At 38.0% G+C, this 282,935-nt stretch overlaps 8 protein-coding genes, 2 long non-coding RNA genes and 1 other non-coding gene across 14 annotated transcripts; 7 read left to right on the top strand and 4 right to left on the bottom strand.

Annotated features, from left to right (window-relative positions):
* The first annotated feature begins 92,659 nt into the window (after positions 1 to 92,659).
* On the top strand, positions 92,660 to 198,072 carry doc2b (double C2-like domains, beta). Of its 2 annotated transcripts, XM_056247297.1 has the most exons (10): positions 92,660 to 93,098; positions 133,645 to 133,724; positions 148,218 to 148,241; positions 163,281 to 163,355; positions 165,592 to 165,701; positions 186,894 to 187,020; positions 191,840 to 191,997; positions 195,641 to 195,722; positions 195,802 to 195,898; positions 197,923 to 198,072. In XM_056247297.1, exons 1-10 carry the CDS (start codon positions 92,774 to 92,776, stop codon positions 198,057 to 198,059), a joined length of 1,215 nt encoding a protein of 404 aa, XP_056103272.1. In that variant the 5' UTR covers positions 92,660 to 92,773; the 3' UTR covers positions 198,060 to 198,072. The 2 variants fall into 2 exon arrangements, with proteins under 2 accessions (XP_056103272.1, XP_056103273.1); XM_056247298.1 differs by lacking the exon at positions 148,218 to 148,241 and having other exon boundaries at positions 92,661 to 93,098.
* A 2,766-nt stretch (positions 198,073 to 200,838) lies between these two features.
* On the bottom strand, positions 200,839 to 206,700 carry si:ch211-209a2.2 (L-asparaginase). The gene is made up of 7 exons (XM_056247300.1): positions 206,654 to 206,700; positions 206,113 to 206,208; positions 204,658 to 204,821; positions 202,583 to 202,666; positions 202,330 to 202,429; positions 202,180 to 202,242; positions 200,839 to 201,054 (listed from the first exon to the last, which is right to left on the bottom strand). Exons 2-7 carry the CDS (start codon positions 206,203 to 206,205, stop codon positions 200,947 to 200,949), a joined length of 612 nt encoding a protein of 203 aa, XP_056103275.1. The 5' UTR covers positions 206,206 to 206,208; positions 206,654 to 206,700; the 3' UTR covers positions 200,839 to 200,946.
* An 853-nt stretch (positions 206,701 to 207,553) lies between these two features.
* Positions 207,554 to 212,669, top strand: LOC130082453 (uncharacterized). Of its 2 annotated transcripts, XR_008806775.1 has the most exons (8): positions 207,554 to 207,613; positions 208,097 to 208,155; positions 208,389 to 208,426; positions 208,609 to 208,692; positions 209,309 to 209,373; positions 211,988 to 212,060; positions 212,294 to 212,335; positions 212,572 to 212,669. It is a non-coding gene; the product is annotated as an uncharacterized LOC130082453 (long non-coding RNA). The 2 variants fall into 2 exon arrangements; XR_008806774.1 differs by having other exon boundaries at positions 212,294 to 212,669.
* Positions 209,097 to 209,230, top strand: LOC130082556 (small nucleolar RNA SNORA18). Its single transcript, XR_008806785.1, has one exon. It is a non-coding gene; the product is annotated as a small nucleolar RNA SNORA18 (small nucleolar RNA).
* A 2,528-nt stretch (positions 212,670 to 215,197) lies between the features above and the next one.
* On the top strand, positions 215,198 to 234,875 carry castor2 (cytosolic arginine sensor for mTORC1 subunit 2). The gene is made up of 10 exons (XM_056247299.1): positions 215,198 to 215,378; positions 215,468 to 215,608; positions 224,067 to 224,137; positions 225,779 to 225,972; positions 229,351 to 229,483; positions 231,204 to 231,327; positions 231,688 to 231,798; positions 233,049 to 233,131; positions 234,260 to 234,354; positions 234,449 to 234,875. Exons 2-10 carry the CDS (start codon positions 215,496 to 215,498, stop codon positions 234,512 to 234,514), a joined length of 990 nt encoding a protein of 329 aa, XP_056103274.1. The 5' UTR covers positions 215,198 to 215,378; positions 215,468 to 215,495; the 3' UTR covers positions 234,515 to 234,875.
* On the bottom strand, positions 234,772 to 235,416 carry LOC130082454 (uncharacterized). Its single transcript, XR_008806776.1, has 2 exons — positions 234,836 to 235,416; positions 234,772 to 234,801 (listed from the first exon to the last, which is right to left on the bottom strand). It is a non-coding gene; the product is annotated as an uncharacterized LOC130082454 (long non-coding RNA).
* Positions 235,417 to 237,549: 2,133 nt separating this feature from the next.
* rcc1l (RCC1 like) lies at positions 237,550 to 247,807 on the bottom strand. The gene is made up of 12 exons (XM_056247294.1): positions 247,598 to 247,807; positions 246,917 to 247,213; positions 245,269 to 245,398; positions 244,728 to 244,856; positions 243,218 to 243,284; positions 242,760 to 242,811; positions 241,581 to 241,665; positions 241,201 to 241,382; positions 240,955 to 241,042; positions 238,742 to 238,915; positions 238,412 to 238,497; positions 237,550 to 238,088 (listed from the first exon to the last, which is right to left on the bottom strand). Exons 2-12 carry the CDS (start codon positions 247,199 to 247,201, stop codon positions 238,011 to 238,013), a joined length of 1,356 nt encoding a protein of 451 aa, XP_056103269.1. The 5' UTR covers positions 247,202 to 247,213; positions 247,598 to 247,807; the 3' UTR covers positions 237,550 to 238,010.
* A 1,494-nt stretch (positions 247,808 to 249,301) lies between these two features.
* ncf1 (neutrophil cytosolic factor 1) lies at positions 249,302 to 255,025 on the bottom strand. 2 transcript variants are annotated; one of them, XM_056247296.1, is made up of 11 exons: positions 254,915 to 255,025; positions 254,678 to 254,758; positions 254,106 to 254,181; positions 252,901 to 253,066; positions 251,820 to 251,881; positions 251,601 to 251,723; positions 250,974 to 251,081; positions 250,750 to 250,867; positions 250,513 to 250,626; positions 250,242 to 250,408; positions 249,302 to 249,471 (listed from the first exon to the last, which is right to left on the bottom strand). In XM_056247296.1, the coding sequence occupies exons 1-11, from the start codon at positions 254,984 to 254,986 to the stop codon at positions 249,326 to 249,328; spliced, it is 1,233 nt and encodes a 410-aa protein (XP_056103271.1). In that variant the 5' UTR covers positions 254,987 to 255,025; the 3' UTR covers positions 249,302 to 249,325. The 2 variants fall into 2 exon arrangements, with proteins under 2 accessions (XP_056103271.1, XP_056103270.1); XM_056247295.1 differs by having other exon boundaries at positions 251,601 to 251,750.
* An 8,388-nt stretch (positions 255,026 to 263,413) lies between these two features.
* Positions 263,414 to 265,277, top strand: polr2j (RNA polymerase II subunit J). The gene is made up of 4 exons (XM_056247285.1): positions 263,414 to 263,555; positions 264,129 to 264,218; positions 264,306 to 264,480; positions 265,158 to 265,277. The coding sequence occupies exons 1-4, from the start codon at positions 263,503 to 263,505 to the stop codon at positions 265,191 to 265,193; spliced, it is 354 nt and encodes a 117-aa protein (XP_056103260.1). The 5' UTR covers positions 263,414 to 263,502; the 3' UTR covers positions 265,194 to 265,277.
* A 668-nt stretch (positions 265,278 to 265,945) lies between these two features.
* On the top strand, positions 265,946 to 268,963 carry alkbh4 (alkB homolog 4, lysine demthylase). Its single transcript, XM_056247286.1, has 3 exons — positions 265,946 to 266,139; positions 267,200 to 267,394; positions 268,350 to 268,963. Exons 1-3 carry the CDS (start codon positions 266,011 to 266,013, stop codon positions 268,866 to 268,868), a joined length of 843 nt encoding a protein of 280 aa, XP_056103261.1. The 5' UTR covers positions 265,946 to 266,010; the 3' UTR covers positions 268,869 to 268,963.
* Positions 268,964 to 269,781: 818 nt separating this feature from the next.
* Positions 269,782 to 282,289, top strand: lrwd1 (leucine-rich repeats and WD repeat domain containing 1). Its single transcript, XM_056247301.1, has 16 exons — positions 269,782 to 269,892; positions 270,498 to 270,579; positions 271,468 to 271,702; positions 271,824 to 271,943; positions 272,284 to 272,430; positions 272,558 to 272,650; positions 274,517 to 274,999; positions 275,990 to 276,113; positions 276,214 to 276,320; positions 277,287 to 277,494; positions 278,994 to 279,066; positions 279,190 to 279,330; positions 279,439 to 279,542; positions 280,286 to 280,444; positions 280,633 to 280,742; positions 282,038 to 282,289. Exons 2-16 carry the CDS (start codon positions 270,500 to 270,502, stop codon positions 282,185 to 282,187), a joined length of 2,334 nt encoding a protein of 777 aa, XP_056103276.1. The 5' UTR covers positions 269,782 to 269,892; positions 270,498 to 270,499; the 3' UTR covers positions 282,188 to 282,289.
* The last annotated feature ends 646 nt before the right edge of the window (positions 282,290 to 282,935 follow it).

Below are 282,935 nucleotides of genomic sequence, written 5' to 3' on the forward strand. Positions count from 1 at the left end.
AGGGTAGGCAATTTCGGAGAGGCTAGCAATAGCAAGCTAGTTTTGAAAGCATTAGATCCCACCCTTCCTTCGGAGCGATAATTTATACATGGCGTGTAGGCAGCATAAGCTCATTGTTTTGGTTCAGGTGGAACTGTAAAAGGCGGCTGCTGTTTGTTTGCTTCGCTCGGTGTCTGTCTAACTCTGCATAGCCTCATGGAACGCGCTGATGATGTGTGATGTCTGCGCGGAGGTATGGAAATACATATGTTGACAGGCGGGTAGGACATCCAATTATTGCATTTGGACTGAATGGAATGATTGGAAGAACAATGTTTGGTCCTTAAACTTCCACAGAATGTATATGTCATTTAAAAATAAATATTTAAACCACTTCTATTATTGATTGCTATCAAGATGTGAAAAGCGTTTCAACCAGTATAACAAAAAGTGTTTATAAAAAAAATTGCCCACCCAACCTTAAATGCTCTCAGTAATAATTGAGAATTTTTTTGGCAGAAATATGTCTCTGATTAAATTAAGTTATATTGTTGAATAGTGCATTTAAAAAATATATATTGTTCCCGTAACTTTAATGTTAGTTCACTACTTTTGGTAACAGTAACTAGAGGTGCGCAACATGTTTTGTACTACCTGTGTATCAGTTATCTGTGGATATTAAGAGTTTTTTTTTTTAATTCATTGTTAATGGCCGATATTGGATGTTTTATTGCGCATCCACATTTTCCCTGTTTTTTAGAGTACCTTTTCCATCATGAAATGCTCACTTAGAGTTAATATTTAAAAACAATAATAATTTAATAACCTTGTTAAATGTAAGCTTTAGCAAATCTCAGTGAATATGCATTTTTTTGCTACAATAGAAGTTTGCCGTATTTTAAATTTATCTAGATAAAATATTTTAGGATTTAATATCAGTTATCAGCTTAACAGTATCAGCCAAAACTTTTTAGTTTAATTTTGACATTCCTTTTTTCCCCTTTGCAATACTTATTTTAACCTGTATTTTAATTCACAATATCCCAATCCTCTTCACATTTTATTGTTTTTTAGTATACAACATTGCTTTGACGTAGGGGATAAAACAGATATGTTGGGCACCCAGTTAAGGATAAGTCTGCGATTTGTTCTCTAGCGGCTGTCCTCCTCTTCTCTCACGTGATAACGAATTCCATCAAAGCTCTACAAAGGGATTGTCCACGAAGCTTCTTCATACCACTGCCAAACACCTCCCTCTCCAGCCTTGTCTGTGCTAGTCACTAACTAGGTCATCCACTTGTAGGGCTTCTCAGTGCGCCATCAGCATGGCTGAGATTCGGCCTTTGGCCATGCTGATATTTAGACCAACAACACAGACTGTGAGGTATTGCTTTTATATAAATGTGCAATAATCAAGAGGTTCATTTTGAATAACTTATGTTTAAGACAAAAATTGGCCAGTTATCTTGTATGTTTCTTCTCCGGCAATGAAAATGGTTCTAAAAGAAGTTCAGAGAATGTGAGCTGGAACTAACTCTTGTGTAATGTTTTCTCTTCACTATTTCTGATACCAACACAAGGTCTGAGGTGATCTTGGCAAATTTTGGCATGTGATTTTAAAGGCAGTGTTTGTTTGTTTTTTACCGTTTTTTTTGTCTTCTGCATTTTAAATCATCATTGATGTGACGTTGGATCAGGTAGTGATGTTTTCATCCAGTATAGTGCTAGTCTAACATCAGCTATGCTATTCCTTGAAACATCAGTAGTGGGTGTTCATCTACATGGTGAAAAAAAAACACTAGGATGTCGCATGACTTCCTTGATGCTGATAGAGCAGCAGCCTTTCAATCAGTGACAAAAGCCTTTCAAATATTTGTTTGCAACAAATTAGGTTTCTTGACTTATGGAGATCATGACTGAGGATTGTTTGAGATGAAGAAACTGATTGCCTTGCAATCAAACTCCCATTCATCCATCCTTACTTTGAGCGTGTTAACAAATTGAACTTATATTTATGAATCATCGTGCAAAATTTGTTAAAAAAAATGCAAAAGTTTTTGAACATACATTTTTTACAAATGCAAATAGCTCCGAATATTTGTGCATTAAATTACAGATAAAAAATGTGTGTATTTGTAATGTTTTGTGATTTTCAAGATGCAATACATTTTTTTTAAGTATAATATGAAGTATATATATAATATAATAAGATGTCATACAGTATAATATAACGTAATAAATATGTCTGCAAACAGCTCACCATGTGTTTGTGCCTTAAATTATATATAAGTTTATTTGCAATGTATTGTGGTCTTACAAGATTAATTAAAATTAATTTATTAAAAAGTATAATGAATATTATGATATAATAATTTATAAAATGGATAGTTCCAGTCCTTGATGCTGATTGGTCAATAGTCGTGTTTTATTTACGATGAAGCATGGCTGTGACTTCTTTGCTGAACAGATCTGTGTATCACTTTAGTTTAAAAAAGAGAAAAGGTAAATAAACCCCCTGACAACCTCTTATTAATATTCATGAGCCATGCTAATATGGTTTATAATTGTTCTTACCCTACCCATCACCCCATCCTCCCTCCCACTCTGAAACAGACTTGTTTTGCATTTTTCAAAACTATGATATGAACTGACCTATGCTGAAATGAGGGTCTTCATGACACTTTAAGCAAGATGAATGATTCTCCTGCAAAACCAGGCGTTTCAAAAAGACTGCCCCCTGTGCGAGACTCATCCGCATGATTCATGCATTAAAAATTGGATCAATTAAATAATTCCCTCCTTTCAAAGCCATGACAGGCTCGCACTGCCACGCTGCCTCATCAGGACCCCGCTAACAATCCCGCTACAACGCCCACAATCCATTCAGAGTACAAGAACACAACAGGGAGATAACTAGACATGCCGCTAATATAACCGTAAAGTATCTGATCAGTGGGAAACTACTGTCATTCTGTTAAGGGAGAAAGTGAAAAGGGGAAGTTTCATAATTAATGACTCTAGTCTCTTGTGATTAGCCGCAGACGGGCTGTGCATGCGGGATGAGGAGGATCCGGTGTTGTCTTCAGCCTCAGCGGGAGAGAGGAAGAGTAGCTCTAACCTGCTATAAGCAACAGGCTGAATCTAAACGCTCATTAAATCCGGCTGAGCTCTGGCAGAGTTGTCACCTGAAATACCTTCAGATACGCCCTGTCAGACACTGTTTTACATTAATGGCAGGCCTCTGGGGTGCATTAGCACGTCTACTGTAATGCAATTAAAATATTTGCTTTAAATTAGTTTGTACCGTACATTTAACAAATCCGTTAACATGCTTTCTGACTTTAAAGTGGTAATTCTTTTTATCCATCCATACCTAAAGTCCACTTCTAATGTTGATATTTTTATGCCAAATGTTATCCAAGTTGTCATATTTTGTTTTCCTTTTAATGACCGTTTTCCACCATCTCTCTGGCCCTTAGAATTGAACAGTGTGTTTGTGCTGTTGTTCCTTCATCCATGAGATGAGCATCTATCACTGCACTCCGGCTCTCACACTGCAGGTTTTCTGTTGTGCCCAGTATACAGTAGTTTTAAACTGCATCATACTTCAATAACAGAGAAAGCATTACATTTGTGATGGATTCATAAAACAATCCATGCTAAAATCATCATCATCATCATTCTTCTTCTCCTTCTCCTACTTCTCCTCCCCCTGTTCATTCTTCTTTCTCCTCTTCTCCTTCCTCTTCCTCTTCTTCTCCTTCTCTTCCTTCTTATCATCTTTCTTCTTTTTCATCTTCTCTTTCTCCTTCCTCCTCCTCCTTATTCTCCTCCTTTTCATTGTTTCTTTCTCTTCTTTTTCGCCGTCTTATTATTATTCTCCTACTACTGCTTTTCCTTCTTTTTCTCCTCCTCCACCTTCTCCTCTTAATTCTCCTTCTCTTCTCTTTCTCATTCTTCTTTTCCCTCTTCTTATTCTTCTCCTCTTCATTCTTCTTTCTCCCCCTCCTCTCTTCTCCTCCACCTCATTCTTATTCTCCTTTTCTTCATTCTTCTTTACCTTCTCCTTTTTCTCCTCTTCTCCTTCATTCTCCTCCTCCTCTTCTTCTACTACTTCTTCTTCTCCTCTTCCTCCTCATCTTCTTCATTCTTCTACTTCATAATCATCGTCTTCTCATTCCCCTCTTCCTTCTCCTTTTTTCTCCTCTTTATTCTCCTATTTTTTTCTCCTTATCCCTTCCTCCTCATCCTCTTCACTTTCTTTTTTAGAGCATCCTATAACAACCTTACATTGAAAAGGGATCAAATGGAGGTCTCAGGATCAGAACATCACAAAGACAAGGAATTGGGCTCCTATGATTCGGGCTAACTAGCAGCTATTAAAACATCCAAACAATAAACCTGAACAGACAATCTATCAATTCTGTCAATTAAACTTCTCTGACCAGCTTCGCAGGTGTTCATACTTGTTCTGTTATTGCATCATATAAAAGGTGCAGCTGGTGGAGCTTTTGTTAAAAGCATTTTTATTCTTTTAACCAACCAGGTAGCTGGTAACACATCCATCTACAATTAATAGCACCCAGAGCACTAATTAATCATTACGAGAGAGACTGTCGGGTGCCGTTCAGGAACTCTGACTTATTTTGATTGCATCTTATTTCTGGATTTCTATAGCTATAAATAAAGGCAGTTGCAAGGTCAGTGTGGAGTGCATATCTTCGTCATTTCATCTTTTATGAGAGACCAGGTTCATCTGCAAATATTTCATCAACATGGAGCAGGAGTATCATCTTATGTTCAGTAGGTCTTATTTAAAATCTCATACATTTATTTGCAAGGCCTATAAATATTAAATCACTTAGATTTGCATGACATTTATTGCATAAGCTGTGAATCAAAAAGTTACGTTTTCTCTGAAAAGACATCAGCAGTGGGGAATGTATTGATGTATAGATGTATCCATTTGCGGTGAGGGTCTCTCCTGGGATTTGAATGCTTGCGCTTTACATTGCTCATAGACCTAACACTTTGTCAAGAGAGGTTATTGTCCGCAACTATTTTTTTGCCTATGATGCACTGGTACCCAATCGGATGCACCTCTTCTTATAATATGTGTAACGCTCAGGGATTTCGTTCAAGGACAGGTGGGTCGTTCTTTATTTTGATTAAATTAAATTTGTATTCGAGATAATCCTCACCTGAAGTTTACATGCACAGATTTTAAGAGATTTGAATTCAATTCAGTCGAGCTGCCACGTTAGTGGTAAGCTGTGTCATGAAAAGGGTGAAGTTAAATCCTTTGGTATACTCAATTGATATTAATTTTTAATACAAATACGAATATACACTACTGTTCAAAACTTTTTTCTTATGCTCACCAAGGCTGCATTTATTTGATTAGAGTACAGTAAAAAAACAGTATTATTATGAAATCTTGCAATTTAAAATAACTGTTTTCTATTTTAATATATTTCAAAATGTAATTTATTCCTGTGATGCAAAGCTGAATTTTCATAAGCCATTACTCTAATCTTCAGTGTCACATGATCCTTCAGAAATCATTCTAAAATGCTGATTTGCTGCTCAAGAAATATTTCTTATTATTCCAAACTTAATGTTTGAAAATGGCTGTGCTGCTTAATACTGAAGTTTGTGGAATATTTGAATGTAGTGAATATCTGAATGCATTAAAGCAATCGTTTCTTGTAGCAATAGTATGTTCTGCATTTGGAGGTAAAGTTTACTATCAGTATTAGTTAAGCCAAGTGACATTTTACCCTGAAAGCATCTGGCACGCTTTACCCACAGTTGCTATTTTGAGGAGAAATGCTTTATTTAATTGTGTGGATTCAGTTAAATTGGGTCGCTTTTTGACAAAAGTTCAAATACTCGTTTCTCTGAAAAACAATGCTACAGCTTATTCTACAGTCATTCTACTTTGAAATGTGCAGTCCGTGTCAGATTTTTAGTTTTGTTCTGTTTGATCCTGCCCACTTCCAACTTACCCAATAGTTTTTTTTGACACACCGGGTAGCCAGTTTGTGGAAAACACAGCAATGGAAGCCAGAAAACTGGGTCAGAGATCGCATATTCTACCCGACCTAAAAAGCATCAGCAATAAAAACATTCAACTTATACTGTAAGGCTCGTCACTTCAACTTGTTGCTTTCCATTGTCAGTTGTGCGTGAGTGTCGAGTCTGAGGAGGAGGGGGTGGGCAAAAACTCTCCATTCTTTTGAATTTGGACTGCAGTACCCAGTTCAACCACTAGCTGTCAATATTACATGGTGCACAGTTACGTTTACCATCATACATTACCATCACAGTAAGATGTTTTGGAGTGCTCTTGGTAGTCCTGTCAGAAAGTGACTAAAGATAACTGAAGATGATCTCCGTACGTAATTTGCCATCTTTGCCTTTCTGACATACACCAAGTTTACACCAAGTGCAAATAGCCGTCTTGTTGGCAGAGGCTATTTACACTAACTCGTCCCACCATTGTCTGATGGGCCAGACAAAATCACAAAAGAAAATCCGCTGATAACAGGATCAGTTGCGTGGAGAGTAAGGCGTTAGCTTTTGACATGACCGATCCAACTTCGAATCCGCCATTTTCTGAATTAATTTTTCTTTCTTTTCCCATCGCATATCAGCTTGGAGAGGCATTTATTTTAAATAAAAATTAAGAAAATATTTGAAAAGAGGTATTTAATAGTTAGAATTAGGGCTGGGCACGTTAACGCGTTATCGCTGATGGTACTCTGATGGTAACTTGTTTTAACAAGCTAGATAAAAGGTAATGCCTGGCAGTGGCAAATAGCTTTGGTTTAATATTTGATTTGATTACATTAATGTTTAAGTTGAGATTTACAAGAAATATTTTATTGCTACTGTGTAAAGGGAATACTGCTGGTAAAAAGCACATTAGGCTATTTGTTTAAAGTTTTTTGCAAACCACATGTTATTGCACTTTTGTGTATATAGCAGTACATTTAAATCAAAAGTGCGCAATACACTACTTTAGAATTCATTATTCAATTTTGCAAAATGCGATCAATCGCAAGAAACTCATGTGATTAATCGCAAGAAACTCATGTGATTAATCGCAATTAAAAAATGTAATCGTTGCCCAGCACTAGTTAGAATAAAGTGTTTTAGCTTCATCAATTTCAAGCAGCATCAATTTATGATTTTAATCAATATAATCATATACACTGGATTTGTTATTATTGGATACCATTTTATAATATACTACAATACAATGAGGTGCAAATAATATATCTGCCATAATCTGTGACTATTTGCACTAAGTATAAATAGCATCTATCACTATTTAAAAAAAATTCCTAGAGTATTTACGCTCAGGCCCTGTTATAAAAAAAAGCGCTTTGGTCACTAAATAAAGGTGTAAACGGGGGCTAAAATGTTTTGAGCTTATCCACTTTCGACCACTTCCAGAGGTAGTCGAAAATGGATTCAACCGGATTCCTTTCATATTGTAAACACTCATGTGGTCGAATGTGTTCCAACAGCCACAAAAAAACGTCTTCTCTCCGCCTACTGACCTAATGTGTCAAGCCAGACGGGATTTAAACCGTCAGCTGGAGACCCAAGTTTGGGTTGAAAATGAAAAACGTATCAAGCACAATGTTCTCTAAGCATTTCTGATATCTTAGCATGGTGACAGAGCAGAAACGAAAGCTGTCGGTTTTTTGTCGTCTCCGGTCATGTTCATATGTAAATTGCGCGAGCTTATTTTGTCCATTAGAACGAAAGATCTGAAAAAAGTCCATACATTTACCCGCCCATAGACCCTCTCCTCGAAGAAATCAGGACAGAAGTGGTCAAAGGGGATATACATTTTATTCAGCTCGTTAACCTAATCAGTGGTTGATTTTCATAATCAATGTAAGATTGATTCATTGACCATGTTTAAGTGCACATTGTTGTACAATAAAGGTCCCTTTTTTCGTCAAATCTTCATTCCAGTTAGAGGTCCACTTGCTTCATAGAGTGCACAGCTATTTGAATATTCCTGTATACATGGTAATCATATTTTGCATAAATAAGTCATGCACTTTCTATTCCCAGTTGTCTGTCTATTATGACTCCTCTGACTATTATGTCCTCAACAGCAGCAGACAAGAGGCTGAAGGATGAATTGGAAAATGTAGGCCAGGAGCCATTTTAACTGTGACAGTGTTGCCGTGGTTTCGGCCGTCTGTATATTGATTTATGTTAGTTTCTTTTAAGGGTTGTAAATAATTTCCTTTCCTCCTCGCTCCAAAAAAATGTGTTTTAGGTTCAAGAGGTTTTAGGCTTATACACAGATAAAATAAATGTTACAGCGGATTTATAAAGCAAGGCAATTACTTATTCAAATTATGACCAAATTTGAAGTACAGGCCCTTCTCAAAAAATTAGTGATAAAGGTAATTATTTTCCATAATGTAATGATAAAAATTTAACTTTCATATATTTTAGATTCATTGCACACCAACTGAAATATTTCAGGTCTTTTATTGTTTTAATACTGATGATTTTGGCATACAGCTCATGAAAACCCAAAATTCCTGTCTCAAAAAATTAGCATATCATGAAAAGGGTCTCTAAACAAGCTATTAACCTAATCATCTGAATCAACTAATTAACTCTAAACACCTGCAAAAGATTCCTGAGGCTTTTAAAAACTCCCAGCCTGTTTCATTACTCAAAACCGCAATCATGGGTAAGACTGCCGACCTGACTGCTGTCCAGAAGGCCATCATTGACACCCTCAAGCAAGAGGGTAAGACAGGAAGAAATTTCTGAACAAATAGGCTGTTCCCAGAGTGCTGTATCAAGGCACCTCAGTGGGAAGTCTGTGGGAAGGAAAAAGTGTGGCAAAAAACGCTGCACAACGAGAAGAGGTGACCGGACCCTGAGGAAGATTGTGGAGAAGGACCGATTCCAGACCTTGGGGGACCTGCGGAAGCAGTGGACTGAGTCTGGAGTAGAAACATCCAGAGCCACCGTGCACAGGCGTGTGCAGGAAATGGGCTACAGGTGCCGCATTCCCCAGGTCAAGCCACTTTTGAACCAGAAACAGCGGCAGAAGCGCCTGACCTGAGCTACAGAGAAGCAGCACTGGACTGTTGCTCAGTTTTGCATGTCATTCGGAAATCAAGGTGCCAGATTCTGGAGGAAGACTGGGGAGAAGGAAATGCCAAAATGCCTGAAGTCCAGTGTCAAGTACCCACAGTCAGTGATGGTCTGGGCTGCCATGTCAGCTGCTGGTGTTGGTCCACTGTGTTTTATCAAGGGCAGGGTCAATGCAGCTAGCTATCAGGAGATTTTGGAGCACTTCATGCTTCCATCTGCTGAAAAGCTTTATGGAGATGAAGATTTCATTTTTCAGCACGACCTGGCACCTGCTCACAGTGCCAAAACCACTGGTAAATGGTTTACTGACCATGGTATTACTGTGCTCAATTGGCCTGCCAACTCTCCTGACCTGAACCCCATAGAGAATCTGTGGGATATTGTGAAGAGAAAGTTGAGAGACGCAAGACCCAACACTCTGGATGAACTTAAGGCCGCTATCGAAGCATCCTGGGCCTCCATAACACCTCAGCAGTGCCACAGGCTGATTGCCTCCATGCCACGCCGCATTGAAGCAGTCATTTCTGCAAAAGGATTCCCGACCAAGTATTGAGTGCATAACTGAACATAATTATTTGAAGGTTGACTTTTTTTTTGTATTAAAAACACTTCTTTTATTGGTCGGATGAAATATGCTAATTTTTTGAGACAGGAATTTTGGGTTTTCATGAGCTGTATGCCAAAATCATCAGTATTAAAACAATAAAAGACCTGAAATATTTCAGTTGGTGTGCAATGAATCTAAAATATATGAAAGTTTAATTTTTATCATTACATAATGGAAAATAATGAACTTTATCACAATATGCTCATTTTTTGAGAAGGACCTTTATATACTGTACACTACCACTCAATAATTTGGGGTTGGTAAGAATTTTTTTAATATTTTTATTTTTATTTTTACGGATTTTATGCTCACCAAGGTTGCATTTGTTTAATCAAATGTACAGTGAAAAACAGTGATATTATTTGATTATTGTGAAATATTACAGTTCAAAATAACTTTTTTCCATATGAACATATTTAAAAATGTAATTTATTTTTTCAGCATCATTACTCCAGTCTTCAGTTTTACATGATCCTTCAGAAATCATTCTAATATGCTTATTTGCTGCACAATAAATATTTCTTCTTATTATTAATGTTGAAAACACTTGTGCTGCTTAATTTTTAATGTTTTTTGTGGAAACCCTGATGCATTTTCTTCATCAAAGTGGTTCTTTGATTATTAGAAAGTTCAAAAGAACTGCATTTATTTGAATTATTTTGTAACATAAATGTGTTCACTGTTACTGTTGATCATTTTAATGCATCCTTGCTGAATAAAAGTGATTTAATCCCAAAACATTTTTGAAACGGTAGTGTAAAGTAGTCATTCATTCACACATTATTTCAGTCAATCTCTAATTTTTTCATACTTGCGTCATTAAGTCACCAGAAAATCATTCAGCACACTGGTGCATTAGCATAAAAATGCAAATGCAATGAGTGTCTGCTTGTATAAATCCTAATTTATTACCTTTGAGGTAGAATCCGGAAATGTGAAATGGTCTTCCTAAGAAAAAGGATTATTCAGCCAGCTATCTGTGCATCATATCTGTAGTACCTCTCAGATTCACATACAGTATATGCTACTGAATAAACAGTGAAGTTGATGTTGTTCTTGTCCTTGTTTTCATGGCTTTAATAGCTTTAGATGTGTTTTACAGCAGGAGTGGATAAATGCTCACTATGACGGATGGTTGCTGTTGTCAGTAGCTGGGGATATTGACATCTTGAGGAAATCTGTCGTCCTGGACAGTGGATGACTGATGAACGCTCCCAGTACTCCTTTCATCAGTACAGCTGTCAACACAAAAGAGATTTAGGATTGCATGTGTACGTGCATGTGAGTGTGTGTGTGCGTGTTGTGTTTTCACCTTGTGAGGGTTCTCTAATAACAGAGAGTGTTTGTTTAACCTCTCACCGTCCCTTCTCAAGGTTGTTGCTCTCTGAGGAAAGAAATTAACATCATTGAAAAAACAGCATGTCATATTTGTAGGACAAGAATAAAACGTCTGTTACCGTCTCTGAAAACAAACACAAGTAGTGCAGTCCATCACTTAAACAGGCATGTGACTGACAAGTGACATTAATGTTCCATTCAGGGCAAAAAATCTTTGACGGTGATTTCTTAATTTTTATCAGGAAATCTTATGCATCCACGAAGAGAGAAATATATAAAAAAAACTCATGTACACTTTATGTACACTTACAAAAACGTATGGATTTGCATGCGTTTACTTCAAATTTCTTTAGAGAGAAGTATTATTTTTCTTATTTTTACCCAAATAGGGTGTTGTGAGTATTAGTGTAATGTTGCTTTCATTCATACTTCTAGCCGGAAGTCGCCCTCGTGCAGAAAGTCCAAAAGTGAGACTCATAGAAGTCATAAAACTTGTGAGCCTGACGATTGTGACAATATATGGTTTATCTGTGTTCTTCTAGACATCTCAGGTATTTTCATAAGAATAAAGTATTTTTGTTATGCAGCGCTAATCAACATGCCCATAATCAAGATGCCCTTGTCACTGTATAAAATAATATTTCTCCCTCGCCACGTCAGATCACAAAAGCAAGTTATTTAAAACACTCAACTCTGACGTTATGAAGTGAGTTTGGCGCGTGTTGCTTTTGATTCAAACTCACAGCGCTTGCAGAGATGGATCGATCTGTCCTGATCACGGTTCTGCACTCGCTGTGCACATATTTATTTAATTGAAACTTTCTGATTTAGGTTTAATTTTGGTAAATCATGCACCCCTTGATTAACTTCACACACAAAAAAAGCACACAAACACTCGCTTTACACAAACAAGCGACTCTGTCTTACACACATGCAAACCTGTATCGCACTCATGCTACTTTGGTAAATGTATTCATCGCACAAACGGATTTCTTCCTAGCACATGCAACACATATGTAGCACTGTACAGCACTGCATATGTACCACTCAGACATTTTCTCATCAAACATTAAAGGAATAGGACACAGAAAATAAAAAATTCTCATCATTTTCTCACCCCCATGTTATTCCGATCCCGTTTTATTTTCTTCTGTGAAACACAAAATGAGACATTAGACAAAATGGCAAATGAACCTTGTTTTCTTAGTGCTGTCAATTGTTTAAAAGTGAACTTAAAGTCCCCCTGTGGTGAAAATCAAGTTTTTAATGTTGTTTATATGGTCTATATGGTGATTTTTAATGTGCTTTAAGACAATGTGCAAATTCATAAGTCAACACCATTGCTGAGTTTATTTTGTCCTAATCTGCAGTGAACCAAAGACCGTCTCAAAAACACGGTTTGAAATCGCTGGTGTTTCTGACGTCACAAACTACTTTGTTACCAATCATGTCAAAGTGTAATCGTCAACGAGTGGATCTCTGAGCTGGTGTGAGTGAGTGGAGGCGTGGCTAATATGCATATTCATAGAACCGTATATACTAAATGAGGCAAGGGTGTAGAGTTATATTTAAGCAATTTTAAGGCGTTTTTGTTTTTCAAGGAAAAATTTGTCATTTTGGTGATAAATATGTTATAAGGGATAAAATTATTGACTACAGGGGGACTTTAAAATAATCTTCACATAATCCCTTTATATTAAATGTCACGTTCCCTTCAATATATCAAGACTACATTTTTTTCTATTAGCCCAGTCAGACCAGACCGGTTCAGATTTTTACTTGCCATGTCAAAGTGCACAAACAATTATTGTTTATGACGTTTTTTGACGCATGTAACCTTGTAAACAGTGCTTTAAGATTTTTAGGTATGTCTTACAGGTAGGATATATACAGAAAATTAATAAAGTTATCAAAGGCTTCACTGCATAAATTATAAATTAAATATAGATTAATTTGTGTTAAAGCTACACAAGTTATTTAGACGAGAGCAGTGAGTGATTCTCTTTTTTCAATTCACATTGAAGACAAACCATGTGCAAATGTTCACATTTTCTTTTGTTTTTTGATTATGCTTTGTTAGAAAGATTTTTTATAATATATGGGTATAATGTATATAGGGATCAGGGATGTCATAGGCAAGCCATGTAATGCTACAACTTACATTTGGCAATGGTGTTCTTGTCATCTTTTCTCTTGACAAAATCAAAGTAATGTCAATTTTCCAGCCACTGAATGCAAGCTTTTCTATATTCCAAGCTGGCTTGCTGCAATGGTGACGTCGTGAGGATTACGATTGGATTTCAAAAAGTAAAAAAAAATTGTAACAAGCTATTTTATGGATGGTAACCGTAATATTATTACTGAAATATTATTATTAATATAGTTACACTAGTTACACTACTAGTTACTGCAAAAAATAATATTACTTTATAAGGAATTGCTGATTGGCTTCATCACTGTCTCATCTCCACCAATAAGATGGTTGTGTGGTGGGCGTTCTGGCGCGGTATGGCTGCCGTCGCATCATCTAGGACAAGGTGGATGCTGCACATTGGTGGTGGTTGAGGAGATTCTCCCCCTTCCATGTAAAGCGCTTTGAGCACCCAGAAAAGTGCTATATAAATGTAATAAATTATTCATTATTACTGCCCATCACTGAGAGAGAGAGAGCAGGTATTAGAAATGGAAAGAGGGGAACTGGGTCTGGAAATGAAATTTGAGTTTGGACTTGAACTGGTCATCTGAACTGGTCATGTTGGATTGTTGCCCTTACGGCTGTGGCTCAGATTGCACCTGATTTCTACTGTCAGCGGTTAAACTGACATTTTCAGTTAAAATTCACCCTGTCTAACAACCCCCCCCCCCAAAACAAACTCCCCTATAGAATATTTCATTTAGAAAGAACCGACCCAAATGACCCAATGTGATTTGATGAGTCATCCATCCTTTATTTTAGATTGACTGCAATCATTTGGATGTCTGGCATTTCTCTGGTATCTCTTGTGTCTTGAATCGTGCCTGACCTCAAGCAAAGAGCTCATTATGTGCGAACAGTGATAATATCGCCCCATTTTTTGTAATGTTTCAAGTGTGATTTTTCTGACCACGTTTGATATGACTCTGTGATTTATTGGGGTCTAGTTGCTTGGAGACCTGTAATGGAGGCTTCCCTCAGGTCCTGTCTGTGATTAACTGCATTTAATGAATGGGACATTATGACACAAACAGCAGAATTAATCTCATTTGGTTCTGGACGTGTTCAGCCACGCCAGAGACATCAATCAGATTTCCAGTCGCTTGTGACCCACAGAGACAGAACAGATCTTTGATTTGACCAGTGGGTTTGGATCCGAACAAAAGCTTTTATCACTGTGCTGTGCTAGCTGTCATTTATAATGACATGTGTCTGAATTAAAGCAATATTGTGGGTTCAATTCAAACTCACTCTTAGGCCGCGTGTCCAACAAAGCATTTTTTTCCTGAGGCTAGGGTATTTTTTCAAATAATTTTTTTTTTATAGGGGAGGTGTGTTTTTTTTAAATGACAGCCGCTGAGAATCTATTTAACGGCGAGTACTCAGATTTTTTTTCGGTCGCAGAGAGTCGAAGAAAGGCTGAGAGAGAGAGAGAGAGAGAGAGAGAGAGAGAGAGAGAGAGAGAGAGAGAGAGAGAGAGAGAGAGAGAGAGAGAGAGAGAGAGTCGAAGAATGTTCAACTGTGTAAAACTCAACGCTCATTGCTGTCACTTTTTTACTCAGCCATCCAATCACAGTAGAGGAGGGGCGGGACAAATACCACACTGACCAATCACCACATCTGCTTGTACAATGGCAACAGACAAAAACAAAAAACACAACAACGGAAGCAAATCATATAAAACAAGAGCCAGAGCAAATACTTTACATTGTATCAACATTTTTATATTCAGAAACAAACTGTCTGCGAAATCAGATTTTAGTAACAACCGAAAGCGTCATAGCAACCAGAGCCTTTCAACTGAAAAAAAAAACCCCTGCTGCGCTCTCAATCGCCTGTAGAAAGGCACTTTCAGAAGTGCGCTGCCGTTTTCAATTGACTAAAAATGCTTTGGTGGACACACAGCCTTAGAAGGAAAGGCTCTATGTTGAACCTTAAAGGGTTCTGGCTGGCGCTTTATAAATAGAACAATCCAAGCTTCTATACCTCTATAAACCACACAGAGTCATATCAAACATTGTCAGAAAAATCACTTAAACTAAAAACTAAAACATTACAAATAATCAAACACATAATGCAGCCTTTTCTTGAGGTAAGGCACGATTCAAGACACAAGAGGACATCGAGAAATACCAGACATTTAAATGAGTAGTCAATATAGAAATAAATGATGGATGACTCCCTTTTTGATTTCAAGAGTACTGTAGAGGTATTATTTTTGTTTTGGAGACCATGCATTTCATCACTTAGATCATTTGGGTCAGTTAAGGAAATTTTCTATAGGGGAGATTTTTTGGGGTTGTTTGTTAGACAGGGTGAATTGTAACAATGTCAGTTTAACCTGTGACTATAGAAATCCCATCATGAGACATTTTCTGTATTTAGTTTCAATTAATTTAGTTTTAAGGTTAAGTTTAAATTTTTATTAAATGTTATGAATTAAAGAGCTTATAAACATACTTCTATCACTTGAATTTTTTTTTTAAATAACCCATTAAACGTAAAAGTATTATGCATTCATGTGCATGTGAAAATGTAGCATGTGCCAACCATCTTCCAAATTTGTAACGGCAGTCGTGAATAAATGTATTGTCAAACAAAAGAGAAGCTGCGCCAAAATAAAAGTACCGTAGTTTAATTAAGTCAGCCATGAATATTAGTATTGTAATTATTATATGAATGTTGCTGTTGTTGTTGTTGTTTTTATTTTTAATATGATTATTTATTAAATAATACTATATTAAATGTATTAAATAATAAAAATTAACTGCAGTTTACATGTAATTAGCCCAAAAACCATATTCCTGAAATTGAATAAATTTCCCTGTACTACAATTACCATATTGTTGAGCAAATGTTATACTACGGGGCAGTTGTCAATCAATCAGTCAATCTGATTGATTGACAAACGTGTGCAAATTGCCATTACAAATTTGGAAGATGGTTGGCACATGCTACATTTTCACATGCACATGATTGCGTAATACTTTCATGTTTAATGGCTTATTAAAAAAAAATCGAGTGATAAAGTATGTTTACAAGAAAATAATTGCACACCTTAGAACATTCATCAACCAATCAGATTCAAGCATTCAACTGCCCCGTAATATAAAATTTGCCAAACAATATGGTAATTGTAGTATGGTAATTGACGAACGTTCTAAGGTGTGCACTTATTTTCAGGAAACGCACGGCTAAAGTAGTTTGCATTAGTAGTTTGATATGCATAACTGCAATCATTTGGCAAGGTGATATGGAACTGTAATTTTAAAAGTCCTTACTACAACAGCAAAATAACCTACACCCATAACGACACTGACCAAGCAAATCAATATAGTAAACAATAGGTTAAAAATGACATTATTTTTTGCCCCAAAATTTTGTTTTATGTATGGAAAGCACATACTCTCTTTCCGCTTTTTTTCTCACTTAAACGCACGGACACACACTCGCACAGAAATGTGTCGTCAGCGCTGCTCTGACGATTTTATCAGTAAAATAGTTTAACAACTTAAAAGCTACATGAATTTCTCACTAGCAAGGTAGATAAACGTACAGTTTCGCTATTAGTAGAGACGCTGCTGCCGAACGCTTTTGAGAGACGCACAGACTGAGGTAATTTGCATACGCTTAATCTCTGTGTGGTAACTAGGGGTGTGCAAAAAAATCGATTCACATTTGAATCGCGATTCAATCTTTACCGATTCAGAATCGATTCATAGAATTCCCCCAAAAAAACTTTTACCGGTGGTCCGGTAGTGTTTCGAGGCTGCGAGGGCCGGTCTGATAAATAGTTATACATTGCAAGTTCTTGCCGCCCGCTGGTCAAACTGCAGCCTCTCTGCTCAACCCGTAAATAAATGCATCGATCCGCAGATCTTATGTTTGAGTTTTGTAGATCTTTTGCCAAGCGTGTCAGAGGTTACGGGTTCTAAACCGCACTCGTATAGTGTTTTCTCTCTCTCATCAAAACCGAATATGTTCATCACGTTTGTGTGCATTTTATTTTGTGATTTTACCGGAGTCTCCACAACGGCGATAGATTGAAGCGCGCGTCCTAGTGAAGACTGCGCGAGCCACAGAGAACACTGTATCCATGACACTGATAGCAGCGGACACGAGCGCGCAGCTTGATTTCAAAAACAACAGATCTCTTATTTAATAGCGAACTAAATGAATGCTCTGCTAGTTAACTGGAGATACCCGCAAATTACGCCTATGAACGACTTCACTGGATCTAAACAAATCAATCTAAACCATAGATGTTACCAGTAGCGGTGGCTTTTTTAAATCTATTTAAAATAATTTCGCAAGGGTTCTATGACATTAGTATATATTTTTAGGAAGTTCAATGTGCCCAGTCGAGTTCACATTTCAACAGTCAACCTGGTAGCTGAAGTAGTCCTTAAACCACATTTAGCATAATTGTTTGTTTGATCTGACTACAGCACTTTAAAGCTAAATGTAAAAGCTTCTATTTAAGTTTTATTTTAAACTTGAATTAAATGTAAGCTGGCCAAAGCTTGGCACTTTGCACTTTTTAGTTGCAGAAGTTTTTATTTTTGTATGAAGTCATATAAAGTAATATCAAACTACATTTAATTTGTTGTGTTTTTTTTCTTTTAACCCTCTGGGCTTCTTCGTGAATGGGTTACACTTAGCTTCCTCCCGGTCAAAAACGGACGAAGCCTTAAAATGTAACTTTACTTTTTCCCAGGATAACCAATCAAATATTGTTTTGTTCTATAATATTTTCTGATTATTATTTAGAATTTTTAGAATTTTTCATGATACTTTGCATTAATTATATAATTTTTATGAGCTATTTTTTCCATTGGAATTAATATATATATATATATATATATATATACACTGTAAAAAAAAATTTCGTAAAATAACGGTAAAAAGTCTGGCAGCAAAGTTGCCAACCACTTACCGTCAAATTACAGTAAAAAAACTTAAATTATTTTAAAGAAAAATTTTGTTTTTTGAAAACGGATATTTACCGTAAATATTTTCTGTATTTTTACAGTCAAACTGCTGTAGAAAAAAAAAAATCTCATAAAAAAAAATGTCTGTTGAATGTTACACGAATGTATAAATCTGTATAAAAACTTACAAATATTGCAGAAATACCTTAAAATTACATAATTAAAACAAAGACTTCTGTTTTAATACAGAATTATTTGGTATATTTTTAGGATAATCCAATCCATCTACAAGAACTCCTTGTCAAAGTAAAGACTTTTCTATGTAAAACACACAGAAAATGTTGTATAATTACCTTCAGATACCCTAATTTAAAGCCTAATACCAGTATATTGATCGATTTAAACTTTTATTTTATGTCATTATTCAATCTATTTACAGTAAATTCCTGTTAAATATTGGTTTTATCCTGTACAAAAAAACAAGATCTTGTGATATTAAGTTTCAGAAACATATTTTTAACAGTTATTGCTTTATTAAAACATTATTTGACAGTAATTACAGACACATCTCCAATAAATTTACAAGCTTTTACCATTAATGTATGCAGGTTTACTTTATATAAACATTATTTGACAGTAATAACAAGCAACTCTCCAATATTTCTACATGTTTACCATTTAAATAAGGGGGTTTACTTTATATAAACATTATTTGACAATAATTACAGGCAACTCTCCAATATTTCTACATATTTGTACCTTTAATGTATGGGGCTTTACCTTCTATATACTTTTAACATCAATGTATGAGGTATACTTTATATAAACATTGCTTTATACTAGTGCTGGGCAAGTTAACGCGTTATTATCGCGTTAACGCATTTATTAATTAATGCCGACAATTTTTTTATCGCGCGTTAACGCAGTTTTTTTTATTATTATTATTTTGAAAGTCCGTTGCTCACTGGCTCTGAATACACATAGGCCTACAGTCAAACCATGATCACAGGAGGGGTGGGATGTTGGTCAGCCAGCAAATAACCCACCCAAACAAGCAGTGGAGAGGCTTTGGCAGGTTCTCTCAGGTGAACAGAAAGGGAGACAGCGCCCCGCGAGTGAATGACAGGCGCTCTATGGATAGTAACCATGCAACGGCTTCTGTGCGCTACGCAGCTGTAGTCTTTTTAACTTAAATTAAAATTATACATAACTTTACCTGATAGGCCTGCGTTTAGTTTAGCGGGGATGCTCTGCCATGTGAATTCCCTCCTGTTGATGTCCTGATAACTATTTAGATTCTGGAAACTCACAAACAGCGAGCCAAGGATCAGTCTCTCTTCCAATGATTTGTGCTGCGCGTCGTGTACAAAAAGTTAGACAATTCAACTTCGGCAACGCGCGGGCGCGTGCGTGAGGCAAGCATGACCCCAACAGTTTCACAGGAACGCACCCGCTTGTCGCTGCACCTGTGCTCGACCACTTCACCTCACTCTAGGCTGATTTATACTTCTGCGTCGGACTTAAGCCGGAGCCTCTACGCTATAGACTACGCGTTGGTTTTCATTTATAAATCTGCGTCGTTGACGCGCAATTACACATGCAGAGGGCGAGTGTGAAACCCGGGGAGCGGTTCTAGCAATCACAGCGCTTGCAGTACGCGTAGAATTGACGTTACATTTTTGGAGAGATGCACGTCAGGGTACGCGCGCTACACAGCTACGGCGTGAGTTCGATGCAGAAGTATAAATTGGGCTTTACCTCTGTTTAATGTAATCTTACGTGGGAAACCATGGCATGCCATGACCAAACCTAAGCTGCTATCAGAGAAGTAACGTTGGTCGACTTATATCTGTAGTAGTGATCATGACCCTTTGACTACATAGACTGTTTCTGCTGCTCCCTGATTCAAGATACCTGTTCAAAAAAAAGAAAAAAAAAGAAAAGAAAACTGGACTCTTTTTAACAAGCTAGATAAAAGGTAATGCCCTGGCAGTGGCAAATAGCTTTGTTTAAATATTTGATTTGATTACGTTAATGTTTAAGTTGAGATTTACAAGAAATATTTTATTGATACTGTGTAAAGGGAATACTGCTGGTATAAAAGCACCTTATTTGTTTAAAGTTTTTGCAAACCACATGTTATTGCACTTTTGTAGCAGTACATTTAAATCAAAAGTGCGCAATACACTACTTTAGAATTCATTATTCAATATTGCGCGTAACAATGCGATTAATCGCGATTAATCGCAAGAAATCATGCGATTAATCGCGATTAAATTTTTTAATCGTTGCCCAGCACTACTTTATACTAATTAAAATCAACTTTCCAATATATCAACATGACATTTACTCAATGTATGGGTTAACTTTATATACACATTAATAGACAGTAATTACAAGCATTTCTCCAATATATGTAAAAATACACATGTTTATTTTATGTAAACAATAGTTGATAGCAATTACAAGCAACTGTCCAATATATGTACATACTTTTTCCATTACGGCATGGGGTTTACTTTAAAATGCACATAGGCTAAAATGCACATAAAATACGGTCAAGTCCTTCAGTCAAAAAGTTCTTTGTTCTTAGTTCAGAAGCTAAGTTCTTTCCAGTAACAAACAAAGTTAATATATAATCAGTATTAATATACAGATGTGAATGTGCATGCTAAAAAAGTTCATTTGGCAGATTGATATTCACCCACGTCCTTTCAAAATTCCAACGATGGCATTGATCCTCTGTAGTGGCTCTCACCAGGCATTGTCCTGAAAAATAGATAAGATGTATCATGCTTGTAAAAATCGCCAGAGCAGAGCCATTAGGTTGCCCCTTAACAATAATTGCAGTTTGGAGCTTGAATGAAAATTGAACTGTATGCGTTGCGTCGTTCGTCTGTTATAGGACAACTTAGTTTGAATAAACGAGCAGACACTGATTAGCTACTTGCTCTACGTTTATTTAAAATTAACAGCAAGACGACTAGAAGTGAATGTGCTTTCCATTAAATGAATCACACACAGTAAACAAATCCTTAAGAAAAAAAAAAACTTTGTGTGATTTATTTAAAACAAAACACATTCATTGCACAGTAAACAAACCCTTAAAGGAGAACTCCGGCGCAAAATGAACCTTTGGTCTAATAACACATTGGTACCTAGTCAACCGTTCTCTGAGATTTGTTTTCATGATAATCGATGTAAAGAGTTTTATCTGTAAAAACTGTTTAGCGTATAACGCTAGTAATGGGGGCATTTAATAAGTGAAAAGAAATCGCTAGTTAATACCACTAACAAGGCTCAAAATAGCCCCACACGAACACAGTAACATAATGAGGGTCCCTACATGCAAAACGAAGCATTGAGAACTTTGTAAGTGTACAGACCATTTAATAAGAAGATAAAGATAAAGACAGTCAATTTCGAGTATACAGACAGGAGCCATCTTTGGAAAACAGTCTCGACTAGTCAAACCACCAACGCCATTCATACAGTTCAGAAGTTCACTGAACTTCATACAGTTCAGCTCACTTAGCACGTCGTTCGTGGTTTGACTAGTCGAGACTGTTTTCCAAAGATGGCTCCTGTCTGTATACTCGAAATTGACTGTCTTTATCTTTATCTTCTTATTAAATGGTCTGTACACTTACAAAGTTCTCAATGCTTCGTTTTGCATGTAGGGACCCTCATTATGTTACTGTGTTAGTGTGGGGCTATTTTGAGCCTTGTTAGTGGTATTAACTAGCGATTTCTTTTTACTTATTAAATGCCTCCATTACTAGCGTTATACGCTAAACAGTTTTTAGAGATAAAACTCTTTACATTCGATTATCATGAAAACAAATCTCAGAGAACGGTTGACTAGGTACCAATGTTTTATTAGACCAAAGGTTCATTTTGCGCCGGAGTTCTCCTTTAACAAAAAAAAACTTTGCAATGAAGTCGTTCATCCTCGGATGTGGCGCCGTGCGCACTGTTACAAAAAACCCTGTGCACACAGCCAAGCGAAATGGGGTCTTGCGCACCCAACAGTGGTGGACGAAGTACACATACCATGTACTTGAGTAAAAGTAAAGATACTCAAGGTAAAATATTACTCAAGTAAAAGTAGAAGTGCTGCCTTTAAACATTCACTTGAGTAAAAGTACAAAAGTATTTGCCTTCAAATGTACTTAAGTATCCAAGTACTTTGATTTTTTTTTTTATGGCTATAATGTCCTATTATAATTTGTCACAAGACTCTTGCTTAACTCAGTCTAAGTGAAGACTAATGTCAGTCTTGGCACACCAATCTATTAATGAAATGACATGAATTAGTATGATATATATATATATATATATATATATATATATATATATATATATATATATACTGTATGTATGTATATATATTTGAATTGAATTAATTTTTTGTGTGTTTAATTTTGGAGGGAAGGGGACTGTTCCCATAAGGTATAAAACATTTACAGTATTTACTGTATATATTTTTCTCCAGCGCCTATGGTCATAATTATTAACATCTTAATGTTAAGATACATTCACATAAACCTGCACAACGCCATTAAATATATATATATATATATATATATATATATATATATATATATATATATATATATATACATACACACATACACACACACACACACACAGACACACACACACACACAGACACATACACACACACACACATATATTCACACACACACACACGCACGCACGCACGCACGCACGCACGCACGCACGCACGCACGCACACACACACACACACACACACACACACACACACACACACACACACACACATACATAGGCTATATATAGCCTATATATATATTCTATATATATATGTTATGGGAGCAGCCAATTCCCTCCAAAATTAAACACAAAAACGTATTAATGCAGTGTTTCTGCTAGGCTACTCCCCAGAAAAAAAAGCTATTATATGCAAGTCATTTTAGTGGCAACGTAAGCAGTACATTATGCGTCAATACTTACCGATAATTGCTGCAATAATAGCTGCTACTCTCTGTCCCGCTTAAAATCATTGTCAACGCGATTTGTTTGGAACTATTGAGAGCCACACGAGTAACGTGACCGCGCGTCGGCGAGATCACTGTCACAACCATCTATGTTCGCAACTCTCATATTTAACGGCTCTGGGGTGCGTTTCCCGAAAGCATCGTTATCCAACTATGATCGCAATTTCCATTGAACTCTATTGTTAACGACGGAACTTGCAACCATAGTTGGCTTTGGGAAACGCACCCCTGGTTCGCGCTTAGTAGATTCCGCCAAGGCAACTTCAAAACAAAGCGCGCGCGCGCTGTACTGTGATTCATTGGTGGCTCGTTTGACCAGTTACGTTTTTATCCACTCATAAATAAAAAGGAACGACTGATTTTGAAAATGTAGTGGAGTAAAAAGTAAGATATTTGACTTTGAAATGTAGTGGAGTTAAAGTAAAAGTCTCCCAAAATTTAAATACTTGAGTAAAGTACAGATACGCAAAAAAGCTACTTAAGTACAGTAACGAATTACATTTACTTCGTTACTGTCCACCACTGGCACCCAACGCGTCATTTTTGCAAGGTGCGCGCGGACCATAGACAGTAAAAGAAACGGACGCGTCGAGTATAAACAAGGCTTTACTCCGTGTCAGCGCGCGCTCTGATCGGTAAAGGTGCACAGACCTCTCCCGAATCATCTCCAGCACTCAGCCTCCGAAGCACCACCAACTCTCCACCTCTGTTTCCCTCGTAAGCTGATAATAGTATTTAAACATTCTCTATGATAAAAAATGTTTGAATAACGGTTTTGGCGGTTATAGAGTTCTAATGACGGTGTTCAACTATAACCGTCGGTCTCACGGTTATATAATAACCTTCACACCCCTATTGTTACGTGTTTGCAAGAGGCAACAGTAACTTGTAAGATGTAACGTTAAGTTAACAGCTAACGTTATTAAATTAATGTTAGTCAACCAAAGGTATTTAACGTTAATGTTATGATGGCTGATGCATGTTTCACATTCAGGGCTAACGTTAATAACGGTTTAACTTTATTAGGACCAGCATAATGTTACATTTGCTAAAGCTAGACAGACTTTTATAAGGTTAATACATAATTGTAATAAACGGCGAGTTTTAACGTTAGCCCTGCTGACTCGACAATGTTAACTTGCATATTAAAATTGTAAAATGTATAAAAGCTGCCGCACTTAACAAGCACATTTGACATTGTGAGGAAACATTATATATATATATATATACACTCACCGGCCACTTTATTAGGTACACCTGTCCAACTGCTCGTTAACACTTAATTTCTAAGCAGCCAATCACATGGCGGCAACTCAGTGCATTTAGGCATGTAGACATGGTCAAGACAATCTCCTGCAGTTCAAACCGAGCATCAGTATGGGGAAGAAAGTTGATTTGAGTGACTTTGAACGTGGCATGATTGTTGGTGCCAGAAGGGCTGGTCTGAGTATTTCAGAAACTGCTAATCTACTGGGATTTTCACGCACAACCATCTCTAGGGTTTACAGAGAATGGTCCGAAAAAGAAAAAACATCCAGTGAGCGGCAGTTCTGTGGGCGGAAATGCCTTGTTGATGCCAGAGGTCAGAGGAGAATGGCCAGACTGGTTCGAGCTGATAGAAGGGCAACAGTGACTGAAATAACCACTCGTTACAACCGAGGTATGCAGCAAAGCATTTGTGAAGCCACAACACGCACAACCTTGAGGCGGATGGGCTACAACAGCAGAAGACTCCACCGGATACCACTCATCTCCACTACAAATAGGAAAAAGAGGCTACAATTTGCAAGAGCTCACCAAAATTGAACAGTTGAAGACTGGAAAAATGTTGCCTGGTCTGATGAGTCTCGATTTCTGTTGAGACATTCAGATGTTAGAGTCAGAATTTGGCGTAAACAGAATGAGAACATGGAACCATCATGCCTTGTTACCACTGTGCAGGCTGGTGGTGGTGGTGTAATGGTGTGGGGGATGTTTTCCTGGCACACTTTAGGCCCCTTAGTGCCAATTGGGCATCGTTTAAATGCCACGGCCTACCTGAGGATTGTTTCTGACCATGTCCATCCCTTTATGGCCACCATGTACCCATCCTCTGATGGCTACTTCCACCATGTCACAAAGCTCTAATCATTTCAAATTGGTTTCTTGAACATGACAATGAGTTCACTGTACTAAAATGGCCTCCACAGTCACCAGATCTCAACCCAATAGAGCATCTTTGGGATGTGGTGGAACGGGAGATTCGCATCATGGATGTGCAGCCGACAAATCTGCGGCAACTGTGTGATGCCATCATGTCAATATGGACCAAACTCCCTGAGGAATGCTTCCAGCACCTTGTTGAATCTATGTCACGAAGAATTGAGGCAGTTCTGAAGGCAAAAGGGGGTCCAACCCGTTACTAGCATGGGGTACCTAATAAAGTGGCCGGTGAGTGTGTATATATATATATATATATATATATATATATATATATATATATATATATATATATATATATTATGTATATGAAATTTATTTCATTTGTAAAAATGTTATCTTTGAGTAATGTCATCTTTGAGACTGTTAGTTGTTACATGATTAAAAATGTAAACATACACATAAAGCATGGCAAATCCCGTCAGAAATGTGTATCATAGAAAGGGAAGCACACACACAAAAAATGCCAGTTGGTACACCAAAATCAAATAACCCTAACCCCATCAAATAATTGTACCTGCATCTGAGGGTCTTTCCCTTAATGTTTCCAGTGATTAAAGAAAGGACTGATGAAGGTGACACGAATCTCCCCTTTCAGTGCGCCACTTCAGCAGAAGAAAGACAAAAGGACAGAAAGTTACTCAGACTTTCCATCAGTAACAGTATGAAAATCACACTTAATACTATCCCAGTGTAGGTTTTCGAACAGTACGTAAAATTGACTTACTGTAACGTTAGTTGGTGAATGGGTCTTTCTGTTGGGTGTTCTCCCCCGATAAACATCTTATTCCAATGCTTGATCTAAAAAATAAAGTAAACAAATATCTTTTCAATATGTTATCAGTGTTTGAAGAGGTTATGTAAACATACTTCTAACGAATAAATGACGGTTTTATCACTTTACTCATTCCCACGCTTTTTTACCTCTCATGTTAATGTTGTGGCAAAAATTCATCTCAAACAAACATCACTGCGTAAGAGACACTCAGAGTCAAATTATATAAAATAGAAGTATTTATTCTTGCAAGAATAGGAGCAGTCTAATACACAGTTGTTACCCTGTGCAGAAGAGTGACACACCCCCAGACAGACTGAACTAGCTTTTATCTTAGTTTCAAGGCCTTCTTCCCCCCAGAGCCTTCCTCCCAGTAGTTTTCCATAGACGTCACTAGTTGGCCCACTAAGCTCCCCTGCACCAAATGGCCTTCTGACATCTAGGTCAGAGGTTCTGTTCGTCTGTTCTCTGGAGTGTCTCCCTCTTCTGCCTCCCCAGGTACATAAACAGAATCCTCTCTCACTACAAGTGAGAGACACACATGTGACATTCTTTGAATCATCTATATTTTACTAAAGATCAATGAATATCATTAAAATTGCCACCACAACTCCTCACTTTTTATCATTCTGATTACCCATAATCACAATAATAAACAATAAAACAAATTTTAAGTCATATCATCACACTTATACTCTTCATCTCTGATTTTTGCATAAATGATCACTCTCCTTGAACCTGTGAAGAAAAGTTTAGAATGAAGAAGCATAAGGCTGTTTTTGTGGGGGAAAGGCCCCGTAATATTTTAGCAAGCAAGTAAACATGTTTACGGTGCCGGGCTAAGCGAGAAATCACTGTTCCTGCGCTCCTGTAAACAGACCCTCAGTCACACCAGTAAGGAAAAAGGTAGTTATAACATAGTAAGGAAACAAACAGATAAAAGTATAATAAAAATCACTCAGTTTCAAACCCTATCTTTGTACGCCATCTCATAACACGGATGACTGCTGCTTTTAACCCTCTTTAAATCTTTTGCCCTTAATCTTTCTCAGAAAATAAACAAATAGAAGAAAAACAAATTTAACACATATCTCACTGTAGCTCCCGCTACCTGTATCGTCACATAATTTTGTTCATCCTTGGGATAGACTGTCATTTTCACCAATTGAACAGACAGCATGTTTCACCTGTCACTGTAATCATATTCCCCCATGAATAACAAAATTATTAGAATAACAATCCTAACTCCTATCATTAAGCCTTTTCCATTAATCTACGCCCATCTCCATATTTCACCTCGGTTTTCCTAACCATATTTTGTTCACTTCTAATTCAATTTAGTAAGCTCTATTTAATGCCATATTTAACAAAATCTAACCAGAGAAGTCTTATAATTTTATCCATTCTTCTAACCAATGCAGTTGTTCAATATTAACTCTAATATTTCCATTACGGACACAATCAATATATTTTCTACATTTACAATCAAATCAATACCTAGTTTGATTCAATCAAACAAAATCATCACAAAACCAGATTCTTCTGTTAAACTTAAACCATCAGTTGTGTTGATCATCTCGTTCGCCCCACGGACGTTCCGTGTTCTTTTACCTTTAACTTTTAATTCAAACATGCTGTGGTTCTACTTAATAAGCTTCAACAGTTATCCCTATAATTTACATTAATTAATAGATCTTCTCTTCCCAAAAACATTTTCCTTAAATATTTCCTAATGAATAAGTAATCACTCAAATCTTTTGATCTACTGTATATCAATACTAAGCCCTATTTTGATTTAATCAAATAAAATCCTCAAAATAATCACAAAACCACATTCTTAAACCATTAGTTGGTTCACATCCTCCTCCAGGCGTGTTGATCATCTCGTTCGCCCCATGGACTATGGGATGGTTGTGGCCTGTTGGTGTAGGTGAGAGGCTTGGACCCAGGTGTCACACTCTCCAACCATTTTCTGATCCTTATAAGGTTTTCCCTTATATCACGACCGCACCCCCACTGGAGTGAACTGTCACCTGTGAATGAAGACCTTAAGTATTTTGTTAGTGACCGCTTGACAGCCGCTCGTCCCCTTTGGTGTGACCTGTGGAATCAACAACCTGAAACATTATCTCCGGATAATTTCTTGCTCACTTAATAGCACTCGGGGTCCTTTTACCCTGAAAAACACTCAACCCACTTTGCTCATGTCCACACAATATTTATACATTTGGAACAGAATTAGTTCTCTTTGATCCAATCCATCCTGACATTCTGTAAAAGGAAAATTTTAAGTTGTGCGCTGCGCAGGTGTAGCACCTTTCTGCCACACAAATAACCCAGGCCAGGACAGTTAGCCAAATTCATCCATAACCATTATTTTATTGGGCACATTTTGCCCTGTCTCCCAATCCTGCATGCTCTCTGTAAAGAGAAACAAATTTCGAGGTTATTGTCAGATAGTAAAGTACGTAGTTTCTTTTGTCTACTGTTCTCCCGTGTCCTTCGATGCCCTGGCGTTTCCTGTTGAAACTATCTTTGTTATTGGTGTGTGCACACTCACAGACATCAATTTTGTTAGGCAGAAAAAATGGCTTCTTTCAGGGCTTTTATCAAATTACCCCTAGTGTTCTCCCAACATTTATTCAGCAAATGTGAACCCCTTAATAAACCATATTTGGCAATTGTTATACCATCTCCCTCTTGATGCACGACACACCTCGAGCATCAATTTAACATAACATTTAACATAGTGTTTTTATAAAGTTTGCCATCAACACTAACCCAAACGTTGTCCTTCAGACAAATTTCTCTGCCTCTGAAACAAAAATATTACATTCTTCACTTAAAGCCACAATCTCATCTTCTTCCCGAAGTATTTGAAAGGCAACGGCCCTCAGTCTCACAGCGAATCTTGCTTTTCAGGCCTGTTGTTTGGTCTCTCAAGTCAGTCATCTACAAACATTTCCAAAGTCATCAATTGTTTCTATCAGGTCAGGTCGTGCTGTGCAGACTTGGTCAATGTCAGTCAATCATTTCTCCCCCTTTGTTCACAATAATCATAAATGTGAGGGGCTCTCTTGATAATTTCATGTTGACTTAGCCAATATGTCACTTTGTTGTTTCCCTCAAATCTACAACATTTTCATTTATCTTAGCCCATGCCAGATGGTGATCTACAACTACACAATTCCAATTTACTTAAACATTATGTATGACAAAAGTATTACTTAAAGCTTGTCCCATGTTCTGTATTGTCTTTTCATCAGAATTATCAGTTTCTTTAAAATTTGTCATTTGCCTTAACCCATCTGTAATGATAACCTCATTCCAGAGGTTAATGACGCAATATACACACCATTCAGGCGGAATATTAGTGCCCCAAACTAATACATACAAGACATAAAATGCTGTCACCATCACACGCACTCATTCTAGACACACATATGTTAACTGCTCATTCTCAATGTTCACTTTTCTTTATATTATTGCTAAAAGATTTAAATTTTAAATAAGATTTTAACCTTTCCATTTTCCTGTAGATTCTATCTAATTTTACATGGTCTCTTAACCACTTTCAAAGCATGTCTTGTTCATTATTCATTTGATTTTTAGACAAGTCAGCTGGGTTGTTTTGGTTCCCTATCATTATTTTTCTTCAGCTTGCTCAGGCAGGCCGATAACAGAAAGACAGACACAATTACCATCCCTTCCTCCAACTCAGGCAGTCTCTCTCACTATAAACAAATAATTTTCCACCAGCCTCCTAAGGCTGTAACTTAGACAAAATTTGTATTCATTACAATAACCTTTGACCATTCACCTTTGTTATCCAGGCTTTTCTTAAATCAAAAGCTGTCTTCATCTTTAGCCACCACCATGTCTAACGACCTTCAAGAGTTAAAACTATGTTATAACATATTAGTTCAAAATCAACACTATGATTTTCCTTGCCCATAAGGCAAACCAGTACATAAAAAGTTTTGCTACTGTCTCCACAACAACTAATGGGAATCACTTCATGGCCTCAGCTGGCTCTTGAAAGCCCACTCCTGTTAGCCCTTTATCTATAATCTCCATCAGGGTGTTTTCCCCTGGCATATTTGCAGACGCTTGTCACAATAAAAAAAACAAGCCATACAATGAATGCGGTTTCTGGTGATTGGTATAGAGGAACACTCACGTTTCTGGGTCAGACTGCCTGTAACTCCTCACAGCTCATCCGCCCTAACGATAAAGGATGCTGCTGGCCTCACAGTCATCCGCTCCACTCTCATACCTTTCTCACATAAACACCTCCATCTTGAGATGCCCAGTGACTTTACGTGATCCACTCTGGCTTGGGTTGCCCCCTGTCTGGCCAAAGAAGGTCTTACCCGTCATCGAGATGGTCACTTGTGCCCACTGGTGACCGCTCTTTCCAATCACACAATCAGTTCTCTTCAACAGAACTCAGCTGTTTTCTGGAGCTTAGGAAAGGCACGTTCAAGAGTCACCAGGGCCATTCCGATTGCCTAATAGTGTTCACACAGGGAGACAGGTCAATAACAACAGTATTTAATCACTTAAATCCATTAACTATCTTAAAAGCAGCAACCTAGCTACTTGGATTATACTCAGTGAATTTAGATCACAACCGTACATTCAGTGTACTTCATCTGTAGCCGGAGCCATCGGTCCTGAATGGTGGAGACTAAATGAGACAAAGAAGTTACTGGTCCTAAAATAATCTAATCAAAATGTCATCTCTATCTGTATTATTATTTTAAATACTTCTTTAAAGTCATTCAGTTTTATTTTTAAAACATCTCTGTGTCTATGATCTTCAACTGAAACACTGTGCTTTACTTATTATCACAGATACCAGCTTTTAGCGGACTCATTGAATGAGAGAGACTCTATTGGATGGTACACTGCTCTCTCATATACTTCTAACATCAAACTTTTATCTCCCATCTTTTAACTATCCCAGCTTAAGGCATCTTTGCCAGAAATTACATACGGTTTCAAATAAACATATTATTTATATTTGTCTTTTGCCCACCTCAGGGAATTTAGACATTACAAATTTCCACTCAGATTGAGTCTCTGTCGCACTGGCAGTTTCAGGCACAGCACACATCAGATTTTAGATAAGCGAACTGTTTCATTACAGCCCATAACAAACTTATCTTTTGAAAGCAAAACATCAGCTTCTAGTTCTTTCATGGTCAACTTTTCAAGCTGTTTGTTTAATCAGATGCCTTTCAACACATTTTACATTTAGCAACTGTTAATTCAGTAGCCTACTGCTTCTGCTTATTTGTTCTTACATAATGGTAATTATTCTAGTTCTCAATAACGTTTCACATTTCTCAATCTCAATTACCATAGCTTAATCTCTGACTTCAAAGTTTTCTCTTCTAGGAGTTTATCAGTCTCCAATCAGGATTCACACTAACTTTGACAAGGCTACTCTGCATCTTTTGCAGCTATTATAAATCATCTTTGAGATCTGTCTCTCTATATTACCTTTACATATTTTGCAACTCACATTTGTTGGAGTCACAAAAGGATTCACTTTAAGACTTCAATCTTTTGACCTTGTTTTTTATCTCTTATTTCTCAGACCAAAAATTGTCACTGTCGTCATTTAAACACTGATCTATTTTCAAACCCACATTATTATCAGAAATGTGTCACATGTTAAATGGTCCTGCTGACCACAATCAAGACACTCTCTGTCATCTGGTTGGTTCGTGTGTCAGCCTCAACTACAGCATCAGACACCTTGCAGTTTGATCACTGTGAGCTTCCAAAGGGCTTCAACTTAACTGCACACCCTTGAAGCAGTGTGTGTCCCATTCAGGAATTTAAACAGACCCACTGATAAGCAGTTCTCTGTATTCCTTTGACCATCCACCAATGGCGGATTCAATCACAATAGCCAAATCATACCCTTCATCATTATTATTGGCAGAACATAATTTCATGAGCAGCACAGAAAATGCTCAAAATATTCGAATTTGTTTTCTGTCTTTACCTTACTAATTTGGTATTATCATCAACAACACTAATTACAAGTACATGTCTAACATCTGGAACCCGGGCGAATAAGCAAGCACTGTTGCTGTTATCCCAGCTTATCTTTTACAAAACATCATCTGCAAATCTCTTCAAAGTGAGATCTTCAGAGCAGAGCTGTTTACAGCATTTGCTCTCTTCTGTCTCACTATTTATTTATTTATTTATTTATTTTCCCGGACTGTTCCGTTACTCTGTTCCACTGATTCTCGCACACTCTTAGTCTATTTGTGCTCAGTGTTTCCCTCCCTGGGGAAATCATGGTATTTTCTCAGTTTTTTTTCAATATCTAAAACATACATTTCCCCCCATACTTTCCTAGTTCTACAGAAAACCGGTGTATCAAATTTGGCATTGCTTACTCTGAGATTTTCCCATACTGGCTGTTTTCTGTTCCCTGTGGATTTCTCTTCAACGCGCGTTTTCTTTAATCTGTTAGGCGTCCCTAACAAATCCGACTCTTTTCTTTTAACCCAAATCGGTCGGGTTGCACTATTAGTGCCCTCCTAATTATGGTTTACCAAAAAATTCTGGTTCCCCCTAATTAGCCTCAGTACCTAAAAACAATTTGCTCCGTCGTGGAACAACTAATTTTCAGGGTACCTACCTGTTTGAAATCTCTTGATCTGTTACAGTTCTCACTTAATCCCAGATTATTTATCTGCTTGAAATTTCTTGTTCTGTTACAGACCTCAATTAATCTCAGATTTTTCCCTCGTATCTGTTTGAAATTTCTTGATCTATATAGATCTCAATTAATCTCAGATTACGTACCACAGAAACAGCCTTCAGCCAATATGGTTCAATTTCACTCTTCTCCCAATTAAACCGAATTTAAATGACCCTTACCAGAGACGTTGTTTCATGCCACTTGCGGGTTCTTTAGATTCCAGTGGTCGATTCTCCCGGCCCTGATATCGGTCGGCCCCTCTCTCTCAAGTTTACGAGGTAGAGCTGGAACTTACTTAGTCCAGGTGGCCAAACACCGTCCGATCTCAGGTCCAGGAGGCACGTCCAAGGAATATCACTTCTGACACCAAAACTGTTGTGGCAAAAATTCATCTCAAACAAACATCACTGCGTAAGAGACACTCAGTCAAATTATATAAAATAGAAGTATTTATTCTTGCAAGAATAGGAGCAGTCTAATACACAGTTGTTACCCTGTGCAGAAGAGTGACACACCCCCAGACAGACTGAACTAGCTTTTATCTTAGTTTCAAGGCCTTCTTCCCCCCAGAGCCTTCCTCCCAGTAGTTTTCCATAGACGTCACTAGTTGGCCCACTAAGCTCCCCTGCACCAAATGGCCTTCTGACATCTAGGTCAGAGGTTCTGTTCGTCTGTTCTCTGGAGTGTCTCCCTCTTCTGCCTCCCCAGGTACATAAACAGAATCCTCTCTCACTACAAGTGAGAGACACACATGTGACATTCTTTGAATCATCTATATTTTACTAAAGATCAATGAAAATCATTAAAATTGCCACCACATTAACTTACCAACAACAAAACACAGCAATGTTAGATGGTACTAACACATTGAAATACGTGCTAATATCGCTACGTAAATAGTGAAGCAGTACAAAAACACACACAGAGATAACTTATTCATCTTATGAGGTTGCAATAAGCCTATGACAGTTAAATTACCCGTGTCCCTAAACGTTAGACTGTTAAGGACTGAAAAATGTTTTCTTACCTGATATTGCCAACAGACCACGTACGACCCCTTCCTCTGTTCATATTCCAGCTTTTGTTCTTCATTGACATAGCAACTAAAATTCGCTCAGAATTTAAGAATTCACCAGGCAGATATAAAATAATCCAGGTCTGACCGAGTAATCAACAACGCAAACAGCAGCTGCTCACACCAACCGAGAGTAACGGACGTATTTTCAAAATTAAAATAGGCGCGCAGAGCCGCGCACATTCTCATTGGACAGTTTCCTGGAAGACAGACAGATTAACCAATCATGCTCAAAGTAAAACGGAGAAACAACCAATAACAATAGCAATAGTTTGCGCGAGTTGCCGTCTGTATTATTATTTAATTAATTGGTCAAATGACATGACAGTGTATGAATATGTAATAATGCAATGTAAACTGTTAGGCAAGCAGACAAAATTGGCAAGCATACAAAATTGTAAATTCACACAAAATCACATAAAGCAAAATGTTTCTGCTGCACTGCTCTGTTGAGGGTGAGACTATTATTGTTAATGATAATACTTATATTTTAACATACATTGAAGAACTGTTATGAAAATCAGAAAAATCATTAAATGCTAATTAATTATCATAATAATGTTAAAAGGCAGATATTTATGTATGTTGTTGAAAACATTACATTGTTTCAACGTACAGATCTTGTAAAAAATTAAACGTTGATTTAGAAAGTGTTTTTGTTAACCTTTTTCAACCATTTAGCATTAAACGTTGTTTCAACGACTGGCATTATTTCAATCATATTTCAACGTTGAAGGTCGGTCATGTGCCGGCTGGGTATATTAATCTACCTTTAGTGAAAGCTGAATGCCGATATCGTGGAAATATTCCATACTTTATCCAGGCTCTCTACTGCTTCGCGCGAAGTTATGACGTATCCCCCTCCCAAAGTCAAACAATATCATTGGTCGAGATTGCCTCTGGCGTATGATTCGTCCAATGATTGTACAACATTCAATTATTTGAATCTGCGCGCACTTTCTTGATATCTAAACCACAGAGACTAGAAAAACAATTAGGATGTTTGTTTACACGTTGTGTAATGTTTCAACCATTTTAATGTCTTCAATTCCTTTACCCCCAGTTTACCAAAGCTCAAGTTTATGCTACAAGAGCCTTGGTTGAACTCGAGCCCCAGAATAAATTCCTTGTCTTTCACACATTGCTCACCTATTGTAAATTAAAAATATATAGCACCCCATTGTAAAGCTTTATTCATAGTGTGGCGGTTTGTTCCCATCAACCGAGAAAATTGTGGAGTGGCCTAATGATTTCACTGCAGTGAGGGCCTTGAATTTTGTTGAATATAGATTGACTTTGTGTCTTAATGCTTCAACGTTTTTAAAGTGGATTTACAGCCTTTACTTTTAAATTGAATCACATATTTTCTTCTCAAATAAGCATATGAGATACGTGTCAATATAGTATATGGTCAGAAAATCACTGTCAGGGCAGCATTTCAAACAGACAAAAAGGACAATGTCACCCTTAAAAGCCAAGCCAAAAGAGGACATATCAGCACACAAGATTCAAGAGTCCTTTCACACCAACAGGCAGACAGGCGGTTAGTGTCCAGCATTTTTGAGCCTGGTTGTCTTGCGGAAAAACTGTCCCAAAGCATGATGATCCGAGACTTGAGGCTGCAGCACCAGACAGCAGCAGCTAGTGCACGGGGTGGGGTCTGAAAATGTTGCCACTCAATGGGGGGGGGGGGGTCTTATTTGCACTCTTGATGTTTTAGAGTGTCACCCCTTCATTGCTGTACACTTTTTTTCTGCACAGTGGCTGATCTGTAGCTTGTACCACCAAAAGTTTCTCTGAGTTTTCCTATTTTTTCATATTTCCCATTCATTTCCTATGTCGCCCGTTTTTGACCGGGAGGAAGCTAAGTGTGACTATTTTTTTTACGACCCTTTAACATATCAGAATCATCTCCTTGATTTTTTTGTGTGTTCATATAGGTAATACAACAAAAGTCACCAAGTTTCACCCCCATCCGATGAAGCAAAAAAAAATCAAACAATTCAAAATGTAAACGTTTTTGGTCATTTTCGGACAAAGAAGCTCAGAGGGTTAAATTGTGTCTACTGCAATCAATCACAGGAAAAAGTAAACTACATTTATAAACTGCGAATCGTTTTTTGAATCGAGAATCGTTTTTGAATCGAAAATCGATTTTGAATCGAATCTTGAGACAAAAAATCGGTATCGAATCGTGACATTTTCTGAATCGTGCACCCCTAGTGGTAACCGTAGTTTAAGTGGAATAATTGGCTGTTGAATTATTGCAAAATAAAACACACCTCTAAGTAGGGTTGGGTACCGAAACTCGGTGCCAATAGGGAACCGGTTCCGACGTAAACGGTAGTAACCAGACCGAATAAGAACGAAAATTTCGGTGCCTGATTTCGGTGCCTAACTTCATTAGGCACACACGCGCACACACACACACACAAGGTCTCTCGCTCGCTCTCTCTCCGCCGTGCGTGTGCTACACAGTTTGGAGCACAGTTTCTTCTGTCTCGCATGCGCGCTCTTTCTCACAAGGTTTGGCTGCATTTCACGTGTAAAATTACGTGTCAGAACGCCCTCTGGGTGTGCCGATAGTCTGAATTCCATATAGAATCAAGCCAATTCATTGGCTGATGGCACGGGCGCCGCCTCGACGCACTTACGTCGTCATATTATTTTGGCGCGCGGCCCGCCATCTGCTCCTCAGATTTCTCTGCCGAAAAAGGAAGCTGGTCGGCGTCCCGTTCCCAATTGAGAGATGTTACACCAGTAACCAGAGATGTTCTCTTTCATAGGTTCACTCAACGCTGCGTAGCTAAGAAGCAGTGGATTTGTAGGCTGCTGTATCACGTGCCGTTTGAACTGACGCGCTACAGCGATCTGTCACATTTCAAAGAGCCAAAACGTTATTTATTGTGTGAATCTCGTAAAAATATTGACAGAATCTGACAGCTGTGGATTTGTTCCATATCAAAAGTAACCTTCTCTGTCTTGTCTGTCAGTGTCCTCTTTGTCCGCGATTTTTCTGTGTGAAAAGGGTCATTTGCGTGAGTCTCACGGTCAATGCGTGAGAGTTGGCAGCTCTGCCTGCTAGTAATCTCTATTAATCTCCAGTATTATTACATTGTTTGATACAATATTGTTTCATTTGATATTATGTAAATATGAATTTTTATTTTAAATTGGTTTTATTATTACCATATGTTACTTGTATTTATATTGTTTAAAGATTTAAGTTAATATTGTGTCCAGTTTGGCCCTGTAAATGAAAGGGTATTATTTTTTGATAAAGTGTGTGCGGTTTCATTTTCTTAAGTACCGATTTAAGAACCGTTTAAGCACCGGAACCGTTTAAAAAATACCGAGTAGGTACTGGAATCGGATAAAACCCAAACGATACCCAACCCTACCTATAAGGCACATCCGCTTAGCTTCATGGCCATATTACCATCTCAGGTGTGCATTATTTTTTCTAATAATTCAACGACCTGTCGTCAATTATTCCTTACTTGAACAAGGGTCACATGGCTGAGATTCAAATGAAGTCCTTTTACCGTAGATTCGATCATTGAAACTTTATCTCTGCTGTGTTTGTAAAACAGGCTGTTTTTCTCACCCAGTATGATGAGTCATTTGTTAATGGCATAGCGGTGGGGGCAGCAGCAGGACCGAAGCCGTGAGAGGATCTCGCAGCAGTGCTTGTGGCCCATGTGCAGGCGTGTACTAGAGGACCTGTGCCTCACTGATGAAAAGTGATAACTGGCGGCAGGCCTCCAGGACAGACGGGACCCTACTGTGACCCGCAGAGTCACCACAGATGAGTCATAGTGACCTGTGACCACTGCAGGAGGTGTTGTGAGCAAAGTTCAGCTGCTGCTGCAAGCCACAGGCCTTGGTTTTAGGAGGCGGAGTGGAGTCAGCGCTCACAAAACAAGTGTGGCGTGGACATGTGTTTGTGTTAGCTGTATGTGAAAGGAAGTGGAGTTTATGAATGTCCATGATTTGATCTTGTTTTGGGTCACTATTGGAAGTAGAAAGAAGACAGGAAAGTATTGGTGAAAGGGATCAAAAGTAGTGGTCGACCAGTATTGACTTTTCAGTTGCTGATACTGATACCAGTATCTAAAGGTGTGGGTGACAAATTGCTAATATAATGTAAATATAAACACAGAAAACAGCACACGAGTTCCAGTCTCCTTGCGCTTAATTTTTATACTGACAGGACTTAAAAACACATGCAAATGATAAACTTTCACTCTATTGGTTAAACTTAGCAATTAAGCCGCAAATCAATCACATGCTTTCTAAAATGGGGAGCAGCTGTTTATTGCTTTTATTGCTTTTATTGATTGATTGATTGATTGATTGATTGATTGATTGATTGATTGATTGATTGATTGATTGATTGATTGATTGATTGATTGATTGATTGATTGAAATGTCGTGTCTGTGTTGTTACAATCAGTCTTTCATGGTAAATGTCTTCCTGTTGTTTAATATCGTATTACATTGCCCATGAAGAGCCTCAGATCTTCCTCAGATGCCCAGGAATGTTTGCAGTGTGTCCCCGAGTGGGTCCGGCTTAAGTGTTCTTGCCCGGGTTGTTGAACCCAGGAATCAAACAACATCACAGGGCCAGGTGGGGTGCTTCCAGGAGCCAGTAAATCCTGCCTGAGACCTTGTTGTGGAGATTAAAGCTTTCCAAACTTCTGAGCTTTAGGAAACAATCAGATTAGCTGTTTGATGAACACTTCTGCCAGTTCTTTCTCCATGACAAGGAATTAGGGAATAGTCAGTGGAAAAGAAGCCTTAGTGTTCGAAAAGATGCCTCTGATGTGAGATTGTTGTTTTGAGCTGTGATTTGATTCTCTACTTTGTAACATGAATATGATATCGTAGGTATGTGGAATTAGATGTATAAAAAAATGCCTAATACTTCTTCCCTGAGTGTTCCTGTCCTTAGACCCACGGAACTGCCTTTGAAATTGCATTACTCAACGTCATCCCATTTTTTAAAAAGCCAATAATGTTTTGTTTGTCAAAGCAGCGCCGCATTTGACAGCTTGTGTCAGTGCTGTTTATAAAGATGGGGCTGTGTAACCATTTGCTCTGTTTGATTTCGTCCATAGCACTTTAAAATGCATTTTGTGGAGAATTTAATGGATCGGATATGTTTTGTGGTTTGTGCTGACTTGCGCATAAAATCTGCTCTATGCTGTCGTGTCTGTAGACCAGCGGTTCACGTGACACACTGACACAAAGTCTGACTTTATTCCTCCCATTTGAAAGCACATTAACACTGTCTGAATCGTTCACTATCCTCTACACTCTCAAAAATAAAGGTTCCAAAAGGAAATGTTTTTTTTTTGCAACAATGCCATAAAAAAACATTTTTTGGTCCTCCAAAGAACCTTTCAGTGAACGTGAATTTTCACTCACAACAGACTGAGCCATCTAACCAATCAGAGGAGAGTAGCCTCTCAGAAAGGAGGGTTTAAGAGAGAACAAATCCATTATCGAACAGTTTCAGACAGAAAGGTTTTTTTTTTTAGGTTTTTTTTAACCCTGGATGAATGTAATTCCATTGTAGGAGACCTTCAAAACAGAATTTGGTCCCTTTAAAGGGACACTATGCAGCTTTTTTAGCTTAACTGAACAGCTTCAGAGTTATTGAAATGGTTATATAACTTCTTTCGGGTTGAATGGTGGGCGTCTCGACCCCCCCTGGTGCCTGTGAGCGCAAAAATCTCACTTGCAACTTCGGTGCGGCGGGCCGCGTCAGGAAGTATCGCGTGATACCAGCTCTCGCGATGTAACATATTCCTTTACGGCAACTGCACACATACACACAGGAACAAGGTATAGATGGATGGAGTTTGTCACACTATCGTCATGGCTGAGCCGGCATATAAGATGCAGAAAGCTAGGAAAGCATTGTCGGAGGAACAGAGAAAGAGGAAACGGCAGACTGACCGAGCGAGGAGTCGGACACGAGCATAGGCATAATTTGCTCGCTGGTGTGTTATGTCCCCATTGAAACTTCTCGCGGCACGGATGTAACGTTACCATTACAAACAAATAAAACATCTCCAGGTAACTCTAGTAGAGCATTCATTTTGTTCGTTTGTTAAATAAGAGGCGATCTGAAATGTGTTATTTTTGAAATCAAGTGACCAAAGTGCTCGTTGCCTCTGCGATCAGTGGTGCAGATAAGTTACAGTGTTCTGTTGTGACGCGCGCCTGAATCCGTTGCGGGGACTGAGAGACTCTATATTTTGTTATGGTGAAATCACAAAATCTAATGCACAAAAAACATGTCCCTGCTTGAAATACAACCACTAATAAACAATCGGTTTTGATGAGGAAAATAAACTTTACTACTAGTACCGATTAACCCAGAACCTCTGACACACTTGGCAAAAGTTCTGCCTCTGGACCATTAAAATTGTCGGATCTATGTATTTAATCACGTGAAAATTCTCACCACTAACAACATATATTATATCTCATTAAGCGACAAATTAAACACAATGTACTATTGTATACTATGTAACAGGCCATGTCACGCTCTGAGTGAGTGGTATTTACGACAGTAACGTTAAATTCAAGTACTCCACAGTAACTCTAGGGGTCGCTGTTTGACAAAAACGGGATTTCTGCATAATGCCCCTTTAATATAGCATAATGGGGACACTTTAACAATTCATCAGTGCACATTATTCCAAAGACAAACAAAATTGATCAAAATGAAGTTCTGCGGTAAGAGTGTAAAATGTAGTTTGTTTTTGAAAGAGTTGTTTGTTTGTCTGAATTCATGATGTTGGTCTCCATCATGAAATCGGTCTGTCGAATCTTGTTCCTGCCGACTGTGCTGACCTTTAGTCAATAGCTGTTCTGAATTCCTCTCACCTGGTCTTTAACTTTTGATAATGCTCCCCAGGAGTTATTGACTTATTGGGGGGTGTGGTGTATGTAGCTCCCCATGACAGATTCTGAACTTTAAAATCCAGCGTTGCAAAAATAGCCCAGATATATTTTTTTAAACCCATCTTCAATAAACGTAACAATTGGCTGACCCAATTGTTAGAGTAATTAGTTTGAGTAATTATTTTCCTCCTTGCAGGTAAAAGGAAACGATATCTCATTGCAGGGGGATGGAGGGTCACAGATGGTCCTCAAAGTAGCCACTAGCTGATAAAGTAAATAACACGGATGTTTAATTTAATTAAAAGACAAAGGCCGCCTGTAATCACCTCTCCACTTTCTCTCCCTTCTGTTTCTACACACTTTGCTTGCTGTGATGTACTCAAAGGAACAATTCATATGAGAAAGCCACTCCAGATCGGGCCCATTGCTACGGTTACCGGCCACTCCTGCTGTCCCCCCTCAGCCCTGCCAACAGCGCTCAGATCAGAATTAACCGAGGTGTTCAGGCCATCAGGTTTTTGGATGGAGAGCTCAGTCACACTGATTTGCCTGTGATGGAGGGTTGTGAAACAGAGCGCTCGGGCTAATCAGTTCACCCGATCTCTCTCATCAGGCCGCCCCACTTCAGACTCTCCTCTCACTTTGACCCCGAAATGCGACTGAAATGAAAACATTGGCTCGCTGTGATAGATTACCGTGTTTACACGGTCCTCTGGAGCTTTTTGCTTTTTTGTCACAATAGATACTGCTGTGATTTTTGTGATCTTTTACCTTTATCATGTATTGTGTATTATATTTAGACGTTTTTTCATTCCATTGTGACACTTTTCCATTGTTTTCTATGTAAATGTGCTAGACTGACATGTTGCAGTCTTTTGCCATGTCTCGTCTCGTGTATAACAGTGTTCTAGAAACTTTTAAAACTTCTAACAACTTTTAAAAAACACATCACGTTATTCAAAGCAAACGTGTTTTTGCCATCGTGTGAATTGCAGTGTTGGTAGGGTTGCCATTTTCAGCACAGTGTTAGTATTACCGTACTATAATAGTTATCAGGTAATCTTTAAATTACTGGATAAAAGGAACTGGATGAATCTTTTGAATGATACCAATCCACAATCTGACTATCTGATGCAGCCTGGAATTAAAGGCCGTTTGGCCAGAGAAGAAATGTAGCTTTCATAAACATGCCTTAGAAAAAACACATTACTGGTGTGCATCTTGAGACAAAACAATGGCACTGACATGTTTTAAGAGATGTCAGTGCAAGTTGCTTTCAGTTAAGACCGCTCAAACATGCATTTTAGTCTGGGGATTTAGACCTTGTCTGTGAAACCGGGGTTAATATTCACCAATATTATTAATTTGACCGTACTGACAGTATTGGATGAGAACTGACCTGGGCTGGACGATAACATCACTGTTTTCTCCAGAGCTGCTTCATAGTTCAATTGAAATTGTTTCATAATTGATGATATTTACACAATTATTGAACGGACTTGAATCAACACTGAACTGACCTCAGCTGAACAATGACACTATTTCCGTTACTCTATTTATATTACGTTAAATAAATTAAAGGTGACTTGACTAGTATTTTTAGTTAGCTTTTATTATTAATTTTTTAAAGTTTTTAAGTTAAACGGTTTCATCTAACATTTACATTTTGTTTTATTTCAACTTTATTTGAATTACCAAAAACGATTTTTAATAGTTTTACTGTACATTTAGTTAACAATAACAATAACAATAACAACACTGCTTCAGCTGAGAATAAATCAGTTTTGGATCTCTAATAAATGACTTCATTGTGTCGGTTTAAAAATAAAAACATTTGAATGTGTCACACTGTAAGTGTCACACACCATTACACACACATCACTGTCTAGCGTAGCATCTGTGCAACGTAGCAACAGCAATGACTCATAAAACTTATATCCACATCCATCTTTCTATTTTTTTTCTAACCTGTAATTTTTGACACGTGTATGTGAAACTGATTCACATGCTGTAACGTTTTCATTTGTTTGGATTTTTTAATGAATCTTAATTAGGAGAACAAAATGAACCTACAGTGACTATTGCTGAAGTGAAGTGGGGGTGTCCAGCTACACAAAAGTATTGACCCTTTCCACATTTCCGCGTTTCTCAGAAGTCGTCATAGTTGGGCAAACTTCTATAGCGGTGAAAGAGAGACTACATTAAATATATATTTTGTGTTCCCATTTGCACAAAAAAAACAGAAAAAGAAAAACTCAACAGTGTTTTCACAACTTTTTAAAAAGGAAAAATATGGAGAGAGTATTAAATTAGGCTTAAAATGTAACTTAATATTAGGCTTTTTTTTTTAATGTCACATCCATAGACTCAAGGCCAATTTTACCAGAAACCTGTTGCTTAGAAGGCTGTTTTTCACTCATACAATCCCCAAGGTTGTCGGTGCGGTACTGAGAAATAATGAAGAGATGTTGTCCATTGTGGCAGGTGAATGGTTTTTCAATCAAGCGTAGAAAAACAGCCCCCACACAGAAAGCCAATCATGTAATGAATCTATGAAATCAGCATCTTTTGAAAAGAGACAGCAATTCTTTTCAGCACTCATTCAGTCTGAAGCGGAGATTGTTTAGAGACGGCGCGACTCTGCGTGGGTTGGCTGGCTTTATTTGTTCTGATGCAGTGAGAGGCGTCCAAAGACAAAGGTCTGTGACGGTTTCATTGCCCGGCCTTGTCCTTTGACTCCCAGACGCTGAGGTATGTGCTGTCTTGTTACTGTGTAGAAATTCACCTCGGTCACTTTATACCAGTGACATTACAGTCTTCACATTTTAAGAGCTCTAGGAACATCAAGGGTGATATGAACTTCATGTGAAATCAAAGAGCAGCAGTTTCAATCACATCAGCTCCAGGAGCTTATAAAGCTGGAAATGCTGCCATGAACTTTGCTCTTTGCATTTCAGAGGAAAGTTGTACAACTTGTAAATCTAGTACAGAATCCAGTAATAAGCTAGTTTTCAGCACAAGTTAATGAATTCTACACTTACATCGTTTTGTAGATTGTTTTGCTTTCCAAGTCTTTGTGTAAAGTCCCTCACATTCTGGGAATGTTCTGATCATATGAACTAGGTGCTTAAGTCATTGGTGCATTCGTTACACACTATATATATTTATTTTTTCTTCTGTTGGCCCTTATTTCAAGAGTTCTGCAGTGCTTAACCAAAGTTCTGCTTATCTAACCTGACTCCGTTGCGTCTTCCCATTAAAAATTATTCTTAACCCTCTATGGTATGCATTGTTCTAACATGAGATATTTTTTCAAATAAGTTTTTGTTACATGAAATGGCTTCAATCATAAAAATCAAAAAAGATTTTTGGGGAGGTAATTAGGGAAACTTTGCTATATGGCAACACTGTACCTCAATGGAAAATGGTCAATAAAGTAGTTTTTCTATAAAATTATGATTTTATTTTCCATTTAAATGCACATTTCTTTTAGAAATTGATAGTTTTATATACTTGGAACTCATGCAAACCTAAAATAAGTACCTCTATCATTTAATCCCTATCATTCCCAATCATTTGGCTAACTCATGCTCACTCTCATCACATAAGAGCTAAAGAGGAAAGAGAGTTCAAATGCCAATTTGTCTTAAAAACAGCACATAATTGGCTACCTTAAGGCCTGCCCTTTTCATTTTCATAGTGCAATATATTGTATTTCTTTTGTGAAAAACAAGTAAATAAGTAGAAATTAATTGTTGCCATATGGCAACTCTGTACCATAAAGGGTTAAATCAAGTAAACGGTGCTGAAATATTAACCAACAATTTACTTATTGTTTCCTTTCAGGGACACAAGCAAGCATCTTAGAGTAGCTTTTCCTTTTTTTTTCAGTAGGTGAGTTTGATTTAATGTATTAATATTTCAAATAGACCTACAGCAATAAATACAGAGTCTCGGTATGAATCAAGATAAGAAAGATGAAATGCCATGGTTGCTTCAGCAAACGCATTTTTATCTCTCATTGCTTCTGTTAACCCTACCGGTTGTTTTTTTTGGATGTGGTACTTGATTTTCAAACACAATAGAGCAGGGGTGTCCAACCCTGCTCCTGGAGGGCCATTGTCCTGCAGAGTTTGGCTCCAAGCCTAAAACAGTCCTGAGACCAGCTAATCAATTCTTCACTCTCACTAGAAACTTCCAGGCATGTGTGTTGGAGCTAAATTCTGCAGGAGGTTGGCCCTCCAGGAGCAGGATTGGACACCCCTGCAATAGAGCGTTAATAATAGCGCCCGTCACTGGACATTTCATTTCTGAACTGCCGTGATACGTACAAAAACCAACGTAATAAAAATGTATCTCTTTTTTAAATCATGTTTTTAGGGCCACTAACTGGACATTTCACATTGAAAGTGCCATGAAACGAGCAATAAGGTAATATTTAGCAGAAATGTCGCCACAGGCACTTTTTTTTTTTCTTGAGACTGGGCTGAAGATGGGAATGTTTCTGATATAAAAACCTTGATTTAAAATTATAAGTGGACCTCAGGGAGAAAAACTTAACTGATAAATTATAACGTGAGCCCTTTAAAAAGAACATCAGCTGACTACATTTCAAGTACTGTGAAAATCCTCAAGCCCTCTGGGTGTTTTTTAATAGCAAAGCCATTTCGGATTTCCTTAGTAGGTGGCAATGCTACTGTAGCACAGTAGGATTATAAACGGTATTTTTTTTTTTCAGAAATGCCTTGGGCCTGTAGTAGTCCATAAACTAAATGGGTGAGAGCACTAAGCGAATATAATATTTTTATATTTAATTTTTTTGTGAGATGACACTTGGTTAACAGTTAGCTGAAGAGCCCATGACACACTCCCTTTAGGAAAAGCATCTAGCCATCGTCTTTGAATGCATCTGTCAGGATCCTACAGCCAGGAAATACATTCCTATAGATGATGACTCACACACTTAATCTGCACTCGTCCAACTTCCTCTCAGATGTTACGATTTCATGGCTACACATTTAGTGGAAGGTACCAAGCAGAGAAAATGTATCTTAATGATAGGAACATTTAGCAGCAAGATTAATGTATGTATGAGTCATCACGTAAAGCGTAAACGAAGCTAAACATGCTCTGCCAAATTTGGTGAAAAGGAGGTTTTACATATGGAAACCGCTTTATATAAACCTTTGGTGAAATTAGCATACTAATCATTTTTAAGGGCTGTTTGTTGTGGCTCATCATACATGATGTGTACAATTCATCATGAAAAGGTTTGCTATACTAAAAATACATTTGATTTTGTTCTGTTCTGGTTTGCATTGTCGTATTTCAGCAAAGCTAATGGGATTGTGTCGAATCCGACACCTACAATGTCCTCAAACATCTAATGACTAGGCCTCTCATTAATGGTGCACTTCTTTTCTACTTCTACACAGAATATAATAAATAGTACAAATGACAAAAATAATAAAAGTTTTTCCCCCCTTAAGGACTAATTGTGTCCCACAGACCGCCCACAGTCCGTTCTCTGACTGCCTGAGGGATATTGTATACAAAATGGAACTAGCTTAGAATCAGCAATTCCAATTAAACTGTCTGGCTTTACATAACATCTGAGGGAAAAGTTTTTCAGGTTAGTCGCATCAAATCTTTAAAGGGGTCATATAATGCCATTTTTGTACAAGCTAATATGATTCTTTAGGGTCTAAATTAAAAGTTTGTAATATACTTTAATTAAAAATTCTCATTAGTATTGCAAGAAAACACTTATTTTACCTGGTCAAAAACAGCTCTGTTTTCAGCACGCTGTTTCAGTGTATATGACTTTAAATGATCATGAGCTTTGCTGACTCCGCCTCTCTGTTCTATGCGTCACCAGAGCCGGCTCTGGCGTACACCGTTTGTAACACAATAACACAATAACCATAACGCGTTGTTCAGTATAAACGTGGGATTATGCATTATATTGAGAACGTCATACATAGAAAACATGCCGTAATGTACCCTGAGTGTAAACCTTAGACGCATTCATTGTGAAGCATGCAGCTAGCGATTTACAAGGATTAATATAAATAGTAATATAAAGTTTAATAAAACGTTACACTCACTTCAGTTCTTTTGGAGGTTCAGCAGGAACACGAATATCTGCTACCGATCCTTTCTTCAGGAGCTGCTTCTTAGCAAAACCAGCTTTATACTGATCCTCGTTTATAAAGCAGTCTGGTGTGTGAAATGATTCGCGCAAACATGAGAGCATTGACGTTGCTCGTGGGGAATATTCCCTTCGAAAACAAACTCAGCCACTGCGTCTTCAGCGGTTCGGATTTAGGAACATTAAAATGACTGCTGTGTTCGTTATTACACCCAAGAACAGAACACCACAATCGCTTAGACGCCATTCTGCTCATAGACAGCTCCAGCATATCAACAATGACCGCGCCGGTCCGCGCTGACTATGATTGACAGCTAGCGAGGGCGGGCCTGTGTTGAAACGCGGCTGTCGCGGCTGTCAATCAACAATCGTGGGAGGGGCGTCCGTTTTATTTACGTCACAAAAACGAACGGCTCAATTTAAGACAGGGGAAAACATATAAGGAGATTAAAACAAAACCACTGGATGGATTTTTATCATTAAATGATGGTTGTGTACAGACACTGCCAACACACATTTCAGTACAATCAACTTGTAAAAGTGCATGTACCATTATATGACCCCTTTAAACGGTTGTGTGAGGCACTTCCACTTTGTTTTATGAATTTAAGGACAATAACTATAATGATACAGTAAGTGTAATTGTAAAGTTTTAATAATTGTTCTAATTGTATAGGGTAGTTCAATCCACAGCTACAGTATAATCATAACACTACAGGGGAACAATATTGTTGGAATCACTTTCAGAATATTTGTTTTCCAGCTGATAAACAATAAAAGCCTTGACAGTCAATCAGAATCCAGTCAATCAGGGTAACTCAACCCCTGGTCAGAGCCTGACTCCACCCACTGGCAAAATTGAAAAAATGCTGGAAAAGTGGGCGGAGCCCAGCGGAGGGAGGGGGAGGGGCGTGCACCTGAGACCCGCGTCTCTCTGTAGGCAAGGGCGTGGTGCGCAAGGGGGTAATCCTGCAGCCGGAAACTGAAGCCTCCCTGGGGGGAGCTTCTAATTGACTTCAATTTTCTCCGTTGAAGTCTATGGGGTCACTGTGTCCATTTCTTTTACTGTCTATGGTGGTGAGCTGGTACCTGCTTACGTCACGCAGTACCACAACATCCAATAGGAAAATTAAACCGCAGTAGCCACCGTTCAACCTGAAGAGGGCAGCACTCAGACGTTTTTACACCATATATTGTAGAATTAAAACACTTTATACCCAAATGTCATAACATTTTAATCAATGAACAACATTAATAAAGCCCCAGTCTTACAGATCATTAACTAAAAAAAGTTGTTTTTTAGGGTTTAGTTAACCTTTAAAAAAAAAAGCTTGATCATTTAAGCGACAGACAACAGAACTGTAGTGTGCACTTATAATAAACAACTTTTCATTGTAAAAAAAAAACATTCTTAAAAGGATAACCACCAACTTACCTTAAATCCCCAAAGGTGAAATGTTTAATGGGTGCTTTTTAATGCATTCCTTTTCCTTTAGTGTGTAATGTATCTGTTAGTGCATGTATAAGATCTGCAAAGTTACAAAGCTCATAGTCTCCAACAAAAATATTTATTTTATCTAACATAGTTAGATACACTGTTCCAGACATGCCTAAAACGCCTCGATCGAAGGCCAGATATTACCCAAAGGCACACGCAAAGAAGGCAGGCAACATCTTAACAGCAAAAGGGTGTTCTACTAAGTACTTAAGATGCTTGCCATGAACGGGTTTAATAATTTCGAGACTGCAGAAGTCATTAAAGGGGTCATCGGATGCAAAATTCACTTTTATATGCATATAAATGTGTCTTTGCAGTGTGTGGACACAACCACCATACAATGAACAAAATCCATTCACTCCTTTTTTTTTTTTATCTTCAAAAAGCCTAAACACACCCAATAATCAATCAAGCCATTTGGATTTTCTGAACAATATAATGTCATATTGCTCATGCCCCACCCACGACCACTGACGGACTGTCCCGTATTAGCATATTTCCGCCCTCAGCCATTTGTATCATAGACAGTAAAAGAAATGGACACAGCGACCCCATAGACTTCAACGGAGAAAAGTGAAGTCAATTAGAAGCACTCACTTCCTGATGGCTGAGCGACTGCGCAGGCTCAAACTGAGCTTGACGACGTAGATGTGACGTGAGCAACCGTTCTGACAGTTGTAAGTCTTCTAGTAGCTGTGCCAAGAGGAATCTGAATCATTCCCTTCCGTAGCTTGCAGAGACGGAGAGCGTGAGTAGGAGCTGTCCATGAGCGACCAGCAGGAGCAACTTTATGACTCTCTATGGGCTTCTCCCTTGACTTTATGCCTCCACGTCCCCCCGATTGCCCGCGAGCTTCTCCTCCTGTCTATACGGTAATTTCTCTACTGTGCGACAGAGAGTCGCGTGTTATGACGCAACCGTTAGCCTATTTTTACAAAAACTGCTTCTACGGGGCCATAACGTAAGATCAAAGGTAATGGGGCCTTTTATACATTGTCATGTTTCTTTAGAAATAAACAAATGGAATCTTTAAACGCCTCAGATGTAAAGTTATTCGCTGTCAAAGTGACGCCAAAATGAATGGGAGTCAATGGAATGCTAACAGCAGGTGAAGGCTTGCTAGCCAATGTTTGCTAGCCCCCGGGGAGACTTCAGTTTCCGTCTGGTGGATTACCCCCTTGATTTGTATACTTTCTGCCGATCAGGTTGCCATGGCAGCACTTTACGTGTCTTGTGTCGTCATGCCCCACAGAAGAGAGGGGTGGGGTGAGCAGTTCCTCATTATCAATTAAAGAGACATGCACCAAAACGGGTCGCTGTGAACAGAGGTAAAAGTTGTTATTTTACACAACCATTGAGGAATTTTAACCAAAGTATATCACAAACTTTACACGAAGACCCTAAAGAATCATACCAACTTGTGGAAAATGGGCATCTGATGACTCCTTTAAAAGTTGTATTTTCAGTTGAATTTGGGGAAACCACCTTTTCAATTACTATTTAAAAAAATCAATTTCAATGACTTTTGTTTGATTTGTTCATTGCGAACAGCTGAAATTCTGTACATTTTGCCAATAAGCTTAATTTGCAATGGGGGTTGAATAATTTTAATTACAACAGTAAACTCGGAATTGCGAGAGAAAAAGTCAGAATTGACCCTTCGCATGGAGCTTGATTGACAGGTGATCTGACCAATCATACTTCGCCATCCGCCATTTTGTCCGACAAAGCAGTCAGGAGAGTTAGTAGATTAACATGGGGGGATTTGCAGTTGAAAAATTGAATATACTGACACCTTTCCGCGGTTAAAACAATATTCCTTCTTATTCATTCATGTTTATTTGATGCTATAAATGAACTAGAAGGAAGAGATGATCGGATCACGAAAAGCTTTAAAGGAGCTGTATGTAAGAAATTTATTTCAATTAATCATAAAATGGCCCTGATATGTCACTAGACATTAAGAAATCATGTACATTTCAAATACATATATTACTGACAACAGTAGTCCGGCCAGGATATTGTCATTTAAAAAGTGCAGTTGCAGCCCTCAACTGATGTTGATGTTGTCATGTTGTGTTTTGGTCTGATGCTCCACCCTCCACCTATCTACCAATCACGAAGTCAGTAGTGTTGCGGCATCCGGGTTGCCAGCTCTGCTCTAGTTACCACAGCTGCAGCTCGTCACGTTCCTGCTGGATCCTGCAGCCGATCTGGCAACCTCGAGTCAGGGGGGAGGGGGAGGGGATACACCACTCTACAGTAATTTGAAAGTGATTGCAGTACTAGTTTTGGCCACAATCTTACATACAGCTCCTTTAACTGAGGTTCTACAGTGATCTGTCACGACACATTAAAGAGCCACAAAACAGGATTTATTGTTTAAATTTATTTAAACAAAAGTAACCGAAAAGTAACCTGGTCTGTCCTGTCTGTCAGCGTGTTGTCGTAGTCTCCTCTCTGCTCCGCGATTTATTTTTCACTGCGTGAGAACATGGTGACGCCGTGAGAGCGGCGTAGCTTGTCGGACATAGCGACAGTAACTAAGGGGGTCGGGTCTTTGCGAACGGTTATGTGGTAATTATTATCAAATTAAAAACTGAGGTGTAAACTCGCAATTTTTTTTTTTTTTTTTTTTTTTTTTTTATCTGTGTTGAAAACAAGCTTCCATAGATAACATCAAAGTGTGCAATTTTCTAATTAAGAAAAAATCAGATTTTTAAACATACAGTATATTAGAGATTCAAGAATTGCCCCTAAAAATGTTCTTACGAACTTCTTACAGTTTATCTTAAGAAGCATTTCAAATTTTCACAATTTTTGTGAGTCCGGCCACATAACGTTATTGTCAATTGTTGTAGATGCTAATATACAGTAGTTATTATCATTATAATTATCTTTAGGGTTAGCGTTCTTGGTTCTGAATGGATGCTTTTCAATGGAGCAAAACATAAAATCTACACACATTTCTGATCATTTCATCAGTGTTATCTATATAGCCGATTTAAACTGATGCTGTTGTGCAATTATATGATTTTCTATCATTGTGGAATCATCAACTATTTAAACCCCTGAACCGGATGTCAAACTGATCTGTTACTTCACATGTCAGCTTCTCCCTGTCTCAGTGGATGCTTATTGGCCAGAAGCAGCTGCAAACTTGGCCAGACTATAGCCTAGTCTTGACAAATAAGATTGCATTGTGTCCGCCATGATTTCATAAGAAACGTATCTGAGAAGTACGAAGACTTTCACACTAAATTCAGTAAATTCACTGTTGGCTGAAAGTTTGGCAAGCACTTTACGCTGTAGTGTTCCTCTCAGTAATGCTATCCCACACTTCATTTCAGCTCATAAAGAGGTATATTTACACTGTAGTCAGCTTTTACTTAAGTCTAGTGAGTAAAATGACATTCATGCCTTTTAAAACTCTAAAAACGGGACACACAAATATAATCCAATGCCCCAAAACTGGCTGTCTGCCAAGTCACTGAAGCCGTGTCTGTCTGTTTGTAGCGTGCCCTTTGCGCAGCTCATCAGTTTGTAATACAGACTCAAAGGCTACATCAACTCTTTCTGAGAACATTTTGCCCTTTCACTTTTGAAAGAGTGTTTTAATCATAAAAACATTCAATTACAAAGGTAACTTCATTTTATTGAAGTATGTCCATTGCAGCGGCTGTAGAGTCACGGTGGAATTTTAGCTGGCGGCCATTTTGTGAGTTGGCTTTATTTGCCCGTGTTCGTACCTTTGTTGTGCGGCAGTGGTATCGAGAGATTAGATAAAGCTCATTTTATGGATGCTCTGATAAAGCTAATCCCTTCGATGGCTGCATATCTCTCCCAGAGAGAGGAGAATGATGCACGCTGACTGAGGGACCAGCGTTTCGTGTGTCACTATGGTAACAGCAGGACAGCCACACAGATGTGTGCCTCAGGAATCTGCCCTGGATAAAGCCACATTCACTCTTCACCTCCAAAGCAGAACAATAATTCACACGTTCCCCTCACACATCAGCCATCATTACGCACCATGTGCAGGCCATGCCAGCTTACTGCAAAACATACAGATAGGAATGCCATATACTCTGCTAAGTACTGAGCAATGCTGATTGATTTTAAATGTTATGCACTGGAAAATATGTACATACCAAGTTTAATCTTTAAAGGGTTAGTTCATTAAAAAAATGTAAATTCAGAAGCTTAAATGTGCTTGCTTGATGCATGAGAACCTCGTTTCACGTTTCAATGAGTTTCACGTGTCAAGCAAGTACAGTTGAGCTTCTGTTTACCCGTTTTTTTTATGTGCTCTACATATGTGCGCTGATCAATGTTTGTATGTGAAGAAAAGCCTAAATTAAATCTATTCATCATATAACGCAATCACATCTGTTCAGAAGATTTGGATTAAATTGATCAATTCATATGGATTAGTTTTACTATCTCTTTATGAACTTTTTGAAGCTTGAAAGTTTCTTTCAATGGAGGGACAAAAATGATGAGAGAATTTAAAAATGATCTAAATTTCTGTTCCGAAGATGAACAAAAGTCTTATGTGTTTGAGAACAACATGATTGGTGAGTAAATAATAGACAAAAAAAAAATTGGTGAACTATCCCTTTAACAAAATGAGAAATATCAAATTGAAACGGTTCTTTAAAAGGGCTCATTTAGATTTGTTCACTTCTTGTTTCAGTGACTCTTTCTGTATGTTACATGATTACAATATCGGTGCGTCCGAAATCGCATATTGTCTGAGTATTTGAATTTGAACTTAGTTTGCGGCCATTAAAAAAATGTATGTTTTATATAGTATGAATATGGGTAGTATAAGAGTGTGTTCACACTTGGCATGTTTGGTTTGTTTAAAACGAACCCTGGAGTGATTGCTCTGTTAGTGCTGATCATTTGAATAAGGTCGCTGAAAAGATGGGTCTCGGGACGGTCCACTTCCCAACAAACTCTGGTGCGGTTCGAATGAAATATGAACGCAACACAGACCAAAGACATGCAAACGAACCAAAAACAGGAAGAAGCGACCCGAAAAAGGACAGAATGCTCTGTCTTTTTTAGGAATGTGAACGCTAAGCAGACTAGGTAATTTTTAGGGCTGGGTAAAAAATATCGATTTCTCGATATTAATCGATTCTCATTTTTACGAACTGATATCAATTCTTAAATCTCAAGAATCGATTAGTCATCCTGTTTTCATTTGATGAATGAATGGAACATTGTAGCGCGCATCCCATCCAATAAATCGCAATAATCTTTGTGCTTTGTAACTATTGATACTAAATAAAGTCTCAAATTTCAAATTACGTACATTTTCTTACGAAATTCAAAAACATAAATACCGTTTTGGCGCTGTGGCGTGATATCGCTCTGGCTCAGCTCAGTTTAAGAGAAGCAGCAGCGCGGAGCGCACATGATCTCCTCTTCTGCCTTAATAATACCAGTTACAGCGCGAAATAAGCAGCAGCCATATCACCCTGTAGCCCAAGACTGGTTGCCCACTGAAGCTAAGCAGGGCTGAGCCTGGTTAGTACCTGGATGGGAGACCTTCTGAGAAAACCAGGTTGCTGCTGGAAGAGGTGTTAGTGAGGCCAGCAGGGGGCGCTCAGCCTGTGGTCTGTGTGGGTCCTAACGCCCCAGTATAGTGACGGGGACTCTATACTGTCAAAAGAGCACCGTCCTTCGGATGAGACGTTAAACTGAGGTCCTGACTCTCTGTGGTCATTAAAAATCCCAGGATGTCTTTCGAAAGAGTAGGGGTGTAACCCCGGCATCCTGGCCAAATTTGCCCAGTGGCCTCTGTCCATTATGGCCTCCTAATCATCCCCATTTATATATATACACTGATTGGCTTCATCAGTAAGCTGGTGTGTGGTGAGCGTTCTGGCGCACTATGGCTGCCGTCGCATCATCCAGGTGGATGCTGCACACTGGTGGTGGTTGAGGAGATTCCCCCTTCCATGTGAAGTGCTTTGAGTGCATAGAAAAGCGCTATATAAATGTAATGAACGTCTGAAAGTGTGTTAAAAGATAGAGTACAACTTATCGAAATCCGTATCATATCACATGGAATCGCTCAATCAGTGTTTCAACCGTGGAAAGCCGTAAGCAGGGCCGGAGTGGGACTAATTTTCAGCCCTGGAGTTTCATACCTTAGACCGGCCCACTTTAGTTCTCGACCGACTATATTAAAATAATGTAATTAAACCCTCAGTATATAAGTCTGCAATAGTGCACTGTTCAGTACAGCCTTGTAATTCATTGTATTTTTCAAAAAATATAATTTTCTATTCAGTGCAATAGCCGTACACAGGGTTTTATAAATACAAAGGTCCCAAAAGTGATCTGGGTTCGGGGGCATATTATTTTTCCACTGTCATTGGCAAAGAATATGTATATCTGTGTTAAATAGGAATCCATTGTAATAAAGTTATTCTCCTTCTGGGCACAGTATGCAATAGGCGATTGCTCTTCTTGCTCTCCTCTCTCATCTCCATCTCCTTCTCTCATTCTTCTTCTCTCAGTGTCTTTATCTTTAGGTTACCTGTAAATCTCCCCTTCCCGAAGCTGAGCTTTGATTGACACAGTCTTTGCAAACTGATTATTTATTTCGGTCGTTTAAAACTTCTATCGTAAAACAGCTGTTTAGTTTAGTTCCACTTGCTAATCTCTTGAAGCGTCGCATTGGGATTCGCGCGCGGCCGCGGCTCGCGCTTCTGTTAACATAAATCCCGCTTGCTTTGATCGGTCATCTCAAACATTTTGCCATTGCCGACGAGCGGTGTTGAGTAGCTACTGAAGCAGCTCAGATTATGAGATCGGTTATCGTCGCGATATGCGAATCATTGCAGCACCAAATTAGAGTATTAGGCAATTATTTCACAAAGTTCATTGAAAAATGACCAAGGTCCGGACCTCGGAGACCACAATGTTGGGTACGGCCCTGAGGCTATTTGGCCGCTTGAGTTTAGAGATTTTTTATTATTCTGGCCTTTTCAGCGCCACCTTTGCGCCTATTATCCATGTTTTGTATCTCTTATTCCTTGTTCGCACATCTCTAACAACTGACTTTTTTTTTGTGGGGCTGCGAGAAAATTATAATAAAAAAATAGTGGTGCTGCGCTGAGACTGGAGCATTCAACCCAGTGCGACAACACCGGCCCTCCTGGCCAATAAAACAGACCGGCCCACCGGGAATTCTCCCGGTGCTCCCGATTAGCCAATCCGGGCCTGGCCGTCAGTAAAACAACTTGTAAACAATGTCATGTAACGTCACATTTACCTCAGAAAAAACATGTGACCATAAACTCGTTAGTCAGCTACAAAAATTAACTCTAAAGAGGAGCATTTTGCTAAATATATGCACCAAGCACCATATTACATATTCATTATAATTTTTACTGTTCTTCGATATTTAATGCATGTTTGAATAAATCTGGCAAGTTTTTATGACAGCCACCATTTAAATGTTTATATTTCATATAACTTTATTATTATAAAAATAAATAAAAGTGTAATTTAAGTGTTTGTATAGCTACAAATCAGTTAATTTTTACCTTCAATATTATAGTAGGCTAATGAAGCCTAGTACAACTGACTCCCATAGTTTACAGCATTAGTTAAGAGATTTGTTTTCCTTGAGAAAATTTGCCATGTATTGTACCTGATATCCAAAACAATCAATATTGAATCGAATCGGAATCGAATCGAATTGCAAGCTTGTGAATCGAAATCGAATCGAATTGTTAAATTTGTGTCAATACCCAGCCCTAGTAATTTTATTTGAATTTTTTTGGGTCTGGACCTAACGAACCAAGCGAACCGAACAACAAGTGTGAACACACCTTGAATAGAATTCGGACATACATCCATAAGTTGTTACTGTCACATTACCTACCAGCGTCAGTTGCATGGCTTCTCTGCCATTCCTAAATTCTCTCCCGTGGCCTCATGGGATAGTAGGTGTCCATCGAAATGCGCACTTCAGAATCTCAGTGGAAGTACTGTAGTAGGTCATTCGGGTACATTTCGCCTACTGTTTTTGAAATACTATGTATTTCAGACATAACTCTTTCAGCGTACTGTTTTTTGCATATAATATATAACAGGGAAGTGTTCTCATTTCGGAAGCAGCAACTATCTTTTTCCTTCATCTTGTAGATTGAGATTGGTGAACTGGTGCGTCTCGTGTGCGTCTCCATCAGATCCCTTGTTCAGTAGTCACGGCACTGATCCTCGAGTCGCCCATTTTTGAGACGGGCTGTCTCAATCACAAAATCATACCAGTGCACTGAAATGTTCACTCCCTAAAAAGTCCCATAATGCACTGTGAAAACCAGAGAGCATCGATGCGCATTATGTTCCCGTAACAGAAGTTCTGAAGCTTGAAACACAAATCATGTGAGCCAACTCACTATACATAATGACACGCTAGGGGTAATGAACATAATCTATAGCTAACATTTCTCGTTTATTTGCGGCTGAAATGTTGCACGTATATTTTACAAGCAAAGTATTTATCATTATGTAATTTAAATCAAATTAAAAAATAATGTCAGAAAGATATCAATTCTGCTGTTGTTCATAAATACCAGTAGTGATGTTCTACAATGAGGACGTTGTCGTTAGTGTCCCAATATGTAGTGAGGCAGGCTCCTAACTGTCCTTACAAGTGCCCGAATTCGAGTACACGATATACTGGTTCACGACCACAGAAGCTAAGAAGCTTATTGAGATGCACACATGTCCCCTTTCATTCAGTCTGGTTGGTCAGCAGATTTGTTCATGAATGGCATGTCCCATTAAGATTCAAAACGCTGACTCATTCAGGCAAGAAAGTCAAGAAAAACCAACTAATACAGTCACATGCGTCACGAGGCTTCACAGGACTGCATTTGAATAGAAAATATGAAAAAGGCTCTCTGCATGAAAATGAAAGTGAATGAAAATTATTTATTCACTTTAAAGATTAATCCAAAAACACTGCTTCATTCATGATTCGGTCCTGGTATTGGTGTTTCCTGCAGTATGAGCTGTCCTCTGAACTGTGTCTCTATGAACCTTAAACTGCTGCGAGGAGAGCAGGAAATAAATGGTGAATTCATCACAGTGACACCACATGCCTAATTGCTTGTATTTTATGGAATTAGGCTAACTGGGTTTTTTGGCAAGTGATTAATCCTTCAAGGCCTGGAGCGAGAGAGACACACAGATAGAGATAGAGGAGGAGCAGGTGTAAGAGAATCGTCTGCATGTATTGATGGATCAGGCTGAGTCTTCTGCTGGAGCGGTGAACAGTCCTCATCTAACCTCCTCCCTCCCTTCTAGCCTCGGCCTGGAACAAACAAACGTGTCCGTCATACTTATCCAGCTTCAAGCAAATCAAAATTAATGTTGTCACCTTTACATTTTACAGATTAGACTTTGAAGGTGGCATTATCTAAAAGTGAGAGAAGTCAATGGTTAGTTGGAATATGACAGTGGTTCTTGATTTTTAGTCACATCCTCTTTTGGAGCAAGTTTTGTTTTGGGTTTAGTTTTTTTCTTTTTTTTTTTTCTTTTTTTCTTTTGACGACCTATTATGGCCCTTTTTGAAGCTAGTTATTTTAGCTAAGTTTTAAATATGGATATGATTCTTACAAAGACCCATCACTTCGCTTCAGAAGCCCTTTATTAACCCCCTGGAGCCGTATGGATTATTTTTTATAATGGATGGATGCATTTTTTTGGCCTTCAAAATCTTGCCCCCCATTCACTACCATTATAAAGCTTAGAAGAGCCAGGATATTTTTCAATATAACTCAGATTGTGTTAGTCTGAAAGAAGATAGTCATATACAACTTGGATGGCTTGAGGGTGAGTAAATCATGGTATAATTTTTTTTTTTTTTTTTTTTTTTTTTTTTTTACTATAGAATAAAAGTAACTTTTTTTAGGTTTGGCACCCTTTGTTGAATAACAAAAGCAGCTTTTTTGGACAAAAACAATGTTTGCGTATGTTCTTTCTGTTTTAATTTTTCTGTTGAGTCATACTCTTCAGTGAAAACTTCAGTTGCTGTAAATTCTGTTCCTTTTGACTGATTTTTCTTTACAAAATAAATATGATCACGTGTATATATGTTCAAAAAATCCCAAAACATAAATTAATAATTTAAAAAAAAGTTATTCAAGGCACTCTAAAAAATGCTGGGTTGTTTTAACACAACTTTGGGTCAAATATGGACAAACCCAGCCATTGGGTTAAATTTTTTAATTACATTTTTAACCCAACGTTTGGGTTTGTCCATATTTGACCCAAAATTGGGTTAAAACAACCCAGCATTTTTTAGAGTCCATTCAAATTGATTATTCATGCACATTGATTATTCATGCAAAAACAGGGAACTTAACGGCATATAAGAACAAGAAACTTACACTTCTCACGTAAACTCACAGACTTTGAAATCCACTGGTATAAGGCCTCTCTGATCATTCTTGCTCTCTGATGCGGTGTTGGGCATTGAACTCTTTCACCAGACCCCTTCAGACTACACGTACATAAAGAGGATTATCTCACCCTCACGCCCGTGCTTTCCTCCAGGTCGATATGGAGACGTATTAAGTGAGTAGAGCATCTGCAAGCCTGTGATTAGGGGTTTCATAACGATCGGCTGGGAAAGGAAGAGGTTTTTGTATCCTTTGGCATGCAAATGATCCTCATAGTGAGAAATTGATAGAGAGCGAGAGATTGTGCCGGAATGAGGATGGGGATCCGAACGATCAGCGTGACCTTTTCACAGTACCACCACTATAATGGGCTGCACAGCCAGCAACATGTGAGTGTGGATGCTTCTCTGCTGCTTTCTCTTTCTCTCTACCTCGCCATCAGCCGACTGACCTCAGGCTTCTACAGACTGTCAGTTACAGACTGGGACTGATTCACTTTATTGGCACCATGTTTGGCATGCTTCGCACTTTCATATAGGAAGGGATTAAGGCGCTTCATCTATCCAAATAAAAGGATATAATAACTTGTATTAGAGATGCACCGATATGAAAATATTGGCCGATAACCGATAATTCTTTATATTTGAAAGCCAATAACCGATATATTGGTCGATAAATCTTAATCCATGTACCAAGCACACAATTATAATGTTCTCATTATAATTTAATGTTGTGTATATGACAGAGTTGTGCTGTGCATGTTGCACTTAACTGTATTTTCCTTTTTTTGAAGTAATTCCAATCATATTTCAAGCAATTCAAAAACCATCATGGCGAACAGTGCACATCTGAAGTGTCTCAGCTGAAGGAGATAATCCATTATTAATCGACTTTAATATATCTGCCAAATTGTTTTATTGGCCGATAACATTAAAAATGAAAATATATCGGCCGATTCCGATATGGTGGCCGATGTATCGTGCATCCCTAACTTGTATATATACGCTTAGACAAAACACGTATGTCTGAAATTCTTAGAAATTCGCTGGTCAGAAACCTTGTAACTTCTTTGAAATGGATGTTGGTAAAATGTTAATAATATAATGACACATGCAAGTGTCTGTCCATATATAAATTCACAATATCAACATTGACAATGCTGTGTTTAAGTATTTTTTTTATTCAATATACACTCACCGGCCACTTTATTAGGTACACCTGTCCAACTGCTCGTTAACACTTAATTTCTAAGCAGCCAATCACATGGCGGCAACTCAGTGCATTTAGGCATGTAGACATGGTCAAGACAATCTCCTGCAGTTCAAACCGAGCATCAGTATGGGGAAGAAAGTTGATTTGAGTGACTTTGAACGTGGCATGATTGTTGGTGCCAGAAGGGCTGGTCTGAGTATTTCAGAAACTGCTAATCTACTGGGATTTTCACGCACAACCATCTCTAGGGTTTACAGAGAATGGTCCGAAAAAGAAAAAACATCCAGTGAGCGGCAGTTCTGTGGGCGGAAATGCCTTGTTGATGCCAGAGGTCAGAGGAGAATGGCCAGACTGGTTCGAGCTGATAGAAGGGCAACAGTGACTGAAATAACCACTCGTTACAACCGAGGTATGCAGCAAAGCATTTGTGAAGCCACAACACGCACAACCTTGAGGCGGATGGGCTACAACAGCAGAAGACTCCACCGGGTACCACTCATCTCCACTACAAATAGGAAAAAGAGGCTACAATTTGCAAGAGCTCACCAAAATTGAACAGTTGAAGACTGGAAAAATGTTGCCTGGTCTGATGAGTCTCGATTTCTGTTGAGACATTCAGATGTTAGAGTCAGAATTTGGCGTAAACAGAATGAGAACATGGAACCATCATGCCTTGTTACCACTGTGCAGGCTGGTGGTGGTGGTGTAATGGTGTGGGGGATGTTTTCCTGGCACACTTTAGGCCCCTTAGTGCCAATTAGGCATCGTTTAAATGCCACGGCCTACCTGAGCATTGTTTCTGACCATGTCCATCCCTTTATGGCCACCATGTACCCATCCTCTGATGGCTACTTCCACCATGTCACAAAGCTCTAATCATTTCAAATTGGTTTCTTGAACATGACAATGAGTTCACTGTACTAAAATGGCCTCCACAGTCACCAGATCTCAACCCAATAGAGCATATTTGGGATGTGGTGGAACGGGAGATTCGCATCATGGATGTGCAGCCGACAAATCTGCGGCAACTGTGTGATGCCATCATGTCAATATGGACCAAACTCCCTGAGGAATGCTTCCAGCACCTTGTTGAATCTATGCCACGAAGAATTGAGGCAGTTCTGAAGGCAAAAGGGGGTCCAACCCGTTACTAGCATGGGGTACCTAATAAAGTGGCCGGTGAGTGTATATATACACACACACAGGTGAAACTCGAAAAATTAGAATATGGTGCAAAAGTTTATTTATTTCAGTAATTCAACTTAAAAGGTGAAACTAATATATTATATAGACTCATTACATGCAAAGTGAGATATTTCAAGTCTTTATTTCTTATAATTTTGATGATTATGGCTAAACCTTTTCACAATATTCTAATTTTGACTTTGGGGTTTTCATAAGCTGTAAGCCATAATCATTAAAATTATAAGAAATAAAGACTTGAAATATCCCACTTTGCATGTAATGAGTCTATATAATATATTAGTTTCACCTTTTGATTTTCACCTGTATATTTGATTGACATGCTTTGAAAATGTCAAGATGTTCCATTTGCTTTGAAGCAGACTGTGAAATTAGGCCTTGCATTGAACAGTTTGTAGTGATACCATCAGCAGCAAACCAAACAGAGCGTACTCTCGTTACGTCTCATTAGTCGCCTCAGTAGAAAATAATCCCAGCGTCTCAAAAACTCTGCAGGAATCCGGCTTCAGGTGACTGTTCAGAGGCATTGGCCTGTCAGTGCACACCTTCCATTCCCGCTGCGTGAGAAGCCACTCTTCTGATCGGAGACAAGTGTCCATGGTTCAACACTTCCCTTAGCTCCCCTCACTGTCAGCTCCACAGACAGGCTGTGTGTGAACGTCAGGATGTTGTCCTGCTGTTATGTCTGTGTCCGTACCCTGAGGTCCCCCAGGCTCATCCATCATTGAGAGAGACACTTCAGAGGTCTTGTTTGTGTGGTGCGTCAGTCTTATAGAGCAGGAGTACACAGGGCGGCATCACGGAAGATCCCATTGATCAACACTCAGAGTTCTGCACAAGGCTATTGTTAACGGAAACTACGAAGATGAAAACGATGCATTTGTAGTGAAATCATAATATTGTACAACTTGGATCTAAAACATAATTAGTTAATGCATTGGCTATCATGAAATAACTAACGATACCTTTTTACAGTTTTTATTCATCTACGTGTTGTATAAAATAGCATGAATGTATAGTGCCGTTCAAAGTTTTGGGGGTTTTTCTTCAAGAAATGTATACTTTGTTATTAGCATGGATCCATTAAATTGGCCAAATGAGACAAAAAAGATATTTACTGTATAATGTTACAAAATAGTTCTATTGTAAATAAATGGTATTCTTTTGAACTTTCTATTCATCAAATAATCCTGAAAAAATTGTATCATGATTTCCACAAAAATATAAAGCCGTTTTTCAAAATTGATAGTAATAATAAATGTTTCTTGAGCACCAAATCAGCATTTTATTATTATTATTGAAGAATATTGTAACACTGAATACTGGTGTAATGATGCTTAAATTCAGCTTTACATGTACAGGGAGAAAAAAAAACATTTTAAAATATATTTAAAAAGAAAGCAGTCATTTTAAATTGTAATACTTTTCACAGTAAATTGTAATAATATTTCACAGTATTACTGTTTTTACTGTATTTTTGAGCACATACCTAATTGCAGCCTTTGTGAGCATAAGAGACCTTTCAAAAACCTCACAATAGTATATTTATAAATTAATAAATATGAATTAAAAATTAACCTAATTTGTTAGAAATGTTATTTTCATTAATAAAACATTTAGGCAATTGACAATTTCAACAACAAAAAAAACTATAACAGAGCTGACAGGCTCTATTCATGACAACAAATTTTGTAGCTTCAGGTGGATTTGGCGATGATGGAAAAAGGGTTCTCATAATTCATGAGCTGATTCATTGATCTATTAACACGTTCATTGAATTTACTTTGTGGAGTGGCACATTGACCGTGCGCTCTTTTCATGTCAAAATGACACATGACAGTGTGAAACTAAGTGTGGATGACTGTTGTACTGAAACCAGCTCTGAACAGTGAGTCCAGGTCTATTTTACAGATGTCAGACCTTTCATTTTAACATAGATGGCTATATATAAATCTTGCACGTCTTTGCTTTTGTATCAGAGCTAGTGGAGGATCAGTGAGTCACTCTCTTTGAAAGTTCACTGCCATCGATTGGGCTGCAGTATGAGCTCAGTTCTCCACGCAGCATCGAATCTTTCTGCCGATACACCAACATAGATACATATTCACTCTCCTGTGAGATCTGACAGCATACGTCCAAGCATTTGGTGAATAAGAGGTCCTGGGCAGGATGTATTGATTGCATGTTGTGTAAGGAAGGAAGATGTTCGTATTTCAACTGGGACAGCTGTTGCCCCGCGTGCAGTGTGTTTTCCTTACATCACAGCCTTTTTTTGTTCAGATGCAGCTAAAGCTCTCCCCAACATCTCCGTGAGCGTATGTGCTTCCAGTGCTGTATTTCGATCAAGCGAAGTCAGATGAAATAAAGGAGACACAGTCCATTGCTCAGCTGAATCTCTAGCATTGTATCTGGAGGGTGAAGCAACACTAATCATATTTCTCTCCTAACCTGGAGCAGTAAACTGTTTTAAACAGAAATGTGCCTGTAAATGCTCAGAATGGATCAATTATGGCTAGAGGAGTAAAACACACTGTTATTCTTGATAAAAGTTCACATTAAGCATTGATGCGTTGTTGTTTTTTTCCATTGTGTGATTCACAAACCACATTCACACTTAAATAATATTAATATTCACAACAATAAATAAACAATAACAAAATTATTATTTAAATTGTATGTATTTTTTTACTTAAAGGTGCTAAATGTCACTTTTCTTCTAAAATAAATCCTTTTTTTATTGCCTGTGTGTGAAGGGGTTGTAATCTCACATTACAATGATCCACTTGTCGGGTTCTGCTATTACCTCTGAAGGCCAGTATTCCTATTTCTATGTGAAGTCTCCGGGTCGGATTTTCTGCGAAATCCATCGGATGTGACGTGCACGCGTGCTCCCGAGCCTCTCTCCTTTTTATATACAGTCTATCTATGCGACGGCACTGCAGCTAACAACATGGAGTCTGATAACAACAAAAAAAATGACCTGCCTCCAGCACAACACACACTCTAACACAAACTCCACATAAATATAAAAAACAAAACAAAACAAAAATGTATCTGCTGAAGCTCGTCAGGCCAAACGTGAATCTGATCGACTTAGGACGAAAACACGGATCAACATCGGCAGAGCATTTGAATTATGGAGAGACCTCCGCTATTTTTATTGTGATAAATTACAAGTTTTCAGATATGCTGAAATAAATAATGGTAAACTGTAATGAAATAGCAAGGTAAACTACAACATACATGAGACATGAAATGAATACAAAAGACTGTTCCAGGATAACAAAAAGTAGGTGCTTTAGGATGTAACTTTTATTTTATGTACTACGTCACTCATCCCACTACTATCATATTGTTTATAATTTTCAGACATGTTCAGTACAGTAATGTTACTTCCTACGATCTTACTGTTACACTGAAATTGTTCAGTCTAGTTCACTAACCGTTTTCGTTATCATATTATACATTCACCTATGTTGACATTGCTGATTGTAAAAGATACACGAATAGTTAGTGAAATGCCTTATTATGCTAACACCACATGTCGGCTAAAAGCAGTCAATGTAACATTGTCATGGTACGAGCATGGAGCATTAGTTCAACGTATAGACTCAACGTCAAGCTGATAAAAGTAGTCTATTATAACGTTGCAGTGGGAGTTTACATGAGTTTCCAGCATGTTGTGTGATGCTTTCTCCGGTGTGTTGAAAGTCTCAGTGTGGCCGGCCGGTACCATGAGTGGTCGCTCTTGTGTTCGGGCACGCGCAAGAGCACGAGCGCTCTTGAAAAAATTGGTTGCAATCTGAAACATCACCGATAGAGGCCGCTAAAAAATACATATAGCACCTTTAAAAAAGGTTGCACTCAGGGCCCAACTCTAAGGATTGGTTAGAATTTTTTACTTGCCCTGCCACAATTTTTGATAAAATAGGCCTGATTGTTTCTGACCCATAACCTTAATAAATAAGGTTGTGACACCAAAAACTGAGTGGCTCTAAAAGCTTGTTTCGTTTTTTTCTGGAACAGATGAACATGAATATGGAAACGTTTTATTACGTCAGAGTTTGTACATATCACTGCAGTTCTGAATTGAGTGGTGCTAAAAGATTAATGTTCCATCATGTTTTAAAGGAGTCATAATGTGCAATTTTCACTTTTCCATGAGAATCAATGTATGTTATGATTGACTAACGATTATACATTGGCCGGGATGCCGATATTCAAAAGTGAAGCGTTTGTTTACCCCAGGGTTCTTAAACTAGCCAACGTGGACGCGCACTCAAATACGAGATTTCAATTTCTCCCCCGACTTGACGTCAAGACGGGGCCAGATATACCATATATGGACACCGCAGAGGAGGCCCGCCCTGCCCCTCTCCCCATCATATTCAGTCAAGAAAGATGCAGAAACGTAGTGCACACGTGAGTTGCTCTGTGGTTGACTGTCATAATCCACATTCTAATGTTTTTTCTTTACCCAAAACTGACCAAACTACAAGGGACGAGTGGATGAAATTTATTTTTAATGACGCTGTTCCAACAACCATCTAAACTTGCTCAACGTTAGGTGTCTGCGCTAAACATTTCACAAAAGAATCTTTTACAAATTTGGGGCAATATCAGGCGAAGTTGGCATCGAAGCTACGTTTGGAAAAAGGTGCCATTCCAACAATCAGGGCTTGCCTGAATTTGAAACGGTAAGACTGTGTTTTTATTACTATATTTTGTGTAACAAACAGCAGCTAACTACTAATGCCGTTAATGTATGTGATAAGGATAGATAAATTTAAAAAACAGTCAAGAATGAATAAACATAAAGAAAAACATAACGTTACATGTCTGCAGATGAAAATTATTAAATATCTAAAAAACCACAACGTCAAAAAAGGCAAAAACAACACATTATAGCAAACGTTAATCTCTATAACCACTGTAAGCTGAAAATAAAGTAGACTACATCTCCGTCAATGTAATCTACATTAAATTAAAGCTAAACTTATGTGGGAGAAAATAGCAAAAAAAACGTTTTAGCTCGTTACTGATGTTAATGTATGTCTCAGTCAAAAAAATTGTCTTTACCATTCAGAGACATGTTGATGTAGACGTCCTTCAATTGACTGTTGTTCCTCTTCCGTTTCCAGCTCTGGTTCAGAGTCTGGCTCAAATATATACGGTTGAATCCCGTAGGTCGCGGCCAGGTCGGGTTGCGCCATGATCTCTTTTTGGAATGATATGCTGAAGTTACCTGCGGTGTCAAGCCCCCTCCTTCCTGCCACCAATCAACGCGCCCCTCATTTGCATTATTAAAATGACCGTCCACGACAGCCAAAACCTCGCATCAGATCTTGCGAGACAATAATGCATTCAGAAATAAGGGTCAAACGAGCTCTGTGTTTATTTTTTTCCAATTTTTCTTTTTTAGAAGGGCATGAAATGACTATAATAGAGCGTGGGTATCAAAGTTAATACTACATTATGACTCCTTTAAAATAACGTACACCTACACTGTGCCCTAAACCTACCCGATAGTGTTAACAAAAGCAAATGCGACATAAAAACGTAATCGTAACCATGGCATTTAATTTAGATAGTTGAACTCTTATATCATGACTCGTCTTTCACGGGATTCATACTCAAGCTTTCTGCATCACAAGTACAATTCTGTACCAGCTGAGCTACTGAGCAAGCTTAATACAGCCGTAAAACTGAACATATGGACCTGGTTAGGTCATGCAAACTCCAAAATATATTCGTTTACAAATCATGCACTACATGGTAAAAAGTGTTTTGAGGTCATAACATAATTGTGCAAGGAGCCGCGTGAAAAACAAGTCTTTATTAATCCATAATCTGCCCTTGTAATCCTAATTGTGTGTGAAAACGATTAAAAGTGCTTGCTGTTTTACTGCCTCTAGTGTTCATTTCTTTTCGAAACTGCAGTACGTATTTTGCGTTTTGCAAAAATGTTGCCACAGAAACGTTTTTCTAATGAGCCTGTGTTGGTTTTATTTCTCAACTGTTTATGTTCACTTAAGATATAACAGACTATGTTTACTAAGATACTTGCAGAGACTGGTGTTTTTTGATGTAATTTTGTGTGAATATGTCCATTCAAGAGAACTCAATTCAGCATTCGCACGCTGTCTGAGAAGCGGCATTCTGGGCGTGCGCTTCAGATGTGTGCTCACACAAAACTTCTCACACTATTGAACTGAGTGTTCTTTTGCGCCTTCTTGCGCTTGAATATTTAAATTGGCAAGGCTTAAAAATACGTGCAAATGATCAACTTTCGTGATGTAGCACTGGCCCGATCAGGCAAGTAACAGTGGCTCCAACTGTCTCGAGCGACATTTTCACTGGCCCTATAGGCCATCGGGCAGTCCTTATTGTTGAGCCCTGACACTTTATTTTGATAGTCTACATTCTTCTAACTATAAGTAACCGCCACTACAGGTAAACTAACTCTCATTAGAGTATTAGTAGACTGTTAGGTTAGGGTTAGTGGAATAAGGGGTTAGAATAAGTTGACATGTATAGCAATAGTCAGTAGAATGTCTGTTGGTGAAGCATCAAAATAAAGTGTTAGCAGATATTAAGCATACAGTCTACTAATACTCCAATGACTGCTAGTTGACATGAAGTTGCAAAGTTACGTAGTAGAATGTCTAAAGTGGACTATCAAAAAAAATGTTTTAAAAGGCAACCTTCTACTGCCATTAATACACACTGATACATGCTTCATTAATGCACTAGACCATTGTGTCTTCGCTCTCACGCTGATCTCTCATTATATGATGTTTATTGAAAATTACACATAATGACAGCTATTCTGAAAGGTAAAAATCTATTCATGTATAATTGGCTTTTACTAGGTAGATGCTATGGTAAAAGTTAGGGTCACTGAATCACCCAATATTCGACATGCAGCTGAAGAATAAATTGCCATGTGTCATATGATGTAATAAAAATATTATAGAAATAAGAAAACGAATAAGTAGTCCGAAACTGACACCTTATTAGCACATCTTCTGAGCTATAGCTTAAGAATAACCTGTCTTTTATACTTTTTGTTTTTATTAGATGACGCAACAGCTACCTGTCTCTCAGAGAGATGGATGTCAGTCATTGTCATCCACAGACACTCGTATTTAAACAGTGATGGTAAAAAGTAATTTCCCCCGAGTCCTCTTGTTTATGAGCTGGCAGAGGTGAGATGCAGAAGTGACCATGCGATGCGTTAGTCGCAGCACAAAGATGTTGAGATTGGTTGATGAACTATCAGTGTCTTCAGTGACAGCAGTCAGTGATAACGTCTGTAAAATCACAAAAGGCCTCCAATTAACTGCACCCCAGAAAACCTAGATTACTTGAAATGTAAGGTTAATAAAATGTGGGATTTTAACACAGGTCTCAAAAATTGTTAATTCAATGAAGAAATCTCCGTTTCCATCCAGCAAGTGAACAAAATCATCACTTCTAAGACAAATGTAAGTTGCTGCAGTAGAAGCCACTGTGGGACTTTTTTCATATATAATAATTTACTTGTACCTCAGAGAGAGCAGATGAAACCCAATAAACGCGGCCATGTTCTCTTGTGTTCGGAGGCGGATGCCTGCTGTTTGTAAGACGGTTCTGGGAGGTAATTATACCAAACCACTTTGACGACAGACTTTGCTCAGGCATTTCAGAAAGACCAAAACAACATTTCAGATGCTGGGCAACGAGATCGTTCTGCTGGTTAGTTCAGTTATGCCGTCCCATCATGCAAAGTCAGGAATTTATTTGGTAAATGTGTGGTGAACATCATGGTTTATGGGCATGTTTTCTCATCGGATAAAAAAAAAATATATTGATGGAAATATAGCTGGTGATTGCTTTGCATTACATTAGTTTTGACCACCCAAACATTAAATTAGCTTTTCAAGTTACTTAAAGGCCTGCCGACGTTCAACGCCTCGTGACTAAACAATGGGCGCCAATGTGAGTGTGCACACCGACGCGAAAAACGCCACGCGTAAAAGCGTCATTTTTTTTAAAAACGCCTCGGGTTCGTTTTTTTTGGTTTGACGCGCCGCGTCAAAAACTATCCGACCAATGAGATTGGCGCTTTTGCTCACGTGTCTGGAGCTTCTGAAGTTACAGTAAAGCACAACTTGGGGGCGCTCAAACACAAAACGGTCTTGCTGAGCACACATACGTAACGGCGAAGAAGATGCGCCAATAGCGTCTACACCATAGATATCCATAATAAAGGCTAGATGTCTCGTCCGCGCTGCTGGCCAAATATGGGCTTTATTATGGATATCTATTTACATTTACATTTACATTTAGTCATTTAGCAGACGCTTTTATCCAAAGCGACTTACAACTGAGGACTAAACCAAGCGAGTCATCGTGAAGAGGCAAAAGCAACGCAAGAAGTGCTCAAAATACAAAGTTCAGACATAGCTCGGAGTAGCATAAGCCAGGCAAGCGAGGATTTAGAGGAAAGGAAATTTTTTTGGGTTTTTTGGGGTTTTTTTTATGTTAAGTGGTCTACACTGCCGGGAAGAAATAAGACGAGGAAGATGCGAGGCAAGATGAATGTAGAGCTTCAGGTCTCGTTGGTGTCGGAACATAAAGAACTGTATGACAAACGCGACAGCGACTACAAATTAGGACTATTTCTGTTTTACATTAAGCGCCATCTAATGTCAGGGAATGAATTTGCATGTTCACTCGGCTCATCGTCAGCGAAAATCGCTTGGGTGTGAACACAAAAAACGTGTTGAAAAACGCTGGCGAATAACGCGCGCCAAAATTCGTCCCAGTGTGTACAGGGCTTTACTGTACACATGACAGTAAAGACATTTCAAATGAATCTGGCTATTTTTGCTTTCCTATACATAAAAGAATCCTGAAAACAATGATCACAGTTTCCACAGAAATATTAACTGTTTGACAATATTGAAAATAATAAGAAATGTCTCTTGAGCAAATCCGCATATTTGAATTAGGAAGACTGATAACGGAGTAATGCAATTACAATTACCAATCGGTAAATTACATTTTAAAAATATATTGAAAAAGAAAACAGTTGTTTTATATTGTAATTTTTCACTTTCACTCAGTTTTACTACCGTTACGTGTGTGTGTGTATATTTACACTGTGTTAAAAGTTCCCCTTAATTCAAGTTCAGCTGCTCCCTTAAATTAAGTGCAATCAAATGAACTGTTAAAGTCATTTCAACTCAAGTCATTTGAATCTTGTATAAAACTGGTCATGACTTATTGATTATAGTACCATTACATATAAATGGATTAGATATAGCATGCTGTTGTTTATTCCCAGTATATTCCGATCCCCAATTTTGTGATTTCTCCTCCTTTTTCTTCTCTTCTTTTCATTTATTTTATTAATTGCTTTGCAGATGTTTAAGGCGAGATGTTACAGTAAGATCAATCTTTGGGTTGCTGTATGTTCACAGCCCCTCAATAAACCTTAATGGAACAAGACTTTAGTCAATACAGGCTCCTGACATAAACACCTTATATCTACGTCAGAGACTTGAACAAAAAAACTAAAAAACTGTACAAAGATCACAGCTCAGCATTTTAGTTGCACTTGCTTAGTCCAGCATTAATATTGTGTTTTTACTTTTCTAATCAATTCAAGACCTACAGTACAATATTTGAGAAAGCTCGCAGGAAGGATCCGAGCCAGAGGGAGCAGAATATCATAAAAGCATGTTTTCACCCTAGTTTAATCTCGTTTGACTTGATTTCATCATATGCAATAAAACTTTTTACATTCTCACCGTCTTATCAACAGTGTAATAGTGTCTCAGATTATCTTGTGTATGAACTAAAAAAAAAAAAAAGAGAGAAAATAATGTGGAGTACGTAATGAATTCAACAGACAGCAGGATGATGCTTTCCTGTCAGGCTGCTGTGGATAAACATCCATCACGTCGTTCAGGCCTGTGAACAAAATGAATAATTCAGTTCTGCACTTATTCCCATTTTAAAATGTTCCGTAAACTTTGCTACCTTTCCATATATTCAGAGTTGCACCTCTCTCCAAATTTCTGTTGTTATCTGAGAAGTGTTGTTCTGGAGGAGGGGCGTTTCTCGAAAACAAATGTTGCTTTCTTTTGACAGTCTGCCACGCACCGCGTGCACATTTGCATAAACTGTTGCTCTTGATGAGACAATCCTGAACCTGCAAAGGGGAATCATCTTCTGGTTCACTAACATCATACAATCCTTGACTCGGTTTACTCTGATTCAACGCTGTGAAATTACATTGACTTTGTAATTCCCCTCCAGTGTGACATCTGTGGGCTGAACCATGATCTGCCTGTTTCCCAGACTGCACTGCTGGTTTTCTTGATAATCAGTCAATCCTCACTCCATTCTTATAGATTTTTAAAATAAATGAATAAAACAAAACAACTCTAATTCATCAGCAGGAAGCAAAAAGCTTTTTGACAACTCGTAGAAATCATATCATCCTCATCAACGCCTGTCAGATATGCAGCACTCTTCTGAGTCATTATTGGCTTTTTAGACATTCGCATCAGAAATGTTCCACCAAAGAAACTCTGACTTGACACACACTCCATTTATGGTATTGAAGGTTTCAGCCGTGCAATAAGGTAATTTTTTATTATTATTCTATATCAACCCCGAAATCTAAAGCCTTGATCAATATCATTAATCTTTCAGCTGGGTTCTGCAAAATCTTTGATCTTGTAGTTTTTTTGTTCCTTTATGATTTAGCTCTGAAGCGCAGTACAAAGTGATCAGTGAATGGGGAGAAGAGACCAATGAAAATGATTTTGCTGAATGTTTCTAAACTCTCCTCAGAGGTGTTAGTTATGATAAGACCGACTTACCGAACATCACTGAGTTTGTGCGATGATTTGTGACTGAAATCATTGTGTTCCTGTAAAGGGAGACTCAGTCTTCACCCAATCCTGCAGGCTCCAGCGGAAAACTAAAGCTAAACTGATGCAGAAATATTTCCCTGCATAATGTATCAACTCATGTTAATTAACGTTTCCAATCCCTCGGCATTTCCTTGCTGATTGCAAATTTGCACAAAAAATTATCTTCTCATGTCTAACTTTAGAGCATTAATGGGAACGCAACATATAATATAAATTAATGTCATAGAGTGTGTACAGTATTTTTTTATATTTTTAAGAAGTCTCTTGTGTACAGTAAAAACAGTAACATTATGAATGTCTTTACTGTTGTTTTTAATCAATTCAAAATAAAAATCTTACTGACGCCACACTTTTCAATAGTAGTAGCTTATAGTTTCAGTGTATTCAATATTAAAGGGCACCTATATGCCCCTTCTCACAAGATGTAAAATAAGTCTCTGATGTCCCCAGAAAAACGCACCGTTTTAGTGTGTATCCCTTTAAATGCAAATGAGCTGCTGCTGCCGGCCCAGAGGGCGGAGCCTCACGAGCTCGCGCTCTGTGGACAATCTCATCTCACGGAATGATAATATCAAAACAGAAACTCTCAGTATTGGTGTTCATTTCGAGTCGGACAATAACGCCTACAGAGTCAGAGAATATATTTTGTATGGAAATAGAACAGGTATAGTTTAGTTTAATTACGGTTATAACTTATTTGTCATCTGCTTTTATCCACTATTAATACCAGCCTGCTGTAGCGGACCCTGTCCGAATGATGGACAAAAATATACTGATGAGTTTAATGAAGTTTTTTTTTGTACATCACACAAAAGATGAAGCGTCAGTTTTACTCCAGAAAATTACTGTAAGAGCTGAATGAACACAGTATAAGAAGTGCGCATTAAAGTCTTATCCATAAACTCTCTCTCTCCCTTTCATTATCATCAACATACACAGCGAATTACACAAAACACTTGTTAAAACTAACAGTAAACAAATATACACACCTTTTCAGGGGGTGCTTAATAAACTGGTTAACTTTATATCCGTAAAACTACTCGATGAACTGTAATGAAGTGCGCGCTGTCACTTTAATTTCTGCCGTGATCAGTAACGTTAGGTCTGTCGCTCCGGAGACTGTATGGATCATGAACAGTTGGTACAGATCCATCCTTGAGTAACAACGAAAGTAAATGAAGACTGCTATGTTCATTCTGACATCCAACAACACAACACCTCAATCGCTTAGGAGACATTCTTGTCTACAGCTGCTCCGGCGTCGAAACAATGGCGGACTGTGTACAGCTCACTCAGGGCGGGTCTACGCTAAAACTCAACAGTCGTGGGAGGGGCTTGTGCAAAAGGACGTCACACTGCCCCGAATCTGAGAACGGCTTGTTCTGAGACCGTGCTTATGATTTATGGGGATTTTTAAAAAAGCACTGGGTGGATTTTTATCATTATAGGGTGTGTACACACACTGCCAACACACATGGGGCCCTATTTTAACGATCTGAAACGCAAGTGTCAAAGCGCAAGTAACTTTGTGCGCGGATCCCGGCGCTGTTGCTATTTTCCCGGCGGGATAAATGCCTCTTGCGCCTGGCGCAAATCTAAAAGGGGTTGGTCTGAAGTAGCTTCATTATTCATAGGTGTGGTTTGGGCGTAACGTGAAATAAACCAATCAGAGCGTCATCTCACATTCCCTTTAAGAGCAGGCGCGCTTGTTCTAAAGCGGATTCCTATTATAACGGCGGATTTGCCAGGCGCGCGCCAGGAGCGGTCATAGCCGAGGAGAGCAACGTTCTCATCAGGGCCGTAAAACACAGAGAAGTGACATTGGGGATGGAGAAACCCACCCAAATTAACTTCTGTTAAACAGTTAAACATGATAATTTGGGTAAATGTGTAAGCTACATGTATGCTTTTATAATAAATTGTCTATCTATCTATCTATCTATCTATCTATCTATCTATCTATCTATCTATCTATCTAAAATGAAAACTGCTGCTTAGATGAGAGAATCAAAGTGTATGCGCGTTGTGCACACGCTACATTGATTATGGCCAAGCATGCGCCCTTAAAATAGCATAATGAACAACGCGCAACGCGCCACTGACTTTAGACTAGTTTTTTCCTGGTCAGTGGCGCATTTGTTTAGAACAGCAAAATAGCATGAGGGAAATTTTGCGCCGGAACACGCCTCCTCTTTGCGCTGAACCGCCCCGGGGAGCGCAAGTGTATTTCTTAGTTAACCGACATGTGTCTGTGGAGGGAAAAGCCCGCTTTGCGCGGGTGCAAAATAGAAATGATACATGCGTCAGTGTACAAAGTCATTTGCGCCGAGTGCAAGATAGGGCCCATGGTGTTTATGTTCAAACACCATGTAGTGAATTTTACATATTAGGTGCCCTTTAAGACCTTAATTTAACAGTTTTGGAGCAGTCTGGTCTCCAATGTGCAAGTTTTAACTTCCCACAATGACAATAAATATATATACTTATACTTAGAATTTTTTTTATTAATTTTTATTTTATTAAAAATAAAAATTAAATTAAACTCATTTTCGTAGTTTTGGAGCAGTCAGGTCTGCAATGATGGGAAAGAATGTTTGTAAACATTTAAAAAATAAAATTAATTTAATGAAGACTCCCAGAGTGACACTAACTGCCTTTGAATGGCTCCTACCTACTTTTCTAGGTAGGCCTACTATTGATTGTAATGTAGAAAGCTTACTTAAGGACTTTTTTAGTGAAATTTTACCAGAAAAGATTTTAGAATTGTTGTCACATATTAATGTAAACCATTTTGTATAATATTTCCTGCTGTTTTGTTTTTCCTTTTATTTAGTTTTTATTTTTATTGTATTTATCTATTTTTGTAACTCTGTTTTTGCCATGAAAATAACCTCAGATGCTGACGGCATTCAAAAGCTACTGTATGTTGCTTCTACTATTACTATTGATTGTAAGATTGTTTCTCCAGAACTTTCAGTGCATTTTAAGGAAGTATTGGGTTTCCAGATGAGAGCTTTGAAGTACATCAAAATGACAGAGTGCCACTATTATCTGATTGTATTTTAGATATGTGAGGTTCAATTTTTCATTTTCTGACATTTATAATACACAGACTGAGAAATCATATAACAAACACCTTCAAAAATACAACAGAAAAGCTATACAGAATGTTTTTGGGTTTTTTGCCTTTAGAAAACTCCGGCCCAGTAGATCTTATTTAAACATTTAATATCATTTGAAAGCAATGCTTTAAAACAGTGAAATGCTTTGAAAACAGATTTTATTTCTATTAGTTTAGACGTAAAGGGGAAAGTAATCATAGGCCATTTTTTTTATGATTGCACTAAAGTTCCAGCACGCTGCTGTGGAAGATAACAGTACATTGGAAGACATCATGACACATTTTCTTTTATTCTGTCCTTACATGAGTGTGACTCCCAGCCTTAATTCCTGAAGAGAATTAGTCTCAAACACTTGTAGCATGTGAAGCAAGAACAGTGAAGCACTGTGGGTCAGACATCCCTTAGGTCTGTCAAATAACACATTTTCTTCTTTTTTTTTGGAGTCCGCTCTGAATCCAGTGGTATAGTTGTCATGGTCCAGTTGATTGTTGTTGAACCTGTGGGGAATTAAACTGAATACTGATAAGAGAATCAAGTATTACTGTGATATTTAAATTATTAGACTTGCAGTAGTAGAAATGCAGTGCATTTGTACATATGCATAGTTTTCACATGGCATCACACCCTTATAGGAATGCCCACCTGGAGGGCAAAACAGTGCTTTCCTCCATTGCCCGCTAGACATTTTTACCATGTTTGTACTGCAAAGTACTAATGTAGTAATAAAAAAGAAAGAAAAAAAGACAGTGATATTAAAAGACTAAATTCCGTATATGCCTTATTGGTGATGTAGCAAATTAGATCAAAAGGGAAATATGTATAATTCATTTTAACAAATTATAATTAACTCTAAATATTTAGATTACTTTTAGAATTGACTGTTGCAGAATTAATATTGCAATTATTTAATCAGTTCATCCACCGAACAGACAGCATAATCAGTTATCAAATCTAGGTAACAAATTATCTTCCTGGCCGAGAAAGAATCACTTTTTTCCTTTTATTTACAGTTCTACCAGGTAATAGCTTTTGAAATAAAATGTAAACGTTTAAGGGACTTGATTTGTGAGCGGCATAAAATGGAGTCAGTCCCTTTGTCCCAATGTCCTTTTTACTGTGTATTGAAAGTTTGTCTCTAGTCTCTGGCCAAATGACCTGTGCAGTCTGGTCTCCTGCGGTCTTTGAAGCTTGAGGAGGGTTCCAGACACTATCTCTGCTGAGGTCGTTCAGGAGAGCCGAGGTGATAACGGTCTTTGAAAAAAAGTTGTTTTGCGACTATTTGGGCCGTTTGAACAGGGAAAGGGGGAAGGCTTTTATGATGCCTAGAGCATTTTGATCACGTCCATTTGTTACACACTTTGTACAGGCAAGCAGATGAACCCAGAATATAAACGCAATATATATATATATAAATATAAATAAAAAATATAAATGTTTATAAAAACATTTGTTTTGTTAAGCATTTTTCCATAGAAAATCATTATAAAGCACGGTTTATTGTTAAACATTTTTACATAGAAACATAGCAAATCTGTAAGAAAACGCTTGCATGTTGCATTCATATTCTTCATATTGTTCATTTTTCATATTTTGAGATGGGAGAATTAACAGGCCTGTAATGCAGATCTATAGATATTTTCCTGCCAGGTCTCAATGCCAGTCACATGAATGGACATTATGAATTGTGAGTATAGATGTAGTCAATACTTTTATCCCTTTAAACTGACCTTTGATCACCAAAATGACATAGTATTTAAACGTTTTTTTCCGTGAAAAATCATGCCTTAAAAACGTCATGCCTTAAAATAGCTTTAATGTAACTCTACACCCTTGCCTCCTTTAGTATACGTGGTTCTACGAATATGCAAACTAGCCCCGCCTCCACTCACTCACACCAGCTCAGAGATCCACTTGTTGACCTGATTGGTCACAAAAAATATAAATGTTTATAAAAAAAAAAAATGTAAGCATTTTTCCATAGAAAATCATTATAAAGCACGGTTTATTGTTAAACATTTTTACATAGAAACAGAAAATCTGAAAGAAAACGTTTGCATGTTGCATTCATATATTCTTCATATTGTTCATTGTTCATATTTTGAGATAGAGAATTAACAGGCCTGTAATGCAGATCTATAGATATTTTTCCTGCCAGGTCTCAATGCCAGTCACATGACTGGACATTATGAATAGTGAGTATAGATGCATATAGATGTAGTCAATAATTTTATCCCTTTAAACTGACCTTTGATCACCAAAATGACATAGTATTTAAACGTTTTTTCCGTGAAAAATCATGCCTTAAAAACGTCATGCCTTAAAATAGCTTTAATGTAACTCTACACCCTTGCCTCCTTTAGTATACGTGGTTCTACGAATATGCAAACTAGCCCCGCCTCCACTCACTCACACCAGCTCAGAGATCCACTTGTTGACCTGATTGGTCACAAGGTAGTTTGTGATGTCAGAAACACCAGCGATTTCAAACCGTGTTTTTGAGACTGTCTTTGGTTCACTACAGTTTTAAAGAGATACTTTGATACTCAGCAATGGTGTTGACTTAGGAATGACTTATGAAAAACTTGATTTTCACCACAGGGGGACTTTAAGTGAAAGTCCGTGTTTGTCATACTTTTCTTTATCTAGTATTTTTCTATCCTAAAAGAAGCTAGACTGTTGTAAATGTTAGTGTGATATAATTTTTAAATTTATCACCAAAACATCAAGATCCACCTCAGGATCCATTCTTTCAAATTTTGTCATTTTGGTCATTATCTCCACACATGTGCTTGGACTCCAATGCTCGTGGCGTTATTTCATTATTGTTTTGTCTTTTCTTCCTCACTTCTTATAGAGGGTTTTGTATCATGGAGTTTTAAGAATAGTTGAAGTCATTGGCTATTTCAAAACCATAATGATTCTGATGTCTGCACTAGAGAGACAGATTGTATGTAATATACTATGAGTATTGTTCATATAAACGTGCCATAATAGTTCAAATAATAGTCACATATAGGAAAAAATTGTTAATTAAAAGAATAGCTCACCCAAAAATATGTTGGCCCAGATGTGCCTGGTCCCCATCCAACCTTAATGGTGTGGAAAAAGGACATTCGGACAAGTATTTAATCAAGTATTTATTTAATTCAGGTGAATTACGTTGAATTGATAGTGATTTTCCTACATGGAGCCTGTTTCCTATCTCTCTCAACTGACCAGAAATACAGTACTTGGTTAAAGGAAGCATTATCATCCCTGCAGGCTTCCCCTCAGAGAGCCATTTAAATCTGCAACATTGTTCCATACATTTGCTTTAAAGAAGAGACCCGAGACATATTTCAAGTCTAGAATACCAGTGACTTTGGGTTGAGATTGTTTGACTTGAATCAGTAAGCAGAACACCAGCAACACACCTGAAACCACCCATATCACTATAGCATTGCTACTCTGAGGTTTACACAGGGAAGCACCACTCACATTTACTGCAGAATTAATTTTTTTTCTTTGCTTGTTTGTTGTTTTTGCTGTTATTGCACTGAAGACATGCTGATTTACACCCAGAGCTCTATAGACATTCCCAGGCTCTGTCAATACATTGACTCCAGGCGCCACAGGTGTAAGTGTCTTGATCAGCTACACATCTACAGGCTTTAGAAACACTGGATTTTCATGCATAATGAACAGAAAGTTTCAGTTAACATATAATAAATTGCTTTACCATAGGCTCCCTTTTCAATCCTACATATTTCACATAATCATTCACAGTTATTTAACCTTTTCTTTCCAGTTCATTCTACATAATGTAAATAGAGATTAGATATCTTACAGACATGGCATTTAAAATCTAAGATTCGTTTATTTTATACACAATTTTTAATGCTCATTCAAAAAGCCTCTCTCATGGAATAAGACGACTAGAATAAAGCAATCAAAAAGCAATAAGCAATGCATTCAACTAAAATCAGTGATAATGTCAGTGATGTATGAGGCTCCACAAAACACAGGCCTTATGGGGACTGAGGTTGTCTGCTTTATTGATTGCTTGTAATAAATGCATCTTAGGGGGTTGTAGCTTAGGTGGACTCGAAAAGTGACCCGTTAACATCTGGTCATTGGATTGTTGGTCAGTTCCTGTAACCCCCTTATTTACATTTTGTACAGGATCCTGGTCACAAAATTCTGAACAAAAAATGACAGGACTGCTAATAGAAACTGCTTAAGACTGCTTATCCAGCAGTATTTTATTTCTTTAAAATCTTAGTTAAGATACAATGGTCTCACTTTTTTTTAAATCTACATGAAACCTGCATGACGTACGTTCTTCGGATGAACTCAGTGAAGATAATTTGAAGAATGTTGGTAACCAAACAGCTTTGGTGAACACTGACTTCATTTGTATGGCCAACACACACACACACACACACACACACACACAATAGAGATACATTTTTAAAAATATCTACTTTTATGTTCCACAGAAAAAAGAATTTCACGCAGGTTTGGAACAACTTGAGGTTGAGTAAATGATGACAGAATTCATTTTTAGTGTATAAGTATATCATTAATATACACTCACCTAAAGGATTATTAGGAGCACTAATACCAGCCCGTTCTCATCCTTTGGCGTCATACATGTGACGCTTTGGACATTTCGTTGAAATCTTACGCACATGGCATCCTTTAGCATCAATATGAGACGCAGAACCCAAGGCGTCATACAGGTGACGCTCGTCTAAATCCAACGCACATGGCATCGTTTAGCGTGAATATGAGACGCAGATCCCAAGGCGTCATAACCGTACCCTACCCCAGACCTAAACCTACCCATAACAGTGCGTGTTATATTGACGCTAAAGGATGCCATGTGCGTAAGATTTCGACGAAATGTCATATGGCGTCACCTATATGACCCCAAAGGATGAGAATGCGCTGCTAATACTGTGTTTGACTCGCTTTCGCCTTCAGAACTGCCTTAATTCTACGTGGCATTGATTCAACAGGGTGCTGAAAGCATTCTTTAGAAATGTTGGCCCATATTGATAGGATAGCATCTTGCAGTTGATGGAGATTTTTGGGATGGACATCCAGGGCACGAAGCTCCCGTTCCACCACATCCCAAAGATGCTCTATTGGTTTGAGATCTGGTGACTGTTGGGGCCATTTTAGTACAGTGAACTCATTGTCATGTTCAAGAAACCAATTTGAAATGATTCGAGCTTTGTGACATGGTGCATTATCCTGCTGGAAGTAGCCATCAGAGGATGGGTACATGGTGGCCATAAAGGGATGGACATGGTCAGAAACAATGCTCGGGTAGGCCGTAGCATTTAAACGATGCCCAATTGGCACTAAGGGGCATAAAGTGTGCCAAGAAAACATCCCCCACACCATTACACCACCACCACTAGCCTACACAGTGGTAACAAGACATGATGGATCCATGTTCTCATTCTGTTTACGCCAAATTCTGACTCTACCATCTGAATGTCTCAACAGAAATCGAGACTCATCAGACCAGGCAACATTTTTCCAGTCTTAAACTGTCCAATTTTGGTGAGCTCTTGCAAATTGTAGCCTCTTTTTCCTATTTGTAGGGATCTCCTATTTGAGTGGTACCCGGTGGGGTCTTCTGCTGTTGTAGCCCATCCGCCTCAAGGTTGTGCGTGTTGTGGCTTCACAAATGCTTTGCTGCATACCTCGGTTGTAACGAGTGGTTATTTCAGTCAAAGTTGCTCTTCTATCAGCTTGAATCAGTCGGCCCATTCTCCTCTGACCTCTAGCATCAACAAGGCATTTTCGCCCACAGGACTGCCGCATACTGGATGCTTTTCCCTTTTCACACCATTCTTTGTAAACCCTAGAAATGGTTGTGCGTGAAAATCCCAGTAACTGAGCAGATTGTGAAATACGCAGACCGGCCCGTCTGGCACCAACAACCATGCCACGCTCAAAATTGCTTAAATCACCTTTCTTTCCCATTCTGACATTCAGTTTGGAGTTCAGGAGATTGTCTTGACCAGGACCACACCCCTAAATGCATTGAAGCAACTGCCATGTGATTGGTTGATTAGATAATTGCATTAATGAGAAATTGAACAGGTGTTCCTAATAATCCTTTACAGTATTAAAGATTTTAGATAAACGACTCTTGAATTTCAATTAAGTAAATTCAACATCCCATGAATAAAACATAAAGAGATATATTAGTTATTAGTTCCAGATTTTTTTTGTCCATGTTGTGGAAGCCAAAGGTAACCAAAACTGTTTTGCTGCCACCATTTTTAAAAACATCTTCTTTTGTGTTTCGCAGAAGAAAAAGTCAGTAACACTTTACATAAAGCCTTTATTCATAATGCATTATCAAGGTATTCATAATGTACTTTATGATGCATTATATCTTTTAAAAAAAATAAATGTTACCAAAGATAATATGTATTATAATATTTGCAGATTCCTTATTACATATGAAATTGGTTGTTTGTCATGTTTCAATGCATTATACTATCTAAAGGTGTGTTCAATGGTATTAAAGTATAATAATGTATTATAACTGTGGTTATAATTAATCATGAGATCATACAATGCATTACAAGGCACAATTAATGCATTAAAATACTGCATTGTACATAAAGGCTTTAAGTAAAGTGTTACCAGAAAGCCATGCATGAACAACATGAGGGGGAATAAAATCTCATTTTGGGTGAACTATGCCTTTACATTTCGAGCTTTGCCCAACCGTGGTGGGTATGTGTCCGTTGCCTGTGTGGAGCAGCTGTGTTGTTGATATTCTGGGCTTGGTCTTAATGTAGAACCTCTTAGTGAGGTTGGCCACTTCCTCTCCGTGCGCCATTTCATCACTGCTTATCAGCCAAATTACTGTGCTTCCATCAGTCAGTTTGGTATGTGTTGCTGAACAGTTTAGGTTAAGTAACTGCGGTCGAGAGCAGAAGCCCTCAAGAGCACCAGTGTTAATAGTCCACTTAGAGCAGGTTGTATTACCCGCTTGGATCACTTGTCACGTAACGGTTAGGAATTCAAGGAACCAATTGCAGGCAGTGCCCATTAGGGGGAACAATTCATTTGGAAGTGAAGCCCTCATCAGTAAGTCCTGACTAACCGTGTGTGTGTGAGCATCCTAAATAAACAGCCATCACCACTTATGCACCTGTTTATGCATGTGTGTCTGGGGAGTCCGAGATAACTCGGCTAATGTGAGTTTTTCTAAGCACTGCTCAACCACAGTAGAGATTATAATGCGAATATCTCTCTTCCTTTGTTCTACTGAGTCTTGTTTGGGATCATTGCGTGTCTCGTAGGATCTGCATTCATTTATCAAGCTCCATTTGACATCTGTTCTCCTCCCTGCATCCAGCGCTTCAGGCTATTTCAGTGTAAAACCCTTATGTGCCACATGCTGCAGTCATAAATATCTATTCACAGATATGGAGCCTGTTGCGTTCTCGTGTGCACAGAAGAAAGTTGTTTGCCAGTGAGAGTGGAAGAATATGGAATAATGGTTCATATAGGTGCATTGTTTTGCATATATTATTCTAATTCCAGTTGTGAACTGACTACAGTGTAACAAAAGAGAACTGATACAATGCTGATATTTTTATTAGTTTGTTTTGGTCAGGCAACATGCGAATGTTCTTCCTGTTGGAACATTAAAATGAACTAATATTTAATGTCGCATAACCTAAGATAAGTTGCACCAGCAAACATAATTTTTAAGGGTCAGGTTAAACGCTAGTCTTTTACCATGGCAAGTTTAATTTTAGCTTGTGCGGTTAAATTGGTTGCTCCCCTGAAGATTGTAGTACGAGTGTAATTTATCCTCTCAGCAGGCAAGGACTATTCAAAAGATGATGTTTTCCCATTAACTGCTCCTTTAAAGGGCATCTCCTAAACAAGTCCCTGTTGGCTGGTTCATTAATTAACAGCATATTTATGAATATATTTCAGATTCACAGCATGGTAGAGACCATTACTAATTTCTTGAATGCACCTTAAATTATAGAAGAAGAATATTTATTAATATTACTATAGATGCATTCTTTTTAGATTTGAATCAATTCATGTTGGTTTAAAACTGTATTTTGTCCTTTGCAAATGTTACTTGATTTTGATAAGATTAGACAGGCAGACAGACAGATAGATGATAGAGTTCAGAGCGAGTCCAAGAGCTCTTCTGTGAGCAGCACAACCTCATATTATATGGCATATTTCTGCCCTCTATGAATATGTATCTGAGTGCTCCATCACCAATGATAGCTGGTCTGCGTTTTTTAGTTCTAATTTCAACAGAAGTTGAAATGACGGCATCATTGCTGAGCCGTTCCCTTAATAATTTACAGAAACTATAGGGACTGAATGTCAAAGGTTTGGCATCCACTCATGAATTTATAAATAAAATATCTCACCACCACTATGAGCTGCCAGGAATCGGAAGATTAATAACAATAAAAGCTGTAGACATTTTAGTTGCATCAGTCTATTATGATTGTTTGAGAAACAGTCAGAACAAAAGTGGCTTTTATAGAAATGTCACTACCCATGAACTCTGTCTTGAATGGCCTTCTTATTCATATTTGGTCTGTAGCTGTCTCCAAAGGTTCCCTAAGCGCACTGGAGCCTCAACATTATTTTAAGGTAAAAAATCTTACTTAGTGTTGCTTTAAAAGGTTCTTATTTTGGTTTTGGAGGTCTCCTACAATAGGGTTTACATGCATCCAAGGTAAAAAATAAATAAATAAAACATTTAATTTTCTCATAATATACATTGCAGCATCACTTTTTTCTCATAGTATCTGAAACGGTTCTATCAATGATCCAGTCTTTCCTAACCCTTCCTTTCTGAGAACCTACTCAGGCCCAGTCTGTTGTGATTGGTCTACTGCTTACAGCGTGTGTCGGAAACTAAACGCTATTACTATATCTGAATTTCAGCTCCGGAAGCTTCCTCAGCACTTGTATAGACAGTAATACGAACAGTAACGATGGCGGCGAATTTACTATATCAATTCGATCCTGAGACCTCATTAGGGGTGCAACGATATTCAAACCAAAGCGGAAAACGGCGATACACCACCTACCGTACGTATCGCGATTAGAGCCCGACCGATATGGATTTTTGGGGGCCGATACCGATATTAGGGAGTAAAAAAAGCCAGATACCGATATATCGGCCGATATTATTTATGTGTATATTATAATACAGTAGCAATATTATTTATGTGTATTATAGTACAGTATACCAGTCAAAAGTTTGGACACTTTCCTATTGGTGTGTACAAACTTTTGATGGGTACTTTACACAGTAGCTATAAACAGAATAAATATATTTTATAAACACGTTTTGCAATGATCACTCAAATGTGGTAATCAAACACTTGTGTGACACAGATATGTAATGGAGACAGGGGGAATGATAGAATGAGAATTATACAGCTGAGCTGTAACCAAACTAGTTTGCATTGCATGTTATATTATATTATATTATAAATACTGTTGCATAATCTTCACTAACGACGACTTTGTCTTTTAATTTAGTCATAACTTGTATCAATAAATATATAAAAAGTGTCACTGACAAAACCTTATTGTCTTCTATTTTTACTCTTAATTCCTCTAATCTCTACCAGTGGAGGAATAACTCAGATCTTTTTACTAAAGTAAAATGAATAATATCATAATGAAAACATTTTTAATTACATATGTACAGTACTTTTATACTATTTTAAATAATTAGTAAGCAAAATGTACTAAACGTGAAACTAGGCTACTCTTAATGCAAAATGGCCCTATATAAAGTGTTATAATTATATACATTTTTGGAATATTGCTTGATGTTGAAACGTAGCGTTATCAGGCAGAATGAGCTTTAACACGGTGTCTACACCGGACGCGGCCGTTATTGCTCGCGTCGCAACAGCTGTTTACCCGAGACAATCAGTTTACTGTCGGAGATCGCTCGCGCCACGCATTTTAATCAATGTTTCATCAACCAATTGCCTTAATAAATAAGAAGTAGGCCTAAATATAGCAGACAATATAATCTGGACTTCTCAGCTGCGCGCTTGCAATAGTCACAAGCTCACACAATACGTGACAGAGGCTTGTAGCAGAGAAATCAATTCTCTGAATTACACTGCGCAAATCACAAGTAGGCTACCCACCGGATGAAGAAGGGTTGGCTCTCAGTCTCCACAGGCTACATAAAATATTAATTTTATTTTATTTTATTTTTCGTGTTCGCATTTATGAGGAAAAAACCATGTTACAGACGCGACAGTTCAGCACTACGGACGTGAGCGCTCTGAAAGCGGCACTAAAATATGCTTTGAAACTTTCACATAGACATCAAACAGAAAGCACAAAACCTTTCGTTTCAAAGTGAATTTCGTTTTGTATTAATTGTATCTTAATTTTAATCAATGTTTCATCAGCCATTTGCCTGGATTTAATTTATAAGAAGTAAATATAGCAGACGATAGATAATCTCGACACGGAGGCGCCTGCGGGTGAACTGGAGCTCGTCTCATGAACCGAAACTCAGCGTATAGACCTGAGAATTGAAATATATCTATATTGAAATGTCTACTTTTAACCCTCTGGGGTCCAAGGTGTTTTTGGGGTCCTTGAGATGTTTTGACATACTCTGACATTTGTGCTTTTTTCAGTTGCTTATAAACATATTACTGGCAAAGGTGTAATTACACTCTATTTAGCACACACAGGGCTACCATAATATGTTATCAACATGTATGTACATTTTTGTATTTTTGAGAGAATATTGTTTATGCGTGGTTATTGAAAAAACTAAAACTTAAAGTTTCTGAAATAAGGCCACAAAACACATACTAAATATCTGTCCACAAGACTTTTGACTAATGGATGTTGTCGCCTAGAGTTTTTTCTTCAAAATGATCTGAAAATCATCCTGCCTTATCATTCACATAAAACAATAGATTGGTTTAAATTTAAAAATGACACTTTTTGTTTGGAAAGGCAATATGCGCAGGGGTGTGACCTGCTGTGATTCACACCTGAGAAGACAATGGGCCCGCATAATGAGCGCATAATGGGGCTGCATACTAATGACCCTTTCATTCAGGTGTGTCACTGAGCCACAAGAATGCAATGACAATATATATATATATATATATATATATATATATATATATATATATATATATATATGCCTATATAATACAAAATTGGTTCACAGTTCCAATTATTTATTTATTTTTCAAATTGTGCTTGCAAATTGTATAATATCAAATGTAAAAATTTCTAGTAATTTTGCAGTTAATTATCATACTGTTTTTACAGAAAGTTTGGGAATGTATCCCAAATGTGTCACTAATAAAACACAATACAAATAATTTAAAGAGGAGGCTTATATTGAGCTTTTAAGATTTACCTAAGATTTATTTATATGTAGCCTACATATATTTTTGCTATTTTAATAAAAAGGTTACAATTACAACAACAATTAAAATTTTAACTATATTTCAAATGTAATCTTTCTTTGTATTATATACTAAAGTATACATTTTATCATACATATTTCACAGTTGCGGATTAATTAGTTTGAATATAGCTTACAATCGAACAAACACTATAATAACATCTTAGCAAACAAGCTTATTTGATGTGGCAGTATTTTACAGTAAAAACGACATCTTGTCTTTCATATGTAACATATCGTTTTTATGATTAGGACATATAAATGTTAATTTGCAGTTTAATACGTTGCTTATACAAAAATATTTTATTTCAACATATTTCAGTCGATTTTTACTCATCTCAGTATTGGAATATAGTTAGGTAAAAGCTGTTCATTCATTCACACACAAAAACGCGATTCAAACAGTCTTTTTGTTTACAGACACTATTCCATATCGCGATTAGCACAAAGCACTTGAAAATAAAGAATGTACCTATTCCTCGGCTGGATCCGTTGCTCCTCCAAATGAAACTATCTGTAGCCTACTTCTGAGGTAATTTTTTCCAGGATTATTATTAAGATAGTACTATTATTCCTCACAGCGTCGTAAATCTGAGTCTCTTTCGGTGGGTTATCCAGCTGATGTGGGCGTGGATCGCCTCAGAGCATTTGTGTTTGAATAGAGCGCGCGCTCCGTGGGCGTGGTCAAATTAACTTTAATGAGCTGAGACGAGAACGACTATCATCTCTCTCTTTTCGTACAGATTACATAAAATGAGAAAAAAGTGTTTTTATATAAATTACTTCATTTAAAAGAAGATAATTCAGGCTTCATGCCTGTGTGCCTGTATACCTGTTTGACTGAGTATTTGCAGAGTTACAGATGATTTTTCGGACGCGTTTCAGAATGGACTTAACTGACAGAGAGAACGCAGAACGCGCATCATGTTTATTTTTCTTTATTAGGCGAAAAGCACAACACTTTGTTTTATTATATGAGGTTCCACAAAAAAAATACAAACTTAACAGGATCGAATGATGTACAACACTTATATGTAAGATCAAAATCAACAGAGTAATTTGAGTCTCTTTTGCACTGATAAGGAAAAAAGTGAGCTGGTATCGCCGGCGAGACCGCCGACCCCAGAGAGTTAAACAGAACAATTCAAAACGAAAGACAGACAGATTCATGCAATCGTATGAAATGTGTATTTCTCTCTGGCGCGCACTCACTGAAGATCGCGAGTCAGCATCGTCAACTTCATCTTTGGCTGACACTGACTGAAAACACTTGTTTATTAATAAACAATTAAAATGTCTCCTTGCTATATTTGTTGTATTCATAATCATTACTTTTGCCAGTTCTTGTGACAGCTTTTAGGTGCTTTATTGGCAGCGCCACCCTATGAATCACCGCACCCGCATTTTTTTAAATATTAATTTATCGGCCATTATAAATGCCGATACCGATAGTTAGGAAAATGCCTAAAATCGGCCGATAATATCGGCCCGCCGATATATCGGTCGGGCTCTAATCGCGATATTTTCATGGCGTACCGAACACGCCCCGCCCCCTGCTGCCCCGTTCAGCCCTTGCCCATTGTTGAGGTTCACCTCACTTTACCTTATGTCACAAAACTAATTTTTCTTCCTTGACAATTGATTAGATTAAATAGTATTTAGCGGTGTTAGGGGAATAACGATACATTTATTCTTCCCGCGAATTTTCATGTGTCTTATGTGTACAAGACGAATACAGTGTTGTAGCATAACCAACATTAACCACCAATAATCGCAATAAGCTCCGCGGTTTGTTACTTTCGATAAGAAACAAAGTGTATTTTTTCACATTTTGTCCATTTTATCACGAAATTCAAACAAAAAATGCTGTTTTGATGCTCTTTAATGTGGCGTGACATCACTATATAGGCGGTGCAAGTGAACGCGATCATCTCTTCCTTATAAACATGAATGAACTTCTGAAGGTATGTTGAAAGATACAGTACAACTTACTGAAACAACTTACTGTATTATATCTCATGTAATCGCTCAATTAGTGTCCAGTGTCCACACATGTTAGTTCACTATATATATATATATATATATATATATATATATATATATATATATATATCTAGGCTTATATAGTGGCTTATATAGTAGATATATATATATAATATATATATATATATATATATATATATATATATATATATATATATATATGCACTATATAAGCCTATATATTCATTATATTATACTTAACCTGTTAGTGATATCTTGATTTATTTAATGTATGTTTAAAATATCTGTCATGAAAATGACAGACACTGTATAAATTATTATATTTTAACAACGAATTGGAGTAAAAACATATAATTAGATTTAGAAGTTAATGCAAAAACTGCTTTATGTGCAGTCTACATGTTTGCATACAAATTATTATTTGAGTGTTGATTATTATATCTTATAGCTAATAATTTGGGCTCTGTTGTTAAACTTTAATATTATAGTAATGTGCAAGTAAGGGCTCCCTATATATTTTACAGCATTAGTAGAGATTAAAAAAAATAATGGGGGGTTGACGGACTTGTGACTTGAGCGCGGCGACTTCTCCAAGGGGGGGGTGGGGGGTCGACGGACTTTTGACTTGAGCGTGGCGACTTCTAAGGCCCCCCCCCCCATGCCTCGGGGCCTGGGTACTCAGTACCCCTTTTCCCCCCGCTACCACGCCCCTGACCGTCACACCCCTAATCCGTATCCTTTAGAAGTGCATGCAAAGTGGATTTGCTTTCACAGTGTAGAAAACGGCATATTCTTGACATGTTGACAGCATAAACCAGACCAAACAAACATAAACCTCTTCTTGGCCTCACCTACAATTACAGCCTTTCTGGGTCAAAGTAGACATTGTTTGCATGCAGCCAATGAAGACCATAGGCTCTCACATTATGCAAATGTGTTGCAAACCTACTTGAGTTGGTGCAGGAAGTAAGACTTACTGTTGACTCGTCTCAGGCAGTTTAGAATCAGTTCTTTTTTGGGGGGGGAGACCATAACAATAAACAATAGAGTATGCAAAGAAACTTTGCATACTTTCACATCTACAAACAGCTATATTACACACCACATGAAAGGTAATATCCGAAAAAACATAATAGCGACACTTTATGCTGTGTCTCTCCTGTACAGTCTGTGTTTGAATTATATTTTCTGGAAAGTGCAAAATAAATTTCAGTTGCAGCAGAGAATTCTGTCAGCACGAATGAGATTTTTACTGTAATATATGACCATGGAAACAAATCACATTTTACTTCATTAAAATAATTTAAACACAATTTACTGGCTGACTTTATATCAGCAAATGTACATCCTAAAATGCTTGTTCAATAGCACCCCATTTGGGTACATTGTTCCACAGGAAAATAACTAGGATTACAGAAGCCTTGGCTCCTTGCCTACATTTAGTGTGTACTATTTTTCTAGCCTTGACTTGGTTCACGGCTACATTTCTGTGCCAGACATTAGAATCAATAAATGAATAACCTGCACATTATCAGCATGACAAATGGCTGCTGCTGTGCTACTTTTCTTGTGAAGCACTCTTTGGAGGTAATCAAACTTTTTTTCTGCCTTTTTCTTCTTCATTTTTTTTTCGTTTTTTAACCATGACTCTTCCGGAAGCACAAAAGAAAGGATCTCCAGAAGGAATTACGGAAATAGACAGAAAATAATGAGCTTCGCTCTCACTAAGTGTTTCCCGCTGAAGATTTACACTGAGCATGGGGGCGACTCCTTAATTACAAGAGTAAATTAATTGCCAGGTTTTGTCTCCTAATGATACCATGTGGGAAATAGCAAACATTTGAATCTAAATTTTCAACAACCATTTAAAATCATGATTGAATAACATCATACTATACCCTACGTATATCCCTCGCCATCATTCATTAATTTCTTCATTCCTGTTCCCTTGTTAAAAGCGACACCATCAGTTGAGATCGCCGCATTGTCATCTTGTCGGGGTCCTTTAAGAGAGTACATCAAGATTACTCACTGTTTTTGCTATAAATCTTTGCTATTGTAAAAAGCGAGAATGGCTTTTGCCTGTAATTTATCAGAGCTGTAAAGCGGGGGACAGGTTGAATAGCCTCCTGCTAGTTTTCATAAAGCAACAGAGCGCTGATGCAATTTTCCCAGTAAATGTCTCTACCATCGTTATTTGTCATGACACAGAAATCAGTTTAAGAGAAGTTCATGTAGATAAGCGCCATGAAAACAGTGACCCCAAAGACACTCAAGCCACTCTTAAAAATGCCTGAGAGCCATTGTTTTAGATAACAAGATTCAAGCCAGTTAGCAACATGATGCAAATTATGCATGGAAAATGAAAATTCTGTCATCATTCACCAGGGTTATTATAAACTGAAATAAAAAATCAAATAAATGTTAGCTGAAATAAAATATAAAAGTTATTTTATTTCAGCTACTTGCCAAAGATTGGATTTTTAACTTAAATTAGTTTACTAAAATTAACTTGATTACAAAAAAAATGCTAAAGTAACTAACACTGAAATAAAAATGTATACAAAAAAATAAATGGACATAATTAATAAAAACAACAACAAAAAAAATTACTTTAAATTGAACTAAAATGGAAAATATATCAATAAAAACTGATCCAAAATATGAATCAAAACTAATAGTTTCTCAATGATACTAAAATAACACTGTCATTTTCTCACCCTAATGTCATTCTAAACCTGTGTCTGACTTTCTTCAGTGGAACACAAACATAATTTGAAAATGATGATAATAGTATTTGTTTTGTCCATTCATTGAAAATTAGTGGTGTCCAGTGTAGTTTAGGATCCATTGACAGTCATTGTACTGTATGTATAAAAACTGTTCTTCCTTTAAAAAAAAAAAAAATTTACATGAGGGAGAGTAAATGAAGACAATTTTCATTTTGGGTATTTTTCATTCAACTGTTCCTTTAAAATTCATGCATACATGCATTACACACATTACAAATACTGGATCATAATGCATTATAAATATTGCATTTCTTCTTATCTACCTTTTTCTTTCACCCCATTGTATTCTTTGAATAGCCTGACTGATGTATAACCTGGCACGTCTGACTTTAGGCATTTAGCACCTGTTGCTGGTAATTGTGCTGGAGTTCAACACATGCGTTGGCAGTTCAGTCAGATGCTAGACTGAAGGGAGATGAGGAAGTGAGAGGAGAGAGATAACCCAGCCTCTCTCTCTTTCTCTCTCTAACAGATGGACTAATAGCATAATTAAGTAGCCGTGCGCCCGGTTCCTGTTTACCGTCATGTTGCTTAGCAATGACATCAGCCAATCCCTCCATCCCTCTGTATAATCCTGCCCCCTCCTCTCTCTCTCTCTCTCTCTCTCTCTCTCTCTCTCTCTCTCTCTCTCTCTCTCTCTCTCTCTCTCTCTCTCTCTCTCTCTCTCTCTCTCTCTCCCACATGCATTCATCCCGGTAACAGTCTTAGCGTGCTGTAGTGGTCTGAGCGCAGCTCACAGGCAGACGGCATGACCACAGTGTGCTGGAACCTCGCATGTAGCCCACCGCTGCCATCGCAAACTCACACACATACACTTACACACAAAGACACGCAACAAGTCACGCTTCAGGGACACTAACAGATTACCAGAGAAAAGAAGATTCTACTTTTGAAGGTTTTTTTTTTTTTTTTTTTCATTTCATTTTCTTTATTTCTTTTTCTTTCTTTTTTTTTACCGCTACCACCCGCCACCCCTTAGCCGGGTTCAGGGGTGGTGGCACATCCTCAAAAGGGCTGCATGAATGACACAACGCAAAGGCGAGAAGACGACCATCAGCATCCAGGAGCACATGGCCATTGATGTATGTCCAGGTCCCATTCAGCCCATCAAGCAGATATCTGACTATTTCCCCCGTTACCCACGGGGTCTCCCCCCCACAGCTCCTCCGGCCCTCAGCCGCGCCGGCTCCCTGCGGAGCAGCTCCACCAGCCAGAAGACAGAGGGCCCGGCCCCTGACCCCAACAGGGATGAAGAAGACCTGGACCAAGCCTTCGGCGCCACCGCACTCGTGGCCAGCAAGAAGGAGGAAGAGCCCGACGTGGAAGGCTACGATTCGGACGACTCCAGTGAGTAGACGTTTCTTACTCCTTTTCTTTGTGCCACTCTAGAATGACAACTGTTGCCTCAGATTCCTCTGTCTGTCTGTTTGTTGTCGTCCACTCGGATGAATGGAGCTCCACTTTGGCGGCTCTGATTGAATGCTGGGAAATGGCAGGGGTTTATTTAGCACTTGTGATTCTTTAGGTTCAAACAGACAATGTTGAGAAGGTGAATGTGTGTTACATCGAGCCTCTTTGTGATCCGCACACTATGCCGTCTGGTTTTTGTGTTCGTTCCTTAGACCGACACATCTTTAAAGCGATTCTTGTGGGCATCAGGTGCGAGTCATCAGTTCCTGTTGTATATCTATATCCGTAGAGCTCTTGCCTGTCCCAGATGTAAATCCTATTATGGACCTCTGCCTGCCTCTCCGTTTGCTGTCTGGTTTTCAATCATGGCAGCCTGTAGACTAGATTAGATAGAGCCCTGTGGTCTCATGTGGTCATTTTATCATTATTATGCTCTGTCTTAGATGGGGTTAATCCATACAGTGTCGAGCTTAACGTGTGCGGCCGAGCATGTGTGCTGATGGAAACAATTTATAGCTGCAATGATGGGGTATGGATCTAATCCTGAATGGCTCTGGCATAGCATGCACTGCTCTGTTGCTGACAGATGTTAACCTTTGACCTGCATGCAAGACCAAGAGTGAGCTGCACAGGGAAAATCATTTCCTAAATCAGTATTTTGTACAGGAAAACAATATCCTTAAAACAGAATCAAATATGTTGAGAAGTAAAACCAGTCATTTCAGTTCTGATGCACCCTATTTAGGGAGCTCACTAGGTTTTGTAACAGAGCTATATTCAAGTCTTAAAATAATAGATTTCCCCAAAATAAAAATACAACCACGTGTCATTACAAACTGTATGACTTTCTTTTTACGTGGAACACAAAAGAAGATATTTTAAATTGAAAGTCAATGGGGTCCAAAACAACATTGGTTCCAATTGATGTTCACTGTATGGCAAAAACAAAAAAACACTGAGACATGTTTCCAAATATATTCTTTTGTGTTCCACAGATAAATAAATGTATACAGGTTGGAAACAACATGAGGGTGAGTCCATAATTTTTTGGCTGAACTATGCCTTTAAACGAGACACATTAGGACATCAAAAAGCAGATTAATGTGTAATAGTGAGCAATCTGTAGAACGTTAACCGTCCAAAGATGATCTGAAGTGCATCTCTGTCTTAGTATAATTGCATGCTTTTCTGTTGACCACAGTAATCAATATCAATCACTCATATGCAACAATCTGTCACAGGTTGATGAAATGTACCGGCCGATAAAAACCAGTCATTCACCTTTCATGAGGAATGTAATGCATGTAGATGCTGTTTCTGCGGGTGTGACCGTTAAAGCAGAGGATCGCGGTCTGATGCGCCCGTGTTTTATGATGATAGATTAGCACAGAGCTATTGTGCTGTGATTCATCAGTGTGCCTCAATAAATCATAACCCTCTTCCTGTTCTCTCATTCTCGTCTGTTGTCTGAATCACAATGCACATATTAGCTGCACAACAGAGACAAATTAAATCCTAACCTGACATGTTTGTTATGTGACTCATGAAATACAAATAAGCCAATTACACTAATTTGCCAGAGCATTTAATGGTTCGAATGTCTCACTGGGATTTTAGCAGAGTAACTTAGAGGAAGAAAATTATCTCAGAGGGATCGAATTTGAGGCTTTGCTAATGCAACAGATGGATTACAAGGAACTTCCACAAACATTTGGCCATGGCGTCTCTTCAGCTCTGCCGACAAACCGAGTTGAGGACTACAGGACAGATTGCAAACGGAGCAGTCTTCTGTTTTGAAGCTTAATTAAGAGCTGGATCCACACAAAATTGGACTTGAATTTTAGCTGAGCACTTTTTCAGTTGCAAACATGCAACCGGTTGCTTCATTAGTAAATAGTGTCTAAGCTAGGGAGAATTAAAAATAAAATGATGAATTCCCGGTAGGCTTCAAAGCCCTTAACGAAATACCACCTGTTTGTTACTCGTGCTGAAAGCCTTGCTGACCTGTTGACTTGAATTAACTAAACACTTATGCTTTGGGGAAAACAAGACACTTTGACTGATGCAATCCTCATTTTACCCATGATTACCTGTTCGCCCTGTACCAGGGAAGCAGGTCCTTTGGGTTATGTACCTCTGGGGGTTTCTGTACACTGCTGCTTGACACATTCCTGACGGTGTACTACAAGAATAATCTTCAGTCTAATAATAGGGTGTTCACATTGACAGCCTTTTGAAGTGACTAGGAGTCTTTTGTTTTTTAATAAGAATTGGTGGACAAACAGATAGTCCCGCCTTCGAACTTACACCATTGGTTGAGCCCTGTTAGGTTGCTCAAACAAACTTTTGTCATCAATTACTCACCTCATATAGTTCCAAACCCATAAGACTTCCATTAATCTTTAAAACACAAATGAAGAAATACGTATTTAATGAAACCTGAGAGATTTCTGTCCCTCCTTTTGGAGAGAAAAAAAACAAAAACAGTGCATCCAAAATCGCTTACTGTCTGAGAAGGTACCACTCACTTCGCAAAGTACGTTCTATATATATATAGTATGAATATGGATAGTATGAATTAAATGTTATTGTCACATGACCAACCAGCATCAGTTGGTCGTTTCAATGCCATTCACAAACCTACTGTTTTTCAAATAGTCGAGCGGTTTAATGTAAGTCTTCTGAGACACAGTCGCTTAATGTGATGTGCAGATTTATTTAAGACTTAAATAGTGATCAACATAGAGCACATCAGTGGCGGAGCCAGGATTTTTTCATAGGGGTGGCCAGGCAGGGGCCAGCAAACAGTCTGGGGTGGCACATAAATCTTAATTATTTAAATAATGTATTGGACTGTTCCTACACAACTGAATACAGTTCATTTGTATTCAATTGTAATTGAGAGAGTAGTGAATTAGGAATCATGGAATACTGAGTGAATTTGATATTTCTTTATTATTATTAGCTACTCACCACCTCCAGGCATATTAATAAAGGGGACACACACTACAGCTAAAGTTCTTTAGTCATATAGTAAACTTGCTCAGTTAGCATGGTGTTCTCAAAACCCCCAACATTGTTGCACCTTCATGGATGAGACATGCACATAACTACTGTAGTTCAAAGATTATTTAACCCTCATTGAATTTTATATAATCAATTAACTCTTCTACTTTCTATATTAGTTGACAAAATAAAGAATCTAAACCGTTCTATCATACCTAATTAAAAAGGGGGGAAACATCTCTTTTGAATCGCTATGTGCGAGAATGTGAACAAGGCGGAAGTCAACATGCACATAAATGGCAGAATGTAAAATTTTATGGATTTAAAAATTATGCATTTTATTTTTGTCCTTTACAAATTAACGCAAAATTAACGCCTATCTTCTAGTACAAATGCACAGTGCTCACATTTATTTGTACATTAAAAAAACACATAGCCTATCAGTTTGTGCCTTAAACATGGCAGAATATTTTAGTCTAGACATATGTGACGCATATATAACAAATACATACATGTATGCCGTTTTGACACAGATTTGATCGCCTTTTTGATTATTTCAGTCAATTGACGACAGAACTACGGCTACACCACGCCACATTTGCGCGTGATGTGCAAGTACAGTACAACGTCTGACAGGACAGTAAAAAGTTAATTTTACTGACATTTGTTGACCTTGCAACATCTCATCTTACAGCAGATAGCCAACTGATTCAGGACAACGCGCTTTTCTCCGCATCTGACAGAAGTGTCACAAGCTTTCACACAGATCTTTCAAAATAAAAGTAGAATCAGAAAAAAAGAGAATTACGTTGTTGTTTCTTTGACTGGACATATGCGACTCACTCAAAACGATCTTGCAACCCACCAGTTGAGGAACATCGAATCTATATTTACTATGCTCCGGTCACTGCTGAAGCTTATTCGGCACCTGTACATTTCCGCACTCGTTTGACTTGCGCCTGGCGCTGAGGTGAAGTTGGAGTGCGCGTCTGAAAAGTCTCACGTTTTTTGTGGTCGTAAGATACGGTTCTGTGTTTTAAAAACGCAATTCTTGTAAAAAAAAAAAAAGAGAGAGAGAGAGACTGAAACGGCAGTTGTGAGACGGGTGGCCAAAGGGGTGGCCAAGCTTAAGCCAAGGGTGGCCATGGCCACCCCTGGCCACCCCCTGGCTCCGCCACTGGAGCACATCATTTATGGCAAACTGGAAGCTAACCGTACTTGCTTGATCTGTGAGAACCAATGAGTTTTGTTCTTGCATGTTACGCCAGAGTTTCTGCAAGAACGAATGAGAACGTGTCAAACAAATACAATTGAGCTTCTGTCGACCACATTTGATGTGCTCATCTCTCAGGTTTCATAAAAAAATATCTTTTGTGTTTTGAGGATGAACGAAAGTTATATGTGGAGCCACATGAGGGTAAGTAAATGATGATAGTATTTTCATTCATGCATAACCCTACTGTAATACTCTATTTGAATCTGAAACCGAGATCGTTTGAGATGCACAGAAAGATTATAGAGCGCCTGTTTGTTTGTCAAACAACTGTCTTACAGTTACATAAGCGATTATGTTTCAGTCCGGAATGTCACATGCAACCGCATATTTTTGTTCCGGAGGATTAGTGGTTTAAGCATCATTAAATATACCTGGTTGAGTCATGACATATTATCCCTGCAATTAAGACAAGCCATTACTGGGAAGCTGCACTTAAGGTTAATTGTTTTCTAGGCTTTGGTCAATCGGACTGAAAGTGATCTGAAAGAGTTTTGTTCACCAGATACTTGTTGAATTACATAACAGAACTGGGGGTGGGGGGGTTTCTTCTTTTGGTTTATCCCTGGTGGATGAGCTTTTTTAAAGGATTAGTTGACAAGACACAAAATTAACTTGCAGAAAAATCTCCTTGCCATCCACTAGACTCTAGAAAGCCTGGCTTTAGTTGGACAGAAAGCATTGGAATATTCCCAAGGTTTAGATTTGTTTGTGAAGACTCAATTCTGTGCTGATAGATTTGATTTCCAAATCAGTTTGATGACTTGATGGGAGGTCCACTCCCAGAGTACTAGTGGCCAGGAGGGCCCACAGTTGTTGCTATGTGCTCTCCTCGGTTGAAATCTCCCCGAGAATCGTCACCACCGTTCTCCCCTCTAGCGACGGCCCTGCTAGTCCCTAATAGTATATTAATAGCCATAACTCCTGAGATATCACTTTCCCACATGAACAAGGTATCCGTAAGGATCAGGGAGGACACCCTCAAGCTCAATGGGGACACTGGAACATCATGTCTTTTTTTGTTTTCACGCTTCTCCTAGTACATGACAAAGAAAGAAACATCATCTTTGCATTTTGTGTCATCATTTCAGATAAAATCCTCTGTGGCACTGCTTCTCAACTTCTTTCAGGAACTCAAGTTGGTATCTAATACGGTCTAAAATGAAAAACCTGTACAGATTAGGAAGTAAGAGGAAATAAGCAACACTTAGCAACGCCTTAACAACCACTCAAAGCTTCCTAGCATCCATCTAGCAGTAGAAATCAGTGTATATACACTACTGTTCAAAAAGTTGGGGTCCGTAATCATTTTAAATGTTTTTGAAAGAAGTTTCTTATGCCCACCAAGGAATTGTAAAATATAAGAAATTGTAAAATATAATTACAATTTAATGAAGCGGTTTTCTATTGTTATATATTTTTAAATGTAATTTATTCCTGTGATGGCAAAGCTGAATTACTCCACTCTTCAGTGTCACATGATCCTTCAGTAATAATTCTATGTGTTAATTTGGTGCTCAATAAACATTTCTTATTATCAATGTTGAAAACCGTTGGATTTTTCTGGAAACAGTGACACATTTTTGCTTTTAGTCAAAAGTCAAAAGCATTTATTTGAAGTAATACTTTATTTTATTTTTACATTATAAATTCTTTGTCACTTTTGATCAATTTAATCTGTCCCTGCGGAATAGAAGTATTAATTTCTTTCAAATTGAAAAATTTAATTGAAAATATCTTTCATTCATTGACTCCACTAACACACGCATTGCCATATTGGTAAATTTCCATGATGAAGACCAGACACCAAGTGTAGCATTATCTGATCTGTTTTTTGTCGACTTGGATGTTAATTGATACAGAAAAGTGCAACACCAACTGAGCAGCCCCCACCGACTTAGTCCAATCAAATCGCATCTGATCACAAGTTCATTAATGACTTCCCATTGTGCATCAGAGACATGGAAAAGTTTATGGTTTATTAATTTTTTTTCTCAGAATATTATTCTTGTCATGGAGCAATCCTAATTTTATAAATACATTATAAAGATTGATGCTTTTCTCTAATTGGGAGAACCTTTTTAAAATATCCTACTTACCAGTAGAAACAAAGTACAGTACTTAGAGCAGGATTAAAATAGAAACTGTATTAGATAAAGTTGAATCTTGTTCTTTAATCATGCCACTATGATCATATATGATCAGGTACCTGTTATTGTAGCATGGATTGTACAGTCAGCCCCTCTGACACATAAAGCGAAGGCACGCTCAGGTATAAGCAGGGGGAGGATTTCCTGAAAGCAGGCTACAACCTTCTGTCGAATCCTATTAAAGAGCCTATCTGCAAGCTGTCGTGAGATAACAGATAACGAGAGGAATGGACTGTATTTTTTTCTGTGTTTTTGCCCTTGGGGTTTTCTAGATGAGGCTTGGCTATTAAAAAAACATGCCATGTTTATATCAACTCTGGAGATATATATTATACACTAAAAACTACTGGCTGTATTTTGCTTTCTTTTCTCTTTTGTTCTTACTTTTCTTTCTCCTATCCTCTTACTTTCCTTTCCACTTTCCTTTCCTTTGCCTGTTCCTTTCATTTCCTTAAGTGTTTCTTTTCTTTTCTTTGCTCTTCTTTTCCTTTCCACTTTCCATTCCTTATTTCCTTTCCTTTCCTCGTATGTTTCTTTTCTTTGCTGTTTATTTCCTTTACACTTTCCTTTTCTTTGCATGTTCCTTTCTTTTCCTTTCCTTTCCTTAAATGTTTCTTTTCTTTGCTGTTCATTTCCTTTCCATTTCCCTTTTCTTTTCCTTTCCTTTCCTTTTTTGTACAGTTCTCTTCTTTCATTTTCTGTTCCTTTGTTTCCTTTCTGTTTCCTTTACTTTCTATGTACATTTCTTGTTTATTTTCTCTTTCGTTAATAGTTTTCTTTACATTCCTCCTTTTCCCTTCCCTTTCCTTTTCCCTTCCCTTCCCTTCCTTCCTTCCCTTCTTTTCCCTTTTCCCTTTCCTTTTCCCTTCCCTTTTCCCTTCCCTTCTCTTCCCTTTTTCCTTCCCTTCTCTTCCCTTTTTCCTTCCCTCCCTTCCCTTCCCTTTTCCCTTCCCTTCCCTTTTCCCTTCCCTTCCCATCCCTTCCTTCCCTCTTTGTGGATAGAGTGAATAGACCAGAGTGAAGTCCTTTCTGCCATCTGTGGCTAGCATTGATGGAGTTGTGTCTTGTTTTTCTGTTTGAGTGTTGTTTATGTCACATCTCTGTGTACTCAGAGCTCGCTGACAGATTGACAGATGCAGTTGTTGACAGACAAGAGTGAAGAATGGAAACATGCCATATGGGTTTCAGCATTTTTTTAACAATAGAGGGGAAACACAAAGTAGAAATATAGCTGTATTATAGCTTTTACCTAGAAGTGTTCAGCCTTTGTTTGTTGATGTCAATCAATGTTAATCAATGAGAATGCTGCTTTAAAACGTTTTTGGGGTTTTTCCAGTCTTGTACCACAAGTCAAGTTTAGCATGTATAAAATTCTCTCTTTTTTCTTTTAGCACATTGGGTGACAACATTATTTTTTAAGGTTTTGCTTTAATGCCGGGATCTCCACCAGATCTGTTAATTTTTCTCTATTCACACGTTAAGACAGGATTAACTTATATCTGCCCAGACGGCTGTGTGATATCCATCCCCCACAAACCCCTGACCCACACACCTACACACTGCAAGAACTAACACTCACGTCACGGAATAAAACACAGTGGTGGCAAATATATAGGACAATGTAAAGAGTTTGTCTAGATTAGATATACCGATTTACAATGTGCCTTCAAATTGTTGTACAGATTAGTAAAATTAGTTGGCAGTGTAAAATTTATGTGTTATTCCCCCCACATTATTTGGGAAATGGTCAATATCTATGCCTTGCCCCTTGTCCAAACGAGGCGCAGTGTTCTGCCCTTACTGAAATCAAAAGTGTGGTGTGACATAACACAATCACAGCAAGAGCATCACATCACTGTTCAAGATCTAGGGTAATATTTATGCTGTTGTTTTTTCATGTCCCTTATGCGGACCATGGCTGAATTTATTTGATAAAGTAATATTGTGAATTAATATTACAATTTAATATAACTGTTTTCTATTTGAATATATTTCAAAATGTAATTTATTCCTGTGATGCAAAGCTGAATTTTACTCCAGTCTTCAGTGTCACATGATCCTTCAGAAATCATTCTATGCTGATTTGCTGCTCAAGAAACATTTATTATTATTATCAGTGTTGAAAACAGTGCTATTTAATATTTCTGTGGAAACCGTGATCAAGTTTATTCAGGACTCTTTGATGAATAGAAAGTTAGAAAGAACGGTCTTTTTTTTGTCACCTATAGGAAGAAGAGAATGCATACATTTCACAAACTGCTTGGATATATAGTCAGTCAAGACATAAAGTTAAGCGAGACCCCTATATGTACAGTCTGGTTCAGTGTAGGCTAAACCAGGCTTTGTGCCAGTGGCTATATCTGTGAAATGTTCACACTCTTTACATAAACTAAAACAGGAATTCCTGAAGCCAGACTGAGGTTTTCGCCTTTGTTTCTATGGCAGCAGATAATTTGTAGTGCGCCACAAGGGCATGAGGTGAGTCCTCGAAATCATTCAAGAAAGCTGGGAAGGGAGAATAAAAAAAAAATGTTGTGGGCAGGTGTTGTAATTTTTTGCTACTAAAACAAATTTACTAAAACCGTGTCACATTACTGAAAATAAGCATCAACAGAGTTTTTTTTTTTATGTGACTCATAATTGTAGGTGGTAAAGAAAAAGAACATGATACTCTATTCATCTTCATTACAGAAAAGACATTTTCATGAGGAATCTCCAATGGAAGATGAATAATTCTTATTCCACATGCAAATCGCCCCAGTTTCAGATCTCATGCTGATTTAGCCTTTTGTAATCAACTAAAATTTCAGCTATTTGCCAATGCATGTTCCCTTTTAGTTAGTGATTTCACTTCGTTAAGTGGTGAGCTCGACTTTTCTGTGGCATCTTCAAAACCTAATTAAGCACTAACTACTCAACATTACCTATAATAAACTGTTAGTAAACACAGTAATTCAAGTGCATGAAAAATCAAAAATAAAAGTAACTAAGTATTTGTAACTTATCATTAGTCCTATTCTGTAAGCTATTCATATCATTTGCAGAATGTGTGAGTTATTCCATCATTTTTCGAATTCAATAAAACAGAACGGGACCTAAGTTTAACATTTTTGTTCTTTTGGGGTGTTTAATAACTTAATATGAATACCGGTGAGTGTGGTTTAAACTTTATATTATTTTCATTTTTATATTGTGGCTTATATCATGTTTCTATAACAGCATTGGGGCGTTTCACTATACTTACCGTTCAAAAGTTTGGGGTCACTAACAGTTTTATTTTAGTTTATTGAAAGAAATTATCTTTTTATTCAGCAAGGATGCATTAAATTGATCAAAAGTGACAGTAGGAAATGCTGTTCTTTCTGTTAATTTTTTATTCATCAAAGGATCCTAAAAAATAATCTTATCAAGTTTCCACAAAAATAATAACCAGCACAACTTTTTTCAACATTGATGATAATCAAAAATGTTTCTTTTCCATCAAATCAGCATATTAGAATGATTTCTGAAGGATCATGTGACACTGAAGACTGGAGTCAGCTTTGCATCACAGGAATAAATTACATTTTAAAATAAAAAAAAATAAAAAATGTAGTAATATTTCACAATATTGCTGTATTTTTGTTTAAATAAATGTAGCTTTGGTGAGCAGAAGAGACTTCTTTAAAACATAAAAAAATCTTAACGATCCCAAACTTTTGAACGGTAGTGAAACTTTTGTGTGCTGGGCGACACAAAGCTTAATGCTTTCGATTATTTTGGAACTGTTTTCATTGACAGAGAAATGTAAAAACTAACTGGTCAAATTTCATCTGACTGCTTTGTTGATAGGTCTGTTGTTTTAAAGACATATCCCACTCATCTTGCTGTTCTGCCATTCAGCTGAATGTAATCTAGCTTTTAGTAAATTGTTTAAATCGTATTCAGTATGAAGTCTAACAATCCCCAGCAGGGCTATTACAGCTTCACGATCTACTGGAGCTTCCCATACTAATCCTCTCAGCTTCAGCCAAACCACTGAAGCTTTAGCCGGACACTAATGGTGTACGGTGAACTCTTACAGTCCCAACAGCACATGGACACTCCACTCCCAGTCCCTCAAATCCGCTCTCTTCGGTTTGTGATCCAGTGATTAAGAGTCTGACTGGCTGAATGTCATTCACGAGGATGAGATGTAGGATGAACATGAGGGTCCTTTATCGAGTCCTACCCCAGATCACTGTTATCAGGGGAGAATGTTTTATTTGGTGAAATCCTCATACGCCCCCCTTTGAGGAAGTGCTAGGAACCGGCTCTTGTGCCTTAGGTATTGAGTTGACTTGAGCTTTTCTTTCAAGTAATGTTTTTAGCTAATCCGTACTTAAGGTGGATGGATTTATTTTCAAATCTTTACCTCAGATCTTCTAAATCTTGATGCTACTTGAAATGTTTATAATTTAATAAAATCATACCTGCAAACCTTCCGCCTATTGACAATCTGAGGTGTTTTTATTTGGGCGACCAATCATATTTAATATGAATAATCATTTATCAGACTCAAATGTGAGGTTTCCTCATTTTATAAAACTTTTTTGTCAAAACTTGTATATTTTAACTCTTTCCTCGCCAGCGCCAGCTTTTTTGATCATTTTCACAAATTTTCATGGCCCCCGGAATATTTTCTTGTAGGAATATCTGAACATGCAATGTATCAAAAGAAAGAACAGAGTCTCTGCTTTTAAACAAAATAAAAATATATTTTATTCTAGCTTAATGCATTCTTTTTTTATCAACACTTGAATGTGGGTAAGTTTCATAATTTTTTTTTTTAAATCGCATTTTATCAAAGACTACGTCTGGATCAGATTCACAACAATGATCAAAACATAGATGGACTAGATAGAGTCCAACAACCCCAAAGCTTGCACACTCCTATAACAGTCAACATTCGACATTTCATTCGGTAACGTTAGGCGGTTTTGATTTATAGGCTGTTTCGTTTTGATGATCGCGTTATTTGACATATGCATCCGCTTGCATATGATATTGCTTGTTTCTGCTGCTTCTTCACTTGTTTTGATCAGGAGATCCAGTACTCTTTCAGAAGATGCGTAATAGCGCCCCCTATCGTATAACAGTGAAAATTCCGTCAATGTCAGGGAAAGAGTTAACTGTAAAGTTCTTATGGTCATTTTACAGTTCAGGATGTTACCATAGACACTGGTGTTGTCTCAAAGGAACATGGGTCACACTTTAGTTTAGGGTCTAATTCTCACTATTACTAACTATTAACTATGACTTTTGCCTCAATAAACTCCTAATTACTGCTTATGAATAGTTAGTAATGTAGTTGTTAAGTTTAGGAATTGGGTAGGATGTAGAATATGGTCATGCAGAATAAGGCATTAATATGTGCTTTATAGGTAATAAACAGCCAATATCTTAGTAATAAGCATGCTAATAAGCAACTAGTTTAATAGTGAGAATTGGACCCTAAACTAAAATGTTACCAAACATTGCTACCTAAAGAACATAGTTCTATTCTAATATCAGAATTTTTAAATCTGAAATAATCTGAATAAAAACTGAAATCATATTTCTTTTTTATTTTCCCTCAAAATGTTAAGAACCGCCTGTATAAACCATTCATTAGAGTCTTTAATTCAGTGATACTATTAACAAGTGCCAGCCTTGGGCAAACCCTGCTGTTATTCCACACTTTTAATTCACACTATATGCCAATAATTACATTTTCCTTTCTGGATTGGTTCATTTCCACATTCGGATGTTCTCTTATGGTGTTTCATAGACCTGTGAGTTTATAAATCAGGCCAGATGAGGATACACAGGATTTATTCTTGAGGTTATGGCCATTGCACTTGGTTCAAAACAGAGTCAAAGATTCAAAATGAAAAGACAGAGTGAGAGACCTCTGCTCTGCTCTCGTCATCCTCTCTGCAACATTCAGAAAGCCTCTCTAATGGCAATACACACCCTTTTATATAATACCCTCCGTGCCTGTGGCTCTGTGGGATTAGAGCATTGTGTAATGTGTCATATGTTAGTCTTCAACCAGCGCTTCTCTCGACAGGCTGGGCTGTTTTGAATGTTTTTTTCTTTTCTTTTAACCTCCCATAATGTAAGACTCTTTAAATGTTATACGCTTCAAGTGTAGCATTCTGTATGTCACTTCTGTCATGCCTAAAATGTGTGATGAAAGAAGCTTCCGGCTGTAAGAAATGAAAAGGCACAAAATCTCTCTTCTGAAATCATTTGAACTATGCTTGACCACATTTTAGGGATTTGTAGATGGTAAATCTGAGTGTTTGTATTCTAATAAACCTGTTTAATCAAATCATTGCTGTCGGGCAGAAACCTTATATCTCCATAAATGCCACTTTTCAGGAAATGTAAAAAAAAAAAAAAAAAATTTTTTTTAAATAAACATTGTGCTGTCAAAGTTAATATTGTGGCTTTATATATTTGTCAGACATACACATTAAATGCATCCCATTATGTTTTCATCAACTTACAGGTTATAGTGTTGTCAAAAACATCGATATTTCGATAAATATCGATACTGAAATATCTGAACGGTAGCCTACCAATACTAATTTCCCGAAGTATCGATACTAGCCGAGCAGTAACTTTCACTTCTCTCAAAAGGCGCGTTGACAAACACCTTACGTGACGCACTCGTCTCATTCGCTCTGGTTAAATAGCAAAAGTGAAGTGAATGGAAAGATGGCGAGGGCGGCGCCCCCGCGACCGGCTTTGGTTGATTCCGCGAGCGGGCATGTCGGAGAATAGCGCGGACACGCGTAAAAAACACACCGCGAGCGGGCATGTCGGAGTCGGAGAATAGCGTGGACACGCACTACACACCGCGAGCGGGCATGTCGGAGAATAGCGCGGACACGAGCTACACACACCGCGAGCGGGCATGTCGGAGAATAGCGCGGACACGAGTTACACACCGCGAGCGTGCATGTCGGAGAATAGCGCGGACACGAGTTACACACACCGCGAGCGGGCATGTCGGAGAATAGCGCGGACACGAGCTAGCCTACAAACACCGCGAGCTGGCATGTCGGAGAATAGCGCGGACACGAGCTACACACCGCGAGCGGGCATGTCGGAGAATAGCCCGGACACGAGCTACACACCGCGAGCGGGCATGTCGGAGAATAGCCCGGACACGAGCTACACACCGCGAGCGGGCATGTCGGAGAATAGCGCGTAGGCCTACACGCGAGCGGGCTGCGGGCACCCAACAGATTGTTTGACTATCAATAATCCCTCACATCACTCATTTTTTAAATTATTGTATATGTGAAAACAGACTTAAGGAACAGGCTCCAGGGGTAGGCTACTATTTAGCAGCAAATGCTCAGCATCAGGGGTGTTTGTTGTTTGGACAGACCTGCCCCCACTGCTAAAAAAAAAAAACACTGTAACTCTTCTCATTTGAACCTTTCTGAAACATTAACCAAGATGGCCTAGTATTGTTGTTGATAAGAGTCTCTGTTGTCTCGTTTTAATTCTTAAAGTTAACATAATCTGACTGAGGAATCTTAGACAAGTAAATATTGTAACTGTGGTCAAATGTAAATTAACTGGTGCCTATTTAACTTTATTCAAAAATTATTATTTAATTCTGCAATTTTCCTTCATTAGCGATTATCATCAATTTGATTACACAGATATTAATTAAACTAAACAGCTAGACAATGGCATCTCTGAATTCAATAATGACATGCCTTTAACTGAAAATTGAATGTTTAATCTTATTATTATACATTACTGACTCTCTATCCTCCAATTTGATACTGTTAAGTGCTTTTTTGTTACAGTATATTTTAATCTTTGATAACAGTAGGTAATAAAAGTACATCATGTTAGCTCTGGTCCAATTAAAAAATATAAACAAATAGAACTCAGGACATTTTTGTTCATGTAAAATATACCTCATTGTCATGTTCTAGACTTGTTATATTTAGCTTTAAATAAAAAAAAATACCCCCTTAATATTGTGGCAGTTTTTTCTCCGTGGTATCGAAAATGGTATCGAATATCGATATTTTTCAAGGTATCATATCGAAGTTAGAAATTCTAGTATCGTGACAACACTAACAGGTTATAAGTTTATTGTAGCTATATTTAGCTAAAAATCGTATGTAATAAAAAACGAAGTGCAGTGCACAGGCTATTTAAGACAGTATTGGCCCTTTGACAAAACGCTAAACTAAGACGCTCTTCTCCACTCCTCAAATACATACAATATTTGCCTTTATATATATATATATAGTATGTTTTTAGTTAAGAAAAGGCTGTAATTATTCAAACAACCTGATTTTTTTTATCTACCCTTGCATTGCAAACAAGCAAAGATGTTCCAATCTGCATTCAAGATAGAGGCAAGGACAGAGTTACGAAGTTTGACTGACAGTTTGAGGATCCAATGGAGTTACGAGGTTTAGTCACAACCTCTTTTTAATCATTTTCATTGGCTAAATATTTGCAAAACCCACAGACTGATGATGGGTGACCAATAGTGATGATTTATGAGAAAGAAATAAAAATGACGAAATGTGGAGATGCAAGGTTTCCACCCGAGAGCGTCAATACCCTTGTTTTTCTCGTAATGCGTGACTGAAGCTGTAAAATCTCTGAGCCAGATCTCCGGAGTCTCTTATCAATGAGGTAACACAGTCATGAGCCAAATAGTCCTGCCAGGTGTTTGTTGATACCACATATTGGATAACAATCTGATGCTTGATTTTATCCATATGTACTGTAGCCTCTCCATTGAGCGATACATTTCAGCTTGGCAAATCACAACAAAAAACTGTTAAAGATAGACAGTAGTTTATTTACTGCAGGCATCTCTATTTTTGCCTCTATTATCATATTTAAGGAGATGAGTGGATCTCTTTTTTTGTGTAGATGGGCAGAGGAAGCCAATAACCAGAGTAACGGGCAGGATTCTTATATGGACATAATTTGAAACTCGATAAAGATTCATTTAAAGTGTTTAATCTGAGCCTGTGGTCTGTTCTGATGAGACACATGGCCACCTGTGGGCTTTTTTATTAGAAAATCAAGAAGTCTGCATGCATACCATGCTGTAACATGACATCGTTCTACGGTGAGACGTGACAAGCCTGTGAATATTCGTTTGATAGCAAAAAATGGTCATACATTATTCATATACCTTGTTGATTCCGCCTGGATTTTGTGCTACGTTTTTTGTAGTGACTAACTCATTGTAAGTGAAAACTCATTTGTCTTGTTTTAGAAGTGTAATGTGATCCTTTGGTACTACTCGTGAGATTTGATTTTATATAAGGTGTATAAGTAGAAGCAGGTTTTGAATAAGGTGAGTGTCATCGTGCACCGGAGCATTTTGACCCTCCACTTATCCTCGTTTCTGTTGCTTCAAGTGGAAAAAGCACAATCCAACCTGAAAAGAGAAACTCGAAATGTTAGAAGTGAATCTGTCACTACTGTGTGTGGTGTTAATGCTGAAAAGGGTCTCTTTTGCCCTGGCCTAAATGTGCTCAGATACACTATGCCACTTGAAAATAAAGCGTTACAGTTTTAACAACAAAAATATCTAGCAGCAAGATGCAGTGCAAGTGCATTTTTCAAATGTTTATTTTGTATTTATGGTTTGATAAATATATTTTAAAAAATGATCTTATATAATCTATTTATTTTTTAAGTTAAGATTTAAAATTATTGGATTGCATTTTGAAGTAATGCAATTAGTTATTTTTGGGGGGGAGTGATGAAATATTGTAATTGTATAGAAATATTGTATGGTATATGATATTGTCCCCCTCTCTTTTTTTTTTTTTGACAATGTCAAAAATACATCATAAAAATTAGACAATGATTTTTTACAAAATGTTTAAAAATGGATATTTGAAGTTTTTTGAAAACTTAAATCTGGTCAAATTAAGCTTGTTTTGATACCATGCTGTGTTTTAGAAAAACACCCAATAATCCACAGTGTTGCAAAGAAATGAATCAGAAAAGTCGCTACAAATTGGGAGGAACAAAAAAATGTGATCCAAAGAAAACATGAAAATTGAATGAATAGAAATTGCATGTTTTTTTTTGTTGGTATAGTGTCTTTAGAAACCTCACTATATTGAGGCTCATTTGCTCTCGGGTTCATTAATGTGCTTCTGATTAACTGCTTTAGCCAATGAACGGAAATAATCACGTATTTACCAAAAGAACCTCCTTATAATCACTTCTGAACTCTAATTAGCCCTAATTATAAGTGTGCGTGCGTGTGCGTGTGTGTGTGTGTGCGTGCGTGTGTGTGCGCGCTCCTCTATTGATTGTTTTGCTGAAGAGCTGTCAGTGTGAAGGCTGTGTGTGACAGCATGTGCCGCTGCTCTCCCTCAGAGGAGTGATACAGATCTACAGATCAGCCTTTGTGACTGCCCTCTGTCAGCTTTTCAGATTCTCAGCATAAACGTTTCTTTCTCATGCTAATCAAGAAGCAGGTCCTCTTTACCACATCCTCAATTTACTACAGTATAAACCAAAATGAAAAATAGGCATGAATCAATATGAAATTCTGGGCTGATAACGTTAGGTCGTTTAAAACGTTTCAGCCGGCGGGATAGCGAATTTACAAATTACAGATATTTATAAAATATGATCATAACAATTACCGTTCAAAAGTTTGGGGTCGGTAAGGCTTTTTAATGTTTTTAAATAAAGTCTCTTCTGCTCATCAAGTCTGCATTTATATGATCAAAAATACAGTAAAAACAGTAATATTGTGAAAATATTATTACAACTCACATTAACCATTATCTATATTAATATATTGTAAATTGTAATTTCTTCCTGTGATGACAAAGCTGAATTTTCAGCATCATTACTCTAGTCTTTAGTGTCACATGATCCTTCATACTGTAAATGATTCTAATATGATGATTTGGTGCTTATTATTATCAATGTTGAAAAAGGTTTTTGCTGCTTAATATTTTTGTGGAAACCATGATACTTTTTTTCAGTATTCTTTGATGATTAGAAAGGACACACTCACACAGAAGCATTTTTGTTCATTAAAACAGATAAACTGAAAGTAATGGAATGAAATTGAAAAACTTGCCTCAGAGTCAGACCCTAATTTCTAATGTTACAATGTTATGAATGTTACAGTGAGACACGGCATGATAGTCAAAGACATTTGTTTGTTGCATAGTACGTACATATACCAACAATTAAAAGTATAGTGTAAACGCATCCTGTATGAACAACCCCTAAATCATATAGCTTCCTTTGTAAATACACATTACAAAAATATAAATCAAATGTTCTCTAAATGAAAAGCTGAAATTAGTGGATTTAATTCAACCATCAGTATACACAGATCAGGCATTACATTGACCACCTTCCTAATATTGTGTTGGTCCCCCTTTTGCTGCCAAAACAGCCCTGACCCGTCGAGGCATGGACTCCACTAGACCCCTGAAGGTGTGCTATGGTATCTGACACAAGATGTTAGCAGCAGATCCTTTAAGTTCTGTAAGTTTGAGGTGAAGGCTCCATGGATCGGACTTGTTTGTTCAGCACATCCCACAGATGCTGGATTGGATTGAGATCTGGGGAATTTGGAGGCCAAGTCAGCACCTCAAACGCGTTGTGGCAGGGCGCATTATCCTGCTGAAAGAAGCCACCAGGGAATACCGTTTCCATGAAAGGGTGTACATGGTCTGCAAGTATGCTTAGGTAGGTGGTACGTGTCAAAGTAACATCCACATGGATGGCAGGACCCAGGGTTGCCCAGCAAAACATTTCCCAAAGCATCACACTACCTCCTGGTGCCATGTGTTCTCCAGGCAAGCAACGAACACGCACCCGGCAATCCACGTGCTGTAAAAGAAAACGTGATTCAACAGACCAGGGCCCTCATTTATAACCGTTGTGGCCCTGAAATAGGCGTACACCACTTCCGACGCATAAGTTGAGATTTATAAAAACAAACATGACGGGAAAATTTGCGCACCTGCACGCAAACTCTGACCCATGTGTACGAACATTTTGGAGACGGTGCAGTTTGGCGACACCGATGGTGAGCTGGAGTTAAATGTCTTTTTGGTCACTTTTAGACAGAAAATTTAAAGGTGCAAAACACAGGTTTCTGAGTTTTTGCAGAACTACGCCCCCTCTGGCGACAAGCGAAACTGCAACCAGAGTTGTGCACGCTCATAGACCACACGCACACGCACGCATGCACGAGCTGTTCATAACTAAAGGAGCATCTGCTGTACAGATCTTTGGTGTACAGTACAGCCAAAATGTCTTCAGAGGTAATAAAGTTATAAATCTGCAAGTCATTTCAAATATGGAAGGAAAGACATTTGAGTAAATTACTCTTATATGTGAGGGGAAAACGGGGGTAGTAGAAAACTTTGTTTATGTGTTTACTGTATCCACCTATGATTGTATTGTTATGAAAACACGTTCATGAACAATATAATTGATTACTTCGCAATAGTTCAAAATAATAATCATACCGTACACGGTTGGTCAACAACGTTCACTCAAATGTCTCAAGGTAATAAACAATCAAATGTCACCATGACGTTTTCATAAAAGCCAAAACAGGCTAAGCTGCCGAAGACTTGCGGGGTTCAGCCTGTTGTATTGATCTGAGAATATTCCAATAACAATACATCCTTTTTCTGTTAGAATTTACTCAAAATTTGTGTCTAATTATCGGTCATATTTTTCAGCATGTTATCACACTCAAGAATCTTGAACTGTTTTGCTATTCACTAAACTACATGTAGCGCTGATTTATTTAGTAGATATTTTGACAGGGACAATACACACTGACAAACATTAATGTGAAATGTATCAATACTTGTATTGACACATTAACATGTATGTTATCACAATACCAAAATATTTTACGTTTTCCTCGTTTTGATAGAATACGAGCTCTGACCAATTTGATGTTACTGTGGAGAGAAGCACTGAGGATAGCAGTGACAGCAGTGAAAGGATTTACAATTTACTATTTTTACCGAAAAAGACAATATAGCCAATGCAACGGCATTCTTCCTTGTTGGTCCGAACACAATTCCTAGTTTATGAAACTGTTCACTGACAATGGTATAAAATCAATTCTGATTGTATATGTATCTAGCTTACGCTAAAGCATTACACATTTTACGCATCGTCATTTGTTGTCATACATAGATTGGCCGTATCAAACATTAGAGACTGGGCTATATCTTACCGTTTTATCAAGAAAAAAGCCAACTGAGGATCCCGTTTGAGACCAAGAGCAGACCGGAGATCTCTCCATTTCCCGAGGTTGACTCTCGTCTTACTCCGACGCCTGTCTGACTCCAATTTGGCCCTTTTGGTGGCACTAGACAAAATTTTTCTTTTTTTTACTTTACGTGGAGTTTGCGTTGGGGTTTGGAATGGACTACAAGCCGGTCTCTTTGAATCCATCTTCTACTTTTGATGCACGAGTTGTCTTCGCTGATGCGGAGAATGGCGGCGCCGGCGAATACACAAACCTGCGAGACATAGCCTGGTGAGCGTGAACACGCATGACGTCACGCCCAGTCTCAAATTCCAGCCCGAATCCCTCTTATATATTTTACTGTACAGGATTATAGAGGCAATCTCAGTAAGCAGAGAAGGGCTCATTCAGCCCATCAGGCAGTTCTTTAAGCATGTATAGGAAGAAAAACAGGTATTTTTAAGATGAAAAGTTGCGCAATGCACCTTTAACATATACAGAAAAATAATACAAATATAATTTCACTTACCAAGCCTATCACTTGAAGCAAATATCCATCCCTTCTTAAGTGTCTTCGCCAACGAGCGTGTTGGGCCGTTTAGTGAAACTGACGCAAAACCGTAAATCTTCATTATGAGTCCTAATCATAAATACAGTGCATGTTCACAATAACAGTTTAAATAAATAAAAGAATGATTTTAACTATGTAGCCTATTACTTCTGATATAAACATTTAGATTAAATATGCCATTCTCATTAATGGAGAAGTTACAACATTTTTTCTATTTAATAAATATAAATATTTGTAGTGGATGTGATGCTTTTGAACACTTTTCCTGTGGGATGCTGTGTTTTGCCATTTTTGGCTTTCGGATGCACGTACACTTTTAGTAAGGATCCTACGCAAAGTTTTATAAATGAGACCTCAGGCCACCTTCATCCATTGCTCCGTGGTCCAGTTCTGATGCTCACGTGCGCTTTCAGCGGTGGACGGGTCAGCATGGGCACCCTGACTGGTTCTGCGGCTGTGCAGCCCTATATGCAACAAACTGCGATGCACTGTGTATTCTGACACCTTTCTATCAGAACCAGCATTAACTTCTTGAGCAATCTGAGCTACACTAGCTCGTCTGTTGGATCGGGCCACCCTTCGCTCCCCACGTGCATCAATGAGCCTTGACCCTGTCGCCGGTTCACCACTGTTTCTTCCTCGGAGCACTTTTGATAGATACTGACCACTGCAGACCGGGAACACCCTACAAGAGCTGCAGTTTTGGAGATGCTCTGACCCAGTCGTCTAGCCATAACAATTTGGCCCTTGTCAAACTCGCTCAAATCCTTACGCTTGCCCGGTTTTCCTGCTTCACATCAACTTTTTTTTTTTTTGGTGATCAACTTTTTATTGTCTTTAGAAATAACAAAATAACTAACACATCAACTTTTTGGACAAAATGTTCACTTGCTGCCTAATATATCCTAACAGGTGCCGTGTTGAAGAGATAATCTGTGTTATTCACTTCACCTGTCATAATGTTATGCCTGATCGGTGTATATCATAATTTAATTTTCCCAGTTAGTGGCAAATAGTATATCGGACACATTTCTGCAAAAAAAAAAAGAAAAAAGAATGAAAACAGGTCTATATATACAGCTAATCTGTATCGAACGCTGTGGCTGGGCTGAGTGATAAAAGATTCTGGTGCTAATTGTCTTTTTCCAGAAATGTTTACTAAAGGAGGGTGGAAGAGTCATCTGGTTCCCTCCTCTTTAATCATCTCACACACACACTCACACACTCAAACTTTCTGTTTTCCTGACAGAGACACACAAACACTCTTGGTCTGAAACCACAGAGCCATATCTCTGGAAATGGCCTCTTTATTTTCTGCTGTAATTTGACAGATTGGCAGCCTTTTATGATTCAAGGTTATTTTGACAAGCACTCTACAGATGCACTTTCCACAGATAGATAGATAGATGTTTGCTGAGGAAGTGGAGGGGCTGCTGTTATTTCACACACACTTTTAAACACAATAAAATGTTACTTGCTATTTCTGACAAATCTTGATTTCTGTGTGTTTTTATTTTGCTGGGAGTCTTTAAAATGGTTTGGTTTGTTTTGATGAATCTTGTAATATATATTTGGGGATTATGAAACGGACACAGCTTATTTGATAAGGTGTTGCTAAGCTACATTTCTGGAGTGCTATAGAAGAGATTGATAGCAAGACAAATGTCATGGTTGATAATGGAGACTTATCTAAATTGCCAGGCTTAGTGAAGAGAAAATGCACAGATGCTGTTATAGTGTACACAGCATCTATTCAACTCCTTCCACAGCCATAATATCTCATAGTATGTCTTGACTTGTCCACTTCACAGCTTAGTCTGATCAAGAAATGCCGCTTGGACAGAAAGAGACTGAAGTGAACAACCCAGGCTCATTAAAAAAAAAAAAAAGGGGGACATTTCTGAAAAATGGTATTGCATGTTGTTCTTGCACAATTCAAAACACTTTCAAAGTGAAATGTTCAGTGAGTGCGGCTAAAAGGTTTAAAAGGCTTTATCGCGTTTGAAAATAACGTGCCTCCTACCCTTAACCCAACCAATTGTGTTAACAAAAGCAAACGTGAGATGATAACACATTTGTTGAAGCATCCATGCCATTTTGCCATTAAGTCTTTGATTTCTTTATCGGTTGTCGTGACCCGTGTTTCACAGAACTCCTACCTAAACGCTCTGCATTGCAAGTGCAATGCTGCATAAGATGAGCTACCAACTGCTTATGTGATGCAAACAAACATTCAAATGTTTTCGTTTACAAATAATGGTGAATCGTTGGAGCCAATAGCCAACACTTCGACATGTAGCAGGCGACTCAAGTTCGAGTCCCAGCTCGTCATCCTTTCCCAATCCCATTTGATAGTGTTGATAAGTGTTTAAATAGTTTACAAAGGCTTTATATTAGTACCATCACAAAAGCAAATCCAGATTAGCTGCATAGCCCAGATCATTTGGTCATGGAAAAGGTTGACGAGAAATGTTCTTATTGAAATGCAGATGTTATGTTTGCCAATCTGAGTGCTGTTTATGACTTTGAGAGTTCTTCTAAAACTCTGGAAGACATACTTTGGCTTAAGCAAAATGTCTCGTTTGCTCTTTTGTCTCATTTCTGCTTCGGAACAACAATTGAAATAGTCATTTTTCTTTTGTATGGGATCCCACTCTCTCTTTATTCTTGGCAGACCCGGTCTTGTGTCATTCTTTGATTCATTGGTCTGCCCTTCCCGAGACGTTTAGTATTAGACCTCTATCAGCAGTGCAGGCCGTGGGGACGCATCAATTCCTCGATGGAGGACAGAAGACTGCAGACATGCTTCAGACAACAGAAGAAGGGCTGGGCTGTGTCTGCTGTTCCTTGACCATCTCTCATTCACTCAAATAGAAACTTTGCAGTAGAAAATTAGGATTTTTTCATCCCTAGACAAAGGCAGATGGGTGTCTAGGTTTTGTGTGTCCCATTACATCTGTATCAGTCATTCACATACATATAGCAGTAAAATATTCATTCACTTTTTAGCAGCAACTAATAGAAACAGTTTCATTTTCTCTCTTTGAGCAGTCTAGATAACCAAATTGCACTTTCACTCCCACAGTTTCTGTCTAAAATTAGGGACCTGGACATTTCTTAGAGCCCTTCATATGTAGCCCATCAACAAAACAATACAATAAACAAGATGCCACACAGAAGCCATTATAAATGATTCCTCTGTATATTTTAGAGCACCACCGTTGCCTTAGGCGTTTTCAATTTCAAGTTTTCTTCAAGAAAGTAGGTCCACAGTTTGTTTCTTTGTTGTTTCTTTGTTTTTCTTTTTGATATTGCATATTCTGCCTCCCATTTATTCCTATTCATTCCCTTTTTTATTTAATGGTGCATCTGTAATTCCCCCCTCTTCATGAAGGTTTAACACATTTACAAAGAAATAAATGGTATTTTGGGAGTAATCATTAATGATTACATACATTAGTAATAAACATACATTAATGTGTTGGTGTCATGTACACTCACATGAGATGAAGACTCAGATCAGTTGCCTAATAAAAGCAGTCTTGTTTTAAAGTCTGAATAAAACAGAAGTTGTGATAGTCTTTTGTCTATTGTGATGTTTATCCGAGGGAAACGGCTTCCCAAACAAGCTAAGATGCGGGGCGGGATTTAATTTTGTCCATGGGTGATTGATTGTTTAATTGGATGGTTGTGGTTTGTTATTGGTCGAACTCATGTGAGTGACGGGTTGTCCCGCCCTCGTGCCAGTAAACGCATCATCAGAGAAGAGAGGAGATAAATATGCTAGGGGAATTTATAAATTATAATAATAAATACCGCAATAGTCCATAAAAAAAATTCGATTTTGATTCCATGGCGACTTTAAAGCTTTTGCTTTTCTATGATGTCATGATGCTAAATTCACACCACTAGGTGTCCGTCCAAATCCAAGACAGCTGTCATATCAGACAGCACAGCATAAACAAAAATGACCTGCAGCTTTGTCAACACTGCTATGTTCTGTACTGTATGTGTAGTGTAATTTGTCATGCCTTCTGTCATTGCCTGAGTTACATACAGACACATGGTGACAGGTGACATCCCATTCTATTAAAAACCCTCTGCACACTAAGTTCGGGGTCAGTAAGATTGTTTTGTTTGTTTGGTTTTTTTCTTTAAATAAATGATACTTTTATTTAGCATTAAATGGATTGAAAGGGACAGTAAAGACTTTTACATTGTTAAAAAATATTTCTATTTTTCAAACTGTTCTTTTGAACAATCTTGAAAACAAATGTGTCATCGGTTTCCACCAAAAATATGAAGCAGCACATTTGTTTTCAACATTGATAATAATAAGAAATGTTTCTTGAGCCGCAGATCATCATATTAGAAGGATTTCTGAAAGATCATGTGACACTGAAGACTGGAGTAATGATGCTGAAAAGCTTCGCATCACAGGAATAAACTACATTTTAACATATATTAAAATAAAAAAAGTTATTTTAAATTGTAATAATATCTCACATTTTTACTGTATTTTTGCTCAAGTAAATGCAGCTTTGCATAAGAGACTTCTTTAATGTATAAAAAAAAAATAACCTTACAGACGCTAAACTGTTAACACAAGAGGAGACTCTCATCAACATGTAAAGGAACCAACTTGTTTTTACAGGCTGTTTTGCAGACTGTTTAGGGCAGGGGTGGGGAACGTCAGATGACTCTTTAGCTCCAACCCTGAAAAAAACACTCACCTGCCTGTAACTTTAGCAATCCTGAAGACCTTGATTAGCTTCAGGTGTGTTTAATTAGGGTTGGAGCTAAACTCTGCAGGACAATGGCCCTCCAGGATCAACGTTCCCCACCCCTGGTTTAGGGGCAGAGATATTTTAAATAGTTAATACTGCAATAATAGACCAACATGGGAAAAAAGGTTGCTGTTATATGAATTAGAGATGCACCGATTGATCGGCTAGTGACCGGAATTGGCCGATTTTCACGTGATCGGCCATGATCGGCGAGTCTGACATGCCGATTTTATGCCGGTCAAATGCACTCGGGCGCCGCATGATTAACATCGCGCAACATCAGCATCACACGTGCACACGGAATGCACATGTAGGAAACCTCGTGAATTACGGCCGTTTTACACCGCAAACGTGAGCAGCGCGTATTATTTCCGGCATGCATGTTAATCAATGAGTGCATTCACACCGGGAGCAGGAGCAGCGCGTGCGCGTCCAGCAGGACCAGCGGTGAAGCGCGGGGTTCGGCGCAGAGTCTATTTTTGCTGCGCTGCTCACGCTCAATTAAAGTGAAAGCACATTTTAGATGGACAAAATAAATATGATTTCACACAAAAGTGGCCAAAATGCACAGAATTTGCATGTCTGGTGTGTTTTAACAAGAACTGGAGTATATGTCAGAAAAGAAAATGAATTTTCTTTTTTAAATGAACACATTTTTTTAGTTGGATATTGAATGTGAAAAGAAGGAAATGGTTCTTCCATAACACTGCACTTTAGGTGTGTGTGAATTTCCCACACCAGGAGTAATTTATATAGTCCTATTTTATAGCGATTACTGTTCACAAATGTTCTATGCAAAATGTAAAATGTTCTACTAAAGAAAAGAGAGAAAATAAATATGTGTGTGTGCTGTAAAGTGGTTAGAAAAAATGAAATTGGAATCGGCTAAAATCGGTATCGGCAGGTCAAACACTGAAAAATCGGAAATCAGAATCGAAGAAAATTAGAAAATTGTAATCGGTGCATCTCTAATATGACGTTTTCGGCAGTGTCAGACAACAAATCAAACAAAAGAAATGAGTGGAAATGTTCTTCCTCAAAAGCGCACACAATATATCAACCCACTACTTTGTAAACACAGCTTCATATCCAGGTGAAGTGATGATAACCTGTGCACCCAGATTCCTAGAAAGCCCTCTAACCAGATTCAACCGTCCTATTTGTCTTGTAGCTCGGGCAGTTTTGTGTGCAGAATGCATCAGACGGTCATTGGGTGATCCGTAGACGTGTCGTCTGAGGCTTAAACTTCCTTTGTTTCTACTCTGATCAGTCACACCATAGCTGTGTCCGGCCTATCTTACAGCCCGAGCACATATCTAACCTTTCATCAAAGTGCATGTCAGTCCATCTATTCTGGTAGGGCAATTACATGACAAGGACACTGATCGCTAGCACGTCCAAGAGATAAGAGATGGTATTATGGCAAGGATTGGGCGCTTCCTTTCTGTGTCCATATGGCTAGCTTGCTTTCTGTAGAGTAGTTGTTTTTGTGTTCATGAGCTATACATGTTTCTTGATAGATTCACGAATACCCACATGTGGGAACATGTATCATAAAAAAGACAATCTCACTGTAGTGTCTCAGCCATACTGTTTAATTCAGTTATTTGCTGTTCATCTCCTGCGCTGCCCTCGCCATCAATAAGAAAATCGTTCGAGCCTTTGAGCAGACCTTTGTCTCTCAGGGTGTTGATAGAGAGAGCAAGACTAATGGATGCCTGGGACCACAGGACGTCTGTAATATTAATGGACAGTTCTCACGGGATAAGAAATCTCAGTAAAACTAGCAAAAGTGGGAGGGGTAACTCGATTTATGCACCGCCGTCACCACATGCGCAAACACATATAATCTATATATGTAATAATCTATATATAACAGTTAGGTCTGATCGAATGATTTGTTGATCAAATTAATTGAATTCTGATTTGATTCTGTTGGTAATAGGCACTTACCTAAAGCTAAAAGAAGTGCTTTCAACCTTCTTTTTGAATCGGAAAACACTTGAGTTTTGCTACAGACTTGTCTAACGGATCTAGAACGCAATTGAATGCTTTTTCAAGTGCCTCCATGCTTAAAAAAAAACGTGGAAAACTTATTTTAAACAGGAAATGGTGGAATATTTACGTACATATTTACAGCGGCTCTATTCGCACAGGATTAGTATTACCTGAGGTAATTTTTCCGGACCTTTTTACAGAAGGTAAAAGTCGTCATAATCTTTACTGACATTGTCCGTGTCACCTGGACACCTATCCATGTTAAACTAAACCCATCCGAATAAGGATTTAGATGGAAGTTTTTAATGTTTTAATTATTCTAAGAATCTTTTCACTGAATTGGACAAAGTTGTTATTTTAAACCATTGTTTTGTTGTTGTTGTTGTTGTTTTTTCTTGACTTTTTATGTTCAATGTGCTCTTTTCACATTTCCGACGTTCTCAGAAGCGGAAGTCGTCATAGGCCACATACACACTGCAGTTAAGTTCAGTTGTCAGGTCACCTTTTAGTACTTAATCCTGTTCTGTACACACACAGCTCAGTAATTTACGAGAGTGGCAACCGCAATCTACAACCAAATTAACTCCCAAACAATGCAGGTAGTGACAATCGCATTTAAAAATAATTCTACGCAGTGTGTACGGACCGAACTACTAGTTGTTAATGACATATTTAAACGTGCATCAGAGATGTGTTTATCTTCTGTATGTGTGCGGTCCAAGAAAATCACAGGGAAAGTGGTACGAGCTTTGACTCATTCGTGTTGCCAGACCTTGTTGGAAAAACTGTGAACAAGAACAAGGCCAAACTAAAACCAAGACAAATCCAAATGCTTTGTTGTAAACAAGACCAAAATATTGTGACATCGCCCCACTTATATCCCCATGAACTTCACTTATGAACCAAGCCAAAAAACGCTTATAATGAGTGGACATGGCAACACTTACACGCATGCTCTGTGAAAAAGCCTTACAAACAGAAACAAAACATGATGCCTCTGTAAATGGTGGTTTAATTAAAATTGCAGAACATAATGAGTCTTTGGTCGCTGTAACATTACTTTTATCAAAAATAGTGGAGACCAAACACGCAAGATGCCAGAAGTTTGCTATGAATAACATGCTGTCAATCATCGCAATTTCAGGAGTGAGTCGTTTTCCATACACACGCAGATTGATCATTCGGGGGATTCGTTCCCATATTTAAAAGCAGTTGTCACTCCTGAAACTTTACAAGTGTGTACGTGGACATTCTTAAGCGGTAAATGGGAGGTAATTTCTGTATTTCCAGTTGCTCAAATAGCAAAAGAAATCAATCTGAGAGATTGTTTACAGCAGTCAGAAGAGAGAATGTGAAATTCGCTGTTGTAAATAAAAAACACCCTCAAAGCAGCATTAATTATTATTATTTTTTTGTCATTTCCTCACAGGGTAATATAGCACATAGTTTAGCGTTATAAATGTGTAGTAATTAAAAAATAAAATAAAATAAAATTTGCATTGTTGATAACTGTGCATCAACTTTTGGTCAAGATCCTATATTGACAATGCAAGAGTCCAGCACTCTGTAAAGTCTCCTCCAGCACTTCCCAAAGACTTTCAATGAATTTAAGATTTGGACTCAGAGAAGCCAATTCATGTGTGAAAATGATTATTCATGCTCCCTCCAAACCATTCTTTCACAATTTGAGCCTGATGAATATTGACATTGTCATCCTGGAATATGGTCTTCTTGGATGTTTAAGAAATGAAAGCTACACACTCCATCAATAGGGTTAGAAGAACTGTTGCAAAACATATAGCATGCTAGAAACATCATAAACACTGCAATAATGATCCAATCATAGACTTAAGCATTTGCCTATTTAAATCCAAACAGCAACTCTTTTTTTGGCTTGGCAGTGTATAACCCTAATTATCAAACTTGTCCCACATCGTTTGTGCTATGAACATGTTTTTGAGGAAATGTGTGAGGAACACCCTAGCAACCGTATAGCACCCACCCAGAACCCTTAGCATTGTGCTGGTCAGTTTTCCAGCAAACACCATTCACTCATATCTTCTTCAGAGAGTGTACAAGTGAAGTGTACTGTTATTACTTATGTTATTCCCCGTGCTGTTATGCTGTTATTTGGGTTGACCACACAAATTAAAGGAATCTTTAAAGATGGAACTCGCAATGACTGCCGGCAGTTGCGTATTTTAAATCTCATCAACATGAATCTCCTCTCTGAATTGCGTGAAAGTGAAATGAATCAATTTGAGAAGACAAAGGACATTTTAGAGGCTCGTAAGAATACCCTGGTGAACATGAGCGATAATGAAAAAACAGCAGAAATTCATTTCAAACGCAGGATAATGATTGATCTTTCTTTCTGTGTGGATGCATTTTGTATTGTTTGGCTTATCATTTGCAGTAAAGGTCAAAATGATTTTTTTAAATGTAATATGTCTAAATGAAATAAACTTGTCACACATTTTCCATTAGAAAGAAATAGATAGCAGGAACCATCACACACTTCCAGTCTGTAATAACAAACCACTATTAAATGAAAGACTCTCTCATATTTAGCCGTATATTTGTGTACAGCATAAAGAGAGCAAATAGTCAGTTGGATGTAGGTATATTTGTAATCTGAACTCCAGGACTTTTCTGTGGACTGCATCCCCTTCATGTCAGCTTGTATTTTGTCTTCCTGTAAAATCTAAACAATCCCTGAGCCTTGAACTCGGGTGGCTTTCTAGTTAGTTTTATGATAAAATGTGCTGTGTGCCCATGTGGACTGTTGTTCATGAGACTGCAAATACCAGCGAACGTCCTCTCAGGCCCAGCCTTTCTCTACCAGGGACTCTCAGGTTTACAATAACATATACTGTGTGCTGACAATATTGGCATCTCCTCATATACAACGGAAGAGACCAGAGCCCATCAAATCTAATATTTCTACTGGCCGTAATTGAGGTGGATATAATGAGAGGTGGCAGAGTGTCTGGTCATAAATGAGTGGCAATGTGAAGTCTATGTGTGGGGGTTTTGCAGAAGATGAGAAGACAAATGAGTTCCTCAGAGTAAGCAAAAGACCATTAATGGAATGGCATGTCACTCATACACTGAACAAAATAATAAACGCAACACTTTTGTTTTTTCCCACATTTTTCATGAGCTGAACTCAAAGATCTCAGACTTTTTCTATGTACACAAAAAGCCTATTTCTCTCAAATATTGTTCACAAATCTGTCTAAATCTGTGTTAGTGAGCACTTCTCCTTTGCCGAGATAATCCATCCACCTCACAGGTATGGCATATCAAGATGCTGATTAGACAGCATGATTATTGCACAGGTGTGCCTTAGGCTGGCCACTCTAAAATGTGCAGTTTTATCACACAGCACAATGCCACAGATGTCACATGTTTTGAGGGAGCGTGCAATTGGCATGCTGACTGCAGGAATGTCCACCAGAGCTTTTGCCCGTGAATTGAATGTTCATTTCTCTACCATAAGTCGTCTCCAAAGGCGTTTCCGAGAATTTGGCCGTACATCCAACCGGCCTCACAACCGCAGACCACGTGTAGCTACACCAGCCCAGAGATCACTGAGTTTGCATAACCAAAGAATTTCTGCACAAACTGTCAGCAACCGTCTCAGGGAAGCTCATCTGCATGCTCGTCGTCCTCATCGGGGTCTCGACCTGACTGCAGTTCGTCGTTGTAACCGACTTGAGTGGGCAAATGCTCACATTCGATGGCGTCTGGCACTTTGGAGAGGTGTTCTCTTCACAGATGAATCCCGGTTTTCACTGTACAGGGCAGATGGCAGACAGAGTGTATGGCGTCGTGTGGGTGAGCGGTTTGCTGATGTCAACGTTGTGAATCGAGTGGCCCATGATGGCGGTGGGGTTATGGTATGGGCAGACGTATGTTATGGACAATGAACACAGGTGCATTTTATTGATGGCATTTTGAATGAGATCCTGAGGCCCATTGTTGTGCTATTCATCCACGACCATCACCTCATGTTGCAGCATGATAATGCACAACCCCATGTTGCAAGAATCTGTACACAATTCCTGGAAGCTGAAAACATCCCAGTTCTTGCACGGCCAGCATACTCACCGGACATGTCACCCATTGAGCATGTTTGGGATGCTCTGGATCGGTGTATATGACAGCGTGTTCCAGGTCCTGCCAATATCCAGCAACTTCGCACAGCCATTGAAGAGGAGTGGACCAACATTCCACAGGCCACAATCAACAACCTGATCAACTCTATGCGAAGGAGTTGTGTTGCACTGCGGGAGGCAAATGGTGGTCACACCAGATACTGATGCACATTTTAGAGTGGCCTTTTATTGTGGCCAGCCTAAGGCACACCTGTGCAATAATCATGCTGTCTAATCAGCATCTTGATATGCCACACCTGTGAGGTGGATGGATTATCTCGGCAAAGGAGAAGCGCTCACTAACACAGATTTAGACAGATTTGTGAACAATATTTTAGAGAAATAGGCCTTTTGTATACATAGAAAAAGTCTTAGATCTTTGAGTTCAGCTCATGAAAAATGGGGGCAAAAACAAAAGTGTTGCGTTTATAGTTTAGTTCAGTGTATATCAAAACTAAGCAATCACAGGCTCCACACTCCAGATAAGCCATAAAGTTACCCAGAATTATATTAGTAAAGAACAGTACCTGTACATCAATCAATCAACTTTTATTGATATGCTTTATTTACGCTTGTATTAGCGCTACATTAATTATTTACGCTTTTGGATTAGATAGATATGGCTCAGATTGTTCATTCAATACAGGATTTTTTTCCTTATTTTATTATCCAGCAGAAAAAAAATCATAAGGTTAGTGAATCATTACAGTCTTTGCAAATTAATAGAGTATTAAATTATAATGACTCTTAAGTCCACATTTATATGCTCATTGATTCCTCCACTTAATTACCACATGTCATCCAATTCAGAGTTTAAACGGCAGTACTGAAGACAAGCCCAATCTATGGTCATGTGACCAGCCCAAAATAACAGAACCGGAAAGGATAGAGTGTATATGATTTTGGTTCTCGCTAATTCCAGCACTGTTTGTTTCCTTCCGCTATACTGGCAGAGGCCACAATGCAGTCTGTCCTGAAAAGTTGGGAAACTGACAGGGAAACATAATCCCAGAAGACTGTTCACCGGCAAGCTCATTACTTCAATTTTCTGTGTTGAGGACAAAAAGTTAGAATAACTTTGTTGAGATCAAAGCAATCTCAATGTTAGACTTCTCATTTGTAAGGTTGTGTTTCATCCTTCAGGGAAATCATCCTTGATATGAAGTCATTCTGGTTCATGTAGATCATATGAAACCTTTTACGCCAGAAATGCTGAGGGCTGTCAAGGCGTGTTTTTGCAGGTGCCTCTCAATCTAAATTTGCCGATGGAAAATGCACTTCAGGTGGACATTGTTGAAGTGTAAAGTGGTCCAGAGTGGGAAACTAAGTGATGGGTGTGTGTATGATTACAGGTTGAGTGAGCTTGTGTAATGCTGCTCTTCAGCTGATGTGAACATATAGCAGCATGGCCTGAAGTTAATGCTAATAGATGGATAATCCTGCTACCCTTCTATTTTACATTCTACCACACATGTTTCTTACTTTCTCTCTGTATTCTTCTATAGTTACATTCAGACAGTCAGTATTTACCAACAGCTGTGACTCAAGTTGTTTCGTACATACAAAAGCCAACTGGAGCGAATCGAATATTGTCTGTATGCACAGGAAAATGCAGTCAATCCCTGTGACAGCCGTGCTGTAACCATAGAAACAGACAATAATAGTAAATATAAAGATTATGTATTGTGAGGATTTTATTATTATTATTATAAACTGTTTGGGGCTGCTTTCATCCTCATTTAAGCTATTCGGTCAAAATCTTTCCAGTTGGGTTCACTCCATCCAGTCAACTAAACCGGAGTTTGGTCTCGCTCTCTTAATCCCATTTTCTTTTGCTCACATATAAACACTGATCAATGCACTTACAATACAAATTATGATTTTAAGAATGTACATTAGCTTCCCTTTCTCTTAAAACTGGATTCATCTTTAAATGTGTTTAATAATAGTTGATTTTCAAGGAATCCAAAACATTCTACAGTTTTCTTTAACCTGAGGACAAATGTCTTTAAAATGTTTGTGTGACCTGTTCAATTCTGCATGCAATATATTTGCAGATTCCTACACGATGTTTCTTTAATTTGGCCTAAATTAAAAAGGTAATTATTTCCAAGCAGAGATTCTGTTGAATGAAGAGTTTGTGCCACACACAATTCATAAATGTTGTTCATTGTTGGCCTTTCATGTGCCTGTATTGGTATTTAAGAAAACATTGTTTGCAGGAAATATCTTTAATGTTATTATCTGAAAAGTCACTGAAAAAGAAAAGATTCCCAACTAGTCAGTCCACCCAGTGAATCTCAGCCGTGTGTGTGTGTTGAGGTTAAGTGAACAAATTGTAATTGTTGCTTTACTGATTCATGTGGAACTGATGTACAAATAAATCATGTAAATCCAACCCACTTTTTTCAGTGAATTCACTTGTCACTCTCGTTATCAATCTATCTATGGCCAAAATCATATTTAGCAACTCTATTTTGCTGTAGTATGAATATTGCACCAGTGTGTTTGTTCTATCCATCATTCACACCGATAATCTATTCATAACCTTCATGGGTAAAATACTATAAGATAATACAATTCATTGTAATTGCGGAAGAGAAAAGCCCCTCACTGATGGCAGTGCTCTCTGCATTAGAGATTGAATGCGAAACACGCATTGCTGGTACCAGTTTAGGTAATTAAACACAGGCCTGGTTTAATCCCTCTTATTTTTCTCATCATATAAGAATACATCCACACAAACGGGAGGATTACGTATGGCATTAAGGTCCAACAAAAGCATTCCTACATCATGGCTCACTGCAGCAACAGCTGTTGCGGGGTGCAGTAGTGTAGTAGTTTTTTTTTATTAATCTAACTAACATTTCTTTTTCTTGCAGGGTTAAGAATTATGTGCTTTTGAAACCTAAATGTCCCCAAACCTTGGGCCAAAGTCAGTGTGTGTTTGAATCATATCTGAAAACAACAAAAGGGGAAATAAAACTAGACAGATGTCTAAATATATGAAGAGTTAATTTGCAAAAACGGATAACTTTTTTGTCATTGTGCATTCCAAATAATATCAATCAAACTGCTGTTGGATTGTTTTTAAGTAATAATAACTCAAAAATACAGGTAACTTACAAAATTAAAGTTAATTGAAAGTATGTTTTGTGATATATATATATAATCCACATTTCATGTTTCAGAGTAATTGCTTTGATATATTATAAACCACTCAGTTAATCTTTGTAATCTCCTCAGCTGACAATGACGCCTGACAAACGTTGTTGTGATAACACGCGATACAGGGAGCTTTTCCCTCACCACTGCAATGTGCTGCTTTAGCAAGGTTCCATGAAAAAGTTTCAGGTTTTAATTTTCCTTTTACACACAGAAGAAGATATCACTAGTCCATCAAGTTCATCGACATTATCCATCCTCGATCACTTTTAGTCAGCTTTGACGAAACTCCTTGTCGAAGCAGCCTTGTCTCCTGTCCTGACCTGAATACTGCTCGCTGATTCGCTAAAACGGTTGTTCACAAACAACAGGGGTGCTTGTTGGTTTCTGACGTAAATCATAAACTCGCGATGCCTTTACAGTGGGCAATACCGGCTTTTGTGACAAAAACACGTTTAGGGTTCAGAACGTGCTATATGTGGAGAATAATGCACTGGAGTCTGTTCATTTTTTATTTATTTTTTTAATGGCGTTTATCGGTTTTTACTAATTAACTCTTCATATAAACTCATGACTTTGAATAACAAAATGAAGTAATCAAGAAATCCAGATTTGCTTTTACCTAGTAAAAGAAGGGTTTGCTGAATTATACATATGAAGATCCAATCATATTGTAGAAAAATTATGTAATGAATCATGTCACATTTGCCGTGCGTCCTATTATTCTATAAAAACGGTTGTATTATTTTTGCTGGTGGGATTCTCTATGAAATTGGGGGGTGGTGATGGCGCAGTGGATAAGACACATGCCTTTGGTGTGAGAGACCCGGGTTCGAATCCACTGTGAGACACCAATGTGTCCCTGAGCAAGACACTTAACCCCTAGTTGCTCCAGAGGCGTGCGACCTCTGACATATATAGCAATTGTAAGTCGCCTTGGATAAAAGCGTCAGCTAAATGAATAAATGTAAATTGGTCTGAGGTCTTCTGGCCGTGATTTAGCATATTCAAAGGCATTGTCTGGAGTTTGTCTGGTTACTGCTGCACAGCAAGTTAGAGGAGCATTAAAGACCTTATTCCCAAGTGATATTGTTCATAAAGGTCAAGACATCAACCAACTTGAAGCCAGTTGTCGACTGTAGACGCAGTGCTGTAGAAATATTATTAAAGTCCCCCTGTAGTCAATGATTGTATCCCTTAAAACTCACCTTTGATCACCAAAATGACATTTAAACGTTTTTTCCTTGAAAAAAATCCTTAAAGTCCCTGTAAAGTCAAAATTAAGTATGTGTTTTGAGTTTGTCACACCACAGAAAAATGTGTTATTAGCCACCCAGCCAAATTTGAATTATAAAAAAAGCCAGCAAGTACATAAAATAAGCTATCAAAATCTTGAAAAAATGAGCAGTAATCTCTGCTCTCAAACGCTGGGGGTGTGTCTGCTGGCTGCGCTGAAACCACGCCCACTCGCGGGAAAGCTGCCGTCGTCGACTCGCCACACTCTACAGCCGGAATGGATGCTCGCACGGTGGGCACGCACTGCCGAATGGCACCAGTTGTCCGCGCGACGGGAGGATGAAGGCTGAGGCGGGAGTCGGTTCGGCCCCGTTCACCAGTAACAGCGGATTATCAGTGAATGTCTCAGTTGTCTCCGACGAAAGTTTATAAAACTATCCCGTGTAAAATGATTACTTACAGAGGCGGGTTTTGGCGGTGATCCTCAGCTCTCCATCAAGGTTGGCTCTTCACAAAATTAATCCACTTCTTCTTCTTGATGTAATCGTTTTTCGGAAATTTAAACAAGGACACCGATCTGTTTTGTACGTGATCCGGTGATCGCATCCAGGTAGTACGCATTTCCGTGACGAAGGCATAGCTAGTAGCTAGCAATCTGTAGGCTGTGTTACTAATAATAGAACTGACAGTAACTCGCGATTGAGCGGCAAACTGATGTGAATGTGCTCTATAATATTGTTAGGAGCGGCCAGCCTCAGGGGCTCCAGTGCGTCATCAAGTAGGGGCGTGTCCAGGAGCTCAGGGGCTCCAGTGCGTCATCGAGCCCTGTTTTAGCCCTGCCCAGAAAATCCTGAAAATAGCAATGGTGAAAAACTGTTTAACGGTCTAACTCCACAATTCAGTAATTCACAGTTCACAGTCTTTGTAATATGTTTTAGCAATACATTTCTAACATTTATAATGTGTTTAGAATTTTTTTTTGAAATTGCCTTTACAGGGACTTTAAAATAGCTTGAATGTAACTCTACACCCTTGCCTCATTTAGTTTACATGGTTCTATGAATATGCAAATTAGCCCCGCCTCCACTCACTCACTTCAGCTCAGAGATCCATTCGTTGATGATCACACGTTGACGTGATTGGTTACAAGGTAGTTTGTGACGTCAGAAACACCAGCGATTTCAAACCGTGTTTTTGAGACTGTCTTTGGTTCACTGCAGTTTTCAGGAGAAAATACTGAGCAATGGTGTTGACTTATGAAGCACATTAAAATCACCACATAGACAACATTAAAAACTTCATTTTCAGCACTTTTAAGTGTCGACTGTAGACTCTATGGTGTCGACTGGAAACGCCCCAGGTAAACTTAAAGTCCCTGTAAAGGCAATTCTAAAAAAAAAGGCTAAACCCATTAGAAATGTTAGAAATGTATTGCTAAAACATATTACAAAGACTGTGAACTGTGAATTACTGAATTGTGGAGTTAGACCGTTAAACAGTTTTTCACCATTGCTATTTTCCAGATTTTTTGGGCGGGGCTAAAACGGGGCTCGATGACGCACTGGAGCCCCTGAGCTCCTGGACACGCCCCTACTTGATGACGCACTGAGGCCACTCAATCGCGACTTACTGTCAGTACTATTAGTTACAGCCTACAGTTTGCTAGCTAGCTATGCCTTCGACACGGAAATGCGTAGGCTACTACCTGGATGCGATCATGTACAAAACAGATCGGTGTCTTTATTTAAATTTCCTAAAAACGATCACATCAAGAAGAGGTGGATTAATGTTGTGAAGAGCCACCTTGATGGAGAGCTGAGGATCACCGCCAACACCCGCCTCTGTAGTGATCATTTTACACGGGATAGTTTTATAAACTTTCGTCGGAGACAACTGGGATAAACTGATAATCCGCTGTTACTGGTGAATGGGGCCGAACCGACTATCTCCCGCCTCGGCCTTCATCTCCCCGTCCCGAAAGCAGTATCACAAATATCACCGTCGGCAGCTTTCCCGCGAGTGGGCGTGGTTTCAGCGCAGCCAACGGTCACGCCCCTAGCGTTTGAGAGCAGAGAATACTGCTCATTTTTTCAAGATTTTGATAGCTTATTTTATGTACTTGCCGGCTTTTTTTATCATTCAAATTTGTTTGGGTGGCTAATAACACATTTTTCTGTGGTGTGACAAACTCAGAACACATACTTAATTTTTACTTTACAGGGACTTTAAGTCAGGTGCGTAAGGGAAAATTCTACCACAAGTAGCTTAGTGCCCTCAATCTAATGTTATTTTAAACAAGTTAGATCACATTTTTTCCCCCTCAGTTATTCTTATATTTTGCTGAGGATATAACTGGGTAAGGATAGTTGATTACTCCAGTATGTCTAATGTAGGGATGTCAAGGATCAATATCGGGGCTGATTTAGCATTTTTCTAACTGATCGGTATCGGCCCAGTCCTTTATTTTACATCAGCTGTCACGCAGGCAGTAGGTGGCGGTTTGAACCTTCACATGTGTTTGTCATCTGCCATTAAAAGGAATGAGAAACTCAAATGTGAGTGCGTGAAAGAGGTCTGTTCTAGTGAGTCACATACACAACCAGGTTTCCGTGTTTAGCATATTTGATGCGCACTTTTGTAACGAATCACTCGAAAGTAATTATTTTTATCTGCCATCAGACTATCTGAGACGTTGTTGCGCCATGGTTTGCATCTGATTTCAGACACCACGTGCCTCATGCTTTCTAACCTTATCTCGGCTTTTTTTTTTTTTTTTTTGCAATTATTCTCCTCAATTACTCTGATTGGGAGCACAAAAACATGATGGTGACATCCCTAGTCTAATGCCCTTGAACTCAAGATGCTCTCTGCAGAATGGAGCTGAAGGCCACCCGCTAGGAGTCCATATGAGATGTGACTCAGATTCTCATGACCGCATTCATACGAGGCAGAATCAGCAGGGAGGTTCACTTTCAGAGCCGTGACCCTACTGGAGTATTGATTTTACACTTAGTGGGAATAGGAAAGGTCCAAAAATTCAAAAGAGAAAAGGAAAATTTCTCTCATCCTTTTTCTTTGTATCTCACTCAATTGCAGGAAATCACAGCCTTTTTAGTTTCAAATAACAGGACGTTTGACTGTCGCAATCAAATCTACTTTGCAGCTCATTCTGGTGAAGAATAGTCACTTAAGTAGGAAAAGATCATCAGAATGTCTTTCAAAATGGACAGTTTGTATTGTTTTAGGGCTAGGTCAATTTGAAATCATTGGTATAACCATGGACTGGTGAGCATTAAAGTTAATTCAGATAATGTTGCTGAACTGCTGTTGTTCTGACACTGAAATTAGTGGAAAATGTTTCTTTTCAACCAAACCAATTTCACAGACACATTATCGTTCAAAAGCTTGAGGTCTTTTTGTATGTGTTTGGGGGGAAAGTCTCGTGTGCTTACTATGGCGGAATTTATTTGATAAAAACTACAGAAAAAGTTTTTTTATTTAAATATTTTAAAAATATAATTATTCTTGTGATGACAGCTGAATTTTCAGCATCATTACTCCAGTCTTCAGTGTCACATGATTTAATATGCTGATTTGCTGCTCAAGAAACATTTCTTATTAATATGAATGCTTAAACCCATTGTGCAGCTTAATGTTTTTGTGGAAACTATGAAACACTTTTTCAGGATTCTTTGATTTTTTTGGTACCATTATGGTAACACTTTACTTGAAGGGGTGTGCATAAGACTGACATGACACCTTCATAACCATGACATGACAAATGTCATGAATATGAAGTAGGGTTTATGCATGTTTATGACAACTGTCATTAAGTGTCTTTCGCTCAATAATGACATTTTGAATGCAAATATGACATTGTTTAAGATGTCTTTGTTATGACACCTTGACATAAACCATAACATCATAACCTGTCAGTGTCTTTGTCATGACAACTTGACATTAAATTAAGTTAAACTGTCATGTGGTTGGTTTTGACATTGGCTGCCATCAGTCCATTATAACTGTGTCATGAATATTTTTCGTGACCTCAACTACAGTTATAATGGCCTCATGACAGCCAATGTCAAAACCAACCACCTGACAGTTTAATGTAATGTTAACCAATAAAGCTAAGTGGTTTCTTAAGTTTGATAATTAATCTGCTATGTCATGTTTATGACAGGTTGTGTTGTCTTAGTAATGTCAAGTTGTCATGACAAAGACACTGACAGGTTATGATGTATTGGTTTATGTCAAGGTGTCATAACAAAGACATCTCAAACAATGTCATATTTGCATTAAAAATGTCATAACTGAGCGAATGACACTTAATGACAGATGTCACAAACATGCATAAAACTTCCTTCATATTCATAACATGTGTCATGTCATGATTATGAAGGTGTCATGTTAGTCTTATGCACACCCCTTCAAGTAAAGTGTTACCAAAATTATAAATGTCTTTACTGTCACTTTTGATATAAAAGTATTTTTAATCTTACTGACCCCAAACCTTTCAACGGTAGTGTAACTCAAAGTTAAATTTACAGTTCTGCTTGTTGATATCTAGTTCAATTACTAATTACTATTAAGTACCTCAAACAAAACTCAACAGATCAGAAGTGCTCATTGTAGCATTTTGGTACCTTGTAAAAACATGTGCAGCCCTGATTGCCAATCAAATTCAAATTAAAGCTTGCCAGATTGAGAAAGCTCTTTGCCTTTTTGTGTACAGTTGACATCAGATGGTCTCTGGAGGAGCAAAATATGGTTTGAACAGCTTGCTAATTGCTATTGCATACAGTATGTGCTGTGGTGTGCCCTGTAGATGAACTGTTTTGTTGATGTTTTTATGTCTGTTTCCTCGCAGCTACGCTCGGCACTCTGGACTTCAGCCTTCTGTATGATCAGGAGAACAATGCTCTGCACTGCACTATCAACAAAGCCAAGGTAAGAAGCAAGAACCCGCCTCAGGAATGAGCATGTGAGACAAATGCAAATCTCCAAGTATTTTGAGAATAGTGAGCTACTTCATAAAACTCTTCCCGCCTTTTATAGGGTCTATAAAGTTCTATAAAGTGAGTGATTTTGCCCAGTCCTCTGTAATAGGGTATGATGTGCTCTAAGGGGATTCCTTTGGCCTGTGTTTGCCTGTGCTCTTTTCTCTGTTGTCGTGTGGGAGGCATTTCCCCTGACAACAGACTGCTGCTAGCATCTGCTGCTGTCTGTTTTGCTTAGTATTCAGACTAGACCGGCTTTGTCCCTCCAGCAATATGCTACAAGCAATCTCTCTTACACTCTCTCTCCTTTTTTCCCGTTTCTAATGCTGTTTCTCACACGTTACCTCTGTACCTTTGTGGCCTTAAGTGCAAAACACTGCAATGAAAGCGTTTCTTTCTTATTTTTATTTTTTTGCTGTATTGCTGTATTTTCTATTGCTATTATCTTTCTGTTACAAGAGACAAGAACTCCTGTGATTTCTTCTCAATTTTTTTAACTTAATATTGGATATTGATGCCCTCTGTTGATTATTAACCTACAGCAAAAAAAAAACTATAGCCAGTACATACTCCCACCGGCAATTTTATTAGTACCGGGTTGGACCCCCTTTTGCCTTCAGAACTGCCTAATGGCTCGTTTCCACCGAGCGGTACGGTACAGTACAATACGCAATTATTTCCGTTTCGATTGTCAGAAGTTGTGAATGGTACCAAAAAACCAAACCATACCACTTTTTTGGGACCCTTCTGTTGGGGTATCTAGCACAGTAGTTCGGTACATAAAGGGTGGAGCTAGACTCGCTGCAGAGTTGATTGGTTGACAGAGAATCGTCACTTGTGCGTGTTAGTGAAATGACATCACAGGAGGAGACATTTTTAATATACAGTTGAAAAACACAATGTTTTTTTTTGTCTTGTGACGAGCAGCCACACCGAGAAGCAAGAGCAAGACCTGCTATATTTCCTCCATTGTTGATTACTGTGTCGCTTTCTTCTTCGCGAGAGAATGACGTCGATCGTTACTTTCGGTAATGTTGGCGGTGGAAACACGAGCCAGATCAGGGTTTACCGCCCCAAATCGTACTGTACCGCTCGGTGGAGACGAGCCATTCATTTTTCGTGGCATAGATTCATCAAGGTGCTGGAAACATTCCTCAGAGATTTTGGTCCATATTGACATTATAGCATCACACAGTTGCTGCAGATTTGTCGGCTGCACATCCATGATGTGAATCTCCGTTTCACCGCATCCTAAAGCTGCTCTATTGGATTGAGATCTGACTGTAGATGCCATTTGAGTAAAGTGAACTCCTTGTCGTCAGAAGATAGTTTCACTGTGGTCATAAAGGACATGGTCAGCACCAATAGTCAGGTAGACTCAAGGAGTTTAATTGATGCTCAATTGGTAGGAATGTCGCAGCAGAAATCAAGACTCATCAGACCAGGCAACGTTGCCGCAATCTTCTATTGTCCAATTTTGGCGAGCTTGTGCAAATTGTAGCCTCAGGTTCCTGTTCTTATCTGACAGGACTGGCACCGGTGTGTCTTCTGCTGCTGTAGCTCATCTGCTTCAAGGTTCAACGTGTTGTCCGTTCAAAGACGCTCTTCTGCAGACCTCGGTTGTAACCCCATTCTGATGTTCAGTTTGAACTTCAGCAGATCATCTTGATCATGTCTACATGCCTAAATCCATTGAGTTGCTGCCATGTGATTGGCTGATTACATATTTGCTTTAAACGGCAATTGAATAGGTGTGCATAATAGTGTGGCCATAATAAGGTGCACATTATAAGTGGCCAGTGAGTGAGGGATAGATGGATGTTTCACATAACTTTTTCATTTACATTTTGCATTTGGTCCTTATTTTTAAAAACAAAGATAAAATGTTTTTTTTTTTAAATGAAATAAAATAATGTGAAATAAGATTTAAATAAGGTCATGTCCACCCCTATTTTGCTTACTTTATTAATATTTTGAATTAGCTTTGATTTTCATCTTTTTCTCTTTTTTTTCAGTTTTAGTTAAATTTTTATATTTTTGTTTTGTGCTTTTGACATTTGTATATTGTCATTATTATTATTTAAATATAGCTATTTAGGTTAAATGTATTTCTATTTCAGTTTTAGTTTTAGTTCGGTTTTAATTTGTATTTATTTACAGCTTCAACTTAAACTTTTTTTGTTATTTGCCAAAGCATACTTTCTAATTTTCGTTTAGTTTTTTTGTCTAACATTTATATTTTACTTTATTTCCGATTTATTTCAATAAACAAAAATGTTTTAGTTTTATTGGTAACACTTTACAATAAGGTTCATTAGTTAACATTAGTTAATGTATTAACTAACACAAAGTAACAATGAGCAATAGATTTGTTACAGTATTTATTAATCTTTGTTAATGTTAGTTAATACAAAAACAGCTGTTCATTGTTTGTTCATCTTATTTCAGAGTGCATTAACTAATGTTAACAAATACAACCTTGATTTTAATAAATTATTATTAATATTTACTAAGATTAATAAATGCTGAAGAAGTATTGTTCATTTTTAGTTCATATTAACTAAGGTAGTTAACTAATGTTAACAAATGAACCTTATTGCAAAGTGTTACCGTTTTATTTAAAGAGTTTTATTTTATTTTACCGTTTTATTTAAAGAGATTGTTACATGTAGTCAAAATTACATCTGGAAATGTAGAATATCCAAGTACAGCTTTCTAAAGAAAAAAAACTAACTTCGGGAGGATTTGTTTGAGTTGAGTAAAAAAAAAAAATCACTAAAAATATGCTGCCGTTTTTTTTTATTCTGGTAAATTCATCCATTCTAAGACAAAATAAATGTAAAATTGGATTATTTAAATGAGATAGATTGAAACTTCAGGTTCTCCTGTTTAAAATGATATATGGCACTTGATGCTGACTGCTATAATGGGTTATAAAAACAAAGAAAAGAACAGGCGGTGCAGGTGCTCCAAAAATGGTATAGGTCTTTAAGGGTTAATCCTGAAAGGCACAGAGCAGAGATTTGTTCACAACTTAGTCTGAAACCAGTGCAGTTATTTGGGGTGTAACAGATCGTAGTTGATCCGTGATCTTAATGGACCAGGCCACACAGTTTGGCACTCATGTGATTTGTGGATTTATTGCAAAATGTAACCACCATAGAGTGAAAGTTTATAGTTTGCACGTGTTTTGTCTTACCAATTTACACATTCAAGTGGTTTTAAACCTGTTCAGCACAAGAAGAGGCGAAAGAGAACTCAATCCGGTGCTCGCGCACAGCTTCACACACCCGAAACAAGAGTGGTGCGTTTCAGCGCAAACACAGATTTGATTCCTCTTTCGCATCTTCTTGCACTTGAATAGACACATACACACAAAATTATGTCAAATGCCCGCCTTGGTTAATATTCACGTACTGTAAACGCAGTCAGTTACGTAATCAGACGTGTATCATTATATTGGAGTCGTGCATTAGGTCTTAAAGTGACTGTAGACGAATTTACCTGATACTTTCTGTACTTTCTGTATTTATCTACTACTTTCATTAATGTTAATCAAACAACAAAACACAGCTTTAGCAAAGAGTAATCTATATTTCATTTATACAGTGAACACTATAGTGTTATTTTTACATTTAATTATATTTCTTTGTCGGGTCAGAGGTCACTCTTCCGCCGGGTTACCGTAAGCCAGTGATTTTTATAAAGTTTATAAAGTTCTATTCGTAGTATTTCTACAAATACGCATCGCTTCGCTTCAAGAAGGTCTTTATTAACCCACTGGGGCCATATGGATTACTTTTATGATGGATGGATGGATGGATGGATGGATGGATGTGCTTTTTTGGAAAACTCTAATCACTCCCATTATAAAGCATGGAAGAGCCAAGACATTTTTTATATATATCGCTGATTGTGTTTGGCTGAAAGAAGAAAGTCATATACACCAAGGATGGCTTGAGGGTGAGTAAATTATGGGATAATTTTCATTTTTGAGTCAACTAACCCTTTAAAGAACCACAGTCATTAAGTCAAATTGGAGTCAGAAACGTTAAATTCTTATCCTTCTTAAAGAGAAAGGCTAATCATGAGACTGTTTTGTCGCCTGTTGGATCTGTGGTGAAGCCCTTCATAAAGGTAAATAGAAAGGGCAGCAGTCATTGCTGGCAAGCACAGATATCCTCTGGAGAAACACAAGCCTCATTGTCTTCCTCTCCTCATTTTACACCTCAGATTAACACTGCTATTCAAATCAGCCATTATAGAGCCAAAGTGAGAAGCATCCTTAATGTAAGAAGCATTAAAGCATTGCCAACTGTATATGGTATTGTGTGATTTTGTAGGAACAGGACGCCTACAGTTCTCTACACTCATTTCCATTTGTTTAGCCTCTAGATATAAAAACACATAATTTACATTATTTCATTATGCTCATTTACTGTGTTTACAGGGTAATTAGAAAATACATTTACAATTAAAAAAATAATAATAATTAAGAAATGAATACTTTTATTCAGCAAAGATGCATTAAATGGATCAACAATGATAGTAAATAAATGTATAGTGTTACAAAAGGTTTCTATTTCAAATAAATGCTGTTCTTTTCAGCTTTCTGTTCAAATGTATCACGTTTTCCAGATAAAATTAAGCAGCACAACTGTTCTCAACATTGATAATAATCAGAATTGTTTCTTGAGCATTTCAGAAGTGTTTCATTGTCCTACATTGCTTATGCTGCATAATGGTACATGAATTGTACCAAAAACCATGTGGTTTGTTTGCTACTTTTTTAAGTAATATCAGAATCTTGCTATTTTTTTATTTTCATATGGCAGATGATAAAAACAGGTCCCATTGGGAAAAACAATCCCATAGACTTGCATTGAAGAAGAAAGTCATATCTAGAGAAGTCAGAATGTCATAGAGACTAAGCTCTTTTGTTTAAGTGCAGTGGGTTATAGCCTAGCAACCACTCTGAACACCCTAGTGACCACATAGTGACATGATAAAAAAAAAAACACTCTGTGCCCCTTAGCAACTGCATAGCAATGCTCTTGCAACCATCTACAAACCCCTTGTATTGTGCCTTTTGAACATACAGACAGAAATCCAATAGGTGTCATTTCCTGTTATTTCAACACTGTGTGAAATGAGTACACAGGTGTAGACATCAAATTAATTTGTAATATTGGCATTGTTGCTGTATCAACTGTTTTCTGAAACCCTTGGGGAAATAACAGGGAAATTACAGGATAAAACGAACAACCTTGTATTTATAGTTACTGTGCCAACATTCATTGTTTACAAATTATGCTCCGGGCAATTGCTTTTTGTTCCTTCCTTGGAACAAAAAAAAAGAAAGAAAAACACTGCTACTTTATTGTAGCGCTGAACGTACAACACATCCATTGTTCATCCGGGAAGACAGCATTTTTGGATCGTGGCCACATCAGAAAGCAACATGTACCCGCCACCTGGTAATTGAAAAATAACAGGTGGCTTCAAGTGAGCTATGCACTGGGGTTAGATACTGGTCAGCACTGCTGTTTGTTTGCTGTGCTCTTTGATAATGCTATTGTGCAACTGAGATGCCATCTTTATTGAACAAAAATGGCTCTGCCTCTTTGTTTTGCAGTATATAAAACATAGAATGTGATTATGCTCTTAGGAAAAGCAGCCCAGCCATTAATCTACTGTACATTGTGCATTAGCTAAAGTGTTGTTGAAGTTATTCTCATTTTTTTTTTCTCTCGTAACTGCACAAGTGGGACGAACCTATAAGGCAAATGAGTCAATTTAGTGTTCTCTGATAACTAGTGTTCCCAGACTGAGGATGTGCAATTCCCATCAGTAACACCAGTCTCCTTAGGGCACTTTATACTGAATCATTTCCCAATTCCCTAAGAGCTGAAGTAGAACAGTGTTTCCACTCTGATTTACAAGTTTACATGGCACGGCCTTAACTTAAAATCCGCACGCATGACCAAGAAGGGCCTTTAAATAAAGGGGCTTTTAAAGGGCCCCCCCCCCCCCCCCCCCGGAAACTTGTCTGGTTCATGTCTGTCCTTAGGTCTGGACCAGAGAGGCAAATTAACCAGGATTCAGGAAAAATGTCCTAGATATTTAAAATGTGGTAGGAGGTAAATTTAATTGTTTAAAAAGTGTTCTAGTGTTTACGGTGTTATGATATCTCGTGCATTATTCAAAGCTAATTTTGTATTTGATGTTGAATTGACAGCCTTTGTTTTTCAAAAGAATTTCACATAAATGAATGAAACGTTCTGCACTCTCGTCTTGTCTCGTTTTGTGCATAAAAGCATAAAAATATGATTTAATTGTGTATATTTGGGATACCTACAGTAAAATGCTAGCTATGAATTTAGTCAACCATTTCATTTGAGATGTGATGGGAATGACACTGGATTAAATGTTCACGATATTAAAAGAAAGACACAATACTCCAGTGATGCTTCATGTTTGTCCACCGCTGGTCATGGACACATTAAAGCAGTGAAAGTGGGAAAAGTGTTTAAAGAGGTTTTTTTTTCTTCTTCTAAAAGTCTAAAGGGGCAAAAGTGCCCATAGTGCCCACCCTCATACAGCTTACAGGTGTAAAGAGTCACAAAGAGTTTCACGGGATCAAAGACGGGCTTTCAGTAGCAGTCACTGTGACTCTTGCTTCTTTGATCTGCTTTCTGTTGGCTCACCTCTGAATGTGGAGGAAAAGAGCAGAGCTTCCAGAATAAACCTAGCACTCGTACAGCACCAGCAACAACTTCCATTAGACTACAGGCTGTTAATATTTCATTACGGTTGTCCTATATTGTATGGCCCCTTATCAACATTATGCAGATAAGCCTTGCTGTTGAATTATGAAGTAGTCAGTCATCCAAAACTCTTCAATGAATAAGTGGACAAACACTAAGCAGAAGGTAATGATGAGTGTCGGTGGAATTAGTTTTTCCTCTGAAGAGAGGATGTTGTTTGACTTTGTAAGAATTTCTCGACCTCTGCAGTCTGGTGTCCATGTTGAATAATTTAGAGTCTAATCAAATAGTGGGCTATGCCCAGTTATACATTATATCTATAAGAAAATCCACACATACACTCTCAAGAGCATGATTGATCGCTGGTCATATAGGCACAAGCAGAGAACAGTACTTTAATGTGTTGCTATTGATCTCTCACTAAACCTCTATTAAGAGGCACAGCATGTACCATACCATTCCACGTAATAAAGAAAAGCTTAGAAACTACCTTCAATGTCATTCAACACACATCGTACAGAGCCCTTTAAATGCTTTTAGTGAGTAAAGCCAGTAGCCTGGTTATGCTAATCAAACAATTGAAGGTCATATGTTCCAGTATCTGCTCTCTGTCTGGGGCGAATTCACCAACCAGTTGCTCCACTTTTGCCAGCAGTATAGAGCCCTGCAGTGATTGTTATTTTGTAGACCAACCTGCAAATTGGACTGTTGGTTGAATGTCTGATGCATAATCCACACAATTTGGGAAACACTGAGTTATCTGATTGGTTGAATTCTACAGGATTTACGGGAAGCGTGTGTGTTGGGTTCTCTAAGGTCCGCCTGGAAACCATGCCATTGTGACGCCAAACCTTTTGCTTGAGGCACTTAAGGTATTTTAGCTTATTTTCCAACAGGATATGGGAAGAGTATTATTGTCCAAGCCTGGCCGATTATTTTTTCAATATCGGGAAGTTGCACGCCGGTCTGTTATTGTAGGGACATTGACTTTACATTTCCACGCTCTTAAACATGACGCTTAACAAAACAAACTGTGATTGGTTGCTTTACATGTCAGTCAGACGGCTCTCGGGCGGTCCAAGCCCAATGAAATTTGCAGACCTTCTGTCGTCAGTCTGAAGCATCACTCTGGATTTTTCAATTGGCTTTTGGATTATTACCAACAAATGTTTGATTCTTACACATATTGCTCGTCATGATCATCTTCAAATTTCACAAATGAACACAACTTTTATGAATTTTGAAGCCTAAATTAAGTAAAAAGCTTCATTTTCATTTTCAAACTTCATTAAGTTTTAAGAACAGTTTCCCTGAAAGTCTAGAATAGTTTGCAAGAGCACAATTATAAACAGTGAGGCTGTGAAAGCGACTAGTTGAGTAGATGACTTTTCCTGTTCGGCGTAATCGCGTTTAATATTCCCAACAACCTCTGTAGTCCCATTTAGCCACTTGTTAGCAAATACCCTCAAGACATAAAAGCTTTTAAAAAATCACAACACTGTTGTATTTTTTGTCGTAGAATAAAACGTAAAAATATCTTGTGCTTGTGTTCACCACAGCCCTTATTTCAGGCATTTAACCAAAAATCCTTTGACATAAGAACAATGGAACCAGAAATGCTAAAATTATCATTTCTGGGTTTTGGCCTACTCAAATACATCATCCCTCCAGCACTCTTCAGCACAAAAAAAGCCTCATTTATGTATAATAGGCTCATTATAAACTACTACTTATTTACAAAACTCAGCACTATTTGTTTGATGCAACTCTAATACTGGCTAATACAAAAATTTGCAAGCAAATGGGCATGTTTTGCGATAAACCTTTAGTAAATCAAGTGTTAAAACAGTGCTTACTGTGCGTGAAAATAAAAGAGTTAGCAAGATGAGCATTTGTAACCATTGGCTACATGACAAAGTCTGCAACCAGCAGTAGCGACCAAAAGTACAGCAACTTGGCTAACTGCCGATTTAATCGCTGTCGTGTGTGTTTAGCTTTACACTCGCCTCAGCCACAGACGGCACACCCACAGACCGCCCACAGTCCATTCACAGACCGTCTCATGCATATTGCACAAAGCTGGCAATGTACAGCAGTGCTGGCTGAAATTCCTATTCCAATCAGATTGGCAATTCCGGTCTAATTGACTGGCTTTATGCAATTTACAAATGTCATGATGCAAAGGAGTCCAACAGGGAACAGCCATGTTTTTAAGACACCGGGCCACTACAGTTAGAATTTGAAAGGAAGATCTAGCCAGCATTGCAAGGTTTATGCTGTCACATCTTTGAAAGGTAATCTTTTGATGCACCTAGTAAACAAGATATCTTTGAGCTCGTCTGTATTTTTGTTCACAGATTTATATATTTTCATGCTTACTTTACCCTAAGCACACAAAAAAAATGTCGATTATATAAAAGATGGTGGCCTGTATAAGATGTAAAGTAAAGTGAACCAGAGTTTATTGTAATAATCAAAAGTTTGGCTCTGCGCAACTTGCTTCAGACAGTCATTTGTGCTTTTCTTGATTACTGGTTGAATGTTTTTTCGAACTTGGGGTCAAATTTGATCGACATATAGGTACTGACACATTTTCAACCCATTATGAACTAATTAGCATTTAAAAATGTAACTCAAGACACTGCAGCGAAGATAAATGATTTTGTTTTTGTAAATCTAGCTGAGAACACAGTTCCCTGACTGATTCCATGCTGTTCTTTTATAAAGAGCTGTGGAAACAGATACTTGCGTAGAACACTTAAGCTCTGCCGTCAATCACCCTCCCGCTGTCAGCTGGCTCTTCTGAAGCGCTGTTCTCTGAAGAACCTGATTCAGGGCCTTTTCCGTCGCGTCATGGCAGCCATCAGTCTGACAAGCCTCAATCACAACACTGACATTTTGCGCAGTCTAAAGAGAGGATTGTAGGAATTACCAGAGCCATGTCCATTACATAAACAGATCAGGGAAACACTGTAGGTAAAAGAGAGCTATCGTGCCCTGCACATCATCTTTCATTTCATTGAATTCATTTGGTATGGGAAAAAATAGCTTGGACTAGCATACTAAATTTGTTCTGGACCACCGACAGCGTTGGGGCAAGTCCTGTTTTTGCACACATTTTCTACTAATTATTATAGCATGTCTTGAGTGAATCTCGATCTGAATGTCTATTCTAGAATTCATGACGTTTATTTAGCTAAAACTAATGTTTTCCATTGTATACCTATGTATGGTCTACTATGTTGAAATAATCAAACCATGTTATGGCATGTGTAGTCAGTATGTTACAAAGTCAGTATGACTGAGCAGATTTAATATTGATATACTGTACACTTCTGTTTATGTTTTGACACGTTTATTCAGCAAGGATGCATTCAATTGATCAAAAGTGACAATAAAAACATGTATAATGTTTTCAAATAAATTCTTTTGAACTTCCTATTTATCAAAGAATCCTTAAATCTATTATATAAAAATATGAAGCAGCACAATTGTTTTTAACATTGATAATAATAACTATATCTTGAGCTGGAAATCAGCATATTAGAATGATTTCTGAAGGATCATGTGACACTGAGTAATGATGCTGAAAATTCAGCGTTGCATTACATGAATAAATTACATTTAAAAATATTTTAAAATAGAAAACGGTTATTTTAAATTATAATAATATTTCACAATATTTCTGGATTTACTATATTTTTTATCAAATAAATGCAGCCTTGGTGAGTATAAGAGACTTTAACAAAAAATGTTAATCAATCTTACCAACCCTAAATTTTTGAAAGTTGGTGCACAGTTAAAGGTGTACTGTTGTTAATATGCATTGTCCTGGTAAATAAAAAAATAAAAAAACAACAACAGTGTTTTAATTTGGGCTTTACTGAAAACAATATACACTCACCTAAAGGATTATTCGGAACACCTGTTCAATTTCTCATTAATGCAATTGTCTAATCAACCAATCACATGGCAGTTCCTTCAATGCATTTAGGGGTGTGGTCCTGGTCAAGACAATCTCCTGAACTCCAAACTGAATGTCAGAATGGGAAAGAAAGGGGATTTAAGCAATTTTGAGCGTGGCATGGTTGTTGGTGCCAGACGGGCCGGTCTGAGTATTTCACAATCTGCTCAGTTACTGGGATTTTCACGCACAATCATTTCTAGGGTTTACAAAGAATGGTGTGAAAAGGGAAAAACATCCAGTATGCGGCAGTCCTGTGGGCGAAAATGCCTTGTTGATGTTAGAGGTCAGAGGAAAATAGGCCGACTGATTCAAGCTGATAGAAGAGCAACTTTGACTGAAATAACCCCTCGTTACAACCGAGGTATGCAGCAAAGCATTTGTGAAGCCACAACACGCACAACCTTGAGGCGGATGGGCTACAACAGCAGAAGACCCCACCGGGTACCACTCATCTCCAGTACAAATAGGAAAAAGAGGCTACAATTTGCAAGAGCTCACCAAAATTGGACAGTTGAAGACTGGAAAAATGTTGCCTGGTCTGATGAGTCTCGATTTCTGTTGAGACATTCAGATGGTAGAGTCAGAATTTGGCGTAAACAGAATGAGAACATGGATCCATCATGTCTTGTTACCACTGTGCAGGCTGGTGGTGGTGGTGTAATAGTGTGGAGGATGTTTTCTTGGCACACTTTAGGCCCCTTAGTGCCAATTGGGCATCGTTTAAATGCCACGGCCTACCTGAGCATTGTTTCTGACCATGTCCATCCCTTTATGGCCACCATGTACCCATCCTCTGATGGCTACTTCCAGCAGGATAATGCACCATGTCACAAAGCTCGAATCATTTCAAATTGATTTCTTGAATATGACAATGAGTTCACTGTACTAAAATGGCCCCAACAGTCACCAGATCTCAACCCAATAGAGCATCTTTGGGATGTGGTGGAACGGGAGCTTCATGCCCTGGATGTCCATCCCACAAATCTCCATCAACTGCAAGATGCTATCCTATCAATATGGGCCAACATTTCTAAAGAATGCTTTCATCACCTTGTTGAATCAATGCCACGTATAATTAAGGCAGTTCTGAAGGCGAAAGGGGGTCAAACACAGTATTAGTATGGTGTTCCTAATAATCCTTTAGGTGAGTGTAGTTTCCAACCCATGATCAATCTTTCAGTTCACTTAATTCATATGGCAAGGTCAGAATATAGCTCAGGACCATGGACAGCGCTGTGCGCTGGGTTCTGCAGTCTTTTAAATCTGTCTCCTATTGGCTGTTCTTGAAAGGATCAGACTGTAAGTAGCATGTGTGGCAAACATGGTTAGAATGACCTATCCGTATCTAATATCACCAGAAGATCAATACAAAAAGTAATGTTTTGTGGAATGAGTGTTGCAGGTGGTTGGATATGAGGCGAGGTGGGGTGTCGGGGTGAATGTGTTGGTATTCCGTGATAAGCGCCGATCCAGAGACATGCACCGTCAGAACACACAGGGGATTACAGGGGTTTACACATCCAGAAATACAGATAATGGGGTATTTGTAGTCAGAGCAGAACCATCACAAAAAAAACATTTGCCTTACCAGGAATTTCCCTGCTGGTATTTATATGGAGATTACTCCCGCTTACATCACTTTGTGATTGAATCAAATTTACAGTCTGTAAATAAAATGACTTTGTTGTGCCACATGTTCCTACTTTATTTTAAGTGTCCTACAATCCTAAATATTGAAAATGACAATTGAATTTAAATGGGAGAAATATAAAACTATTGATTTGAAGACGTTTATTACATAGAAACGATATATTTAAAGTTGATTGCAAAATATGCAAATATATGCAAATATTTAAGTAGTTCAAGAGTGTAGGGAGAAAGACTCTATTACTGTACGGCATTTGCCGTGCTTCATTTGAGAGGGCGGGAGCTAAAGGCTCTTCTACCGTCATTTTGTTGACACAATTCTTTGATTGGAAGAGATTTCTTTGCAGAATCAATGTAGTTTTTCACATGGAATACTGCTATTAAACATAAAATAAATTGGGCTGATGGCTCCAACAAAAGCATATACCATCAATTAACAACTTAGTTGGCCACAGCACGTCTTTCTTTAAGGGTTTATAATATATCATTAAAAATCAATTCCGCTATAGAGAAAATAAATGGATTTTTCTAAAAAAAAAAAATTACTTCCAGATCCCAAAAGTTTCACTCTATAGAGTTTGGTGTCAGTGCATGTCATACTCCTAATAAGCACAATTATAAGCAGCACCCACTCCACTTTCATTGCACACCACTCACATACTCTGATCTGGACTGTTGTGAGCAAGACAAGTGGATTGAATATTAACAGTGTTGTTGGACTGTGTATCATCACCCTTGGAATGCCGCTCAGCCAATCAGATTTGAGAACCGGAACTGTAATAAACTGAAATATATATCATCTACAAGTCGCCACCAAAGTCATTATCAGGCCATTCGTCCTTCTGAACAGACAAACGTGATTAGAAAGAGAAATGTAAACATTCATTCATTCACCCCTCACAAAGGTGCCTTCCAAGATCCATTTCAGTGCGCATATAGCCCATGTTGTGTTTCACACAAGGACGCATCTGCTCCGACCTTAACGTTCACTGCAGCCAGACACAGCCTTTTTAAACCACAGCCTCCATTAAAGAAAACCTCCCTTCTTTTGGTTGACCCCAATTCAATGGCACGCTTCACCCATCACCATTTTCCCAGGGTTCTGCCAGCGCCGGCCACACTTTTCAAGCAAAGTATTTCATTAAAATAGAATAAAAATGGCATCAATATACTGCTTAAAAGTAAGATAAAACAGTCAATGTTACATTTATCAGTGACATTTATTTTGTTATTATTTAGCCACTATATTTAACAGAAATCTGTTCACCAAACATGCAGGAAAAGGAGAAGTTTTTTCATGCCTCGATTCTTTGGGTGCATTTGTCAAGAGTTTGCTCCTTAAACAGAAATGAAGCATTAAACTAGATACATGGATACTTAATTGAACCCCCAGGCAGCAAATTAACATGCTACTTTTTAATGAAATGATATTAATTCTCATTATTTGTTTGGCCCGTGGTGTCGCTCTCTTGCGTGCTAGTCAGTACACATTCAAAAGTGTTACAATAAGTTTTATTTGACTGACGAATTCCACCTCCAACTTTTCTTTCTCAGGTGATTTTCCTAATTTAAATGATGTGATGTGTTCTCGTGTAAATTATGGGCACTAAGTACAACTTTCCAACTGAGAATTTATTTAGAACAAAGATGCTGCTCTGACATCCTCTGAAGATAAAATTGGGGGTTGATCTAACAGCATTTACATTTGTTTTTTTTTTTGCTGTGAAACACCTCCGAACACTCCATCACTTCATGACAGCTAAATTTAGGGTTGTACTGACTGATCAGATTGAGTCACACAGATTAAAAAAATTAAAATATCTAAATTTACAATATCTACACTCCACGTACTAAAAAAAAAAAAAACATGGGTCAAACCTCCTGGGTGCTTTCTCTTTCCTCTCTTTTATTGTCACATGCTGTTTATCTTTTACATCATGTTTTTTGTGTTGTCTGTTTTCCAAACTTATGCTCTTTCTTCCACCTTTTCTATCTTGCATGCACACTTTTCTCTCTCTGCATGGCTTGGCTGCATGCTGTAAATTGTTGTGATGGAGTGTAGCTCCCTGTACCCAGATACAAAAAGGTAAGTTTTATTACTCTCTATTGACTACTTCTCCACTTCCCAAGCAAATTTCCTGCCTCTCCTGTTGAACCTCCATTGATTCACTCCAGTAACACTCATACAACTTACCCGCTGTAGTGGATTCTATGAAGTGTGCAAAAAAGTTTCATTGATCTTAACATAGCAGAAAAAAAATGTACACTGGTAAATTCTAGTTGTAAAGACTATTTTTACAGTCTCCTTTGTGTGTGTTTCCTTGTGTGTCATGTTTATATCTGTCCTATGAGATATAAAACTTCCTGTGGCTCATTTGACATCATTTTCTCCTTTCACTGTTGGTATCTTTCCTTTTGGTTGGCTCACTCATTGTTCCTCTGACAAGACAGATTATCTTCCATTAAGACAAAGTGCTTACCCATGAGCAGATGTTAAATAATGGCTGTTTATTAAGTATTCATGATGAATGATGCATTTATCACAGGTTAGTTCGTTTCTAGTTCTTTACCATGTAAAGGTACATTTCACTCTTGATTGGTCATTTTTCACTGTGAAGCGCAAAGAGGCTGCATCGCTCTTATTTGTTCTCTTGCGAGTAGGTGGGTGTTTATATGCATGTGGTCTTCAGTTTAGGAGACCAGAGATGTCTGTGGCCATGTCTCGCCCCCATACATATATTCAAGGCTTAAGAATGAGATGAATGCTATGGGCGCTTTCACTCCCATGTGGGTATTAATTTATCTTTGTGTCTGACATGGAGCAAAGCAGCCGCCTGTATATAGTGCCTGTGTGCACTACCATAAATCAGGTAGAAAGAGAGTGTGTGTGTGTGGGCGGGCGGGCTTGCGTGTGTGTTTGTGTGAGGGGTTTGGCTATACTTGAAGGCAAAATGTCCTAACTTATATGGTGAAATATTATGACAACCGAATAGTGAGGACATTTTACTGGTCCTCACTAATTAAAAAATGCTTATAAATCATGCTTTGCATGTTTCTGTGATGTTTTGGGGTAGGGGTTGGGTTAGGGGATATAAAATGTGATAACCTGATATCAAATCAATGGAAGTCTATGCAATGTCCTTATAATATAATGAAACGTGTGTGTGTGTGTGTGTGTGTGTGTGTGTGTGTGTGTGTGTGTGTGTGTGTGTGTGTGTGTGTGTGTGTGTGTGTGTGTGTGTGTGTGTGTGTGTGTGTGTGTGTGTGTGTGTGTGTGTGTGTGTGTGTGTGTGTGTGTGTGTGTGTGTGTGTGTGTGGTCTGGAAAACCTCTTCAAAGATGGCAATATCCGAAATCCATTTTTTGATCCCCATGAGGAAAACAGCTTATAAATTATTCTAAGTGTTTTTTGAAAATGTAAAACTGCATAACGTTTTCTGTGATTGGTAGGTTTAGGGGTAGGGTTAGTGTAAGGGGATAGAAGATACAGTTTGTACAGTTTAAAAATCATTATGTCTATGGAAAGTCCCCATAAAATATGAAAACACAACGTGTGTGTGTGTACTTGTACAACTAACTATCTTTGTGAGGACCAGTTTGAGTTTTAGACCATCGGAGTGAGGACAAAGAGAGTCAAGTGAGGACAATTTGGCCAGTCCTCACTTTCGGAGACTAGCCTGGCTCCTACGTACTTCCGCTCAATTTTAATTTTCCTTCAGTACTACGTCTGGGATTGTGGTGTATTTTTTGGTTTTCTCCGGTCAATTTTTTACCGGTCCAATCAGCGAACAGAGCGAGTGGCTGAGAACGATGGCATTGATGTCGTGCGCTAGTTTGAGTGGTTTGAGTCGTCATACGTCACGACCAAACGTTAGCGATTGGTTATGGCAGATCCAATAGTTTTCAAATTTAACAGAGTACCCGCCTACCAGGAAGTTAACGCTTGTCAATGGAGCGAGGCCAGACTCTCTGTTCAAATGAAATGGACGAGAGTCTGGTGGGACCAGGCTATTCTGAGACCCCTTTAAAGGCCTGTTTGAGGGTCAAGACTTAGTTTTAGGGATACGGTTATAAGGTTAAGGGGAGGTTTAGGGTAAGGGTTCAGGTTAGGTACTTTGTTGTGATGGGCAAGGTTAGGGTGGAGCTAGAGACTGTGTCAATGAATGCCCTCACAAAGATAGATGTGTGTGTCTGCGTGTGGTTTAGGCTCTTCACTCTTGTCATGTAGTGTTTAATGTAAGCTAACCCTCACAGCTATTCAACACCCTTGATCAGGAACTCAACATGGATGCATTCAATTGATCAAAAGTGACATTAAAGACTTTTAAAGTATTAGAAACAAAATTAAAATTTTCTGTTCATCAAAGAATCCTGAAAAAAAATGTATCATAATTTCCACAAAAATCTTAAACAGCAAAATTATTTTCATCACTGATGATAATAATAATACTGTATATGTTTCTTAAGCACCAAATCAGAATACTAAAATGATTTCTGAAGGATCACCTTTTCTCAAAAATGTGCATGTCCAACGCCCAAACGTTGCATAGGTGCTATGAAGTACAAAAAAAATCTTGTGTTTGAGCCAGAAGTTGACACGTTGCACCACTCAAACAAACATATAAGAGGCCCTATGTACACTCTTTGGAAAAAGTCAACCTACAAATAGCTATTTAGTCTCTCCACAATAAACTGGTATAGGAGAAAGTGTTAAACAATCCCTGGGTCCTACTTATTAAGATGTTACTCTTGCATTTATTCTCTCACTTCCTCCCTCCCTGTGTTTATCAAGCCCACCTCCAGCCTGTACTAATGTTTTTCCGTTGTGCATTATGACTATGTACTAGGTGGCTCAATGGCATTTGGAGCCCGTACAGCTCTCACCCATTGAGAGTCATCTGTGCTGGAACCTCCATCTGCTCTTGTGAAACGCACTTGATTTCGACCAGCCCTTCCCTTTTACAGAATCTCGTCCCTTTCATTTTTAAGTGCAGACCTTCTCCAACAGGATGTTTATGCGGAAGAATAAAGAGATATAATTTGGCAGATGAAACATTTCTGACTAGTTAGCCGTTGATTGTGAGATGGGAAGGGAAATGCCATTTTTGGCAGCGTGGCAGCAGTAAGTAAAGCGGTATGAATGAGTGGGTGCGCACGCGGCTTTCACAGGCACTCGCTGATGCATGCCGCCCATCTCCTTTCACACTGGTCATTTCTCCTGCTTCCCCATAATTATGATCAACCATCCATTCACTGGCAACACTGCAATCGGATGCCCCATAACACATTTATTGTTGGCTTGGTTCTCATGAGACCTCCGCCTCTCTGTTTTAAGCCTATCCTGAATAGTCGAGGTCAGCTGGGACATTACAAAAGCACATTAAGGTTACGCCCACTCGCCCTCCTCCAATCGGGTTGCAGGTACCAGACAGACCTTTGATGAAGAGTTTAGTTTCTCTGCGTTTAACGTATCCTTCAATATCATATGAGAATGGGACATTGCACAGTATTAAATCACACGGCCGTTTTTCTTTATGGATCTTCTCCGAGCAGATGGGCTATACTGTTTACCAGACACCCATATGTCACGCAGCCCTGAAACGCAAGACAAATCCTGAATTACACCGAGTGCCTGGTGCAACACTGAGTGAAGATAACTCAGTTCTTACCATCAAAAGGATGTATATACACCAAGGGTTTCCCTAATCAAACCATTTTAGATGTATTGGAACTGGATCCATGGCAGTTGGGAGATGGAAAACGCATACGTACGGTGAAAGCGAGGTTCAGTTTTGTGCTTGCCTTTATTTTTGCGTCAGTCCTCTTCTATAGTGGAGTGGACCTCAGAGGCTCTTTCAGCTGCAGTGCCTTCAAAGAGAACGACCATCTGCAGTCTCTGCACGCACGCACACACAAACATACTCACACAATCACATAGAGCCGAGCGGACCTGTGGATCTTTGAAAACTGCTTTGTAGCTCTGATGAGACCGATGCGAACGGGTCGTCCTGTGATGGGCCACCAGCCACAATAATGAGGAGGGAATAACTTGGAAGAGCTGAATGACTGATATTGAATGAGAGAAATACATGAAGGGTATTTACATTTTTGACAAGCTTTTGTCAAAGCTGAAGTGTGTCTTTTTTTCTTTCTTTTTTTAACGATAAAAACACTTCTCCTTGACCAGTTTATGCTGGTTGACCTCTAGTCCGTGTAAACACAGTAGCACCTCATTGCAGTACACGATATCCAGGGGGCGGAGTTGGATCCAGATCTAAGGGGTGGAGATGGGTAGGATTAGGGTGGGGTTAGGGATCAGGGGGTGGAGATGGGTAGGATTAGGGTGGGGTTAGGGATCAGGGGGTGGAGATGGGTAGGATTAGGGGTGGGGTTAGGGATCAGGGGGCGGAGATGGGTAGGATTAGGGTGGGGTTAGGGATCAGGGGGTGGAGATGGGTAGGATTAGGGTGGGGTTAGGGATCAGGGGGTGGAGATGGGTAGGATTAGGGGTGGGGTTAGGGATCAGGGGGTGGAGATGGGTAGGATTAGGGTGGGGTTAGGGATCAGGGGGTGGAGATGGGTAGGATTAGGGGTGGGGTTAGGGATCAGGGGGCGGAGATGGGTAGGATTAGGGTGGGGTTAGGGATCAGGGGGTGGAGATGGGTAGGATTAGGGGTGGGGTTAGGGATCAGGGGGCGGAGATGGGTAGGATTAGGGTGGGGTTAGGGATCAGGGGGTGGAGATGGGTAGGATTAGGGGTGGGGTTAGGGATCAGGGGGCGGAGATGGGTAGGATTAGGGTGGGGTTAGGGATCAGGGGGTGGAGATGGGTAGGATTAGGGTGGGGTTAGGGATCAGGGGGTGGAGATGGGTAGGATTAGGGTGGGGTTAGGGATCAGGGGGCGGAGATGGGTAGGATTAGGGGTGGGGTTAGGGATCAGGGGGTGGAGATGGGTAGGATTAGGGTGGGGTTAGGGATCAGGGGGTGGAGATGGGTAGGATTAGGGTGGGGTTAGGGATCAGGGGGCGGAGATGGGTAGGATTAGGGGTGGGGTTAGGGATCAGGGGGCGGAGATGGGTAGGATTAGGGGTGGGGTTAGGGATCAGGGGGTGGAGATGGGTAGGATTAGGGTGGGGTTAGGGATCAGGGGGTGGAGATGGGTAGGATTAGGGTGGGGTTAGGGATCAGGGGGCGGAGATGGGTAGGATTAGGGTGGGGTTTGGGATCAGGGGACGGGGATGGGTAGGATTAGGTATATGTAAGGTGGGAGGAGTTGGATCTGGATCCAACTCCTCCCACTGGATTTCGTGTTCTGCAGTGAGGACCATCTCTGTAAACACATGGCTGTATCTTTGCCAGGCTATGCACATTGTGTCCTATGTATTGAATTAGATGAGAGAAGATCTTACTTGTGTTCTGTTGGTATGCATGTGTGTGAGATGAATACATTCCTGGACATATTACATTGTGTAATAAAAAATTTTACCTTCATAGGCACAATAGCTTGTCACTCTACATTTTAGGGGTAGAGACAATCTACCCCTAAAATATGCACATTAGTTCCTTAGAGTAGTAATATATACCCTTAAGGTACTATACTTCTCGATTGACTTTTTAACGGTTTGCATACTGTGTTGCAGGGAAGTATGCATATTTGAACGTGGGAACTGTGTTTGTTTTAGTGGCCTGACATGTCAACTTCTTGCTTAACCAATGGCGTGCAGTACTTTGGGGTGAGAGTCTCTGCAATAAGTATTAATAATGACTCATTTTCTAATTTGTTTCTATAATGAAATACATGTTGTGATGGAAGAAATCCCAACCCAGTTGGTTTGGTCATGCTTCAGGTGCATTTTACAAAACTATATGTACACAGTCCAACATGAGATTTTGTTTGACTAGACTAGGCACCTTTTTTTTGCCCGTCACCCCTCCTGCCATGTTCCTTTGCCCATGCAGAGAACTTGTCAGAGACTGAGAGTTTTCTTACACCCCCTCATGTTCATTTGTTTTATTTCTCAGGCGTTGTTGTTGTGTAAATTACAACAATAATTATTTATGTCTTTATGCGCTTACCCACAAGCTAAACAAAAGTGGAGAGAGAGGTGTGAAGCCCCTGCAAGCCTCTTTGACAAGTTTACACTGTATAGCTCACAGAAGCAGAAAATAACTAATTAGGATTGTGGTTCTGACAGCTCTTGTATGTTAGGCTGGAGAGGCCGGCCCTTTCTCTGGCTCTCTGATATCTGCTCATCTCACACATGACTGCACACAGCGGCGTCTGGAGGGCCGTCCAGGAATCCTACCTGAGAGAAAGCCTGCTGGGAAAAGAAATGCATCACTGAAGCATGGACACATACTTGCGCAATATGCTAAATCTATATTAAAATCAGTTTGTGTGTGGCTCGGTTTAGCTTGTGATGTTCAAATGCTATAATTCAATAGGCCTTCTGACCAGGGCTTGACATTAACATTGGAAAACCACTAGCCATAGTGGCTGGTGTTAACCCTCTGGGGTCTGAGGTGTTTTCGGGGTCCTTGAGATGTTTTGGCATGCTCTGACATTTGTGCTTTTTTCAGTTGCTTATAAACATATTAATGGCACAGGTGAAATTACACTCTATATAGCACACACAGGGCTACCATAATATGTGAGCAACATGTATGTACATGTTTGTATTTTTGAGAGAATATTGTTTATGCGTGGTTATTGAAAAAACTAAAAAATAAAGTTTATAATATAAGGCCACAAATAACATACTAAATATTTGTCCACAAGACTTTTGACTAGTGGATGTTATCGCCTAGAGTTTTTGCTTCAAATTGATCTGAAAATCATTCTGCCTTATCATTCACATAAAACAATAGATTGTTTTAAATTGTGAAAAACATTTTTTTGTTTGCAAAGGCAATATGCGGATGGGCGGATCGGCCCAACCCCCTCATGAATAATTAGGCAGTTCTCACCTGAGCAGTCTGCATACTAATGAGCCTTTCATTCAGGGGTGTCACACAAGAAAGAATGCAAGGACAATATATATACACTACCATTCAAAAGTTTGGGGTCAGTGAGAATTTTATTTTTATTTTTTGGAGGAAAGAAAACAATACTTTTATTTATCAAGGAATAATTAATTTGATCGAAAGTGACAGTAAAGACATTTATAATGTTACAAAAGTCTTTTGAACTTCCTATTCATCAAAGAATCCTAAAACAAACAAAAAAACTGTACAACTGACAGACCAACAACTGTTTCAACATTGATAATAATAATAAATGTTTCTTGAGCATCAAATCCTCATATTATACTGATTTGTGAAGGATCATTTGACACTGAAGACACTGACACTGGTGATGCTGAAAATTCAGCTTTGATCACAGGAATAAATTACACTTTACTATATATTCACATAGAAAACAGCTGATTTACACTGGAGATAATATTTAATACTGTAACTGATTTTTGTTGTATTTTTAATCAAATAAGCGCAGCCATGGTTAGCAGAAGAGAATTCTTTTAAAAGTATTTAAAATCGTACCGACCCCAAACTTTTGAACGGTAGTGTATATAAATAAATAAATGTTTATACACACACACACACACATACATATATATATATATACAAACAATCAAAATTTAAATGAAAGCCAAAAGCATATTTATAGTCACACCTTTTAGCCATCCACATACCATTTTTAGCCATCCACTGCGGTAAAAATAAACCAGTCGCATTGCAAAGTCGTTCGCGAAATGACCGCCAGGTGGCGCAAAGGGACATTTAGCAAAACGTAAGTGGGGCTAATGTCTATTAACAGTAGCCTAAGGATGAAATACTACAAGTTATGGTAATTTCCAAATAAGCCTACAACAAATTGTTGGTCATACAGATAAGATATAATCTTTTAAAACTTTAAAAGGCTAAAGTAGGCCTACACTCTCACAGGCTAAAGACAAAACGTTTTCTCGCTCATGTCAGAAACAGACGTTTGGGTATTTCTCAGTGACAAAAATTCATAGCTGAGCGGTAGAACTTACGGTTCATCATCAAGATGACACGGGTTCAAATCCCGCACAAACATGGTCTGCTGTAAATTTTATATTTATTATTGCAAAGAGATTTGTCTAGCTCTAAAACTCTGTTACACCATACAGTTTTTTTTTTTTGCTTATATTTATAAAATACAATTATCATGCATTTCCATTTCACACTAAGTAAAAATACAAAAAAACAAAATAGTATCCAACAGAACGACTTTGCATCTGTATAATAATAGGCTACCAATCGTAATTTCAAAAGCAGTTCTGTAAAAAAATAAATTATATATAGCCTATATATATAGGCTATATATATATTATTTTTTTTATTCCAGGCTCTCATGCCACACCCCCGATTTCTCACGCTGAAGTGTCAACCCGGTCGGTCAAATTCCTGAAGGATATAGTTTATCTATAGATACCTGTTGAGCCACTCGTGATCGACTAGTTATTATACCGCAAATTAGTTAAAATATCCCGTAATCTATCTAGAGCGAGCGTGCATGCGAGACAGATATTGTGCTCCAAACCGTGCGCGCGCATGGCAGAGAGGTCTGTTCCCTACAACCTAGAGTTTTTAAAAACATGGTTTTAAGTAAAGTGTGATTTGCCAGGGGGGATTGTGATTTCCTTCTGGTCTAAACATCCCTGCTTCTGCTGAATTATTTTAATCCCCACACCCCTCCCTCCACAGCTAATCAATGCTATAGGCTACTTCACCAATATCAAATATATAAAATAGAGATATGCAACAGGCACGTTTAAACGACAAACAATAAAATCAAAACCAGCGTTTCAGTTGTTCATTAGTTCCAGTGGCTTTAATGCATGCACGGCTTTTCAAATTTCACAAAGCGTGTTGAGATTATTTTGAATGAAATATTGAAGTTTATAATTAAGTGTTTTGGCACACCACGCCGAGTGGCCCTATGCATTTTTCTAAAGTCGGGTTTTATTCTGGCATGGTGAGTTAGTGTTCGACAAACACGGCGGCGCGTTCATTTAGATTAATTTATTTTTCTCATTATTACAGCTAAAATAACTTAGTAGGCGACTCCGTAATTTTTTGGTCATACAGATAAGAGTAGAGTAGCTTACATCGTTCAAAACTGTAAACTTGTATTCATATTAGGCTAACGACAAAAACAGTATAGGCTATCTGTCGTCTCTGTCTCCGGGAACTGCGCGTCACAAAAATTAACCGAAAGCCACTTCAGCTCAGTCACGATAAGAAATCGGCTATGTCTAAAGCCTTTAAATGTCTAAATATTTAGGCTAATAAATGTTATCTGATTATAGGCTAATCCATATGAAAACTAGAGGAACAGAGGATCTACTCAAACATGCAATGTAAGCGCTTCCCAATGAGAAAATGACAAGGGTGAAAATCTCGCTCTAATTAAATGTAGGCTAAATCGCCCTGAATTAAAATGTAAAAACAGATCAAATAATGTATTTGTCGAAATGTTGCGATATTGTTTCATTTAAGTTCATAATTGTTCTATAAATGTTATTTAATTTAGCAGCATTACCACGAAGCACCGTGTTTCGATATTTATTTGAATAATACAAAATCAAATAAAAACTTAATTCACAAATTGCATGCCTGGTTGTAAGGATCCAAAGATCCCTGTAGAATTTAATATTGAGTTGAACATTTTGTTCATGACAACAAATTAACAAGCGTTTTTTCAGATTATATTTAGTTTTGCTTGGAAAAAGCTGCCCCAAACCAGTTTTATTTCATCAATTATTGAAATAATGAAATATTTAGTAATAAACTTTTATGACAGAAATATCACTAGGCTACATGTAATTCCATTTAATTCCTTCATTATCAACACTGTCTAGAATAGCGATTTAAGTGTGAATTGCGACTTCTCTTTGTGTTAAGTCAGCCTCAGACTCCGATAGCCTGTGGGGGGTTGGAGGGACAGTTGCTGAACAAAGGTGTTAATGTTCCTCTTTCATATGGAGAGTGTCGGATAGCCAGCCTGATGAGCAGGCAAAATTATTGTAAGGATAAATCTGTGTCCAAATGTAGGCCCCATATTTTATATAAATTTATAATAGTAGTTTTAGTATATTATAAATATTGTAGTTTATTTATTGTAGCCTATTTAAAGTTTTTTTTCACACAAAATTTCAATTGAAGTTATTGTACGGTGAATTCAACAAGGCATGCTGTGTCTTTGAAGCAACAATTAAAGGCTAAATAATTTTTTCGTGATTTGTATGGCTGACACGCAGCGACATATACAGTAGTATTATCAGAGCGAGGGAGACTAAATAAACTTGTTAAAAAGAGATCCAGCGCGAGAGAGGCAAAGAGAAACGCATGTTTTTAATTTAAATATGTTTCTTTGGACAATTTTCGTTTTGTACTGTTTTAATTGTTTAATTTAGCTGTAATTTCTTTGGCAATACGAATTTAAAATGTCGCAAGAATAAGATTAGCCTAGTGTTTCTTATTTTGCATCGCAAAAGAAATAAACTCTAAACCGATGCAACCCTGTTTTAAATAAAAAAAAACTGTCCCGACACTTTATTTAAACCTTGAAATGTTCGAACTTGGTTTCAAACATAAGTAATTTGTGTTCTTTTACATTACACAATAATTTAGCAGACTAAAGACGAGCTTCTTCTTTTTCATTTTCTGATGCAATCGGCTGACAATCTTCCTTCATCAGTTTTTGTCGTTTGTGCAGCGGCTGCGGTTCTACAGGAATGTAGCAAATTTATGTTGTAATGATAATCAAACAAAACTCTTGACTTTAAATAAGTAAACAGATATAAACAGTTACCTATTTAAGCATCAAGGTGGGAAAATATAAACGTAGGACAACATCGGTTAACAACATGTATGCTACATTGAGATTCGATCTCGGGTCGTTTGAAGCTCCTCGAAGCTCGTGTTGATGCGTTGATCACTGAGCTACCGTCTATACGCTGATAAAGTTGTAAAGCCTCATTCATGTAGCCTAAATGTTTTTATTGCAATGTTTTATGTTGAAATGTTTTCATTATTTATTCAATTACATTTCAGTAGCCTAATTTCAGTATTGTGATTATGAATTATTTTAACTACATTTCACTTGTTGAATTCTTCTGCTACCAGCTTTCAATCGCTCTGAATCAGTGCGGTGCGGCAGCAGATTACGCATTAGAGAGAATAAACCGGAATAAACAAACACTTTTCAGAGTCTATGATTGTAGCGCCTCTTAGCGGTAAAAGGCAGCAAATACACCACACATTTTACCGCCGCGGTGGAACGGCTGATGTGGGCATTGTCATGGCTTGCCTCGACATTTGCGTTTGAATAGCGTGCGTCCTCCGTGGGCGTGTCAGATTAACGCGTAATGAAGTGTAATGAGCTGGGGAAAAAAATACTGACAGCACTCTCTTTTCATACAGATTGCATAAACTGAGAATATTTGTTTTTTATATAAATTACTTCATTTAAAAGAAGAGAATTTAAGCTTCATAAAGAAAAACCTCTCGTGCCTGTGTGACAAGTAATCGCGGAGTTACAGTTAATCTTAGGACGCGTTTCAGAATGGACTTCACTGACAGAGAGAACGCAGAACTCGCATCATGTTTGTTTTTCTTTATTTGGTGAAAAGCACAACACTTTGTTTTTATTGTGAGTATCCACAAAAAAAATAGAAACTTAACAGGATCTAATGATGTACAACACTTATATGTAAGATCAAAATTAACCGAGTATTTTGAGTCTCTTTTACACTGATAAGAAAAAAAGCGAGACAATCGCGCCGGCGCGATAGCCGACCCCAGGGGGTTAATGTCAGCCAAAGTTACTAGCCACTCAGTATTTTCACTGGCCACAATTTTGACGTCGATACCATGGGGAAAAACTGCCATATAGATATTTTAAACATTATCCCCAAAATTTGGCAGCAGGTATATTAGGCTGCTGTCACTTTAAGACCTGACACACGGATCCATTATACTGTTACACATGCATTTTCTTTCTCAGCTGTTCACTTAGAACTTAACTGAAGAAGAAAATAACTCAATTTAGTACTGAGAGGCGGCTTTATGTGTGCGCACTTTGGGTGTGAGCACAAAATCTGTGGAAATGAGTCAAATTATGCGCATTGTGCAATCCCACACCGAAATTCAAGCCCTGCAACAACAAACAATATTCATCCGGAGCACATGAGTGAGGGGAGGCGGGTTTGTGTGTAAACTCACTGTTGTGAAATGAGAGTGCAAAAAGAAAGCGCAGCTGGTATCGTGTAACTATTCTGTGGAAAATGAGTATTGGAAGCGTTTCAGATATTTCAGTATCGATATGTATTGAATTTTTTTTTTTTTTTCTACATTGCACTTAGTTTATTATTTCAGATGCCTTTTTAAAAGACTACATTTGAAAAATGTATATATTATACATGGAATTTAACCCACCAAAGTGGCTAGTAGGAGTGACTGTGTTACACGCCACTGCTGAAATCCACTGGCATTTGGCAGGTGTTAATGTCAAGCCCTGCTTCTGACCTAACAGAAAATGGTGAGAGTTGATTCAGTGCTGTTTTCTATGTGCATTCAATGTTGAAAACAATTGTGCTGGTTAATATGTTTGTGGAGACCGTGATAAATCAGGATTCTTTGATGAATAGAAAGTTCAAAAGAACAGCATTTAATTAAAAGCTTCAGTGGCTGAGGTTGTAGAGATTGCACATTAGACTGTTGCTCTTAATGGGAGACTGTCAAAGAGAAATTCACTATTAAATAAAAATGTCATGATATCTTGGCACAGCATGTCGGAGACTCTGAAGCCGTCTGGAAGATGCTTCTGTGGTCTGATGAGACCAAAATGGAGATGTTTGTCCATTAGAATAAACGGCATATTTGGCATAAGCCGAACTTTGCACATCAGAATGCTGCTCCATCCCCATGGTGAAGCACGGTGGTGGCAGCATCATGCTGTGGGAATGCCTGGCAGGCTTGTGCGGGTAGAGGGTAAAAAATGCAAATCCTAGAGGAAAACGTGATGAAGTCTGCAAGACCCAGATATACAGGAATGACTGAAAAACAACAACTTTTATGTCCTGGATTGGCTGTTTCAGAGTCCACAACTCAATCCAAGAATTTAGAGGTGGACTTGCTGTTCTCTCATGATGTCCATCTCTACAAAATGGGAGAATGAATGAGGAAAAATTGCAGTGGCCAGATGTGCAAAGCTGATAGAGAACCAAACACACACAGACTCAAGGCTGTAATTGGTTTTAACAGGTTTACTTATAAGATTAGACAAATATGTTTAAGCCATTTCTTGTTGTTCTTTGGTCTTTCTAAACACTGTCTGGAATAGCCAGACGTTCTGAACCATTTCATGAGATAAAGCTCTTGGTTTCCGTGATATGTTCAATGCACAGACTTGGAAAGAAATATGAGTAAATGCTGGCAAAGATATTCTTTAATACATTTATTTGTAAGTGAATTCCAGGTCATCTTTGCACAGAACCGTAGTGTCAATGAGAAAACCAGCTGGGAACTGCTGCAAGATCACTTTATAAATGTTCTTTTTGTTAAACAGAAATTATGAGAGAAAAAGTTTGGGAAACACTTTATATTAGTGTCCTTGTTACTTGTACTTACTGTAGTACTAACCCTAAACCAAAACTGCACTTTATTTTTAGACCTGTTCCCCATGTACATACTATGTATACTATGCTTACCTTATATTACCCAGTACTTTCTTAGGTAAGTACACATGTGCACATATACTGTAAAATAAAGTGAAACCCCAAAACCTGTTTGACCATCGGCTATGGTCTATGGTCTAACCCTATAGTAAGTAGAATATTACTCAATACTTAAATGTATAAGCACTGTAAGGACACTTTAAAATAAAGTGTAACCAAATTTTGATGTACTGTTTTTGCAGATGTATTATAAAAAGGGATAATGTTTGTCCTTTGATTATTTTTCCTTTTCTTTCTCTCACTAACTTAGAAATACGATTTTATGCCAGACGTCTCTGGAAAGACCTGAAGCTCTTTCAGCAGTAGCTCTCTGTGTGAATAAACTTGATTTTATTAGTCAACTTGGCTATTGTTTTCAGAAGATGATAAACCCTTCTCTTAAATTGTGCTGCAAAGTTGCATTATGCAGACCGCTAAAATGAAAACCATCATTTGGACCACAAAGGTAAATCCAGACTTTGTGTGGAACATGCTCCCTTAATCAACAACATCCCCCTCAAGGTATCCGGGAGACGGTGCTTTTATCTGACTGTGAATGTGATGAAAAAAATTAATTTATATGGCATTATTCAGTAATACCCTCTGTGATATTGATGGGCCTGAAGAACTACACAGCCCTACGCATCCAAAGTCCAATGCTACCTCACTGAATCCCACTACAAAGATGGTAATTAAGCAGTAGAACAGAGGAGATGATGGGTGTCAGGTGGCGCAGAGGTTTTCAATGAGATTAATGTTTACCTCACATACTCTCTGACAGCAGACAGTGTTGTCTAGCTTTGTATTGATATTTACTCTAAATCCTTTGCAGCTTGTAGTTAATTCATAACCCTCAAGTTTCGTGCGGCATCTCGGAGACCCCAAGGCTTTTTAAATAGCTCAAAAAACATCAGAATCTTATGAGAGCTGATTATAAACAAAATCTCAGAAAGCATAACTTTATGTAAAAATACAGCATCCTTTATTATTATTGGCACCAACACAATTGCTCAAATCTAATTTTGGATGATTGCACGTCTGATATTGCTGCGGTGATTGGGCTTTTTATGCCCTGTCCACAGAAATTGCTTGAGCTTTTTGCCATTTCTAAAATGCATGTTAATAGAAAGCTAAGAGCTACAGGAGAGTGCTCTGCTGTCATGGCACGACATCACCCCCAGCATTTCTAATTAGCTAATTTGGCCGGATTTGAAACGCTACGTCTTGTTAGAAAAAGCAAGAGTTTGACATGAATTGGATTTCTAAAACCTGTGGAATCTATCAGGCTGACATGGTGCTTTATGCTGTTGACTTCACAGGATGTCTAAAAGTGGTTGTTTTTCATAAGTCACACTTTTTTTCTCTCTCTCTGTCTCTCAGGGACTCAAACCAATGGATCACAATGGGTTGTCAGATCCCTATGTTAAGCTGCACCTGCTGCCTGGAGCTAGTAAGGTATGTGCCTGCTCACCAATTGCATTGGTTTACACATTCCAAGGAGGCTTGTAGTTATATTATTTAAATGTTTTAAGGCAGTGGTTCTCAACCAGGGGGCCTTGACCCATTGGAAGGTCTCTGCAAACTTCTAAGGGGATCACAGGATTACTTAAAATTATTCAGATTAATATATGATTACTTATAAAATGTGAATGTGTATTATTATCAATAAAATAATAATTAATTAATAGTTAATTAAAATGTAAAAACTTTATGGCAATATGTTGATCGTTGATTTCTTATAATGAAGATTCTGATCGTCATTACGGTCTTTAAAACATGCTAAAACAATGTACACATCTGTTAAACCTGTTAAAAAAAGGTACTGTCTATCACTGTTCAACATCCATATAGTTAAAATTGCATTTGAAATTACATCAGATGTAAGGTCAATTGCTGGAGGTGTCTGTTTGTGTTTACAATTGAAATTCCTAAAATTTAGATGGATGGATGAATGGATGGATTGATAGATACTCTTTTATATTCAACCAGACATCAGACCATTTACAGGACATTCGCTCGGAAGGATAGAAGAAAAGTAGCGGATCCACCATTGCATGCAAAGTTTATAATAAGGAAAACGAAACAAAAACAATAGAGAAGGATATGCTGCTTTGTTTTGATCCATATCGCTCTGTCCGCACTCTTCTGCGACTACCGCAAAGTACACCACAACTGGGCGTATTGCCATTTCTGTCTCAACATTAACCTTGCACCATCTGTGTGGACAAAAATTGGGCGTGGACCCTTCTTATGACAAATATTACGGGCAGAATGCGGGCGGCTAAAGTTACTTCAGTCTCTTGAGTCTGAGGCGTTTAACTTAATGAGCCCTATCATACACCCGGCGCAATGCAGTTACAGGTGCGACGCAAGTGTTTTTCGCTAGTTACAGCCCGGTGCAGTTATCATTTTCACATCCTGCGCCACGTTGTTTAAATGGCAAATGCTTTTGCGCCCATTTGTGCGCCTATGGGCGTGCTGGTCTGAAAATGAGGTGTGTTCAGGCACATTGTTGGCGCGTTGCTATTTTGAGGCAACTAAAATAGACTGCGCCATTGACCAACAAAGACCTGGTCTAAAGTCAATGGCATAATATTTTTTTTGTTATTTAAAGAGCCTGTTAGTAATGTGCGTCTATAGGCGGGTCCACAACGCGCGTAGACTTTGTCCCGTAGATGGTCTGCTTGCGCGCTTTAACCTTGCGCACGAGAAGAAGCGTTTCGTTTTTCCGCTTGCAAATTCCGCCATGTAAATAACGAATCTGCCATGGCGCGAGCGCAACTGGCTTTTAAAGGGAATGGGAGATGAGACTGGATGAGATTGGTTTATTCCACGTTACACCCAAAAAACACCCATTACTCATTAAGAGAATAGAGACAACCCTTTTAGACCATAAGCCGGGCACGCCAACCATTTTTCCATGCGCTTTAGACCATGTGCTTAGATCGTTAAAATAGTGCCCTATGTGTTCTTGACCATTTAATTTTTTTCATAAACTTACTTTAAGAAACAAACACTACCTTAAGATCTAAATTAAGTTTTTCCTTGTCACTGATCAACCTCTGTGTGCTACAAATTATCATCATGCCTCTCATTATGATCTGTTTTTGACCTGTACCATCCTTGCTCAACTACTGACAACATAAGACTCCTCTAAGTCATCCTCCTTCTGTATGGATCATATGTCCTACAGTAGAGCTGAACTCTCCTTCACATGGTTACAGAGTAATCGAATGGGATAGGATATCAGAGTTATCCCATTAGGATTAGGAAACACCTCACAGATGTGCTAGATGAAACAAAGACCCAGGCGTTAATCACACCTGCTTTAATCACCATGAGGAACTTTCCAATTTTCCATGAACAGGGAACAACATAGTGTTTGACACTCTTTTTTTTCCCCCTCCTTTTTCAATAAATGGTGCAAGAAGGTGCTCAAGCTTTATAAAATACTTGGAAAGTCAAACTAAATATTATACAAGCTGTTTTATTGTCCATTAATTGATTTGCCATTTTGCAACCTTGTTACCAAAACTTGGCGCATGTTTAAATACACAGTTTAAACCCCTGATTTGCCTGACATGGTGAAATGGAAGGTCTGGTATATTCTTAGCTTGTGCTAAGAATAAAGACTAAAGAGTACCAGTGAACACAACCACTAATCTACAAGCAAATCTATCATTTCTTCTAGGCCAATAAGCTCCGCACCAAGACCCTACGCAACACTCTCAACCCTGTCTGGAGTGAGACCCTGACTTATTATGGAATAACAGATGAAGATATGGTTCGCAAAACACTCAGGTACCCAATCACAATCTATACATTTATTATTTACTGTGAATTTGATATGTCAAGGCCTCTGCAAAAGTCTATAATTAGACACTTGTGTCTGAACGCTTAACTTATTTGTGTTAAGTTGCCACTGGAAATGACAAAAGCTTATCCATCATAAAGAAGTGACTTAGTGGAGTTTAGCTAAGGGTTGAGTATACCTAAAAAAACAGATTTGGGTAACAGTTTATTTCAATTGTCCACTTTAGACATTCTACTAACTAAGTGACTTTGCAACTACATGTCAACTAGCAGTCATTGGAGTATTAGTAGACTGTATGCTTAATATCTGCTAACACTTTATTTTGATGCTCCACCAACAGACATTCTACTGACTATGTAACTTTGCAAGAATGTCAACTTATTCTACTAACCCTAACCTATCAGTCTACTACAGTCTATTAATACTGAGAGTTAGCTGACATGTAGTTGCAAAGTTACGTATAGCTAGTAGAATGTCTAAAGTGGACCATCGAAATAAAGTGTAACCTACATATGTGCTACATATTGAGAGAAAAAAAACATTAGGTTCATTCCCATGACGTATAGGTGGGATAAAAAGAAAAGGATATCAGAGAAAGTGGCACACGAAGCAAATCAACTTAAGTTTAATGAGGGCTTTTCAAAAATGTCAGTGGTGACTGACCTAAGGTCCTACTTTAATAAGAAAAAATAAAGAATATGTATGTTTTTTAATTAAGTGTCCATGGTTACATGATTCCCATGATTCAGTTGTAAATTGGGTGGGTCAGGTCCACTCCAGGCCTCATGTAGTGCTGAGCCTGAGACCTAATTACAAGCAGAACAACCATTTGCCTTCAATGATTCTTGGATCGCTGCTATAGAGTGTAGTGGGGTGTTATGGCATTCATCAAAATTAAAAGCCTCCAGTTGAAGGACCAGTGAAGGAGGTCGAAATTTACTTCTCACACTGTCCTCTAAAACTGAAAGCGTACATCATGTTTAGATCTGGTTTCTGGGGTCTTCATGAAACCTCTCTGTTCCTGCGTCAGTGTATCAGCACTCAGGAATATGGCAGTATATTGAGGAAACAGTGTTTGCTTTTATCCTGTAAAATTGCATCATATTTCTTGTGACGTTATTTGACCCTGCAGAGCAATTATCTGGATCTAATCACTCAAATTAGCTGGCTGCTCATGCCATTAGATTTTCTTTGTCAACAGAAACAGGGCATAGAAAGCATCCGTTGGTTTTCTCTAAATATGTTTTTGGATGTAAAAAGTAGGGTGAATGATCCGCATTGGCCTTGGAAACAAGTGGTGAAACTTACGACATTTTGTTGTTTAGACAGATGCTATTCAAATATCCTCAGTGGTGTTACTAGAATGTGGAGTGAACAAGTCAATATGAAAAGAAATTCCAACAAAATGTTGACAGGAAAAAAGAAAATAGTTTTGAATGCATGAAATGCTAACTTTACAATCCAAAATATTTAACAGTTAATAGTTAAAGCAGCACTAAGTAGAAATTCCGTTTTTGTCAAACAGCGACCCCTAGAGTCGCTGTGGAGTACTTGTACTGTCGTGAATAGCACTCACGCAAAGATGGCTCGCAATCACGGCCGGATCCCCTCCCCCTCTACACCGGTACCTGTTCAGTAGGATGGACGCTGTAACGAGTGGAAATAAAGTATGGCCCCTTTAAGAGCTGCGCGCGCCCCGTTTAACTGTCGGCAGTCTGTATTGTATGTGCGCCTCGAACACCACATGTATACGGCGCCGGGTTATTTCTGTTTGATGCTCGTTTTATCAGAATTTTATCAGATCTGTTTTTTGCCGTAAAGCAATTCGTTACCTCGCGAGACCTGATGTCACACGATGACTCGCCGGCCCAAAGTTGCAAGGGTGGTTTTGCGGCTCACAGGCACCAGGGGGGTGCGAGACGACCACCATTCAACACGAAATCAGTAATATAAACATTACAATGACTCCAAAGCTGTTCGGTTAAGGTAAAAAAGTTACTTAGTTCACCTTTAACAGACCATTTTTGGTGCTGTTTTTCTCGCAATTCCAAGGATATTTCTCACAATTCTGTGAAGAAACAATAGAATTACATAAACTTGATAATCTGACTTTTTTTCTCACAATTGTTATATAAAATCGCAATTGCGAATTATAAAGTCCGAATTGTAAGATATAAACTCGCAAAAAAGTCAATATGGTGAGATTTAAATGTTATAGGTGTCACAAATTGGTTGCAATAATGAGAAAAGGATCTAAATGCAGCAGTCTTCATTTTGTTAACAACAGGAACAACCAATTTAAAATGCGAAGTAGAACTGACAATGAACTGGAAGAAACACTGGGCTTAAATAGACCGAACAAACAAATCAAAGAAACGTGAAACACCTGTGACAACTTTATCAAACCATTTGTAACCTAGGAGGCTAACTGAGGCCATGTCCAGACTAATGCGTTTTAGTTTGAAAACGTATATTTTTCTCTCCGGTTTGGCCTTCCGTCCACACTGAGACGGCGTTTTAAGTCAATGAAAACGTAGCTTTTGGAATACGCTCTCCAAAGCGGATAAATTTGAAAACGCCGTTTTCGCGTTGTAGTGTGGACTGTAAAGCCGGAGGCATTTGAAAACGATGACGTAAGTTTAGTCATGTGATCCATGTTGTACCAATAGATATTCATGTTTACCGGTATAGAGCTCGGGCGTAGACGTTATGGAACAGTGCATTATGGGTAACGGCGGCCATTTTAGCGGTAACGCAAAGGCCGGTTTGGAGTAAGTTAATAGCTTAGCCGGCTGGTCTCCAGCACCGGCACCAAGAGTTATGGACCTTTACAAACCTAAACTAATACCCACCGGACGAAGAAGGGTTGGTTCTCCACAGAACATAAAATATTCATTTTATTTTATTTTTCGTGTTCGCATTTATTAGGAAAAAACAATGTTACGGACATGACAGTTCCCTGAAAGCGCCACTAAAAGACTGCTTTAAAACTTTCAGAGACATCAAAAAGAGAGCACAAAGGCTTTATTTAAAGTGAATTTCGTTTTGTATTAATTGTATCTTAAAGGAACACTCCAACTTTTTGGGACTTTAGCCTATTCACCTTATCCCCCAGAGTTAGATAAGTCCATACTAGGGTTGGGTATCGTTTGGGTTTTATCCGATTCCAGTACCTACTCGGTATTTTTTAAACGGTTCCGGTGCTTAAACGGTTCTTAAATCGGTACTTAAGAAAATGAAACCGCACACACTTTATCAAAAAATAATACCCTTTAATTTACAGGGCCAAACTGGACACAATATTAACTTAAATCTTTAAACAATATAAATACAAGTAACATATGGTAATAATAAAACCAATATAAAATAAAAATTCATATTTACATAATATCAAATGAAACAATATTGTATCAAACAATGTAATAATACTGGAGATTAATAGAGATTACTAGCAGGCAGAGCTGCCAACTCTCACGCATTGACCGTGAGACTCACGCAAATGACCCTTTTCACACAGAAAAATCGCGGACAAAGAGGACACTGACAGACAAGACAGAGAAGGTTACTTTTGATATGGAACAAATCCAAAGCTGTCAGATTCTGTCAATATTTTTACGAGATTAACACAATAAATAACGTTTTGGCTCTTTGAAATGTGACAGATCGCTGTAGCGCGTCAGTTCAAACGGCACGTGATACAGCAGCCTACAAATCCACTGCTTCTTAGCTACGCAGCGTTGAGTGAACCTATGAAAGAGAACATCTCTGGTTACTGGTGTAACATCTCTCAATTGGGAACGGGACGCTGCCAAGCTCCTCGCGCTGCCGACCAGCTTCCTTTTTCGGCAGAGAAATCTGAGGACGGAGCAGATGGCGCGCGCGCGCCAACATAATATGACGACGTAAGTGCGTCGAGGCGGCGCCCGCGCCATCAGCCAATGAATTGGCTTGATTCTATATGGGATTCAGACTATCGGCACACCCAGAGGGCGTTCTGACACGTAATTTTACACCTGAAATGCAGCCAAACCTTGTGAGAAAGAGCGCGCATGCGAGACAGAAGAAACTGCGCTCCAAACTGTGTAGCACACGCACGGCGGAGAGAGAGCGAGCGAGAGACCTTGTGTGTGTGTGTGTGTGTGTGTGTGTGTGTGCGCGTGTGTGCCTAATGAAGTTAGGCACCGAAATCAGGCACCGAAATTTTCGTTCTTATTCGGTCTGGTTACTACCGTTTACGTCGGAACCGGTTCCCTATTGGCACCGAGTTTCGGTACCCAACCCTAGTCCATACATACCTTTTTCATCTCCGTGCGTGCTATAAGTCTGTTTGACGCATCCACCGCTAGCCTAGCTTAGCACAAAGACTGGATGTAAATGGTTGCAGCTAGCATACTAATCCAAATAAGTGACAAAATAACGCAAACATTTTCCTATTTACATGTTGTGATTTGTATAGTCACAGAGTGTACAAAAAACAAAGTCACATGATGAGACACAGACATATTTTAACCGTATAAATACTGGGAACTATATTCTCTGAAGGCGAAGCACTGCTACTTGGGCGGAGTGATAACCGCAGCACCTGAGACGAGCCGTGGTGAGGAGCAGAGAGCGCGTCTCAGGTGCTGCGGTTATCACTCCGCCCAAGTAGCAGTGCTTCGCCTTCAGAGAATATAGTTCCCAGTATTCATACGGTTAAAATATGTCTGTGTCTCATGTGACTTTGTTTTTTGTAAACTCTGTGACTATACAAATCACAACATGTAAATAGGAAAATGTTTGCGTTATTTTGTCACTTATTTGGATTAGTATGCTAGCTGCAACCATTTACATCCAGTCTTTGTGCTAACCCAGGCTAGCGGTGGGTGCGTCAAACAGACTTATAGCACGCACGGAGATGAAAAAGGTATGTATGGACTTATCTAACTCTGGGGGATAAGGTGAATAGGCTAAAGTCCCAAAAAGTCGGAGTGTTCCTTTAATTTTGATCAATGTTGCATAAACAAATTACCTGGATTTAATCAATAATAAGTAAACATAGTAGCTAGACAATCACGACACGGAGGCGCCCGCCTGAACTGCAGCTCGTCTCATAAATGAACCGAAACTCAGCATAGCCTCCTTGCCTCACAGACCTGAGATCTCTATTTTTTACAGAACAATTCAAAACGAAAGAAAACTGTAATCCGTATGAAATGTGTATTTCTCACCGGCGCGTTCACTGTGAAGATCGCGAGTCAGCATCGTCAACTGGTGTGTGACACACACCCACTTGTCAGATTCTGTGAGCTATGAAGCTTGTCTATGCAGGTTTGTTACACCTCAGGAGTAATTACACACCTATCATGGGTACAATAATCCACTATTTTCGTCCGGTAGTTCTGTAATCCGGTATAATATTGGCGAACATTCACCTCAGACACAACCCACCGTTCACCAAAACAAGACGCGAAACTGGTGAAAACTAACATGATTTATGAGGTGTTTGCCCTGTCGATCTTGAGACCAATTACAGCAGTTCACATTACATCAATACTGAACCATTTTCCTTAAAATAACCTAAATTAAACCTAATGTTATCAAATGACCAACGTTAGAATTTGAATTACCCACTGCCTACTATTCAGTACATCCACTTCCCTACCGTGATTCCCACAATACTTTGCGACGTGACAAAACGATCCCGAGCTCTATAGTGCCTGTTATGTGCTATTCACTTTTACACTGTTGCTAAAATATGTTACTTTGCACATTCTTCATATCACAGTACTGCATAGATGACAGAAAATGTACTCACATTTGCTGTCCTGCGGCAATACAGGAGAGCAGTTGCATTTTAGACCAAACATATGGTGACTGAGTGTGACCTGGACGCATCAGTGATGGTGAGATATTTTGCTAAATAAAATGATCCTGTTAGAAGAATTGCGCGATAACTTTATTATTTATTTTTCCATCTGTATCATCTCGGTGAGCTTTTGTGAGGTTTCACGCATGCGCAGTAAGGTGAATTTAGAAGTTTCTCATCCACACTGAAACGTCGGAAAACGCCTGAAAACGCTAGTGTGGATGGAGAGCGTTTTTAAACGAAAACGCCGTTTTCAAATGTATCCAGATTAATGTGGACGTAGCCTGAAACAGACAAATGAGAGAAAACTGAGGCACAGAATTGAAACATAATACAAAACCCATCCAAACATAACACAAACTCAGATTATCCCTAACAATAGATTTAAATATTTTGTTATGATGTAACTGCAGGGCTAATACACTATGCCCTCTATGAACTGGATATGTGAATATTGTGTAGTACAGTTGTTTACATCAAATTCATGCTGTAAATGTAGGCTAATCATCACAGGTTCCAACAGTCCAGTGTGTCTGTTTAATGGCGTCCAACCACATATGTTTGTGTTGAGCTTCAAAGTGCGTCTTTGACGATGGTATTCTATAAAAATGAAGACCATCATCCATAAGCACAAGATTTTTTTTCTTATTCCGTGGATCTTGCCGTTTTCCTCCACGTTACCACTGGTTTTCTGCCTCCTTAATAACACAAAAACCATAATGCAAATGCAGTGATGTAACTGTGAAGTCTGTGTAATTTTACATTTGTATAGTTTTTGTAACCTGACTCTTTAGACGTCACATTGTTGTCTTGTGTCATAATTCAAAGTGGCAATTGCTAGAGGTCTTCAGACTCAGTGCTAACTGCTAATCAACCTATCATGACTCACCTTTGCAAGCATTTGAATTTTTTTCATGTCATATTCGTTATTTTGGCCTCCCGCTTTATACACAATGTTGCCTGGTGATTTCACCCCAGCTGAGATGTCATTGGCCCTTTGTGAGTGACATTTAATGCCCCGCAAACACGACTTTAGCAAAATGGGTTGTTTTTCACGGAGCTTGATTGTTTAGTCTGCATTGAAACCTTGTGCGGTGATTGAAATGCTGCATTAGGATAATAGCACAGACAAAGTGGCAGTAAAGATTACACCACAGAGGAACATTAGTTTCCACTTTTGTGTATCATTGCATAACAGCTGTGTTACACTCACAATATCCCTCAAATCCATTAAAAGCAGATTAACCAAGTTGCCTGAGTAGATAATCCACTTGGCATTGTCTTTCTAGTTAAATGTTGCAAATGTAAGAACATGGTTTAATGTGTCAGATAATGAGGTCAAAAGTACAAGTCTAGCTATACACATTAAATGAACATTTTCAATCTTATCATAGTTAAAGCTGCAGTCCGTAGCTTTTCCTCTTTGTCGCCATCTCTCTGTTCGAAATCTGTAACTGCAGTGATTCGCGGAATTATCATCTTTACGTGGGTTGTAAATCGGCATGAAACAGCGCGGATGAACACAGTGTTTTGAGGCGAGTGGTGCTGTCAGTCACCGCGCTGTGTGGATACTGTCATACAGAATCACAGATTCACTTTTTGAAAGTTTGACCAACATAAGAATTTTCATAAGAAAATGTCTTCTGAACAAGTAAGTAACATCCATTTTTGTTCTGACCAACTAAGGGGGAAAAAGCATTCGACATGATAAGCTTTGTTAGATTTAATCAACGCGATTTACAGCAACCGTGCAAATTATAGCCTACTTTGTTCTCAAATTGTTCATGTTAACAACATCACATCAGCATTGCTTGACTAATGTTAAATTTAATGTGTTTTATGGTTACCTGTGTAGTTCAGAATTCATATTCTCCATAATAGCAAAACAAGAAAGGCACAACAAAGGAAACTCCATAACTGTGTGAATTAAGAAAACGTACTGTTACGCGATTGAACTATTGAAATGTCTTACTTGTTCTGCAGAAAAAAGCCGTCTCTTCTTCCGTTTTGAACCCCTTCAAAACACGGAGTTCACGCACTTTTCAAAAGCCCCGCCGATGTTTAAATCCTTGTGTTCGCATGAGACGGTTCCTTTCTCTTTCTCTAGCCACCTTAAATCCGAAGTATGAAGTCTTTTGGGTTTTATAACTGCTGAATCTCCAGTTGACACTGATGATTGTTGTTTGGATCTTTCTGGATGCCATAAGTTTAATTATGTAAAGTGCTGCGAGAAAAGCCTATACATCTAAACATCTCGTCACGCGCAGTATAGCCGGCTAGCCGAAACTCCTTCTTTATGTGTACGGGTGTGACGTAATGACGCAAAGACATGCTCGAATTTCCCGCGGAAACCCACCAGTACCACTGGAATTAAAATCATTATTACAAGCTAACCGTTTTGAATCTAGCTATGGCAAGCAGATAGTTTTGACCACTGGCAGAATACGTTTTTTTTAATATAATTATTTTGGATTATTTTTAACTTAAAAAAGCTACGGACTGCAGCTTTAATGAAATAAATGTCAGTAAATTAAAATAACAATGTTGTGTAGTCATATTCAACTAATATTCTGCACACATTACTTCAATGCTGCACTTGCTGTTGGCAACTTGTGTAGAAAATGGCCATTGATTACTGAGAGCACTTTTTGGTCTTTTTCAGTGTTAACTATTTATATGGGCTGACAAAGCATTAAATGGGAATCCGATTTCAATTTGTGTTGATTAACTCTTACTTAATATGGATTAGGTTTCCAATAGAAAACTGCTTGCAAAGGAAGTCATTATTCTGAGGATTTTTATACCTACCATCAGTCTCGGTCTAATATGCACCAGTATATAGAAATGTCCTCTGGAATGAGGAGAAATATTATCTAATGTCCCAATACTGTGACCAGATATCTTAATACCAGTTTATTGGATCTCATACATTTTCATTTGACTATCATATGACTAAAAGATCAGATACTATTAAAGGGTTCGTTCACTCAAAAATGAAACTTCTGTCATTATTACTCACCCTCAAGTCGTTCCAAACCCGTAAGACTCTCGTTCATCTTTGGGACACAAATTAAGATCTTTTTGATTAAATCTGTTTTCTTTCACTTCATTGACAGTCTACACAACTACAATTTTGACACTTCATAAAGAGATCGTAAAACGAATCCACATGATTTTGTCCAAACTTTCTGAATAGACACGATCACTTTATATGATGAACCGATTGAATTTAGGCTTGTGTTCACATATAAACATTCATCAACTCACACATCAGTTGTGGTAAATGGAAGCTCAAGCATGTTCACTTGACGTGTGAGAACCAATGAGGTTCAATCTCGTGTTACACAGCACGTTTGAGCTTTTTTTGTCTTGCTTCATAAGCCCATGAATAATAGTATAGAATACTGATGGGGATAATTGTAATCCTCTAAATTTTGTCAGTTAAACAATATGATTTAATGTGATTTTTTTATTTTTTTTTATTGAGTGATTGATTGAAACATTGATGACGTGTGATATCTGCGTGAGCTGGTGCACAGAGGTATGCAAATACATAAGTTGACAGGCATGTAGTACATTGTATCCTTCCATTCGGACTGAATGCAATGATTGGACAAACATTTTATGGTCCTAAGCCTTTCACAGACAAGATACACTCCCCTAAAGGATTATTACGAACACCATACTAATACTGTGTTAGACCCCCTTTCGCCTTCAGAACTGCCTTAATTCTACGTGGCATTGATTCAACAAGGTGCTGAAAGCATTCTTTAGAAATGTTGGCCCATATTGATTGGATAGCATTAGGGCTGCCGCGATAACCACAATATTGGAATACCGCGCTACTGACAGGCCAACCGCAGAGGAATGCAAGTAACCGCAGCAACCGCCAAACCGCGTTTTCTTTTTTCATAAGGCCACCCTTCGTAGTTCGTACCATGTGTATTGAATGTTAAATAAGTTAATAACGATAACAAGACTGTTTATCATGGTGATTTGTACAGAGGCTTCGTGGATTTGGACTTAAGCCTAAACAGACAGTGAATGAGATCGCCTGAGCGCGTGCGATTACCTGCGTCTGTCTTTGAAGTCAAGTCATGTACATTCGTGAAAAGGTTGCCGTTTCCAAGGAAAGCGAAATATTTGTCGTATCATCCTTTTAACGTGTAAGGGTATTTACCATGAATGGCGTCAGCGCTGGTCGGCATTACACAGCGCGAGGAAGCCGTGGGGGGAAAGCAGCGTCACGCATTGGTCTCTATTAAGTGAAGCATTGCTTCAGCTTTGCCCAAAAGTGAAGCATTGCTGGCCAGCTGAACCTTGAAATGTGGAGCTCAAAGTTAAAAAAAATAATTAACGCCTTGTTTCATTACATCTATCATTTAAGGAATCAGCTTTTTTGAACGTTTTCGTTGAATGAACGGTTTAATGGCTCACTCAGTCTATGACTCAAAGACAGTCCGTTGGCGTAACAATGTGCGCGCTGAGTGACAGTCTTTCAATGCGCAGAGACCGCTGTTTAGTTTTGGTTACATTGGTTACATTGTTTTTGTGTATGCTGACCACATCATAACACGTATTTATAGCAACAAATAAATATAAATAAATAAATGGCGGTAATACCGCATATCGCGCTATTGAGCCACTCAAAATTACCGCAAGGGAAATTCCTTCACCGCGACAGCCCTAGATAGCATCTTGCAGTTGATGGAGATTTGTGGGATGGACATCCAGGGCACGAAGCTCCCGTTCCACCACATCCCAAAGATGCTCTATTGGTTTGAGATCTGGTGACTGTGGGGGCCATTTTAGTACAGTGAACTCATTGTCATGTTCAAGAAACCAATTTGAAATGATTCGAGCTTTGTGACATGGTGCATTATCCTGCTGGAAGTAGCCATCAGAGGATGGGTACATGGTGGCCATGAAGGCACTAAAGGGCCTAAAGTGTGGCAAGCAAACATCCCCCACACCATTACACCACCACCACCAGCCTGCACAGTGGTAACAAGACATGATGGATCCATGTTCTTATTCTGTTTACGCCAAATTCTGACTCTACCATCTGAATGTCTCAACAGAAATCGAGACTCATCAGACCAGGCAACATTTTCCAGTCTTCAACTGTCCAATTTTGGTGAGCTCTTGCAAATTGTAGCCTCTTTTTCCTATTCGTAGTGGAGATGAGTGGTACCCGGTGGGGTCTTCTGCTGTTGTAGCCCATCCGCCTCAAGGTTGTGCGTGTTGTGGCTTCACAAATGCTTTGCTGCATACCTCGGTTGTAGGGGTGGAGCCGAACCCGAATACGGTATTCGGAAAGGTACAAATAACGTGTTTTTTACGAATAGTTATTTCGAACAAATACTTGAAAAAATATTTGTATTCGGGAACAAGAAAAACTTTATATCAAAAAGCTGCGTTTCCTCACGAGACCGCAGTGCATGCACAGATGAGTGAGTTAGAGTGAGTGAGTGACGTTCAGGAAGAGGTGACTGACACAGGCTGCTCCACACAGCAACAGAGAGGGATCGGCTGAGCGAAAAAACACTTAACTGCATCACTATTTTTGTTGAATAGATTTTTGTACCTTAACTGGGTTCCGGAGGCAGTTTATAACTTTCGGGAAGCGGAGTTTAAACGGGAGATTATTCCATTACGCTGCATTATTGACGTCTGCAGTCGGATGCTCTCATGATCGCTCTGTTTACGTAGCTCTGTTAGCTCGGTAATTTAGACAATAGGCTGTTGACAGAGTAATGTTAACGTTCGGTTAAAAAGGTTAAAAAATGCTTGTGTAGTTGTGTCGAATTGTATGCACTTGTGGGAGTTATATGGTACGCAGACATCCCAAGTCTCTATTGATAGCGGCTCCCTAAAATTAGTTCAAATCTCCCGGAATCTAACGCGCATGCGAGAGAGAACATACTGTGCTCCAAACCGTGTAGCGCGCGCACGGAAGAGAGAGGGAGAGAGCGAGAGACCTTGCGTGTATGCGTTATGAAAGCTAGATTTTTAGGCCTATTTTGAATTTTACTCGAATACGAATACAAATACGAATACTTTTCCCCCCTCAACAAATACAAATACAGATACAAATACCGGCTGCTTTGCACACCCCTACTCGGTTGTAACGAGTGGTTATTTCAGTCAAAGTTGCTCTTCTATCAGCTTGAATCAGTCGGCCCATTCTCCTCTGACCTCTAGCATCAACAAGGCATTTTCGCCCACAGGACTGCCGCATACTGGATGTTTTTCCCTTTTCACACCATTCTTTGTAAACCCTAGAAATGGTTATGTGTATAAAAAATCCCAGTAACTGAGCAGATTGTGAAATACTCAGACTGGCCCGTCTGGCACCAACAACCATGCCACACTCAAAATTGCTTAAATCACCTTTCTTTCCCATTCTGACATTCAGTTTGGAGTTCAGGAGATTGTCTTGACCAGGACCACACCCCTAAATGCATTGAAGCAACTGCCATGTGATTGGTTGATTAGATAATTGCATTAATGAGAAATTGAACAGGTGTTCCTAATAATCCTTTAGGTGAGTGTACATATAAATACATTTAGACCACTTAACTTGGTGATTGTTATCAGGATGTGAAAAGAAACTTTCAACCCGAATAACAAAAAATGTTTCTGGAACAAATTGCCTGCCATGCCTTTTAAGTATTAAAGCAATTGATTATTGATTGGTTATATTAGTGAGTTGAATTTAATATGAACTATTCTTTCTCAATGCATCTATTTTAATGGAACTATTACAATTAACACTTAAACACTAGGTTTATACCGAACGATGGGTGATGGATAGTAGTTAAGAAAATGTGACCTGCAGTCTCTCTTTCCTGAGCAAAATCCGAGGCTGCAAGATGCTAAAAACTTGAACACCAAGTCCATGATGGAGTCGTCTAGACAGGCCAGAGTTAGCGAGAGCAGGCAGTTATTGTGCGAGTTGCTGGCTTTTCCCGCTGAGATTGCAGCTCTGTGTTTGGTGGCTCCCAGATTTGTCTGGACTCAGAGTGAATTAATGAGGCAGAGAGTCTGCGCTTCAAAGGTCACATTTCTGTTCTTAAGCGGCGCAGTAACAGGTTCATTCGACACAGCTAGAGGGAGGTGACACTGGGTGATTTACAGGTTAGAAAGGTTTAATTTTGGCCTGGGATGAGGATTTAAGGCTTAATGTTTTTAGAGAATTAGCTCCTTTGGGAGGAGTCTGTTGTTGATATGATCTGGACATCTTGACAAGTTGACTGAAATCCTTTATGGAGTTGTATGGTTTTAAGATGAAGTACAGACGTGTGCGTCTGCAGACATGTGGATCGGGGAGGAACCACCTGATGATTCACCATTGCTTTTCTTTAAGGCTGTCTTAGCCAGTTTCCATGGAAACCACGGAAAGTCTCCCTCATAGGCAGTTCCTTTAGGGATCGCTCTTGTCCTTCACGTAAATAAACTCCAAGCACTGGCATATTCAGCGTCTCACCTGTAGTGTTTATAAAAACTACATTTTCATTATTTCTTCAAGCTGGCACTTTATAAATTTCCTCAATAAAGCCTGTCTTGTGAAGCCCCGACGGTCTGTGCCTACATCCCAGTGATAAAATTGTTGTCTTATGTCTGACTCAAACTTGTCTGCTCTCGATCATTCTGAATGGAGGGTACAAATGAAAAGAGATGGGCATAAAGAGAAACAAAAAGAGACAAAATCTCTTTTAATTCCTCTGTGTGCTCCAGCGAGTAGTTTAGAGGTTTAACGCTGAAAATAATTGAAACCATTTTCACAAATAATTACAAAGGAATGGCAATTAACGCATTGAATTAAACATGACATTTTAAAATAGAAATAGAAAGTCTGAAATAGTATTTTCTTTTATAAAACGGATCGTTCAGGTCCTTGATTCTGATTGGTTGAGAAGCCGTTGTAAATTACTCAACAAACACACACCTGTGACCGCATTACATTAGTATTACTGCGCAACTGGCGTTTGTGATTCTTTGTGGCTGCATGTGTTGCTTGGCAACCTCTTTGGAACTACATTGCTTGGCGGAGGAATAAATGTGTTATAACCGTCTATGGTTATAACTTTATTTTTTGTTGCTGGTGTTTATTTTATGAATAAAATAAATATTAAAATGAATATTTTTATGTAACCGTTTTATAAAAGCAGTAAGCCCCTTGAAGCCGTGTTTTACAGTGAATTTAGAACAGCTAAAGGTTTTTTTTTAACAACGCAACTTAGCTGTTCTAAATTCACTGTAAAACCTCGGCTTCGCGGGGCTTATTGCTTTAGTAAAACATACTCGAATAATCTTTTTTACTACATAAAAAGTTTTTTCGAATAAACTTCTAAATATACATGTGGCGTGTGTGTTGAATTTAATATATATTATTCCTTATTAAAGTTACAAAGGTTATTCAGTCAAGCAGTCTTTTGTTGTTTGATTAACATTAAAGCAAACAGCAGCGAAGCAGGAATATTAGGCTTTAAGAGCTGCACGGATCCAGTACACTGGTACACACGTGTTTTATTTCTCAACGGTTTACTTTCACTTAATCCATAACTGACTGTGGAGGATACTCGCCAAGATGGCCATTTTGATGTCATTTTGTGTGAATTCAAGTCCATTCAAGCACAAGAAGCAGCGAAAGAGAACTCAACTAAACTGAGAATTCAGTATTCGCGCTGTCTGAGATTTGGCTTTCTGGGCGCTTGCTTTGGATGTGTGTGCACTAAACTTCTCACAGAGCGAGTAAAAAATTGAGTTCTTTTGCATCTTCTTGTGCTTGAATATTTGGCAAGGCTTAAAAACACATGCAAAGGATAAACTTTCCGTTAATTTGTTTTGGCAAACATTTAATTATCTTATTTTATTATTTTGCATAATCCAATGTTTAAATACTTTGGATTATGCAACAGAAATTATACAACTCAGTGCCTTCACACAGTTAAAGGGTTAGTTCACCCAAAAATGAAAATTCTGTCAGCAATTACTCTCCCTCATGTTGTTCCAACCCCGTAAGACTTTCGTTCATCTTCGGAACACAAATTAAGATATTTTTGATTAAATCTGAGAGCTGGATCACTCCTCCATAGGCTTCTTAAGGGATCGAAACTGACCGGCTCAAAAGTTATGAAAGACATCGTTAAAATAGTCCGAGTGACTACAGTGGCTCAATCTTAAGTTTATCAAGCGACGAGAATACTTTTTGTGCGCAAAAACAAACAAAAATAACGATTTTATTCAACTAATCATTTCCTTCTCTGTTCGGCCGTGATAGTTCACGTAGTGATATTGCGCAAAGCTTCTAGGTTGTACGGAAATGATTAGTTGAATAAAGTCGTTATTTTTGTTTGTTTTTGCGCACAAAAAGTATTCTCGTCGCTTGATAAACTTAAGATTGACCCACTGTAGTCACTCGTACTATTTTAACGATGTCTTTCATAACTTTTGGGCCGGGCAGTTTCGATCCCTTAAGAAGCCTATCGAGGAGTGATCCAGCTCTCAGATTTAATCAAAAATATCTTAATTCGTGTTCCGAAGATGAACGAAAGTCTTATGGGGTTGGAACAACATGAGGGAGAGTAATTACTGACAGAATTTTCATTTTTGGGTGAACTAACCCTTTAAAGGGTTACTTCACCCAAAAAAATTTATTCCATCATTAATTACTCACCCTCTGGTCATACCAAACCCGTAAGACCTTCGTTCATCTTTGGAATACAAATAAAGATATTTTTTTAAGAAATCCGAGAGCTTTCTGACCGCCCCATAGACTGAAACATTATTTCCATTTCCAAAGTGATGCTTTGTATGAGCAATATGTAGTCCGTGGCTGCAGTGAGCTCTGTTGGCGGTCGCCTACGAGCTCAGATTCTTGTACGGTTTCTTGCTGGAACGCGGTAGCAAAGCGGCGCATTCACAGTAGCAGCTTGTGATGCCGTTCGATGAAGAGCTGCTTTTCTATGGCGAGGAACTTTTATGTCAGGCTTGTTCACGGTCTGAAGAAGAACTATTCAGTGGATGTGTGTTCAGTGCTGCTTTATAAAGGCAGAGCGCACTTAAACACCGTTGCAACAGCTGGTTTTTGGGGGGTTTTTGCTGATCTCCCGTGCTCACACACTTTGAGAACCACTGGTTTACAGTGACAATATAAAAGTCAATTATTTAATTTAAAAATACGTGTCATATATCAGACTAATATTGAACTCACACAGTATAAATGGCAAACAATTCTTTATTTATGAAAGTATATAACTGCTTTTACAATTTAGAAGGCAGTGACTCACAAAGCAATGATTTCATTTAGGGATCCTTGGCATCAAACGTTTAAAACCCCTTGTTTTAGAGGATATGGGGAGTCATGTTATTTAGGAAAATAAAAATATAGGAGCAGGAAATGTAATATATGCAGATGTATGTAGAATCTCATAAGCAGGGAAAACTTTATGGACAGCTTCACAAAGAGACCCACAGCTTCTCCTATAGAGTGTAAGTCAGACATGTACATGATGTCAGGCTTCAGTCTTTCACACTTTCACACAATGGAGCTCTGAGGTTTTATCTCACTCTAGCATTCGGTCTTTCCCATTATTCACCAAACCTCATTTGCCGGCGATCTTCATGTGCCGCTGATGAACATCAAAGTGGTGTTTTAGTGGCGGGCTATGGCGAACTCCTCCTGTGGCTATGAAAGCATGTGATTTATCTGAAAAGGCATACCTCCATTGCCAACATCATCTCATACAGTGACAGCTCTATTCAAAGCCAAATTACCCTCACAAGTGGCACACCTCTCATGCCTTTATACCAGAGAAAGCCATTTTGTGCTTTAAGAATACAAGAATACTATTTGCAAACACATTTGGCGGAAAGTTTACAGACAATTAAATACAGTTAGATGTGCTTCACCTCTTATTTTTCTTGTTTTATGAACAGGATTTATCTTTGCACATTAAAACAAAGAGAAATACATTAGAAAATCTTTTTTAACAGCAGGAACCCTGTCCTCTTCCAATCTCAAATCACGAGACATGTGTATTTATTTATTTTCCTCTGTGTTCTTTTAGCTCAAAATATGCCTGATCTAAATTTCTATAATTTTTTTTGGATGTCATTATAATTTGGCCATCTTCATGAACTCTCACATTTTACTTCCCACTAATATTTTCAGTAGGAATTTAATATATTTAACTCACTAGAATAGTGTAATTATTTCATGAATGAAAGCGAGAACTCATATAATGTGTTCCACCAATTTTAACATATCACTTTATCAATCTAGTATATATGCTGATTTTGAAAGTTCTAGTGAGTTAAATGTATAAAATTCCTACTTAACATTCAAAATGTGAATATATTTGATCAGAAATACAGCAAAAATCAGTAATCAGAATTGTTCTAATATGCTGCTCAAAAAACATGTATTCTTATTGTCAATGTTAAACCATTGTAAAATATTTTGCTGCTTGATATTTTTGTGAAAACAGTGATAAAAAAATTCAGGATCCATTGAATAGAAAGTTCAAAAGAAAAACATTTATTTTGAAATAGAAATATTTTGTAACATTGTAAATGTCTTTACTGTCACCTTTGATCAATTTAAAGCTTTCTTGCTGAATAAAGATATTAATTTACAACAAAGAAAAGCCTTAACCCCAAACCTTTGAACAGTACTGTATGTGTGTCCGCGTTGGTTGAGAACAAAACATAATAAAAGGCTGGATTTCCTCGCATGAGTCACATCAGTCCAATTTATTTAAACACAAAAGAAACAGAGCACACTGCCAAAAAACACGGTGAACAGAACAACCAATTTAATCATGACGAGAACGGACAGAAACTGAAGCAAAACCAAGGCTATAAATACACAGGTGAACGAAACAATGAAACTAACAACAGGTGTGACACATCAGTGTGAAACCATGGAAACAGAACAATAACATTGTTCCAAACTGAAACTCACCCAAAACAGACCATAAACAAGATCACAACAATGTGTCTATGTGTATTAATTGCAGTAATTATATATTTATTTTTAGAATATATTTTAGTAAGCACCATTGCTTTTACATCTGACTAATTTGGACTTTTCTACCCCACCTTATTTTCTTTGCAAATTCAAGGCCATGCACAAATATATCCAGCTCACACAGAAAAACACAATGCACTGTGATTGCATTGAACAAAAATGAACTCCCTGCACGTTTATCCAAGAGGACAGCTGGCATTTAACATACACACTACCATAGGCAGGCATAATCAAAACAAAACCATTCTAGAAACAGCATAAAGAGCAATGCCGTCTAGGGAAACAATCCTATCCACATGTAACATAACAGGGGTAAAGTGGCTTTATTACGCAGACCTTTTGGACATGCCTGAGTGCTCCTCCAGCTGCCCCGTGCCTCATTCAAGACCTTTATCAACAGGGGAAAGAAAGCGTGATTGCCAGTTTACCTGAAACATGACTGAAGTCTTTGGAGAGCTGAACTACTGAGTCATGCTGAACGCTTTAGCAATGGTGTGTCACAACAACACATCTAACTTCCAGATGGGAATAGAACAAGCATTCAGGAATTCATTTTTGATGCAGTGGAGAGGTAACAAATGGAAATAATGTGGTTTGGGAAGGATTATGTGTATGTCCTCATTGCTAGTGCTTTGGCATTGTTAGAGCTTTTAGTGTTTAATCTCAGCCCCCCTTAAAATCTTTAAGATTACGAGGTTATTTCACTTTGAGTTGTTAAAAACGTTCAATTTGTGGGTCAGTGAGTATTATCCTTCCATTATTGGGTGGCAATGTTCAGCTCAGAGCACAGCTCTCAGATGCTTGCTCCTCTTTTCTCATCTGATAATAAAATAAAATGCAACCAAATACACCACCGTTCAGGCTGAAATCCTAGAATCACCCTTTCTGCATTAGTCTTTTTGATGTATTTTATTGCTGGATGTACTGATGGGGCTATTTTCTACAAATGCATCATGTATGAAAATGTTTTTAGATATAAACTATTACTACTCTGTAATAGTTACTATTCACCTGAAGTGCCTCGCTTGTACGTCTGTTTCTAACTCATGGGGTTTTATGATATTTCTTAGTGAGGGAGTTGAAGGAATGAGTCATGTTATGAGGTGTAAAGCATGAGGATTACGCCAGTCCTTGAAACTGCAACAAGTAAACGTGTCTAGAGTGAAAATATATCTGGATTTTATTGCCTGGATCAGTACTGCTGCTGTGAGAGACAAAATGGACTGGGTAGAACCTGCCTGTTTTTCTTCTTTTTTTTTCCAAGAAGTAAGGCCTTCCTTCGGATCATATAGGATAACTTATTAGATGGCACATAGCCACAGGAGAATAAACCGTGCATAAACTGAATTGCTTTTCATGCTTATCATGACGTGCCAGCTTTGAATGTGCAAAAGCTTCAATGAGATTTGAGAGCTTAGACAGAAGACAGTATTTTCAGTAAATGACTTGCATTTTGGTCTGTCCCTCAAATTATATAGATTCAGAAGACCAATATTCATATTTACTTTTAAAGTACTTTTATGGTGTCTTTGGTATCCCTTTTTAAGCCTGACATTATAAATCATCCACTTATTGTATGGAACAGCTTGGATATTCTGCAAAAATATCTCATTTTAAAGGTACACTATGTAACTTTTAGGCCCTTTAGTGGTTCGCAAACTGCATGCATTTTGCGGAAGAACATTGTTTTGGTGGTGCTTTGGCTCTGCGTGACTGTGCGGATGAATATGGTTCTTACTCGTAACTAAAAAGAGATAGAGAAAATCCCACTGCTCATAAAATATTCATTACTAGGCTTAAGAGATATAACAGTTTAGATGGAAAGGATCTCAAGCTGGCTAGCTGAAGACGTTGCTGTAGCTTTACCCATTAATAGACACGATACTTCCTTGAATATAAATTCCAGCGCAACTCTGTTAGAGAGCTACATATGGCAATTTATCTGTTCAATAAAATACCTTACTCGCCTGTTGAGTAATAAAAACGCCATGTCCACGTCGCTTTTACAACATTTCAAATCCCTTAGTTCTCGCCATCCCCGAAAAGCCAAGCCAATGTTGATTCTTGTTTTATTACGGGCTGTCGCATTCTCTTTTTGCCGGCAGACTCTCCTCTGTTCTGCGTTTTTCCGAAACGGGTGATTTGCCAGAGTTTAGAGATTTAGCTCGTTGTGACCACTAACCTATGCCCCTCCCACATCGTTCACACGTCAAACCAGCTGGAGCAACTTTTCTCTATTTACGGATATGAGACACGCACGGGAGAGTGACGTACGGTACTGTTCACAAGTCACTTAAGCCAGTTATTTAAATCTTTTGCTGTAGTGTTTCAGTAGGAATCCATTGAGATTTTTGTATGCACCAGGAGTCTGACAACAGCCGGTATCTCACCATTATCAAGTCCGTCTGTGATTACATGAAGAAACTGAGACAGACGAAATCCAGAAGAACTGCGGCAACTTCTCCAATACCGGCTGTTGTCAATTGTCTCTTTCTGCTGTTGACCAATTCATCACCATCTTAAACACATGGATTTGTTGTTATTCTGTCCATCTGTTCTTGCTGTAAATGAGAGACATCAGCAGAACGTTCCTTTTTCATGTGTGAATTACTCATCTGTATCCAGTCAAATGTTATTATTGACCTGTACAAAACTCAAAGAAGCTGTGCCTTTGTTTCTACCCCCACATATCAAGTGGTTCTTGCCGATACTGCAAATAGCACAGAAAACTCATTTCACAGTGAGCAAGCTCAATGCAAATGAACATCTATAGTGAAGAGATAGCACAAAACCCTCCCATGGAGCTTCTGCTATGAATTTGGATTATATGGGATATACTGAATAAATGGTTCTGGTCACACTATGTATTTGACTGAAATAGTGTTTATCAAAATGTAATGAGAAACAGGTGGTGGGGAATCAGTTTGCAATGCCCACCTTCAGCACTTGACTGGATATGTGGACGTACTCCTTCAAATATCTCTTTGACTGAACTGAGTAGATTTTTTTTCTTATTTTGGTTTAGACGTGGGCCAAACCAGTTCTAAACAGTGTTGATAAAAAAAAAAAGAATGAAGGAAGCTAGAATAAAATGTTGTTTTTTTAAAGCTGAGTGTCTATTATTTCTTTTGATATATTGACATTACAGAAAAATATTCTGGGGCCATGAAAACTGCTGGCGCTGACTGGCAACCTTGGCAAGAAAGAGTTCTGACAAATCTTCTAACTAGCTGTGTAGTTCATGGCAAGTCTACAATCCAGATCTGAGACTGTCAATCTTTTATTTTCGTTTAGGATTTCAGTGTGTGACGAGGACAAATTCCGCCACAACGAATTCATCGGCGAAACCCGAATCCCCCTGAAGAAACTCAAACCCAACCAGACCAAGAGCTTCAGCAACTGTTTGGAGAAACAGCTTCCTGTGAGTAACACAGTCTTTTACTGTTCAACTCTGTCCAACGAATCAGTGTGAAGACGGAAGGAGCTCAGTTGTGCTAATCATCAGTGTGGTTGTCTGTGAGTGATGGAGAAATTGAGGGAAGTTTGAAAGCTACATAAAGAGATTCAGATACCAAATTGATTAGGACGTTCAAAGTGACTCTCATTAGAATCAACATACTAATTAGAAATCAATTATCATTGAAGCAACATCCTCACATCCATCAACCATCTGTGACGAACATGACAGGCTTACAAACACCAGCACAATGTGATAAAGCTATAGGCTGCTCACTGTCGGAGGAAAACTAACAACCATACACACATTGTGTCGCCTGACTAAAAGCACCTCGATTCAAAACCTGCCACATCCTCGAGGGAATACATTATTGTTTCACTGACAACCATGTATGAGGGACACAGACCCATAAGGCACATGTCTGTTCGTATACCTGGGTCATACCTTATATCTGAAATGCACTCGAGTCACAAACTAAACCCAGCTCAGCAGGAAGTCTTTCGTCCTCGCCGTGCCTTAAGGCGCACAGCTCTGCTAGGATCAGCACAAAACACTGCTTTATATGTTCTGGCAGGAGAGGGAACGAAAACGTTGTGGAAAGCAATTCGATACACTTCATTGTAGACATGTCTTCTTCATTTGAGGGTGGTGGATGTAGGTTTTAAGGCATCTCAAAGGGCTCCATGGGTTGACAGGAAGAGCAGGTATTGGGTGGGGGATGATCTTATCTAGTATCTTTAGCTTGAAAGGCAGAGGTCGTATAAACCTAGACATGTTCAGTAGCTGAACTGAATCAAAGTTGAATTGATAGAATTGTTTGCTTTTATTGCTATTTTTTACACAGCTCTCTGAAATGCTTGATTCTGATTGGTCAATCTCAACATTTCAAGGTCTGTTATTCCCCAACAATGGCTTCTTTCATGTCTCTGGATCAACCTGCTGTGGTTTATTATGTGTTTATGATGATAACCAGCTGGATTTACATTTTCCTCTACTTATCATACATATATCCTCTACTTGAGCCATATCAGATGAGCAAGAATGCCGTTGTTCTGAATTTGGCTGTAGGCATGAGTCCACGGTGTGATGTTGCTTTTATATAACAGTTTAATTAACAGTTCATATTTTAGACACAATATTGCCACTTACTTATGAAAATAGTTCCAAACAAAGTCAAAGCAGAATTGACTAATGCACGTATCCAAGCAACACAATGTAGTGGTGTTTTGTTCCTGAATTAATCTGTTTTTTAACTAATCGGTTGAATGAATGAACCAGTAAGCACATTTACATGCACACCAACATGCAGGTGACTACCAAAAATCTGTTTAAATAGACCTGTTTTACCAGTGCAAACCCATAAACTCTCAATTCAAGAAACCCATGTTTACAAGACTTTTTTTAAATCTGGTTTTTTACCATTGGTGACATCAAAACATGAGCATCCATGTATTCCACTCAGAGTATTCTATTTATTTTATTAGTTGTGATGTTAAATACATCATTAAAAATGGCAGTGGGAAACCTGTACAGACTCATTCTCCTAATGTTTGCAGTTTCTATGACTGTACCACTGCTCCTTCAGCTGCACTAGAGAACACATTTTATCCTTTCTCAGGTCAAGAAATATATATGTTCTCCTCCCCTACAGCTAAACACTTGCTCTGGTTGAATGTGCTTAAATCTGCAGAAACCATGCTTTCCTGTTACATATCACACAGCTCTGCTAGGATCTCCACTGCTTTATATGTTCTGTTCTAGCAGGAGAAGGACTTCAATAAGCTGAAAGAATGCAGGTTAAGGTGTTTATATGGCAAAATCGAGGTCATGAGCAAAAATTGGTCTATTGGTTTGTTCTTCAGCTGTTTATGACTTTAAGGTTTGACGCGTTTGTGACCCACACGTCAGCTTACTAAGCATAATCAAACACACCCAATGGCTCGCTCATAAAGACAGTCATTTGTCACCACTTACTAGTGTAAAGATGTAACCTGCAGAAAATCCAAAAATCCCCACCAATAATGCACAGACTGACAGCAAAGTCCATTTCGAGGAAAGTCAGTTCACTCGGTGGCCACATTTGCAATGCCTCCAGGCAGCATTGTCGGGCATCCAAGACCAAGTCCTATTTACTTAAATGGGGAAATCCTGAAATAACATATTTCAAATCAGCAAGTAGTGTTAAAAACACTTATTTTTCAGACTAGACCTGCCAATATGCATGTGTAATGGAGGCCAGCTAGTGAGAGCTGTGCAGGTAAATCTCACTCCCCTGATCTCAAGAGGCGCACTTGCGACTGATGCTAGAGACTGCTGTCTTTAGCTTCCTTGTTGGCTTGCCCGCCTCCCATGCCGGAGACGCTGGTTCAAGTCCCACTCGGAGCGGGGCAAGTAGGACCGGAGGGGTTAGACGTGTGGTCATAAATGTGAGGCCAGGACGCGTATTAGAACACTTGACACTTGCAACCAGAGCTTCTGATGGTTGCTGCAGTGATGCGATGACTTTACCAATCGGCGATTGGCTGTTATTTAGAAGGCGGGACTTATTCCGGCTTATTGCGCATTGCACTTTCTCCCATTCATAATGATATGAGTGCACCGTCTTTTTATATCTAAAGTATTTGCTGACAGTTTGTCCCGGAACGCCCGCAAACAGACAATCAGACGCAAACAGAAAAAAAATCTCTAGGACACCACTCAGCTAATCAAATGAAAGGACTGGAATTAACTGTTATATAATGACAGACATTCTCCAAATGTCTGAGTACATTTTTTGCAAGTTAGTTTTCAGCTAGCCTCTGTGACCAGTAAAGTTGATAATGCAAGCACCACCGATTGTGCTAATCAGTCTTTCAATTAAAAAATATGACATTAAAGTTGGAAATATGACAGGAATGAAATGTACCCCAAACCCTGAAAATGTGAGAATTTCCAAGTTTTTAAACTGCACTACATGTAGAGGTGGGGGGAAAAAGTTAGGATGTATTCACACCAGGAAAGTCCGCTAGTTCACTTGCTTTGGTCCGGACCAAATACAATGTTGATTTTTGTTTTTGTCTGGTGTGGTTCGCTTTCACACGGCCCTTTTTGCAAGTGAACCGAAATGTGTAAACAAAACCACACGTGTGCTAAGGTCATCCAGGTAAGGTTGTTTGGTCCGCACCCGAGTGGGATTGCTGTATTCACACCTGCCCAAAAGATCTGCACCAAGGGGGGAAACGAACTTGAGTTCGATTCAATCGAACCAAACAAGACGGGTGTGAATACACAGACTGGGTTGGGATCTGCTCTTATAGACCTGAGAGTGACTCCACCAGCTGGAAAACAGTACGAACCATGTTTGTTGTGTGAAGAGACTCTGTAATGTGTATGAGAGTATGTGTGTGTGTGAGTCTGTGATCTCCAGTGGGGACGGAAATGAGACAGCAGTGTGTGGGGGAAGAGCAGAGACGCCTCCTCCACAGCTAATTAACTTCATGCTTGATGGCTTTGGTGAGTCCACAAAGTTCTGAGAGAGAGAGAGTAGATTTCCCTCACATTCAACAGTTGCGATGATCCCGCCTCTGATTCTGCTCTGTCATAAAATGTCTAGACAAGAAAACATTGGAAAGAAGAGAGTGGTGCATGAAACTAATTGAGCGAATGAATAAATGATCTACTGGGACACAACACTTGTGTTTTAATAGAATGTTCTGTCTATTTTTGAGTTGATAATTAAAGCCGGGTTTGGACTACAGGAGTTTTTAAATCTTAACCAATTGTGAAATCTGGTTGCATCGTAAGGAGAATCTTCACAGATTTTCTTCTTTCAAATGTCAAACCTGCGCACACTACAAGATTTGAAAATCGTGTCTTATAATATAATGCCAGATGTAGCACCTCACGTGATCTCAGGGGGAGGTGGACGTAAACTAAATATATACAGTGTCGCAGCAACTTGCTGGAGACATTATATGAGGAGACATTATAAAGGCAGTCCAGTTGTTGCCACAATTCGACCAGCCGTTCCTCCATCCTCATTGTCCACCGGACCTATGCAGCTGCTTGTGTCACGGTCACTTCCGTCAATCCTGCTAAATATCAAACATGTTTGATATTGTCAGGACGGCACCGATGTGTCCGTGAGCAGATCGGAGGGTTTAAGATTTGATCTGTAAACGTCTCACATTACTAGATAATCTGTGCCGAACATCGGAACCGACCAATGCCCTGGACTCCATTTTTTTTTTTTTTTTTCAGAATGTCGGAAGGGGAAAATCAGGATTAATTTGGGCTGAAACTCTGAGCAGACTGTAGTCTGAGCCCGCTTAAAGGGATACTCCACCCAAAAATGAAAATTCTGTCATCATTTACTCACCCTCAAGTCGTTGCAAACCTGTATGAGTTTCTTTCTTCTGCTGAACAAAAAGGAAGATATTTTGAAGAACGATTGGAACTTTGGCACCATTGACTTCCATAGTATTTTTTGTTTCTACAATGGAAGTCAATGGTGCCAAACAACTGTTTGACTCCAATCGTTCTTCAAAATATCTTCCTTTGTGGTCAGCAGAAGAAGAAAGAAACTCTTACAGGTTTGCAACAACTTGAGGGTGAGTAAATGATGACAGAATTTTCATTTTTGGGTGGAGTATCCCTTTAAAGCAATCAGATTCATAGAATTGCAAAATGAATGCTAGGTTTCATGTTTAAGTTAATACTTCAAATATATATGTAGTCTACATCCATCTTTTTTTATAGTTCTTAGAAGCTGGACTGACTGTTTTCTATTTGTGTGTTGACACAGATTGACAAGACAGATGACAAGTCTCTGGAGGAGCGAGGGCGCATCATGATCTCTCTGAAGTACAGCTCTCAGAAGTCTGGCTTAGTGGTTGGCATCATCCGCTGTGCCCATCTCGCTGCCATGGATGCCAATGGCTTCTCTGACCCCTATGTTAAAACGTAAGTCATACCTCTCTCTATCATCTGTCTTTTCACTGTTCTGTATGCTGAAATTACAGATATCAAAGGAAATCCTGTTGCTGGATTTAGTGATGCTAGTCGACTCAAATCTGTGGTATAACAATTAGACACGACGTTTTCATGCACTGAAGTCAGAATACGTTAACGTTTTTCTAAAACTTACAAATAATGTGCAAGAGATTTTCCTTACCTAGATATACCACAGGACCCTGATGATTATTACGAGTTTAAAAATATGACCCTTTTATCTTCCTAACCTTTTTTAAAGGTCTTTCACAGTTTAAAGTCGTGATAAAAGTTGGTTCTATCCATCGGTTGTTGAGCGATTTTGAGATGTGGGCAGTGCACTCAGAAACAAAGGCAGATTCATGTGAGCATGTAGAGGCTGAAGCGTTTAAGAAGTCCAGCATACGTCACCAGGTGCAAGAAAACTCAAGACTACAACTGAGGCGTTTCAGGGAGTTCAGAAACAGTGCGCACTGATATAGAGAAGAACTGCCTTTGGAGTGACTTTGTGCTTTGTAACTTTGCAGACCTTTTTCATGCGCAAACAGCAACATTACACTAGCCTGGTTAAAACCAGACCATTCTCAGTTGTAACTGAGTTATGGTCTGGCAAAGCGTCATAGACAAATCATTTCCAGAGGGGCGTCACCAACGGACGTCGCGGATAGACCTAAAACCAATCAGAGCAATGAAGGAGATGACGTATGCAGAGCGGCGGAGCAGTTTTTAACAAAAAGGAAACGTTCAAATCGCTTAACCCCTGTGCACTGTTCGAATTCTGTGTACACCCTTTATGGAGCGGGTCAAATTTACCCTAATTGGATTCAATACAATTCCTCAAAAATCACACTATGAAAAACAACAAAGATTTAGATACAAACTGTAAACTTTTAATATCAACATTTGTCAAACATTACAAAAACATTATATCTGACAATAAGATTTATAAAAATGTTTTTAAACCAATTTTTGACAAAATTGGAAAATAAACAGTAGACTGACTTTTTTGCATATACATTTTTTTTTTCCTCTTTTTTTTTCCTCTTTTTTTTTTGCTTTGAACATCGTAACTGAACAATAAAATTTTGCTGTATAATGAATTTTTTTTATTTTCCTATGTTAACTTTCCCTAGTTTCCTAAGACCTAGTTCCCTAGTTTCATTATTCACTCACAGGGAAGTGAGAAACCAAACATAACAAAAACATGCATCAAATAAATGTTTTTTATTACTTTTTTGGCTCTGTGAAGATGCCTTTGAAAATCCTACATAAAAGTTTTGGTTAAAAGCTAGGTATTTTAGATATCTTGAATATTGAAATGAGAGCTTATTTTACTATCTGTGTCTGACAAAGATTTTCATCTGTAATTTGCAAATAATTCTAAACACTGTGCTTTTGGCTTTTTCAAGTGTTTGGTCAGGGTTAGATCACTTTTAGATACACCTGCACGTTAGAACTGGAGTTGAAGTGCCCTTACATACAGAAAATAAATGTTTTTATTTTGTGTCTGTACAGTTGCTTTTGAATGGCTGCCTATGAGGGTCAAATTGACCCGCGAACATCACGAACGTAATATTAATTTTGTTTGTATATGTCAAAACACATCAGCATGTTGAAACTTTGCATGCATGTTCATCATGATAAATGAGAAAAAGTCACAAAATATCAAGAAAAAAAAACAAAGGTTAACCAGTATTTCCAACAACTAGAAAATCGAAACGGGTCAAATTGACCCGCAACATAACACAAGGGTTAAAACAGACGCGATAGCTGATTCGAACGAGTGATGTTCGACGGCGGCATCCATCTTTGTAATGTAGGCTACAAAATCTGCTTCAAAATCCCAGCGCTGTCGTCATCGTGTAAAGCCCGCCCCAACGTTTCTGATTGGTGCCTCGATTTCGGCGGATTGGAAATGGGCTTGAATGAGCTCTTTGCCAGACTAACTTTCAGAGCAAATCTAAATTTGCCGGAAGTTGTCTGGGTTTTCCCAGGCTAACATTACACGCTAAAGAAAGTTAAACATGTAAAAAAGCATAATAGGACCCCTTAGAAAAGTGGGAGGTTAAAAAGTAGTAAAGCATTCAACCTGTGCACAGATGAATAAATAAGAACAATAAAAATACATTTAAAAAATAGGGTGGATTTTGATTATGTTGTATTTAAGGTGCTGATGTGTAACCAAAAGGTTGTAGGTTTGAATCCCACATGAGTGAGCTTTTGAACAAGGCACTCAACGCCAAAAATCAAATTAGCATTAAGGCGCTGTGGATAAAAGTGTTTGCTAAATGATTACTGACAATGTGTAAGTATGTATGCGCACAGGTATGCTTGTAAGTAAACCTTTAGCACGTCTATTCATCCATGCCAAACACAAGCATTTATGTCAACGGTTGATACCAGTGCAGTCATAAGCTTAGAATTCTGTCTTTGATATGGAGAAATGCAAATCTTTGTATTTTGAGGACTGGAATGTGTTGGTTTAAATGAAGCAATGATCTCTGCTTCAGCACACAGAAGGGATTTGAGCTCTCAACTCCCTCACTTCCTGAATCAAACCAGTTATTGAGGGATTATAGCAGTCGGGGACTATGTTCTTGTTTCTTACATGTGCAACCATTGGTCAATTTCAACAGCTTGATTCTGTCTCTACAAAAAGCTTTGAATACGAAATGATTCATTTGTTGTTTCTGCTCGTGCAAATCTTGTGTATTTGTGCCATTATTTCGTCTCCGTCTGCTATTTTAACATTGTGTCGTTCCTGTTTTTCCCGTCTATGCACAAAGCAGTTTTTCCGGATTGATAGCAGTTGACGACGTTCACCTTTTTGGGAAGGAAACGAGTTACTTTTTATTGAAAAGTAGGAGTGTTCGTTTTTATATAGAGAAGGAGAACTGCGGATTCATTTATTCAGAAGAAAAGCTGAAATTGTTGACTATAGAGAGCGTAACTGGAGCAAATGTCAGGAGCTCAACAATAAGAGGGAAGCGAGCCTTTCACAAGTTTCACGTTTACCTTAAATGTCTACGGACATCTCTGTAATATCTTGAACGAGATGCATTTCAGTGTTTTACTCTTATTTAACAGATCCCTAGATGATCAAATAAATGAGAGGGAATTTGTATTATTGCTTTTACAATATAAGACACAGGCTGTGATTATTAGGCAGCTTGGATCTTCTTTAATCAGTCTATTTATTGGCTGTCTGCTTGTTTGGTGGTCTTTGGTAAAGAGCAAGGGACCCTCATTAAGAAGACTCGCAGGGATAGAGCCAGAAAGAGACATTTAATGACCTCGAAGTTTAAAGTGAATCTTTCATTTATTTAAGAAAGCTCCTAGAGCAAATGGTGGAAATATCCTGCAACGAACCTTGTGTATCCTTTCATGGCTTTTTCCTTCAGCTCTCCAAATTTGATATACAAGAGCTGCAATGCCCTCTGGTGGTCATATTGACTTGTTGCATATGACAACACCATTCTGCATGTTTTCGCCAGTTTTACTGCCTGTGCATCAAGAGTAAGCCTGTGCCAAATTAGTAGAAAGCCGACTTAACCCAAAGTGAAAGACATGATCACGCTAAATGCATCTTTCTTTCAATATCACCAATGTATTTCAGGTATCTCAAGCCAGATGAGAACAAAAAATCAAAGCACAAGACAACTGTCAAAAAGAAGACCCTCAACCCCGAATTCAATGAAGTAAGATTGAGCTGACCCGTGCCTGATTGTCTAATGCACAGTTGTGTTTATAATTGCTAATTCCATTCTTCTATGACAGGAGTTTTTCTATGAGATCAAGTACGCTGACCTCAGTAAAAAGACCCTGGAGGTGACCGTTTGGGACTATGACATCGGCAAATCCAACGATTTCATTGGTAGGACCTATTTACTGTACAAGTCTTGTTAAACTTACATTAATGATATTAATTTGATGCTATATTTGTATTTTTTGTTTTCACGGGTTGTGGTGAGTTGTATGTTACTGCCAAAGGTTATATAGGCTCAGCGGTAAAGATTTTTTTCTGCTTGTCTGGTCAGGCCAGAAGTTGCCCCAATTTATAAATGTATTTTTTTTATGAACTTAAATTTATATTTCTAATTTGAAATGTCTTATTGTAAATGTATTAATTTTTACATTCACGTTTCATTAAAAAATGTAAAAACATTATACACAAATCATTTCTTCATAAAATATGATTTTTTCTTGATAGCTGAAAAGCACAGTAACTATAATCATACAGTAAAGTTCAAGATGGCAATAAATAATTTTGCTAAACATTAACGCTGATAAATGTTGACATACAAGGAAAGCATTACTGATTGGTTTGTGATTTTCAAGCCATTCTTGCAATTTCAACAAAGCTTCATCTGTGTCAGCCAGCTAGTTCTGTAAGTTTAACAAGTTGACCAGCTGAATTAGCAAGCAGGTGTGTGCATGATCAAATAGGTGAATTCCAAACACCCTTGAAGGGCACGCCACTCGGTCATTTGATTGAGGGTTAAGAGCCTTGCTCAAGGGCACCTGCTGGTATTGAGAATCGAAGCTGCAACCTTCGGGTTACCAGTCTGATTCTCTAACCATTAGGCCCCAAAACAAGACAAGACAGAACTGCATATTGTTTACATTAACTAAAATATAAAATTCATGTTGTTAGAACAGCTACTAATGGGCTTATTGACACCATGCTATGTTGTCATGATAATATTTCAGGTTAAGGTAATGAGGAAATGATGTTGTCTTAAATTCCTTCTTTCACAAAGTGTGTTCCAAACAGCTACATTAAACCAAAGAACGTATATTGACAAGAAGTGAGAGCCAATAGAACGTTCCATTGCAACACCAGCGCTACATTTTGGGGTGAAAGCAACTCGGCAGTCATATATTATACATATATTTAGTCCAGTGCAGAGGTCATTTTAGGTTGAAATAATTAGATGATTATTTTAACTCACAGCAGTTAACGTTATAGCAGTTAAAAAGAAGTTGCTATAACCAGGCTTTTTCCCCCACATAACTTGAGACAGGGAAGTTCAAGGATTTAATTAATTATATTACTCTCTACATTAAGTGTGACAGGTAAGAATAAAGTGATATCAGTTCATAAAGTTATAATAACGTTAGACCGTTTCCCAGGAGGTACATAACGTCACATACAAAAATAAGTTATCAATTAAATAAATGAATTCAGCAAATAAATGTAATTGTACTAAAATGTAAATGTTGGACAATAAATATATAACAGCAATAGAATAGCTTTACAGTAAACTGTGTTTTTTTTGTTTGTGTTTTTTTGCAGTACTATCTTATATTAATGACCGTTAAAGCAAGACTATGTAAACAAAAAAAACACAGCCACTGTCCAAAGTGGCAATTATAGATAACGGACACAGCAATGCATCATGTTCTATAAGATCATCATGTTTGTAGGATGATCCAGGGGATTAAAACGTACAAAATATATTCCAGGCCTAGTGGAGTTGGTAACTAATAATAGTAGTAAAGGTGTAAAATTGCATAAAATGGAAATACTCACTAATGCAAGAAAAAACTACCTCAAAAAACTGTTATCTGTGCTGTTGTCCATGTAACTCCAGTTGGAATTTTCACCCCAAAATGGCGGCCGCGCCACCTAGTGGCTGTTACCAAAAAAGCATCAGAGTTTCGCCTCTTGTTCTTCTATACTCTTTGATTAGACACGCAAGTGCGCTGCTCCATCCAAAGTCCATCCATGAGTGAGCAGGGCATAGGGAGGCTCACTTGCGAATTCGGCCATAGTGCTAAGTTTGTCAACTGGCCTGAAACTTTCTCCAGTAGGTTATCCTTATAGTTGAGGCCCGAGTCCCACGGGGAACTTCTGGCCTTTGGCTGTTTTAATGAACTTTTCCACCTTTTCTCCAGGTGGAGTCTCTTTAGGCATAAACGCCAACGGCGAGAGGCTAAAACACTGGTTTGACTGCCTGAAAAACAAGGACAAGAAAATCGAGCGCTGGCACACGTTAACCAATGAACTCCCTGGTTCAGGGTACAATGACTGAAAGGCTCGCGAAGCCCCGTCCCGTCCCGTCCCTACATGATGTCGATGTGAAGCCCAGCAGCCTGTGATGGATAGATCAACACTTCAGCAGTCCACTGATTTAGAGATGGGTGCCAGTATCTGATCCCAACTAACACACCTGCTCGATCTCCTGTACGTGTCCTGGTGTTGAGCTTGCAGTCTGATTGTGTGGCTTGATGTGGCTTTTGGGCTTATATAAGGGTCTTTAATCAACCTGTGTTTGTACAACCTCATTGAAAATGGAGAGATATTGTTCCCACAGCCAACAAGAGATCAGTTCCTGTCTTCAAATACTTAACCACACTCTACTGCTCTCTTTCTCCATTTTCTTGGCTATCTTTGAGGTTTTATTATGTGTATTCAAGACTGCTGTTTACAGATGTTAACTCTCAGTAAATGTATTATTACGCGTATGCATCATGGCAGCAAATGGGCTCTGAAAATACAATTTTCAAAACAAGGCAGAACTGCATATTGTTTACATCTAGAATACAGTCGAAACCCTTTCTGAGGCCAGGGCATAAACTGTAAACTGATGATTGAGAGGATTATATTTGTCAGTGAAGGTTCAAAAAAAAAGTTTTTACTTCCTCCGTCTATTACAAAATGCTAGAATATTTTCTTCTTTTTTTTAATTAAATTGAATAACCTGCTAGTTAGTCTACTCTGTGCCCTCACTGCAAATGGACATTAAGAACTCACACAGCAGAGTTTCAGACTTTTTTTTCTAGAGCCCAAACCCTGTTTACACAGAGGAAACACAAAGGCACTATGCTAGAATTAAAGACCATGGATTATGGACAACTTTCATCCGGAGGTTTACACAACTCTTGCTTGACCACTGATTATTGATTTTCAGATGAAACACTGTGCCCAAGCCCAATCCATACACAACATCTTTTATTCTAAAGTCTGTAAATCAAAAAATGGACTTGACAAACTTTTACAAGTTACTATTGTTTTGAGATTTATTAATAGCATGTTTATCTTATTCTTCCTTTGAGCATTTTAAAGATGACTTAATATATTTTTTTAAACGCCGTTTCTTTTAATTTTGTGTATTTCATCAAGTTGTGTTATTTTGTGACATTAAATTATAACCAGTGTATTATTTTAACCTTTCTGTATTATTGCATATTTAGCATGCCGTTGGTGGGTTTTGTAGATATTATATTACTGTATGTTTGACAAAAATGTTTTGTTTGTTTTGTTTTTTTCAAATTACCAGTAGGTTTTTTTTTTTCAGTTTAAGGGAAACTCTACATTGGAGATCAGACTTCTATAGAAGTTTGTTTCCGCCACAGAATAAAACATTTTAAAAGGTAATTGCAACTTTTTAACTCACAATTCCGGAAAGAAAAAAAAAGTCAGAATTGAGAAATGAAGTCATTATCCTTTTTTATTTTGTATCCAGTGGCAGAAACAAGCTTCCATAGACTTCAGATGTTGGCCATTAGTTTAAAAACAATGAAACTCCTGTATACAGCCCTACGGTCGTGTGTGTTCACCAACTGAGCAACCTTATCGCTCTCTGACGATGTTCATTGTGCACGCCACTCCTGTGACATTTTTGTTATCTTTTTGCTTTTGTACAAAAACTCTATGGCATAAAAATGCATGCAATGTTCTTGGGCTGTCATTAAAATAACTTTGCTTAATGTTTGATACTGCTGTTCTTCTCTGTAAAAAGACAGTTCCTGCTCTCGGATGCTACAAGAATGTCAGCCTTCCTTTTCAGACCGTTTTTGTACTTTTGAACGCTATCGCATTGCCCGTCAGGTTGCTCCATTGACTGGACATGTGACTGCATGTTACAAAAAATAAATCTTGTCTTGTTTTGATCATTTTTAACTCTCAGGCAATTGTTTGCATATTATAGTGGTTCTCTGATGAAGTCAATATATTTCTCCTCCTGGTTCACCTTAATCTTGCACCGAATGGCCGAATTATCGTGCCTTTTCTTTTGTAACGTGTGTTTTTGCACCGCTCACTTTACAAAGATTCCTAGATTGATATTAGCTTTTAATATGGAAACAATATGATACATATGGCATAAGTTATCTTCTTGTCTGTGTTACACTGTTAAAACATTGTCTTTTGGAAAATGCCTCTTAAAGACACACTATGGGTATCCTTACACTGTGTGATCGTGCCGTGATGGCAGAGGTGGAGGATGCCCGTATAACTTCAGATTCTGGCATCTGGTAGTGCTAAACATTCAAACTAAAAAAAGAAACCGATTGGCTGTGTTTTCTCCCTTACTCACTAAATTGCTCATGCATTCTTTGAATGTTTATTTAAACCATATTTATAAGATCTTAAACCCGTTGTGGGTTAGTCAACGACCTATAGCGAAAATATCACGGACCACCTGAAAGCATCAAGAGTTTCAGTATAATGTCATTATCAAGTGCCGTCAGACACCAGAATCTGTATTTTACTTTCATTTTTTGTCCAACTTCAAAGTATTATATCTAGAGTGTGTTTTTTACTATGGCAAATGATATTTGCTATTTACGTGTTCAGAACTGGAAACCCATATCAAATAAACACCTGAAAATGAGTTCAACTCTGTTTGTCTTGGAGATTAATATCAAACTGGAAATAAACGGTGCCCTTGGAACTCTGTTTTAAAAAACAGAATATTGAATACAAATGATTAAACAAAACTAATGTTAGGAATGTTTTATTGTTTCATTAACCGATTTTAGTTGTTCTAAAAACGTCTAAAACAAAAGTTCACATTACCTTTTTTTCCATCCTTATGAAACAATGCTTTTAAAAATTGTCATTAATGATCTAGAAGAGCCAATGGCAATGAACTTTAACCTTTGAACCCTTTGACAAGTACAGACAGCTGCTGTTCCTCACTGTTCTGTGGCCTGGTTGACCTGATAACTCAACCGCTCCACCAAGTGTTGTAAGCCTAGTCTCTGAGCATCATCTACAGGCCTGTTGTTCAACCTGTCTCTTTGCTGTTATTTCAGAGAAGATTGAAGTAGTATCATTTTTAATCATTAAAATACAAAGAGATAGAGGGTGTGTTCACACTTGCCATTTTTGGTTTGATTAAAACGAACCCTGGTGCGCACCAAACAAGCGGACAGAGATCGCTGAAAAGACGAGTCTCGCTTCGCTTCCAAACAAACCAAGTGAACTGAACTACAAGTGTGAACACACCCAGTGATGCTTTTATATCCTTACAGTACCAAGAGTGAAAGGTTTGGACACATCTGGCTTTCTCATGAACTAAAAAACCTTTTGATCGAAAGGCTTTTAATGTTTGGAGACTAAATAAATTGTACCAACTTTGGTACAAAAATGTGGTTGGTTGGATACATTTTTGTCATTGGTTGTTGCGTTAAATCTTACCCAGATACAATAGTGCTATTTTCGGATTGGCTATTGTGTAGCTCGATGAACAACACCAGAGGAAACGCGCTTGATTCATGTCGGTTGCACAGTGAGAGCGGCGCGGCCAGAGTTTTGGGCGCTGCGGCATATTAAATATATTACAAATAGTTTTTCAGCGTGAGAAATACAATGTGTGGCGGGAGAGCGTGACAAAAGACCGAAATGAGTGACTGCCACGCTCAATGCTTGACACTTGAGAGCCCTGAGACTAAAGCATCCCAGCATGCACCTCATGAGACAATGAACAGTGTGCAGAGGTGTAATCAAGCCACAGGGTGGCAACTTTACAGTCTGTCAAATATAAGATTGTTGGGCGATACCGATAATTCTTCATATCTGAAAGCCGATAACACCCATAATCTAAATCCAACTTTTTATATAATTTTTGAGAGCCTGATTACAAAAACAAAAGTCTCACCATTAAAATGGCATCTGAAATGTCTCAGCGGAAGGAAATAATCCATTATTTACCGACTTAAATATATGTGCCAAATTTTCTTATGGGCCGATAACATTAAAAATGAACATATATCGGCCGATACCGATACGGTGGCTGATATGTCATGCATGCCTACTTAGTATAGGTACTATATATATCCCTACTTACACAGCAATAATAATAAACATGATGTGTGTCCAAACCCTTGGCAGATAAACAATTGCTTCTAAATCCTTTGTGTCCATACCTCAAGATCGGATCCATTGCTGATACAGAACTTCACCATTTCAGGTTGATCTGTGCACACCGCCTATTAAAGCAAATGAAGGAAGATGAGCCGAGCTTAAATGCTCTTCATAGGAACAAAATTTACTTAACATTTCTGAGAAACCCTCACCACATGTAAGGGAGTTCGACCGTGAACATCAGAAACATTCAAACTGACTCCAGCCGCCTTCAACGCCTCCATCTGTTCTGTGGCTCCAAGGGATGCAAGACTGAAAAGCACAATCCACATTCAAGCACAATCCATATAAGACTACAATTATTGATAGTTAAGTTATAACATATTCGCCACGTCAGACTGATACCTTTTATCAAGTGCCCTCTTTTGTAAAATGTACCTTTGTATAAACATAAATCCCACTTACTAGCACATCTCAGCCCCAAGTTGCTCTGAGGATGTTTCCAAACTTGCCCCTGCAGAAACTAATACCTTCACCACCACCTGACTCCTATTGATTTAAAAGTTGAATCAGTAAATGTGGATATGCATCAGGGTATGGAAATTAATGGGGATTTGGGGCAAAAATGTCACTAAACAATCTATTGTCTGTCAAGATTAAAGTGAAATTTGATGATGAATAAAAAGTGTCAACTGCAGCATAACATTTAGATCTGCACACACGTAGCATCAGTTTTGTTTTGTTTTTTGCCGCATTGAGCATTAAAACCCATTATACATAAAAAAAAACACACATGTTTCTAAAGAGGAGTTTAGTTTAGTCACAGCTGAAAAGGCCGTTTTGATCACTGCACGCATTCAATTCACTGAATTCTGCACTCTCCTGTATTCTCTCATCTTAAACAAGCAAGTGCAGATACTATGCAAGAGATTTATTTTGTAGTGTAGACAGCTTCACTTATTGTAATGAGTTTTTGAGAGTGCTTAAACACGCTAGACTAAAGACATGGACTGCTTCAGTGTTTTTTGCTCCCTTTCTGTATATAATTTATTCCCAGACCCAGTTTGAATAAAAGTTTTGTATTTCAAGCTACTAAAATAACCAATATGAAGCCTTGATTTTCGAACGCATAAAAAGCAATAAACTAATTCGCAATAAACATTTTTGTCTGTGCAGCCAGAATATGACGTGCCATTTCCCCACACAAAAACATTTGAATGTATTCTATTAGTCCATATTAATAATCATTCCCAGGGGTGCACATAACTGGTGAACAGGTGCGCATGCATGGTAAAAATAAACGATGCGCAACAGAAAACGCGCTTTGAGTAGCAATGTTTTTGGGGACAGGGACACATTTACTCACTGGAGTAGGATTTTTCTCCATCTCTGGTAAGTTAGTAATCATGATGATAAGTGTGTTTATTAATTATTAGGGGTGCAAGGGATCGCAGTTGATCCATGATCCGTACGGACCAGGCTCCGCGGTTTGGCACGCACGTGATTCGAGGATTAACTGCTAAGTTTAACCATCATAGAGTGAAAGTTTATCATTTGGACATGTTTTGTCTTGCCAATTTACACATTAAAATGATTTTAAACGCAGAAGAACAGGCGAAAATCGGGACTCGCGCGCTGTTATCTGTCAGCACCAAATTGATTCCTCTTTCACGTTTACTTGCGCTTCAAAGGACACACAAAATGGTCAAAATACCCGTCTTGGCAAATATTTTCTCGATTATGTCATAAGCGAACAGTTGAGAAAGAAACCGGATGTGTGTCAGTATGTTCAGTCTGTGCATGCGGTGTTAAAGTGACCGCAACCTAATATTCCTGCTGTTTTCTGTGCCATTAATGTTAATAAAATGAAAAAACATTATCATCATCATCTACCATGTTGGAGAGAAAAGAAAAAAGTGAGGGGAGCAGTCAGTAGGAAAGTGATGATGACAGCTTGAAGGATAAGTGTGTGTGCCGCATAAAGTGTGAGGACCAAGCAGCATCTCCAGGTTCTCCCTTGAGAACCAGACCAAAAAGTGTGTGTGCACTGTGCAGCCCTGATTATTACAATATCAAGAGAAATAATCAACAATAATGATTTTTATCATAAAATTGAAGCCCAACCATGTGATGAATTCCTGTTAAATGTTATAATTTATATAGACTATTTTATTTAGGCAATTGTAGTGTAAATACATGAGCAGCATTAAATAGTCTGTGTAAATAAACATGCCATGTCATATGCAGCTTCTGTTCCACCTTTGCAGTGTAATAAAGATGGCTTCTGTTGATGTTGATAAAATGTTATTGTTATAGTATTCTTCTGAGGGATTGAAGTAATTGGATAAACTTAAGTGTCTGACATAAAAGACAACACAGATGCATTTAATAAGGTAATTATAAAAATTGCCTGTACAGAGGTAAAAACACCCCTGTAAATCAATTCCAGGGGGCAAATATTGCTCCTTAATGGAAAAGATCCTTTTTGACCCTGGGTTGCAATGTACATCCAGTAAGAAGAACACAAATGTGACGAGTACTTGGCGTGAATGGCATCTCGAAGTGGAGAAGTTCCATCACGGTCAACGGCATTCACGTCTGCTCCCTGCTGCAGCAAGAAGCGAACAGTGCCTTCATAGCCCTCTCCTGCTGCCACATGTAAAGGTGTCCGGCGGCGCTCATCACCACACGAGACATCCGCACCCTATAAGATAAGTGCAACAATACACATTTAGAGTAGGTGTGCTGTATTTCTACACCCACTGTAAACGTTTCTCTTTGTGAGCTTTGGTTAGAGGTGGCTGAAATGCAGCCTGCATGAAGAGGTTCTTGAGACTCCAGAGAGACAAAAGCAGCTTCAAATACCTGTTTGCTGCTCAACAGTGGCTTTTTATAGCTGCCCTCTTTGTGCAATTAATTTGTTTAACTTCCTTTAACAAGCCTTTATCTGACCGAGTTCTTCTGTCCTCTAAAATTACTCACAAATCCTTTGAAAGTTCGGGAATCTCTATTCAGTTCTCGCAAATTGTTGTTTTCATGTTTTCAAAAAAAAAGTAGCTGTTTGGAATTAAAGTGCTGGACTCTTGCATTGTCAATACAAGATCATTCTTGACCAAATATTGATGCACCTCTTGATGGAAATAACATCACAACATTTATTTCCATCAAGAGGTGCATCAGTTTTTTGTCGAGATCTTGTATTGACAATGCAAGAGTCCAGCACTCTGTAAAGTCTCCTCCAGCACTTCCCAAAGACTTTCAATGAATTTCAGGCCTGGACTCAGAGAAGCCAATTCATGTGTGAAAATGATTCTTCATGCTCCCTCCAAATTATTCTTTCACAATTTGAGCCTGATGATGAATATTGACGTTGTCATCCTGGAATATGGCCATGATGCATCTTCCTAAATGGTTGTTTAAGAAATGAAAAGCTACACACTCCATCAATTAGGATTAGAAGAACTGCATAACATATAACATGCTAGAAGCATAATAATCACAGCAATAATGGTCCAATCAGACTATTTGTCCATGTAAATCCAAACAGTGACCTTTTTTTGGCCAGGAAGTGTATAAAGTGGCCAAAAGTGATGTCCAGCCTGGGAAAATTGACATCTTCACTCTTTATTCAAATATTATTACAAATGCAGATTAGACCTAAACTAGGCCCTACCGGTTAATTTCTCACCTTGAAGACACTGCAATCTCCCTCTATACTGCTGATGCAAATCAGTATAAAAAAAGATGTATATTTGGTCTTATTTGTACTAGTGATAATACTGAATAGTGCGGACCAAACTGCGGAATGGAGAAGATGCAGGTTATCACAGCTTCATTTGGGAACATCTGATCTGGGTTAAAAAGGAACTAACACTGAAGTGACATAGAGAGAAACTTAACAAGAAAAGAGCTAATATTTAAAAAAAGAGTAGACCTTGTACATCAGACTAGTAAATACATGATTACAACTGTTGATATTTCCACAGTAACGTTACCTCTCGAAGATGTTCCTCCAGGCCGAGATAATCCTCTTCTACAGCTGAGGAGTTCAACAGATTAGGGGAAAGACCAAGCTGGGCCGTTTTCATCTCCTAGTTAAAAGAAGTGCGAATTGGCTTTATGCACAGCTGCACTACTTCCTGAACTTTAGCCAGCTCCTTTGTTTCCTGTCTGCCATTATTGGACAAACTGATTAATCCAAGTGTGCCTGGCCTCAGTAACAATAATCAGGCACACCTGGATTAATCAGTTTGTCCAATAATGGCAGACAGGAAACAAAGGAGCTGGCTAAAGTTCAGGAAGTAGTGAAGCTGTGCATAAAGCCTATTGTGGCCTGTTATTTGATGACGCAATCAAGCTTTTATTTTACAAACGGCTAAATGTCACCATGCATCTAGTGATTCTAACCCTGACTTGCTAGCAACTTAATGATTCATTTATGATATATTATTTAATAATTATTAACTTAACTATTAAATTCAGCATACTAGCTAGCTCTTTTGTTCAATAACGAACTAAGTTAATTTTAACACTAACCGTCCTGACGTTTTCCGTCCCAAGCCAGCCGAGGCGAAGAGAAGTTGCTATAGCAGACCAAAATCTATAAGCTTCAAAGGGGATCTTTTCTCTTGAAAAACAAGCCCCCATAATAAAAAGACAATATGCCAATCACACAGGTTTAATGGTCAAGAGTACTTCGATATAACTCGCGTGAATATAATGGCGCTAAAATTAGTGCGTGAGGTCACGTGACGTGTGTCTCGCATTTGAGAGATGTTTTGCTTTTCCAAAATGATTAATTGTGCCGTTGTTGCTTTGCTACTATTTCAATGTTTAGGTGTCGATGATATCTAGATGGAATAGAGCTCTATATCTATGTCATTATTATAAAAAGAATGGACAAAATTATCTGTCGTTTCATACGGAAGCCCTGCTCGATCGATCTATCTGAATAAGTTTTACTAGCTTTTTATTACAACAAAGTATACAACCGTATACAAAATTTATATGTTAGTATTTCTTTTTGTGTATGTGGATTTTTCCCAAAATAAAAAGTAAATAATAATAATATAATTATTTTAATCGGAATAATACATACAGATATCAAAAGTATTCATCTTGAATAAAATAAGATGGCCTTTTTCTGTTGAACAAAAATCACAGGAATAATCAAATTAAATCTCTTTGCTGGATACCATGTAAATGTAACCTCTTTTACTTTTTTTATTTAAACAGTATTTTTCACAAATACTCCATAGTCCAGTTATTTCCTTTTACTCTCTTTGGTTATTTCTAGTATATTTCTAAATACGTCTGTCCGTTTTATATTATTTTATGCTCTGTTGCCACAGAAACGCGGAGCCGTAAAATGTCGTAAAGTTAGCTACTGCCACTGCAGTGCAGTATAAAAATGACGTTCTTCTTCCGTTTCCTTCCTTCCTCCTCTGATTCAACTCGCTTCAGAGCGCGTGTGTGAAGACGTCTGACTTAAACTAGGTAATTTGTTGTTACTTCATAGTTTCACTGATCAAGATTGTTTTCTTTTAAGTTTAATGTATGTTACCTTTGAAAAGTTTAAGGCAGGGAGTTGTATTTTTTACGTTTTAGCGTATCGTATACTGCACCACGTGGTTGAATAGTCCTGTAGATTCCTGTGCACATAGACCAAATCACCCTTAATAAATCAATACAGTGAGCTAAAAAGTTCTTTACCCCTATTATCTATTGTGGGTGATTTGGTCCTTGTGGGCAACAAGTTTGTAAAAATTGAGCAGATCTCGTAAGTTGCCAAGCAGAACATAACAAGTGGAGTTTATCAAATATGGCAAATTCCTCGATCTGCGTGGCTAGAAAAACACCAGGTTTGCTTTCATCACTGTTGAACCGTTGCAATGATGACAATGAGGCCTGGGATATCACGACATGTCGTCATTGCAACGGTTGTAATTTGGTGTATGAAGACTTTTTTTTTTCCTCCAGGTGGTTCTTAACTCTCTCCATGTGGTTTGAAGCCTATTGTACCCGACATATGCAGTATGGTAAGTGGTTTGGATTGTTTTGCTAAATTAAATGCACAGTACTAGTCACAGTCTAGTCATAGTGGGCTTAGGAACTAGTGCAGTGCAAAAATTACAATTCCCTTCTCTTGCAACCCGCTGTTGTGCTCACCAAATAACAGTGTTACTTTTGAGAAGAGACATGTTTAGCATGGGAATTTTTTTGCCTGTTTTTATTGTTCGCTTATAATTTCAAAACTTCCGTGTGCTTGCAGGTTTTGGGTGACACTCCTGTGAACAGACGGGTCAATAGGTAAGAATTTAATTGGGATAATGATGACTTTAACAACGAGTTTTGTAATGATGATTGCCTTTAATGTTCAACTGCTCTTATAAACCATGAAAGAGTATGTGCCTTTCTGAACAGTGAAACTCTCCTTGAGTGTGCTTAATGTACATGTGCTATGCTTTTCTTACGTTTCCATTTATTTTCAGGCTCCAGAACAAAATGTTGCCTCAATCCTGGGAATTTATCCAAAAAATAATCCTTTTTTGTTTCCGAGGAATCCTATTCAGATGGTAAATGTCACTGCATGTTAGCACTTTTTCAGTTGTTGTAAAAGTATCTGCTAAGCCTGTCACAATTATAAATTTGTCATACGAATAATTGTATTAATGATTTTACTGTTTTTCTTATGCCACTTACAGTGCAGTACAAGTCCTTATTTTTATAATAATGAAACCCATAATAAAATAGGCCAATTTGATCTAATTTAATGCTGTGAAAAATATTTATACAGTCATTTATAATGTCATATAGCTTCCATATTTCCCTTATTTGGATGGCAAACCCTGATTAAAATTTAAACCGCTCATTTATGGGTTATCTAATTGCAATTAGACTAGCCACGATCCGATTAATTGCGGCAGGCCTAGTATTTGTTTTCATTTTATCTGTAATGGATTTTGGAAAAAGTTGTTTAAATGAGGTCTATCCCGACTGGCCCCTCTCAGTAGAGCTTAGTCGTTGGAAATACCTCAGAGATAAAGTCTGTAGTATCGCTTTACCCATGTTGCTAATATCGTTAGCTTTGTGGGAAAACACTGCAGTACATTCAATTAGCTTAAAGGATGTACCTTCGTTTGTCAGACACAATGAAGAGCAACATCTCATCTGTGAATTTCTGCTCTGTAGGTGTGATCTAAAGGATGTCCACTAGGCGGCGCACCAGCCCTTTGGTGATTGGAGGCGTGTGAGAGGTATGTAGTGTTCAATTGGCTGATTCCAAACACTAGCCTGCACTGTTGGTATCTGCATACAGTTGTATGTCTGACTGGAATGTTCAAATGCCAGTGCTAGAGAACCTCGACACCTGCTCTTAATGGACCTTATATGTTTGTTGTTTGGTCCTGGCAGTGGTCGAGACAAGACCTCATTATGAAGGTTATTTCTTATATGGTGTTAACTGACATTTGGCAGTGTTCAGACTGAGTAGTATATAGCATGTAGACTGTGCATTGAATACCCAATGACTTTCTATATTGCCATACTTTGCAATAACGCCTACTGTTTTTGAATTTTCAAAACCAATTTGAAAACTGGAAGCAAAGTTAGGAACAATGCGCTGTACTAACCAATCACATTTTCAAGCAGTAGGTCTAGTGAAGACAAGCTCAGCAGGACCTGTGACATTCAATCCAAATCTTCCATTTGTTTATGATATAAGTAGGGCTGTGTGTACTTTTTATATCGATTACTATTTTCTATTAATGTTTTTATTACGTTGTTACCAAACTATTAATCAAAACAAGAAAGGTTCCTTTTGTAATTGTCTCTAAAATTCCAAAATTGTATTTGTGGCCGTGTAAAACAAGTATTAATATTTGGTTTATTTTAGAGTTGTAGTCTTAATTTCATAAATTGTCTGAATGTCATGGTAAACTTTTTGTTTGAAAAATTAAAATGCAGGGAGTCCTTAAATTATTTAATTTTTTTTATATGCTGCTACAAGCTGTTTGTGTGTAAAAGGTCTGCAAAGTTTTAACGATCAAAGTGCAAGGCAAAAAGTTATTGTCTTGGGTTATAAAAGTTCTATAAAGAGAATAGATTCTGACCTGCTGAAACTAGTTATCCGAAATTCTGTTACATGCCTACGTAATGATGTAACAAATTAATGCCAGCCTATGGTCTTAATTGGCTGCCCGTGAACAATGTCTACTTTGACCCTCAGAGCACTAGCTACATTTCCATTACCCAACAAATTGTGAATTGAAAATGCACCCAATGGAAACGTGTTAATTTAGCAACTTTTTGCAATATGGAAAAATTTACGCTCGCATGAGTTTGTTTTTCAGGCAATTTGAAAGGAAAATTTTGCAAAATTGCAATGGAAACAGTTTTTTTGCATTTACAGGTCACCTGACGTACGCAAGTCATTCTTTAATGTTTGGACCGAAGAGGCAGAGTTCTTTATTAAACTCGTAAAAAAAACAAGAATTATGGGAATACTGGTTTCTAAACAACAAAGAAATGCCACAATTTATCAAGACCTCGAAACAGATAGAAGGGAGAAACGCCTCATGTGTAGTGTTTTTGGCGGCCTGTTTTAATATTAGTTTTAGTCTAGTCTTTGTGTCAAGTTGTCATATTAGTTTTAGTCACGTTCATACTCTTTTTAAACTGATGACATTTTAGTCTAGTAAAACAGCCGTAACTCGCGCATCTGCATCTTCTAAATAATGCCGCGAGTGGGGCTTGAGGACGTGAAGTCGCCTGTGTCTGCGCAGTGCGATCTGATGCAGCCCCTGAAGTGACACAGGAAACAAAAGCTGAATAATAATAATGTAAGTAAACGAGACGAAATAACGTTAAATACATTTCGTCTCGTTTTGGTCAACGAAAATGAAGAGACATTTTAGCATAGTTTTTATTTTGTAAACCACATTTAGTCGTTTTTATTCGTCAACAATATTGCATTATAGATTTAATTGTAGTCATCGTCACATGACCAGCATTTACGTTGCGTCTCGTTTTCGTCACGTGATAAAGGTTCGTTGACGACGATATTTAGTCAATTTTCGTTGACGAAAGCAACACTACTCATGTGGCTGCTCCCAAGTTTAAGGGGCTTTCCTTGCCTTACACGCCTACATCTTCAATTAAAAATAATGGCTTGTGCGTTAGCTGCGATTTTATACATAAACCTACCAACATCCATTGCCATGATTTTTGGAATGACTTATTGCGAGAGGAAAAAATAAAACATCGGTTAATGGAAACCCTGTCATTTTGCAATCGTTTATCGACATTTAATGGAAATGGAAAACCTGGAGACTGTAAGAGTTTGGTTTGTGTCGAGAACCCTTTTTAGCGCTGCGAATCCACTTTGTATGCACTGCAAAAGACTCGTGCTGGAATTGATATGGAAAAATGGACACCATCGTTACTGTTAATTGACAGGAAGTACCATCGGCTCACTGTCAAGTGCTGAGGAAGCCTCCGGAGCTGTAAGCTCTAGACCAATCAGAACAGACTTTGCCGTCTGACCAATCAGAGTAGGTTCACGGAAAGGAGGGTTTTAGAGAGACTGAATCCTTTATGGAACCATTTCAGACACTTAAGAAAAGGTTACTTTGTACTAGACAGAAGGGAAAAAAAACACTTTACATTTTTCATAACATGCGTTGCAGTGTGTAATGAGTGTCAGTGGTGTGCAGTCAATTCTCCCATATGCCCCACCCCAACACTCATCCAAGATGTTCTCCGAGGAGGATATCGGCCTACTGCCACTTGCCCTTTTTAGAAGCCTTGTGACATTGTTTCAATAGCTCAGCGTGTCTTGATAATCCGGTCTTGTTTGTGTTGTGCCCACAGGTCCCATATGGTGAGATTGAAGAATAAATGCTGGCAGGGCGTCGTTCTTACACGCAGTGCTGTAAAATGAAAAGTAAGGCTTCTGTCTTTTGGTCTTGAACATTCCCAGTTGCATGAACATGATGTATTTGGTCATATTACCAAGGCTTTTAGGATATGTGGTTCCTGACTTGCTGTGGACGTGACCAAAAATTAAAACCCATCCTAATGAGTCACTCTCAGATTTATTAGGAACATTTCCTTAAATGCACTTTAACTCCAAATGCGAGGTTGTACAGGTTTGTTTAATTGTTTCTTCTATATCAGGTTTGGGTTTGGAGTGAAGGGTTTCCCAGCCAGACTTGCAAGGTGAGAGCCATTTCATGTCTTTGGATCACTTTCAAAGGGGGTCAGCCACTTCTCACTGGCGATCCTCAACGCCGTGATCCCACATCAGTGCCCTATGAGATGTTTTGCAGCATTTTTTGCTAAATAAAATGCCTGTGGTCTTTAGGGCAACACCTGATATACTTCAAGCCTTCTCAGTGGCATATTGTATTAGCTCTTTGATTATGAATGTAATTGCCTTTTGTCTTTAACAACAGTTGGTGCTGATGAGATCATACTGCGTGGGAAACTAAACCTTCCTCTGCTTTGGAGTTTTGTGGTAATGCAGTTTTCAATAAATGAAGTTCGAAATCAATCTGTTGTATGCTTGTTTTTTTTTTTTTTTTCTTAAACGTTTTTGATGATAAAGGGTGAAGAATTGGACTGGTGTAAAATCCCAAACATATTTCAAATAGTTTCTATGGGCATGTAATTTAGCCGTTAAATGATTACTTTTTGACGCATAACAGGCCTTTTGTACTATTAAAACATCCTGCGAGCTTAAAACGTCGTCCTTATAAAGTATTTAACTTGTTTGGATATTGTATAATTCTATGTTTGTTTGAAGCATTTGACTGCAAATTGTTCTTTAATGAGGCAGTGGAAGTTCAAAAAATGTTTGTTGCAAGATATAGTAGCGAACTGTACAGGATCTGACGGCTACATTGCAAGTAAACATTTCATAATGCTTTGTAAGTTTTACATGGAGGATTTCTAAACTCGTGCAATAATGGGGGTTGATATTTTCCTAATCAATGATCTTGGCCATTCATAACTGGACATTTACTGACGAGCCGCCCCTTAAAAATATCATTTCAGACGGGCCAAAATAGTTTAGTAGAAAATGGTTTTTCTGCATATGTTTCTTTTTTTTTTGTGCAAAACTTTAACTAGTAAACCTTAGAACATTCAAATTAAAAAGAGAAAAATACATGTCATGACCCTTTAAGTCTGAAAGCCTTGTGCAGGTTGGTTCTCAGGGCTTCATGTGGGTCATGAGGTTCAGATTAAAAGATTCTCTCTGCAGAACACAGCTTTTAGTGCTCCACTTCTGCTTTGACAAGCTGCCTTTGAGTGTAACTAAGCCTTTATTTGTGAGAGCTTGAATGTTCTGTTGCTGATCTTTGGGGAATGTTTTAAAGCATAGTTTTCAGCTGAGCATTTCTTCATAAGGTGTCTAGTCAGGAGTGACCAGTCTATACTGTTGCGTGGCCTGAACAATGGCAGTTAAGCATTTTATTTGTTTTAATCTCTCTAGTTAATTTCCCCTTGCACTTAAGGTTTCATGAAGCCTTTTCGTGGATTATTAAAGAAACAAAATACAAACTTTTGCTTTTAACTGATAAAGGTGTCAAACTGATCCTTGTTGAGATATAGATGTAATCTGATGTGAAGTTACTTCAACTTTTTTGTTTTTAAACAATTGGTCAATCTATTTAAGTTTACAGAAGAGAATTTTTCAACAAGTGAACATTTGCACTGCTGGCCAAACAATGTCTTGATTGTAAAGCTAAAGATTCTCCATTTAAAATATGAATTTGGTATTTTTAGTGTCTTATAACCTTTAACTGGAACAGGAAAACATGTTGGTCCTTGAAAGACTGTCAGTTAAAACCGTGGTTTTCCGTTTAAGGGCAAACATACCTGATATTAAATACAAAACCATCCATCGCCTGTGTGAGTGAAGCTTACCGTAAGCTCTGTTTTGAGTGGTAATGCTGAAAGAAACCGCATCTGAAGAGGAGTTCTGTCCTTTGAACTGAACAATGCCTGTCCCTGTGAGAGATCAGAGTGTCCCAGGGATCTTATCACAGCTGCACACAAAGAATGCTTGTTTTATGACGCTCTGCAGCACCGGCCCTGGTTACCACTAGTCAGCACTTGTGAATTATTAAACTTCTGCCTTCATTATTAGATGACGCACTCTGGCCAGGAATTGCTAAATTAATGGGTGTCATGATCTAATTATGTATGTTTATTTCATGCATATGAAATGGTTGTTTCAAATTACTTGGTGCTTTGTCATTGTCATGTATTTTTTCCTGTTCAGGTTTTACAACTCCAGCTGGGGGGAAAAATACTTCAATTGGCTACATAAATGTCTGTCAGTTCCATTCCACATCTAATCTTTAACCTTGAAAAGGAACCAAAGTTCCACCTATTGTCTTTTTTTTCCGTATAGATGAAGGCAGAACAGTTTGATATTGATTGAAAAGCCTACATCACATCTTTTATACAATGATTTGCAGGATTTTGTTTAAGCTCAAGAAAGGTTTACTAAGGTTTAGGAGAATGTGACTGGTTAAATTGGCTCGTTCCCTTAATTTAGGAAACTGGACCAATTTTAGGCAGTGCTTTAAACTTTTTTTTTTACCTCACTAAAAGTACATTTTCTTCATGGTGGGTAAGATTTTCAAAATGTAAATCAAACAAACATTGTCCCAAGCCCTGTGATGAAGGGGGTATAAGGTCCTCTGTAGTATGACCTCATTGGGCTTGATGGAGAAAGTGCCCATCAATAAAAATGTTGTCCTGCTGGGCCCCATAAATGTGAGCTGTGGCCCTGCCCCTAACATAGCTAGTAGGCCTACATCTTGTCATTTCAGTTAAATAAAGACATTACTATGGCCAAATATTTTGATTTTGAAAAACTTAAATGATTGTTTTTCTATTAAAACAAAAAAAGAAAACAAATGACTTGGTATTTTATGACTACATTTCAAAACGAAAATGTGCATCGATGAACTTCGTAGCACCGAACTACATATCCCAACATGCACTTCCTGTATAATTCGTCCCGCCCACTTTTTTGACTGACAGGTTGTTTGTTTCACTGTTACCAGCTGCTGGCCCATTCCAATCCTTGTCGGAGTGGAAACACGGGGGCCGACAGTCCTCTTTTTTTCTCCCTTCCCGTTTACCTCGTTGTGCTTTCTTTTATTTCACCCCGCTTTACTCTCTTTCTCTCTTTTCCTCGGCAGATAACTTTTCCTTTTCTCTCCCCTCCTTTCCGCTCCGTTTGAAGGTTTTAAAGCCCTGTCCATAAGCTCTACTTATTTATTTATTTATTTTTATCAAAACGCAATAGGCAGTTATATATATATATATTTTTAGATGTACCACAAATGAGAAGACGCAAAAGATGGAGCTGCACATTTTAGAGCACAGTTTAAAAGTAGCAAGTATAGCGAAAGAGGGAATCCAGATTTGCACTCACGGATTAATCAAACTAGCTTTTCTGCCATCTAAAACAAGGTAAGTAGCTTCACGAATCAAGTTTGCGTTGTGTTAAACCTGTGTTCACTGTCCGTTAAATATCTTTCTTGAAGATTCTGACGCGGAATTACATTAGCTTAACGCTACGCACCTCTTAGCCAGATGCAGTTCCAGCACTTTACGGTTTAAATCCAAATGTATATTTTCTGCATTTAAGAAGCGCGTGACATCATCAAGTAAGCGATCATTGGTGTTTTGTTAAGCAGGTATGATTGTCTGTGCTGTTGCTTAAGTTCATTCGACGGAAGAGGGGTGTGTGTACGTGATCAGGGTTGTTTTTCTTCTTGGGCAGCGGTATAAATATACGGAGGGGGATGTGGCTTTAAATCTCCCCGTCTGTGATGCTCAATGCACGATCACGTATTCAGCAGCATCACTTGATACAGCTGAAGGGGGGATCCTAATGACTTGATGGGAAGCTTGTGCTTTCACTACTTTAATCAAATACTGACCTGTTTTGATCTATACATCCGCCTGAACTAACTCAGTGCCGCTGGTTGAAACCTGTAAACAACTGGAAGAGGAGGGAAAAGTTGTGGCCTGAACATGATTTGCATGAATTTGGTGCATTGCTTTGCTACTGTGTTTTTTTTTTTACCACATTTTGTGTTTAGTAATTCACAATCATTCCTGCTGCCTGGTAACGTTCTGCAGTTTCCTTGTATCTCATCCTGATGCCCTCTCAGATGATGAGGTGCTTTGTGAAAGACCATCTATTCATAGAGTCTCAATGGGCCCTTGCTGTGTTTGCGTTAGCAGAGTGTGTGAGCACATCTCCAGTCCGGCTCCGGAGTCTGAACCTCAGCGAGAAACATCCTGTGCTCATTTAGAGCTGTGGACACAAACTCAGGCCTTTGGCTATAGAGTTAAAGTGGTTCGTAAGACAAAGTAGGTTGTTTTCATGTCTCGGAGTTACTGTCTTGTTTTTGAAAAGTGTCAGTGGCTTAGATCAGGGGCCTAATTCCCCTCAGGCCTCTTTTATTTTGCATGTTTATTTGCTCTAGCTTTCGGAAATCTCATTTTCCAGGGCTTTTCATGATCAGCGTGGATGCTTTATTGGTTCTTAAAGGGATAGTTCACCCAAAAATTTAAATTCTGTCATTAATTACTCACCCTCATGTCGTTCCAAACTCTCTAGACTTTCCTTCATCTTCGGAACATAAATGAAGATCTTTTTGATGAACTCAGAGAGCTTTCTGTCCCTCCATTGACAGCTACGCAACTACCACTTTGACGCTTCAAAAAGATCGTAATACTAATCCATATGAATTGAGCGGTTTAGTCTGAATTTTCCTAGAGAGACTCGATGGCTTTATGTGATGAACATATTTAATTTAGGAATCACATATTTAAAATGTGAACTTTTATTCACATTTAAACATTGATCAGCAAACATAAACAGAAGCTCAACCGAACCTGCTTGACACATGAGAGCAAACCTCATTGGTTCTTGCTGAAGCTCAAACGTGCTGCGTAACACGAGAATGAACCTCATTGGTTCTCACACTTCAAGCGAACATGCTTGAGCCTTCGTTTACCATAGCTGATGTTTGAGTTGATGAATGTTCATAAAATCCTACATTTTTGGGTGAACTATCCCTTTAATGGCTGTCATGTTTGGCATACTTGTTTTGAAAAAGTCAGACAAGTAAGCTTGCTATATTGGTATTGACAATATAAAAAAACATAAGTTGACGGCTAGTAGTTTGACATTTTCGAGTAGAAAACTTTTCTTTGGAGCTCAAAGATGTTTTGTCATGACTCTAGAGAGCCTGGAACAATAATGATGACATCACCTGTGATCCAAAGGAAAAATACTGAAAGTAATGTCTCAGCAAAAACATTCAAGGTCTGCCTACAAATGCAGGGTTATTAATTTGCGAATTGAAGGTTTATCACAGTAAAAAGCTTTGCAGATGGGCTGTTTTTAACATTAAGGTTCTGTTTGCAGTGGCACATTACTCCTTGTGGTTTGCATCTGGCTTTAAACAACGTTTCTCCAGGGTTTTCTTTTGTATTCAGCGCTGTATGTTTTGTCCATCAGACCATGAAATCCGTTGTAAGAGCTTTTTTTGGATCCAAATGCAATTTCATGTAGAAGTAGCGTTTTGGATATGGCCATTTTTCTTATTTTGAATCTTTAAATTGATTCTGACTTGGCACACATCTTAATGCTTTACACTTGTTTTTCTGTCGCAGAGGCACAGCTTGAATCATCTTATTTAGTAGCTGTTTGTGAAGTTTCTCAGAGTCGTGCAGAATGCGCACAACATGAGGGGAGCTCTGGAAATAGTTGCTTACAGTTTGAAACATTGTTTCCAGCCCTCGGGTTGTGCTGGATCACTGTTTGTACAGCAAGATATAGACAGAGGAAGCAGTTTTTTTAACTCAGGAATAAACAATGAAACAACCAAATGCAGTGTCACCATTAAAAAAAAAAAGGGGAAAAAAGACAATGGTTTTCAGCAGTTTTTCAATGTTTCAAAGGTTGGTTCTGTTGAATTCAGTGTAGGCTAGTTGACTCTCCTATGTTTATAAAATATCACAATTCAATGGATAAAATCAAGTCCATGCCTACATTTTTCAGAAATATATAGTTCATGTTCACGCCGCCGCCGCCAAAAAAAAAAAGATTTTGAAAAAAAAGGTCATATTAATTGAACAAAAACAATTGCTACTTCTCAAAAAGAAAGTCTCGGGGCCAGTTCACACAGAACGTGTTTTTACTGTTGTAAAAAAAGCACTTAAGCGGCGCGTTTTTAAAATGCTGTTTCATTCACGAGACAATGCAAAAGATGCGAGACACAAGAGCGACGGTTAAAGACATCAGTCTATCGTGTTTACATTAAAAAACAATGGAAAAGTACCTCAGTCGAATGGAAACGTGCATTCTAGGTTTGGAATGGGAATGAATTTTCGTTTTGGCGTGAACCAAATGTGCATATTGTGTTGTCTGTAACAAAGTATGTAATGTCGAAATATTTGGTCTTCTGCTGTGTTCTTCGGTCAGCATTTCCAGCAACGTTACCTGATAAACAGGAACAGCCAACTTGTAATTTCAGAATTTCTCCCCTAAAAATAGAGTTAGGAAATAAAAAAGGAAGAGGCAAATTTTAAGAGAAAACGTTGGAATCAATAAGTATTTGGTCTTGCATTTAAAAACAGATCCGGTATGTGTGTGTCTTTGAAGACCTCAGGAACGGTTTGTTTGGAGCAGATTTCTGAGCAGGCTCTGAGCGAGTGAGTCATAGCCTGTTGAAAATTTGTTTTGTTCCTCTGATTTAAGGGCATAAGAACCTGTCATGATCATTGCTTTCATTTGAGAGTCCTGAGATGAGCAATAAAAGCAGTCTCTAATCCATCACTGTATCTCTCTCTTCACTCTGTGACTCAAATTCATAGCTCATTGAATTCCTAATGGTGCCGAAAGTTGGATTTTCATATGGAAAAATAACTTAACCAAAATGAAATTTGTAAATGAAGGGGCATCTGAACAAATTCGCTTATGACCGGTGTTGGGGGTAACGCATTACAAGTAGTAGGCTAGATGACTTTTTTCAAGTAATGAGTAAAGTAACACATTTTCAGTTACTTCTTCAAATAAGTAAAAAGTTTTCCCATTTAATGACTGACACCTCTCCTGTCCCCAGGCGTTGTGTGCGCTGTGTGAACATGATGGTAATTGTAGTTCTAGACTAAATGTAATCATACATTTTACTCGTCTCACTTGCACAAAAACAATTCAGTATTCCTTAAAAATGAATAAAAACAGTTAAATGCAAACTCAGAATAGTTTGCAAACCTGCAATAATTAAATATGTTAAATAATACAAATGTACTTTATGTATTTAATCTCACTTTATTAACCAATTTCTTTGCGCTGACCTTCGATGATCTAATTCAACCATACTAATATGCAAAAATGACTTCAGATAAACATCACATTTGTGTTTCATTTTTTGTTTTGTATTGCTGAAGTAATTGAACTATTTTCTTCTGCAAAATGGCAGCACAGCTGAAAGGTTTGTTTGAGCTTTGCCCTCTGAATTCAGATTGAGGCTTATTCATTTCACTTTTGGTGTGAAAGGGCATTTACATTTGCCAAAACCTTTTTTGTTATTAACAAATAAACAAACATGCAAGCCCAGACCAGGTGAGAGAAAGTAATGCAACACATTACTTTCCATAAAAAGTATTGAAAAAAAAAAAAAAAAGAACGGGGGCGTTCAGAGAACAACGGGGGGCGTTGGAAGGAAGATTTTTGAATGGGGGGCGTTCACGAGTTTACACCATAGATCCAGGCAAGGCAAGATTAAACATGTAATACTTGCAAAATAATTGCCTACAAGATTCTAAATTCTGCCAGTTTAATGCGACATGTAAGCTATGTATGTATGTTTTTTATTTTTTATTTTTTTTACTACGACTATTATTTTTCGAGTCATAGACGAGCGCTCAAGCACCGACTATAATCAGCATTCACGCGCTCAAAAATTTGTTTCGCGCAGACAACAATCCAGCGTTGACTAGAATCACGCAGCGGAGGAATGGAAAGTTGAAGGTCACGTACGTCTAGAAGGTCCAACACATTGAACGTTTCTGGGATACTGATAACTACACTGAACAAAATAATAAATGCAACACTTTTGTTTTTGCCCCCATTTTTCATGAGCTGAACTCAAAGATCTAAGACTTTTTCTATGTGCACAAAAGGCCTATTTCTCTTAAATATTGTTCACAAATCTGTCTAAATCTGTGTTAGTGAGCACTTCTCCTTTGCCGAGATAATCCATCCCCCTCACAGGTGTGGCATATGTTCAGTGTAGGATTAACAGCCAATACCTGTGTTTTCAATTGAAGCACTGTGTTATACTACCGGTCACATTTGTGACCGTTAACAAATTTACACGTCTTACGAGCAAAATATATATGCAGGAGGAGTATAATTCTCAAAATATATCAGTAGTAGACCCTTTAAAGAATATATGTACAAAATATGATAGTTCTATCTGTTAAATAAGATGTTTTACATACTACTTTTTGTAGTAGTCTGAGGAAGACGTCTTCTTCTAGATGTGCAAGCAGGAAGTAAACTGATCTGGTCATGTGACCTTTCACACTAGTCACATGACATTAATAGATTTTAATCAAGACTATCTATTTTATCATTTAAAAGTTTAATTTCTTGCTCAAAGTCAATAGCAACATTTTTAGAGCTTCCAGAAATAAGAAAAAAGATGCGGTCACAATTGTGACCTGTGGGATTAAACAGGTCCCAATATAAACACTTATTATAGGTGTACCTTAGTGATTCAGGATAAGACAAAAACACGGTTTGGAAAATGGATTCATGATCTACTCGCTCATTACATAAATGTTGTACATTAAATACAAAAAGTTACGGATTTAATAATAATAATGATAAGAAGAAAATAAGGACGTGAATAATACACATTATTATTATTATAAGGTGGCCCAAAAAAGGTTGAGAACCATGGTTGTAAAGCATTACTTTTAAAAGTAACTTTGACCAACACTGGTTATGACCCAGCAGAGCATTTCCTATTAGTGCTTCAAATAATAAAACAATTCAAGCAATACTACATTAATACCATATACGAAGACATCCACACTCCAGTACCTTTCTGTAGCCTACGTCTATGTGCTGTGTCATTTCACCTCTAGGCTAAAAGGGTTTTTAAATGATTCAGTTAAGTGACACAGCACCAGAAATATACAACAGCTTGCAAAAACCTTGAAAAAAAAGTCACCCAGCACCACTTTAGCAGTATCAGATAAGATGCTGCTTTCCAGTCAACACGTTGCCTTCCTTCCCCCTAGAGGCAAAATGATACAGTATGTGGGTGGACAGGCTCATAAATAAGGACTACTCATACCTGGTATCTGGAGCCGTTTGGGGTGTACAAGCAGCTTTACGAGCCAGCTGCGGTTACATGGCATTTGTGCAGCAATGTATTACGCTTATGCTTGCATATGCACATGCAGCTCAGATATATACTGTGTGAGCAGGGCCTTCGCCAGAACATAGAATGGCGGAGGCATTGCATTTTCATAAGGTGGCAAACTTTTTTTATGATCTGAGAAACAGACATTCACCAAAACAATAACAACCTGTATTTATTATAACTGAAAAAGACCAAGTTCTATATTAAAACAGAACACCAGAACACAATATGGTGCAGCCAACAACTACAGTCACCAAAACCCACTTGCCCATACACTTTGTAAACATGAGTCACAAAAGCTCTTCAATTAGTTCAAAAATGACACTTCAAAAAGTTCAGAATCATAATCCATATGAATTGTAGCCTGACTTCGTCATACTCATATTTTAGTCAGAATGTGAGTCTGATACTGCTCCATAGGGCTTTGATTATGAGGCGTGTCTTAACCGAACCAGGAAAAAAAACCTCTGCACTCAATTGGATAGACCTACAACCAATCAGAGCAACGCAGTAAGTGACGTATGTTGAGCTACGCATAGTTGTCAACAGAACACACCCTGGAAGTAGTAAAATAACGAGTGTTGCTTCTTTTACTTGGTCCTCCATGAGTGCGACCAAAGGAGAAACCACAACGACCACAGGGTTTTCATTGCGTCCCATCTTCTTAGCGACCATCGGAGCCAGCTGATAAATTAAACTTTTGCCGAATCCCGTAGGAAGGACGGCAAACGCATCTTTCCGATCGACAAATGCCTTGATTGCAGTTCATGGTTCGTCTTTTAAAATGAACGCACTGTCGATTTCTTATACAACAGACGCGACAGCGGAATCTCTACATCTCAGTTCTCCAGCTGCAGTCATCTTTGAGGGAAACCAGTTCAACCCAAGCGCTCGTTGATAACGTGATTATTACGTAACTGCAGATCATCTGTCCATCATCGTATAAAGCCCGCCCTGGCAATTTGATTGGCCCGACGATTTCTGAACCGATCATAATTACTACTCAATGGATCGAGTCCAGACCAAACTTCCCGACCAAAAAATGTTGTAGGCCGGGTTCGGGCTGGCATCCAGGCTATATGAATTGAGCAGTTTAGTCCAAATTTTCTGAAGAGACAATCACTTTATATGAAAAGATTGAATTTAGGCTTTTATTCACATATAAACATTCATCAACTCACACATCAGTTGTAGTAAACGAAAGCTCAAGCATGTTCGCTTGACGTGCGAGAACCAATAAGGTTCATTCTCGTGTTACGCAGCACGTTTGAGCTTCTGCGAGAACCAATGAGGTTCATTTGAGCTTCTGTTTGCTTGCTGATCAATGTTTAAATGTGAATAAAAGCTTAAATTAAATCTGTTCATCATATAAAGCGATTGTGCCTTAATTCAAATTAGACCTTTTTATGTAACTTAAAAGTTAGGAATAGTCTTAGAGAAAAAATTTAGATTAACTTTTACGACTAGTCTATTCAGTTCATTCATCCAGCCACTGGTACATGGATATGAGTGTCTAATTTTTACTTCTGTTCTACAAAATAACTTAATGAATCACTTGTGTCATAGAGCGCGCAGACAAAATGAAATGAATGTTATCATCTGTTGGGAACGCATGCGTGCCAAACAGTTCTGGGAGGTAATTATACTGAATTATACAATTATGCCGTGACATCCCATCGCAAAGTCACATGATTTATTTTTTATGCGCATCAAGGAATTTATTTGGTCAGTGTGTTTCCATCTTAGTAAATGAGCGCATACGTTTTTTTATGTGCATTTTTATAATTTATGCACGTCTTGGCGTTTCCATCCAGCAGTTTTTGATGCGATATCCCAAAATGCACATAAAAATAGTTGGATGGAAACATAGCTATTTATGTCCATTAAAAACAGTCTGCCAAAGTTTCAAACTTTTTAGCCTGGGCAATAGGCTATTTGTTACTTTTGTCAGTTAATTATTCATTACATTTGCAAAAAATTACTTTTTCCCTTTAAAAACATTTTTGAAACCAATTAAGATGTTTACGGTCACATGTTAAAACATATTACTCTTTAATATTCAATTTAACATTTTCATGAAAGTTTTATTAAGGTTTGATGAATCCAACATGAATACATTGGTTTTTGTGTGGTTTTAAGCTGTTCTTGGTTAAATGTTTGCTACCAAAGTCACTATGATGGTCTGGTCCTTCGATATGAGCGTTGCTTGTCTCATTCTTTTGTTTGATTAAAACGTAGCTTTCAAAAGTCACCTCTCCTTAAAAAAGCTTCTATCGTTCATGAATCATGTCCATTCAATGACAAAGTTTAATCCCTCAAATCCCAAAGCCTGGGCAATAGACTTGTAAAGTGATCTATGTGAGGCTGTTGGACTACAATGATGTTCATAAAAGTCTTTCAGGAATATGTTATTAACTCTGCTCCTTCTTCGCTCATAATTTCCATCTCTTTCTCTCTTTGCTTCTCCACAGATGTAAGTTCTTTAGTCTAACTGAAACTCCGGAGGATTACACCATCATCGTGGATGAAGATGGCTTTAAAGGTAGGTGTTGTGGTTACTCTTTTACTAAGAGTGCACTGGGTTTAGTGCAGCGAGGCAAGATTAAGTCATGTAAAGTATCACAGATTCTCTATAATTCCTTGTAGCTCGACTCCCTGCCAATGTTTGACCACATATTGCTCCATCAGCCATACCCCCCCAACCCAACACACACATTTCCATTATGGGTTACTAGGGGTTAAGATGTCAGTGGCTTTGGTTTTGTGGTTGATTGAGTGAATCCATGTCATTACACACTGGTGAAGCCCATTTGTTGCCATGAATACCAGAAGCTCTGTGTTGCGAAACAGGTACAGGTATTTAAAAATCCCCTGAAATTTGAGCTTGTTGGATCTGGATCTTCCCCCGTATTTCACGTGCTATCAATTTAAGGAAATCAGTTAAGCTTTCTGGCTATTAGTCAGTGTTTGTTAGCTGTGAGTCAACAAAATTTTACTTCAAAATTTACTAAAAAAAAATTCATGGCCCCCAGAACATTTTGTTTTATTATCTGAACATGTAATATGTCAAAAGAAAGAACAGATCGTCTGCTTTTAAACAGCGTTCTTTTTTTTTATCAACACTTGAATGTGGGTAAGTTTCATTTAAAAAAAAAAAAGCTACATTATTTTGAACAAAAAGCTGAGAAAATCTAAGACTACTGGTGCGTTCACGTGCTATGGTAATTATGGTAAATACCAAAAGCCAACGTGGAAAATGCACATGAACACCCCCGCCCTCATGTGGTATTTTCCACTGGGCAACTCGTAGAATATTTTGATGCACGAATTGCCGAGATGAGATAACCTTTGACCTTTTTGAAATGGCGGAGAGCAACGCGAGAGTCGTGAATGGTAAAAATATGTACTATTCATGATCTAGAAAATATACAGCATATTATTTACCGTTTGAGTTTTGATAAATCATTTTCTTGCTGTAGCAGATGACTTAAGCAATCTAAAATAGTTTTAGCAAAATAACAGGTCTGGATCTCCATCTTTTTACCACATTACGACAACAAAAGCACTTGAACACAACACACTGGTAAATACCAGTTCACAAGTGGAAAATATCATATTTTCCATAGCACGTGAACGCACCATACGTCCGGATGGGATTCAGAACGATGATCAAAACACAGATGGAGTAGATCGAGTCCATCAACACCCCCACACTTTTCACAATACATACCGTTTTAAAGCAGCTTCACAGAAAAAGCATGCGCCTGCATTACAAGTTACATTACAGTAAAACTCAATAAAAATATTGATAACTCCTGTTGCACTACATTCTGCTGTACAATCAGAAAGTCCCTCTCACTAAAACCACGTCTAACAGATTTTCAACTAGCAAATCATGTCAAGGGCAGTGATGTAACTGAAGCCTATTTGTTGTTTTATAAAAGGGACACACTTTTCGATATGCCCCACCCCAACTTCCTGTTTCAATAGCAAATACATCAACACAGGAAAGAAAGCTGTCATGATTTCATAGGGTCTTGAAAGACTTCATTCCTCATATAGTACCTTTAGATAGATCGAGCAAAGAGCGTTAGTATATTCAGAATGTCACAACATTGCTCATGTGCCACTTTTTTTTTTTTTTTTTTTTTCACACTTGTTTTTCTGTTTTTGTCTGTTTCAGAGCTGCCGGAGTCTGAGTATCTCAGTGTGGCCGATGCGACGTGGTTGGCTCTTAATGTGGTGTCCGGGGGCGGGAGCGCCACCAGCTCTCAGCCAATAGGAGTAACTAAGATCGCAAAATCAGTCATCGCTCCATTGGCAGACCATAACATCTCTGTGTTTATGCTCTCAACGTACCAGACTGATTTTATATTGGTGAGTGTCATAGATGCTTAGGCTATAGTGAGCAAGATATTAACTCTTAATTATTAAATGCTGAAATTATGTAGTGTGCATTTCCACCAAATACATTTTTTCAGTAATTTTCCTCATCAAAATATTTGACGTACAAATAAATAATACTTTAGATATTTTTAAAAGTGATATGCACATGAGAAAAAGGAAATTTATCCGCAAGCATAATTTATATTTGTCTACACAGAAATAATTTCATGCATTGTAGCAACATTCTTTACATGAAAATTAAGAGAAACAAACATTCAGTATGAAAGTGTCTCCAAACTTTTGAAGACTGGAGTAATTATACTGAAAATTCAGCTTTTCATCACAGGAATAAATTACTTTTAACAATATATTGAAATAGAAAACAGTTATTTTAAACTGTGATAATATTTCCTTATATTGCATAATTTTTACTGTATTTTTGTTCAAATAAATTAAGTTAAACTAAAAAAAAGAGACTTAAATGTAAAAGAAAAACTTGCAGCCCCCAAACTTTTGAACTGTAGTGTATGAGAAAGATTAAGCATTTCAGTAGCTATGTTTCCATCGAATGTTGCAAATTTAACTTGTGCGAAAAATTGGAATATTGCGTAAAACATTTGCGAATAAAGCACCGTTTCCATCCCATTTGTTCAAAAGAACAAAATCGTAATTTCCTGGAAAATCTGTAATGACAATTAAAGTTTCTGGAATCGGGGGAAGCCACTGTGGCTCTTTGTGTCCTACTTGCGCCTCCGAGCATGAAGACAAACTGCACTAAATGCTGTCATGTTATCTTGCGTTCGGACGTCTGGTGTTTAGGAACACAATCATGCGAGACATTTCTGGAAGGTCATTATACCAAAATCACTGATGACAAACTTAAACGAAAATAACTAAAACATTTGAGATGCTGTGCATTGAAACCGATCCGTTGGTTAGTCCAGTTTTCCAAACACATCCACAGTTTTTTTGTTGCACGTCGAGGGATTTATTCAGTAATTGTGTTTCCATCATAGTTTATGCACGTCCTCATCAGATAAAAACATATCCCCCTCAATTGAGCGCATATGTTTTGTATGCGCATTTTAGAATTTATGCACATTTTGGCGTTTTCACTAAGCATTTTTTAATGTGACATAACAATTGGTGGACAGAAACATAGCTAATGTGAGAGTGATTATAGCACATCATGGAGTCATCTCCGATTTATTCTGGGTTTACACTTAGACTAACCTTATTAAGGAGATGATACAGAACTAAAAACCAGTATAAGGATAAAAACATTAATGATTTATCATAAGAAAAAGAACTGCAGTATATACATGACAAACATGGGCCAGTCTATTGCGACAGATTATATAAAAAGAAGCCCTGTGATCTGTAGTCTGAATATGTCATCTTATCTGCTGTTAAAACACAGATTTACAGCTTACCCATTTCATTGTACAAGTTGAAACTGTTGCTTGTAGTTTTATATAAGGACATGGCATGTAATGGCATTATGACTGATCATTGCTTTTGGATGAGCAAACTTTTTACATGAACTGCACATACAGTAAACACTAAGCTAGTCATCACTTCTCTTTTCGTTAAACCATGACCACAGCCAGCTGCTGTCATCTCAGCACATTTCCACTGTGTGTGTGTGTGTGTGTGTGTGTGTGTTTGTGAACACATGTCCAGTCTATCAGTGGTGGCACAGTCACCAGAGCCTGTTTATGAAAATAACAAGAAATGTGGGAGCGGTGGTAATCTGGGGGTTGTTATGTAAAGAGGATAAAGCCTGTGGATCAGCAGCCGCTTGCTGGAATTTACCGGAAAGTTCACGTTCCACACCAGATGCTCCAAGCCAGAGGAATAATCACAGAGCTTTATAGAAAGAGAGGAGATGACCTGCCTCCTGTGCTGGGCCACTGGAGAGGACATTTCCTTCTCATCCTCAACTCTTGGCCTGCTTACTGAAAACTTTAAGAGCATTTCAGAAATCCCCTTGTGTATCTGGCCTATCAGGCCTTGAGCACACCGATGTCTCCTTTGTTTGGATAACTAAAAAATAATGAAAGCGAATGTTGAGGAGTTGATGGATTTAAGATTTCCATCCCTGGGAAGGACTGACCTTAATGGCCTAAAATATACCAGATATTATATTTCAGCCTCTGGATGATTTTTAAAATGGTTAGTTCAACCAAAAATGATAATTCTGTCATTAATCATTCACCGTCAAACCCATAAGACATTCGTTCATCTTCAGAACATCTTTTTAATGAAATTTGTCGTTCTGTCTCTCGCATGTTGTTAACGAAATGAACACCAGAAATGATTTTTTATCATTATGCCCATATTTTTACTAAAACGTGTAAAAATGTAACTGATTTAACAGATGAGTGATGATGCAAACTAATTGTCGAATCAGAGTTTTGAATCAATTCACTACAAACAGGTGGTTTGAACTGTTTCACAGAAATAAATTAAACTTACCAAATCTAACACTATTTTTGAGTCTGAACTTTAAATCCGAGATGCCATTACAACATAAACCTAATAGGCAAATTAAAAGGTTAAAGCCACGATAATTACAACATTTGTGATATTGCAAGCAAAATTTAAAATTGTGTATATTTTTGCCCTGTCCTACTGTTGTTGTAGCTGTGTAAAATGTTTGCTCTTTTTTGACTATATTTAGTTTTCTAATGAGGTAATAACAGTTAGAGCTTTTACAAGCTTGTAAAATAGTCCAAGGAAACCGTATATCCATAGATAATTACCCTTGAAAAGCAATGCGCTGCTCATTTAGTGCACCCATCAGGACCTCACTGGAACACTCTGAAGTTCAGCTAAATTGGTTGCTTAAGACATCCTTATGTATTGTTTTCACCGTAATGTATTCTGGTTTTGGTAGTGGTGTTTGAAATGCAAATGAATGTTCATTTGTGATGTGTTTGAGTCAGCTGGTTTTGGTTACTGAGGGAAATGAAAGAAGCCGAGTCTAGTGTAAGGATTTCTACTTGTGCATGTTTGTGTATTGAACTTTCATGCTGTTTTCATTAATTGAAACCTCTGAAAGTCTCTGCCAAATGGAAACACAAATAAGTTTGATTAGGTTTGTGCTTGTACTCTGTTCAGTTCCCTACTGTAGAAGGATATAGCGCTTCCAGATAACTTGCTTGGTATTTGTCATCTCTATTTTAGATATCACAGTACATCATGAGTATTATCTAACAGGGTTTGGCACTGTCTGGAAACATGTTTGTAATGGTTTACGATTATTTATTTCCCTCCTTGAACACCTGAGCTCATTTAACCTGGAACCTCACTTATAGTATGTTTATTAAATAAAAACTAAATACTGGTGTATGATTCTGTCCATAGGTTCGAGAGAGGGATCTGCCCATGGTCATGCACACGCTGTCTTCAGAATTCACTCTGCTGAGGGTTGTCAACGGAGAAACTGTTGCTGCCAACAGTACTGGGGTCACCAATGGTTTTGTCAAGCCTAAACTAGGTAACCATCAGTCATTAGTCTGTGTATATGTCGACACAAGGCGTCTTAAAGTACCAAGTGATGCTTCCTAGATTTATAAGTGCCCCTATTATGCTTTTTCTGATATAACCGTTCATATAGCGTGTAATGAAGCTGTTTGTGAATGTAAAAGGTCTGAAAAGTTTCAAAGTGCGCAACCAAATGAAAGAAGTGATTTCTGAACTGCCTGAAATGAGTCGTCAGTAATTCCATGTTTTATGTCCCTGCTCGAACTGTAGGTTTGTAACAAATTTGCATAATGAAAGCCTATGGTCTTTATTGGCTGCCCGCAAATGACGTCTACTTTAACCCTCAAACACTGTTGTTGTAGCTGAGACTGGAAGAGTTTGATTTGTTTGTCGACATGTCGAGAAGACGCTGTTTTCTGCGCTGCGAAAGCAGATCCATTTTGCTTGCACTTCCAAAAGATGAGAGCTTGGGCTCAAATTGATAAGATAACACTGACTCCATCGTTACTGTTCATATTACTGTGTGTACGAGTGATGGGGAAGCCTGCAGAGTTGATATTAAGATGGTAGTTTTGTTTCCGACACGCTGTAATAAGCGCTAGACCAATCACAACAGACTGGGCCATCTGACCAATCAGAGCAGAGTAGGCTCTCGGAAAGGAGGGGTTTAGAGAGACCGAATCCATGATCGAACCGTTTGAGACGCTGTGAGAAAAGAGGCGATGCTGCAATGTATGAATTATGAGAAAGTTAGTGTTTTTGATCTTAATCTTGGATGCATGTGAATCTATTGTAGGAGACTGAAAGAAACAAAATTAGGATCCTTTAAAATAGCATAATAGAGGCATTTAAAGATACCCAAAAATTAAACTCCTGTTATCATTTACTCACCCTCGTCATTTAAAAAATACTTTTTTTCTATAAAACAAGAGATATGAATGTATTTTTGAAATGTCTGTTGTTGTGTCCATGTGGTGGAATTCAGTGGTCACCAAAACTGTTTAGTTTACCAACTTTCTTCACAATATCTTCTTCCTAGAAAATACTCTTCTTTCTTTTTGGGTGAACTGTTCCTTTAGACCGTATTTTACTACCATGATGCACAGGCTGAATGTGATGAATAAGTCAATAGAGAAACACCTGCTGAAAGTGTTTGTGGTGTGGTACTGGTTAGGCATCAGCTTCTGCCTGTGGCTGTCATGTTTGACCAACTGAACATATGTTCCTGATCTTATTGTGCACAATTCTTTGGTGCACGTAATTGTAAAAGAAAGAACTTGTTGTTTTTGTAAACTTCCATTAAAATGTAATAAGTTGCATCTGAAATGACTTTCCTGGTGACTGGTGTCACCTAGGCTGGAAGTGATATTAACTGGTTGCCAAATAGCTATATAACCAAATGTTTCAGGCTGCTGTTATAAGTCATGCAGCCTATATTGAAATTGTTTATGCAGTAATTTAAAGGGCATTATTTTGAGCATCGTATTTTAAGAATGAACATATTATGTTAATTAGTGTAATAGAATAATATAAAATATTTGTAAAAAATTGACACCGCATTAAAGACGTTAAATTTGTCAGTCGAAAGTGCAAAAGACTTGTTGGGTTAAACAACTTGTCAGGTTTACAGATACATCCCTTCATGAAACATCCTGGATCTGCATTGTTAATGCCTGAATGTTTACAGTACATAATCGTAAAATAAACGACTCTCTTCTTCTTCCTTTCCTCAGTCCCTCGGCCAATCATTCACCCACTCTCCAGCCCCAGTAACATGTTCTGCGTTACCAGCCTTGACCCCGACACGCTGCCCTCGGTGGCCACGCTGCTCATGGACGTCATGTTCTACTCGGGCGGGTAAGAGCTCCATCTCTCCTCCTGGCTCACATATGGCCGTAACCGAGAGCCATCTGCCAGATCTATTAGAGAATGATGATAACACGCACAGGTCGCTGTAGGCGGTGCATTACGTGACGACGGGAGAAAAGACAGTACAAATACACACTGCTCATCTTGTTTCCAATGTTGCCCTTCCTTACAGTGGCTGAACTTGTTTACTGCTCAGACAGTGGCATCAGGCCAACCCTTAGAGGGAAAGATAAGATCAGAGTGGCCTTTATCATACTCCTCCCATTTTTTCCATTCCTTGCAAAAGTGTCAGCTGAGCTCTAATGAAGCTTGTGTAATGGCAAGAATCCCTGCTGTGCTTTATTACAGAGCAAAAGAGACCGGGGGGCAGAGCGAGGATTCTGGACACATCCGTTTCTTCTCCTTCTCCCTGATCGAGGGCTACATCTCTCTAGTTATGGATGAGCAGACGACCCGGAGGTTAGACCACACAGCTCTGCCTCTAACACTCTATTAAAGTCAACATGAAAACACATTTATATTCTTAATACACGCCCCTCATCTTGTGCATGATTCATCAGTGAATGATATAGACCTTCGTCAGGGTAGCGCCATATTTTATCATTGAATGAAAACAAGGCTGTGAGGGATGGGAAAAAAAAACTTTCAGTAGACAAAAACTCCATGAAACCGTTTTAAAAGTTATGTGATCTGAATATTTATACAGTGCGTGCTTTTGTAAAGACTGTTAGTCTGTCCTTCACAGCCTCGTTTTCATCCGTGTTAAATTCAATATGACGTCCAACGGTCTATTCCAAAAGAAAAAAGGTTTGATTTTGAAATCTTTCATCAAAATTTTAAAACCTGCTCATTTGCTCTGAATTGACTTGAATTCCCATTTCGCTGACGTCACCTACTCCATAATTTTTTTCTAACACGTTTCCTCCTGTAACACACTTTGTATTAAACACCCACTTTTCTTGATCCAATTAATTCACAAACTCTTTTCCTTGTTCAAAGGGAAATGTCACATTAAAGGCATAGTTCTCCCAAAAATGAAAATCGTCATAATTTACTCACTCGTGTCATTCCGAACCCATTAGACTTTCGTTCATCTTCAAAACACAAGTGAAGATATTTTAATGAAACCGGAAAGATTTCTGTCCCTCCATTGAAAGTCCACACAACCAAAACTTGGACACTGCAAAAAGTTCATAAAGACATTGTAAAGTAATAAAACCTTCTATGAAACCTCAGTGGTTCATTCAGAAGCTCAGCCATAGTTTGCGTAACATGTGATAACAAACCTCATTGCTGCTTGTGCGTTGAAGCATGTTTCAGCTTCTGTTGACCATATTTTGTGTGCATTGATCAGTGTTTATATGTGAATTAAACTAAAATGGCTCATTTTATATTGACTTGTTTCAGTTAAATACACTTTTTTTATATATATACACTGACACTTATGGACCTGCATGAGTTGTAAAGTGGATTTCTTTGTCTTTTGACTCCACTTTGTCTGCAGTGGTTTCATATTCTTTAAATATTCTTTCTATTTAAAAATACATCCATCCTGTAGCCTGTTGAATCATGTCTTTGTGTGTGCAGTTAAAATGTAACTTGCTTCATGAATATATATTTCTGATTTCAATTTCTAATTAAATGTGTACTATAGTATCTTTGTTCTGTTATCATTATATATGGTTTAGATGCTGCTCTTTTCTTGTCAGGTTTCCAAACAACGTCCTCTTCACCAGTGCATCAGGAGAGCTTTGGAAAATGGTCCGCATCGGAGGACAACCCTTAGGGTTTGGTGAGTTCAGGCTAAAACTGGGTTACTGTGACAATGAAAATCCCTTTGACCTGAGCAATATCGAGGAACCAGAATTTGAGGGTTGGTTCTTTTGCTTTGGACCATTAATCAACCACCTAGAATGTGCTAAAAACACCTAGACCCTGTTTACACCTGGTATTAAGATGGTTTGAGTCTATTTTGTCCACTTTTAACCACTCCTGTCCTGATTTCTTCGAGGAGAGGGTTTTCTTTTGATCTAATAAACAAAATAAGCTCGCGCAATTTACATATGAACACGACCGGAGACGACGGAAAAACGTACGTAGAGCATCAGCTTTCGTCAGCTTGATCTTGCAGTTGTCAGTGTTAGAAATCAGGAATGTTGAGAGAACATTGTGCTTGGTACGTTTTTCATCTTCAAACCAAACTCGGGTCTCCAGCCGACAAAGTTTAAATCCAGTCTGGCTAGCGCGCTTCCCATAATCTTTACACATTAGGTCAGTAGGCGGAGAATAGACGGTCTTTTGTGGCTGTTTGAACACATGAGCGTTTACACTACGAAAGCAATCCGGTCGAATGTGTTTTCGACTACCTGGAAGTGGTTAGAAGTGGACAAGCTCAACCTTTTAGACCTCGTTTACGCCTGTATTTAGTGTCGTCCACTTGTGATCCGATTGACCAAAACACATCTTAATACCAGGTGTAAACAGGACCCTAGAACACGTTAGCAAATGCTAAGCCCCAATATTTTATTTGATTGTAAAAAATCTAGCTTTCTGCACACATTTTGCTGTCACATTAGCAAAAGTTCTGCTAAATTTTGTAGACAAAAAAGGGTCTGACGTCTTTTGTCAATTGTGTAGCGATGTATGAAGCACAGCTCACACACAAGTCACTTTCAAACCAAGCAGCCGTCGGTCGGTCAATGCAGTAAATTTGCATGGTCAGCTGAACCCGATGCAAAATCCTTCATGTGAAATTTGTGCGGTTTCCTATTTAAACGACTATTTCACCCGTGAAAATTTGCCGAACAAATGACCAGACTTCTAAGCACAGTACACCTCAGTAAATAAGATCAAATGCACAATTTGAAACTTGAGGATGTGGTAGTTGAATTTCTAATGAAAGTCGTTTGTCTTCCATCAGATGAATGTGGCATTGTGGCTCAGATATCTGAACCGCTGGCGACCGCTGACATTCCAGCCTATTATATCAGTACCTTCAAGTTCGATCACGCTCTGGTGAGTTTCAGCATTCACATATAAACGCTTTCCCATCTCCTAATATTCAGAAAGCGAGGGCAATGTTTAACACCAGCCATCTTGCTCCCGCCAGGTTCCTGAGGAGAACATCCAGAGCGTGATCGGAGCCTTGAGGACCAATGAGAGCACAGGACAGTGAGGTGATTGGACAGAAGGTCCCATGTCCGTGAAAACATTTAGATTTCTTATAATTCTTAAAAGTGCCAAGATCTTACCCGAGGACTGCTTCTGGGGGTGGTTATGGGAAAAGGATCTGAAGGGGAATGGATAAGTGAGGGGGGGACTCTAGTCTTGCAGTCAGTATTGAACGACAACATCACTTCCTGCAAAAAAGAAAACCCTTAATCCCTGCCCAGCACCTCTACGGGGACTCTGCGATAGTGTGTGAATCCAGTGTTTTTCTCCTCTTCTTTCTCCCCCACCCCTCTTCCTCTGATCCACTCCTCTTCCTCTGATCCACTCCTCCTCGCCATTTTACCATGGCAACAGGGCCTGGACTTATAGCAAAATAACTATTATGTATTAGTGGCAGGTCCTCCTAGAGGACACAGAATGTACTCCAATGAATCTCAAGATTTAGTTTTAGTTCCCCCCTCCCCCTTCCTGTTTTCCCTTGCAGTGCCAAGACACGGGGCATAAACAGGCTCCTCGTCTAAAACGTGATGTTTTTTCTGGATGCAATTTGATGGTTCAGGGTATTACTGTTTTTTTTACGTTCTGCAAAATGGTCCAGTCACAAGTTAAGTCTTTGAAAGAGGCTTTTCAAGCTCGTTCGGAAAGTTTCCCGTTTTTATTTAGAGCTTTTGTTTCTTTCCCCTCACCTCAATCCTTATATTCACATTTCAATGCCAAGTGTCTGGGTAATGAATTAGTTGTTGTTGTTGTTGTTGTTTTTGCCTTTAAAGTACAATCAATGGGTTTTCTGTCCACCCGACTGAGTTGGCAGCAATTGGAAACAAGGATTCAGGTGAGGTGAAACCTTTCACATGCACTTGTTCAGCTTAAATACACACACACACACACACACAAGTACATGAATTGTGCAGTTTACTGTATACTGTTTTTTTAAAAATTGGTCTGAGGACGTCGTTTTTATTTCCGCCCTGGAGTCGTTGCGCGCTTGCGATCGCACAAAATGCCTCTTTACCACTACTCGCTCTTTTGAGTATTTTGCAAAGCTGTCTCTTCATCCACGGAGGAAAAGGTTGGGGGAAACCTGTCGTTTGTTGAATGTTAGTTAAGGTCAGGTGTCGCAGACACTGGCGTTAGTTTAGGCCTTCAAGCTCCCCTTGTCTGCACTTTATTTAAGGTCTATCTTACAGATCTTACTCTTCTGATGTGAAATACCGGGGATGAGTATCTTCCCCTTGAAGGAGTCTCTTTTAGAAGGGGTCACTTGTTGCTCTTTACACATGGATGGGTGTCTTTTTCCACAAGTTTTTCTTCTATCAGCTATGAAGCAGAAATTTGCTAAACCATACATTTATCAGTGTTAAGAAGGGGTGACCTGTTTGTTCTCTGACAATTAAAGACGTGAAACTTTTTCTTTTTTTTTTCAGCTTAGTTTGTATTTAGGTTTGATTTTATTCAATTGTTACTCTCCTTTTTTTCCACTGTTTGAATCATGTTTTCTTAAGCGTACAGTGGGGGTTTACACCATGCGAAGCTAGACCATGTGCCAATTGGAGATTTGTTGTCTAGTTTATAAAGAGATTTAGTCATATCTGTGATTTCCAAATGATTTCTGTGGGATGATATCTGCTGAAGCTATTTCTAACTTACCCATACAAATGATTGATTTGGAGAATTTGATTAAACCAGCTCAGACACCAGAAAAGGTCATGAATTGATTACTTGTTTTACCTTCATGATTTTTTTTTTTTCTGTCTCGACAGGTCAGAAACTGTTCCTTTATACTTGCACATTAAAGAGGGTGACTTTCAACTATTCCCTTCTTTTCCCTCAGAATGTATACTGCTTTATAAATGGTACTATAACCTTATGTGATCTATCAGTACAGTTTGGTACAAATAAAATGTACATGATTATGAAGGATAGAGGAATTTAATATAACTTTAAATAACTTTTTTTTTGTTCTTCCTGAAGTGGCTTAAGACCCAATCTACTATTTATATTTAAGGCATCCAACAACACATTTTTCCATTAAAAATGATCAGTTAAAGTCCCCCTGTAGTCAATTTTATCCCTTAAAACTCATCCCTTAAATGTTTGTTTTTCCCCCTGTGAAAATAACTTTGTCATGCCTTAAAACAGCTTGAATGTAACTCTACACCCTTGCCTCATTTAGTACACGCAGGTCAATATATCTGATCCACTTGCTCAATGGCAAGTGGAAATGCTGGTTTAATTCAGCCATATTAAGATAGGATTCAGAGGAAACTGACTCAGAGGAGGAAGAGCAATTGTGTTGACTTATTAATTTTTTCACTTGGTTTGTCTTAAAACATATTAAAAACACCACATAGGCATGCGTATAAACATTTAAAAACTTTTTATTTTCACCACAGGGGGTCTTTAAAAGTTGCTTTTCTTTTCTGTGACCACTTCTCACAGTCAAGGAAAACCTCCACATAAAGGAATTTTTAAATATTTTTCCAGGCCATTATATAATATAAATATAAAATATTTAATCAGCTAGTTATAGCTAATTTAAGGTCAAATTAGCAATGGGTTTGAATTTTATGGTTTTAAAAGATTATTTTATACATATTTAATTTTATAGAATGAGTTTTTTTTTAAATATTTTTTTTCTCAGTAATCACAAAAGCAATGAAATTCATTACTCAGAACTTGAAAAAACCATGATACTAACAGCTTTAATATCTTAGTCACCATGAAATGGAATATTGCAGTATTTATTATAAATTACTTACCAGTTTGCCTAATTTTTTTAATGCATGTGCCTTCGTAATCATTAAAATAACTCACTCCCTCATGCAGCGACATCTCTTCTCTTCTCTGATGACATGTTTACTGGCGTGAGGGCGGGACAACCTGTCACTCAAATAAGATCCACCAAATAACAAACCACAACCATCCAATCAATTCCCCATGGACAAAAGCAAGTCCCGCCCCAGCGGCCCCACATTCTTACTTGTTCAGAACTCGTTTCACTCTGATGTGTCAATAACTCCACTTCCATTTCATGCCAACATGCCAAAAAGTGCTTTCATTTAAATATGCCGTTTGTGTAGGCTTCCTTGTAGTTTTCAGACTACTTTCCTTAGTTTTCAAACCATGTTTTTTTACAAAAAAAGCAGATGCAGAAACAGCACTGATAATGTGGCTTTAGTTTGAACAGTGTCGACCTCAGGTAATGACGAAATACCAAAATGTCAAGTAGCCAACATAAGACTTAATCGCTCTTGCGTTATTTAGGTGTCAGACTCACGTCTATTTTTGAAGTCCACACACTGTAAACAGCAGAGGAGGTGTCTTGTTTCTATGTTACCTTAAACACACCCTTTGCTTGCTTGATGCAGTGTGACATGAAGACTCTTCAGTGAGGGCCCTTAACAAGTCCAAAGTTTATGCAAAAATTATGAAAGCTTGCGTGCTGATGGTGTTCGCTGAAGATGTGCAAGAGAAGATAGCCTGGATCTACAAAGACAGTCTCATATGATGGATTTGACCAGCGCCACCATGTGGTCAACACCACAGGCAACATCCTTCACGTGGCCTGGCACCGTCACCTAAAACATATGACAAACATTAGGATAAAGAACAGCTACTGGGTATAGTGTTGTCAATTTAACATTCATTTATAACAAAGTAGGATATATATTTGTGTCTATTTAATGTTTACACCTGCCACAATAATGCAGCATGTTGTGATAATTTGGGGGCTTTTCTCAGAAAATATTTATGTGTCGTTAGCTGTGATTCATTTGGATAATTAATCAGCGTGTCACTTAATTAATTTGGTCGAAAAAATTATTGGAAGCCCTAGTTTGCAAAACTAAATCCACACTTTTCTATGTTAAAAGAAAAAAATGCTGCATTGTTGGCTTCTTACCCTCCATGGAAAATACTGGTCATCACGTTTCCCAATGCCGAGACATCCTCTCACATTCTTACCCCAAACAAACAGCTCGCCTCGATCTGAAAACAATATTCATGTAGCAAATAACTCAGCCCTCTATTTACATGGATGCTGGCCAGGAAACATGCTGGATTTAATACACACATGGTTATGCAAGCACTATTAGCAGGTGTTTTCAAGAGAATGTGTGTTAGTATCCTGAATGAGAGCATATTTAAAATGTCTAAAACCTCATAATTACACAATACTTGACATCTTGAGTGAATTTACGTGCAAAGATAATGTTCAGCTTAAAGTTTTTACCTGTGACTGCTGCAAAGTGATTGAGTCCACAGCGGATGGACGAGACCTTCACACTGGGGTTGAACTCTGACCTCCCAAAAAATGTGGCTGGCACTCTTTCTGGGACAGCTGACTCTGAAAGTTTTGGGCCTTTTCCCAGAATTCCAAACCCCCAAACAAACACCTCTCCTTGCTCTACAGAGATTAAATGATTTCATTCATTACAGAAGCCAAAATTACAAAGCAACATCAATTTGTACTTTTCCACAATAGTTGAATGGCAGGTACAATTCAACAATTATGCATCCAGACATTAAAACCCATTGAGCATTCTGAATTATGAAAGTGATTAACCATGTAACCACCATGTCTTTAAAATATGCAAATAAAATATTCAGGTAGTTTATATATAGGGTTTTTGAGGTAGAATCACAAAAATAGATATTTCAAAGTATTGCAATATTTTACCTCATGATACTGTATTTTTTTTAATATGTCTTACATAAATACTTTTGGGGGGAAATTTAGAGCTGGGATTCCCAAACTTTTCAGACATTCGAAAATATTAAGAATTGTTTTTAGAATATTGGTTACAAAATATTAGAATAATCCAGAATATTGATCAAAAAAATTCTGTAGATATTTAGAATATTGATAAATATACACAATCCCAATTGGGCAAACCCTATGTCTATGACAAGGCAAAACCTGGCATGGTGTCACTACAGTGTCATAAACCTCATATTAATATATGATATTGTATTACCAGGTCCCTGCTGGTATATATCCACTGAAAACCTCCACCTCCCCCAGCTCCACCTGCCTAGATCTGTACGTGGTTCTTAATGTATTTGGTCTTAGTGGACTAAATCTGCTATGCTGTTGCTGCAGAGCAAATGTGGTCTTCTATCTGTCAACTAAAATGTAATGGGTTTAGTTCATTTGAAATGCATTCATATACTCCCGGAGAAAACATCTATTAACCTATTAATATGAATGATTTTAACGTTTGAACATGCAATAGAGACACAGATTTAACTGCTGTGACATTAAAAAAAATCTTAAAATTAAATAAAACCACTTCTCCTAAAGTAGAACACGTTTTTTTAATGAATGTGCATTCTTTATAACAACTTGCATACATCATTCTTTCAAGCAGACACATTTATTTGTATAAATTAAATATAATTAATCTTTATTAAAGCTATTAAAGAGCAGTGATGCTTTTCTCTTTTTCTTTTGTTGATTGATTAATATTAAGTGCACTAGGCATTAGGTTTATTACACACTGTCACTTTAAGACCAAATGTGCGGATCCAATTGTGCCAAATGCACATCCGATATTTTTAAAGACAAAACCGACTGTGTTTACGTGAATACTCTCCAAAATGGACATTTAGACATTGTTGTGTGTATTTGTCCATTCAGAAAAGAAAAGTAAGAGAAGCTCAATTCAGCGTGGCTGCACGCTTCAGGTGTGTGTGAGCGCACAGAAAACCGTACCGAATAGAGCGCTCTTTTTGTCGTCACTCTTATTCACTCTTTCTCCCAGACGTTTACATTTTTGAAGTACATTTTGAAAAGTACATTTTGTTTTATTAGACATGCAGCAAGCGCATGCCAACTCATGTCATGTCCCTCAGGGTAGAGCAGCACGTAACAGTACAGATGTGCACATCTACCACAGATCTTGGATCTCTTCCCAAATCGAACATTTTCGTCTAGTTTTTATTCGTTGATGAAAATGTCAATAGATTTTCGTCTTAGTTTTTGTCATTCAAAACTGGTTTTTATTTAGTTCTCATCTCGTTTTCGTCTGTGAAAAAAATGTCGTCAACGAAATGAACACTGGAACATACATATAAATCCTGTAGCAGATCTAGGCAGGTGGAGCTGGGGGAGGTGGAGGGTTTCAGAGGAACTCTTGAACACTGGACCAGACTGTATAAATGTTAAGCAAGCAATCTCATTGGCTGCAGAATCAGAAGAGGCTTGTGCTTATAGTGAGACAGCTTGCAGATCTAGAGTTCCTTGACTGAACTAGATATAAATGTAATGTAAATGTACAAATTATGGTACTAAATAATTGCCATATTTATGTACTATTTATATTGTACTTCAGAGTACATGGTACAATGGTGGTACTTCTTTTTTTTTTTTTTTTTGCAAGTGTAATGAATTGCTTGTTCCAGGAAACTCTAGGATGTTTTGCCTCAATAAGACTGTAATCTTACCGTTCAGTACAGCCACCTGTGTTCCTCCACATGCCGCCTGTCTGACTCGACCCACACCCCTCAGGGGCAGCAGCCGCGGCGAGCTAATCTGGAAATCAGGCTTAACAAATGAGCTGCACAGCCTGGTATTGTTGTTTTTACACATACTTTTATGTACATATCAGGATCATTCAATAACAGTGAATGGTCACTTTATCATTTCTGGTATTGTTTGCCAGTTGTGTGTGTGTGTGTTGACCTCTTTACCTGTGTGGCCTCAGTGACAGAGGCCAGCTGCAGGTACTCAGAGTTTCCCCAACCAAAAACCTGCCCATCTGTGGACACGGCCAAACTACAGTCTCCATATGTGGCCACCTGTTGAACTTTGACCCCAGAGAGATCTCCTCCGACGGGCACTGGACAGGAGGCCTTGTTGTGATGGCCCAGACCTTAAATTACATTCCAGAGACATTAATTGTGAGGGAAGGCTCACATGTTCTTAGCTATTATGAGTCACCTAGTGTTGTCTGGATAAAGAAATTTTGAAAACGCCCTTTTAGGCAGGTTTAATAATGGAGTGCAACAAAAAGAGGGACTGAAATAAAAGAGACGGTCAGAGATAATGACAGACGGAGGGTGAAACAAACCTGTTTGTCCATCTGCCCCCCACCCACAGGCATACACTGTTTCTGTTTCTGTTAGAAACAAACTGTGATCCTGCCCACAAGCCACCTACAGGACGAGAGGAGCAGGACAGTTGGAGTGAATCTCACACAGACAGGTCCAGGTCATATCTCAACCCAGATTCAAAGAAAAAAAAATAATAGATCATATTTTGCTTAAATTCAAGTTATAATGGTGAATTTCCAACAAAGGAAGAAAAAGTGAGAGAAACTTGGGTACATTAAGTAGATTAACCATTTGATACTGTTTGCGTGTTGGTCAAAAATGGCTGACCATTTTTTTTTATTTCAATTAAATGCTTGTACTATATATCAGTTTGGTTAAAAAAAATGTTTTTTAGGGGGGGTTCTGGTACAAAATTATATTTATGCAGTAGTTATAATCCATTTATTCACTTTTCGAGCTTGGAACTGAAAATTAAATTTCCAATTTAAATCTTTTTAAGTTGTAAAATAAATACATTTACAATGATTTAGCGCACAGACTAAAGTTTGGTCTCTTTTTAAAGTAGACACTTGAAGTTGAAAGTGAATATTTTTTTTTTTTTAAGTGACCTTGAAAAAAGTTATACAATTTTACATTTATTGTTATGAAAAATTGACAAAAATAGCATTTACAATTTTTATATGAAATATAAATTTTCCAAAACATATTTTACTCTAAAGCTGGGAGACAATCAAAGCCATAAATCGAAACAAGCTGTGTTCCAAATTTGAAGTTGATATCTCAAAGAATGAGCTTTCATTAAGAATTTGTTTGTGCGCATTACCAAACATTTCTAATAGATGAAATTCGTCTCCCATTCATTTCTAATGCGGTCATTTTTGACTGCGAACAATACAAGATTTTTTTTTTCAGGACCATTTAGCCTTTTTGAATCATGTCCATGATTTTTTGTGTGTGTGTGTGTGTTCACACAGCAAGTACCAAGTTGCGTACCATTATGATGGTAAAACGTACAAATTTTCAGTCAAAAATGAATCACCAGATGGTTAATAGGATCTATTATTAATACTAAAAATGTTTTGTCTTGTAAACAATATATTATGCATCACATGATTTCAATGTTGATATCGTTGTATTTACCATCACATATGAATAACCAAAATATCATGCTAATAAAGTAAAGTGTCATCACATACCTGGGTGACTCGACTGTCAAAACCCTCAATCTTGTGAACAAGATGACTGCCACTGCAGGGAATATAGGAAAAGGACAGCCATTAGACAGAAATCCTATTCTTAAACAAGTTTTCAGGAAGAAAAAAAAGCAGCTTAACCCATATGCTCAGGAATATGTGGAGTATGTATATGTATACTAGAACATAACGTTCTCTGCTTGGATGAAAATGGTTTGTGTTTGAATTGATAATATTGCCTCTGATGTTCCTGCTGAACATTATTATAAATTAATTATAAACCCAATTCCCCATTATACTGAATAATCATTTCACTCTAAGCAAATCACAAAATATAGCATATCAAAGTTATGCACAGTGGATAATTCAAGGCTACTGGGATCCAGGGAAAGCAATTGTTCATAATGTGAAGTAGTTTCCTTTAGTGCAGAATATTGGACATATGTTGCTGAAGGACAAACCTGTACACTTCATCCTCCACAATCTTCCTCCCACACTGCCCATAAGCATTATTACCCATGCTGAAAACTAATGAGAGAGAGAGAACGAGAGACATGAAGTACTCATCACACATTAGCACAATGATTACATTTAATTTGAAATAGAAATGATTGCAGTTTAAGGCAACTAAATGCTTGGACAGGAATATTTAACCTAATTCATCTACTGTATATGGAATCTGAACACCTGTAACTACATCTTTACTACTTGAGTGAAGACCCAAAGACACTAAAAAAAAAGTGCTCTATAAATGATAATAAATCGTCACACTAAGGGCCAGATTTACTAACAACTTGCATCAGCGCAAGCACTCTTTTGATGTTAAAAAAACTACTGTCAGGATTTACTACAGACACGCAGTGAAAAATGAGCGCTGAAAAGGGGTGGACAGGGTTATTTTTGCAGCTGACATTTTATGAGAGGAGAGAATTATATAGAATAAGACGTGCATAAACTATGATGGAAACATATTTACCGATAAATTCCTCAACATGCACTCCTTGGCAAAAGAAAATGGGCCGAGCCAAAAATGGTGCTTTTGTAATGGTCTTTGACATTTTAATCGCAAATCACTGGTCAGGAAATTAGCAAGAATTGCACAAATACTGCAGATAAAGTAACTTAGCATGAAATAGCAAAGCCTTCTCCCACAGTAAGAAGAGTCGGTGTTGTTCCACTCAATGTTAATGGCTTCAAACTGTCCATGAGTAGTTGAAAAATGTCTCCCAGTTCATTTGAGTTTAATGTGAGACCAAATATTCACAATAGGGTTCAAATCTGGACTCTGACCATGAGCCTGATGGACTTGTTCTCAAGCCACTTCTTGGTTGTCCCGCTGAAAAATAACACCTGATCATTCCTCTTTAGATAACAACTTTTCATTTGTGGGAAGCAAGCCATTCTGCAATATTCCAAAGCATTAAATGACTTTTCACAGTGAAGCAGCTCACCAATAAAGGCTCCCCACAATGACACTCTTCCTCCACGCTTCACTGTGCTAGAGATGCATTCATTATTATATTTCTCAGCAGATGTTTGAAGACACTACTCTGGAGCATCACCATGCAACTTGTGCTTCATTGTGATTTATAACTTCACACACAACTCCCCATATTCAGCCAAAAACTTCATTCTGTCTTTGATGTTTTTCTGCGAAAGCCAAGGCTTTTTAACTGGTGCATTTGCTTAAATGTAGCAAATTTCCTGACCAATAATTTGTGGTTAAGACTATTTAAAGCTTTAAGTTCTAAACACCAGACATCCGAACACAAGACAACATGACAGCATTTATTGTGTTTCGTCTGCCTGATCTGAGGCGCAACACATTCATGATGTACAATAAAAGAGCCACAGTTGCTTCCCCGATTGCAGAAACTTTCATTTTTATAACAGATATTATACACTAATTTCCCTGGAAGTGACGCCTTTGTTCTCTTGAACTAAACGGAAACATGGCTAACGTTTGCTCACCTCCCTCAGAGTCTGTGAGCACCAGAGAATGAGCACGTCCACATGAGACCTGCAGCACTCGTGTCTCCTGAGGGTTCAGCAGCGGGAGAGACACGGGAGACGGTTCCAGGACATACTCATAACTTTTATCTACAAACACAAGACAAAGCACTTGATTTAGGAAGGATAAAGTGCTTAAGGAAAAGGTTGTTTCTTGAACGCTGTAATGGTCCCAGTAGATTGGGTGAAGGTTGGAAACTCATTCCATTAAAGAAGAGCAGAATGGATCAACAACATCAGCCAGAACATGAATCTTCCCAGGAAGTGCTGATGAACTCTTTCATTACCCTCAAACGTCAGAGCAGAACTCAAATAACACTTTTTAACGTAACAAACCTACTTCCCTAATAAAAAAAATAAAAAAAGTACAGTGGCCAGTACCCAGTGATATAGAGTGCATTCTGATCCTTCTGGTATAACTGGAACTTGCTTGTATGGGTAGTTTTTACCAAGAGCATATGAGTTACTAACAGGAATGCAATGGGATTGTGGGGTTTCTTACTTCGGTCATGTTGAGTACGTTGAAAGCCCAGCTGGGAATCTTTGTTAAGGCCCATGCCCCACAGTTTGGTCAGATCTCTGGTATTACAGGCCAGTAAGGTGAAGCCGTATCCACAGGCTGCTGAGGAAATCTACCAAAAAAACACACACAACATACACTACCATTTAAAAGAGTTTTTTTTTTTTAAATAAATTAATACTTTTATTCAGCAAGGATGCATTAAATGGATCAAAAGTGACAGTAAAGAGATTTATAATGTTACAAAAGATTTCTATTTCAAATAGATGCTGCTCTTTTAAACTTTCTATTCATCAAAGAATCTTGAAAAAGAAACAAATTATTAAAGTCCCCCTGTGGGGAAAATCAAGTTTTTAATGTTGTTTATATGTCTATGTGGTGTTTTTAATATGCTTTAAGAGAAACCATGAGCAAATTCATAAGTCAACACCATTGCTGAGTATTTTTTCTTTAAGACTGCAGTGAACCAAAGACAGTCTCAAAAACGCGGTTTGAAATCGTTTCTGACGTCACAAACTACGTCGTAACCAATCACGTCAACGAGTGAGAGGTGTGAGTGAGTGGAGGCGGGGCTAGTTTGCATATTCATAGAACCATGTAAACTAAATGAGGCAAGGGTGTACAGTTACATTCAGGTTATTTTAAGGCATGAAGGAGAAAAACATTTTTAAATATGTAATTTTGGTGATCAAAGATGAGTTTCAATTATTGACTAGAAGGGGACTTTAAGAAAAATAAGTAATAATATTTCACAATAATACTTTTTTTTATCAGATAAATGCATCTTTGGTGAGTATTGACTTATTTCAAAGCATCATAAATATTTAATAAAAGGTTGTTGTTTTTTTAGTAAAGATCTTAAGATTACACAGTCTGATATTGATTGAAATACTGTATGGAATAATTTGACGTTAGTTTCCAGAAATCCAAATCATCAAAATATTCATTTTAACTTTGTTCATCGATTATATTGTACCTCGGAAACTTTTTCAGGTTAAGAGGTCTTCTTTACCAAACTGTCAATGGTGCTCTCAACAGCCAGTTGTGGTTTGGTCTTGTGAATGGGGTTTATAACTTTTGGGAAGCTATTTCATAGGCTTTGTCTGGGTTATTAAATAGAAATTTCTTAAGTTGTGTTATTGAATGATAGCTCAACCTTGCATTTTACTGTTAAAGACAAACGAATACGGCTTGCAGGACTTACAGCAGCAAAGAACATGATCTCTCAGCGATGGTCTTATCTTTAAAACAGTGGTATATGGAGTTCTGGGACATTGCATATATGGAACTATCAGTGGCTCAATGTAATGGTGCAAAAGAAGAAAATGTCAATATGTGGCCGTACTTGATGGAATTAAGCTGTATCTTTGAGGGTTAAGTATTATTATAATAATATTATTATTATTTTTATTTATTTAAAATAGTGTTTGGAATACATATGTTGTATGTCAGGGTTAATTCTGGATGGGGAAGATTTATGTTTATGGCTGTTGTCTATGTATATGGCTTTGAATTTGCAATCAATGAAAATGTAATAAATAAATAAAAATTAACATTAGTGTAAAAAATAGAAAACCCATTCCAAATATTTTTGGCAATTTTTGTTAAAGCTAGGGTAGGACATAATAACCTTCTGTTCAGTATCCAGACGGTACGGTGTGAGCTGGTACTTCCTGGGCTTTTTCCTGCCACTGTCCGGCACTACAAAGCTTGGGATCCCTAAAGCTCCCGTGTAGCTGAAGCCCCACACGAACACCTTCTCTTGGGGCTTCCTGTGCTGACCCACATACTGGAACACAGGGGTGTCATCTTGCTGCTCCCGCTTCCTCAGGGAGCCAATGGGTCGTGTAGCATACGCACGGAGACCCAGATGAAAACCATGACGGCCACAGGAGCGCATGTTGACTAAAGCCATTATGACAGTCACCTGCATAAAATACAAAATAAATTCTGATATACTTAATACCAATACTGAATATTAGGCAAATTAAGAGAATTTTCCAACACTAACTAAAGGCATGAATTTGTATTTTTTGGACATGTACCATGTCAATTCCATATTCTCTTAAGTACCTTGGAACTGCATATAAATACGGTAATCACATTACAAAATGTAATACTACCATGATTTTCTGGACATGGCACCATTGTATTCTTGGAGGTACCATGGTGTACGTGCCTTGTAAATACCATGGTGCATCATGAGTTTCACTACTACGATATATATCAACACTGTATTAGCATATCACACCAGAGTATTTTTGTACTCTATTTAATTTTGTTTGGAGGTGAACTCATTACAGTTACTCACCGCTCAAAGATCGGAAAATCCTCTATATAAGTTAATATATTTGTCAAGTTGTTTCAAATACTTCTTGTCACATAATATGATTCACACATGCGCATATCTGTACACAGCGAAATAAAAAATAAACGGTAATATAATGTGAATTAAGTCCACTCTCTGTGTTATGCTCCTCTGACATGTTTTCTATGGAGGCGGCCATGACAGTCACCGCGTGCATCGTGACGTATGACGTGTGACGCATGACGTACGTGATTACAAGCTAGTGGTGTAATGGTTGAAATAACCTGTAGGTGACGGACGTTTCTCGTGTTTCCATTGTCATGGCATTGTTTTACTAATTCCAAATTACATAACAAAAATTGTAGTTGGTAATGTAATCTAGATTATTCGTTTTAGGTAATTTATTCTGACTACTTGTTTGATTACTTTTAGATAACTTTTGACCTAACTCGTTTATCATTGATTTAAATAGGATGATCGTGTACCATATTGATAAAAAAAAAAAAATCAACATAGAAATATAAAGAGAAATATTGATTGAAAGAAAATATATTCCATTCTTTGTTTTCAACAACATTAAATATGTTTATATATGTATTAAATATTAGGCATACATACACATCAAGTAGCCTACGTCAGGGTTTCCCAGACTGGGGTTCATAATGGAACTGCAAGGGAGTTCGTGAGTTTAATGAAAAGCTATTAAGTAAATAAGTCATACAATTTTTAAATTAAAATAAATACTTTTAAAATAAAAACAATTAAAATAAAACATTCACTGAAAAAGTTTCAAAATATATATTTGTTTACCTGCATGTCACGTGACCATTAACCAACATCAGACCTGTGAACTTAATTTAATTATTATTTATTATTATTGACTTCATTTTATTATTGATCTAATTTATTCACTTAAAATCTAAGTGCTTACTTCAAGTAAATATATTAGGGCAAAGGTTCAGCTGGTTCAGCTGACAAAAAAGTTGGGGAATCCCAGCATTGCATGTAAATAAGGAAATAAGGAAATCAGGAGTTGCCATGTGGCAATGTTGAGAAAACACTTCTTAAAAGTGATTTGTGTAATGGCGTGATCAAATGCTGTGGGTCTCAGTTTTCAGTGATTTCAGGCACATATACTATAGTGGCTGGTCTGTTTGTGCAATACCACAAACTCGGAAGATCTTCTGAACGTATATAAGCAGGCTTTTATAGAAAGCAAAATGTAAAAGATAACAAAGAAGTAGAATCAATGATTTCTGTTCAATTTACTGCCATTGTGAGAATAACATGTAATGTAATCAATATGTAACTGTAGTCTGATTAGGAGTGTTTTTAAATGTAATATAAACTAATTACAAGTACTTCATTTTTGGTATCTGATTACGTAATCCAGATTACATGTGATCAGTTGATAACCAGCACTGAATCATCCAATCCTGTCATGACAGGTCTATGATATCACCATCTGACCATCTCACTCACAGCACAAGGGAATTTCTTTTTGACCATATCACCACGCATTCCATGTGCAAATTAATATTTATTTATTTATCACTTTTTATAAAAAACATAAAAAATAGGGTTATACACAGTAAGTCATTAAAACACACACACAAACATAGCTTATAACAGGTTCTCGGCTAGGTAGGAATGAACAGATTATTTGTATATACAAGTATCTGAATGCCTGTTAACATTATTAGCACATTTAACATGTGCTGTTGAATCATTTCAGTCGGCCTCATGTATGCTGACTCTCTTGCATGTGTTCTCAGTGCAGCGCTCCAAGATGAGCTGAGGACTGGGCCGAGGAGGAATGACTGGGATACTTTTATCCAGTTCTTCTGCTTGAGGAGAGCCTGATTTTGTAATGTTCTCTACATAAACACAAACATTATACAGCATTTAAAAAAAAACATCCTGTCAGGTTTGAGATTTTTGTCAACCAGAACTATATTCGGTGGGCAATGCATTAATGTTACAGCCACAAATCACAAACTAACAATGAATAATACTTCTGCAGCATCTATTAATTCTAATTCATGTTAATCTCAACATTTTACTAATACATTTTTAAGATCAACCGTTGTATCAGTTAACATGAGTTAATGTGATATGAGCTTGACGATTTTTATTCACTAACTAATGATGTAAAAAATATATTGGTAACTGATGTTAACAGATGCAAATGTATTGTAAAGTATTACCAAAATAACAAATGTATATGAAATATTAAAATAGATAATTAATGTAAATGCTGTGATCATTATACAAAAAAAAGACGTTATGTATTTGTAATGGTCCCGTTTAATATAACTATTTCAAGATCTATTTATTTATATATCATATATTGTACTAATATACTTTATTACTATTATATCATAATAAATCAATAATTTTTTAATTCACAATTTTATTTTTTATTTTATTCATTTTTATATTTCATTTTTAAATGCAATATATATATTAGTGCTGTCAAATCGATTAATTGTGATAAAACCTAACATAAAAGTTTGTGTTCATATAATATGTGTGTGTGTATATATATTCAATTTATATATATCCGTGTGTGTGTTTGTTTTTTTAAGTCTGTCTGCAATGTCCCACTATAAGGCACTAGACATATTTCTTTATGGAGAATACACACCTCTGTCTGTCTTCCTCTCCTGCAGTGGAGATCGTGTCACACTCCTGGAATGAGAGTTTAGTCTTCCTCGCTGCTGTAAGAACCGTCGGCTCTGTCTGCGATAGGAGTCCTGACTGAGACGCTGACGTCCAGTAGGATGGATGCTCTGGGCATTGCGTATGGTAGATCTGTTGGCCCAAATGAAAAAATTATTACATATTTTGATATTTTGTGAAGTATGATCAGCCAAAGTGTTCAGTTATTGTTATGTGGTGTTTTATTTTTGCTGTACCTTCTTGGTGGTGGTGTTGCTCTACTGACCACATCCTTCTCAGCATCCACCTCTTTCTTCTCTCCCGTCCTGCACAGGAACATGGATGGGAAGAAGCCTGTCTCGTCTCCTTTCCTGCATGAGACATTTTTTTCAGACATTTGGCAATGCGATTCAATTACTGTATGAATCATCAAATGACTGCAAGCATTTCGTTTGTTACGACACACCATGAAGTTAAAGTTAGCTGACTCATACCTGACCACCCACCACCCATCTAGAAGTTTATGGATGACCTCAATCATCTCTCCCGCCTGGAGACTCAGCTCATCCTCTTCGCCAGCTTTATAGCCTTTAACGGTTTTATAGAGCTCTCCTGTTGTGGGTAAATATCATCAGCATAATTCAAACAGCACAATTAATCACTCCCAAAATAGTGTTTTGGGACTCGTATCAGTGGCATTATGGCAATACACACTGACCTGCATAATTAGGCTCTGGTTCCTCGGATTCATCCGCTCCATCCAGTGGCTCTAAGTATGAAGCAGGAACCCAGCCTCTCCTGGACTCACACTGACAAAACCACCAGCCTGGAAACATCAGATCAGACCACACATTAGATCACCTTTACCCTTGTCTGTTATTCTATAATGTGGGAAAAGAATAAGAGTATTATGAACAGGTATGTGTGTGAATTGGATGGATGGATGGATGGATGGATGGATGGGTGGGTGGATGGATGGATGGATGGGTGGATGGATGGATGGATGGATGGTTGGATGGATGGATGGGTGGGTGGGTGGATGGATGGATGGATGGATGGATGGATGGATGGATGGATGGGTGGATTGATGGATGGATGGGTGGGTGGATGGAGGGATGGATGGATGGATGGATGGACGGACGGACAAACAGACAGACAGACAGACAGACAGATAGACAGACGATAGATAGATAGATAGATAGATAGATAGATAGATAGATAGATAGATAGATAGATAGATAGATAGATAGATAGATAGATAGATAGATAGATAGATAGATAGATAGATAGATAGATAGATAGATAGATAGATAGATAGATAGATAGATAGATTTTTGAAAAAAACCATTTTGGCTTTTCTCCACAATGTCCACCATGTCTCCCATCTTTAGGGTGAGCTCGTACTTTGAGCTCTTGCTGTAGTCTGCAATCACCCTGTAGCTCTCAAGCATAATAGGCCCTGTGATTTCTGAACAAAGAACAGCAGATATAAAACCTGTCGGGAAATGGCATAAGGTATTTTGCAATTAAATGACATCATCAGAAACAGGAAAGCTGATCTTACCTGATGTGGTGTTGCTCCGTGCTCTGTTTGTGGACATAATGAAGGTCTCGTTTCTTTTGAATCTATAGAAAGAAATATATTTCTGAAAATACTGCATTGTTAAAGTAAAAGTGTAAAAGTTGATCAACTTTTGCAGGTGAGATATTTTTTGGCCTTTTTAATTCATAGTACAAAGCAAATAGGATACAACACAGGAGAGACAGTCACAGCACAATCTCATGGCGATTCGCAACTATTGTACGTTTTGGCAAATTGGTGCATAATTCATACGAATTCGGACGATCTCGTTTGTACATTTTCGTGCGATCTGCTTACACCCCAGTGATTGGCATGTTTTTCTAACAATCATACATCTTTGTAAGATTCACATCGTATAAATTCATAAGAAATCGCCACCTTGTAAAATGTTTTGTGAGGGAACATGATCAGCAAACATCCTGAGCAATATTTGAGATGGTCCTCACTGCAGAACATGAAATCCACGGGGAGGAGTCGGATCCAGATCCAACTCCTCCCACCTTACATATACCTAAACCTACCCATCTCCGCCCCCTAATCCCTAAACCCACCCCTAATCCCTAAACCCACCCCTAATTCCTAAACCCGCCCCTAATCCCTAAACCCACCCCTAATCCCTAAACCCACCCCTAATCCCTAAACCCGCCCCTAATCCCTAAACCCACCCCTAATTCCTAAACCCACCCCTAATCCCTAAACCCACCCCTAATTCCTAAACCCACCCCTAATCCCTAAACCCACCCCTAATTCCTAAACCCGCCCCTAATCCCTAAACCCACCCCTAATTCCTAAACCCACCCCTAATCCCTAAACCCACCCCTAATCCCTAAACCCACCCCTAATCCCTAAACCCACCCCTAATCCCTAAACCCGCCCCTAATCCCTAAACCCACCCCTAATCCTACCCATCTCCACCCCTTGGATCTTGATCCGACGACTCCCCGTGGATCTTATGTACTGCATTGAGGTGCTACTGCAATATTTTAGCATTGCCCATATAACCACTTTGGCTTAAAGCATTAGAACATTAACCACATCTCTAAGTTTAAGCAGACAGTCTTACGGGTGTGGTGCTGGTGGAGTTTCATCTTCAAGCCGCATTTTGAAGAAGTCCCGAATAAGCTGACAGCGAGAGATCTTCTCTGGCAAGTTTAGAAGGGAACGGAAGTATTCAGCAAGAGTGACCTGCCTCGTCTCGGTCGTTTTCTGGTTGTCCAGCCATTTAGGAACTGAGAGAGATTTAAATACAGATCGTCAAGTCACCTACATTTATATAGATTATATTTACAATACAGATTGTTTCAAAGCAGCTTTACAGGATAATAATGCAACAAAGTTCGTTTCTTCTGTACAGCAGATCAAGAAGAAAATAGTGTCATAGTCCAGTTGAAGTAAGTTCAGTAATGGTTAATTTTTGTTGTAAAAAAGTTATTAATTTAGTTAGGTTATATAGCCGCTCTGGAGAAAACAGTGATGTCATCGTCCAGCTCAGTTCAGTTCTCAAATAATGGTGTCAATGCAGGTAGATCAATAATATTAGGTGTCCCCAACTAAGCAAGTCAAAAGCCAAAGGCAACAGTGGCAAGGAACCAAAACTCCATCAGGTGGGAAAACCTTGGGAGAAACCCGGCTCAGTCGGGGGCCAGTTCTCCTCTGGCCGTGTATGAACAGTGTATGATTATGATTCAGGGGTGTGGGTCAAATGTCAGACTGGATTGGAACATTCTGAATATTTATCCAGTTCCATCTTCAGATGTTTCACTTGTAATACAGGAAACTCTGTGGCATGGCCATGTTGCACAAACTCTTTTAAAACACGTTTTATGTTACAATATCTGTATCTTTCCTGCCACATTGGAAAGTCCAAAGAAAACAGCTTATCAGCATCAGTTACAATATCCCCTATGAAAAAAATATTGTTTGCAGAACTGAAACTCAAACTAAAAAAACCCAAAACAAGGCGGCAAATTCTTCTTTACATGCAAATAGAAAAGGTTTTAACATTACGTGTCAGGCACCTTTCATGAACTCTATACAGACTGAGATATGCCTGACGTGAAGCAGGTGTTTCCTCTTATGATAAGAACACTGAGACCTGAAACTTATTTCTGTATTTTCTGAAAAATGAAACTGTCACACCATGATGGCACATTTTTTGCTGGTCGGTAAGTCTGTAGCTGCTGTTGACCTGGTTAATCATTTGATGCAACATTTTTTTCTTCCTGAAAGACATTTAATGTAAAGAAAAGTGACCGTAAAGACATGTACCTGGTAATGTGGGAATGATTCTGTCCTTTGAGTCAATGTCTCCTGCTTCAATAGGGAACATTTCCTTTATTGCTTTCTGTAAAGGAAATATATTTTTTTATCTACTTGTTGCAGACTGATTACATGTTGCAGAAAATTGGTAAAACTTTACAATAAGGTTCCATTTGTTAATATTAGTTAGTTTACCATTTCCCATGGTATCCATCCATCCATTTACCATTTAACATGAACTAACAAGGAACAATGCTTTTATTAATCTTAGTTCATGTTAATTGCAACATTTCCTAATACATTATTAAAACCAAAATTTGTTTATTTAATGGTTTGGACCTAATAATGAAAGTTGTACTTTTTATTAATACCGTAACAAATGTATTGCTCGTTGTCAATGTTAGTTAATGCCCTAATGGGACCTTATTGTAAAGTGTTACCATACTATTATACAAATGTGACAAAGCGTGACTACAAATACAGGAAATGATTGCAGCAATGAAAATAAAATCAGTTAGGTAAAGGGAAATGTAACACTCTACCACCATACTTTCAATTGTAAAACTGAAAAAGAGACTTACATGAAATGTGTGGATTTCTGGATAGCGTCTGTACACCAGCTTTTCAGACTGATCACTCCATTTAACCAGGAGCATGTATACCTTTAGAAAAAAGATAGAAGAAAAAAACACTCTATGATAATTGTAATCATCAAAGCACTTGTTTATTTTTGTATAGCGTACAGTGTCACTGCACCACAATAATGTGTAAAATGTGAAATATCATATGAAATGCTGATTTTGGAGTAGTTTACTTACATAGTGCTGGCTGGGAAAGAATCTTTTCTCAAAGCCTAACAGTTCCACATGTCGCACATAAGATTCAGCCATCCTGCAGAACAGAGGTGTGACCGCGGGCGAGGGTTATGATCTGAGCTGTTATGATCTGATCACCCGTGGGGTTTATAGAGTTATATGGACTATGACCGTGGGAGGGGCGACCTGCACCAAACACTTCCTATTCCACAAACCCTGATGAGGAAATACAGAGAGGAAATTCCAGAAATAGTGTTGTGTTTAACATTTTACAGTAAGGGTATTTTTAATGTATGATAATTAACAGCATTTTGAATATGATGTACACTGCACACTTTTTGTATAATGCAAAATAGTATTTTGATTAATAAATGCAATGGAAAATAGTAAATCACATTTAATCATGAAAGTAAAGAAAAAAAGAAAAGATACTAACTCGACAAATAGTAAAGATCCCCACAACATTATTGGGTGACAAATGTACATCTAACAAATCATTTAGGTACTTTTAAATGCAGGAAAGGACAATTTTGCTGGTATATAGAAGGAAACCAAACAATTACAATATTGTTCAAGGATTGAGCTTTTTATGATTAAACAACTTTAATTCCTAATTAAATTACTGTATTGATCTTTCTTGACAGATGTTGGAGAATGGTATTACTATCAATCCAACTATAAGAGTAGACATATCTAACAGATGTGTTAGAGATAACTTGATTGTGTTAGAGTTATAATCAGAGTTAGTTACTTTTAAAAGTAATGCATAGCAAGCATTACTACCTTAAATATGTACTTATTGTGTTGCTTGGTTACTTTTTATGGAAAGTAATGCATTGCTACTTTTGTGCTAATTTTCTGCAGGGCTGTGTTTTCTTGTTTGTTTTTAAATAACCAAAAATAAATAAAAGTTCTAAGTCATTTTCACACCAAAGTAACATGATCCTTCGATGATCCAGCTTAGCTACTTCCAATTATGGGGACATGCGAGTCATTAAATCGGAAAACCAAGTAACTTGATAAATTATAATATTGTATTGTATTACAAAATTGTATAAATTACAAATTTTATAATGTTGATTTGAAAGTAGTGTTACTCAGTTACTTTTAAAAAGTAATCTGATTACGTAACTTGTGTTACTTGTAATGCATCACCCCAACACTGGTTAGAGAAATATAAATGTGTACATGAATGTACAGTCATTCATTATGTCATTGTTGGCTTACAGTTACTGATGGCATTCTTGATGAGCAGTTCTTCATGTTCACATAATGTGTCTTTTAGAGAGGTCCTTGTTTACTGAAAAAGAGAAGGAAGCGATTGTAAAAAAAAAACTAAATCTCTTTCAAGTGGTCATTGCCTTTTATGGCTTGTTCCTCTTTTTTAATGATCAGGTTTCTTAGTCAGATATTATTGAATAGTTGGAAAAAAGACATGACTCATATGTTGATGAAATACACTGCTTCCAAAGATATTTTTTATAAAAGCCTTATAATCATATTCACATTATTTTACCACAGTAACAGCATTTCTCAAGCTAGAGGATTTCACAGAGGATTTTGGAAGATTTATGATGAAACATGTAACCACAAACCTCCCCACATAGCATCCTTAAAAATGCAACATGCTTACAATGTCTTAAAATGTTTCTCTTCTCTGTTTTTTTAATATATAATAAGGGGTAGAAAAAGATACATGTTAATATAAAGTCAGTATTTTTAAGATACTGTTTTATGGTTTCGCCTGCAGTAACAATATAAACGCACTTTAACAACAGGTTTTCACTTTAATAATATCAGGTTTTTTGTAACACAGCATAAATGGATCTTTATTCATGAAATTATATTGCATTTATAATTTTGGAACGGGGTCCCTTATAAGGGGATCATCATATTTGGGGGTCATTGGAATAAAAAAATCAATAAAAAAACCTGCCTAAACTAATTTGTCACTGTAGTTATCTCTATAGTTTAATATTATAAAATAAACAAAGCCAGGACTATATTATAAGTCTAACTATTTTAATAGTTTGTAAATAATAATAATAATAAATATAGCAATTTTAAGCAGACATGTTCAGCTTTTGATGTGCCATACATGGCAAATTTATATAAAATAAACCTCCTTTAAATATCCCTGTGACATTTTTCAATGATGAGTTACCACATTAACAAAATTTAAAAATAAAGTAAAAAATTTGGCTCTGAGACATTATTGAAGTTACATCAATTGTGGAAGAAGTAAAGAAACTCGTCTGAATGACTTCCTCATGAACTTTCTTCACCCACACCACACAAGACTTACTCGAGTATGTAAACACACCCACATCTTTTCCTTTTTTTGACTGATGTCTGCTTTTTCACATGTGTGATATCACTCTGTGTGATATTTATAACATCACATTGTCAGTTTTAATAAGAAAAATGCTAAAATAAGATGGATTTTATGACAACTCCTCAATCTTCCTGCATTTACACAAGTCTCCTCTGATGTAATGTTGGCAGGTGAGCTTATGAAAACAGACTGTGAGATCATCAGTGTTTCAGTGTTTCCTGATACTGTCAACAGACACTGCTTGCATACACAGATACAATGTTGAGTTTTGATCCAAACCATCATTTGGTTCAGATTGACATTTCAATGTTTAATGTGTTGAAATTTTGATGAAAGCCAACAGCACACACGTGTGGATGTAGTACCCTCACCGCCTGATGAGGGGAGATATAATTAATAATGCACAGGACACAGAGCTGCTGCTTCAGTCATGGAAGTCTGTGTATTGTTTTTTTCGTCTATGTTTTTTTCAGCCATTCAAAATGGTTCAAACACAATTTTACACGTCAATAAATGACAAAACATCACTTCAAGAGAAGTCACAATATATAACAGAATTACCCCAGTGGGCAATTGATGTTGAAAAGACATCAAATTGACGTCAAAACCAATCCTTGACATTGATTTGATGTAAACTGAATGTCAAACATATTGACCTGCATATACATAAACCAATTTCAGTGTGGGTATTAACTTTCTCTTTTCATCTAATTACCACTGGAAGACATTGTCATTGACATTGACATTGTGTAACCACCACATGGAGACAGTGACATTGAACTAACAGTGATTTGTAGTTGATGAGCACAAGATCATCTGCAGAACACTAGTGGGTGTAATCAGTGGGGCGTTTTCAAACCACAATGGGCATTTTCAACCGCTTTACCCCATTTGCTGAGTCTAATCCACTGGGGGCTTGGTTTAGTGGTGGGCCTTCATGATTTTAGCAAGTCTGTTGAAAAATGGTTGAAAAACATTTATTGTAGTTTGAAATTGGCCACTGATTGGTAAACGCCCATTTTGGTTTTGCATGTGCACTTCTCAGTAGTATAATGCTTCCTCATTAGAGAGAAAACATGTGCATCCTATAGACCTCTTGTTTGTTGAAGCACCTGACATACATGACTTCTCTAGCACAGTTTCAAACAATGGTGCATCTACCTTATTTCTCTGTTCCTTTGTTTTGCGTGCTTACTTGTGTTTGATTTGTGTTGTTACTCACTAATTAGATACATTAAAAAGTTATTAAACCGTTTGAATACATTTTTCTACATTCTTAAAAAATGCATCTTGCTTTAGTAAAGTTTATTACGAATTTCCCGAATAAAGTTCTAACGTCATTTAACAGATTTCTTGAAGTGCAGGAGACATGAACATGAGCAAGAATGTTACACTGCAAACACAGCATGTCTTGCATCCGTCAGTGCTGGCATGCAGAGCACATTGCTCTTTTAGTAGGAGTGAAGGCAGATGAAGACGGACAAAAAAAAAAAGAGAGAGAGAAGCACCCTCCTGATAATGCTGACATTGATTATACACTGAGTTGTTGTCGACAGCATAATCACCTGACCTGGGACTTGATGATATCCTGTGCCTTATCACGTAATCCTCCATATTCCTGAATCTGTATTAAATTTGAGAAATGTAACTGATTTCCATTCAGTTTAGCTCATTTCCACTGAAAAACAATAGCAAAAAACATCTTGTGTTTATTAAGAAAGTGACTGACATGGCTATTTTGTGATATTTAAAGCTGCAGTGCGCAGTTTTTCCTCTTTGTCGCCATCTCTGTTCGAAATCTACAATTGCAGTCATTCGCGGAATTATCGACTTTACGTGGGTTATGCCTCGACACGGCACAGCGCGGATGAACAGAGTGCTGTCAGTCACCGCGCCGGTGTGGATACTGGCATTCGCAATCACAACATTAGAATTGTCACCCTAAAATGTCATCTGAACAAGTATGTAACATCCACTTTTGTTCTTCTGACCAACTAAGGGAAAAAAAACATTGCAGTAAATTGTGCAGGTTAAATCTAACGATCGCTTATCAGATCACGTCAAACCGTGCAAATTATACTTTGTTCTCAAATTGTTAATGTTCAACATCAGCATTGCGTGACTACATTTAAAGCCCTTCAGATATTTAGGCCTATCCTTGTTTTCGCATGGGTCCGGTTGCAGTCTCTTTTTCCAAACTCTCAGTCCGAAGTCTTTTGCATTTTACAGCGGGTGAATGTCCAGTTGTCACTGGTGATTGTCGTTTGAACCTTTCTGGATCCGCCATCAAATTAATAAGTTTAATTATATCAAGTGCTGTGAGAAAAGGCTATAAATCTCCACCTCCAACATCCTCACACACAATATAGCCTACTAGCCGAGACTCCTCCTTTATGTGTACAGATGTGACGTAATGACATGCTCGAATCTCCCACGGAAATCCACCAGTACCACTGGAATTAAAAACATTATTACAAGCTTACCGTTTTGAATCGAACTAAGGCAATCATGGGAGTTTTGAACACTGGTTGGTTATGTACTTGCTCAAAACTTTATTTTGGATAATTTTTAACCCCAAAAAAGTTACGGACTGCAGCTTTAAAGAGATTAAGGTCTACATAAGGTGAATCTGCAGCTTCAAAGGGATAGTTCAGCCTGAAATGAAAATGATGTCATCATTTACTCACCCTCAAGTTGTTCCAAACCTGTATGAGTTTCTTTCTTCTGCTGAACACAAAAGATGATATGTTGGTAACCAGCAGGTGATGGTAGCCACTGACTTCCATGGTATTTTTGTCCTACTATGGAAATCAATGGTCACCGTCAACTTTCTGGTTACCAACATTCGTTAAAATGTCCTATTTTCTGTGCAGCAGAAGAAAGAAACTCATACAGGGTTGGAACAACTTGAGGCTGAGTAAATGATGACAGACTTTTCTTTTCGGGCTGAACTATCCCTTTAAATAAATTTTCATTGAAAAAACCAAAGCTCTTTTATTCTACAAGATAACCCTGTTCCTTGAATGCTATGTAGTTTCACAGAAAATGAACTAATGGCTATATCTCAGAGGTGTTGGTTCCTCTTCATGAAGAGTTTAGCTCCAGCACACCTGGCTGGAAGTGTTCATTGACGCTGATGACCTCGATTAGCTACCTCAGGTGTGTTTAAGAGCTGGAGATAAAATCGGACACCCCTGCCATAGAGCTTTCTATTGATTTTGAAGCATTAATAGATTTTTGAAAAATAAATTAAATCAACAGAATTTAGTACCAATACTATAATTGTAGTTAGAATATTTTGTGTTCAGCAACATTTTTTTTTTATAAAGTGAATCATATTGTTTAGTATATTAACATTGTTGATTGTGACTGTATGTATGACAACTGAATTGACTCATTCTTGAGTAACATCATTCTTTCTTTGTCAGATTTCAGAGAACCCAAAGGAAAAGAGGCCGTGTCTGATGCAAGACAGATTTTTAAAAACCTGAACCGTTGGACCACCTGTAGTTATGACATTAGACTTCTGAAGCAATTTTATTTTTAAAGGTTGAAATGCTTTTGTCCTATCTCTCCCCCTCTCTTTTTTAAAGAATGATCTGTTAATATATTTTTGTCATTGATTGATTTTATCAAATAAATTGACTAAACTGCTGGAAAGGTGTCATTTATATTTTAAAAGGTCTTCACTCTTCACCAAATTTTGAAATGGTCAGGAATTTGTTGACGCACCATTGAAGTATAGTTGAAATATTAATGTTGTTTCAACATTAACTTGGTGCATCAGATGGCAACATTGTTTGACATTCCTTTTCAGTGTTTCAACAAAATAGGCCTATGTAGAATCAACATCACATTGTAACATTGATCAAACCATTTAACCAAAGATTATTTTCATTAATTCAACCACAGTGATGTAGATTCAACATCATAGTGTAACGTTGATTCAACAATATTACCATTGATTATTTTTTGTTAATTTCAATATTGATTCAGCATCGGTGATGTAGAATCAATCATAGTGTAATGTTGATTCAATAGCATTACCATTGATTTTTTTTGTCAACATTGACTGAGGGTGCAAAAGTAATGTTGATAAAATATCACTTTGTAATGCTGAATCAATACTACCGTTGATTTTTGGTTGAAATCTCAACATTGCTTCACCATTAACTGAGGGTGCAAGAGTGATAAAGCAACATCACTTTGTAACGTTAATCCAGTGCAATTAGCCTTGATTCGTCAACACTGAGTTAACATTGTTTCATTGATTACATGCTGTCTGGGTCACTACTTTTCTAAAAGGACACTTTCCGAATTGCCAAATCACAGTTTATTTTTTTACCATGGCGAAACGAGTTGTAAAACGTATGATTCATATGTTGAGATTAAGATCAAAAGGTCATGAGGACAAGTTGGAACAAGAGTGCCTATCATGTCACGACTGAACAATAAGGTTCACACTTTCTCGATTATCTTTGTTTCATTGAACAAGCAACATTTTCCAATAAGGATGTGTAAAGCGTATTTGGATTTATTTTACGAAATTATCTTTAAAATTACCTGAAAAGGGGACCTTTCTTTTTTTGCTTAGTTTATTTTATGTATGTATTTGTAATAGAGAAAGTGTGTAGGGCCAAACAGGAAATAATTATTATGTAAATCTGAATATATCAATTTAAATCTGAATATATATTTATTAAGCCTGAATATATAAATGTACATTTATATAATTAGACTTATATTTATATATTCAGACTATATTCAGACTTATAAACTATGTATTCAGATTTGCATTTATATATTCAGACTTATATTTACATGTTCAGATTTACATTTATATATTTAGATTTACATTTATATATTCAGACTTATAAACTATATATTCAGATTTCTATTCAGATTTTCAGATTTAAATTTATATATTCAGGCTTATAAACTATATTCAGATTTACATTTATATATTCAGACTTACATTTATATATTCAGACTTATAAACTATATATTCAGATTTATATTCATATTTTCAAATTTACATTTATATATTCAGGCTTGTAAACTATATTCAGATTTGCATTTATATTTTCAGACTTATAAACAATATATTCAGACTTACATTTATATATTCAGACTTATAAACTATATTCAGATTTACATTTATATATTTAGATGTACATTTATATATTCAGGCTTATAAACTATATATTCAGATTTGCATTTATATTTTCAGACTTATAAACTATATATTCAGATTTACTTTTATTCAGATTTATATTAATATTTTCAGACTTACATTTATATATTCAGATGTGCATTTATATATTCAGGCTTATAAACTATATATATTCAGATTTACATATATTTAGATTTGTATCTTTATATTCAGAAGTAGGCTATACAGCTAGCCTATATTTACATTTATGTATTCGAGATTTTCATATTGTCAGCGTTGGTTGCTGCAGAAACGAAACAGAATCTGCAGCAGTCTTTATTTCAAAAGAAATATTCTCAAAACAGAATCTTAAGAACAGGAACAAGGATCAGGAACAGAACAACCATGAAACGATAGAACTGACAACTTGAACCACAGGGACTAATCAAATAAACGAGACAGCTGACACGACTAACGAGATAATAGATGAACAGGTGATAGAAATACAGACACAGGGAAACATGAACTGAACACAGTAAAACTAGAAACAGACATGAACAGAACAGATCAAAAACTAAACATGAACAAACCAACACAAAACGCGGTACATATAATTATGGTAGGCTACACATGGTAAATAAATAAATAAAACTTTTTTTACGGGGTGTGAAAGAATTATTGATCCATTTAAAGTTGATTTGATTGTTGCACAACCAGGAAATTCAGCATATATATTTTTTAATTACAGGTAGGTTATATTAAACAAATTGAAAATGTAAAAAAGTAGGCTACGAACAAGGAAGTAGCTAACTAACTAACTAACTAACTGACTTGTTATGAAAGAATCTTAAAAATACAAATATTTTAAGAAATGTACTATAAAAATAAGTGTTTAAAAAATAACTGTGTTTTAAAAATATAGCCTTTATTGAGCGTAAGAATACTTTTCATTAGTAATTGATCTAGTACGGCTTATCACTGCCCTCCAGCGGTCTTCACCCAACACTGCGCTTAAGATTGGTCGTGTGTGAAACTGGCGTAGTGCGCATGCGCAGTGCAGTGTGCGTCCATTAGCAGGAGGGTCGCTGCTGGTTTTCAAACAGGATGAACGCGCCACCGGCATTCGAGTCCTTTTTGCTATTCGAGGGAGAAAAGAAGTAAGTGCAGTGCAACGCAATCTTTACTATTAAGTGATACTAATGGATAGTTGCCTATAATGAAACAAACAGTCAGCTGGAATACAGGATGTAGCTTGCAAAGTGTTTAGCTTGTTGGCTAACTGGAGTTAGTAACGTCCATCTGTAAAATAACAAATTATAATAAAAGAAACTATATTGCAATTTTAAGTGGACATGTTTTACTTTTGGGGTGCAATTTTATATTTTAAATCTATATAAAATATAAACTGGAAAAACGGTGTTCATTGTGAAACCTTCTTAACGTAGTGACATTTTCAAAAATAACCGCATTAACAAAATAAAAAAGTAAATATTTTTGACTCTGAGCCATTACTGAACGACAGGTAATAAGTTTTTCTATAAATGTATGTATTTATGTACACGTATATGTGAACGTTTTTGGATATTCTTTAGAATACCATGGTACATGTATATGGTAATTACCCACAAAGTCCTTTTAGGTCTCTGCTGCCACAGTACTGTTTGTAAATGGGTAAGAAAAAAATATATAGAAGCTATTGTCTGATATTCCTGCTCAACTTCCTTTTCCAGGATCACAATAGTTAAAGACACCAAGGTGCCGAATGCATGTCTGTTCACACTGAATAAAGAGGATCACACGCTGGGGAACATCATCCGCTCGTAAGTCTCTGATGGCCATGCATATTTGAGTCATTACTGGGACACTCTGCTGGTTTGTGTAATCAACCTGTGACATGTTTCCATTAGGCAACTGCTGAAGGACCCTCAGGTGCTGTTTGCTGGGTATAAGGTTCCTCATCCTCTAGAACACAAGATTGTGATCCGCGTTCAGACGACACCAGACTACAGTCCCCAGGAAGCCTTCACTAATGCCATCACTGATCTGATCAGTGAGCTGTCCCTGCTGGAGGAGCGATTCAGGGTATGTGTCGTCAGATCGTTTCGAAGCAGCTTTAAAGAAACAAACCATCAATACTGCAAACTTTATCAAATATAAGATGCATTCGAATTCTTGTAGCACTTTATTTTACGATTCTGTTCCCCATGGACCTATTATGTACTTATTAATGTTATTACAAGAACTGAGTTCTGAACTTTCAGTTGTATTTTTATTTGCTAATTTCTTATTGTATTACTGACTGCATACTTGTCTTTTATAAAGTTTGAAATTTATACTATTAGTTAGTTGGTCTTTTGGCTGCTGATTTTTGTTCATGTTGCTCAGCTGCTACAGATCGTTTTGCAAGCAGACAGAATTAATGTTTGATATCTAAATGTTTGACTAGAGTTTTTATTTTATTTTTACCATATTGGAATCGAAACTGGGAATTGATAAGAATCGGAATCGATAGTAGACCCCAGACTTGTAGTAGACCCAAAAAACAAAATCAAGACCTTGTAAAAGGGCTCTTTAAGTGTCCCAAACTAAGCAAGCCAAAGGTGACGGTGGCAGGAACCTAAACTCCATCAGGTGATTGAAATGGAGAAGAAAACCTCACAAACCAGTCCGGAGGCCAGTTCTCTTCTGGCCAGTGAGGGCTGGTGTGATTTGATTTCGCATTATCAGTCTTGTTTACTAATGGACTTTTTTAATTTTAGGTTGCCATCAAAGACAAGCAGGAGGGAATAGAATGAAGAACCATCACACTCCACTGGATGACAACAACTCATTCTCAACTAACTGAATTGCTACATTAGTATTTAAAAAAAAAAAAAAATGTTTAGGGCTGTGAAACGATTAATTGTGATTAATAGCATCCAAAATAAAAAGTTTGTGTTTACAGAATATATGTGTGTACTGTGTATAATTATTTTGTATATATAAATACACACATGCATGTATATATATAAAAAATATATATATTTAAAATATTCATATCTCATTTAAATGATATGAATATACAGTATATACATGCACATATTTCTTAATTGCATTCATGCATGTGTGTGTATTTTTATATAAAAAAATAATTATACACAGTACATGCATATGTATTATGTAAACACAAACTTTTATTTTGGATGCGATCAATCATTTCACAGCCCTAATTTAAATATGACAGCTGACAAGCTCTCAGGATAAATAATATAAGATCTTTAACAGCCTCTAACAACATTGAGGTTAAGATCTTTGGAGTTCCTCTTTCAATATTGCTTTTCTAACGAAGCATGCTGGTATAATAAATCAAATCTTGAACATTCTTTGAAAATGTTTCATTTCACATCAAGTTTATGTGTACAAGGAAATGATTTCCTCTTCAGCGCCCCACTTATTGTGATCTACTTTATTTTTTATTATTAAAAATGTGACTTTTTTTAATGAAATTCATTGATTTGTGATTTATGTGAGTCTTAATATTGTTGCATTGTTTCATGGGTTTGTGGTACATGTGGCTTTTCGAGATGGGAACTGATAGGCCTTCAGTTGTTTTTGAGGGGACACATTAAAGTGATGCACAAACGTTGCTTGATGGCTGACGGATATATTCCGATTATTAACTGTGGTTGTAAAGGAATAAGAACATGTCTGAGGTGTGAGGCACAGAAGTCTGAACAACATTTACTGCAGAAGAATGACCTGGTGAGTCAACAACATTACGTTCAAAAGCGATTGTCTTGACATCTGTATTTTGCGCACAAATGAGCCGAAGTTGCACCTCTGGTTAAACCCATGGTTGAACCGTGTGATCCATAATAAAATTCAGATGGACTTTTGTTCTGCCCTGACTCTTAAAATTGTGCTACTAAGCTTTTCAAACTGTTCACAGTTTTGAGTTCGGTAAGCTTTTGGTTTGTTATTTTGAGCATACGTCTCTTATGCTAACCAAGCCTGAATTTGTTTGGATGAAAAACAAAGTAAATCAATAATATTGAAAAATATTATTAAAAATTAAAATAACTCGTTTCTGTTTGAATATTTTAAAATGTAAAGCTGAATTTTCAGCATCATTACTCCAGTCTTCAGTCAGTATCACACGTTCCTTTAGAAATCATTCTCAAGAAACATTTCTTATATCTATGTTGAAAAAAGTTGTGCTGTTTAATATTTTTGTCAAAACCATGATGCATTTTTTTCAGAATTTTTAAGGCGAGACACTACATGCTATTACACAGTTTTTTCACGCATCTGTCAATTTTGGGCTGTTTGGCTTTTCATAAAGTGTTTTTTAGACGAGTGGAAAGAAAACATCCAAAATACAATTTGTATTCCTAAAACCCCTCTGTCAAAACCTTTGACTCTAATATGTCAACAAAATGAAACAATTGGCTTTGAACCTGGCTTTATTTAATGTTCAGATTTTTGTAGACGTTTATGCAAATTAGTTAATATTTAATTCGATAATGCTTTATTTACATATTTAAACTACATTTTAGAAAACTTGTAATACAACATTTTTTTGCAATTCTTAATGTAATCAATTAACTGGGGAAGTATGGTATTTTTACCTTAGTCACTTAGGGTTAATAGAAAATTCGAAAGAACAGTATTTAATGAATCTTTTGTAAGATTAAAAATGTCTTAACTGTCACTTTTTATCAATGTATCCTTGCTGAATAAAAGTATTAATCCCCCCCAAAACTTTTGAACGGCACTACATATTTAAAAAAATAAATGTGTATATATATATATTCTATTGCAGATCCAATATGATTTCACCTATGATCCAGTGTCAAAGACAGCGGTCCGAGAGCAGGAGAGTGGCTCTCGACAGTCCTATGTGTTTCCTGGAATATTTTTGTGGGAGAATTTTGTGTCAGAAGATGAAGAGAGAGAGCTGATCGCCAGAATGGATCAAGACGTCTGGAGAGAATCTCAGTCAGGCCGACGGAAACAGGTGAATAAGGGGGGAAACTGAGACGGTGTACTAATAAAATTAATTCCTTTCGCTTTTTATTCATCAGCACAGCAGCACGTACTTTATGTAGTAAACATTGTATATAAGAACATATATCATTTAAAGTTAAAACATTCATAAATCTGTCACAGAAAATGGTATAATTTAACCGTCATAAATGGTCACCGTTTTTTTTTTTTCTAGTTTGAGGATTTGTGGTAGTTCGATAGAATGAAATGTCCTCATTTCATTTATATTATACTCACGTGTGGCGCTGATATCTGTCTCTCATTAGCAATCGTGCCATGCTTCATACCACAGTCATGTTAAAAAACATGAATGTTTTCACTCATTCATAAACATTATTAGATCCATCAGCATGATGGCAAGTTCCATGATTCCGCTTATCGCGTCATCAATCTACGCCAGTACGCCTTTGTTATTGTAAGAGGTTAGCGGCGGCGAAAAAAATTACTGTAGCTTTAAGTGAGAAATATTGTGAAGTGTTCATTCCCGAAAGTAAACTCAAGACTACAATCGATGTGTTTCAGGGTGTTCAGGAACAGTGTGCACTGATATAGAGAATAACTGCCTTTGCTTTGTAAATTTACAAAGATTTTTGCAGTTTACTACAACAGTGCTGGTGTGTGACATGAATTTTAAAGAGACCTATTATACCCTTTCACAAAGTCTTGATTTTGTTTTTGGGGTCTACTAGAATAGGATTTCATGCTTGAATGTTCAAAAACACATTATTTTTTCCCATATTTGACATTGTTGCAGCACCTCTCTTCCCAGTCTGTCAGTAACGCTCTATTCAGTTCCTGTCTCTATGATTACTAACGTAACTCAACCAGGCCTCGGCCCCCTTTTGTTGCGTATGCCTTGGGTGGGAATTATTTACATGATGAATATTGTGATAGTATGTTTTAAAATAGTATGTTTATATCCAAAGGACTTTGGGCCAAAGGTGAACTTCAAAAAACGGCGTGTCCGTGTGGGAGACTTCACTGGCCTGCCTGCTATCAGTCGCCACCTGGTGGACAGGATGTCAAAGGCACCTCAGTTGGCCTCCTTCAAACCAGTAGAGCAGTGCAACCTAGACTATGATCCCGAGAGAGGCTCTGCTATTGACCCTCACTTGGATGACAGCTGGCTGTGGGGAGAGCACCTGGTCACCATTAACCTGCTCTCGGACACTGTCCTCACGATGAGTTTAGATGGAGGCTGGGGAGACATGGAGCACGGGGAGGTGAGAGTGGCTGTGCGTTTACCACGCAGATCATTGGTTGTACTCTACGGAGAGGCGCGTCACCGGTGGAAACATGGCATCCACAGAAAAGACATTCATGGGCGCAGAGTGTGCAGCACCTTCCGGGAACTGTCTGCTGAGTTTCTACAGGGAGGAGAGCGGGAGAAACTGGGCTCAGAGTTGTTAGATTTAGCACTGAGTTTCAAGGGTGCACCTATATAAGCTTAGATAAGCGAATGTATCTTCGGGTTTCCTTACATACAACTGTAAAGTGATTATTTTTAATTCTTTATTTAAATAAAGGCATATTCTTTTTACACACTGTTATGTTGATTTGTGAAAGAATAATGGTTATGAGCTGCAATCATTTCTAACTAATTGAACGATTCCCTTATATAAAAATCGTATACGTATGAAACGTAAGATTTCAATGTAGGGCGGGACTTGATTTTGTTCATCAGGAAATGATTGGATGGTTGAGGTTTACTATTGCTTTGATGTCATGTGATTGACAGGTTGTCCCGCCCTCGAGCGAGTAAACACATCATCAGAGAAGAGAAGAGATGAAAGAGGAAGGAGGGGGGCACATGAATAAAAAAAAATAATGATGTGCATGGATACAGAATTAATAATCAAATTCTCAATTGTGATTCTATTGTGACTTTAAATGTTTTTCCAAAGCTGCACTATTATTTGTAAGCCTTTTACATTAAATTGATAACTTTATTTAGAAATATTTTTGATTTGGTTATTACATCAGTGGTTTCCTTAACCTTTTTTTACTCCAAGCCCCTCCTTTGTCTGAGACAATATTTGAAGACCCTCCTATCTAAGCTGATATGTACCTTTGGTATTACTAATGTAATAAATACAAATAACTCAAAAATATGATGCCAGTTTAATGTTGTACATCTTTACTTTTAGTTTTTAAAATAGTATAAAAACTTATTGGGGCCCTTGGAGGTTTGCCCACTGGTTGAGATTCACTGGTTTATTATATTTATGTTTTAAGTGCTTGAAATATTACTCTCTTTTTTCAGTTAACTGCACGTTCAGGTTTTCTGACTACAATGCCACACTCAATATGGCGGAACGGTGACGCCAAAACCAACTTGTACGCTTGTGCGTCACAGCTGGTCAAAGTTCATTTGTTTTTTCCCGGGAAAACGACCTGACGTTCTAACCACATGACCTCGTGTGTATTTTATATTTAAATCAGATATCTGGCCCCGCGTGTACGTGAGAGGTAAGCTGTGTAAATCACTTCGAGCACCAATACAATTATTTTTACTCTTAACGTCTGTAAAACGTTTATTTAACACAACTAAAGTCAACCGCTCAATAAACATGCAAAAAAATGCAGTAAGGAGTTAAGCAGTCGATTGTCATAATCAGTTAACAAATACGTTATAACGGATATACAATATGCAGCATCGTATTTATGATTTAAAACGTTGCCTTTAGCATGATTTTACCAATATTGCTTTGTGTGAGTAATATGTGAGTTTAAACTAAAAAAGTTTTGATTAATATATTTTGACATTTCTTTTGGGAATTATAATGACATATTTTTCTTTGTTTACTTAGCATTTTCCAGTATTTGCGGAATGTAAATGATGTTGCTCATAGATAGTCTCTACAAAAGTTTCACTGCATTCTCCTGTATTCAGAGCCCACATAGGGTGTGAAGAATAGACCACTTGTCCTGTATCATTACATAACAAAACAAGTTTCTGACACCTAAATGCCCAATAGCAAGAGATTTACAAAGTGTGTGAAACCTGCAATCATTCCAGCCCACCTTTTATAAGGTCTGATTAAACACAATACCCACACTTTCACTGTGTGCAGCCATGGAGAAGATAACAGAGAAGATACTGCTGGAGAAAAGCTCTCCAAAGACAAACAAACTGGACCAGATCAAGACCCTCAAGTAAGAATTTGTGATTTCAAGGCACACTATGATGTGTTTTGGTCTGTCAGTGAAAAGTAATTTTTAGCTTTTGTCTAATGCTCACCAAGGCTGCATTTATTTGAGCAAAAATACAGTAAAGCAGTAATATTGTGAAATTTATTCCTGTGATGTCATTACCCCAGTCTTCAGTGTCACATGATCCTCCAGAAATCATTCTAATATGTTGATGTTTCTGCTCAAGAAACATTATTATTATTATCAGTTTTGAAAACCGTTTTTGTGGAAACTGCAATATACTACCTTTTAAAAGTTTAGGATAAATAAGATATCTTTAAAATTTTTAAAAAATATATTATTCAGCAAGTGTGTGTTAAATTGATTCAAGTGACAGTAAAGCCATTTATAATGTTACAAAAGATTACTATTTAAAATGCTGTTCCTTGAACTTTTTATTAATCAAAGAATCCGGGGAAAAAAACATATCAGAGTTTCCACAAAAGTATTAAGCAGCAAAACAGTTTTCAACATTGATATCAATAAGAGCCATTATTAATAATTGAGCACAAATAATAATTGATAATAACTGAGCAGTAATTCAGCATATTATACTGAGTAATGATGCTGCTGAAAATTCAACTTTGCCATCACAGGAATAAATTACATTATTAATTATATTAAAATGCGAAACAGATATGTTAAAATGTAATAATATTGCTGTTTTTACAATATTTTTGATCAAATAAATTGAGTCTTGGTGAGCAGAAAAGACTGAGCTATCAAAAAACATTAATACATCTTAATTTGACCGCCAGTGTATTAAAAGAATAAACTATTTGAATGTCCTTAGGTTGAAAACTTAATTTTCTAAAACATATGATCTGATATATGCATGCATTCTCTGCTCAGTCTCTCACGCATGGGTCTGAAGAGCGAGGATCTGCCCGTCCCTCTGCTGTCTAAACTGTGTAGTCTAGAGCAGTTGGATTTGTCTGGGAACTTGTTGCAGGAGATTCCCAAAGGCCTCTGTCTACCCTGCCTGAAGATCCTGAACTGCTCCAACAACGATATGGAGGATGTGACATCACTGGAAGCCCTGAGAAACATCGAAGAACTTAGACTAGAGGACAACCTCTACCTCACCGTGAGAATCTCACTTTGAAATTCGACCCTCATATTTATATGAAATCAGAGCATCAACAGTGGCGTTTGTTGACACTCTCAATCTTGCTGTCTCTGTAAATTGTTTCATTTATATTTTTTAGGTCAATGATGAACACAAAGTGATCTACCTGTTACCTAAACTGAGGATGTTCAATGGGAAGGATATCAGCTCTACGGCCCATCATATTCGCCATGGCAGCACTGAGATCCTCAGGAAGAGGGTGAGAACTGACTTTTACACGTATTCATATCATTTTCACCCATTGCCCCATTTACACCTGGTACTAAGATGCGTTTTGGTCGATTGGATCATAAGTCAATGAGGGAGACACATACCCGTTTACACCTGGTGTTTTAATCCGTCTCTTTTATCCACTTTCATTTCATATTTCACATTTAGTGTTGTGATCCGATAGACCAAAACGCATCTTAATTCCAGGTGTAAACTGTGTGATATTTCTGTCTGGTTTTTGTTATTGTTAATTTCAGTTAGTTTGTATATTATTAAAGATCCCATGAAACTGCTATATTATTTCTTTATTGTTTTTTGACCACCTTCAGGTGATTGGTTTGTGGGAACGAAGCTTCAGTCTCCCTGATCCCGTTACGGCACAGAGTCTGGCTGCTGTCGAGAAGAGTTTCGTCAACGCTGCCAACAGGCAAATCAAATACGGCCCCAGTTCCTTGAGTGATTACACAAAGTTTAGGGTCGGTACTCTTGTGTGTTTATTACGTTCCCTGGGTCCTCCTGACGCAGATTTGTGCATTAATAGAGCATCTATATTGGTGTGTCTCTGTGGTTGCATTTGAACTCATTTTGTTTTTGCTTTTTAAGCTTGAAATGATTGCAAAGGAATATTTGAAGTCACTGGCCTGCAGTGAAGAAGGAAGCAAAGTCCAAGACGTTACTCCAACAAAGGAGATTGAGGTAAAAATTTTCGATTTAAAGCCAAATCAAATCAAAATATAAATGGTACAGTTTAATGAACCTTTTGACAAAATATACACACGTCTCTTACCTGGTCACATTCAGTTTTGAATGACATCATTATTTAAATGATAGCATATTTTCAATTCAAAATGGTGAAATTACAATGAAAAAGAGGTGCATCACTGTGTGTTACTGTGGGCCGTTAAACATATCCATCTTCTCACGCACGCACTCTTTCACTGTAAAAACTAAAAGCGTCGCATTGGAATTCACACTCGTATTCAGTGAAAAGTAAGCCCCGCCTTCTTTGATCTGATTGGCCATCATTTTGACTTTGACGAGCACTGTTAAACCGCTCAGGCAGACCAGCCTAAAAATGTAACTTTTTAACTGTCTGTCATCCTAACAACAAACCGAGCAGTGCGTAATGGAGAGCAGCATTAAAGCAACACTAAGTAAGATTTTTTACCTTAAAATAATGTTTCCAAAATCGTCTCAGTGGTTCATTAAGTCGTAACAGGGTGAAAGGCACTTCTGGATTCGCTTTGCGGTCCTATATCTGCTATAACCACGCTGTGTAAGATTGCCAGATCGGGTCGCGTTTCTGTAGTTCTAATGAGACATAAGAAAACTACAAATTTGACTTGCTTTACGTCAAGCGTTACAATAGTCATTATTTTGTTTTTCTTCGTTTCTGATGTCGCAATACATCATACTTTCATGAAATCATGCATCATACTCTACCTTGTCTGTGGACCTCGTTCATTCCAAAGCCGGTGCTGGATAAACAACGAGCATGCGTGCGTCAGTAGGCTGCGCTAGGCTAAATTATTTACGACAGCGGTAATGGACAATTCCGCTTCCAACCTGTAGGGCGACCGCAGAGGAAAAGTTACTTGGTGTTGCTTTAAGAAATATCATATATTGGGGGCCCAATCTGAGCAAAAATTTGGTGCAGTTGCTGATATTTATATGGCCAAAATATAAGATGTAATTCTGATAGCTTGTAATGTAGATCAATGAGATCTCTATAACAGACTACTTACTTAAAATTGATATAAATATCAGTTGACACTTTATATCTCTCAATAATATGTTCACACCAAGAATGATAACTATGAAGATGACTAACAATAACAATATTAGCGTCCACACCAGCGCACTATATCGTTTATTCTAATCATGTGCTACAGTTTTGTCGTCGGTCACTTTAAATGCTCAAGCTCTTTAAAGCAGGATGGATTTTGATTGGCTGTCAAAGTTTTTATCGGTCATCAGCTGGAAATAAAATTGTGCCATTATAGTTGTGATGAACTATATCTTTATTGTGACCTTTATAGTAATTGTACTTGGTGTGAACGGGCTTTTAGTAAGATAATATTTCTATGTATACGTTTTATGATCAGAAAAACGTATGATGCAACATACAAATAAATGTTCCTCAAAAGTCTAATGTATCATATTTTATATATCTATAAAATGATGTATGGATAATCAAGTAAAACTAAGTTGCTTCAGTCCAGTAAATGTTCAGCTTGAAATATTTCTAACAACATAATTTGTTTTCTTTTTTTTACTTTTATAAAAATCAGTAAAGACACATGTGCCATGACCTGAAGGGGGACTTTTTTATACTAAAGTAATTCAATTAAAAGGCCTTTTACTTGCAAATAAAGTACGAACTATCAATCAGACGACAGAAGGCATGTAGTAGAACGTGTACAAGTTTTCATTTAGAGGCTTTAGAAATTTGCGTATCAAATATAATACTGTAGGCTTTATAGAGATAAAATGATTTTTACCATCCCAGGTGATAATTGCATAGAAGTTAAAGAACATATTTCATTGTTTTACACAACACAGACTCCTACAGAGAGAAAGACTCGGGATCTTGGTGGTAACAGTATCACGAGTCCTCAGAAAAGAACCCGAAACAACACTGAGGTGTCTGCAGAGGCCAGTCCACGAAAGTCAAATCGCTTGGCGAGTGCAGCTCCGGCTGAGGCTAGTCCACGAACATCCACTCGAGTGCTGAGCACTCCACAGAAAACTGACCCGATATTGTCCAGCCCCAGAAAGCATGCCAGAATGACCAGCAAGGACACTCCAGAGGGAAGTCCAAGGAAATCAAGCCGCCTGGAAAATATTTTGCAGAAAGTTGTTAGCAAAACTGAAAGCCCCAGAAAAGCCTCTAAGAGGCCAGACATCTCTACGCCCACATCACGGCCGGCGAAACGGGAGAGTCCGATGAAAACAGCTAAAGATCAGACTACAGCTCAACAAAGCAAACAGACCACTGCCAACACACCTCGCAAAACTACCAGAACCAAACTCCATGTTCCTCAGGTGGGTCAAAGACATAGCGCTTATGTTTTTTTCTTTGTTTTTGGGATCTACTAGAATGGGTTTTTATCCTTGAATGTTCAAAAAACACACAATTTTTTTTACATATTTTACATTGTCGCAGGATCTCTCTTCCCAGTCTGTCAGTAACGCTCAGTTTAGTTAATAGGATAGTTAAAGGATACATTAACAATGACTTGAATATAAATCATCTATGATGAGAAATTAAAAACATGCTGAATTGTGTTTTCGGGGGGCATAAAAGAAGTCAAGGTCTTCAGATTATAATGAAGAAAAAACACTTCATTAGAAGAATATAATTCTTGAAAACCTTAAGTAGTTTTAAGTATATTTCAGCATTTATTACTTTAAGTTATATGTTTTAAAACAAGCATTTTTTAAACATTTGGTTAAAATTTAAATTTAACTTTTTATGCCAAATTAAAGTCATGTGGTGTGACCAAACCAACATGCAGATAATTTGACCTTTTTTGTGACAAGGTAAGGTTGGATTAGGTTGTAAAACATCACGTGGGTTAGCCCCCCATTTAATGATATTTATTTATACATAAATAAATCATTTCTGATATTTGTAAAATACCTTTAAAAATAGTTGTTGAAAATATTTTGTCATGTTTTTGAGGTGCAATGTAAATTTGGCATTACAGTTACTTTTTACTTAGACCACGTGACATTTTAAGAGTCATCAAATAAAAAAAGGAATACAAAACATGTATTGTAAACTACACTTTTTCCCTCATTCTTTTATCTCAGACACTCCTATTTGTTGTTTTTGAACTTTAATCAGCTTTCTGACTATGGTTTTGCTTAATTCAGATTATTGTATTTGCATGTCTATTGCCACTGAATCACTCTTAAGTTGTGGTTTCCTATTGTTACTTTTACTGTATTTGTATTCTGTTTACTGTTGATTGCTCATCACACAGTCATTAGCGCACCATTAATGTGCGTCTTTCTCCCCTGCCGTTCCAGGAGCCGGTGAGTCTGCGGCCGTTCCATGTCCTGCAGTGTCACAGTCGACAGGACAGTCCAGACGACTTCAGCACGCAGCTTTGGGCCTGTGCTTTTGAGCCCCCGCAGGAATGCAGTGGTGGGGGTGAGCGCTGTCAAGTCATTCAATGAAATGAAATCTGCTGTGCTGTATGCTTGAATGTCTTTTTGATCTGATATGTCTGCCATTGCTTTTAATCTGTTAGATATAAGAGATGGGTCTCGGACAGTTGCCACATGTGGAGGGGAAACTTTGTGTGTGATTGACTGTGAATCAGGACATGTGCTGAAGAAATACAAGGTTCCTGGTGAGGTGAGTGCAAAGAAGTTCTGTACAATACCGTCTCTGACCACCAGGTGGCTGTGGTGTTGGCCAATCAGTTTTCTGTATCACAGAAATAAGACATGGAATACACTGGCTATTCAGACAATCGTATCTCAGTTCTGCTGTCTGCATTATACAGTATGTACAGTATGCTAATATTCCATATGCATTGAATACCTGAGTTCAGTTCAGTATTCAACAGAGCAGACTTTGAGAAATATTTTTCCCACAATGCAATTCACTCAACTTGATGGTCCATTTGTAATGAATATACTATAGAGATTTTTTTCATAACCAATACTGATTATTTTGAATGTTTATTTAATATTTTACTTCTGTTTTTGTTCAATTTCATATCACAACCAAAAAAAAACAGCATGTTTTTTTTATAACAAAAACAACAACAACAACGATAAAATGATCAACAGGCAAAATAAATCGAATGTTTTCAAGGGAGTTGATCAGCTTTGTTATCATTCAGTTTAAACTACAGTTTACAGTTTGGCTAAGGAATAAAGACAACTACACTCGGATACATTTTCAGGAAAGCAACAATCAAAACAGTAAATATTGCATGTTAACAGAATTATTAATATTACATAATATTATAAATGGCAGTTTTGCATGCAATTCTTGAAATGTTTATTGATGGATCCCATATTACCAAATCAATATCTGATAAAGGACAAAATGCTTAAATATACCGGGGGAGGGAATTGTTGGTAAAACCAATTATCTGTCAAACTCTAGAGCATACTGGAAGCTATTAAGTTATTACTGAAATGTATGATCTGATCCCATATACTTTTTTTAATACACAGTGTATACACTACTGTATTCCGTTGTGAACAGCCACTGACAAATCTATTTCCATTTTGATGTCACAGAATCCAACCTAGCCTGTTTGCATCCAATGCCTGTAAATTCAGTGTTGCATTCCCTGTTGTCTTGTAGGAGTTCTTCTCACTAGCATGGTCCACGGTGCTGATGTCCAGGACAGGAGGCTCTACCCGACCCTGTAATATCCTGGCTGCTGGAGGAAAAAGGGGTCTTGTAAAGCTCATCCATCCCAGAGTCAACCTGGCGTTCGGAGAGTTTCGCGGCAGTCGTCGTGCCATTTCCATTATGCGCTTCAGTCCACGCAACGCTAGCTTTCTCTTCAGTGAGTGAAACAAACCGTTAATACATTAGAGGCTTTCACCAGAGGAACGTTTTCATAGTTCCTATAACTATTGGCAGAAGTACTGTCACTGCAGGCACTGGGAACGATTTTAGTTAAAGCTGCTGTAGGTAACTTTTGTCAAAAAATTTTTTTTTACATATTTGTTAAAACTGTCATTATGTCCTGACAGTAGAATATGAGACAGATAATCTGTGGAAAAAATCAAGCTCTTCTGGCTCCTCCCAGTGGTCCTATTGCCATTTGCAGAAATACACACTCCCGGTCGGAAACAACCAATCAGAGCCAGGAGGAATGTCTTAGCAGTGTCAGTCACACTCGTGTACGCGCTGATCACACCCCTCTCTTGCACAGCGCGAGCGCGTACCGTCGTTCAAACGCAAGATTGCCGGCGTGCTGCAGCTGTGCTTATGACGGAGAAACAACCTAAACTGCCAATTCTCGAGTGACACCTGCTCATAAAACAAAGAGGTAAAAGGAAAAAGACTGATGACGATAAACAAGCGAAAAAGAAAGAATTACACAGAGCCCATTGACTCGGTGTCAAAACTTTAGCCGCATAACATGTAGATAAAATGTCACGCACTCTGCTAAGCAACAGTTGAAACCTGCTAATTCACTGGCTTGTCATGTTGCTGAAATAATGTACTAGCACACCTTATCTAGCATTATATATCGCTAAAATAATTACTTACATACTGTAACATTAGTTACCGTTATATTAACGTTATCTAGCTATTTATAACTTATAGAAAGAGTGCAATGTTATAAAGTTACATGCATTGCAAAATAACTTGGACCAAGTTTGTAGTCAAAGTATGGGCAGACCATAGTCAATGTAAAGCATATTGTTGACGTTTAGTCCCTATAGTGAATGTGCCATATAACTTTTTATCCGCTGTATCGGTGGCCCTGTTTACTAGCCTGCGCGTTCACGACAGGCTCCGCTGTGGAGGACGAGCTGTGGAGGGAGGGCTGTAGCGCAGCAGAGAGCAAGGGGGTGGGACCTGTAAGTTGTGCTTGTTAAAATTTTCAGGCTAAGTCAACGTTTTCTCAAAACTCCCTACTGCAGCTTTAAAGGAACTCCTTTTGGGGGAACTAAATTAGCTCCTACTTCAGATTAAGGTCTAACCAGCACTATAGGAACGACTAGTGACGTTGATTGGCCGACGCATGGCATAGGAAAGACCACCACCCGCCATTTAAAACAAACAAAACATGTAAACAGTTTACATATACCATGGTGGGAGGAGCAAATGACAGACACAGTGGCTGTGGCCTGAGGCCTCAGAGAGGCATTCATTAACACAAATAAAAAAAAATTGGGGTTTTGGGAAACGCACCCCTGAGGGGTAGTTCCTATAACTGAGTTTCTAACTACCTGGTGCAAAAGCCCCTGATGAGATTAATTGAATAGACTGAATAACAACTTATTTGAGCTATATAGACATAACTAAAAATCACTTTGATTCTATTTACAGCTGGAACGTATGAAAATAAGATCTTTTTGTGGGACATTGGTGGACTGGATCGTAATTACAACTTTAAAATCAGGTTATTTATTATTTATTGTCCAGTAATTTGTGTGCTGCATTTATGTTCAAAAGCATTTTACATTTAAGTTTTAAGCTCTGCCACACTTGTCCATAACTGTTGTTTTTCTTATACGACCCACAGTAAGCTGCTGGTCCTGGAGACGTGCTCCACTCCTCTGCATGTCTCTCTGCTCCCCGCGTCTCCAGACACACACCTTCTCTCGGCCTGTGATGACGGGCTGTATGTGTTCGACATCCAGCTCAGTAAAAACACACAGAAGAGGTTTGAGTTTTCCATCAGTTCAGATATTATCATCCCTCTGCTGATTAATCTGTGTGGCAAAGAAAAAAAGTTTCTTTATTGAAATTTACTTTGCTTTTTTATTCTCAGAAATGAGGAGATGGAGGTTGTGTTTCCAATTTACAAGAAAAACGACAAGAAAAACACCTACCGGACAATTGACGGACTGAGCTTCCTCTCAGATGATATAGTGGGTGAGTAAATCATAAGAAAAGTTCAGGACTAGTTGACCAAATAATACATATAATGTATATTTTACATATGGTAAAGGTGGATTATTATTGATGAATTATTATTATTACTTGTACATAATTATATATTTTAAATTATTAATAATTGTTATTATTGATGTCGTGGTTGTTATTATTATTCACTAAATATGTCATTTTAAACATAGTTGTAAAAATAATTTCAAGGTCGTTATTTTTTTTCTGGACATTTTGTACCTGTACACTTTCCATTTACAATTGTGCAATGCTAGGCTTATTATCTTTGAAAGTGACTCTTAAAGGGTTATTTCACCCAAAAAGTCATCAATTACTTACCCACATGTTGTTCCAAACTTGTAAGACTTTCGTTCTTCTTCGAAACACAAATGAAGATATTTTTTATGAAATCTGAAAGATTTCTGTTCCTCCATTGACAGTCCCTTTGTCGCTTCAAAAAGTAATAAAAAGATCGTAAAACTAATCCATATGAATCGAGCGGTTTAGTCCAATTTTTCTGAAGAGACACGACCACTTTATATGATGAACAGATTTAGGATATTATTCACATATAAATATTCAACTCACACATCAGTTGTGGTAAATGGAAGCATGTTCGTTTGACGTGTGAGAACCAATGAGATTCATTCTTGTGTTACGCTGCATGTTTGAGCTTCTGCAAGAAACAATGAGGTTCGTTCTCATGAGGTTTGTTCTCACGTGTTCCCCAGCGTCCAAGAGCCACATGCAGGGCTCTATCTATCTGTGGAGCTGGAGAGCTACACGGGCATCTTGGAATGGCAAAAAGAAAGAGGTGGCAGCTGTTGTTCTGGCAGAGCTGCAGTGGTCCAGCACTGAGATCCCATACCTGTCTCTAGGCACCTGTCCAGGTAATAATGTTGTGTGTATGAAATGTCATATATGGTCAAATATAGGGACAAAAAAAAAGTCAGTATAAATATGCAGAATCTTTCTGGGCAGTACTCATTAATAATGTACCAATCACTGGTGAGACTTGAATGCATATATGCAGAAAATCTGATGGCAAAACTGATGTGTGATTGTTTTTTTCTTGTAGGTTATGGTTATGTTGTGTGTGGGGATGATCAAGGCAGACTATGGATGTACCATATCACAGACACCATGATGGAAAACTTCAAGAGTGGAAAAACGATTTCAGCCACTGAGGTAAGTTAGCTATTGGTGGGTTAGCGATACAGTATGGGTTTAATGATAATATTTTAGAGCATGTACTGAAAAAAATGGTGAACTATAAATAATAATGTCCTAATGAACTGGTCAAAAATATTATTTAGGGCTGTCAGTTAAACGCGTTATTAACGGCGTTAACGCAAACCCATTTTAACGGCGTACATTTTTTTATCGCGCGATTAACGGTCTTTTTGGCCTAGCAAACTTTGTAGTTTTATTCACATGCTTTTGCAACAGGACGCGGCATGCGCGGCGCTGCGCTATGAAACCCATTCATTTCAATGGCTTGCGCCACGCGAGGACGTTTTGTTGCTTCGTCGACCAAAGCGCAAGCGGATCTAGCTAGACCAGAAACACAACAACAGGCACGCCGCACACACTTGTTTGGGCTTGCGAGCCGGCCAAATAGTTGGTTAACGTTACGTTTTGAGTGGATGACGAACGCGAGACGCCGAAATGGATGACAATAAGATTCTGAATGGAAAGTTTACTTTTAAAAAGTTGCCAAATGGTTCCATTGACAAGACCAAAGTGATCTGTGTGTTTTGTCGTTGTGAACTGAGCTATCATCATCGCAGCACGTCCAGTCTGAAATACCACTTGATGATGGCCAAGCACACACACACACACACACACACACACACAGCTGATGCGAATTCTCCGCCCCCTCGTCGTCAGTATTTCTTTCACCCTTTTATTGATGGACAGTGTTACATTGTGTGAGAGATTATTTGCTCCAAGTGAGAATGTTAGTGTGAATTTGAACACAGTATATGCCAATGTTGTTTTCAATAAAAAAAACATTTGCACAAAGCAAGCCGATCCACTTTTCCATGTTGATAAGAGCATTAAAATGAGAAAAAATAATGGGACAAAAAGAAATCAAGAGACATTTAGAATAGATAAAAATGTGCGATTAATCGCGAGTTAACTATGACATTAATGCGATTAATCGCGATTAAATATTTTTATCGTTTGACAGCACTAATATTATTTAATATTGCCGAATCAACCTAAATGCATTAATTTATACCAACAAAATTAATTTTTATGGGTAAAATCAAGTAAGCAATAGCCACCACTTTTGGGTGTTTTGTTTGTCAAGTTTTCTCTCAATAAAATCTCTCAAAATAATTCTGTTAGCTACAGTATAGACACACTAAATCCTTGAAGAAAGTGTCAACATGTCAACTCTAGAGGAGTGATTGTTGTTTATGGTTGTATACAGAGCTCCTGGATCTCATTTTCCTCTTTTGCTCGTGTTATTTCAGGTGCTGGAGTGGCCGTCACCGGTTCGAGCTGGAAAGGGTGCATTAGAGGGGCCTTCTATTAACAGCATTGCCATGGATCCTGATCTACATTACTTAGTTGCCCTTACTGACAAGAATATGGCTGTGGTTTGGAAGAGAGAGAATCACTGAGAAAAAGAGATGTTCAGTTGCTGGCAGTATTTCTCCTTATTGCTTTGCATTTCTGAACCCGACTTGAATTGAGATCATGATTGTTTGAGGAGAGCAGGAGTTGATGAAAATGAAGACTTCACCTGTTTTTAAGACTTATTGTCTCAAAGAGACAGAGAAAGACTAATTTTGTCCACTTTTACTAGTTTTAGTAGGTAGAAGGCAATTGTAATTGCAAACTCATTCATAATTTTTTCTTATTTTGGTCTTCAGAAAAAATATTAAAGGGGACCTATTATGCCATTTTTCAAACTCTTAATTTAGTTTTTGGGGTCTATAGAATAAGTTTTCATGATTGAATGTTCAAAAAAAAAAAAACTCTTCCCAGTCTGTCTGAGCTGCGCTTCTCAAAAGCAACGTAAGCCTAGGAAGATCGTAGAACCAATGGTCTCTATGATCAACTTAGCTCACGATGCTTTTGAGAAGCGCAGCTCTGCTTAGTTCCTGTCTCTATGAAGCCCCTCCTTCCGAAAAGCACAGTGTGCTCTGATTGGTCGGCTGGACCAGTGTTTTGTGATTGCTCAACCACTTCGAGTGTGTTTCAGAAATGTCACCCCCCCTTAATGTAACCGTGAGTTTCAACACACCACTAATGCAACTCCACCAGCCCTCACCCCCTTTATTTTGTGCATGCCTTGGGTGGGAATTATTTAGATGAGAAATATTGTGATGTGTTTGTTCCCGAAAGAAAACTCAAGAAGACTACACT

The sequence above is a fragment of the Rhinichthys klamathensis genome, unplaced genomic scaffold (assembly GCF_029890125.1).
Source record: "Rhinichthys klamathensis goyatoka isolate OS25496 unplaced genomic scaffold, OSU_Roscu_1.1 h1tg000046l_1, whole genome shotgun sequence".
NCBI classification, from domain to species: Eukaryota; Metazoa; Chordata; class Actinopteri; order Cypriniformes; family Leuciscidae; genus Rhinichthys; species Rhinichthys klamathensis.

Excerpts from the sequence above, each read along its gene's own strand:
- doc2b (XM_056247297.1), top strand. The coding sequence starts at position 92,774 with ATGACACAACGCAAAGGCGAGAAGACGACCATCAGCATCCAGGAGCAC. Across the intron at positions 93,099-133,644 it reads CTACGATTCGGACGACTCCA|CTACGCTCGGCACTCTGGAC; the intron begins GTGAGTAGACGT and ends GTTTCCTCGCAG. Across the intron at positions 195,899-197,922 it reads CAAATCCAACGATTTCATTG|GTGGAGTCTCTTTAGGCATA; the intron begins GTAGGACCTATT and ends CCTTTTCTCCAG.
- si:ch211-209a2.2 (XM_056247300.1), bottom strand. The coding sequence starts at position 206,205 with ATGAAAACGGCCCAGCTTGGTCTTTCCCCTAATCTGTTGAACTCCTCA. Across the intron at positions 202,430-202,582 it reads CTTGGGGCTGAGATGTGCTA|TCTTGCATCCCTTGGAGCCA; the intron begins GTAAGTGGGATT and ends TGTGCTTTTCAG. Across the intron at positions 201,055-202,179 it reads GCAATGGATCCGATCTTGAG|CAAAGAGACAGGTTGAACAA; the intron begins GTATGGACACAA and ends CTGAAATAACAG.
- castor2 (XM_056247299.1), top strand. The coding sequence starts at position 215,496 with ATGGAGCTGCACATTTTAGAGCACAGTTTAAAAGTAGCAAGTATAGCG. Across the intron at positions 215,609-224,066 it reads TTTCTGCCATCTAAAACAAG|ATGTAAGTTCTTTAGTCTAA; the intron begins GTAAGTAGCTTC and ends GCTTCTCCACAG. Across the intron at positions 229,484-231,203 it reads TTTTGTCAAGCCTAAACTAG|TCCCTCGGCCAATCATTCAC; the intron begins GTAACCATCAGT and ends TCCTTTCCTCAG.
- rcc1l (XM_056247294.1), bottom strand. The coding sequence starts at position 247,201 with ATGGCTTTAGTCAACATGCGCTCCTGTGGCCGTCATGGTTTTCATCTG. Across the intron at positions 238,498-238,741 it reads TCACTTTGCAGCAGTCACAG|ATCGAGGCGAGCTGTTTGTT; the intron begins GTAAAAACTTTA and ends TATTGTTTTCAG. Across the intron at positions 238,089-238,411 it reads ACCAGTATTTTCCATGGAGG|GTGACGGTGCCAGGCCACGT; the intron begins GTAAGAAGCCAA and ends CATATGTTTTAG.
- ncf1 (XM_056247295.1), bottom strand. The coding sequence starts at position 254,986 with ATGGCTGAATCTTATGTGCGACATGTGGAACTGTTAGGCTTTGAGAAA. Across the intron at positions 251,082-251,600 it reads TGTGGAGAAAAGCCAAAATG|GCTGGTGGTTTTGTCAGTGT; the intron begins GTTTTTTTCAAA and ends TGATGTTTCCAG. Across the intron at positions 250,868-250,973 it reads ACCAGAGCCTAATTATGCAG|GAGAGCTCTATAAAACCGTT; the intron begins GTCAGTGTGTAT and ends TACCCACAACAG.
- polr2j (XM_056247285.1), top strand. The coding sequence starts at position 263,503 with ATGAACGCGCCACCGGCATTCGAGTCCTTTTTGCTATTCGAGGGAGAA. Across the intron at positions 263,556-264,128 it reads CTATTCGAGGGAGAAAAGAA|GATCACAATAGTTAAAGACA; the intron begins GTAAGTGCAGTG and ends TTCCTTTTCCAG. Across the intron at positions 264,481-265,157 it reads TGCTGGAGGAGCGATTCAGG|GTTGCCATCAAAGACAAGCA; the intron begins GTATGTGTCGTC and ends TTTTAATTTTAG.
- alkbh4 (XM_056247286.1), top strand. The coding sequence starts at position 266,011 with ATGCACAAACGTTGCTTGATGGCTGACGGATATATTCCGATTATTAAC. Across the intron at positions 266,140-267,199 it reads TACTGCAGAAGAATGACCTG|ATCCAATATGATTTCACCTA; the intron begins GTGAGTCAACAA and ends ATTCTATTGCAG. Across the intron at positions 267,395-268,349 it reads AGTCAGGCCGACGGAAACAG|GACTTTGGGCCAAAGGTGAA; the intron begins GTGAATAAGGGG and ends TTATATCCAAAG.
- lrwd1 (XM_056247301.1), top strand. The coding sequence starts at position 270,500 with ATGGAGAAGATAACAGAGAAGATACTGCTGGAGAAAAGCTCTCCAAAG. Across the intron at positions 279,331-279,438 it reads AGTAAAAACACACAGAAGAG|AAATGAGGAGATGGAGGTTG; the intron begins GTTTGAGTTTTC and ends TTTTATTCTCAG. Across the intron at positions 279,543-280,285 it reads CCTCTCAGATGATATAGTGG|CGTCCAAGAGCCACATGCAG; the intron begins GTGAGTAAATCA and ends CGTGTTCCCCAG.